We start from the raw sequence: 260,415 nt of genomic DNA on the forward strand, positions 1-260,415 counted from the left end.
AGGACAGTAGTTTTAACCCTCGTGCTACCCTCTTGCATAATCTCTCTCTGTCTGTCCATTCACTTGGGGTCCCAGAAACCCCGAAGGTAGCACGAGGGTTAAACAGTAAACTGTATGATTCACATTCAGCACTGACACCGACTGTCGTCCATGTTTCCTAAAACTTTTCCAATTCGACAGGCGGCGCTGTAGTAGAGAGCTAGAGTTAGATAAGCAGTATTATTGGTTGATAGTGAAACAGGACACGGCAGGAACACTATTTCTCATTTTTTATACGCTCATCACAATTGTATGTGCACTCGTTTAATCCAACGGGTTCATATGCTCTCGTATCTTGTCATTTACACTTGCACTAGTTTCTCTTCTCTTTTCTGCTGTTTCACCGCGCACGTCCCCGCCCACATACAACCAATGGATTCCACCTTGTTTAAGCAGACCGGTGCAGTACAGATAAACAGCGCTCCGGTTGACGACAGCCCCTTATAATAAGCTTTCCAACACGCTTTAATTGCTCTAAAACTAAAATGGACAGGGGTCAACCTCAAACATCTTAAAGTCAGACCAAATCTGCAGCTGATGGCACTTCCGCATTGGGCGCCGCTAGCGTCAATACCATGCGACTTACGCTCTCAAAAACAACGCAGTTGACAATAATAACATGAGCTACTGCATTTCAGACAACAACCAAAATAAATGTTTTTTGAAATTTACCTTCAGTTCCTCTTTGAATCTTGTTGCCACACTCAGGACAGAATTTAAAAGACTTGTCCACTCGAGTTCCACAATCCGTGCAAAACATGGTGCCTGTTTAGGAAGACAGCATTAATAACAGGTCAGGACTGCAATGTACTTTTAAAGGATTATAAGGAAAACTAACGCTACTTCAGAAAGTTATTTTTTCGACGAGAAAATTCAGGTCATCCGGTGTGATGTGTGTTTCTTGTAACCTAAAAAACCTGGCGTGGACTATCTAGCTAGAAAACAGGGCAACATATTAAATCTTAATTCCAACTAATAAATAAAAATAAAATCTAAAGCATACAACGGAGTCTGATCTTATTACGAATTAGAAAAGTCTACAAAGAAAAAAATATCTTTCAGTAGACTAACTTCATTTTTACAGACACAGTACCTGGATCTTAAACATAAACTAATGAATAAATGTACACTGCAAGAGAGACAAACTTGTCAGATACTACCTTGTTTGCTCTTCTCCTTACATGGTGAGGCAAAGTGACAATCCCAGCTGAAGACTAACGTTATATAGCCCTCGTGTATTTAGTTTCATTTTCATTTAAGGTGTGGCTCTACTGGCGTTTTCATCCATCCTTATTAAGCAAAAGCAAGCAGAAACGAAAGTAAAATCTTAAGATAAGGGCAGCAAACTTTCACATTTGAGTGGCTGCAAAATAAAATCAGCGATGAGATTATCCATCAATCTATCCCACAGTTAAGAAGCACAACTGATTAAGTATGTCTGATCAACAATTCACAGTGGCTCTGTAGAATCCCAGTTGTTTTTCACATAATCAATAACCGTCTTTACAACTGAGACAAAGCATATCAAACCAGATCACAAATGTGTTTTTGGAGATTATAAAAGTTAATTCATGCCAGAAAAATCAATGAATAAAAATGTATCTTTTTACAGTCAACTTTAGGAGCACTTCACCACAGTGGTTTTGATATGTAAAGCATCCTTGGCTGCAACAGAAAGCAAAGGAAGATTGTTTCTAAGTGGAGATGGAAAGATGGGGGAAACCCTTCAACAGGAATAAATCTTGAGCAAAACCCAGCTCATAGGCGTGGATACTTCCTCCAGAGGCCGACCACGAAAAGAGACAGAAAGGAAGCAGATGATGCAGAAGAGAAGAGAGGACGACATGCAAATAAATTCAGCTCACAGTATATACACTGATCAGCCACAACATTAAAACCACTGACAGGAGAAGTAAATAACATTGACCATCTTGTGACAATCCATTGTTCTGCTGGGAAACTTTTGGACCTGGCATTCATGTGAATGTTACTTAGACATGTACCACCCACCTAGACCAGACCAGGCACCCCCACCCCATAGCAATGACACTCCTTGATGGCAGCAGCCATCCCCAGCAGGATGCAGAACTGACACACTAAGAACAGCACAAGCTGTTGACCTGGGCCCGTATTCCTTAAGATTCTGAGAAACCTCTCAGAGTGCTCCTAACTTAGCCTAAAACGTCCTAGCAAGGAGTCTTGGCTTAGGAGTGATTCCAGAACATGAGCAAGGAATGGACAGAAACTCTTATCTTAGTGAGGAGGTGTGGTTGACCCCGTTGCTAGGTATGAGTCATCATTTCAGAAGGTGTGATTGGTTGATCCTGAAAGCTAGATTAAAAATACAGTTTAGTTCTAGATGGACCGTCAAATCAATAGACTTAATAATAGAATCTAATCTCTATGAAGACTGTGTAATTATAAATAATATTTTACATAAAAATAAATTAATAGCAAGCTGTACTTCAAAATTATCCTACAAAATGTGTGAAAACTCCCACTTGCACAGTATTCACATGCTGATAGTTCTATTTATTTGCTTCCATTCATTTACCATGCTGGTAATTTTTCATCCATTTGGTATTAACGAGGGTAAAATGGCTCAGCTTTCATCAGTTTCTGTGATTGCTAACCGGCCGATAAGAAGCAGTGTTGGTTGGCATTCAAATCTTCCACAAACCGAACCGCAATGGAGAAGAAAAGAAGTAGGAAGCCCAACTGGACAGAGGAACAGTGTTTGCTTCTGGCTGAACTGGTCAATGAGAATAAAAGTGTTTTGAGAGAGGTAGATTTGGCATCAATGTCACACTACAAGCCAAGAGGCAGGCATGGGAAAATATAGCACAACAGATAAATGCCTCCTTTTTGCCATTTTCTCCTCTGCTTAAGAAACTCCTAAGCCTCTTAAAAGTCCTCCTCCCTGCTCTTAACAGATCTCACCTTAGGAGCACTCTTAAGAGCTAAGATTCTTTAGGAATACCTTTTATCTTTACCAGGATCTACTCTTAACTTTGAAGGGAAATTCTTAGAAAACATCATGATTCTAAGATTTATCTTAAAGTTTGGCCACTAGAAGCAACTCTTTGCGCTAAGAATCTTTAAGAATACGGCCCCTGGCCTCTAAGTTCCCTAGATCCCAACCTGATCAAGTAGGATACACTGGAACAAGCCAACCCTCAACCCATAGGACCCAAAGACCCGCACTAACAACAACATTCTGTTTCCAGACACCACAGGACACCCTCAGAAGGCCCATGTTTTGGTGGTGTTGATCATGGGTGTTATGATCGCATAACACCTATGATCAATGGTTGATGCATACAAGGCCCACTATGATACATGGCCAGCAATCAAAGACTAAGTATACAACAGCATAGGTGGTTAATATTGTGCTTCTAAAGCCACTGTCAGAGTACAGAGACAGAAGGTTTTTACTGCCACTATCGTTACATGTTCCCAGATGAACTACTCAGGCATTCTCAGTTGTGGCCATTAGGTGGCAATATTGATTAATCTAAGACCATTTACTGTATGTTATCTTACTTTCTTCCCTATGACTAATCCACAACAAGATGTTAGCAAACACATGGGGTAAAATGCAGTAGCTCGTTGTTAACCTTCTAACAGTCAATAGTTCATAGTGTGCAGGTGACATTGCTGGAAAAGTGTGAATTCAATCGTATGTTTATTAGTTGTAGTTAATGGTGGCGATGTCCTGGGCTGTTATATATATATATATATATAAAAAGCTGATAAAGATGAAGGAGTGACACCTGGAAGTGACAGGAAAGAGGAAAGCTTTGACATTTCATTTAATTGCAGCTCCAAGGCCAGTTGAATTGCTGAAAAGGTCTGTTTTAATGGCACTGAAATAGTCTGAATGCAAGCAAGGGGAATATGCAAAATGCTCGCATGCATAATATCCAAGATGGCATTTGTGAAGGAGGAAAATAACACCATTTTCCACTCCCTCTGAAGTCTGTGCTCAAGAAGCGTGCTAAATATATCATCTCATTGCTAGGCTGAATTGTAGACCGTGCTAACAGGCTTGGGGCTGTGGGGGATAATCTCAGTGCTGGGATGAGCACTCCTCCTCTTCTGTATTTCCACCCACACATCTCTTCCACCCACACCGCTGCAGTTGCCAGCCAATCACTACCGCTCTTCCTTTCTTTTGCTCTTACCTGCGTCACTCTGCATGTGTTGCCATGGCGATCACTGATGCCCCCCCCCCCCCCCACACACACACACACACACACACACCCTGTGTGTCTTCTCTTCCAGTAGGAGCCGACTTGTGGCTGGTGATGATGCAGGCAAGCTGCAGACGTCACCGCCTCCCTTGGGAAGAAGGCCTATTTTTACCAGTGGGCACAAAGTATACCAAGCTGTCCAACATATTTATGGGGGCGCATCTAATCTCAGTCTTCCTGGAAACATCTCTCCCCACGCTCTCGCATCTCTCTCTCCATTCATCTTTCTTATCAGAAACGCTGTTCCTTCCCAGGCACATTTTTTACTTTGAGTTGACATGACAGAACTTGTGAGGGTTTTGATTAATCTTGATTTAGAATCTATGCTGTTTTATCTGTGATAATAATGCATATCCCCAAAAGGAGTTTCATCACACACATTTGCAGCTCCAGAGGAAGGTCTGGAGCCAGTGGTCACAGTCACCTAATTAGCATTAACCTCTGGTACTGGTAAAGGTGTTTTCCTCAAGGGCACTTTAGCTGAATATGAGCCCGCTTGCTATGCCAGGAAAGATATTCATGAAGGAAGTCAGCATGACATTGCCCAAAGACTGCAGACTGGTCATTTTGAAACTAGTTGGCGGTGCATGCTGATGGTGCAATGTGGTGGTTTTTGGAGGAAAAACTGACATAGTGAGAGGAATAAAACTTACAAAGCTCCTGCATACTAGTGCCAATCAAGAATGTGCTGCTTTCAAAAGAAAAGGAAAAACAAAGCACCTGTGTACTATGGTGTGTTTTCTAATGTGACCAAACGTGTAAAAAGGATGCTGGTGCGCAGATTTTGGAGCTGTACAGGGCCAAAGAAAGATGAAGCTCATCAGATCACACTTTTAGTTTATTACTCTCACAACAACACAAGAACTATTTGCTAATGTTGGCAGTTGCCGATGCCATTATTTTCAAAGGAGTAAAGATGCGAGTTATGACTCACTTGATAATAAAGTAATTTCATGTGGCTGGTTGAAATGAGGTAAAAAAAAAATGTAAAAGAGGTTTATTGTCATTGTAGCAGAGCAACTAAACTGGAGGTGCAACTCCACTTGGTGTGCAATAAACAGAGACATCAAACAAAAACACAAGGATAACAGCATCTGACAATAATTAGTGAAGAATCAATGAGTAGATATTAAAATATAAAGAATGCCATGTAGAATATATAAGAAAACATAAATATATACATATTGCACCATGGTGAGAGGAGAGAGCATTAGCAGCATTAGATGAAATGCGTTTTGCACAGGTATAATCATTGAAGCTGATATTGCATAATGTGTAGGGAATAGGCTGAGGTTAGTCAGGGCTTGTGTGTGTTCAGCGTGCTGATTGCCTTGGGAAAGAAAGTGTCTCTGAGTCTGGAGGAGCGTGCCCTGGCAGACCTGTAGTGCCTGCCAGAGGGCAGCAGTTGAAACTGATGGTGGCCAGGGTGTGAGGGGTCCTTAATGATTTTTCTGGCTCTACTGATGCTGACTTCTGACTGACTTCACTACCCTCTGCAGAGCTTTCTTATCAGCAGCTGGAGTACCAGACCGAGATGTTGTAGGTCAGAATGCTCTCGATGGCTGCCCGGTAAAAGGCCACGAGCAACTTCCTCTCCAGGCTATTCCTCCTGAGGAAGTGGAGTCTTTGCTGTGCCTTTTTTATTATTGCTGCGGTGTTGGCAGACCAGGAGAGGTTGTCTGAGATGAGGGTTCCTAGGAATTTAGAAGTGTGAACTCTCTCCACGCAGACCCCCTTGATGAAAAGCGGGGTCAGAACTGTAAATCTGCATATCTTCCTGAAGTCCACTATGAGTTCTTTATTTTTTTGTGGTGTTCATTGAGAGATTGCTCACTGAACACCATGCAGTCAGTCAAGAAGGCTGATTAGACTGCCGATTATGAAATATGAGAGATTACACTCACTGGCCAGTTTATTAGATATACCTGTTAAACCACACGTTGACTCAAATATCTAATCAGCCAAGCACATGGCAGGAGCTCAGTGTATTCAGACATGTAGACATGGTCAAGACGATCTGCTGAACTGAGCAGTGACTTTGAATATGACATGGTTCATGGTGCCAGACAGTCTTGTTTGAGTATTTAAAAAGCTGCTGATGTTAACATACCATCTCTGGGCTTACAAAAGATATCCAGTGATGCCAGAGGTCAGAGGATAATGGCCAGACTGGTTCGAGCTGATTCAAATTCAACATCAACTCAAATAACCACTTGTTAGAGCCGAGTTACACAGAAGAGTATCTCTGAAAGAACAACACTTGGAGTCCGTCAAGTAAGAAAATGAAACTGAGGCAATGGTTTGCAAGGGTTCACCTGCGTGGGTTCTCTCCAGGTACTCCGGCTTCCTCCCACTGTCCAAAGACATGCTTTGGACAGTGGTTTGGTTAGGTTCTTTAGTGGTTCTAAATTGGCCGTAGGTGTGAGTGTGAATGTGAATCTGTCTCTCTGTGTTAGCCCTGTGATAGACTGGAGACGTGTCCAGGGTGTACCCTGCATCTCGCCCGATGACAGCTGGGATAGGCTCCAGCCCCCCTGCCACCCTTCACAGGAACAGTGATTACAGAAGATGAATGAATGAATGAATGAATGAATGAATATGTATATTCCCCACTTTATATGAAAAAAATGCAGTTGAAATATCTGTCAACTGAAATGGTTGTAACTGCTGTATCAATAGACCTTATTTAATTCTTTAATTATTTCCTTTTTTTATGCATTAGTCTATATTATCACATAAAATGCTAATATTAATTTGTTAAAAGTGAGCTTTACAGATCCACAACAGCAATCTTAGTCTACTTTTTAAAAACTCCCCCAAATATACATACATTAACGTATACAGTAGATAAATCAATACTTTTTTGCATAGATTGCTGATTAAAGAATCCGGGTCACACCATTACGTACTGCCTTCAGCTTGTAGATTTGCAGTGATAAGTTGAACTGTAACATTTGTAGATGAAGCAGTACTGACTCTTTCCATTGCCATTTCCATATCAACCCACGTTACAGTTAATACAGTATGACACATCTGTGTATGTCGTCCAAACATGCCAACTTAGCAAATTACTGTCTTTACATCACCTGTGAGGGAAGTCTGGGTATCTGGTGGAAACCCACAAGAGAGACAAGAAACACAGGAAACAAGAAAGCATCAGGACAAATATTTAAACCCATTATTTTTTTTTTTGCTGTGAAGTGGCAAATCAACCACCGAGCCACTGCGCCACCGAGCAGCAGCAGTTTCTGTTCGGATGTGGCAGATTATCTTGTTCAGTGCAAAGACTTCAATTATCTTGTAACACAATCAACACATGTATATAAATAGCAAAACCCGTGGCTGCCGAATTAAAAGTAGAATAAAAGCAAGTATTCCATCTTGATCAGATGCTAAGAAACAGTTTCCACCAAAAGTAATTTACATTTTTCAGTTTCAAATTTCAGCTGGAAAATGAATGGAAACCTTCATTTGAGGTTAATGCTAACACTGCATCAAAGTGTCACTCTGCACGCAGAGAAAAGGCAGTGATGCCAGGTCGTTTTTAGTAAAATGACATAAGAATATTATTATTAATTACGTGGGACTAATTGTTATAGCAGCTATAAAAAAAAAACCTTAAGTAGAGGTAAAGAAAACACTACAGGCGTAGTAAAATCAGGCTGTTATGTTCCCTCAAACCAAAACAACATGCACTGCTGTTACGGTAAGATGCTGGGGAATAACATGTTAATCAAATACGTTTGTGAGTTTCTCTAACAACAGCTAATGTAGAACCATGAAAAGGTGTAGGCTCGTTGAGGTTTTGTGGTCAAGTGCTTGAAATGATCAATGTGTGTTTGTGTGGGCACAGGTGTGTTTTGTACAAACCAACATGACACACTCACACATCTACACAGAAACACCCCGTGTCTCTCTCTCTCGTCTCACGCATTGGGGTTCCTACATCCTCCATACATGTGGAACTTCACCTACACTTTGAAACTACGTCATTTGGCCGAATGGAGCAGCTTAGTGGCAGTTCACACATACATGCATACCTACACTTTTGAATCTCGTGATTTATTTTTTATTTTTTTACTACTGTGTGTGTTGTGCTGAAAAAACAAAACAAAAAAAACCCAATCTTAATCTCAAAGTGATCATTAAATTACTGTGAGGGAACTCATAGTGTATGGCTTTAGTCAAAATCCCATTCGGGAATAATAAAAAGTCCATAATCATTTTATGTATTTCATGATCTGATTTCGTTTTTATGTAGCTATTTGTGTCATTATGGTGACTGACGGTTTGGCTGCTTCATAGTTAAAAATACTTTGAGTTGTTCCAAATAGCGTCACTGGGTGAGGTGAAAAGCCAGCCGTCATATTGAAATGTGAAAGCATGTTGGATGACTAAAAAAACCGACCAATTGGTTTGTCCCTCAACAAATCAGCACAAGTGCATTCTAAACAAATTCAGCTGTTCCTCTTCTATGCACCTGGAGGCTCAACAGGTGAGGTAGGCAACTGCTAGAGGCCCCCAAGCCAGTGGGGAGCCCCAAGGGGTGACAAACTTTAAATGGCAACAGAGATAATGCTGCATGCATGAAGAGGAAGAGACTGAAAAAGAATGAGTAAGTGGAGAAGAGAAAGCAAGACAGTGGTAAGCAGTGTTGGGCACGTTACTTTTAAAGAGTAATTAGTTGTTGTTATTAGTTACTTCTCCCAAAAAGTAACTGAGTTAGTAACTGAATTACTCCACTATAAAAGCAACTAGTTACCAGGGAAAGTAACTAATGCGTTACCTCAGTGAGGTTAAAGTAGTGCCTATACTTCCACCTTGAAAACAGCAACTTTACCTCTGAATGCTCCTAACTCACTCCTAACTACGTTTGTGTGTAAACAACACCCGCACTGAACACTGCCCTGCCGCTCATTGGCTTACCATGAACGAGTTAGATTACTCGTTACTGAAAAAAATAACGCCGTTAGTAACGCCGTTTATTTTAATGCAGTTATTCCTATCACTGGTGGTAAGTGAAGTAGATAACATCAATAAACTCTTTTTACCCTTTAGCGACCCTACCCCTTCTCGCTGTGAGGCATCAGTGCTAACCACCTCGCCACTGTGCCGGCCTACTTGAGTTTACTTGTGTTGAGTTTAGAACATTTACCAGTCACGACACACTGATATCCCTGTTAATGACTATTAGCTGCATATTTTTCATCAGTATCAGGTAAAAGTAAGACTCGACACAAACCAGTTCTGCAGGATCCTACAGATATTCTTTATGGCATAAACCCATTTAATTTATTTTTTAAGTACATTTTAAACTTAATCTCTCACCTGCCAAGCAACATCAAATGATGTATTTTGAGTAGTTTAATCTGAAACACTGACATTCATCTCCATTTTGTCCCAGGCATGCTCATGAAATAGGCATCCTCAGCTCCGATATTCTGCCCTCAGATTGTGACATGTTTACCCTGTTCATGAGTTGTGTCGCATTTAGTGATGTTTTCAGGAATGCCTGAAGTGGTTGGTCACTTAATATATTGTAATATGTTGATATTCCCAACCTTTTGATTTCATATATTTGCTGGCTGGCTGTTAGTTGCTAAACTTTGAGCCTCGGTGGCTTCTAGACACCATCTGTTGCCTAGCAGCAGTCTTCTCACGACTTACAGCTGAAGTCACCACTTGAACACCAAGCATTTTGTGTACATGACTTCCCAATTACCATGAGCTCAAGATTTCCTTCTGGAGGCAGCAAAACATTTACAACTGTGAGCTACATTACCATGAACTTTCACATGTACATTCAGACTGGTGGATGCCTCTTAATGACTTTTCATCAGACATCCAGTCTTTGCACATCAAGTGAAATATCTCTACATCTGTCCCAGTAAAGTGAATTGTTTAGTTCTTGTTTTGTCTGGATTCTCGGTTGCTTCATTCTCTAACAGCTGGAGTTCTGTTTGAAATCTAAACATCCATTTTTTACATTAGACTCAGTTATTTTTTCGACATGGCATTTTTGGATTTGGATTTATTGTCAATCTTGAAACTAAAAGTGGACTTTGACATTTTGAATTTTATTTTTATGCCTTTTTTTCTATTGATTCATTGTAAGTGGTGGACAGGGTTGTAGGAGATATAACAAAGCTATTGCAGTTGGTTTACATTGGAAATATTGCATTTGACAATGTCAAAGTGATGCTCCTAACAAAATCTCTTTTATTTAATGTTCTCTTTCGTTAGATTTCAAAAGTGGAAATATTAAAATATACTCCCATGTATTTTCAAACCACTCCTTTAAAATAATCCTATATTTTCACAGTATGCCGAAACTCACTTTATAAAAGCATAGCTGAATTCACTGCTCCCATTCCTGGGCCAAATTCATTTTAAATTCATTTGGATGTATGAAAATTATTTTGAACGCCTTCCAAAGAGGAAATGTTTAAGTATTTCTGAAGCTGTATTGCTCATGTTTGCACTGGTGTGTTCTAAATTAAAGAGAAAATGAATGAATATGTGTGTGTGTGAGAGAGAGAGACAGAGAGATAGTCGTACATCCTTTTCCAGGTACCGCCTGCAGGCTCAGCACCCCCACTCTCTCTCTCTCTACCCTGATATACAGCTTCTAGACAAAAATATCTCTCCTCTGTTGCTTTACTCCCCCCCTCCTCCTCCATTTCCGCCACAGCGTTAAGAGATCTGACATCACAGGGTCCATCATGTGATCCACCCGCACAAAGCTTTGTGGTGATGGATGTGGCCTACCTGTGACGCACATACCTCCTGTGTGTAACCCTTTACAAGCCAGTGATCTGGTAATAAAGGAAACAAGGGCCATGTTGTCATATTTAGCTCTAAATACCTTTGGATATTGACTGATTATTAATTATTTGCTCAATAAAACGATGGTGCATTCATTGGCAACTCCGTATGTTTTTATGCAGAAAACAGTAAAATATAAAATATTACAATATTTCCAAAATAGGTTCAATGTGGATTAATCGTGAGTCTGTTATGCTCAATATTGATTTTAAAGAAGTGTTTAAAAGTCTGCTTAACTCAAGGAAGCACAAGTCAACCCCAAACAAACACAGGTTTTGTTATATAAAGTGTTCAGTAGTCTTTCAATCAAATCAAGCTCTCAGCCGTTAAATATTAAATATTAAAAAGCACATTTTGGATTATGAAATTTAAAAAAACGGATGTCCCCTCAAAAGCGGAAACGAAACTGGAAAACTTCTGACGGGAAATGCACAAGCTGTGCTGGGTGTGAGACTAGACCCAACTCCAAACCAGAACTGTGAAACTGTTCACTGACCAGAGGAAATGTTGAAATCAGACTCAACTTCCGCAAATTGTGATGTCCAGACATACAGCAGTGGTCTTGGTCGAAGTCATAAGACAGAAGTGAGAAGCCTTTTCTGAGAAAGCATCGACTTTGATCACACAGAGTTAAGTATGACGACAATGGATACTCTTCATGTCCAGAATTATGCAAACTGACATATCCTTCATACCCTGCAGTGATGCCATTGTCATTCTTGTAATAAATGTGGAAGATGTGTATGTATTTAATAGTTTGATAGAATTTAGCTCGTTTGTTGTTAAATACAATAAAAACACGAGTGGTTTTATTATATTTGTCAGAAAACGACATGTGTACCAGTTAATAATCACTACATCCCTAAATCTCAGCGTCACCTCACTGTTTGTAGGTTATTCCTCATCTCCATGGCAATAGAGCTGCTACCAAAGATCATCTATGGAGAAAACAACTCTGCAGAAAGTGAAAGTTCATTCTTAACCTTGGAGTCTAACACCATCTCCACAGTCTTTTTTTGTGTGTGTGTTCAGAAACAGATCTAGTTTCTGTAGACAAACCACAACACTGTCACCTGCAAACCTCTGGCTCTTCACAGCCTCTGGAGAAGCAGTCATATTATATTATTGTAAGACGAAATAGAAAGGGTGAAAAAACATGATGCTGAAAACAACAATACAGCTGGGATAGGCTCCAGCAGACCCCCGTGACCCTTAACAGGAATAAGCGGGTACAGAAGATGAATGATTGAATGTTGGATTTTGCGGATGTTATGGTAATACTTCATCTATAGTTATTATTGCGCATGTTGAACAGAGGCAGCGGAAAGTTAGTGGCTCATATGGCAGCTGAGTATCCTGATAGCCTATGGATAAAAACTGTGTTTTAGTCCATAATGTCTGTAAACACCACCCCAGCATAGGTCCTTGGTCCATTTAGTTTCTGTATTAAGAATGGCCAGATTTACACCTTAGTCTGCATGCCTGTTTGCTCTGTATGCAAACTACATGTAATCCTGAAAACAGTTCCTGCGTGTGCCCCTGTTCAGACCTGGTATTAATGCGTCCTGTGACCATCTTAAAGTAACGTATGGACACAAAATTGGACAGAGGAGGGATTTGAGATCTGACCACATTTGGAGATGGTCTGGTCTGCGTATACTCAACTGGCATGTGATAGCTTTCAGGTCGACTGTAGAGATCAGAGCAAATGGCCTGTAATCATTTCATTAATGCCTAATTGAGGACCTGATCCATGTAGAAAATGGGCAAAGCTCCAGTCATTTGTTTAAAATGTCAATGAAAATCGACTGATCACAGCAGTGCTTGAGGGTGAAGGGTACTGTGTTTTAGGATAACACAGCAATACCATCACTCAGTCAGGGAACACTTAGCTTCCTTGCTATGGATTAATCAATATTTGCAATAAAGGGAAAACCAAAGGACTTTAAAATGACATAAGATGTCCATTTATGATGATGATTAGTTGTAAAGCCCCTACATATTCACAGTACATTATCGCAGTAGTAGAGGCCAGACTAAAGTTATGAAGATTAGGCGAAACTTCAGTAAGGAAGTTCTGTCCCCTCACGATCTGTTCCCCTCTGGTGAATGTGGGCTGTTGCTCTATTTCCTTATCTCTTCCATTTTCCCACGCTGTCAAAATCAGTCCATCCTCTATTGTCACGTCACTACTTCCATCCAATGAACTATTAGCCTGCCTTCTCCCAGCCAATCATTCCCTTGTCCCTCTGCTTTAAAGTCACTGTCATTCTGTCACTCCATCCACAGGCTGTCCGTTGCACAGCCCTCCTCCTCCCCATCTCCACCTCTCCGTGTTCATCCGAGGTCTCCTACAGCAACCTGCCCACTTCCTCTTCTTCAATATCCTTCAGTTAGCCATAACATTATGACCACCTGCCTAATATTGTGTATCCCTGACCCGTCAGGTGTACTGTGGTGTCTCGGACCAAGACATTAACATCAGATCCTTTAAGTCCTGCAACTTGTGAGGCTTGGCCTCCATTGATCAGACTTATTTGTCTACCACCTCCCACAGATGCCCAGCTGGGTTGAGTCAACATCTTGAACTCGTTGTTGTGTTCTTCAAACCATTCCTGGGACATTTTTTGCTTTTGGCGGGGCGCCAACAGTGGTGTACAAGGTCTGCAACAATGCTTAGGAACGTGGTATGTGTCAGAATAACATCCACATAAATGGTAGGACCCAAGTTCTCCCAAGCAGACTAGGCCATCTTCTTCCATTGCTCTGTGGTCCAGCTCTCATGGTCACATTGATGATGTTTTCAGCAGTGGACAAGTGTCAACATAAGCACATTTACTGGTCTGAGGCTACACAGCCCCATGCAAAATAAACTGTGATGCTTTGTGTTTTATTTTAAAGACTAAATCCAAGCAGTGTGGAGTGAAAATGCATACGTAGTTGGTTCTCATTTTTATACAACTTGAAATAGACATCACATATTAGCATGTGTAGATTGGAAATGGGGCATCATGTTAACGTAAAGCTTAAAGTTGAACCCCTGGAGACCATCCGTGAATGTCTTTTACCAAATTTTGTGATAAAGATACCAATATAATTACAATCCATATAAACTGGAGTGTAACAAATTATTCAATTGAAAGAAAGGCATCTGTAGACACAACATGTAGACAGATCCATACCTCCTCCATCTCCCAAAAGCAAAACAAACAAATATAACATTATCTTTATTGACTCAGTCATCTGAGTATGAAAAAAACTTTATAACCCTTAGAAGTTTTCATTGTTTCTGTATAATTAATATAATGAGAAGCACTATGTTTGTTCCTGCATTTGTTTCTGTGTATGTGGAACGATGCTGATTGTAGCTGACACAAAAAATTATAATGTGACCTTTGTGCGGAAAAAAGGGGAAATAAAAAGCATCAATTTAGCCCAAATACGTCGTGTTTAATCTTTTCAGAATATACAAACAACGCCACGGGACAAATAATTTAAATAAAATGCACATTGTTATATTCATGTGGCCACTGAACTGTGTCAGGGAGTGAGACCTCTCTCTGTCTCCTCCTCCCTGCTCGGTTCGTCCCTTTATTCAAATAAAAAATGGAAAACGTAATTTCTGCCCAATGCGCGCGCTCTGGTGTGACATAATGGAACGTGCCAGTCTAGAAAAGCTCGAGGCAGTGAGCGCGAGGAGCGAGCATTCAGACGGCGGCGGAGAGCGGGAGACTCGTCACCGCGTCCAGGAAAATAAAAAAAAAAAAAAAAAAAAAAAAGACTTTTAATATTTAACAGCAGATATTTTCACACCGAGGTTTATTTCTTGTGAGGGTTATGGGCAGGGCGGCTCTCTGAGGGAGTGTCAAGCATCACGACTTGTCATTTTCACCCACGGAAATAATGATGAAGAAGGATATTAACTTGAGCTTGGCGGACGACGCAGACCTCAAGCCGCATCTCCGCGACGCCGAGAGCATCCTCAGCTCCCCGGACCTGGGGCTGCTTAAGCTGGCCTCCCCCGAACTGGAGCGGCTTATCATCCAGTCCAACGGGATGGTCACCACGACGCCTACCAGCTCCCAGTTCCTCTACCCGAAGACGGTGACGGATGAGCAGGAGTTCGCCGAGGGCTTCGTGAAGGCGCTGGAGGACTTGCACAAGCAGAACCAGCTGAGCGGAGCCGGGCAGACGAACAGCAACCTGGATCTGTGCGCTAACATCGCCCCGGTTGCCGTGCAGCCGGACTTACCTGTGTATACAAACCTGAACAGTTACGGCAGTGTGCCAATGGGAACCACTGTCAACTACACCACGGACACGGTCCCTTTCCCGCCTCCTCCGTCACATCATTTAGGGGCAGCCCCTCCGCAGACAGAGCTCTCTCGGGTCCAGCCGCCGCCGCCGAAGGAGGAGCCTCAGACGGTTCCCGACGTTCAGAGCTTCGGGGAGAGCCCGCCGCTGTCTCCCATCGACATGGACTCACAGGAGCGCATCAAAGCCGAGAGGAAGAGGCTCCGGAACCGGATTGCAGCCTCCAAGTGTCGCAGACGCAAGCTGGAGCGGATCTCCCGGCTGGAGGACAAGGTCAAGACGCTCAAGAGCCAAAACACCGATCTGGCCTCGACGGCTAGCCTGCTGAGGGAGCAAGTGGCCCAGCTGAAACAGAAAGTCCTCACTCATGTCAGCAGCGGCTGCCAGCTGCTGCCACACGAGGTCCAGGTGCACTAGTCGGAGGGACAGAGCTGTAAGGGGGCTACCGACCAGCATATAAGCTTAGTGGACTTCGTTAATGTTGGTCTCTGTATGTAGCGTAGCCCAAATGTTCGCCGATCCACTAGAGGGATTAACACCGGGCCACGCACGCCAAACTGTATATTAATTATCGGCTGTTTTAAAATGGCATTTAGAATTTGTAAAAATGTAAACATACCTGGTAGAACATTAATCAGTATAATAAATAATGAGACTCTTACGCTGTTATCGGCTAACAGTTAATTAAAATAATGTGCGTTTTTATTCCTCCACCTGATGGAGGTGATACATCAGTGTTATTTATTGGATTTTTATAATACGTAATCCTCAGTGGGTTCATTGTGTTTGGGCCGAAATCAAGGGCATTTGCATTTAATGTATTCGATGTATGAAATCCTGTTCTACCTCGTATGTGTGTACTGTAGGACAAGGCAGCATTAAACTGCCAGTATTTTCAATGAGATTTGGTCATGTTTTCCTGATTGAGGAAGAGGAACTTTTGATGGCAGACACGTGCCGCATATCTTGATTTTCTCCTGTAAAAAATGTTTACGGACTCTCTATTTATATTCTCAAACCTGGACCAAACAGTACTTCTACAACAATATGCACATTTATGACACAGATATCCTTAATTTCTGAGGAATTGGCTGCAAGAAAAACACCCACATTTTATGTGTAAGAGATGATCTACATGTATAGCCTCTGTATTTCTGTATGGAACAATTTGCATGTTGTTGACAAACTCGAATGTTGCCCTCAGCTGGGTGGCACAGGGCGCAATTAAGCATTGTTTGTTATCTTTAACCTTTACACACACGTGTATCATGTCTATTTTTACTCAACTGTGTGTCCTTGTTTTAAATGTGAGGAGTCCTAACCTTTCTGTGCAACTGACTGTTGCTACAACCTCTAGCCAACAGTTATTTGGCTTTATGTCTGAATTAAATGCTGCTCGGCAATAAAGCTGTTTCATCTATGTTTGGTCAGTCTCATATCTACATGCATGTGTGCAGCTGTCAGCTGGAGGTAAAAGGGCGGTTTAGGCCTGCAGCACATCAACTCCAAGGCGTCTTGTAGCCATTAATGGAATTTATAAAACGCACAATTGAGGCTACATCTAATTTAGTAAAGTCTTTATAAAAATACTCATTATTTCACTAATTATACATCCTCCAGTGGAGCGTGAAGTAATGAAGGCAGTGTTGCGCAATAACAGGATTTGAGCTGCATGATTTCTGCTCTGATTCTGAAGAGTGTGTAGCAATCTGCATCACATCATCATTCTGGTGTATTCCTCCCTCTGCTGGTTAATTGGGAAATTAAAAAAAGGAACTCAGTTTAAAGGGAATTTGGGCCCATTTCTTGGAGGTAAGAGACTCTCACTACTAGTTGACTGGCTCATATATGAGAAAATGAAGGACTGCTGTATGGCTGATTTATTTCAAATATTACTGATTCCCCAACAGGGAAGAATTACTCCTGATTAAACTGGATTTCCTTGGAAATAATGCTATTGATTGCACTGCACATTTGTCCTTAAAATCAGACATTTTATTCATTACTATACCAGTACCTTCGGTCCACTAATGAACAATTGCATACTGATATAAAAGTCCTGCACTAATTAGCTTCATGAAGGTTATGGTATCCAGGACGTGTTTAATATAACTTTATGAGCTGTTGATTCAACAGTGTTTTCGTTTTGGAGGCTGTGATTTGTAGTACTATTGAACTGCGTTGTGCTGACATGTTTGTATCAGTACAAACTACATCCTCTGAAATGATCACACCACCTTTCTTACTTGAAGATCTAGTGCAGGACTGTTATATTAGAATGCATTTGTTTTCTATAGTGTACCTATAACATCAGACAATTCTGCGCTCCATGGCTCTTTTCTGACCAGGGTTGGAGATTTTATATTAGTTAAACTAATCAGGTAATTTATTCCCACTAAATAAGTGTTGCCTATCTGTCCTGGAAGAGTATTATAACGTATAATGAACATTTCCTTTGAAGTGTCTCCAGTACCCCAATTGAAAGATGTGACGAAAAATGTTCCTTGTGAGTTTACACATAGAAACAGCAACATGAAGGGAAGTGCTGGTGCCAGGAGACAAAATGACAACACGCTTGCTAAAGATTCTGATTCGGATCTGACGCTAAAAATTCACCCAAACATTTTTTTCTTCACCTTGATGTTTTTTTAAAACTCTCTAGGAGTTTGGTATTGTCCATGTTTCTGACAAGTTGCTTCTTACTTCTACCAATGAACAGTGAAACAGTGACATCCTGAGGCTGCTGATAAAATGACCTCTTTATCACTGAATATCAGTGTTGCAGAGCATTCATCCTCATTCATACCAAACCCTTTAATTATTTTTAATTAAGGCACAAAAATCACAGCCAACTCCCTGTTAGCAAGTTTTTTTTTATTATTGTTTTACCACAAAGTACAGATAAAAACATCCACAGCATATTCTCTCACCTTAATGGCCCAAACTGAGAAGGATTTGAGGAGGCAGTGATACGAGACCAAATAAAGTTACGTTTCTGCGTGCTAGTAGAAGATCTAAAGTCGGCAACCTCTACCAAGCTTGATGGCGTTTTTGTGTACATACTGACGTGTGTATTGCTTCATAACTGAGAGACACATTCATTCACGAGCAGGCCTAGAGATGAATGCAGATACAGTACAACATGGCTCTTTTGGGATCTTCGGGTTTTTACCGTCTATTTTTGTTTTCTCTTTTTTCTTCTTTTTTTTTTCCTAGTTATTTTGATGCAAGCCTGAGTCGATACAACACAATCCACGCACATGACTCAAAGGTACAGTATTTACAGATCTGGTTTATATGGGGAGGAAGACAGAGAGGAGAACAGTTTCAAAGCTTGGATTTTACTGGAAAAGAAACAGTCACAACCAGTAAGAAGTTAAATATACCCAGGATTAAAATCCTTTCCCAAGTTAGTCGAGATAATTTCACCAACCATCACTCCCTTCTTTAATAACAGCATGGCTGCTTTGACTGGGGCCTTAATATTACAAACAGTAACAATTGTCTGATTCATATTTGAGACTCTGACTTCAAGAAGTGCATGCTTTTTAGCCACTCTATTGATCTTTCCAGTGTTTTGCACCTTCAGTGGGTGTCACCCTCTTCACCTGTGTTTTTACTGTCAGTAAAGTATTGACCAGGGTTCACTAGATTGCTCCACGCAGGACTTGTTTTATTGCGATCTAAAAACTGCCCATTCTGGCATCCTACAGCATAAACAATAAGCAATCTTTGGTGAAGTGAAAAGAAGGAATACCGGGCAAACCCGCTTTAACTGTGGAAACTGTATTAAAACAAGAGTGCAAATACTGTCTGAGGGATGCCATGCCCGAATGAGTGATGCCACGTTGACTCTGAAAACAGAATATTTAACTCCTGCACTGGATCAAGCTACCCGGTCTGTGAACAGACCAGCAGATCTGATGTTTGTTTGACAGTGCTGTCCTTAAATTACTTGAGGACTGAGCGTCGACGTCACACACAAACAGACAAACTGATGCCGGCTGCTCCGTAATACTAAGTTTGAATTAGTCTTGCTATGGGCAAACAAACACAAGGAGTCTGTAGTCTGTAGTCTGATACATTTCCTCCCATGATCAGAAATGTCAGTCTCTCATATAATGCAATTAAACACATGAGTGGCTGCACATGTGAACTGCAAACACACAGGCCTGAATACATTCAGTGCAAACTTGACTTAAAATCTAAACAGATGTTGTGTGTATGATCAGAAGCGACAGTGCTGAAATCTTGCATGACTGACATTTAGGATTTCCCTAATCACGAATGACAGATATATTCATGCTACAGTATGTCTTTCCTGTCTTGATTCTTGCTTGTCTTGTATAGTGTGTCTGCGTAAACCTTTTACACCTGCCAGACAAAAACTAGTCACTGTCCCCCTGATTCTGGTTTGATAGATTTGGAACGGTTTTTGGTAGTTTCTGTGGTATTGAAGCCGAGCCTGCTGTCGTGGTAGGCCGGCCAGTCAAAGATTTGTACCATGTAGCAACTACAAACTCAGTTCTGGCTTCACTTGGGATCTTTCTCTCGCATCATCCTGTTCTCTCCTGATGTTTCCTCTCACTGCCTATGGGCAAACTATAAGAAATAGGCAAAACACCATAAAAATGATCGCACAAAACAACATTGTTTGCATCCTCCAAAGCCCCATCAACATGTCTAAATGATCTGATATTTGATAGAGCAGCTGGGACTACAAGGACATCAGTTTTAAAGTCAGGAACAGTCAGCCGAATTTGGTAATTTATCAGACGCCTACGGGATTTTCTCTACTGCCTGATCTAAAATAATGTTATATTATTATATAGTGTTAAGATTATTGGTTGCTGACAACAGGATCAACACAAAAAGCATCAAAACCTTTGCTACATTGATAAAAGTGTTCTTGAGAAAATTGATCACGTTGATCTTTCGGCCTGATCTCAGCTTAAAGTTTCTTCCTCTAATATCAGAGTTATGTTAAGATGTCACACTGAGTGGCTTTGGTGGATTATAAACAAGATACTAAATTTCAGAATTTAAGTTTGAATTTCTGACTTTGCAACATCTCAAAAGTAGCATGAGACCAAACCAACAGGGAAATATAGAAGCTCACCGAGGAGCCGCTTCCACGCGCCATCCAAACAAACTTTACTACATAGACCTTTTATATTTGATACTATCCTCATAGATCTTCATACCTTTTAAAACATATTTCCAGAAATTCACACCTTTAGATATTGTATACTGTATATTGCACAACATTTATATGTACATTTGAAATAAATATAATTAAATAAACATGTCTCCTAATCTTTTTTCTATTTTTCACCTATCTATAGCTTGTTCATATTTTCCCCATCCAGTGTTTTAATGCTAGAAAAGAATAAACACGGCGCCAGAGTACAAAATAAAAGACGTAAAAAAAAAAAAGGCAGAATGGAAATGCTCTGATGAACAATGAAAAACAAATGCTGTTTAGATACCAGGTGAGACAGCACAAAGAAACATTGATTTGTGTATTCTTTGATTCTGCGTGCAGCCAGAATCATATCTGAAATGTAACACATTGAGAACGAGCAGATCTCAGCTGGATAATCACTCCCACATAACTCCACAGTGGCCTTCTTGGTGACCAAATCCAAGGCTGGCATCTTTTCAAGACATTTGACTGACATGAAACAAAGTACTGTAAACATTGGAAGGATTTAAATGGCACTCTTAGGACGTACGCCGTCAAATCCTTCTTGTAAAACCACACCGAGGAAGAGGGAGACAACGGAAGATGGGCCGGAAACCTTCTGGGCTGCAAAATGTCTGAAATGCTCCAGTTTAATAAAACTTGCTTTGGCATCAGACCAACACCAGTACTGTTAAAACATAACCTTTTAGCTCCTTTGTGCGGAGAGAACACACTTCAAACACCAGTCCACTACCACCATTTCAGCAGTTCAGACATTTTACAGCCTGGCTGTTGTGACCATTAGTAAATGATCCAACAGAAAGAAGCAGGAAAGGGAGTGAAAAGGATGATGAAGTAGGGGCCTGAGGACCTGGGGTCCAACTGAAGGAGGACAAGAAGAAAGACAGCGGAAAAGGTTTTTGGGGAATTAGTCAGCTTTAACATGCACAGTCCTGGTGAGGAGGAGCGGGCTGCTCTGTCAGCTGGGGCCCCTGTTTGGCCCCTGTGACGGCGGGATCGCCGGCGTCCAGACTCTCAGACATCTTTTCACAGATGATGTCAACCAGGCGCTCAAAGGTCTGCTTCACGTTGATGTTGTCTTTGGCGCTGGCCTCAAAGAACTCAAAACCTGGATGGAAAACAAGGTATGGGTGATGGTCAGAGAGGTTTGTTTGCTCTGTCAGTCCATTAAGTCTTAACATCTACTGAACAGACAAAAAGATTAATGGCTCCCAGAGAACAAATCCCCAAGGGCTGGTTGGAGCCTACCTAATGAATCAAGGGGCATACACACTTACAGAGAAGCAACCATTCACACCTACAGCAAATTTAGAATCATCATTTAGAAACTCAGCTAAGGATACATTCACACCTGGTCAACAGATTTGTTTGATGGAAAGAAAATCTGTTGTGACTGGTCTGTTACTGTCATCTACCAGCATCCATCTACACATTTCACTTTTCTCGTCCCTCCATCCATGTCCTTCAAGTCCTGTCAACCAGTAAACCTACTTACATCAATTATGGCATCTTGTTAGTGAACTCTGGTGCAGTTTGACTGAAATATGAAAGTAGCTTGGGCCAAAGACAAAAGTGAAATACTTGATTATAAAGGAAAGAAGCAGATATGTTTCTGTTCTATTGCCCATAACAGTTCAGTACCGGTGTTAGAGGTGCTGTCTCTTTGATGCATAGCTTTATTCGTGTGTGCAAAAGAAAGTCAACTGAAGATGGTTAACCAAGCAAGAGGCTTCTTCAGTTCTTCAGAACTTGGATAAGTGATGAAACACTCAAGAAAACTCAAGTAAGTTTCACTTTTAATTTCAGATAATACTATAAGCCTGTATCACTAAAAATCTCACCTGCTAAATCAAACAATCCCAGCTGACAGTAATGTTTTAGAAGTGCAGTAAGTACTGTCAGACATAATACGTTTGGCCTTTATCTTATGTTTCAATATTAAAAAAATATATATATTTGGTCCAGCCCAAGTTTGAATGCAGTCAAGCCTTCTCTGCTGGCCTAAACTTAATCAAAATCACTGACTTACATTTTAATATTTTCGCATTAATCTTATGAAATGATTCCCGATAGCCTATGCTTTTCATGTTATGGCTTGTCTGTCTCTCAGCTGCGGTTATTTCAGCCATCATGTCTTACCAGAGTCAAAGAATAATAATAATAATAATTAAATCTGCAGACGGCTGAAGCTTGAAACACATTGTAATGATGCTGTTCCGTTAACCAGTCACATTTCAAGTTCATATTCTTAGGCCTTTTCTGTGGTCGTCCTCTGATTGGAGGATCAGAGAGCCGCTGTGTTTAAGCCAAGCTAGCAGTTGATGTTCAGCTGATGCAAGCTGCCCAATCACACTGTCCACGTTTTGAAAGCTATTTGTTGAACCCACGATGCAAGAAGGAGGAGACGCTATTGATTTGGTTGCAGATCTTCTTAGAAAGTCATTTTCATGGCAGACTTTGAAGGAAAAGCTGGATATTGTGAGGAAAGGCCGCCCTGGATACCTGTCTATGATGCAACGTCCTGTTTTATTGCGTATCTGTATGTTGATGGTTAGGGATGTAACGATGCATCGTGACACGATTAAAAATCGGTACAAATGCGTGACAATTCGCACCGGTTGACAGAAAAAATGAATCGCGAATGCGAGAGAAGTAGGATATGTTCTTTTTCTTCTTTTTTTTTTTTTTAGAAATAGGTTACGTTATCTTAAAAAAAGTCACTGGTTGGTGACTTACGTCGGCACGCTCAGAACGAGGGAAGACATGGTGACGGTAGGCAACAACTTTGAAATAGAGGATGCACCGAGCGGTTTTAAATCACCTTTGTGGCGGCATTTTGGATTCCCTATATACACAAATACAACCGGTGAGAAATGGACATACAAAACCAAAACAGCATGTAAATATTGCAAGAGACTGCTAACATATAGCGGCAACACGAGCAACATGCAGCAGCATATTAGCCGCCACCACAGTGAGAAGCAAAGTAACGTTACGCCAACTCGTGAGCGAAAATTGCCGAGGGGGCAAACCACCCTGACGAGAGGCTTTGCATCTCCTCTCCCCCATAACAACGCAAGAGCGCAAGAAATTACCAGGGCAATTGGTTATTTTATTGGAAAAGATTTGAGGCCATTTTCCGTCGTTGAAAATGAGGGCTTTCGGCTGTTGATGAACACACTGGAGCCAAGATACCGCATCCCGTTATAAAATCCAGTTATTCTTTGCTATTTAAGTGAATAACTACTTCAGTTCCACTTTTTTTATAAGACACAAAAACAGTGTTTAACAGTGTTTCTGTAAAGAAAGGACCTCTTTTTTGGCCAAGATTTTATATTCTTTTGTTATTTAAGATATTGAATCTCACCAGTTAGTTTACTTGTGAGATTGTTTCTATAGAAAGGAGATATTTTTCATGTATTTTGTTGTTTAAGATGACCATGTAAGTTGCACTTTTTATAAGAGGACACAAACTGTTTTACAGAGTTTCTGTAAAAAAAAAATCGTATCGTGAACAAAAAAATCGTGAACCGTATCGAGTCGTGAGTTGAGTGTATCGTTACATCCCTATTGATGGTTTCTATAACAGTGGCGTCATAACGATCGTATTAAGACGTGGTTTGAATAAGGTTGGAGGGCATTGAAGGTCTAGGTGGAAAATGCACGGCCCACCACTGGTTGTAAAGGTGAGGCTATTGGAAGCAAAACCAATAGCTTAAGTTACTTAACTAGTTGGAAAGAGCTGCGTCATTAGAGCGATCAATAAATGATATACATCTTGCGAAGCCTTGGCAAAAAGATCTAAATCAAAATCTAAGAAAAATACTCAACATAGAAACACATAGAAATATAGTGTTTCTACTATATATGCACTGTATGTGTATGTGCCATGAACTCACCAAGGTGTTCAGACAGCTGCCGTCCTCTGTCTCCACTCACCACTCGCTCGTCCTCCATGTCGCACTTGTTTCCCACCAGCAGCACCTGGGCGTTGTCCCACGAGTATGTCTTAATCTGAGTAGACCTGAGAGCAGACACATCCCGCAGTCAGAGAGAAAACACAAAGGTCGTGGGGTCCAAATATCATTACAGTTCCACTTTATCTCTCTGCAGTTACCAAGATTTGTAGGTTTGTACTCCTAAACTGTAGATGGACGACAACAGACGCGGCCATTATGATAAAAAGAAGAAAATCAAACCTCTAACTCATCCTTTCACTCAAACTTAAAGGCCCTGGGAACTAAGAATGATAAAAGACCGTGATCACTGCAGCATTTGATTCCTCTGCAGACACAAAGGATCCTGATAAATTATACAGAAACCTGAACCGGATCATCTGCTCTGTTCTGCAGTCCACTGTATCTCTGCATCTATTTCCAGACTAATGCTGACTCTTTGGATGTCGTTTAATCCATCATCCACACAACACTTCCTCTCACAGGTCGACCTCTATGGTGTCCGTTTTCACTCTAATATAATAATACAACAGCCCCCTCTCCTTCAGGTGACGGCGTACCAGTCCTGGACGGCATTGAAGGACTCCTCGTTGGTGATGTCATACATGAGGATGAAGCCCATGGCTCCTCGGTAGTAGGCCGTGGTGATGGTGCGGTAACGCTCCTGGCCGGCTGTGTCCTGAAAAGAACGACATGAAAAAACAGAAACACGTTAGATGTTTTGAGTGAATTTTGACGGATTAGGTTCGGACACAGTTTTTGTTCCAAGTCCAACATTGGACGCGATCTTTATTTTTTTTTCCCACAATGACACTCCAGACTTATTCTACCAATCAAAACCTCCTCTTGATTAACACAGAGAAACTACAAAATAAGAATAAAACTCACATTCCTCCAGTGAATCTGATTCAATGTAAGGTCTCCAAGTGCTTTGCTTGCAGCAAGCCACTTCCCGTCACTTCAATTTAATAGGTAGTTTTATCTATTCTGTGAAAACATATGCTACTGTTGGAGAGCTGCTGACCACTGCAGGCAGAAGGTATTAGAAAATTCTGCTTACGATGGCACTGCAAGCACTGATGCATCAGCAACTGTATAAGAAAGCATTGTACCAATCTGCCAATGTGAGTAATAAATTACTTTTTTCCTTATACTGTGAGTCTGGAATGAACCTTTGTTCTAAATGTTTCGATTAATTACTATTATCAGCTACATTGGCAGATAACACACAGATGATTTCTTGTCTTAACGAGTGTCTTGTAAAATGGTAAAACATTATTTGTAGGATATAAAATCTCAATGCCGGTCTCTCTTGTTTTGAATCATTAAAGGCATTAAAGATTATTTTAAAATAGAAATATAACTCAGTGTGGTTTCATCAGATCCAATTTCCTTGTATTTATGCAGGTAAAAACAAAAGATGACCTGCAAATGATCCAAAACCTGGGAATCAAAGCAAGCCTGAAGATGAGACATCAAAAAGAGGCTCAGACATTAAACTGACTCCATGTGATCTGGTAAAGCCTGCGTATTAAAAGGTCTCAGGTGGCTTTTAAATCTACCAGCAGCTGACAATTCATCACCCCTTCTCTCGTCTTTATTACCGCTGTGGACTTCGCTATTAAGTGATCATGCCTCTTCCCCTCGCCTTGGCCAGAGACCCAGGTGAGGTTGAATTTCATTGCTAAATCCTAATGAATGTTCAGGGAGTTAAAGCTCAGTGTTTCTTGTTGCCAACACTGTAGCCTCTGGTCCAAAAGCATCACTCTGGTGTCAGTATAGAGATCAGCAGAGGAAAAGACTGAGGTTGGCAATTGTAATGTCAGTGCTGCACGTAAAAAGGTTTTAGTTTTTTTATTTCTTGATACAGCATTTGCAGATTTTCATACCAAGAGTTAGATTAGGACAGTGATAAAATGCTGCCTTCAAAAAGAACTTGCAAACTCGTGGTTATAACACGGGAATTCATCTACGTGACTTGTGAGCTTGGACGTTATCAGACATTTCCTGGTACAAGGTGGTAAATACTTGTGAACAGGTTAAACACAACCCCATCTGAAGGCAGCATCAAGCATCACAGTCATGTCTGCATGGTAAATGAGAAGCTGGAGCTAGCAGTTGGTTAGCTTAGGTTTACATAAAGGGATCTGATGTTTAAATACTTTAACTACTATTAAATTAAATAAAGTCTTTAAGTATCCATGTACGGTGGGACAGTGGCGTGGTGGTTAGCACTGATGCCTCACAGCAAGAAGGTTCCGGGTTTGAATCCAGGCCGACTGGGGAGTGTGGAGTTTGCATGTTCTCCCTGCGCCTGCATGGGTTCTCTCAGGGTACTCCGGCCTCCCACTGTCCAAAGACATGCTGGTTAGGTTCATTGGTGATTCTAAATTGGCCGTAAGTGTGCATGTGAATGTGAATGGTTGTCTGTCTCTCTGTGTCAGCCCTGTGATAGACTGGAGACCTGTTCAGGGTGTACCCTGTGTCGCTCTCATGTCTGTGCTACAGTCATGAAACATAAGCTAACAGCTGGTTAGCTAAGCTACGCATAAAGGAGTCTGAGGGTTACTTTTACAATTATTATATGAAACTGTGTACTTAATTTTACATAATGTACAAAATTAGAATTAGTCTGTACTTATTTCCGCCCAAAATATGGACAAGGAGATTGATGTCACTCTCGTGTCTGTGCTATAACCTGAGCTAGCAGCTGGTTAACTTAGCTACGCATAAAAGAGTCCGAAGTCTAGGTATACAGTATGTAAAATGAAGAATGTGTGTGGTGTAGGACAGGCTTTAGAGTGCAGTTATTAATTTACTTATTTTTTCCCAAGAGATAGTTGACGAGATCGGGCCGGAAATTATTCTGGAGAAAGACTAGGAAATCTCCCCTCTTCAAGAAACTCTTCATGCTCGGAAGAAGGAGACAGAAACAGTCACAGATTCACTGATGAAAACCTGTGACCAGACGAAGGCTGACTTTGAGAATGAACTGAAAAAGCTCAGATCAACATACAACACCCAGCGCAGCTCTGACCTGCAGCAAATGGAAACTGAATGTCAGAAGAAGGTGAACCAACTGCAGGAGCAGATCACTGAGAAAGACAACTTGATCAACACCGTAAGAAGCGACCATTTGGCCATTTCATCTGAGCTCAGCATCAGACAAGCTGAACTGAACCAGAGCATCAACAAGTGCCAGGCTCTGAGAGACTGAAAGAGATGGAGAAGCTGTGGCTGGAGAAAGAAGAAGCCCTGAAGGAGAAGGCCAGCAAAGCCGAATAAGAGCTGAAGCTTGTGATCGCCGAAAACCTCCGTCTTCAAGCGCTTGCCCTTCAGAACAAGAAGAAAACAAAGAAAGAGAAGAAGAGGGGCTTGTGAGGAAGTGCCAACTCCCTCACTGTTTACCGTTTATAATTTTAATTTATCTGATTTGCTATGTTGGATGATACGGATAGAGCATGGACATCTTAGTTAAATGTTTTCTTAAAATAACTGAAATAAAGAATAGTTAGCAAGACAGACAATGTGGTTTGTCACCTGGTTCCAGTCATTTGTGCTTCTGGGCATGGGCATAAAGAGGAAGCACGCCTCTATAGCTACCCTTTTATGGAAAGTAAAAGGAGGCGGGTATCGTTTTGATTGGAAGATAAAATGGGTGGAAATTTTTCAATTAATTAAGTCAAATTGTTCATATTGTACCTTTCGTTGATTAGAGCTGAATGTACTGTATTTTTTTTGTTTATATTGCGGAGTTTAATATGTATTTGTTGGGACAAACAAGTCAAGGAAGTTATGGTTTTATTGTTAATCATGTCCGTCCTCCCTTCACAGATCTACTCTGATAGGCTGATTTGAACTGGAGAGAAGACCTATCAGAGTATATATAGGCTGAGAATGGTTTTTAGTGGGGTTAGTTTTTTTTGTATGCTATGGGAAGAGCAGCACCCCATTTGTCTTTGTTAAACGACTGCCTTTGTTTGAAATATGGAGAATAAAAGTCATCCTGTTTTTCTGCACACCTCCTGGCGAGCGTGATGTGTTTGTGGTCCTGCATCTCTCTTTACAACAAATGGTGTCAGAAGTGGGATCTCATACGCCTGTGAAGAGTCAGCGGCAGAACCCGGAGTAAATGAAAGGTGTAGGACGTGGAAGAGCTCGTTCGGCAAGAAAAGCCACCCTGGCAGACATGGAGGAAAAGACAATGAACTTTGTGCCGCCACCAGATGGGGCCACAGCTGCTGAAGGGGGAGAAGAGCCAGTAGTACGACCTAAGGTGGCTATGGTCAGTGGTGACAGTCAAGAGCTCTCTGAACAACATTTTTTTGAAGAAATGAGAGAGTTTATGCGTCGATCTAAACAGACTGAAGCAGTACTTTTCGAACAGATTAAGCAACTAAGAATTGAGATGGTACCAAGGTCTATGCGGGACTGGTCCTCGGAAGAACATTATGAGGGCGCTGATCAACAATTTCCTTCTCCCATGACTGCTGGTGTTCAAAGGCTGCAGACTGAAACTTCCAAACTACAAATGACAAGGGTCCAACCTGAAAAACTCACTCCACATCAAGCTCAAGGGCCCAACTCCTCTTCACAGCAACTTCCAGTTCAGCATCAAGAACATGCTTCTTCACCAACCCGTGCTGCAGGACACCATGTTGGTGATCCTAGAATACCTGATTTCAAAGAAGGTGAAGACCCAGAGAGTTTCTTTGTTCGGTTTGAACGGATAGCCAGAACATGGGGGTGGCAGCCAGTTGAGTGGGCAGCCAGAGTGGTCACCTTACTGACGGGGAAAGCGCTTGAAGCTTATGCGGGAATGGATGAAGAACAGTCTGAATCCTATGAAGCTATTAAATCTGCAGTGTTAATGAAGTACAATGTAACCGAAGAAACCTATAGACAGCGTTTCCGGAGCACTACTGTGCCGGTGGGAGAGACGGTCAGAGAAACGTACAACCGGATTAAGGGACTTTATAGACGATGGATGCGACCTCAGAGCCGCACAAAGGAGCAGATTGGTGAAGTCATCATCTTGGAGCAGTACCTCCGTGTGCTACATCCTGATATCCGCACCTGGGTTAAGGAACACAATCCCCAAACTGGAGAAGAGGCAGCCGACCTGGCAGAACGCTACACAGCTGCTCACCGGGACCCCATGAAGAAAAGAATGACTGTTGGTAAGCCAAGGTTTGGAGAGAGCAAAAATTGCAGTTTTCCTGTTATGGACAGTGTGGACAGTGGCGCGGGTAAGAAAACTGCTCATTCCAACTTAAAACCCAACTACTTGGTATGTTTCTACTGTCAGCAACCGGGCCACAAAGCTTCGGTGTGTCCTTTAAAAAAATCAAAATCTGTTGAATTGTGTGCTGTACCTCGTCCAGACAGTGATCAAAGTGATATTAATAATACTGATATGGTTCCACACAAACATGTAGTGGAAGTGACAGTTAATGGTAATGTGGCAAAGGCTCTCGCTGACACCGGTAGCTCCCAAACTTTGGTAAAATCCATCTTACTGAACAATGCACATGCTAACTTTGAGCGAAGTGTAAATATCACATGTGTTCATGGATGTAAGAAAGATTATCCGACGGCAGATGTGATCATTGAGGTTGAAGGCCAAGCTTTCCTGTTAACTGTTGGAGTCCTAGATCACCTAGCCTATGATGTGATCCTTGGTGATGATTTGCCCATCTTAGACAACTTAGTCCAACAAAACTCTGTAGCATATGCCTGTGCTGTAGTTACTCGTTCTGCAACCAAGGGGTTAGAACCACTACCAGATGCAGATGATAGTTTGTATGAAGGGGTGGGTAAGGTTAAGAAAACAAAAAGACAACGACGTCAGGAGAAGAACAGACATATTGGCAAAGGTAAATGTCCTGAACCTACTCTCCCTGTAACCCCGCTAATAGAACCTCCCTGGCAAATCCCAGACAACTTCAGAGAAAGCCAGATGAATGACTCATCTCTAAAACCTCTTTTTGCTAAGGCACGTGTACTAGAAGGGAATCAGGAGGCAGACTCAGGGGGACTGAGTAGTGTTATTGGGGATCCCTTCATCATAAAAGACAATCTTTTGTATTTGGCTGACATTGACGAGCCCAGACTTGTTGTTCCAAAAGAGCATCGTCAGATAATATTACATTTGGGCCACAGTGTTCCGTGGGCTGGGCATTTAGGACAGGCCAAAACCTACGACCGCATTGCTCAACGCTTCTATTGGCCAGGTATGTACAAAGAAGTAGTAGAATACTGTAAAACATGCCATGAATGTCAAATTGTAGCGCCCACCAAAGTTTCAGACAGAGGCCAGTTACAACCATTACCCATCATGAGTGTGCCATATGAGAGGATAGCAATGGATATAATTGGTCCCTTGCCAAAAAGTAGTAGTGGCCACAAATTTGCCCTCGTCATATGTGATTATGCGACCAGATATCCGGATGTCTATCCTCTGCGCTCCATTCAGGTCAAACATATAGTTTGGTGTTTAGTGGAGTTGTTCTCAAGAGTTGGCATCCCAAAAGAGATCTTAACAGACCAGGGTACAAACTTTATGTCACATCTTATGAAGTCACTGTATTCCCAACTTGGTGTAAAAGGGATAAGAACAACCCCATACCACCCTGAAACTGATGGTCTTGTTGAAAGATTCAATGGTACACTGAAACAAATGTTAAGGAAGTTTATTGATGACACTGGCAAAGACTGGGATAAATGGATGCCTTTTCTTTTGTTTGCGTACAGAGAGGTACCCCAGGCTTCAACTGGTTTCTCCCCTTTTGAGTTGTTGTATGGCAGACAGGTCAGAGGCCCCTTGGACATGCTGAAGGACAACTGGGTGGCTGGTGAGGCAACATCAAAAACAACCAACATCATCTCCTACATTCTGCAAATAAGAGACAAACTGGAGAGTTATAGAGAAAAAGTCAAAGAACACATGCAAGAAGCTCAACATAAACAGAAGGTATGGTACGACAAACATGCTCGTGACAGAGAACTGAAAATTGGCCAAAAAGTTTTGCTACTGCTTCCTACAGGACCCAGTAAATTGCTAGCTAAGTGGCAAGGTCCTTATTCTGTTACCAGAAAGGTGGGACCTGTAACATATGAAATTTTCTGTCCTGACAAACTTAAACACAGACAGTTGCTTCATGTAAACCTGTTAAAGGAGTACCAGGAAAGAAACAACCCGGAGACAGGTGGGGAGCGTGTTCTGATGGTCCAGGATGTCCAGCCAGAAGATGATGAGGTGGTGGAAGCTGAAGAAGCTGACATGGTACCCTTAAGACAGCAGTGTACACCCCAACTCCCTCCAGAACACTTGAGTGTGGATCAGTGGCGTCAACTGGGTAAACTTAAACAACTTTTCCCTTCACTGTTCTCAGAAAAACCTGGACGTACTGATGTGATAACCCACAAAATTGTTCTGAAGGACCCTAAACCTGTCCGCCTGAAGCCTTACAGAGTTCCAGAACGAATGATGGAACCACTAAGAAAGGAGGTCAAGATGATGCTAGACATGGGAGTCATTGAGCCGTCTAGGAGTGAGTGGTCAAACCCTATTGTCCTTGTTCCCAAGAAAAACTCCACTCAACCACGGTTCTGTTCTGACATGAGGAAACTGAACAGTATTTCCTGTTTTGACACTTATCCGATGCCACGTATTGATGAGCTGTTGGAAAGACTGGGAAAAGCCAAGTATATCACAACCTTAGATCTATGTAAAGGTTACTGGCAAGTGCCTCTTGACCCAGCTTGTAAAGAATACACTGCTTTCCAGATTCCAGGAATGGGTTTGTACCATTACACTGTGCTACCTTTTGGTCTTCATGGGGCGCCTGCAACCTTTCAAAGATTAATGGACATTGTGCTTAATAATTGCTCCAGGTTTGCGGCTGCTCACCTCGATGATGTTGTGATTTACAGTGAATCGTGGGAGGAACACCTGCAGCATCTTGAAGTTGTCCTAACCAAGATCCAGGGAGCTGGACTGACTCTGAACGCAAACAAGTGCTCTTGGGCCCAAGAGGAGGTGAAATACCTTGGATATTTAGTTGGCCACGGACAAATAAAACCACAAGTAGAGAAGATAAAGGCCATACAGCTGATTCCGAGACCGCTAACCAAAAAGCAGGTGAGATCCTTTTTGGGACTCGTGGGATGGTACAGAAGATTTGTTCCTCATTTTGCTACACTTGCAGCACCACTCACTGAACTAACCAAAAAGTCAATCTCTAAAGTAATTTGGAATGATGAATGTGAGAATGCCTTCCAGACCTTGAAGAGACAGATCTGTCAAGCTCCTGTGTTGCAGACCCCTGACTTCACAAAACAATTCCTTGTGCAAGTCGATGCCTCTGGTGTGGGATTAGGAGCTGTGTTAATCCAGGGAAGGCCAGGTGAGGAGAAACCTGTCCTATTCCTAAGTAAGAAGCTGTTTGACCGGGAGAGAAAATACTCGACAGTGGAAAAGGAGGGACTAGCTATAAAATGGGCTATTGATTCGTTGAAGTATTATCTTCTGGGAAGAGAATTTGTGTTGCAGACGGACCATAGACCCTTAAAGTGGATGCACTCAAAACAGCATCAGAATGCAAGAATCCTGCGTTGGTGTCTAGCTCTCCAGCCATACCAGTTTACCATACAGCATTGTCCGGGTAAGAGAAACCTTATTGCTGATTATCTGTCCCGTTTGCCTGACCTGTGCAAACCAGAGGGCGAGGAGGTGTGAAATGTGAGGAAGTGCCAACTCCCTCACTGTTTACCGTTTATAATTTTAATTTATCTGATTTGCTATGTTGGATGATACGGATAGAGCATGGACATCTTAGTTAAATGTTTTCTTAAAATAACTGAAATAAAGAATAGTTAGCAAGACAGACAATGTGGTTTGTCACCTGGTTCCAGTCCTTTGTGCTTCTGGGCATGGGCATAAAGAGGAAGCACGCCTCTATAGCTACCCTTTTATGGAAAGTAAAAGGAGGCGGGTATCATTTTGATTGGAAGATAAAATGGGTGGAAATTTTTCAATTAATTAAGTCAAATTGTTCATATTGTACCTTTCGTTGATTAGAGCTGAATGTACTGTATTTTTTTTGTTTATATTGCAGAGTTTAATATGTATTTGTTGGGACAAACAAGTCAAGGAAGTTATGGTTTTATTGTTAATCATGTCCGTCCTCCCTTCACAGATCTACTCTGATAGGCTGATTTGAACTGGAGAGAAGACCTATCAGAGTATATATAGGCTGAGAATGGTTTTTAGTGGGGTTAGTTTTTTTTGTATGCTATGGGAAGAGCAGCACCCCATTTGTCTTTGTTAAACGACTGCCTTTGTTTGAAATATGGAGAATAAAAGTCATCCTGTTTTTCTGCACACCTCCTGGCGAGCGTGATGTGTTTGTGGTCCTGCATCTCTCTTTACAACAGGGCTCGACACGTGAAAACAAGCAAAACAGCAGCACCGAAGAGGACGAGGCCACAGTGTCTCCACCGCAGGACGACAAACGAAACAAGAAACGCAGCTTCCGGAGAAAACAACCAAAGAGCAGTGATGATGAAGCTGTTGTATCTCCATCTCAGGATGAACAGGGAGATGACAGAAAGAAGAAACATCATGGCTTCTGGTGCAGGGCACGCAAGATGATGAGCCGCCACAGCGACACTAGACTGACAGAAGGTCCCTCTTCTCCAGGACCGTGAACCATCCTCTGACACCAACTACATTAGTGTATTAGCACTAACGTGTCACATAAGTTAAACTGCAGACATAAAGCACTAATCTGTTCTGTGTGTTTCACTCTGTGACACTTTAACGAGTTGCAAAGTGTTCAGAAATAGTCTAATAGTTTGTCTTTTACATTCTTTACTAGCCTCACCACATAATTCATTATTTCTCAAACATTATAAACCATTCATTATAAACCGTTCAAGTCCTCAAGTATGTATAAAACTTAATTTTATAGTTTAATACCCAGATGAAAGACTGAAAACATGTAAAGAAGAGATGGGTTGTTGTCTCTGGCCTTGTGACTCAAGTGGTTAGAGAGGTCCTCAACAGAGGCTGAGGTTGTTGGTTTGATCCTTGGACTCTTCCACAAATGTGTTGATGTCCAACACCCAGAGGAAAGACTGGAAAGCTCTAAATAATCTTTGCTTCAAACCTCTGACCTTGTAGGTCAAGGTGTAAGGTCCAGCTGGAGGTACTCTGAAGACATGAGTTTGATCCCCAGGTGACTCAATGCTTTTTTTTTTAAAATCTGACCTTTAAAATGTAACGTTTCTTGTCAAATTATGTCTTCTTTGTGCAACGGTGGAATTAAGCTACATTATGTCACAGTTTTTCAGTTCAAAAACAAACAAAACAATGTTTTTCAGTTTTCTGTTCATTCTTAGTTGCAGGGGAAACAATAGAACTTTAATAATATTCATAATAATAATAATAATAGAAATTATAATAAATCTGGATGCAGAAAATAGACCAATCAGCAGCGAGGTTTTTATTTCTAAACAACTGTGCTCTCTGCAGGGAAAAACAAACTCCTTAGCAACAGTTACCATGGCTACTGCGTTTTTCAAGCTTTGGTTTGAAAGGTAACTGCAGCTGGTCTTTAGGATTAACACAGACACACCCTTTTGAGTGAACATTTGAAGAAATAGTTTATTAATCTGTATTTAGCAATTTAGTATGTTTGTGCATATTAGTATTGGCCAGAAGTTGTGCACTTCTGGTTAATGCAAGGTGTTGACAAATTAGCCTGAATAACCTCATATTAAATACAGAGAAGTAATTTTTGAACTTACTTGTTGTTGTAAGTTAAACATCTACGTAACACAACTTTATAAACTGCAATGCGGAGTCTCTAACGAACACAACACTACTTAGACTTTGTTTATTGTTCTTGGACTTATCAATGTGTCCATTCACTCAATCACACATGATCACTCTCAGGTCACAAGAAGATTGTATGATGTCTGTTTTTAGCGAGCTGACCTTTACTTTTCCATAGTGTTTGTGATAATGTGCTGTAACTGCAGTTTAGATGTCCACTCAAAGTGCTGCAGGCTTCTCAGGGTAAGAGCCTGAGCCCTATACCTAAAACGTCAGTGTAGGTAGCAGTGAGTGGTGTTATATAATAATCCTCTTTGTGCTCACCACGAGCCCTGGAAACAGTTTTGAAGAGAGAACTGCTAAAAACAAAGTAGACAGAATTTAAATGGAGAACATTGAGCTTCTAAACTATTGAGTAGTTTGATGTTATGATAATAATTGCTATTATTTAATTCATCATTTATTTAATTCATCAGCCATTTCTGACAGGAGAAACTCTGTAGAGTAAACACATATTTAAGATTTTAGGGTTTTACCTTACGGTTAAAATGATTTGTTTATTGTTTATGTCTAACATTATTCTTCACAGCGTGAAGCCATAAAGACGAAAAAACACAAATTACCGCCAACCTCCAGTGTTATGCATGCTGACAATATTTATAAAAACACAAATCCAGTGAGACAACATGTTTGAGTGTGTGCAGTCCTACATTGATCCATATACATAGGATTAACTGTACACTGTGAAATAAACTGTATGTTGACTCAGACCATTTTATTTTTGCTCTACTACCGGAGAGATGGGGGAGGGGGTTGTGTGTGTTGTGTGTGTGTGAACGGAGGTGAAAGGGGACGTGTAGTAATGGGGGATGGTAGAGCAGCACCCAGTCATCGTGTTCTCGTGCTCTGATTGGCCAATTGTGTCTTTCTTACCAGAGGCAAGACCTGGCAAAGGCTGACAACACACACTCAAACTACGCTTTGCTCAATATCATAGCTCTGGATGCTGCAGAACGACTTGTTAGGGTGGAAATAGTACTGCAACACCAGTTTCTTGTAGCTCGGCTCACATGTTTTTCCAGCACACTTGTCTTTGCTCTTTGACCGTGTTGATCTTTGTAAAGTAAATGCAGATGCTATATAAAACATTATCGTGTTTGCTACTTGCGCATATCACTGTAACTGGATGTGTTTAGTTGTCCTGTCAGTACTTCTGCTTTGGATAAACATGCTGCAGAGAAGTCGTGCAAATCAGTGTGGTCACTGCACAAAAGCTGCAGCACTACAGCAACTGAACACGTTAAGAAACAAATATCTGCTGTATTATATATACGTGAATTTAATCAAATATTTAAGATTCAGTGTTTAAACGATCTTTTAATCCTGCCTTTTGAAAAACCCTTCAAATACAGACATGGCGGGGACTACCACACCTCACTGTCTTTAGTGTGTCAACATCTGTACTTATGGCTGGCTACAGGTTTAATCTGGGTCCATATTGATACCAAGGCTGTAATAACTGTAAACAGTTATTGTGTGGAGTACAGCTGATAGATTGGATACTACATTTAGTTGACTAGTCTATTAGTCTAGATTTGAACACAACTGCTTCATTCCTAAATACTCAGCAAGTCTCTCAACCTCTTACCCAGATCTGTAGTTTGATCCTCTTGTCGTTCCTGTAGATGGTCTTCACCTTGAAGTCGATGCCCACCGTGCTGACGAAGGCCGGCGTGAAGGAGTCGTCGGCGTAGCGGAACAAGAAGGAGGTTTTGCCCACGCTGCTGTTGCCGATGATGAGGATCTTGAACATATAGTCAAAGTTCTGGTCCGAAGACTCCTTCTGCCCGTAGGTCGCTGTTGCTGAGGCCATCTGCAGACGAAGAAAGAAAACGTTAATGAAACGGCTGCGTTTGAAAGCTGACAGTATCCTTTTCTGAAATTTGAGTTTTCTGTTTTGATTTATCTCCTCGTAGAATACTTTTTAAAGCGCAGCACCAAATTTGTCAGCTTTAGAAAGTTCTGACTGAGATCTATATGAGTGTGGTACTGCGGCAGTGAAGGATCCATCCCACAGTATATGTTTATATACACAAGAGCAAGAGAGCAAGCAAGAAAGCGATTATAGATGCCATCATAGTGAGAGTAAGAAAAAGTAAGGAAATGTAAAGTACCACCGTAATTAGTCACACAACTGGACATTAGTTTGCACTGATGATTTAATAATCGTTTTAATAGACTTAAAAATACACATCAAAATACCAAAAAAGATTTGGGCTGTTTAAAGCTCTTAAAAGCTCTTTGACTCTATCTCTATGTACTGTACATCAGATTTTAACAGCACTTGATTAAAATAAATGATGAATTGATTAACTGCTGACACAGGAGCCTGCTAATCTGACATTAGGATGTTGGACTTGAATTACATGTATGGTACGGACTAGGACAATGTGGAATGGACCCACTAAGTGGGGTGTCAGCTTTCATGACTTGATCCTAAGGTAACACAATGAGCAACGCAGTCATATGGGACATTATAAGATGTTTCTAAAACTTGGCTAATATATCCTAAATCTTGGCAGAATGCTAAATTATCTTTAGACCAACTCTCTGAAAACAGCAGAGGTATTGTTTCAGAAAAGTTCATATGTTTAATGAGAGATTTATACAAAAAATCTGGTTCTCTTAGCATCTGATAGACTCAGCATGTAGCAGGTGATAGTGATTAACTTCCTTGGCTTAAGCACTGTACATTTCCTTCATGGAAATTAATCAAAGAGGCACTATGACCTGGGTGACTAAGAACCTCCACAGACATACCCCCAAAACAAAATTTAAGGTAAAACTTGGGGTGTTACCCTCTGTCAAATACTGATCCTTCATGGCTCACACTTAGAGCTCAAATTACAGCCCATTAAAGATGTAACATCTACACCAAAGATGAAGAGAAGTAAGTATGCGATGGCGGTAACTTTAGATTTAGTAGCCTCCAGTCTCTCCAAATGAAAAGATAACAAATGTTTTTATACACAGTATGTTGTGCATTTCCAGGGGACTAGAGTCTACTTTCAGTTGGACTCAAATAAAAATTTTCTAAAGCCTTAAGAGGCCACCATTCATGTTTCCTAGACGCACAGCGAGATGCAGAACTGTGTAAGTTTCAGTAAGTAAAAGTAAATCAAACCAATTTTGTATAATAATGCCTATAATCCTGAATTTGTGTAATGAAATAAGGTGCACTGAAGAAAACCGAATTCTGAATTCTGAGTATTCATGACGAAAAGTCACAATAAGATTAACACCCAGGTTACCCAACACCTCTAAAGCCAGAGTTTATCAATAAATGTCTTAGACTCACATTTAATATTAAATCAACACAAAAATGCACTTTGACACAAATGATCAAGTCACTTAGAATTAAAATAATTTCAACAGACTTTATACAAACAAAACAACCATGTACTCCATAATTTCACCTCTGCTGTTGACTAGAAGGAAAAAAAAATAATATATGTAGCCCCAGATATAAAGGTTTGACACTGTCTTTCAATGTCCAACACAGTCCGACATTAACATCAAAACAAGCTCCCAACAGTTCATGCAGGATGCCTCTGACAGCAGTCATGTCGGGACAACATTTGTTGGTATGCAGTTGGGCATTAGGCAGGACTAGACTAAAAGGTTTTAGGAAACACTGTTGGATCCTGAGAACACAATGACTTGAGCCCACAGGACTCAGACTCCCTGCGCCCGGCTCTATATTTAGACCGTTATCTCGACTCGGCTGCAGTGGAACACTAGAACTCAGGGAATAAAGCACAAACAACACAACTGCACCGTCCTCTCAGCTCGGGCCTATCGGCTTACATGAAGGAACAGGGAGATGCTTGTTGAATAATGAAGAAGCACTGACCCTTCCTCAGCACATTGATGGTTTGTTATGAAAGGGGGTCTGAGATGTGATACGGCCTGCTAAGGTCGACATAACTGCAGTGCGGTGCAAAGAAATCCCAGAGAAAACTGCTTTGTGTGAGGATTTTATTTATTTATTTATTTATTTTTGCCGGGTTCCTAATTCAAGAACATCTGAAAAAGGCAGCAGCTGCATGGTTGTCGATTTCTGTTCAGTTGATGATATCTTCTGCTCTGCCTGTGACGTCAGTAATTCCTCTCAAATCTGCAGCCTGGGGCGTCTGCCTCTGCTCAAGACTGCAAGATTTAGAGTAAATATGCCATGAAACAGTTTCCTTCAAAAATGAGACGTGCATACTGTGAAAAATACAAGATAAGGCTTGGATTGGATTTACAGCCTGGAAGCCAGCCCAAGTTCCTCTGACCAAAAAACATTTGTAGCAGGTCTGAAGTCTCTCCGTTGGGAGCTGATTATGCACCAGCAAAGATCTAACATGCCAATCAAACTGTCTAGACAGAAGAGTAACAGCAACGTATTCATAAAATGTCATCTGAGACCGCAGAGTTGAATTTGCTTACAACAAAATGGTCTCTGACTGGTTGTGGGACTATCCATTTGCATACAGAGGTATTTCTTTCTCTGTATTGGTTGAAATAGGCCCCATAATGAAATGCAAATGGTGTATAAATGGTATAACTCATATTCTGATAAGAACAGAGTCTGATAGGCTAAGACTAAAGGGAAGGCGTCTGAGGTATTTGTTCCTGAATCAAAATCAGTTTGAACTGACTTTGGCCCTGCTGTGCAATGTGACAAATGAAGAAACACATGAAAGAAAGGCTTTATTCTGAAATTACTTTAAAGTTAAATATTTTTACCAGGTGTGATTCATGACATGGTAAATTAAGTCCCAAAATTCTAAGCATTAAGAGCGTTAGTCCCAGTTCTCTTAATAGATTACACCCTGAACTGGGTCTCCTATCACAAAGTAATACAAACTCCTGCAGCCAGCAGGTTTCAACCCAGAACCTTCTTGTTACGTGGCATCAGTGGTGGCCACATTACACAAACCAAAACAGAAAGAAAGGATAGCCAGGTATATCCAAAAAGCCATGTGTAGCCCAGTCAGAAAGGTTAACAGACCTTCAACTTGCTGACTCAGACAGATATTAAGGTGTCAACAGTACAGGCCTTGCAGATCGCAGTGAGAAAAGATACAGAGTCACTTCCACGTCTGCTAATGTAGACTACAAAGAATATGGAACCAAAAATATTATACTTTTGGTTCCATAACTTGTCAAACTTTCTAGCACTGAATGAGGAAAAAAAGCCTATCAGTCAAATCTGAGTCAAACATGAAATACTTTAAACTGTCACTGCCTCGTTTCAAATGCAACCCGCAGGAGTGAACACATCAAGAAATGTGTCACCAAAATATCTGCAGATATGAAGGTAAAAGTTAACAAGTACACTACAACACATCTGAGCCTTTTAACGGCATCATTTGTCTCAGTTCACCTCTGTGTGACTGATGCAGCAGAACTCGGGAGGCTCTTGAAGACAGTCACAGCTCAAAGACTGCAGTGTGACTCACTGAGAGCGTAATCCGGGCCAGCTCCAGTGAATGAGAGCAAACACGGGGGCTGAAGCAGACAAACAGTACGCGGCATCAACTGATCCACAGTTATCCACCGCCAGAAACATTTGTCACCTTTAACAAATACATAAAGCAAAGGAGACACGGCCGCCCCACATTTAAAGGAGGACAGCGCTTCAAACTAAAGTCACAGGATAATGCAGCCTATTGTAACTTTACTTGGATACAAATAGAGTCTATATGTCTGTCCTGTGGCTATTGCTGATGTGTCCTAGTTGGAGGTTGCATTGATTGTAAGATTGTGAAACTGTAACTTGATAAAGAGAAACGTAGGTATGTGATACATTTAAAAGAAACAACAATATCTATGGGCACTAGGGCTTGTACAGACTAGTCGACTAGTCGGTTTGTCGACTTCACTGCTGTGTCATGTTGACTAGTCACCGATCACGTTACACTAACAACATGGATGCCTCCGAGAAGAAAGGTGAGGATCCCAGCGGGTCATTGCAGCAAACTAGCAGCAAACTAGCAGCGGTTCATCAAGTGTGAAGCCCATACTACTGTGACATGTTTTTTTAACCAAGCTGCACTATCCCATCTTACAAGAGGCTGAGGAGTACTATTAAACGCTATTGATGGTGCTGAGCTGGTGCTTGTTTTTATACAGGCTATACATATCTGCAGAGCACAGTATGTAGTGCATGAGCTGTCTGTTCTCAGCGTATGTATTCAGGTCAAGAATATAGATTTCATTGTTTCAAAGCATTACTTCCTACTGGGTTTTTTAATTAGTGACCTCTATAACAGTCGTCTTTAAAAAATCTGAACTCGTGCAACCCCTAATGGACACTGATATTCCAACAATAATTGGAATAGTAGCCCAGTTACAACAAAATTCCTTGTGCAACGGCCTCAATTCAAACAGACTAGCCTGATCAGAAGGAAAAGCCAATCAGGCTGAGAGGGATGGTGTAAACCTTTTGATCATTTCTTCAACTGGAAAAATATTAACACCTAATAACCATGTAAACATTTAATCCAATCATTTATCTCTGGTTAGAATAACTTCGTTCTTTCTGCCTTTCTGTTTTAATGTTTGCATGTGGAGTAAACATCAGGCGACGAGTGGTCTTTAATGTTTTTGGATATTTATACATTAACGTTTCATCATTAGACGGGTGTAAAAGTACAACTTTTCATTTGTATTTTAAAAGATGAATGGAAAAAAAAAAAATCACATGTCTGATCTGGACTGCGTGAAAAACGTTTTCAAGTGGTTGGAAGATTTTAAATATCACTGACTGGTTGCCGTCCTGTTTGACACGTGAAGCAGACCAAATCCAAAATGTGACTCCAGTGAGCCTGCTGGAAGTGAGATCACACTTGATCACAGACAGGGTTTGGTGTTCAATTTCCTCTTTTGGCAGGCTTATTAAAAATGCACTGTGTCTGCTCATGTTACTGTTGCAGCAAAGTGTTCAGCTCTGCAGGTATTTCTGCCTGTGTTCTCTCTATCGACGAGTTTCTTTGAGCTGAGTCAGCTGATTACAGTGACAGCATGACAATTAGGAGAGATTTTAAACTTAGAGATGTTCATACTGTCCTTCCTGTTTTTGTTTGATGTATAAAATAAGTGTTGGTGTAGCACATAAAAATAAAATGCAAACATGTGGTCGTTATTAATAGCAGTGATTGGAGGAGGTTGAAAATGATCAGCCGCTGCTGGAAGTCTGGATCTTGTCAAACATTATCACAGACTATTGTTGGCTTTCAGAAGAGGCTGTTCAGCCGCCACTGTGTGTGACGGTGAGCCGAGATTACCGCTGCCGCTCCTCTGCGTTCCTGAGATTAGCTATGGAGAACAGACTTGGTTTAACCTTCGCTAAACACTGTTTTGATACAGAAGCTTACAGACCCCAGGTTTCTGTGCTTTAATCTCAAAGTAATTAACAAATTCTCATTATGCAAATGTGTTTCAGGCTGCAGGACGCCGCTGCTGCTGCTGCTTTCATTTGGCCTGGATTGTAAACTGCCTACAAATCAAGTGTACCCCACTATGAGAGCCCGCTTAGCAAATGGATTTGATTTATTCTCGTTTCACTTGAATCCATGTACATCCTCCAATTTGTCATGCACACAAACACCAGGCAGCTGCAACACATGAACACACAACTCCTGGTAATTTCCAGACCAGTGCTCTAACCCCTGAGCTGTGGAGTCATGTTACTGCAACCAGGAACTTCTTTCATTATCAAATAATCACGTTAATTGTTGTGCCTATAAAATGTAAAACCAAATACTGAAAAATGCACAACCATAACAGCTTGCACAGGTTTTCTGACCAACAGCAGCCTAAAAAGGCAAAGATATTCAGTTTATGGTTGTATAAAAGAACAAAAAATTGAACACTGCATCCATTTTGCTTAAAAATCAAGGATGATCATTTCTGCTCTGCCCTTTTATTTAATAAAACATATGTTTGTCACTGGGGGAAAAGGGATGTCAATGCATTCCTATTTTCACACTGTTTTCTTTCATTTTGTCCTAGTATTAAATTACTTTATTAATTAATACTGGTTATTATATTATAATCAATTTTCTGAGCTTATCATCCTTTTTTTGCTGCCTAATGCACTGACTCATCACCCTGCATATCCCCAAAGGGATCAATAGAGTGTCTGCATTACTATCAGGAGCGCCATTTTCACTTAATGTCTCATCACTTAATATATCAGCAGCAGCCTGGCACTAAATTATATAATTTGCCATTCAGGTGTGACAAAATTTCTCAGTCTGAATAAAGGATTCTGGTCCTGAGACAAAATAAAAACAGCGAGTTAGTAATATTTACAATGTATGCTTTCAGTCAAAGCACTGCTGTTCACATTGACAGTAAATCACACGCTTTAAACATCCCATCAAACTGGCGTTTAGATTAAAATAAATGTATATGTGTTATATGTGTGTTTACTCGACATCATTGTAAATGAGGGCTAAGCCCTCAATGATTTTTCGAGTTTAAATAAATCAATTCAATTCAATTCAATTCAAAATGGTCTCCCACTGTTTAGTGAACAAAAGGAAAGATGCTGAATGGCAGCAGAGTTCAAATTAAGCTGGATGAAGATGGTAAAATGGACACTTGACAGTAGCTGCTGAGGACAACTCAGATCTTCAGTCATGGTGGGAAGATGGAGGAGAGTGGGACGTACTATTATGACCACCTTCCTAATTGTGTGTAGGTCTCCCTTGTGCCTCCAAAACAGTTGTGACTCATCAGAGAATGGACATGGGCCTTCTGAGGGTGTCCTGTGGTGTCTGGTAACAGAATGTTGTTTGTGGGGGTCTTTGGGTCCTATGGGTTGAGGGGAGGGACCTCTGTGGATCATCCCACAGATACTTGATCAGTTTGGGATCTAGTGAATTTGGAGGCCAGGTCAACATCTTTTGTTGTTCTTCATGTTTTTTTTAGTTGTTCCTAAAGGGTTTTTGTGTGTGTGTCTGTGTCAGGCTGCATCCTGCTGGGGATGGCTGCTGCCACCAAGGAGTGTCATTGCTATGGGGTGGGGGTGCCTGGTCTGGTCTAGGTGGGTGCTACATGTCTAAGTAACATCCACATGAATGCCAGGTCCAAACGTTTCCCAGCAGAACATTGGATTGTCACAAGATGGTCAATGTTATTTACTTCTCCTGTCAGTGGTTTTAATGTTTTGGCTAATCGGTGTATGCTTATTAGTTTGAGTCCCTACAAATAGATTTCATGTCACAGAAGAGAACAGTTACATAATACATTTCCAGCTTTGCTCAAGAAAACTTTGTCAGAAGTTACACCTTCACCTCTCTTCACCTCCGCCTGGACTTTTCTTCTTCTTTTTTATTCCATCTAATCCCATCGTGACTAAGAGTTGTTTCAGTGCCGGACGGTGACATCATCAGGCTCTCCTCTAAACCTGTCACCTAAAGGAGATTGACGTCCTGCAGGAGCCGGATTGATCTGGCGCTAAGTGCTGCTGTGGCCGGCTAGTCGGGCTCATTTAATCAGTATGGGCCGGCTTCTTGCGGACGTGGCACCTAATCCCCAGCAGATCCCACAGCGCCCAGACACCTTCCTGCTTTAAGGCAGTTAGTGAGACACATGACAAAAACACCTCTTCATCACCACCAGATCTGTGGCAACAAAAATATCAGTTGAAGTATCACGTGAAAATCAGTTTTCACGTCATAATTAAATCTATTTGATTAGAAGTCACTCGATCAGACCTTAACAGTCAGTACACTCACATGCAGATGATTATTCCACTATGATTTCAAATAGCGACAATATACCAACTTTGATCGAGATCATGTAAACACTATGTTCCATGTTGCAAACTAGGCCTTCTTCTGATTCTGTTGCAAGGCTGACATGCATGTATAGATGGCTCAGTATTTGAGGTGGACTGTTTCAGGACAATCAGTGCAGTTCCAGATTCGTCAGAAGGGCTGTAAATCATCCGCACCACTCTCAAGTACAGTCCATCTGTCATTCATTCAACAGCACTGCAGAAAGCTAAGAGTTTTTTTTTTTTTCTTTTCATTGCTGAATGGGCTTTTGTTTTTTTTATAGACCCTAGTCATCTGAACTTCAGGTGTGTACCACCCATAGATGTTCCCAATCAAGAAAACGTACCAACAACCCCAGCTGCCTTTGTTTTCGCTTGGATATCAACAGGTTTTTGGATATGCTCAGATACTACAATTTATTATATTACTGAAGGACTGAAGAGGAAGACAGTGTTGGCACAGACTAACGAGTCCACCATCTGCTGAGTGGAAAGTATTAGTGGAATTGTCACCTTCATTAGTCATGAAGACGGCTGGGTAGGAACCCTGTCTTTTTCAGAATAAGAGCTCTATCAGTTATTAAAACCTGCAGCAGAGCGCAAGAGCTGTGATTTGACCGCTTGGTAGGTAGTTGGTTTGCGCTTTAGTATTTCTGGCTGCTTCTCCATCTCCGCAATTTTCGAATTTATTGTTTTGGATCAATAAAGATGGAACATATCAAAGAAAAGGTTAACTGAGGAGGTTCGGAGATACCAACATTTGTGTTACTCATTTTCGGCAAAATTTTGGCAAAAGTTTCAGTTGCCATTGTTGAAAGTGAAGCAGGAAATAGAAACAAAAATGAACACGACTGGCAAAAGAGACACAGCGCCAACTAGTGTTTGGGTGGTGTTGTTACAGAGCGAGCCAAACTGATGAGGGACAAGTATAAATGGCTCGCACCGGCGTAGGCTTCGTGCGTAGGTTATGGTGTCTATGTTCGCAACACTCCAAAAGTGCCTTTACTGTGACTGAAATAGAAAAATTCTCCCAAGAGTCGGTTATCCATAAGGATGATCGGTTTGTCCTTATAGTTGTGGAGTGGACTCAGTCTGGGGTTATGTTTAAATGGAGGCTGAATGGATCTCATCAGCAGGACAAAGTGAATACTTCGTCAAGCAGTGAGTCAGATCTTTTTGCTTTGGACGGTTGCTTTGGGTTCTGTCTGACCAAAGAACTAACAGATTACAGGAGGAGATAACATGCCAGCAGTTAATCGATAATGACATAATAATTATTTTGCAACTGTAAGTCCCCGGAACTTCAACGTCCAACACATAATAAAAACATTTTAAATCAAACAATCCTGCCTCTCTTTTATATGTCTTAATGTTAAATCTGTCTAACAGGCTGCAACAGAGAATCTGAGAGTTCAGAAATTAAACTGTTTTCTAACTTGAAAATCAGACTCACAACCAGGACGAGGACTAGGAAGTTGAATCAGGAGGGCTTTAAGGAATCTAATACATCTACGTTGAATGAAGCACAGTTCAAAGTAAATTAAATGTATGTATGGATATTGCTATTAAACTCTTTGGCTATTCCAGTCTACCGTGCTGGAAAAATCAAACGCTTTTAATTTGGGTTATTGCTGTTGTTTAAAAGTTAAGTCAGCACCCATTCGACCTCTGACCCCTCTGGCAAACTGCTTGTGTTTGCATCTTTCCTTTCGATCTCCCTGCAGCGCTGATCTCTTTCTCTGCAGAGTCAGAGTGGGACGCTAAAACTTGAGAAATATTGACAGGCTGGGAAATAACTCTAACATCCTGTCAGTGTTTCTCAGCTGAATATTTGATTTTTACTATAAGCCAGCTGTTCCTCTGACAAATCATTCGTCGCCTTAGTCACTAATCGGCGTCATGCGTGAAACAACAGCTAACAAAGCTAGCTGCTGTTCTGCTTCCAGGTAGCCTGAGACGACATTTTCCCCTTTCCCCCCACTCACGTGCCTCCTTTTTCTAGGAAGCGTGGGGATGCAGATGAGAGGAGGGGAAGCTAAAAATAGCATCTCTTCCTTTTTTTTTTTCTTCTCCTCCACAGAAAACAGAAAGCAGCAAAGAGAGCAGGCGGGACGGGGGAGGAGATGTTCTTTGGTGCTACAGTCTGCAGGTGGATCCAGGACATTTGACATTAAAAAGAAAATATTTTAAAAGAAATGTTTGCCTTTTATCTGAGACATTGTTTGGATGTACATCCTTCCTTTCTACACTATATCTATGCCTCAAGCTTTTATTTTGTTACTCCAATGCTTATGACATATATTAATATTCTATATTTCCCGCATTGATGGGGATTTTTAGGGACAGCCTCAAAGCTTCTGAGCTAATTTGCGCAAACATTTAAACAGTCTAAGATTAGACATGTCTTCTTTTTCTCATATTGCAGCTTTAAATGTTCATGGGATATTAAAAGACTCTGCAGAGACCAGTTCCTTCCGTGGCAGCTGTCCTTAAAGAACTGAATGTCATTATTTAGAAATAGATTTCGGAACTTTCGTTTAGTTTCTGTGCAGGTGCGGAGAAGAAAAAAGAAAAACTCTCAGAAAGTGAGCAACATCTGAAATGTAATAAAAAGACATCCTGGTTGGTAGCATAGTGGTGGTAATGTGCGGTAGGCCATGTGAAACTGCAGATACGTCACTGTTGCCCTCATGTCCGACAAGTAAATCCAGAGGATGTGGAGATGTGGCCTGCAGGCGCCGAGCTCGTATTCACTTTAAACCTTACACGACTCTCTGTATTTAAGTGTACTGTGCCATTTTATTGATTAACTTCAATCACCCAACTGCTGATTGGGTGGGCTGACTCAACAATTCCATTATTGTGCAGTTTTCAGTGCTGTATAATACTGTAAAGCTTTGAGGTGGAAGCAGATGAAAGGCACACACACCCACCCACCCACACCCACCCACACACACACACACACACACACTTTCATCTATAGATCCAATTATATATTCTCTTTAGGCTACATCTTCCCCCTGTGTGTTCTCCTCTTTACGCAATAGACTATATCATGCAAGTTACATATTAAATATATATTATAGTTCATATTTTCTTCAAAATATGAATGAATGGACATAAAATGTTTATGGAGGCAAACATTAAATCTGACTAAATGTTTCAGCCCAACACAAGAACACAACAGTCCTAAATTTGAGCCAATGTTTTTGAATTAAAAACCAACAATATTCCAATAATCTTCACGATATTTAGACTAATATTAGATTAGAGGACACTGCATGGGAATCAAATTAATTATACTCACTTAATCGTTATCATAAATTGACTGATAATTCAATGCATTCCGTTCAAAAATAAGATCTGATCGCTGTCGTCCAGTTTGCACCATGAATGTTTGTGTTTTATTCCATTGTTCCTGCCCCATTTTCTTCATCTAAACCATCGGACGGTGTGAAACGCCTTTTCCTGCAGGACAGGCCCCGAGTCAAACCAGAGATGCACTAAAGCAGCAGAAGCAGCTTTCATCCATCCACACACACACCTCGAATCATTTTACATGCTACATCTATGACGGTTTTTCTGGTTTTCACAATGGAAACAGCTGTTAGAGAGCGCATCTTACAGGCTATCAAAGCTTCTTGAGCCTGAAATCCTTCTCACGGTGTTTAAAACGAATATTAAATATAGATTGTGGCGCATTTAAATATAAATGGGAGATTTCATGTCAATGCACAAGAAAATTAAAGAAAGGAAAACCAACCTTTATAGATTTCTATCCGGCTGCTATCCACCGCGTCCAAGCACCCGCAGAAACACCACCACTGTCTGTCAAGTCAGAAAGGCTGCACGCCACAACTTCCGGCTACCAAGTCCAAAATAAAAGCCACTTAAAATGGTTCTGCCATAAAAATAATAATAAAAAAATGAAAATAAAAAAAATATTCAACTGAAAAAACAACAACTATTGTGAAATATTGGTGACTTTAAAAAAAAAATCAGATAATTCAAGAAGTTTCTGAAGATACATGTTGACATGTTTGTTTCCTACCCTACATTTTCTGATACTACAGTGTTTTACTGTAGGGACATTCAAAAGAGAACCTGATTCAATTGTCTTCTAAGTTTCACTAAATGAGTTAATTAAATAAATAAAGTTACTTCCTGTATTCAGATTCCTTACTCCACATAGCAAAATTGCTCCATTACAAGTCCATACACTATGGGTATAATATCATTCGATTGACATTGGTAATTTTGAAGCAGTTTGTGCATGACTGCCATTAAAATTGCAATTTAATAATCTAATTGATTGTTTAATTGTATGGACAAGATCAAAAACATCCTCACAGTTTTATTCAGAGCCAAAAGTGACACCATGCAATATATATTTTTCAGATTTTATTTATTTTTTATTTTATTTATGTTTTGAACTTAAATTAAACCAACGGATCATCACATTTGTAAATCTTTAATCAAATCTTCAGATTTTTATGCATATAATCGACGGAGTTTCACTTCAAAGGTTTAAACGTGAGCGACTCATCGGTTTTATCTTGAAAGGAACTTAAATATCCGGTCTTTCGGCAACGCCGCGATTACTACTCAAATGACGTTGAATGAATGACAGGAGGGCGGGACTTGAAAGGCGGCGCGGATGATTGACGGTCCTTCTGGCGAATCCGGAACCGCAACGATTGTCCTGAAACAGTCCATCTCAAATACTGAACCGGTCGTTTATTATTGATGAGCCCTGCCGGAGAGACTGAATTATTGATCAGAACGGTCAGCAGTAAGCACTGCTGCCATCTCCACCTAATAACGGACACTGGTCTTAGGATGGTTAGTGCAAAGATATAGGCTAATTGCAAGTGAATTATCATCATAGAGAACCTCTAAGGATTCAAAATAAATCACTATCACAGTCACTCAAACGCACAAAACAGATAATTATAACATGAACATGGCAGAGATATTATAGAAAATGCACATTTTAAGAATTATATTGAGGAATAATTTAGGTTTTAGCATCAGTGATGAATAAATACTCTGGTTTCATGGATCCCTAGATAAAACTACACTTTAAATTATGAATTAAAAAGTTATATAAAGTTTTACTGTACTATTAACACACTTTTGCATATCTATATGTAAACAGAGTGACATAGATATAATTTGGGTTTTGGTCCAAAATTAGAAGCAGAAAAGCAAAAACACCGGTTTCACTCTACTTTAAGTGAAATGTTTATTAATGTGACTCTGAGTAACTGCAACTCTTACTGTGGGCACCATGACTAGGGTGATTATACAGGTACAGTATATTCATTTTTCTAATGTTTATATTTATTTGTATGTTATATCCAATTACATAGCAAAATGTAGCTGCAATACTATAAAATGTAGTTGGAAAATTATGCTCATTCATATGTCTATAATATATTTTAATGTGTTATTTTAATGTGTTAAATATTTGTTATCTGTTAAGAGGTATTATATTTGAAATGGGGCTGTAGTTCCTCCAAACCAGCAGGGGGCGCACACATTGAGTAGTGTTGTCTGATCCTCCCCGCCAGCAGGGGGCGCTCAGACTCACTGTCACTTTACTGAGATCTTTCTTTTAGTTCCCTTCCGTAAGAGCTCTGTTTACCTCCATACATTAGGGGTTTATGGATTTATGAGCACATGTAGCAGACATACGTGGAAATATTGAAAGTGTTTTGTTTAGTTAAGGTAAGGGGAAACGTACGTCAGAGTCCGACACAACACCGGCTCAGACTCGTCTCTCATCGGTTGGTTTGTTGCATGTGCTGTTCACCAGAGTCATTATGAAATTGAATGTGAATAGTGTAACCACCGGTCAATGTCAACACGTGGGCCGTGGTAAATAGAAAGCGGTTCATTAAACGGTTATGTTCCGTAGTCAGGAAAGCCGATATGTTTATTCTGCTTTAAATTAGCCGGGTTGTCTGACTGCTAGCTAACGGCTAAGGGTTAGCTAAAGTGGCAGTTGGGATATGAACGTGAAGGCATCACCAGCTCTTAATTCACCCAGTCACAGACGAAACTATGAAAATAGATGCCTTAATCACAATAAAACAATGCATTGGATAGACGGGGTGATCAAATTAGCCTCTTGATAGTTTTTGTAGTTGTTTTGTAGTTGCTATATTTGTTTAAAAGTGTCTAAATACATTATAAACAGTGTCTACACAATAGAAGCAATGGCCGCAACAAACACAATTTGCAGTTTTAAATATCAGAGCAGATCGTTGTTTTTATGATGTTATTTTGTGCCTTTGAGAGAGAGCGAGAGAGTGTGTGTGTCTGTGTGTGTGCTTACTTTTATTTTGACACTCCTGCTGTCCAAAACAATATTTGGACACTTAAGCAAATGTAATCACAGCTGTCTCCTTTGAGATTATGAATGGTTTGCGCCATCATTCTCTCCCTCTGAACCCACACTTGTTAATCCTGTTTGTATTGGTCTGGGAAGTGGAGTTGTCACTGGCCAAGTACTTAATGGGCCTGTAGATGCAACTGGATATCTGCGTAGGAGAAAATCGTCCCTGGGCCGATACATAGTGAATGAATGAATTATGTAGGTAAAAGAAAATACAAATATGTGTAATCCTTGAAGACCACAAACATAAAGGCACAAAAGCTCAAAAAAATTAAATAAATAAATAAGATGTGTACACAGACTGGACACAGATTTTCCAGCCAGAGCTTTTTAAAATTAACAATTCGTAAATTTGTCCAGCTGGCTAGCATAAAAGACAATCAAATCATTTAAAATGCATTTCCTGGTAGTGAGTCAAAGGGAACTTTTTATACTTTTTTTTTTTTTTTTTAATCCTTCACATACAGAAAGAGACGGAGAGCTGTTTTTCTTCTGCAGATGCCAAGCACTCTCTCTGCGGTACAAACGTCATGCTTCCCCGGGCGGGTAAAGATTTTCTGGTGCGCATACGGTTCTTCTGGAGGCCTCTATTCCAGGGTCGGTACCTGCTGCTCACCAACACGCTGAGCGGAGGGGTCATGCTGTCTCTGGGAGACATCCTGCAGCAGACTCGAGAGAACCGCAGGGAGCCGGGCAGAGTCCGAGACTGGACAAGGACAGGTGAGAGGGAGAAGTGGACGTGTCATAAATAGATATTAATGTAAAATCTGTACACGAGAGCACGGGCTGTGTTTGGTTCACTATGAGTGCTTATCATGTTTTAGAGCTGTGTTGTTAATCAAACACTTATACCTGTTTTTGATCTTCATTCAACTTTCTCATATTTGCTGAAATTAATTCAATCTTCTCCCCTTAATTCACTGTACAGGTCGCATGTTTGTGGTGGGCTGCTCCATGGGCCCAGTGCTGCACTACTGGTACGGTTGGCTGGACAGAGTGTACGTGGGCAAAGCTCTGGGGATCTTGAGCAAGAAGGTGCTGGTGGACCAGATGGTCGCCTCACCAACGTTGGGGATCTGGTACTTTTTAGGTGAGAAGGGGTTAATTGTCACCAAGCTGGCCCTCTCCAACAGTGCACACATACACACCTGACATCTGGGTGTGAGCACATCAGTAGTTTCTTAGTGACACACACACACGCACGCGCACACACACACACACACACGTAAGACTGCGTGTACAGAGTCAAAGGTTGTATTTAAAGACGTGGGTGAGGTAAAACAAAAGACGTATGCTTTAACCAGAGGTGTGTGGGGTTCAAAGGTCTCCAATGATAAAGCCTTTGTACGTTTTCATAGCGACTGTGAGCCACGTTTTATAAGAGTTCAGTACCCTTCCTGGCCTTCTGGTTGATCTTAATAAACGTGGCTCTGACGCACATCTGACAGACAACTTTGTTTATCGCAGGTATGGGTCTGCTGGAGGGACACAGTTTATCTGAAGGATGGGCGGAGTTCACCGACAAGTTCTGGGAATTTTACAAGGCAAGTTCAGCTGTCATGGTCTGGCCTACATCACACATTCTTATTTGTTCTTAACCAAATATTCTACATTTATAGCTGCAACTCAACGTAACTGCTTTGTCAGTGCTATAAACACAAGGGGAAAACCTAATAGATTGATTGATTTTGTTCTGCTCAGCTTTCCAGATGTGGAGAAATAAAATTTACCACATCATCAACAATCCTTTGTGCTTTTGGGACACATTAGTTAGTGGGAAAATTTGAATGGCATTGTTGTCACATGAACAAACATACCTGTTTCACAGAAGATATTTTGAGTGGTCACAGTAGGGTAAGCGCACATGTATTTATGATGGCTGCCCCCCATATAGCGGAGGCCCTGTAGTCGTTTATTCTGGTTCACATTCTGATTAGGAAACACCTTTTGCATTGCTCTGAATAAAATAATCGATGAGATAAAAGCATTTACATGCCCCAAGTTATTAATCAGAATATAACATAACACAAAATATAAGACTAGAACAGTTTTACCCAATTTACTGACTTCTCCGTCTTTATTAAATAGAAGGTGACCAAAACGGACCTACGTTTTCAACTGTGCTGCCTAAGTTTATTCTGACTTCATTCATTCATTCATTCATATTATTGTGGCACATAAAATACGATAAAAACACACACAGCATTTCGTGTCTCTGTCCCTCCTGAAACCTTTCATCCTTTCATGTTGATCTCGTGTGGGGCAAAAATAATGAGCAAATATTTTCCTATTGAATGGATTACTGAAGGTTTACACAACCCAACCTTCGTCTGTACTGAGTGAGGTAGTAACATGAGGCATTGTATTCTGATTGGGCTGTTATTGATTGTTATTATTACTGGAACATTAGTGTATATGTTAACGCAGCCACTGAAACACTTAATGGAACTGAGCCATCATTAATACATCTGTGCTTTTCCTACTGTGACAAGTCAAAGTATCTTCTTTCAACAGGCTTATTAAGAAAACCTTAACAAATAAACACTGGGTTCAGATAACATACAGGCACGACAATGTTACGCATCGTACAGAACATACAAGGACTTTGTAAAGGTTGTGTTTATTTCACACTCACTTCTCTTCTGCAACTGGTGTGTGTCGAAAGAATAATTTAAAAATATCTCATGGCTGCATTATCCACTGTGTCAATTTTTAGTTGTTGTGTTTAGCTGTAACATGAGTTTAACTTTTAAGATTAAATAATACATTCACTTGCCATTTTGTTAGGTACACTAATGAAATCAAAGTTATTCTATTATAACTGTCCTGCACTAAATCTTAGCTTCATAAAGGTTTTGGTATTCCGCATCAGTTGACGCAGAGGCACCCAATACGTCCATCCGATGAACCGGTAGATCGCGCAAGGGAGTGCGGATGCATGTTTTTCATCTATCTGTTGTACGTCCAGAACGAACAAGACGACGTTCATCTTCTGTATTTGCGTTTCATAGCAAAACGCCCTTCAGTTCAGCAGCATAAATTTACAGCCATGCACAACAACAATAACAACAACTACTCAAAATTACTGTCTTTCCCATAGGACTATTTTTGAATTGTAAAAATAGCTCGCCAAAAAAGTGTTGCCACCCCTGGTTTAAAATATACGACAGAGCTGTCGATTCAATTTAGTTTTTTTATTTTGGAGGCTATGGTTTGTAGTACTGTCGACCCCAACCCCATTTTTAGTCAGTGGCCTTGGCTAAAAAGTAGAACCACTTTTGTGTGAACAGCAATACAAGCTACATCCTAGAAAAGTTGAATTACCACCTCTCTGATGATGTTTCAGCATGAACTCAACATTATAACATTCATGAAGCGAAGATCTGGTGGAGGGCTGTTATATTTTAATGCATTTCTATTCACTAGTGTACCTAATGAAGTGGCAAGTAAATGTATTTTTACTTTTTTTTTTTACGAAGCTTGCTTGTTCTCCATTCAGTGAATTTATAGAAGCAGAAAGCTTGGTTGCTCGCCAGCCAAATGTAACAGATCGCAAACACAGCCACCCAGTCGTAGCCAGTTCCAGCGTTCTGCCTTGTGTTGATTTCCCAGAAGATGGAGCAGACATCCCGCCTCTCATCTCAGCTTTAACGATGTTTGCGTTGGGTAATTCATCCTTGTTTGTTTATGCTAATCTCCGTTACCCTTGCTGACAGGCGGACTGGTGCGTTTGGCCTGCTGCTCAGATGATCAACTTCTACTTCCTCTCCCCCAAATATCGTGTTGTGTACATCAACTTCATCACCTTAGGGTGGGACACCTACCTCTCCTACCTCAAACACAGAGTAAGTCTGCGTCACAGGAAGGTTTTATGTTACATTTTTTAACCCTATGGGCCTTTATATAAAATGTATAAAGTTTAATAATAATCAAATGTATGTACACACATGATTAGGAGCATTTTTAAGAATAGACCTGGGTGTAATTATTACTGTGCTTCTATGAAGCTAAATCATGTGAATGCTGAATAATAATCTGTCTCAAGGTTTCTCTATAGTATATACACTGCCTGGCCAAAAAAAAAGTCACCACCTGGATTTAACTAAGCAAACAGATATGAGCCTCCTATTGGATAATTACTGCATGGGTGATTATCCTTCAGCTGGCAACAAGTTATTTAACCCCAACTGATCCAATGAGTAGCTTCTCATTTCTTAAACAACCATGTCTAAAGACACATCCTGTGGTCGTGGAAAAGATGTTAGTCTGTTTGAGAAGAGTCAAATCATTGCCATGCATCAAGCAGAGAAAACATCTAAGGAGATTGTAGAAACTACTAAAACTGGATTAAGAACTGTCCAATGCATTATTAAAACAGGGAAATTGAGGAACCATCGCATCAGGGTAAGAAGAGAGGCAGATGAAGTGATGCAGTGCACCCATCATTCCTAGTGCCTACTGTACAAGCCTGTGGGGGCAGTGCTATGATCTGGGGTTGCTGCAGTTGCTCAGGTCTAGGTTCAGCAACATTATGTGTCCAAAGAATGAGGTCAGCTGACTACCTGAATATACTGAATGACCAGGTTATTCCATAATTTTTCTTCCCTGATGGCATGGGCATATTCCAAGATGACGGTGCCAGGATTCATGGGGCTCAAATAGGTAAAGAGTGGTTCAGGGAGCATGAGACATAATTTTCACACATGCATTGGCCACCACAGAGTCCAGATCTTAATCTTTGGGATGTGCTGGAGAAGGCTTTGTGCAGTGGTCAGACTCTCCCATCATCAATACAAGATCTTGGTGAAAAATGAATGCAACACTGGATGGAAATAAATCTGGTGACATTGCAGAAGCTTATCGAAACAATGCCACAGCGAATGCGTGCTGTAATCAAAGATAAAGGCGATCCAACGAAAAATTAGAGTGTATGACCTTTTTTTGGTGGCGGCTCTTTTTTTGGCCAGGCATTGTATTTATTTTATTTATATTATTTTATTTATTTTTTATTTTTTTTATATATATATTTTTGTCATAATGAATGTTACATTTAAAAATGCTGCCACTAACTTGGATCATCTCGAAAACAATACACAGTGAGATCCAAAAATCCAAAAATCCAAAAATCCAAAAATCACGCTGTCCCCCGTGCGCCACTGGGCGAATCGGACCATGTCATGATCCACCTGATTCCAGCATATAGACAGAAACTTAAACTCTGTAAACCTGCTGTGAGGACATCTAAGATGTGGACCAGTGAAGCTGTGGACCGCTTAAGGGCATGTTTGAACTGTACTGACTGGGACACTTTCAAGGCGGCAACAAACAGTTTGGATGAGTACACAGAAGCAGTGACATCATACATCAGCTTCTGTGAGGACTGCTGTATTCCAACACGCACCAGGGTGAGTTATAACAATGACAAACCCTGGTTCACAGCCAGACTCAGGCACCTCAGGTTGGAGAAGGAGAAGGCATTCAGGAGTGGAGACAGAGAGAAATTCAAAGAGTCAAAGTACAAGTTTAGCAAAGCGGTGAGGGAAGCTAAACGACAGTACTCAGAAAAGCTGCAGAGCCAGTTTGCAGCCAACGACTCGAGCTCTGTCTGGAGGGGCTTCAAGAACATCACCGACTACAAGCCCAAACCCCCCCACTCTGTGAACGACTCACGCCTGGCCAACAACCTGAATGAATACTTCTGCCGCTTTGAAAGACAATGGGACAGTACCACGTCCACCACCCCCCACGATGACACCTCTCCCACCAGCACTGGTATCTGTGAAACCTCACAGGCCCTCACACCAGTGCCCCCCTCCTCCCCGACAACAACAGTGGCCAAGGCTCCTTCACAGCCGGTGGTCTCAGAACCTCCCCCCTCCATCTCACCTCTCACCATCCTGGAGAAGGACGTGAAGAGGCTGTTTACGAGGCAGAACCCCCGCAAGGCTGCTGGACCAGACGCTGTGTCTCCATCCACCTTGAAGCACTGTGCTGATCAGCTGTCTTCAGTGTTCACGGATATATTCAACATCTCACTGAAGTCATGTCACGTGCCAGCTTGCTTCAAGGTCTCCACCATCATCCCAGTCCCCAAAAAGCCAAGGACTACTGGACTCCATGACTTCCGCCCTGTTGCCCTGACATCGGTTGTGATGAAGTCTTTTGAACGCCTTGTGCTTTCACACCTCAAGGACTTAACAGACCCATTCCTGGACCCCCTGCAGTTCGCCTACAGATCAAACAGATCTGTGGATGACGCTGTCAACCTGTCCCTCCACCTCATCCTCCAGCACCTGGACTCCCCCAGATCATATGCCAGGGTCCTGTTTGTGGATTTCAGCTCGGCCTTCAACACGGTCGTTCCATCTCTACTACAGGACAAACTCTCCCAGCTGACCGTGCCTGACTCCATCTGCAGGTGGATCACAGACTTCCTGTCTGACAGGAGGCAGCATGTGAGGCTGGGAAAACACATCTCAGACTCCCGTACCATCAGCACAGGTTCCCCTCAAGGCTGTGTCCTTTCTCCTCTGCTCTTCTCCCTGTATACCAACAGCTGCACCTCCAGTCACGAGTCTGTCAAGCTCCTGAAGTTTGCGGATGACACCACCCTCATCGGGCTCATCTCAGGTGGAGATGAGAGAGCCTACAGATTGGAGATTGACCGCTTGGTGACTTGGTGCAGCCGCCATAACCTGGAGCTGAACGCCTCCAAGACAGTGGAGATGATCATGGACTACAGGAAGAACACAGCCCCACTCCTCCCCATCATCCTGTGTGACTCTACAGTCAACGCTGTGGACTCCTTCCGTTTCCTGGGCACCATCATCTCCCAGGACCTCAAATGGGAGCTGAACATCAGCGCCCTAATTAAAAAAGCACAGCAGAGGATGTACTTCCTGCGGCAGCTGAAGAAATTCAACCTGCCAAAGACAATGATGGTTCACTTCTACACTGCCATCATTGAGTCCATCCTCACCAACTCCATCACCACCTGGTATGCTGCAGCCTCTGCTAAGGACAAGAGCAAACTGCAGCGTGTCATTCGCTCTGCAGAGAAGGTGATTGGCTGCAGTCTGAAGTCTCTCGACGAGCTGGACGCTTCCAGGACTCTGAAGCGTGCAGCTAAGATTGTGGCTGATCCCTCTCATCCTGGACACGGACTATTCAACAGACTCCCCTCTGGCAGACGGCTGCGATCCATCGAGTGCAGGACCACTCGCATGGCGAACAGTTTTTTCCCATCCGCAGTGCGTCTGCTGAACAATGCCAAGCCCCCCCCATGAACACATCAAACCCACTACCATCCCACAGTAAATGTTCTGGTGGAATATACATATACATATATATACTGTGTATATATTTTTGTATTTTGTTGTATTTTTATGTTTACATATCTGAGAGCAAGTTTCTATATTTATTCTATAATATAGTTTCTATATTTTATTTTATTTTATTTTATTTTATTTTATTTTAGGCGTAACAACACCAAAGCAAATTCCTTGTATGTACGATCATGCTTGGCAATAAAGTCTATTCTGATTCTGATTCTGATTCTGATTCTGAAAGTCTGAGGATACTTCTGTTTTGCGCTAATTTTATAAATATCCCACCCACACAACTTGTCAACTGCCTGCAGGAACTCAAATCATGGATGACCACAAACCTACTCAAACTTAACAGTAACAAGACAGAGCTCATGGTGGTGGCCCCTGCACCACTGCTCAGGAAAATTGGAGACCTGGCCCTGGTCGTGGATGGCTGCTCCATCTCCCCATCTACTGAGGTGCGCAACCTGGGTGTTATCCTGGACTCCACTCTCTCCTTCAGGTCTCACATTAACAGTGTCACCAAGTCTGCCTTCTACCACCTCAGAAGCATCTCACGACTCCGGCCCTCACTCACACATTCAGTAACTGAGACACTCATCCATGCCTTCATCACCGTCCGCCTGGACTACTGCAATGGTGTCCTGTCTGGACTGCCCACCAAGGCCCTTAGCAGACTCCAGTATGTTCAGAACTCAGCTGCCAGGGTTCTAACCCACACAAAGCCATGGCAGCATATCACTCCCATTCTCCAACAGCTTCATTGGTTGCCAGTCAAGTCACGCATCGCCTACAAGATCCTCCTGCTCACCTACAAATCTCTCCATGGACTCTCACCACAATACCTCACTGATCTCCTCCACCCCTACACTCAGTCACGCTCCCTGCGGTCCTCTGACAAGGACCTGCTGGCCATCCCCCGGACCAGGTTGCGGACTTTTGGGGACAGAGCTTTCTCTGTCAATGCTCCCACACTCTGGAACACTCTACCACTCCATGTTCGCTCTGCCCCGTCCCTGCCCATGTTCAAAAAGCACCTCAAAACATTTCTTTTCACAAAGTCCTTTGACCCCCCCCCCCCCCCCCCCCCCCATTGTTAAGCGACCTTGGGTACTATGAAAGGCGCTATATAAGTCCAAGCTATTATTATTATTATTATTATTATGTACTTTAGAATTGATAAATTAAAATTGAGCTTAAGAGTTTATGTGAAAATAGGAATCTATTAAAAATGTACATGCATTTCAGTATATTCCAGTATACTGTTCCCCTGTTGTACTTAAATGACAGCAGTGCTGGAGCTGCATGGATTCCACTAGTTAAAAACCCCCCTCATAATCCATGTTATCCCAGCATGATGTGATGACGTATAAGACCTCAATTGCTCCCATAAATAAAAGCAAATGTGGAGGAAAGTCCAAGGCAGTCAACATTCCTCGGTCTTGTTTGATCTTGAGGTGTGTTTAGGTTCGTTACCCTGCTGCTGTGTGACTCCTTCTCCATAAAGGTAAAGAACTGAAGAACTGAGCAGGATGCATCCTGACACAGCCACCCTCAGAAGGCCCATGTCCATTCCCTGTCCATTCATTCTTCGTTGTTTCATGTTGAATTTCCTTCTTGCTCTTCAGTTACACAAGTGAGGTCGTATTGATTGTTTGACATGTCCACTGGTTTCTGTTGTGTTGACAGGATGAGAAACACCCTGATCTGGGATCAGACAGCAAATCTGTAGACGTTCAGCAGGAAGGTCTCCCACCGTCTAAACCTCTGGAGGAGAAGTCTTAGAGAAGGGTTCATCCTCAGCTATGAAATTAATCAAAGGCAAATGTATGTTGTTGATTTCATGTGTGCAGACTTCTTTTCCTCCCTTGGAAAGTGCAACAGTTTGGGTAAAGTTTAAACTGACTACAAGTATCTGTGGACGATGAAGAAGAGCTGGACCACTTTTCTCTTCGTGTCTGAAGAGTTTTAAATCTGTGTCTGTGCAATTTGTCTGTCTATGTCTGAATGATGTGTTCTCCTCTGGGAGCGTTCAGGGATGAAGAGCTGTTTCACTGCCCTCAGCTGCTGCACTGTCCAGCATGAATGTCCCATGTTCCAGTTGCTGTAGTAGGAACTTCAAAACGCAGACAGTTCATTCCCAAAACTTATAACCTTATTAAGTGTTTGTTGCCTTGCAGCACCTAAAAGTTAAAATGCTCTAGTACTTTTATTCATGTGCTGTTGTGAATCTGTACTGATGTTTTTTTTTTTTTTTTTTTTTTTTTTTTTTTTTTTACAATAGCCCATTGAAACTTTGCCTTAATAGATACACCAATGCAAACCGTCGTTTTCATGCCAAATAACCTCTACCAATTTGTCCTTTTGGGGTACTAACATTGCATGATTGTGGCTCTATTAAGGGATAATGGTTAAATATAAGAGCTCCTATATTTTATTCTAAGAAACAGATGTGTACATGTAAACTTGATTCCTGATACACTGTGGACTTATTTTTAACTGTGCAGTAGATTTACTGTATTAATAACCTTATATACTGTGGATTTCTACCAGCTAGCTAATGCACCTTTAGTTGTGGCAGGTCCAGAGATGAATCAGTTTGTGTGGTAATAGAAAAACTGCATGAATGGTGTTGACATGAAAGTGGATGTCTGTGTATCATGTTTAAATTAAGTATTTTTATGGTTGAATTTTGCACCCTGTTATTTAAAAACATATCTTATACCCTGATTATGCTTAATGTTTGACAAGCAGAGTATCATAATTATCATATTTATGATGTACTTTAAAAACCTGTTATTTTGAAGAAATAAAAAAAGTCTGAAATCTTTCAGGAACTTTAAAATAGATAGGCTGATATCCTTGTTTGTGCAGTTATTTTTTTACACTCAGCTGTGTTTACAAAGGGAGTTTCGCTTACAGTAACTTATCTCAGTGCAACATGTACTGAGATGTAATACTCCAGTGTTAGCACGTGTTAGCATCTCTGGATTATACCTATTTTAACACAGAAATATGTCTGTGAAGATTCGCAGTCATCCAGGTCCTGATATATCTAATTCAATTGTGACAATACACAGTTATTTAGTTATTTGTTATTTTATTTATGCTGCACCGTTCAACTGCACAGTTAAAGTCAAGCGATATCAGTATAATACACTGATCAGGCATAATATTATGACCACATTCCCAATATTGTGTATGTCTCTCTTGTGCCTCCAAAACAGTTGTGACTCATCAGAGAATGGACATGGGCCTTCTGAGGGTGTCCTGTGGTGTCTGGTAACAGAATGTTGTTAGTGAGGGCCTTTGGGTCCTATGGGGTGGGGGTGTCTGGTCTGGTCTAGGTGGGTGCTACACGTCTAAGTAACATCCACATGAATGCCAGGTCCAAAGTTTTCCAGCAGAACATTGTATTGTCATAAGATGGTCAATGTTATTCACATCTCCTGTCAGTGGTTTTAATGTTGTGGCTGATCGGGGTTTGTTGGAGTGATAAATAAAACACATATAAAAGATAAAAATATTAGTTGGCCTGTGATCATTAGATCATTAGAGCTGAGAACACCAAACAACAGAGAGCAAACCAGCTTAGATAAATGTCTCTTTAATGGGTAAAAGCCTTTTTAGAAGTATAAACTGTGACCGGCAGCAGCCCTCGTCTCCATTAGTAGAATGAAAGCAAATATCTTGTTCAAATATTGACTCGGCTAGCCTAGGGATTTTAATAGACAGCAGCAGCCCATGTTTAGAGCACTCCTCCACAGGCATTCAACACATCCTGCTATCAAGGATGTAGTCTGTGCGAGTGGTTGAGTGTTTGAATGTTGCTGATATGACCACCAGCCGTTTCCTCTCTCAACATGCCTGCGGCGATGCACCTCACTGTGCTGGTGTCTCTGTTAACGGTGACAGTACGCATGGGTGAGTTCACATTTCATGTTTTTACCTGCCAAACTCATGTGTCCAAAGCCTTTGAGGATTTGAATTTGTTTTAGTCTTATAAAGATGCAAATTTATGCAAACAGGAAACCGCCTGCACCGAGAGGAAGGACCAGAAAGTGTGTCTGAGGTGCAGCGTGTTCCTTAATAACCAAAATGTTGTATTATATATCATTTTATGTCTGAAACTGTAACATAAAGCAATATTAGAGGTCAGGATTAGATCAAAACTGGTTTGGTATGGTTTATGTAAAATACAACACATTTTATATGAACCAGATCAAACTGAAATGTACAGTTACAACTAGAAAAAACTCCTAAGAGGAAGTTCAAGTAAGTGATAAGGTCATGACTGGGTGGTTACTGAGGCAGATATTTAATCAGTGAAAGTGATATTGGGTTAAATCTACAGACTCTGAGGTGTCTGCTACTTCTGCAAACACTTTAATGAACACACGCGTACACAGTGCCTGCGGACTGCCAGCTGTTTGCCTGCATTGCTAGTCAACACAAATCATTACCTGACAGACTGTTAATTCTGCTTCATTAAACACGTCGCAGAGTCAACAGTTCAAGCTGCGCTGCGACTTCACAAAACCCTCATCAGCTGGTTGGAGTTTGTGCAGCTGTAGTAAAAATGTAGCTGGTCAAACTTTCACTTTGACTCCTCATCCACGTCGACGTAAGTGTTGGAGCTTTTAAGTGCACGCTTGCCCTGAAAACAGGAACAGTTTCATCTCAAGGTCCCAGATGAAGCTCTGACAATATCGCAGTGTAACAGCATAGCAAAGAACAGAGATATGATTCATACCACTCTCAGTCGAGCTGTACAACAACTTTTCTTTCTGCAACAGATAACTCCATGTTATTCATGTTAATGCTCCTCCATCCATATTTTTACACCATAGCATTTATTCTTCCTATGTATATAGTGTATATTTACTTCTATTTCTATTTGTTGTAGATTTTTAAATATGCAAGTCTTGTACATTTTCTGCATATGTTGTATTTTATTCATTTCATTATTATTTTTATTGTTTTGTTTGAGTTTGCCGTAATCTGCAGTGCGCAATAAATTGTTAAACTGCAAGTAGCTGCAGTGCTGGAGAGGGCTCCAACCTAAACAAGGCCCCCTGAAGTGTTTAAATATCTGGAAAAGCTTTATGTTTTGATTTATCTGCTTTACAACATGGTTTAAATCCAATCTACAAAATGAAAAAGAAAGCAATTTTAACAACATCTGAGCCTAATCTATGATAATAAAGCTAATATTATTGGTGGATTTATGTTATGTAGGAAGTGAAACATACAATATCTATTTCTGAATTATAGTAGAAGTATAAAGTCCACGTCACCAGTTTGTCCTTCTCACGTGTTACTGCCACATGTGAGTTTCTCCAAAGAAGTATGTAGGACTGTATTTCAGTGTATCAGTTAGTAAGAAGTTAACTGATAGATCAAAACTATTCACTGCATTGTATTTGAAGGCATCCTCATTTTAAAGTTAGTGGTTTTTGCGCAGTACATCTGGTACGGAAGCCCCGGAGGGTCATAATGAGGAATGATGTCCGGATCCTGTTGTCTGAGGCAAGGAAGTTGAATCTGTGGGCGTGGTTTAACAATCTGCATCCACAACGTTTTGATCAGGTCACACAGATTTTCACATGCATATTTATTTTTCCTCATGTGTGACCGTTTTGGCATCAGACCTGTGTTATTTTCCACCCCTGCCTCTCCTGAGACTTTCCAGTCAGCTGACTCCCAATCCGACCTTACCGGTTTCCCATCTGTCCCAGTCTCTGATTGTCATTATATGTGTTACCTTTGTTGTCAAGCTTTTGCCAGCGTGTGCTAGTTTAATGCCTGAGCTGTGTTTGCACGTTCCTGTCTTCCTGATTCCGGGGCGGCTAGTTTCGTGTGGCTTAACACACTAAACCTTCAACTATAGGAGTAATTCAGTCAACAAATGAATCAGAAAAGCAAACACTCTCCATCCTGCTACTGTGCTGATCATGATGATGTGGTTCTAAGTTAAACTAAAGTGGAGTACTCTGCTTTTACATGAACGCTTTAACTGTGTTATCTCATTTGAAAATGCCAACAATCCGTCTCCACTAGCCTCTTGATCGGGTGTCAATACTGTGCATCATCACATTGTTTTTCATGCTTTTTGTTCCTGTGCAGACACCACCACCTTGCCTGTAGATGAACAGACGACCACAAGTGCTCCAGCTCTCACCAGCTCAGGCTATTCATCCTCAACCGCAAGCATCACATCACTGAATCCCACAACAACACACCAGATCACCTCTGTCGTCACTTCATTTTCACAACTCGCCAGCTCACCTGTTATATCCACAGCCACAACCAACACGTCACAGAATCACACAACAACGCAACAGATGACCACGGCTGTCACTTCAGCTTCACCGCAAACACCCAACGGGACAGAAGAAACCTATTCGAGCCCTCCCTCTCAAACTACAACCACCAACCAGACAACAAATGTGGCAGTTTCCCAAGAATCAACTCAGCCGTCGACATCAGAACCAGCAAATGCCACTGCGACTACTGACATGAACGCAACCAGCGCAGGTCAGAATAATGTCAGGCCAGAGGGCTTGACGGTTCTTCACTACAATGTAAAAAAAAAAAAAAAGAAATATGCAACTGCTTCTGATCATGGTTGTTTTTCTGCTAGGAAATGTGTTAAATGTTTAAAGCACAATTCCACTAAAGGCTGAAGACTGCAGCTGGCTGTTGCAGTTTTTTTCAAATCAGTAAGAACTGTGGTAGGCTACCATAAACAGCATTTAGACCAATATGTTATGCAAAAATGAATAGGAGATTGGATTCACAATTATACAATCTTACTGTAAATGAGATAAAAGCTAAATTATCTAAGTTATTTTATTATATGGTGCAATGAAGAAATAGAGCAGCATTAAGTCCTAACAGGATTTACACCACAGTAATAAATATACGCACACATCCACAACAATGAGTACAAAGTACAATGCAGTAAGGTACAGTACAGTTAGCAAGTAGAAAGTGCAAATAACACTTAACTCAACAGTAAATTAACAGTTACTTAGAATGTTGGATTGGCAACACATTAGCCTCAGACAGTTAGCACATGGCTGGTGTGGTTAGCAGTAAACTGATCACATGAAGCTAAAAACCTACTAAATCATTAACAGCTGTTATAAGATAAAAAAAAATAAAAAGTACAAGAAGATGATGCTCCAGTGAAAGAGAGTGTGAAAGATGTTGTGAATATTTGTTTGGTCACAGATGAGACAAAATGGCAGATGAAGGATTGTCAGTTAAACTGCTGTGGAACGGTACCAGGAGTGGTTGCTATAGCAACAGAATATTGACCTGAAACCAACTGCTGTTGAACAAAATGGTTTCAGTAAACGTTTGATTGTAGTACGTTTTTCACTGTGAGTGTCCTTTACTGGAAGGTTTAGAGCTTAAATGCTGTCCTTTTGTTTGTTTTCAGTTTTTTTGGACAGAAGTCATTATGTAGTTTATTGAGCTCTATTGTTTGTCTCACCTCCAGCTCTTTCACCAAACTGGGAAAAAGGCGACTTGGCAGAAAACCCCGGCCTTGTGGCTATCATTTGCATCTTCTGTATCATCCTCGTTCTTGTGCTTGTGGTTGTCACAGTGAAATGTGTCCGATCACCAAGGGCCAACTTCGAGAGGCTTGAAGATATGCCTATGGTGAGTTAGAACAAAAAGTTATATTCTAAGGGCTTCGTGAAACTTCCATTTTGTCTCTACTAATTTCCATTACGTAGCATTATCAGGTTAAAATTTCTTTTAATAGTAGTAAAATAACTCACTTGTGTAAGACATTGTTAAAATTTGATACCTACTAAATATTACCTTTATTTTTGGAAACGTTAGCTATGCTCAGGCTCAAACAGCTGCTAGCATGGCTATAGACTATTATAATATAGTTGTAGATATGGCATGACATAAGCTCTTGAATAGTACAGGTACTTAGAATATAAATGCTAATATTAGGGAAAATGGAAGCTAAAATAACACAGAAGACTAATGAAACTGCCATCTGTGTGTGACATGCTTGTTTTTTTCACCAGCAGGGGGCGAAACTTCCTTGTTAATATAAAGTACAGAAAGTGGAATAGCCTTCTTGCTCAATAATGAATAAAACTAGTGATAACACAGTTGTAATATTAAACTAAAATTGTATAATCATAATTATGCTAATAATAATAATAATAATATCACAATCCATAAAATAACACAAAATAATGTTAAAGTGTTTTTCTCTTTCTCATTCATTCATTTAAGACTTATGTGTATACATATACTTCCTCTAGGTTCAGTACAAACACTCAACACTCAAAACAGAAAACAGTGAATTTAACTACCAACCCTGGCGGTGCATAATGGCTGACATTTTAAATGTTTTCATCATGTTGTCATGTCGTCATTTTCTTCCTTTTCCTGTTAGCGGCGAGCACGGTGGTTTGCTGCTCTCTCTTCTACGCAAACAGGAAGTCTGACTAAATAGTTAGTCTGTAAAAGAGTCTCACAGGACAATGTGTGGTGAATTTGTCATGACTGAAGTTATTCTTTAAAGAAAGCTTATCATTAACAGTCCATCAGTGCGTCAGCAGGTATTCAGACACTGTCAGCATCCTACAGCCATAAGACATTGTTTCATGTGTAAGCAGGACTCAGGTCTTGGGGAGAATCTCCACCGAGACAAAAGAACAACTTTCCTAAGAATAATTACTCATCGAGCACTCAGTTAGATATTCTTTAAATACATTTTCATCTATGTGGAGAAAATATTAGAAAGAATTTTCAGTATAGTATTCTTCAGTATGCAGAGGTATTATTTCAATATCAGCAATAACTGGAAATGTATAAGAATTTATGGCAGAGCTGTTATACAGGAGTGCACATGTATTCCTTATAATGTTAACGATTTATTCTTTATTGCCGCACAACTATAGCTCCTGTAAAAGTCTTTCAGGATGCTGGGCTGGTTTAGAACAGAGTGTACTTTATATGAAAGGAGTGAGCTGCGTGTATGCATGGCTGACAGTTTGGGATGAAACAGCTGATTTTGCAGAATGAGCAGGTCGATGATGAAATGATAACTTAGCAAAGTTAATAAATGACAACTCAACTGCCTTTAAAAAAACATGGACGGAGGATTGAGTTGTTGAAGCACGTCTCAGAATATTTCTATTTCCATGGTTATGCCCCTCACTTTGTTGAACAACATGGACAAATGGCAGAATTTAAACCGATCTTCTAATCCATTTTAACATGCATCAAATGAACAAATCAGTTAAAGAAATCACTAGCAGCTTCACATGGTCAGCTCATCGTCAGTCCTTAAAATTCCACATTAAATTAAATTTGAGCAAGTAGAGACTTACTCTCAGCAACATAGACAAAAAAACAAAAAAACAAAAAAACTCAACGTTTATTTACTGTTTAGCTGCACTGGTAAAGAAGGTTTGCAGCACCAGATGTCCAGTGCTTGCATTATAACATCATGTGGCTCATTCAGTTCTTTTAAACCCCAACCTTGTGTTCTGTCATCTCTTCAGGGCAAAGTGAATGAGGAGTCTCCTTTCGCCCTGTATTCAAAATGACACAAGACACTTCATCAAACAACAGACATCAGGAGGACTACAGTCAGCTGTATAGCCAGGATGTTTCTGCACAAAATATCAACAAAAAAAAAACAACAACAGTTGAATGTTTTCTCCACCAACAATGATCCCAGCACACCTGCAAAGCAGGTCTTGTGTGTATTTCAGGCTTTTACTTCTTTACGTTGCACTTTTGTCAATGCCAGTGGAATATTTCTGCCATAGGTCTGACCTTTGACTTGTTTATTTGGCTGCTTGTAATCCATTTGATTTAGATACTTGATCAACTAACCCCTGCACTTACTCTTTCTCCATAGATTCTTTTTAAAATAATCAACATAAAAGGTAAAACTGTCAGTGTAACTGGTGTTGTATGTCACAACTGCATCTGTGACATTATTAGAATACACTATATTTGAAGTTTCTGTCATGATTTTTGGATATGGATACAGATTTGTGTCATCAACAGTACACATAAAGATGTGCGTATCTTTATGTGTACATAAAAAATGTTTTGGGACAATCATTGTAGAAACATAAGTGCAACTTGAATGAACTTAAGTTCATGTGAGACACAGTTTACATGCCTTTATTACCATATATGGTTCATACATAATGTCTTTTGTGGCCTGAGGCCTCTTACACAGGCATAACAGTGTTCAGAAATAAACTGGTGGATTGAGTTAAATTTCAGAAGGAACACCAGACGTGAAACACAATTCAATAGAAGTATTATAGCCAAGAAACACTAGGGGCCTTTAAGGTGTGATTCTGAACAATAGTCAGGTGTCCATGTGTTCACTGAAATAGGTTTTGCTTGCTGTAATCATGCCTCCTGTTCATACTAGTAATTAAAACACTCTATCAATTTGTTGACGCAGTTAGCGACAAGGGACGAAGTCCACAGTTCTCTAAGTTTATTTAAGACTAATGTGCACGGACGTTCCAAATTAATCAGAGCTAGTTGATACATTCATTTATTTGTGATTTTTTTAGTACAACTTAAAATGATTCTTGTTAATTAGATCATTCCTGCCTTTACCAAATAATAAACATGAACTAGGTGGCAGGAACATGACAAACCATTACTATTTCTCCACATTTTAATAGCAGCTCAAAGCAAAGTAGATTCTCTCTGTGTATTAATTTACATACTTCCTACATACCTCCAACAACTCTGTGGAGCAGAGACACGCACAACCTCTGTTCAACCAAGAATGAAACTTTCTGGGTGCTTTTTTATCATTTCAATCATGTTTCTCTCAATGAAGTACTGTTTTTCTTTAAATCAGGGTGATCATCATTTTCCTCAAAGTGTGCTTTACAATGAATGTCAAACAGATGTAAACTACATAATTGTGATGTAATAAAATGATTATTCATGCTTGAATGTTCTTTTTATTTTGGTATTTTACTTCTCCATTCTCTGGCCTTTGTTTGGAATTACTGCCTCGGGTTAACATTGTGCAAACCCTCCAGCTAACCATTTATCAGAAGAACCACCCACCGGGCCTACCATCTTTACGCACACTTGAAATGAGTCAGACTCCAGAGATAAAGCAATGTGTCTGTAGGGCTTGATGAGGTGGGGATTACTAAAAAAGGTCAGGACCAGTAAGATGACCGGCCAAACTAGATGAGTGTCTGGATAAGTTTGGGTGTAACTTGTGTAACAACTCAAAGTATAAACCAAGATGGAAGAAGTGTGCCTTACGTCTTTAAACTCCATTAACATAGTTACTGAGACTACAGTAAGTCTGTCCATGTGTTTAAGAGAAACACAATAAAACTGGATGGTATGAAATATATTTCCAAATGAAGACCGACTTTGGTTAAACCCCCCCCCCCCCCCCCCCCCCCCCCCGCTTTTATACTGAAAATCTTAAAATCTTATAATTTCTTAAACTTAAGAAAGGATATAACTCCCCTGAGCCACAAAGAAATGAATCTGGCTAGTCGGGCGAGTTTTTTCTTAGTTTTGCTCGATGCATTTTACTAGTTTTGACCTGTTTTCTGAATTTTATGAAGAATCTCAACTCTCTCTCCATTTATTTCTTCATTTAGACGGATAAGTAGTTTTATTAGGAATCCCATGTTGTAGTGCTATATAGTGTGTGAAAAATGTGTGATGCTTTGAGTGGATGATGCTTGCAACACTTGCAGGCCGTTCACATGGATAGACAGAAAGCCAGCCACTGAGCTGAAGTCGATAAATAGATCGAGACAAGTGAGTAATACTTAAAAAGATACAGGGCGACAAAAAGGCGTAAGTAGGTTATCAACTGATAAGCGTGTGTGACCTAAACAAATGACTTGTAAGCTAATAAACAAACACAATTATGAGTGTGCGTGTGTGTCAAGTCCGTCGCTGTTTCTTAACAGCCAGGCCAATGTTCAGACAGGGGTAGGAGGCTTGAGCAGACCTCGTGGTCGCTGTAGTAAAGTTGTTTACGTCCCGCAGCGGCACTTCCTGTCATGTGATTGGCTGCCGACGTCACGGTGACGGCAGGGCACGCAGCACTGCGTGTAGCAGAGTTTGAAGTCTAAGAAACTAAAGTGCAGCAATAAAAATGGAGATCGGCGATAAATGCAGCAGCGTTACCTGACAGACACAATTCAGAGGCAGTTTCTGTGACAGGAGACACCTCGAGAGGAGAGGAGACGGCCTCTGTCGCTGCGGTGAGTCAAAGGGACGCTTTGAAATTCACATCCACGCTTTAAACTGTGATGAGGCGGCAGATGCAGCACACTGTGTGAACAAAAGCTGTGTGCTTATGGGAGAATTAATTCAGAAAGAAAAAAAAATACAGATATCACTATATCAATAGGCTGTAAGAGCTTCTTTCTGACTGATGTTATCTTTTTTTATTATTATTATTATTATTTTTAAATTGAATGTCTAATCACTACAGCTGCTTCAGTGGATTGTTTCTGTCACTTCACTGTATGTTTTCTTAAATATTCAACTGATTCAATGTAAAAACATGAAATATTTCTGCTTAAGTTCATTGTATTCATGTCTCACGTTACTTCTCCTACATGGACTCGCCCTGCTATAATATTTGTGTAGTATCCTCCAGTGTTTGTCAGAGGGTCAGTGTATTCAGCTGTATCATGGGTTTGTTTCTAGCCACACTTGAATTGTATTGTGTTGCAATGTAAGCAGCCGTTGTCTCTGTTGAGCTATTGGAATAATTCACTTCCATGAGCAAACCAACGTGGAATGTATTTCCCCAAAATATTTATGCGCTCCCTCCTCCTGCCTTTATCTCCTTCCTTCCTCCATATCTGCTTCCTTCATTTTGTCTCTATTACTCCCACTCAGACAGACAGAGAGTCTTCATGCTGTGACATTTCTTTCTTTGTAACATTTGGCTAAAACCTTATCTCATGTAATCAATCATCCTTTCCATTCTTTGCCTTTCTTTTCTTTCTTTCATTCTGACTCTCTTTCTCACAAGGACAAGTTTAGCAAAATATGAGTAGCGAGAAAAACCACACGTGTCTGAATTCATGTTTCAGCATGCTTCCCTTTTTTGTTTGCCTTTTCTTGTGCTCAGCTACCATTGGGTAGGGTATTAGTCTAGTTTATGGTACGAATTCAGTTTTATGTGCACACACTACAAGATTTATTCACTTTTTGTCAAGTACTTTAACCTTGATTTCCTTCGGCGTGCCGTCCAGGTAGGGTAGGGTATATTTTAGTTGAGAAAGGCCACATTTTTGTGAAACTTATTTATCAGAAAAGTTTCCAAGGCAGATTTTCTTTCCCACAAAAGCGAGTTCAGACCTTTTTTCATTTTGATTTCACATGTGGAAAAAAAAATTGGAGTCCTAAATTGGATTTTTATGAGTTTATCCTCGCGCTGTGATTTTTTATTTTTTATTTTTAACATCTCAAGTCAATATTGCAACATGCCATTTTTAAACTACTATTGAGATAATGTCAGCTGTTCTCATGAGAATCTTAACAGTTTCGCTGGACCAGCAGTAATTATATACAACCTCCATCCATCCAGCTATAAGGTTTCCATAGCGAGATATGTGACACTTTGTTTTTCATTGTGCCTAAAGAGCCCCCCCCCCCCCCCCCCCACACACACACACACACACATGGACTGTGGAGTTACATAATTCAGAGACTCCAGCAGTTTCGCCTGGGTTAAAGGGGTTCGGTCAGACCTGCCTCTCTGCCGTGGGAAACTTTAAGAATTCTTCAGTGTCATCACTTCGACAAGAAACACTGATGAACACGGTTGACCGTACTCTAAGTGTCCATTAGATGGCGACCTGCTCCTGTGTGCTGAGTCGCTTCCTAGTCTCTTCGTCCATCACCATCTGAGGCTGTTTGATCTGCAAACATTTGCAGAGCCGATGCCGAAATCTGCTTTTGTCTGTCTGCGTGACTCACTGGTAAATTGACAGGAAAATGATATTCGTCTTCTCGCTTCCTCGGAAATTACTGGTGAGAAGAAGAGACGGCTTTGAAAAAAATCATGTTCTTTATTGACAGTGACTAAAACACATACTTGATCAATCAGCAGCATTTATTTCAGTTTAGTGTTATTACTGTTATTACTGAAAGTTGGATGAAACAGAGTGCACATGGTGGGCGTTCATTTCACTTTTGGAGACGAAAAGCAAGTGTTTGTCTTATAAATGAATAAATAGAAGACTTGGTTAAATCTTCGGGAAATTAAAGTCAGCGTAATGTCCGCTGAAGTAATGGAAACTTGACTGCATGTGTGTGTTTGGAGAAAGGGCTAGTGGTGGTGTAACAACTGGACAGACTGGACGTTTTAAATGTTGGTTGTAAAGAGGGCCGACCTCCACGGCCCTAAACAAGATTTTCTTTGTGAGCCTAAAACACACCCGGCGCAACTGCCAGGTCACACTCTCTGCTCATAACTGAACATACATGCAGGACAGATTGTTAAATTTGGCTTCACAGTGTGGAGAACGAAGAAATGCAGACTCGGAGGAAAGGTTCAGAAGGTTTATTTAAGCTGTTGACTGGCCATGGAGAACTGATTGAGGACTGGCTTGGCACACGAGGAGACTGGACACAAAGAACAGAGTTAAGAGGTGTTTTATCAACAAACTGATGAATATTTCTGGAGCAATCTGTGTTTTAAGTTCTGCAGGATGTGATGAGTTGATGGACCTTGGGTGTGACGGCCACAGGCTGACCAGGAGCAGGAGAGACAGCCACAGCTGTAGACACACGAACATCTAACACCTCATATGTGGAAATTAGCCATACGATTTATACACAACTTCCCGCGTCATAACCACGAGCTCATTAGTTTCATTTGAAGGCAGCAAAACACACAGAGCGAGAGAAAAGCAGATAGCGAGAGGAAGCGTGGCAGGAACCATGACAGAGAATTTGGCAGTGACATGGTTGCGCTTCAGCTGCATGCTGGGACATGGGAAATGGAAAAGCTGTGGATAATGTTCAGGATGGTGTTCACTCAGTTATGATATAAATGTGAATGTTATATGTAGAGTCCAGGTCTATCTATTAAGCACACAACAGGTGTAATCTTAACCAAATATGTCCATCACAAATACACTACTATGTGTTAGTTTGGACATTTAATATGTTATGCATTAAACAGAAAGAAAACATTGGTAGCTAGTTCAGGTACCAAAGCTGGCCTAGTAATACAGCCATTGCGTCACCATTCATACAAGCGGCTTTTTCATTTCTTAATGGGTTCTTATGAGGAACTTCTGTGAGTGATGCCCACCTGAAACTCACGTGGCCAGCTACTGACTCTGCTGAATCAGAGGATGTAGGCCTTTCAAGAAAAGCAAGTAGAGCTCCCCCTGGTGACTGGCTGCAGTATAGGTCATAAGCTCCACCCCCTCCATGTTAGTGGATGGGGCATGGTCCAAATTAAATCGTCAAAGTACACATCAACTTTTTTTTTCAAGGATGATTTCTGTCATTTTAGGCAGTTAATATAATACTGATGCATTTTCATTTTTCTGAGTTTTGTTTTACTTAGTTATTTGACGCTATAGAAACAGGATGTGACATCATGATCACTACAAGTTGCCATGCCAACCGCTCCATTAAGCAGTCCTGTAGGAAAAAATCTCCGGGTACTCTGGCTTCCTCCCACTGTCCAAAGACATGCTGGTTAGGTTAACTGGTGATTCTAGATTGGCCATAGGTGTGCATGTAAGTGTGAATGGTTGTCTGTCTCTCTGTGTTAGCCATGCGATAGACTGGAGACCTGTCCAGGGTGTACCCCGCCTCATGCCTGATGACAGCTGGGATAGGCTCCAGCCCCCCGTGACCCTTCACAGGAACAAGCGGTTACAGAAGATGAATGATTGAATGAATAAGTACAGTGTATAATCCAACATTTCCTTGTAATTGGTGGAGGCAGAGCAGAGCGAAGTATTAATTAAACGAAAACACAAATGAGTCCGGAGGAAGTGTGGGCAGATATCGTGACTCCGTCTCGGATCGTACTGCACAGACTCAGGCTCCATCGTTCCTCACTGACATGTCTCAGCAAACACAGGAGGTTCTCTCTTGTTCAGCCTCATGAGCCCCATCTACTCAGATGTTCTGTGCTGCAGTGGTTTCATTGAGTCGCTCAGTTCCACTTACCACCGCTGACCTCAGGGTGCCTTTAATGTCATTCCATGTCCACATACATGGAAATTACGATGGTCCTCCTTAGAAAAGACTACAAACATTAACATATAAATTAAACCCCCATACTCTTTCCCCGAATCCACATATAAATTCCACATCCACATACTTTTACACTCGCTGCCTCACCTTTGCACACACACCCACTCACTCATTATAGATATAAAGTGCTATGACATTCAGTCTAAAGTTGATGACGCAGGGGGGACACAGAGTTCAGTGCTATGATGGCTGTTGGACAAAAACTGTTCTTGAGTATTAAGTGGGTGTCTTAAGTGACCTATACCATATTCCAGAAGGTGGCAGAGTGAACAAGTGATGGAGAGCAAGTGTAATGTCTTTTACAGTGTCACCTGTCACCGTCTAGCATTTAAGTAGCATAATTACAGAACAATGTCAACACACCAAACACAGGTATAAATGCTTTCACCGGCATAGGCTCTGCGTAGAATATAAAACAAGATTTAGATGTACCGTGACCTTCATAGTTGAGTGTCCACAGACATAACTGTAGAACCACAGAACCACTGTCGGATTCATTCACTTACCATTCCATCTCTTTCTTCCTCATCCTCAACTTTCACTTCTTCCACCCTTGAGCTCACAGACGTTCTGATGTTACACAGTTCATCTGCATAAGCTGTGCTTGTCGCAGCCGCACTAACCAACATACTCAACAAGTTAAGACAGAGAGGCAGCAAGTCACGCTGATAGTGCTGCTACTTCAAGTGTGGACCTAAATGACCGCAGAGCCATCCCTGCTTGTAAATAAATAATTGTTGGCTCAAAGTTCACAAAAAGAGGCAAGATAAATGTATTGTAAAAGAACATGTGGAATTGTTAGATAGCTAGAAAAAGTCACTTATCAACCAATCGATCAATATGTCCCCACTTTAAGTAAGAAGTTGCGTCCAACAACCAGTTAGCTTAGCTTAGCTGAAAGACTGCAAACAAGGAGAAGCATTGTCCTCGTTATACCAGTGCCAGTTACAAAAGATGAATGAATGAATGAATAAATGTTTGGTGTTGTAGTAAAGCTCTTGAACGCTGCTCAAACTCAATGCAGGCCTTATCAGGCTTTATTCTAACAAGGCTATATGCCGTGCGTCACCTCAGCGGCAGCATCACAAGACGCTCTGCGTGACTTTATGGCGTCTGACTGGAAACCATACGGAGGACACCGCTGATCAGATAGTTAATCATTACAGACTTGGCTGCGCAAGCACAGGGAGGAGGTTCACCTGTCACTGCATGTGAACTTAAATGACGTATATAATACATCAACATGGTGCAAGCCACTGCAAACAGGAAAAAAAATGTGTGCAAATTAATTAAATATGCTTTTTCATATCCGTAGATAGACACAAGTAACAACACGAGCACTTTTCAGCATGTCTATCATGAAGACTTTAGTGGCTGACCTTCCTGATGCACCTCCCTCTAATGAAGCTCTAATTAGACACTTGTTAGGGTCTGAAGCTTGCCAGTTATGCCAATTATGCCCATAAGTGGGTCCTCCCCACTTTATGAATAACCGTTGCAAAAAATCACTTGCGTAACTAATAACATTAATAATGGGAGCCAGAGTTGGTACAATATTTAATCCATAATAGGAATACAGGTAAGGGGAATCTTTCAAAAATTTACAAAATCTTACAAAAACTAACTTGTGTAAAGGCTGAAGTTAAAGAAAAATGGGGAAAAGAGTTAAACATTGATATTACAAGGAAAAATTGGATAGATTCAGTAAAAGAGAATATGGCAATAACACATTCAAAATATTGGAATGAATTTGCTTGGAAGTTACAGCACAGATTTTTTCTTACACCTGATAAATGTAGTAAATTCACACAACTAGGGACTAGGTGTTGGAGAAGCTGTGGAGAGCAAAACGCAAATTATAGTCATATCTTCTTTTTATGTCCAGTTTTAGAAACATTTTGGGAGGAATTTGGTAAAGCAATTAAATATATTTTTGACTTACAGCAGATCCTAACAATAGAGAACTTACTAGGGATGGACTTGGCTAAGAAAATTGAACCTAAACATAAAAAAATATTCAATATACTACGTATATCCGCAATAAAACAGATAACAAGGGGTTGGAAAGAAGCAAAGGCCCCAGATCTTTGTAAGTGGCATAACACAATAGAAAATATTTTAGAGATGGAAAAACTTACTTTTAAAGTTAGGAACCAACTCGGTAAATGGCAAAAGTTATACCCGGATAAAATGATATATAAAATAACAAATTATTTTAATAATATGAGATGATACAAATCAGTCAACAGATAGGTCGTATTTCACACAGGATATGTTTATATGCAGTCATGATATGCAGTCAATAAATATGTAATACTTCACACAGGATGCAGTCATGATATTCTTGTAGACTTAAATACACCGCTCTCATGCACGCACACATATATACTCATATACACATAAATAGCCAATAACAAATACCCCCCCCAATAAATACTTAACAACAAGTGCAACCACACACTCACACGCGCACGCACACGCACACACGCACGCATACACACACGCACACACACACACACACACCCATATAACAAATTCCCCCTCCCTTTAACCTTTTTTTTTTTTTTTTTTTGTATTTATTTATCTATTTGTCTCTTTTCTGTTGCCTTATGTTTAAAAAACAAAAAAAAATGCAATGTAAAAGGGGAAGTAAGTGAAGTTGCTGTATATGTAGACAAAATATTGCAATAAAGTAGTAAAAAAAAATAATAATAATAATGGGAGCCAGCATGCACAACACTAGCGTACCATTACAATGACTTTCAATGAGTTTAAATCTGAAGGAGGGAAAAAACAACCACAACGATAATGATAAGGACTTGATAAGGACTTTTTGCTTTTGTTGGAAAACTCCTGAGGAACTCGTTATCCTTGGAGCTAGATGTCAGCTCACGTCAGAGAAAAGGCTGTCATTATTTCAAGATGTGATAGATTGCCTCCGAGGAAACAGGCCAAAATTTGAAAGTGCTGTTTTCTGCAGCGTGGCAGACGCTGCCTGAGAGCAGGGCGGCTCTGATCAAAACAGCTCTGGCAGTCTGTAGTGGAGCGTTTCAGAGGAGAAGAGGGTTTTCAGTCCGTTCAGAACGGCATTACAGCAAGTCTCAAAAGATTTAAAAGGAAGGATTCATAAAGCACATAAAGTACAACTAGAAGTGAACATACCTCTGTTAAAGTCCTCTGATTTTCTAACTCATATACTTCAAGTTAAGGAATTTTTCACTGCAGACATTTTTTCTTGTCATGAAAGCAGCTATTTTGGGTCTTCCTTTTTCTGAAAGTAAAACTCAGCATTCGTTTCCCCCAAAGACAGTGTTAAATGACTCACCCTCGGAGCACGTCTACAGCTTGGGTGGACAACTCTCCCAGTTGAGTCATCGGTCTAGTGCAACTAGGGGGACTGATGAAAAAGTTGACGGTATGAGAAAGTAACATTAAAAAGAGAATCTAACTACAGCTTTCAAAGTTTCTTTTCACTCAAATGTTGGAGCTTAAAACACAGACTTGCAAGTAAAGCTACAAATGAAAGATAAGGATTACAACGTTCGCACAATCATATACATTTAGGTGTTTGATAATTCAGTGAATTATTGATGCATGCTTCCTTCACACACTTAAAAAAACAGCATTTTTTAAAATTTCCTGACTATTTCTTGCGTCTGATATTTCTTCCACAGCAGCGATAACAGCGACTCAATATACGTCAGTGTTTTCGCATACTGACTCACTGACAGAATGGGATTTCTTGGAAACCGTTCTGAATAGACTTATGTCTTGAATAAAGACATAGCTCTGTTATCTCAGTTTTTATTGTTCACATCTGTGTGTTTCCCACTGTGACATGTCAGTATGTACTTCAGCACACATCAGAATGAATAAATCATGTGTACCAGGGCCTTGTGACATGTTGTGTTTGCTCTTGTTAAACTGAAATTCAATTACAGATGCCACTGTGGCACTGCTCCGTGCAAACTCAAAACTCAGATCTCACTCTAGGTGTCGTGAATGACTTACGCGTTTAGAATTATGATTAATAGGCTGGGGCATCATTTTCGTGCACATAAAAACATCCCATCCTTTTAATGTTTCGGTTTAATGTAATGGGTAATTCCACATCTCAGATTTGAAAAAGTGCACTCTAGGATGGGCTTCCAGCATGTCGAACAGCAGGTGCTGTTTACTGTTGGGCTTCGGTGAGCAGCACAAGCTGCTTGTCCGTGGAGGCTCACATGTTTGGTTAAAGAAGCAGCAGGAAGAATGATGAGCAGCATGAGTGATTTATAGAACTGTTGAAAGTGTAAGGAAAGCCCACTGAGTTTGATAGAATTGAAAAACCAAACCCTGCAGTATAATTGGGGACCAAAGCAGCTGAATTCAACAAAGAAACATGATGGAGATTTGGTTTGTGAGGATGAGGAGTCCAGGCATGCGTCATATTTTTATGCAAGATATAGGGCCATTTAAATTAAAACTAAACTGCTGAAGGCAGCGTAAAAATATGTGACCAGACTCTTTTTGTCCTGGAAGACATTTAGAGTTAATCACATAATCACATTTATCTTAACTTTTTTTTTTTTCTGAACTGGATATTTCTCCTCGTGAATATCTGCTCTCACTGGAAACAGGAATTGTTCTGTTTTATGCTCTGAACATTTTATGTTGAATTTTAAGCTCAGTCATTTTTTTTCCCCCCACTGGTAGATTACATTTACTTTTGTGGCCTAAGGGAAGTTTAATAATCCATGATCTTCTCTGACTAACTGCAGGAATTGCACCAGATCACGCTGACTCCTTGCACACAAATTCTCTGGTTCAGTGCTCCACGTCCTGTCCCCCTGAGCTATGGCGACTTGTAAATGACAGAAATAAAATCAAAGTTGGACACCGGAGTAATAATCTAACCAGAGCTAAGCTAAAATGAGAAGATGATCCGTTTGTTGTGTGACTTCAAGAAGGCAGCAGGACCCCCCATTAAAGCCATGTTTCATCACAAGGACTAATCTGTCAGTGAGAACAGTGGTGTATAGTGTTACTCGTGTCTGCAAGAGCTCTCAGGAAGTCGCAGGGATACAAATCATTAGGGTTATATAGGGTTATCTCATCTTTGGCTTAACACTTTATCCGAATACTTAACGGAGGTTGACATTGGGTGTTTTGGATCCAGAGGATAGTTCATGAAAGGTACTACTGAGAATTTTTTATATTTTTGTTTGGAGCCGGACTCAATACAAACTTTAAAATCAAATGGTCTTGGCCTTCGAATCCCAGGCAGACAAACTGCCACTGATCTGTGAGTGCATATGAGTCAATAACCAGGATTATATAGATTCAAGTTCATCTGACACCAGATACTAAAATTGGTTGACAATTGTTCTATATTTTATGTCTTTGGCTGATTAAAATCTAACTCGGGGGAAGTACTGCATACTTGCTTTAACTATGTGTGTATACCATACCTACCTGATGTGTTTTTATATGTTTGCGGGTGTCGTCCAAAATTAAATTAAAGCTGCACCGTCGAGAGATACATTTCAGCACATGGCTGATGATGGTGTCTGTGAGTAAGCTTGGCAGCAGTTCTGGATCGTCACGACAAAAAAACTGCAACGTTTAAGTAGAATCTCACAGAGCTTGTCTGTTTGATATATTATGTACAGTGTCATTTCCTGTATCTTTATCTCGGAATCTACCGTATGAAATGCCAAGCCGTGCAAAGGTTTCTGTTTGTGCACTGGCTCTGTAAGCAGAACTGTCAATTAGAGAGATTTGTCTCAACAACTCATTCCCTCGCCAATTCATGGTGATCTGGCTGGAAAGCTGCAGACAGGGGTGTGGGACAGATTTACCAGGACCAGAGAGGCTCAGTGACAGCAAACGGCCGACCGTTCACTTGATGTGTGACATCCCTAAGGGATACCCTGAATATGAAGTAATGAGAGTCACTTTGCACTTTCTACAAGCCTGTGTGGACTGAGCACTGTCCCAGCAAAGACTTGAGAATGAACTGTAAATCAGTGGAATAAAAGTGTTTTGTCATTTACATCTATCGCTGAGTAGAAAGATGGTTTAACCTTTGTGATGCCTCTGGCATAGATATAGATCCATGCTCCATCACCACATCACACAGTCCTAGTTCATTAGTATTTAATTTAAGCTTTTGTACTTTGATTCTTCCTGTATTTATCTCCTTTAGTGTGATGTACAAGTCAATGTAGTCAAAGTAAATGTTTAAAATGATTGTGCTTTTGGGCAGAAAATTGGATTTTAAAGCCAGAAACCTGGATAAAGTTGCCAGGATCCGTTGCGTTCCTTTCTCTTAAAAGCCTTCTGTGAGTGAGGGACGCCACTTTAACACCACGTGTCTGTTGTTCTTTCTTTGTTTCAGCTGCTGTCTTGCTGTTGCATCAACTAACCAGCATCGATGTCTAGGCTTGAGGTAAATAAGATAAACGGCCTCCCTTCTTACACACGCACACACACACACACTCACACACGGACTGACTGATCATCTCAATTGTACATAGTAAAGCTTGAAGCATTTCATAATGTCTTTTAATAATGTCTTTATGCAGAAGGTTGAGCAAAATTGGACTCCAGCTATCAGGATAACGCTAGCAACAGGAACATTGAACTAATATCAAAGTATTTTACATTTTAGGGCCATTTATGTTTTCTCTCTACTGCTGAACAGCGCTAAAAAAAAGTGAACCTTACACCATTAGCCACTCGCCAACAACTGCAGATCATAAGTGAGCATAAGTCGGTGTTTTGAAGTCACAGCAGTAAAACCATGCACACAGCTCCCACTGTGGAAGAAAGTCCTGATAATAACTGTGTTTCTCATGGTCATAAATACGAGACAGAAAGCTGCGATTTTAAGACACTGCCCTCTTTGTGAACGTGTCTGCAGTGATGTTGCCGCGTTTGAGCAGCAGAATACTCCTCTCCTCAGAAAATATGGCTTCAGGACATTTATTGAAAAACTTTTTTTTTTTTTTCTTTTTTTTCTTTTACTACATACTGCTTCCAATTACTGCTTGTTGGATTATATAATACTTTAATTTCCTGACCTAAAGTGTCCTATGATGTCTTAGCATTGAGTTGAACTGAACATAATTTAATTCAAGATTCTTTCACTGTACAATAAACAACATATAATTTTTTTTTATTACAAAATGCTTTGATGTTAAAATAATGACTTTAGAGGAACAGGATATAATAAATTAGAATCGGTTTAGATCTAAGTTGTTTTTAGTTGGATGATGTTAGAGTTTAATAAAACGAACCCCCCCCACACAGTTTTAACCCTGCATACTATATGTAAATTCCAGCTCTGATGAAAACATTTCCCTTGTACCTGCAGACTTAATCATAGCCCACACACCTGCAGAGGCCATTAGAGAGGTTTGATTGGAGACCGTCCCTATTTATGAAGTCATGATAATGATCCTCTTTGCACGCCCAGGTGTCATTATACATACAGGTGAATGTTTTCATCTTTGACTAAGAGCAGTCTTCTTCCTGCACGCACAGTGGGAAGGTTTGTGCAGCACCTCCTCTCCGTGCGCCATTGCGATGGATTAGTATTCATTTCCCCATTTAGAAAATCAACAGCTGCTTTGGTTGCGCTCATGAGTTCATGGAGGCTCAGCGTTTCCTGACAAAATGCTCTTACCATCTGTGATTACATAATTGCTCTGTCGGGCTTGTCTGCGTTGTGTGTGTAGTGCTTCTTCATGTGTACGTGCACCTGCGCGAGAGCATAGATGAGTGTGTACGTGCTGTGCAGAGCAGATGGGAGCACGGTGGATTGTTGGATGCCTGTAGCGTTAAACTTGAGACATGCGTTGGTCAGTGTTCATAGCAGCAAGGTGTCTGACCTGCTGCATTTAGCACGCACACTAATACACACTGTGAATATCCTCATTAGACGGCAGAAAAACTCGCCAGTGAGATTATGTGTTGCTTCTTTTGACCTGGACATCTGTGCATGTCAGAGAAAACTGCACTAGAGGAAAGTTACGTGGACAGGGTTGAGCTGTTAGCCTTGACAACAGATCTTATCAGATTATCAGATGTTAAGCCCTCTGCTCCCCCAATAAAGTGAAACACCCTCATTTATTCTGAGCTGAGAGCTGAGAGTCATTGTGTGTGTTTATTTTATCAATCACTTGATTGTTGGAAGGCGTCTAGAGCGAAATTACAAGGATCCGTCTTGTGACACAAGAGGTTTTGACGGACTGCATTCGAGGGCAGCTGCCACATTTACACAAAAGGCTAATCAACGAATATGCAGAAATTAGCCTGAGAGATGGAGAGTCACCAAAATTAAACTGCGTAAATGGAAATAAAATTAAGTATGAGACTTGCTAAAGAAGCTGCCACAGATTGTGGACAGTCTGGATAGTTCTGCTTTGATTACATTAGTGACATATTGCAAAAAATATTAGCTGTCCCAGTTCAGACAAAAAATGTTTACATGCTCTAGATTCATATTTATAATGAGATGTCACAACCATATGTTCATATAATGATGTGTGTGTTTCCTGATAGAGTTACCGGTGATGACTGTATAGTGTTTAAATTAACAAAGCATAAAAATCTTGATTTTGCTGAAATCCTGTAGTTTGATTTCTAACTTTAATGCAGAGTAATCAAACCTCCTGTAGCTGTGTCACATGTGATTTGGCCACGGCTCCATTAATAGATTAGAGACAGTCCCTGTGTTTATTCAGACCAATGTTAGTCATGAAACTAAACAGTGACCCATTGTAAAGCTACATAAACTACCTTCCCGTATCTTGCCTGTATTGAATGTGTTCATCCATTTTTTCCTAAACATATTTCAAATTAACATTTATTTCCCACACACGTTATCTTGTTCACAACCAGACGTGGTTGTAAGCTAACATCACCTAACATTTGGTAACGTCGTAGTGTCATTGTCATGAAGGTAAATATGGCTGGTAGCTGTTTAAATACCTTATAAAAGAACTGCAGACACTGCCTCCTTAGGACACAGGAAGTGCAAGCTATGTAAACATACAATGATCAGGCATAACATTATGACCACCTTCCTAATATTGTGTAGGTCTCCCTTGTGCCTCCAAAACAGTTGTGACTCATCAGAGAATGGACATGGGCCTTCTGAGGGTGTCCTGTGGTGTCTGGCAACCGAATGTTGTTAGTGGGGGCCTTTGGGTCCTATGGATTGAGGGGAGGGGCCTCTGTGGATCATCCCACAGATACTTGATCAATTTGGGATCTAGTGAATTTGGAGGCCAGGTCAACACCTTGTGCTGTTCTTCATGTTTTTTTTTAGTTGTTCCTAAAGCGTTTTTGTGTGTGTGTCTGTGTCAGGCTGCATCCTACTGGGATGGCTGCTGCCATCAAGGAGTGTCATTGCTATGGGGTGGGGGTGACTGGTCTGGTCTAGGTGGGTGCTACATGTCTAAGTAACATCCACATGAATGCCAGGTCCAAAAGTTTCCCAGCAGAACACTGGATTGTCACAAGATGATCAATGTTATTTACTTCTCCTGTCAGTGGTCATAATGTTGTGGGTGATCGGTGTACTATTTGCATGGCTTGAAATGTAAGTAATTTTTGTGTTAGAGCCTGCTTTTAACCACACTCATCGTAATGAAGGCCATGTCAGCAGTTTCAGCAAAGCAGCCCTTGTGTCCCTATCTCTATCCACTTTCTGCAGCTCCTCCTGGGGCTTCCAAGGCAGGATGTTTAGTGCCTCCATCCTAATCTGGTTCTGCCCCGGAATGTCCTCTTAGTTTGAAGTGCCCAGAATATCTCCCTCGGGAGGCGTCCAGGTAGCATTTTGTTCAAAAGCCCAAACCGCCTCAGCTGGCTTCCTTTAACACCAAGAAGTTGCAGCTCAGTTCTCTGCAAAGTCAATGAAAAATGTCCCAAGTGTGTTGGGGAAGAAATGTTGAGACTAAGAAATAAGGTGACTTTTTACAGGAACTTTTACTTGACATTAACAGACGCTCTTCCTTCCATATATTAGGTGAACTTGTTGCATCCTTAGAGACACAGCCGCTACAACAGTTTTACACAGAGTACATGATCTTGTCTAAGACAAGAATAAGAGTCTACAGCCGTGCTAGCAGCACTATGAGGCTGTAATTAGGCACAAGACCTAAACACTAATGTTTCCATGTGAACTGACTCATAATAGTGATGCTAACAAGCTGATACTACGCAGTAACATTTACCATGATTAGCCTTAAATTGTCCTATTAAAATTGATGAAAATTATGAAAATGTTGTTTGTTTTCCAGTCAACTAGACATAAAATGAAGCAGTCTATTGGTTTTAATTAAGTTTTAATTATGGTCTGAAGTAAAAGTCTGTAGGAAATGATCCTCTTGGCACCATGTATATCTGATACTTAAATCTGGCCCAATCTTTCTCTGCATGGTCCAAATTAAATCGAGCTAAAAATGTGGGAGCCAACAGAGGGTTGTGCATTTTTAATACCTAACATATAAACGGAGGTGTGTGCCTGGATTACTGCTCATTGCACTGGAAGATGAGTCAATTTGCAGCTGCATACAGATTTGTTAAGACGTTGGCAGTTGAAAACGTAGGTTCTGGCATTTGTGCAGTGTTGAAAAAGAAATTGATCGGTCTGTTATTTTACAATGACGATTGAATAATCATCCAAAGAAATTAAATTAAATCCTAGAAGAGAGAGAAACAAATGCTATATGAGCTTGTTGTTGCATTGATCGTATTGCTCACTACACCTGTATCTTTGTTGAGCCGCGATGAGCCATTGCTCAGTGACTTGAGCATTCATGCAGTTGAGGTTTGGGGGTCTGATTCCCACTATGCGCTGCCACTGAGCCAAGCATATGACAATCACTTTGGGAGAGCTTGTGAGTCATAAGCACCTGGACAGCACACACTCTTCGATTAATGGAGAAACGTTGTGAGGAACAGCGGCGTCGGCTCATTGGTTTTTAGAGGCAGAGGCATGCTGAGAGCCCGTCGTCCCATCCGATCCCATCTGATTGCGCCAGCCTTGCTGCCTCCATCTCATTCTCACTTCCTGTGTGTGGCATGGCGGGGGATCGGCCGGGTGATAACACAGACAGCTGCTTCCTCTCTGCTTGCGATTGACGGGAGGTATATGTGTCAGTCAGCTAATAAGACAACACACACAAAAAGAAACATGTTTAAGCAAGTCAGGATGGTGCTGCTGCATGAAGTGATACTGTGCTGCTTTCAGGTGAAAAATCCATGAAGCTGTGCCGCCATAGCCCGTTTTGTATGAAGCCTTGCATTAGTTAACACATCCAGGTGCAGGTGTTAACATAAAGCTGGTAGTGTGTTCACAGCCCCTTAAGAAAAATGGTTGACTTTCACTAGGAAGGAGTTGTTTTTTTTCATTGAACATTATTAAAAGCCTCATATTCTGCCTATTAACCCGTCCACTGGAAATGGAAAATAGATCCTGCACATGCATGGATGATTTGCTAGATGAAAGAAAAAGATCATAACACACACTCATACATTTTCAATTAGAAATAAACAATAATTAAAAAATAACTGTGTCTACAGGCCCAGGCAACAGGATTCAGACTTTGGGAGTTTTGGCTGATTTTGAAATCCAGTTGCATCACACACTCGAGGAGAAACCTCATGAATATTCTTCTGTCTAATCTCAAACTTGCACTCTGTAGGGCTGGGTGTCTAGTCTGGAGTGTGGATCACTAGATGTACAAGTGGTTGCACCGCAGTATGCGTTTTGTTTATGTACTAATGAGATCACCTGGGTTGTTGCATTCAGTGTGATTTCATTAAAATTGTGTGTGTACCTCTGTTATAAGGGGACTTTGCTGTGCGTGAAAGGAGTGTGTGATGCAGCCTAAATTCAAATTTGTGTAGCATTATAGGAGTTCTTTAGTCTAAACCCAGTTTAACAGAAACTATAGATTTTGACAAAAAAAAAAAAAGCTGAAAACAAGGGAAAGCGGACTAAAAGTTTTTTTTAACTATGTTTCGCCACTCACTCACGTAGCTTCTTTGGTTCTTGTTTTCAACTTTTTTGGGATATATGATGACCTAGGTGACTGAGAACCGGGGGGAGAAAACTGTGTTACATGTTTCACCACGAAGCTAGACAAGGCCACAGCAGTTTTACGCACCCACACACATATACAATATAAAACAAAATAAGGTCAGGCAGAAATCCGATCACAGAGAAGTTGCATCTATATACAGGTGTGGACAACCTGATTTCTCAGAGTAACCTGGTTTGTGAGTGCATGTGAGTGTTTTGCAGTGTGAAAATGTAATTTTCTGTGAGCAGTCGGTACAAAACTGCCTGTCTGAACTCCACCAATACTTGTCAAGATATTTCACATCTAAATAGGATTTGTTTCACTGTTCCCCGTGGGAAACTGCAGCAACAGAAAGAAACTAAAGGAGCCAACATGGTAACCAGATGTTTCTGAAAAGCAGACTTGACGCTAAATTCTTGGCAACAACTCAAGGTCTGTTTGTTGCAGAGCTCGCACACTTACCACACGTCCTTCTTTAGAGGATAAAGCAGATGAAGCTTGATGTGAATACCCATTAATTTGAGCACTTTCTCATCCGTGTGGGCTTAAAAGATGTCAAAACAAGACATAACTTCAACTCAAGGTCCACGTTCTCTCTTGTTAGTAAGCACAAATACAAATCCTGCTTTAGTATGATATATATATGTGCGGTTTGTGTACCTGCCAAACATCTGAGACAAACAGAACTGTATGTCCAGCATCAGGCTCCAGGTTTTTTCCAAAATGAACCATACAGCGTTCATACCCTCTGTGTGGAGGTGAGAATGAAGCAGGGATTTAACTCTTCTTGAAAACTTTTAATCATGACGAGTAAAACTCCATGGTTAGCTCTAAATTACATTGCCGTCACATTCAGACATCGTGTCATACAAACCGCACTCTGAGCATAAGATGCCTCGGTGTCATGACACTCCAGTTACGGAGGTCGAAGCTGTCTTGTCTGTATTGACTGGGAGAAAATTAGCCAAGGCGAAGCGATGGAGAAAACCAGATCAGCGGCAGCAAAGACAGTCTGAGATGATGAAGGTGTATTGTGGCCTGGGGTGGACAGCAGGCCTGATACTCATGTTTAGTCTTTGACATTTCACGGCACCTGTCAGGGAAAAGAGACTTCCTGCACAGCGGATCAATATTCATCAGCTCTCAATGAAATCAACTCCTGGAACTGAAGCTGAAGCACGAATGACACGACCCAAACAGTCATGGATTTTTGGATTCTATGCGTTTTCTTGGCCGCCCCGACCTCATTTGACCCTTTTAACGGGGAGATGTCGTGTTGGTTGTGTACGGTATACACAAAGACACACTCTAGCGAACAGTTGTTTGTCAGCCAGACCAATCTGCTCTCTGTCTGCAGGTCATCTTCATCATGATTATAAATTATTATACTAAATGCAGGGAGGGCACTCCAATAAAGATAATTTAAAGCTCAGGGAAGAAGACAAACAAACTACTCACTTGGTGTCAGACGTGAGAAGTGCTGCCTGCAGAAGCCTCAGGGCAGATTGAGCAGATGTCGCATGTCCCTGGACTAATCCATGTGGCTCCATTATTGATTCACTGAGTTAATTATTGGACTATAACCGACACAGTGAAATCAGCATTTGGTTTGTTGTGGCTACGACCTCGTAATTCTTACTTGGACAATTAAATTTCATATGGTACTTGTAACAGATGATATTTCAGAGTCTCTGTGGGACATTAAAGTCTTATCTGTAATGTTTTATTAATGGACCTCTGAGTAATTTGTGTTACTGTTTGCTTAATGTATTTGATAGAGTGTACTCTGGGTGCATTGTGTGGCCATATGAAACACATTTATAATAATATACAGACTTCATTGACCGACTGACAGACCAACATTTCCATCTCAAATAAAAATAAGAATTCAAGTTGAATTGCATTACACAGAGATGTGTATTGTAACATTTAGTGTACGTCAATGAGTTAAACAAGGTTGACAGATTTAGTCACACCTGCTGTCTGCCTACAGTTAAACTTCAGCCTCCAATGACCACACAGTTAAATCAACACATCTGAACAGAAAATCAAAGCCTTCAGTCTTTATAGAGGCTTTCTGTCCAGTGTGTACATTCTGCCTCAGCTTGTCTCACAGTTTTATACTCATCATCAACTTGACTGCAGAACAACATTAGATACAACATCCCACATGTCTAATGCACCGTTGTCACTGACTTTTGGACGTCAGTTTTACCCATGCTTCGCATCCTTTTTTTTCTTCGGTTTGCAGGGTCGTCGGGAGTCTCTACCAGCGGTCCACCAGGTGGTGCGGCGGCGTTTCTCCGGCCAGCTGCTGCTGCCTCCGCTGTGGAGGAGACACTCCTGTCAGGAGCGCCCGAGTGACACCAGGCGGCCATCTGCCACTTATGGCCTGCCTTTGGACCGACTGGAGGTGCTGTACAGCCGAGCGCTGGCCAGTCACGATGAGCACCGGTCAGTGACAAACACGCGCATCCCTGTCTTTCCTTGTGTTTCTTTCAGTCTGTTCCTTCGTTTCAGATTAATTGGCTGTCGTGATCGTCTTGGCAGTGTCTAATCATCACTATCTTTAGAGAATCGTGTTTTTAAGCTTGTCTGTTGGGGTTAATGCAGTTTATTTTTTTAATCATTGTTTTAAAAGTTGTTTGTTGTTTTGTGTTGATGTGGACCATCTGTCGTCCTGTTCATCTCAGACACATTTGCCAGGATATGTGGTTGATCAGTCAGTGTGATGGAAAATAAGCAAAGATCCAAAAATCCAGTAATGACACGCTTTTGTTTTTTTGTTTTTTTGCAATAGAAGCTTCTTTCTTTCCTCTATTCTTTCTTTCTTTCTTTCTTTCATTTGTCATCAGCTCATTAGCTCGGAGTCTCTGTGTGTTTGTGTTGGGTTTTGGCTCAGTGCAGGTGGACACCAAGGAGACAGCAAACTAAAGCTGTCTGAGAGACTCTGAAGGCAGAAGCTTGGCACACACAAATAAAGGTTGAATGTGTTTTGTGGTCCGGTGTGATAATGAGAGCTGCTCCCCTTTTAAAAAAAATGCCTGGTAATTGTAACCATAGGACGCAGTCTGTCACTGAAAGGTCATAGGTGTGTGTGTGTGTGTGTGTGTGTGTGTGTGTGTGTGTGTGCGTGTGTGTGTTGAATCTTCCTCTCTCTTTAGCACCTGCATCTCCTTTCTCTCTCTAGGCATTGATCATTTTCACGCTCACGCATTTAGAACCGTCTCATATTTGTGTGTGCAGACATTGATGGTAGAGGTGTGGCGTCTGCTACGTTTCAGCAGACTGAAAACCAGCTTGTTAGCTAATGGTGTAGCCTCCATTTTCACTCCAGGATGATAAACACAAGTGGGTTCGGTGACATCCAATAATTTGGACAGGCCTGTGCTGCTTTCCTGTCATGCTAATAAAGCTGAATAAAGACAGAAAGAGAAATAAATGTGAGGTCAGATCTTCTTGCAAGGAATGACAGAACTGGCTACCCATCATAGAAAATGTTCTGCAGCCTGCTGATTAAAGGAGCATTGGACATTAAACTCCACATCATGATAATCCAGATTTAAAACTTTTTAATTCTAAATATAATAACCCAAATTATTTGTCCTATAGTCAGATATCACTTTACACCACTTTCTTAAAACAACCCAATATGTTGACCGGAACTTCTTTGATTGAATAAATTGTTGCTGTCCCTCCATACATGAAATAAATGTTAAAATGGTCTCCGTCATTAGCCCACACATCTAGCCTGTAGCCAAAAATACTGCATTTTAAGACCATGGCACACCAAACCTGCAGGTGTCAGGCTGTTGGTGAGCGCCTGTGGACTGTGGTCCGCAATGTTAGCACTAGTCAGACCTCAGTCGGTATAAATGAATCTACGGTGGAACAACTCGGTGAAAGAGGTTTCTCTGATTGGTAGTTCAGCTTGGCGAGCCAGTGCACAAGAGAGTGAACAAAAGTTCTAAGGGCACACAGGCACACAACGTAAATCTTTGCGTTGTCTTCAGAGGAACCTTTTCAGTCCGTACACTGGTGACGTCACAGTCGTCCTGTGTTGCTGGTGTTCTTTTGGCGTCGGTTCAGCATGATTCAGCATGTTGGATCAGCGGCGGAGTGCGTCAATGAGAGAGAGCGAACTCTTTCAGCTTAGAGAACAAGTGCACACACAGAGAAAATGAAGTGAAAGTCAACAAAATGACAAAGTTCAAAGGCCCACAGAGGGCTCTTTTTCAATTTTCATCTCGTCTGAGTATTCAAAGGTACTAGTGTCACTGTTTGAACCCACGTATGCAGGTCTATGAGGACACACTACTTAAATATACTTGACACCATGACTGTACCTTTGAGACAGTTAACAGGCTGCAGTTTGTTTGTTTTGGTGTATTTACACTGGGCCTCCTTGGAAAGTATTAAAGCAAGAGTAAACTGAATCCATCTCTGAACTGAATCCATCTGAACTTCCCAAACCTGTAAGTCTTCCAAAAAGCTAAAAGTGTCAGATTACAGTGGAGCAGATAATTTGACATGCAGTGGCTGCAGTCCAGCTGTTTTGCATGCTGGTTCACTGTCATAAAGAGACTGAATCATTGAATGATTTCTTTATTCATTCGTGCTTCTTTTCTGCTCTGACAAATAAAAACCATCTGCTGCTAAAAATGGCTGAAAAAATAAAATATAGGAGCACTCAAGATTAATTTCAGTTTAACTGCCAGAGTAGATAAAGACAGCACACTGTCGCGTAATGCTGAAGATTGGCATTTTGACAGTGAAGACAGCGACAGACAGGGAAACAGATGGAGATGGCAGGAGGAAGCTGGCCGCAGAGCGAGAGTTGAGGATGGAGAGAGAGGCAGAGGCAGAGCCAGAGAGCAATAGAAGGAGAGATAATCGGAGGCAAAGATAAACAGAGCAGGAGGAGAGAGAGAGAGAAAGAGAGAGGGAGAGAGAGAGAGAGAGACACGGCATTGGCTGAGAGGCTCACAGTCGCTTCAGCACTCCGAGTCGTGGACAGAAGCGCAACCATCATGCTGCGCGCAACGCTCTCCGTGCGTTAAAGCTGCCAAGTTTCCGCGGTTTCCCCCTCACGGACAGTCAGATAGATAGACATCCCGCCTTCTCTTCGCCTCGCCTTCAGCCGCTCCACATCCAAAACTTCGACTCTTTAAATCAAACAAACAAACAAAAAAAAGCCAAGTAGAAAATGGAGTGCACCACGCTGAGCAGAGAAGGAGCGGGGCTCGCCAAGCCGCCCAAACACCTGTGGCGGCAGCCCAGGACTCACATACGGATCAAACAACGCTTCAACTCGGACACCGAGCGCTACCTGTGCCGCAACCGGACCCTGGAGAAGCTGCGACCCGGGCTGAAGAAACCCCGCATGTCCTGGCCCTCCTCGCTGAAACGGTAACCCCCACTCCCCCACTATGAAGTATCTGAAACAACCGCAGGCTTAGTTGTTTGCCATAATTCACCTTTCAAATTAGGGTTCAGGTAAAAAAAAAAATCAAAACGTAGCTTTAACTTATCTAGGTAAAATATACTAGTTTATCATGGCTATCCCTATTTGTTTCTCTTTCCTCCAATTCCTCTGTCAGGGACATGTGCATTCATTTGATTTAAATGTGTATAAACATGAACCAAAGCGACTAAACAGTCTAAGACTGGCAGGATGCATCTAACAAGACTGCTTTAATAAACCAGAAAATAATGTGGAAGTGGATTTTGATTAATTTTTATTACTTTATTCTGCTGTCATCATCACAGAGCGTACAGATATACCCAGTCTCTCCAAACTATAGCTCCCTGATAAGGTGCCTCTAATTTCCAGCTAACGTGGTGGAGCAATGATTAATGACAGTCTAGATGTTATTATTTTTATAATTACAGGATGTATCATAGGTCATAAATCTAAAGCTGTCAGATGCAATGGAAAGGGTAATGGACTCTTTCTTGTCCGTGTTTGCCACTGACCTTAAATATTGCTGACATTAAATATATGACACTTATCAGGATGTCCTGAAGCACTGCCTGTAAAGATGTTTGCTGATCATCATGGTGGTTATAAAAAAATGAGTCATTAAATGATGTAAGCTGCCTTTACTGAGTTATATTTTGACGCAGAGTAACTAAGCTGTTTATTGAAACATTTCATTAACATATTTTTAGTAAATGTAAAGCTGTTTTCTGACCTATTTTTCTTGGTTCTCTGCAAATGGAGCAGATTAGACGATAACTGTTGAATACATAGAAAATGAATAGCAGATAACACCCAGCTGATTAGCAATCTGCTCTTATTAAAAGGTGTGACCCACTGTCATCTCTCACGTCCGGAGTGTTCCTCTTAAATGCTGCTTAAGCTCAGAGCAAAGATCCTCACACCGACTGGTAAAACGCCATCAGATGCTTCTTTCACCCTGTGAGGTGCATTTTTCTTATTTAGTCTTGATAGTTGCTCACGGTTGAACTTCAATAGGTCTGAAGAGTTTTTATTGATGCACCCGGAGAAAGTGTTTTGATGTTGAGGAGCCATTGATTTCCAGTGATTCCTGTTGCCTCTGTCGGTTTCCCCGCGCTACAGTTAGTCGTCGGTGAGACAGTGGGGTGTTGTTCAGGAAAAGTTAGCTCAAATTGCACCCGATAATCTGGATCCCTGTGAGCCTTTCGTCCCTGATGTGTTTCGTCAGCGGCTTCATGAGGGGTCAGGCTTGCATGTAATTGTCGTGTCGACCCGATCTGCCTTCTTCTGCATTCTTGGAAAACATGAAATTTCGCAGTTCCGTGCAATTACCTGTTATTGCAGGGTGAGAAAACATGCAATTTCTGTATAATTTGCTCTCTTGATTGCTAGAGTTAAAGTGATACCAAACACATAACAAAATACAAAAACAAGAGCTGTAATTTTAATCAAGGATGTGTTTTTGGATTTAAAACCCCCACGAAATAACACTCTGCGGTCGAGTGGGCGTCTCCCGCCGAGGCTGCCTACCTGTTCTTCAGGCTCGGCTTTGTGTTCTGCTCCTTGCACTTGAAGGAATGACGGAGCTGATCTGTAAACCTTATCAGGCAGACTGTGTTGCTTTTTGTACACGGGGAGATTGATAGTGTGCTAGTGTGCCTCACCTCTTTTGTGTCATTTCAGAATTTTTAGTTAAGAGTTAGTTTTAAGAGTCACAAGGTTTTTTGTGGGACATTAGCAGCTGATTTTGTGTGTGGAGATACAGTAGAAGTTGCAGTTTAGACTCGTGAAAAACCTCATTGTGGTTTTGTGACCCACGCTGGCCTTCCGTGTTTCCTTCCCGAAAGAAAGAGAAGAGCTTGACTATTGGTGATTGGCTGCAGCAGAGCTGAACAGGCATGAAAACCGACGTCAGTTCAGCTCTTATCCCCCGACACCGCTCGCTGTCAGCAGGCAATGCACATCTCACCTCAGAGCTTTTTCACACATGAGCTGAGGTGTTGTGTTTTTGTCCCCTGATAGTTGCGCCGAGAAGATAATCTCCTAAACATTGTTTCACTTGCAAGAGCGGTAGAGAAACTGTGCAGTAAAATGGTTTAGTTTATTGTGTTGATCGTGCTTCAGATGGATTGGGATTAATTTAATGCTTGACAGTACAACTCCTTTTCTTTGCCTGGTGATTTATAAACAATCAACGCATTTTCCGGTTTGCTCCCGGCCTGTTTTCATTTGATCTGTCAGATTTATTTGAATTCCATGCTCAGATGTACACGTTGATTTTAATATCATGTGCTTACATACAGTGCTAAGGTACATAAACACTTACAGGTTTAGCAGACCTTTAGTGCAAATAGGTTTTGTTTACCCATTTTATGCAAATATCTGCTGATACAGTGGTGACTATGATTTTAGCTCCTAAACATTTATCACCAGCTTCCTGCACAGAGTACTAAACAGTTTATTTATCCATTGTGGATCATGTTTGTACTCAGGTTCATGCATATTCTGCCTTCAGTTTACACAAGTAGGCTACCAAAGGGTGGAGGTTAAATATACATCGAGCATTATGAGGAGGCAGTGATAGCAAATTGCAGAGTAAACATAGATAATGAAAAAAGATGATCAAGATTCACTAACGACTGATTATAGATATAGTCTGGAAAGTCTTATCTAACTGCGCTCAGTGCAGCTACATTCATTTGTACGTATCCATCCTCAGATTTACGTGTGCTGATGGGCACAGTGAAAATGTGGCAGTGATGTATTACAGTATGTGTGTGTGTGTAAAAAAAAAAAATTATAAATGGAAACAGAAATACAAATGCACAGTCTAGATTCACTGTGCTGTAGAGTAGAGTGGCTGCAGAGTCGAAAACTGCTGCCATGTTACCTCGGCTGCCCACTCAAGGCCTTCCTTCACCCTCGCTGTCGGCTGACTGCATCGTTTCAGCTCTTCCCTGTCAGAGTCCTGCCGGTGTGAATGTCATCTGCGCCGGCTACCCAACACCGAATGACGACAGCGGTAATGAAAACAGGTTGAGCTGTAGGTAGGAGTAAAAGCAATGAGTCAGCCGGCTTTAGAGCCACCAACGACAACACCACTGGCACTGCTTTTATTCTGCACTGAATACGGATTTCCATTTTTGTCTCAGAATCATTGTGTCTCTTTTCAGATGACTCAGATCACTTTTAAATACAGATCATCTACCACACAGGTGGGTTGGAAATCTATGTAAGAGCCAATATAAAGCATTATACTTATAGATAGAATAGTTATTTGATGTTATGGTATCTTTGGGTTTAAAATAAAATGACAGCTTAGTCCACTGCAGTATGTTTATTCCATTTTTGGAGGACTCTGTCTAAGAATCTCTCTTAATGCATGGTATGGAGATCAAAGTTTAGTTTGAGCACAACAACTTCATGCCAGTGTTCATGTACAGAACCACACCAGTCAGCCACAACATTAAAACCACTGACAGGAGACGTAAATAACACTGACCATCTTGTGACAATTCGATGTTCTGCTGAGAAACTTTTGGACCTGGCATTCATGTGGATGTTACTTAGACATGTAGCACCCACCTAGACCAGACCAGGCACCCCCACCCCATAGCAATGACACTCCTTGATGGAAGCAGCAAAAAAAGGAAGAAAAAAGGAAGAACAAAAAAAAAAAAAACATGAAGAACAGCACAAGGTGTTGACCTGGCCTCCAAATTCACTAGATCCCAAACTGATCAAGTATCTGTGGGATGATCCACAGAGGCCCCTCCCCTCAACCCATAGGACCCAAAGGCCCCCACTAACAACATTCTGTTACCAGACACCACAGGACACCCTCAGAAGGCCCATGTCCATTCTATGATGAGTCACAACTGATTTGGAGGCACAAGGGAAACCGACACAATGTTAGGAAGGTGGTCATAATGTTATGCCTGATCTGTGTTTTTTAGATTGTGGTCTGAAAGAGCTGATCTTACGGTGGCAGTACAGGGTAAACCCCTTGACAATTTGTGAAAGCCAACAGTTTTACGTCTTTATCTAATCTGAACATTAAAATACATAAATATTTTCTCAAAGATGTCATCATCTAGAATGAATAAACTGTAGTCCAACTTTGAGCACGATTCAGTAGCTGCCTAGCCTTCGGGCAAACAGTGGCTCCTCTGGTTTCCACTTTTGAACAATGAATACAGACTACTGCCTACTGCTGTTATGAAAATTTATCTCCTCTCATGCAGGCGCAGAATGCATTGTATTTACCTGCTTGCTGTTGGTTGTAGTATTTGTGTATTCAAGTGCAACGTTTTGGTCCAGACACGGGTGACGTGAGTTGTTGTAACAATCGGTCTTTGTTGCTGGTAGTTCTTTGGTATTGGTTTGATGTTCTTGTACCTTAGGACTCAGTAGCTTGTGTGTGTGTGTGTGTGTGTGTGTGTGTGTGTGCAAAGCCAAACGTACCATTTTATGATGTCGTCTCTAGTGGCACAGTGTGCAAACTAATTACCCACTAATTAAGAGTCAAATAGCTTTCAAACTTTTAATCGTTTTGTAGTGAAGAAGCACAACTTAAATTCTACTATTGCTAAGTTCCTTTTCCACTTTTTCTGCATCCGTATGTACATCCGTCTCTGCCTATTAACTAGGGGCACACTGACATGCTCATAAATGTCACAGAATGAGCAGAATATGCACATTACCGAGTGAGTTGTTGTTCCGCTGAGGGTTCAGGCCGAACACTGCTCATCAGGCGGAATTACAATGAATTAACAGATGGAGGTCCGCTGTTTTCCTGAAGGGCACTTCAACAGCATGTTATCGTTGATGAAAGCACGCTTGCTCTCGGAGGGAATGGTGGCCTTTTGGCTACAGGGTGTCCTCATGTCGTTAGGTTGGCTGTGTGTTCATGCATTACAAGAGGCTTTGCTCTCCAGGCCCCCGAGTAGTGAGAAAAGAAACTCTGATCTGGACCAATGGTCAACTTGAAATAGGAACGGCCTGCTTCGAAAGCACTTCTTATGGTGTGATAGCGCAAAATTACCCCCGTTGCTATGGAGCTGTGTTTTCCTGGAAAAATTGTATAAAGAGTTGCCCAGTGGGTTGTCAGAGGGGGGTTGGGGGATGAATGTTATCCAGTCAGCCTCCGGTTAACAAAAGGCACAAAGCAGATGTGGCTGAGAGAGTATTAGTGAAAGTAATGTAGTGTTTAATACCTGCTGCATGAGCTGACCTGCAGGTGTCAGTGGCTGCGTGGATGTTGCTTTAATCAAGTCATGATTCATGAATATGTGTTTTACCATGAGACACCAGCGGCTGTGTTGTGGCTCATTTTTCTTTTACTGATTGAGAATCGTTTTATTTATTGGACATTTTTAATAGTTGTGATAAGGCTTCTTGCACTTAAATCACAATTCACATTGTTCTTTAGTTGATAATATACAGTACATCTGAAAAAAACAAATGTAGCTTTCTGGTTAAGGATTTTAGTTAATTACTTCTTTCTTAGTGCCTCTGGACATGATTCATTTTACAGTCAGTAGTGCTTTTGTTTACAGCCAAGGCGGTGAGGCATTCCCTTTGAGAGGCTTGAGAACGATTCACGATTGAAAAAGGTGGTGATGAGCGTCCAGTGGCTGGAACATTGATTCATTATATTTGCAGTTTGTTGAAAAGCTGACAGAGGAAACACGGAGCAGCCTGCATTTCTTCTCCACACAATTGTCCAAGGAGACACTGAGTTCAGTCTCTGAGCTTGCTTGTCGTCGGGGCTGTTAGCCAGTAACAATTAGTCAGGACGCTAGAGACTGCTTTCAGACAAATGACAAGTTGAAAGCAAGCTGAAAATAATCTTAACACGTTTCTACTTTAGAGAAAGGGCTCCTACTGTTGTGTGAGGAGCTTTCATAGAAGTCAGTAGTGAGTTTTAACTCTTATGCGATAGGTTGCCACCATTTTACATGTCTTATGGGTAAAAGATTACCTTATTTTGTTGATAGGGTATGAGGTTTTACCAGTTCTTCTAATGTCTGCCTGATGCTGGCTTCAAAAATGAGTCAATCCCCATAATCCTCCATGTTAAAATGCTTTACAGCAGAAACAAATAAAAGTTTACAGCCCAAACGTTTTGGTCTCTATACTTGATTTTCCTATTCAGGAGGATGATGAAATATTATTATTATTTATTTTTATTTTTTTTCAAGACTAAATGTTCAGCATAATTTAAAACCAATCCATGCTGAGATCTATACTGCAACTCAGTAGCACCGTCAGTGGGTCACTCCTGCTCAATATGTACATTTACACTGGCTAGGGCAAAGGTCCTCGTTTTGATTTAGATTTTTTAACAAAGCCTGATACTTTCTCTGTGAAACCCAAGCGCCAACATCTGAAGCTGGTGAATGAAGCTGATACCAACATGCACAAAACATGCACTTCCCTAAATGGCCACTTGAGGGCTGACTCCATGTTAAATTCCTAACTTCAACTTTAAAATGTTTACTGCCCGATACAAAAATGGTTTTGGTTGCTATAGATAATTTATCCATTTGTGACAGCTGTGCAGGAGGTCCAATTACATTAAGGCTTAATGTTTTGCATAATTTAAGACACTATCAGATGAGCGATAGGTTGGTGCTGTCTCGGCTCCAGTCACAGGCCACCTCTTTGTCCTTATTTAAAATTGTCGGGAGTTAGGAGGAGTCAAGCCAAGAAGTAAATGCTCAGATCACTACAGTGTAGACACTGCGTGAATGCATTGCAGAAGTAAAAACCAACCTGTTGGTACTGGCAATATGGCGACAGCTAGTGCCACCTGCATTGAGCTTCAAAACAACTCTTCAGTTAAACTGTGGCCTTGGTCCATCTTTACACAGAGTACATTCAAGTTGAGGCATACACGGACATAGAACAGTACATACATGAACATTTCTGTTATTTCTGCTTTCAGAACAGCTGCATTAATAAGATTTTTCATCTGCTTGTAGCAATAGCAATAACGTTACAAATGTAATTTACTAAAAGCGCACTGTTTTTTTATTTTGTTATTAACGTGCAGGAGGCTATTAAGTTCAGACTCATAATACATAATGAATGCATTTTCCCTTAAGAACAGAGCATGGTTGATGCTTTACTTCTCCTCCTCTCGTTATGTTTTTGCTGATGGGAGAGTAAAACAATCAAAATGTTAATCAAATGAGCTTTCATTTTTCTTCCCAGGAAAATAACTTGCTGAAAAACACACCGTTGTTGGTTTGCTGACATCTTGAAGTTGTCTGATGTGATAAAAATTAAATTCTTAAAATAGAAAAATGGACAATGACACTTGGGTTCTTTCAGATTGTCTTGTCTTATTAAGTTATATTTTCATAAGATGATCTGTGTTTGCTCGGCTTGCATTGCCAAAGACAATGACATAATCATTATGTAGTTCCCCATATTAAAAATATTTTTTTATTACTATGTGATTAGGTTTTAGCCTCATTACATTTATTTATTCATCACTACTTATTGTTTTTATTAACCAGCCGTCCTTATTAAAAGTTTGACTCATGAGAGTTTGAGACCAGACACAAACACAGAAATATTTCAAGGAAGAGTTCAACATTTTAGGAAACACACTAACACACTTTCCCTCCCAGAGTTATAGTCTGCATCGATTTCATGTCTGTGAGCGCAGAGCTGGAGCCTGGAGGCCATTAGACTGGAAGCAGGGGGATGTTTTAATTGTCCACAGTTAGAACATCTGGCCTCAAGCACGAGTTATCTTCCCTGCATAGTTTGTATAAAAACCTTGTAATTTATGGTTTTAGGGGATGTTCTTTGCTGAAGGTAGTACCGTAAGTGCAGTGACTTGTCAAAACACTGAAGCTAAGAGACAACAAGCGGTGTCTCTGCACTGGTATCGACATTCATATATAAGTGAACTAATGTGGAGATGGTTCTTTTAATGATTTTTGCTGTTTGTGATTGTTGAAGGAAGTAAATCAGACACTTTTCTGTTTCAGTTTAAGATAAAACATGTTTTGAATTTTAAGGGCATGTCACACCATGCAGATGGCCGACCTGTCTCTGTAGTTGGGTCATCAGGAAGTGTCGATCTAGTCGATCTCCATTATCAGCTTTTTTCAGCCAGTTCGAAGTTTCTGAAGTTAAAATGCACTTCTCTGAACATTAAAATACTCAAACGTTTTTCGTAACAACATCATCATGTAAACTGAATAAACTGTAGACCAACTGTCAGCATGATTGGTACACAGGTCAGCTCTGTACGACAGGTTGTAGCTCCTCCTAGCTTCCTAGCCTCCCAGCTAATAGTAGCTCCTGCAGTTTCCCCTTTTGAAAGATGAAACCAGACTACTGCCCCCTGATGGAGTGAAGAGTAATATTCTTTCATGCTGGCGTGGCGTGTATGTGCCAGCAGGCTGTTGGGTCTAGTCATTGTGGTGTGTTTGAGTGCAACTTTTTGATCCAGACACAGGGGACACGAGATTTCAGTGAGCGTTGCCGGTTGATCCTGGTCTGGTGCATCTTTAAACCTTTTTACTATGGTTTCATTGTAAACAAGAGTCATGTGACAAATGTGCATCCATTTCTTTCTTCCTTCTGTTATTCATTACAAGCATCTTGTAGCCAGGCCTCTGCAGTTTCATTAGATGTCGCTGAACTTTCAGCTTGACGCACATAATGGAATACATATCCAGACGTATAGCTGTGATGTATAGCGTCAGCTTAACAAATGCTTGTTGCCGTCTTGCTCTTTGTGCTCTAGCCTGCGGCTGTCGGAGATGCTCATGCAGAATTCACGGTGCTTTCTCATTTCCTGGACAGACCTGTCGCCCGTGGCAGAAGCTGGTCAGGGGTTTATTGTAGACTGCTGTCGCTGCCTGCTTGATTAACTTGTTTGTTGATTTCGCTCAGGATGTGATGTTTAATGGTGCTCCAAGAAGCTTTCATAGAATAAATTAGTCACTAACTTCCTTCCTATCTGCAACAATAGATAGCACTATGGAAGCTCAGCACGGGTGTAGCATCAATATGAACCATTAAAAAAGTGTTTAAAATGTTATTACGTGAAAGCCATGCATAACATAAATGCACATAGCAACATAACTCATGCATTATCATTACTGTTGGGCTCTGATGCACTAGCTTGTTAACAATTAACTGAAAATAATGGAGGCAGCTGAATTTCATTAAAGGAACCAATTGTGTTTGTTATTTTTCACCATGTGCTAAAACGATTACGCAACTAAACGTTTCACAAAACACTTATATAAAACAAAGTGAACCTATGCCATACAATCATCTTACAAACCTCAATAGAAGTCAGTTTCTTACCATTTGATTGGACAGTTTCAAAATGTCTGCCAGGTAAGAGTCTGACCTGACAGACAGGGGAGTGAAAATGAGCATCACGTATGACATTTCTACATTTTTTTGTTATATTAAACATCGACAGTGCTGTCACCCCAGCAGAAATTGCTAGGTGCAGCATAACAGTGTAATGTTAAAATACTACAGTTTAGGAAAATGGCTATACCTGCAGAGTATTGCCTTCCTGTCAGCCTGTAACGATTATTTTTGAATGAATGGAAATAATAAATATTAATGACTCAATAGACGTTATCTGTGATGTGAAAAATTTCTTTTATTGTCTCCCCAGTGACAGAGTTAAATCTAAGCGCTGTCGCTTCACAGCGCAAAAGTCAGAGCACTCTTCCCGTCCTATTTCCCAACAAATGACTCGTATGTCTGCGGCTTATGAATCAAAGGCATAGCTCTAAGGATTGTAAGGATTTAGAAAGATAATTTGACTAAATTAAACTTAGCCCTGAGAAACTAGTTAGTCCTTATTCAACATTGTATTAAATAGAAATTACTTTCTGGGAGCGAGAAAGGGTGATTTGAGGAAGGGGAATCCAAGTTCATTGTAATTATTGACAAAAATTTAAAAGATTTTTTTTTTTTTCCCCCCTCTTCTAAGGGGTTCGTGATGTGACCGGGCAGTTCGGAGCAATCACACAAGAAAATAAGGTTTCTGATTCATCTGGCAACAACGCACACATAGCTTAGCGTTTGAGCGCTTGAGGAGATGAGTAAACCACTTCTTGTGCATGTACAAACCGTGCCCACTGATTCAGTCATGGTACAACAAATCATAAATAAATGCTGTATCTCTGCATAAACCATGATGAATTACCAAACAATACTCCGATCCAGCAGAGATTTGTATCTCCTCTGTCCTTGCCTTGACCTCGCCTTTGATAAAGGCCGGAGCACAACTCCTGCTTCATTTGTTTCAGTGCTCTTGTGAGTGGCAGAGTAGGAGGATAATTGCACGTTGCCCTTGTTAATATCTTCATCTTTGGTGCCATCTGAGTGAGCTGTCAGATGGCAAATTTGCCGTTACATCATTAGATGATCATGCAAGTATTATCTTACCATTCAGGATCCAATCTGTCTCTGTTCGTTTAATTCTCTCTCATACAGAGACAGTAAAAAGGATGGCTCTCAAAATAACACAAACTATTTGAGTTTGACACACAAAAAAGGAAAATTTAAGAAAGGAATGTAAGTGTGTTTGTTAGTCTCAGTTTGATTCAAGAGAAATAATTCAAAGAAAACATGGGCCTTTTGAGGGTGTCCTGTGGTGTCTGTCACCAGGAGGTTGGTAGGGGGAACCTCTGGATCCTGTGGTTGAGGGAAGGGGCTTCTGTGGATCAGGCTTGTTCCAGCGCATCCTGTTGAGAGTCCATTAGTTTGGGGTCTAGGGATTTTGAAGGCAAGGCCAAGACCTCAGAATATTCTTCATGTTTTTTGGGCTGTTCTGAAGCAGTTTTTCGGTGTGGTAGACTCAATCGTTCTTTTGGGGACAGATGCCTGCCGTCGGGGAGGGTTGGTCAGCAAGAACATTTAGATGGGTGGTAGGTTTTCTATGTAACATCCACATAAGTGGCGGGACCAAAGGTTTCCTAGCCGAACATTGCATCATAACGAGATGATCAACGTTATTCACATTATCTGTCAGTGGTTTTAATCTTGTGGCTGATTAATGTTATTTGGATCCAGATTGGGGTCCTGTGTTGGGTCTTTGTTACTCCAGTGGGTTCTGTGAAGACCTCGACTACACATCTGTATAACTTGAATCTATAAAGTATATTGAACATTAAACTGATGGTGACATAATCCACTGATAACCCACAAACAAATAGCATTTCATATGTTTTTATGACACAAAAACATCCTGTACAATCAGGATTCCTTAACAAAAGGTAAAAAAAAAATAGGTTTAACTGTAAAGATTAAGCATTTGTTACACAACACAGAGAAGCCTCTATAAATGACAGCATCAAATGTTAAGTTCCGACTCTATTGACGTCAACACGTAGAACTATGAACCACGGCAGCAGTTTATTTAAACGCTAACTGTTTTGAAGATACTTCCCACTTCTCCACCTTCACCCCTCCTCCCCTCCTCCTCGCCACTTCACACAAAAAATAATCCGTAATATCTGCAATTGCTTTAGTTTGACCGGTAATATGAGAAGCAAGGACAACAGATCCATTCCAGGAGCAAACAGGAGGCGGTCGACATAATGACGCTGATTCATCACATCGATGCAGATCTGTTGGTGTGTTGAGTCAAGGGGAATCACTGTGCCTATTTGTCAGGCGGAGACAGAATGGGATTGGATTCATCCTCCTGTTTAAGAAGGAAGACACAGCGATCTTGCAAGCTAGCTCTGCAAACAGTGGTCTCCCCCTTGCTTGGAATAAACCTGTTACCGTCACAACATGTTAATTAAGATACAATTGCCAGAAACAAAAGACAATAAGAAGCCCCCAACTCGCATCTGGTTTCCTTAAACTAAATTAGCCTGAGCACAGAACTGCAAAATTTGCAAAACTTTGTAACCGATCAGCCAGAACATTAAAACCACCGACAGGTGGAGTGAATAACAATGATCATCTCAGTAAAATGCAACTTTCTGATGGGAAAACCTTGGTCCTGGCATTCATGTGGATTTTACTGAAACATTTACCACCCACATAAAGGTCTCCATCCCTAGCAGGACAATTGCGGCCTGCCCACCACACAAACCTCTGAGGAACTGCTCAGAAACATAAAAAGTAGCTCAAGATGTGGACCAAGCCTCCAAACTAAATCCCAAACTGACTGAGTATCAGTAGGATGTGTGATCTAACCATAGGGTAGGGGGTGCTACACAATATTAGGCGAGTGGTTTGAATGCTGTTGCTGACTGGTGTTAAGTTACTGAAAACAGAAGGCAAAATGGTTGTCGCTTTCCAATCTTGTATTTCAGTAACTAAATAGAAACTGAATGAGGAATGTATATATATATATTTTTGGTTTATTGTGTGGTTTCCATCCAGTATCTCCAAACAATACAAGGCTGGTTAAAAATGTACTCAAAAGAGTATTTACCGTAACTATTCGGTATCCCTGGCCCAACTAAATGCCATATCACTCGTGCATCCAAATTCAGTGCTGTATTGTCTTCACAGTATCCCTGTGGTATTTGCTTTGCACAGCCTGCAATCAAGCTGAGACCTCTGGCCTTCAGAACCTGTTATAATTTCATTAAAGTAATAATTTGTGTTCTCATTTATTCCAAACAGAATTAAGGTGGTATTAGGCCAGATTTGTCCGTAGAAATACGCTCACCTAAACACAGAATCAAAAACCGATGCTACAAAGAGCAGGCTCTGATTAAACAGTGGTCTAACACAGGAAAATGCCCTTTACACGTAATAAGAGATATTGGGAAGCTTTTGAACAAAATGCAAATAAAAAAGTGTGTTAACTTGGTATGCTGTACAAACGACAGACAGGAATTGGCAGAATTATGAACAGCATAAATGTCTACACGCCTTCCGCTAATCATCTAATCGGAGAAAACTGGAGTCACGACTAAAATGCTGGGGGGTTTTCGTGGCTTTTATCCAGCTTTGTTTGCCTCTACAAAAAAAAGAAATGTGCAAACTCTATATTTCACGTTTAATTAACATTGCAGTTTGACTAACACTGGGCTCAGACTGCAGGAGATTTGGCCTCATATCCCAGACTGTCCTCAGTACTCATAGACTCAATGAGCCAAGCCTGATTAATATCAAACGTGTCTGATATTTAGGATTTGCCGTCATCAACCAATCAGACTTAATTAGACTACAAGGACACCGTGCATCTGACGTGATTTTCAAATCCTGTTGCGTGTGCAAGTTTCAGATAGCATGAGCAGATAATAGGGCATTTTTTAGCAATTTTATGTATTTTAAACCATCTGAAAAAGGAAATGAGCACACAATCCTCTTTATAGTGTTATTTCCTTTTTTTTTATAGTAGTTTAATTTGTTTCTTCAACACCAGCGCTCTTGAATGCAGCATTTTATTCACCTTGTTAGTTCTTATTCTTAATGCAAGACTGTATGACTCACATAGTGCAATCTGTAATGTTTTTTTTTTTTTGTATTGGTAAGTGATGAAAACGCGATCAGCACTCAGATTCACATTTGTTGAATTGTTGAAGTTTAATTTCAGCTCTTGCTTGAACAGATAATAGTAGATAATAGTCTTTTCTTCCAGGAGGTGATCAGTAAACATCTCATGTTGCCCTCTTTCATGATTACTTGCCAGTTATAATATTTCTGCTCCACCTCTACAAATTTCGTCCTTCGGTTGTAATGGTAACGATAGTTTCAGTCATTAGCTGTAGGATTTCATACTCACAGTTTATTGAGGTCATCTATCGTGCCCTTTCATAAATGAAGCAGCAGCTGAGAGTGTTCAGGGATTTGAAGCAAACTTGTGAGCATTATAAAAGAGCTTAGGTTGCCAACGACATGTAAAGCTTCAGTCTAACCCTTCAGGTAATGCCTGTTTGTGTCAGATTCAGATTCAGAAAACTTTATTTGTCCCTGGGGGACAATTTAAGGCACAGTGATCAGCATGATGTACCAGTAAAAGACACTTTTAATTAACAAACACTAAAAAATAATTACTATGCCAGAGAGAGAGAGAGAATTTCAGATGTCATATTGCGTACACACACAAACAAACTTGACTGTAATACCATGGCACTCTGATCTGTGAGCGCAGCCTTGTCGTCAGTGAACTCCTGACATGTCACAAAACGCTAGATGTGATCCATTTGATCCTTTTGAGTGGCAGCAGAGTCATGGAAAACGGTTTTACTGGAGGGCCAGCAGCTGGCATGTTGAATCCAGAGATGATTATCTATCACATGGTGAGCAAACAGTGATGTGGCAGAGCACTGTGGTGATGCTCCTTGTTAAGCATGACTTGAACCAGTGGGTGGTATGATATCAGGTAGGGTATCAGCTGCAGGAAAGTCTAAATTGTGGATTTGTCCCTGGATAGTTTTTAATTGCATTTGTGGCTTTCATCTCGAGGAAATGTGATTTTAAACTCTGGGTTTACGAACAAGGCAAAGCTATCAGCTTTATAACATTAAGAGAATGCTGACTGTGTATTAATACTATAGGATTACAGTTACAGGCTGCTGCTAACATTCAGTAACACTGGAAGAGATGAAACATACAGTCAAGGCCCATCTAAAACTGCTGCAACCACAGCTGAGAAGCCACAAGATGAAGGAAGAGAAGACGGGGAACACACAAGAGGAACCTTTGGTAAGCTGAGATTGCTTGGCTGAGATACAATAGAGAAGAATAAGATTAGTTGCACACATTGTGCAGAATGTGGCTTTGCACCAGCCTCAAAACATTGAAAGTGAAAAACTTCAACTGTGCACCTCAAAGCAACTCATCTTCACAAAAGCTCTCTGCCTTATACACTTCAAATGATAAATATTTAAGGGCATGGATGGTTTGTGTAATAGATGTGCCGCCTTCCTCAGCTCCACTGATTTGTACTCATCATGTCATTTCTTTTGCAATATTTCAGCAATATAATAGTATTGTATTTAGTTTTTTCTCTCACCTTGTTCTATCAAACTATTTTTGCACTGTATTGCCCTGCTGTTGTAACAACCGAATTTCCTGCCAGGGATCGGTCAAGTGTCATCTCCTGAGCTAGGATGTGTTGGGCCCAGACAAGGTGGTGATGGCTAAAACCAACACACTGAGCTTCAGAAGGTTTCTCAGTCTTTCCATGCCGTCCAGGGTTAAAACAAATTATTTCGTGTTGTGCGGCAGAACAGAAGTGGCGCCATCAAATCTAACTTGTGCTTCTGTCTGAGAGACTTGGTGACATTCGTGTCACATTTATGGTTCTGCACTGGTAATGCGTAGCTCCTTAGCGTACGTCGTAGCCTGACGTGCGCCTCCCCCAGAAATAACTACACATTTCAGCAGCGACGACGCAGGCAGCGACTGAGATTGCACATAAAATTCTCCCTCCTTCTCTTCTCTTTCTCCTTCACTCCATCTATTTGGACATATTTCCTGTCTGTTTATATGATTTCAAAAGGTCAATATTTGTTAGCCCAAGTTCTGGTTGCCATTGTTTGAAGCACACAGAGAAACTCAACACAGCTGACTCGTCGCCGACGAGCGTTTTAGCTGCGTAATTACAAAAACAATGCAAATATACCAGCGCGCATGTTTCACAGGGTTTCATTGTTTTTATTTTGTGGAGATGACATGACAGTGATATTCCCCTGTTACATCTCTGGGATGGTCGTTGAGTGTTGGGGTGAATGTGGCAAGTTGCCACCATTTACGTTACCATAGTAACCATATTCGCAGGGTTTTCAACCTTCTTGATTTAATGTGTATGTATGTACGGAATTGCAGCTGTCTTTTAGCAGAAAGAGAGTAAACCAAAGTGGATTCCTGTATTTTGTTTTGCTAATACAAAATGCCTTCTTGATTTTAAACATTCAGTTTTACATTACATTTAGAGGAAACATCAGGCCCGTATGGCACAAAGACATGACTCCCTGCCTATTAAAAGATGATCAAGCTGAGGATGCAGAGCTGTGTCTGTTGCAGAGTTCCCATGTAAAGCAATATTCAGCAGGAACCTCATTTTATCATTCAGGATGGACACAGATGAGCCTCCTGTCCCAGATTACCTTGTTTAATCCTGATTCTTATTACGACTGCTGCTGGTTGAGATGAGATGAGATGAGATTACCCGATATTACCTGTCATCTCCCTAATACTGCAACGAGTGCAAACAGGTTTTAAATGGTATTATGAGGCGTGAGATCATTGGTTGTTTGTTTGTTTTTGTTTTTTTACCTCAGTAAAATGAAGATCTCAGTCGAAACGTAATGTGATTCATTTAGCTGGTCAGTCTCTTCTTGTGTTGTTGGATTAGATCTGAAAACCAGATGGGTCAGTCCTGCATTTCAGTGAACGTTCATGAATAAAATCAGCACAAACACAGCAGCTGGTATCCAGGGTATGCTCTGAAAATAGATTTGTGAACTGGATGACCTGGACATGTAACCAGCATATTTAGTTTCTCAGTTTGATTAAGGTTAAATTCTTATTTTTATTTTATTTTTTACATTTTTTGTTAAAATTAAAAGTAACTCGCACATTAGACTTGTTGTTCTGATGTTTTAATGGCTTTGTATTGAGTGTGGAAAACAGACAGTTTTATTCCAATTAACTAACACATCCCAGCACATCGGGCACCCTGGTGGCGTGATATTTCTTCACTTTCAAGGTACACTAATTGCCAGTGGACTACAAACAGCTTTCCTAAAAGGCTGAGAAGCCCTTTAAGGTTTGACCTTTTAGTGACAGTCGGCTTCATAGTCTCACCCGGGGTCTCTATCCACAAGAGGAAAATAAAAGTGTGACCTTCTGGTTGAACATTTGCCACATTTGGGACTGACAAAAGGTTTATTCATCAGTGGTCATCCTTGTTTTGGATTCGCTCTCCCTCGTGGTGTCTCGTTAATGGATGCTTAACCTTTACTGCAGTTCATTTGGTTTATATAATACAGAGAGTAGATAATACAGTTGCCTAAACAAGGTGTTGGCACTGGAGACATATACATACACTATATACATAGTGTATGTAAACATCTGGTTTCAACTAAACCAGATGTTTACATACACTGTGTTAAAAGAGGCATACATCTTTTTTCCTCACTGTCTGAAGTTAAATCAGACTAAACCTGTCCTGTTTTAGGTCAGTTAGGATTACCAAAATTATTTCTATTTGCTAAATGTCACAATAATGAGAGAGAGAATTTCTTAGAGAATTTTTTATTACTTTCTTCAAAGTCAGAAGTTTACATACATTTCCCTAGTATTGGGTAGCATTGCCTTTAAACTGTATGACTTGGGTCAAACCCTCTGGGTATCCTTCCACAAGCTTCTCGCAATAGCCTGCTGGAATTCTGGTCCATTCCTCCTGACAGAGCTTGTGTAACAGAGTCAGGGTTGTAGGCCACCTCGCTCGCACACGCCTTTTCAGATCTGCCCACAGATTTTCTATGGGATTGAGATCGGGGCTTTGTGATGGCCACTCCAAAACACTGATCTTGTTGTCCTTAAGCCACTTTGTAACTACTTTGGCAGTATGCTTAGGGTCATTGTCCATTTGGAAGACCCATTTGCGCCCAAGCTTCAACTTCCTGGCTGATGTCTTGAGATGTTGCTTCAATATTTCCACATAATGTTCTTTCCTCATGATGACGTCTATTTTATGAAGTGCACCAGTTCTTCCTGCAGCAAAACATCCCCACAACATGATGCTACCACCCCCATACTTCACAGTTGGGATGGTGTTCTCAGGCTTACAAGCTTCCCCCTTTTTCCTCCAAATGTAACGATGGTCATTATGGCCAAACAGTTCCACTTCAGTTTCATCAGATCTCAGGACATGTCTCCAAAAATTAAGGTCTTTGTCCCTGTGTGTATTTGCAAACTGTAATCTGGCTTTTTTATGTTGCTTTTGGAGTAATGGCTTCTTCCTCGCTGAGTGGCCTTTCAGCCCATGTCGGTACAGGACTCGTTTCACTGTGGATAAAGACACTCTCTCACCAGCTTCAGCCATCATCTTGACAAGGTCTTTAGCTTTTGTTCTGGGGTTGATTCGCACGTTTCGGACCAAAACACATTCATCTCTGGGACATAGAACCCGTCTCCTTCCTGAGCGGTATGATGGCTGGACATTCCCATGGTGTCTATACTTGCATATAATTGTTTGAACAGATGAACGTGGCACCCTCAAGCATCTGGAAATTGTACCCTGTGACGAACCAGTCTTGTGGAGCTCCACAATTCTCTTCCTGATATCTTGGCTGATTTCTTTTGATTTTCCCATGATGTCAAACAAGGAAGCAGTGTGCTTGAGGTGTAGCCTTAAAATACATCCACAGGTGTGCCTCCAATTAACTCAAATGTTGTCTGTTAACCTATCAGAAGCTTCCAAAGTCATGACATCATCATCAGGGCTTTTCCTTCCCTCATTGTTTAAAGACATAGTAATCTTTGTGTATGTAAACTTCTGACTTTGAAGAAGGTCTCTAAGAAATTCTCTCTCTCATTATTGTGGCATTTAGCAAATACAAATATTTTTGGTCATCCTAACTGACCTAAAACAGGAGAGGTTTAGTCTGATTTAACTTCATACAGTGAGGAAAAAATATTTGTGTCTTTTAACACAGTGTATGTAAACATCTGGTTTCAACTGTATATGTAAAGACAAATGAAAAATATTAACAAAGTTTTACAAAACCGACAAGATAAACATTCAAAAGATTCTGGGTCAGTATTTTATTCAACAGTGTTTTCATTACCTTGCTGGATTTGTTCAGCTCCAGTTTCAATTCTGGGTTACATATAATACATACTTATAATACTGCACCTTGCCTCCTCCTTCATTTGTAGGATATGTGCCACAGTGCAAAAACTTTTTCTCCACCTGTTCACTGTGCTGACAAACAAAGACGAACAAAACGTGCAAATGAAGCAGATTGGACATGTGTAAATGAACGCTCCTCAGCTTTAGTAACACATTCTGGTGCTGCTGTCCTCACTATCCGGCGTAGAAACGTTCCACCTCCCAGCAGTGAATAGCATATTTAGTTACTAAATAAAACCAAAGGCGACGGATTTAGCAGAACTACACGATGCCTGATAATTGCATTTTTAACATTTACCCTGGTTCTGAGCTGTAGGGCTTAACAATGCATCAGTTCTCTTTGTGTTCGCTATTTATTCCTTCTATGATTAATTTGTATTCAAGTGTTTTGTTATTGTGAGCCTACCTGTTAAAAAGACTTACACTGGTAATTATACAATCAGTGAAGCACTACCTAAAAATAATCTAATGTTGGCACTGTAAGTATAAAACAAAGCTTTGCAGGGACTGTTGCATTTCCCAAAATGCAGCTCATCTTCCGAGCTGTACGCTGATAAGTGAAGCCAAAGTGAAAGTGCCAAAAACTTCAGTTTTTCAAACTGCCACTTGAGGCCAGCTCTGAAAGCGAGTCGACCCTCTTCAACCTCCTTAAACTTTACTGCAGAAATAAACAAAACTGTTCTGGTCTCTATTGCTAATTCCCTCCAGCAAGACAGTTTTTATAGGTCTTAGAAGTTATGTAACTCCCTTCAGTTATGTATAATTAAGGGGGTGTGCGCTTTGTGTGACAGAGTGGTGCTGTCACAGGATGCTAGCTGTCTGCCAAGGCTGTGCTCATCTTTCGTAGATGACGCTTAGTGACATGTCAGTGAGCTAGACTGAGATAATGTGGGGGATAGAGTGTGACATGTCTTTAGTGTGACATGTAAAGAAGTGAGTCAAGCTCACTGTTCATCCTATGACTGGAACAGGTCAGGAAATGGGAGAGAGTGCGAGTCAGATTTGCAGGGTTGCAGTGTAGAGGTAAGATTTCTGACAAGACTGAAGTTTTAAATTTGCTCCTAAGATTCTGCAAGGAGTGTTTAGTTGTTATTGAATGCAGTGTTAACTCTCTCCCATGTCAGCCTCTGGTGCAGGTGGGGAATAAAATCATAGACTTTAGTTGAAAGGTGTTGCAAGTACAAATTTACAGTAAATGTGGCAACTGTATCATGTCTCCATGCACACAGCTTTATCCGTCATGGCTGACTCACCTTTAACACCAGGACTAAACCTTAAATTCTCCCTAACAAGAGAGGAAGCATTTTTCTTTTGCATAAGTCCTGTAACGTGTTGGTGCACGCTCTGCATTACAATATATCACCACATCTCCTTATCAGTGAGATAGAAGCGTCTGTATTTCTTAAAAGCGAGATTTCTAAACTCTGTGTTACATGGCAATAGTCTTTATGAAATCCCTCTGGGGGTAAACACAGCAAATGTAAAAAAAAAAAAAAAAAAAAAAGAATGGCCACAGAAAAAGTAAAATCTGCCAGTCCCAGCCACAGTGACGGGTGATGTTGTCACCAGTTGGAGGCCTGTGTGTGTTTTATCACCGGGTGATCTGTTTTTCTGGAGCCCTGAGTCGCTGGAGCTGTAAAGCTCCCCCGAGGGTTTTAGAGATGCTGGTAGTGGGAAGTACACCTTCTATGAGTGATTTACAGAAAACACTGGAGGTGTAAAATGAGACATGTTAGACAAGGAGGAACACACCAGCTGATTTTACTTACTGAGGCAACAGAACGCCACATTTACAAGTTGAATAGCTTTGCTGAAAAATATTTTTACACTCTTGTCACTGCGTTTGTGGAGCAGAGCGGCCGAGAGGCTGACAGGCCACTGGGACAAGGGGTGCTAACATAAGTGTAATTTCTTTTTGCAGTAATATTCAGAATTTGAGAGTGGTGAAACACTTGTGTCTTTAATGTGGGAGGCTGACAAAGATCACATTAGGAACAAAGAACCTTGTAGAAATGTATAGTTCTGTGTGGGAAAGAACATGAGGATGTTGGTCAGTTTATTAAAATAATCACAGCGTGGTGACAATGTGTCACTATCAAATATCAAACCAAATTTCAGCGTCCCCCTGTAGATATAATACACCAGCCAAATCAGTGAGAGATCAACCAAAACATTAAAACCACTGACAGGAGAAGTAAATAACATTGACCATCTTTTGACAATTCAGTGTTCTGCTGGGAAACTTTTGGACCTGTCATTCATGTGGATGTTACTTAGACATGTACCACCCACCTAGACCAGATCAGGCACCCCCACCCCATAGCAATGACACTCCTTGATGGCAGCAGCCAACCCCAGCAGGATGCAGTGTGACACAGACACATACACAAAAACAGTTACAACTCAAAAAAGGACCCAAAGACCCCCACTAACAACATTCTGTTGCCAGACAACACAGGACACCCTCAGAAGACCCATGTCCATTCTCTGATGAGTCACAACTGTTTTAAATGCACAAGGGAAACCTACACAATATTAGGAAGGTGGTCATAATGTTATGCCTGATTGGTGTATGTGTGTACACACATATATACATAGAACTCCTGTCACAGAGGAAAACAATCACAAACGTGTTAGATATCAGATCTCATCTCCTCTTTTCACTGTGTTGCAAATCACAATATCAACCCATGACGTCCTCTGATCCTGTGTGACTGTTGACTCGTGCCCCTGGGAGGGTTTGGCTGTGCTACCACAGAGTATTTGTTGATAAATCAAAAATCCGAGGGAAGCAGTGACAATTTCTCGTGCAATTTCAAGGCAATATTTGCAGAGCAAAATGCGTGCCATATGGGCTCCTCTCCCTGTTTGCTGCCTTTGTCCTAATCTTCGCATTCAGCATCGAATTAAACCGTAAAATTCCCTCCGCTCCGTTTACTTTCTCCCTGTTTGTGAAGCGGTTCCTCAAGGTTTCTTCCTGAATCCATATCATCAGTTAGAAATAATTCTGAGATAATGGCATTAACAGTATAATAAACATGCTTCAGCTCTTCTTCTTTTTTTTGTTTTTTCTTCTTGTGGGTTTATCTACACCATCATTGTGGCTGCAGCCCCAGGTGCCTGCAAGGTCAACGAGCGTAGGTTGACATCATGTTTGAATAACAACGCACTGTTTGCCATTGAGGAGCTCCCAGTTGCCTAGGAGATGCAGCAGTCCCTGACAGACGGTTAGATCTAACTACGTTCATCCTCACAGTCACCTCGGCCGACTGATGAGTTAAGTTTGGACGAGTCAATGGGTAACGGAGACAACCCTTGTGTACTAAAGCACAATCGTAGTGTGTTGTGGAATGAAATGGAAAGATGTTTCACTTTTTTGCTCTGTATAGTCATGACTCCCTTGAACTAAAGGCGTTTTCTGACCCTTGTGCCAGCGCATAAGATGATGAGCAGTGCTGAAAGATACTCTACACTGCGATTAAATTCAGGATGTGCGTTATTAGTTTTGTTTGCCACCACTGATTTTAATGCTGTTTTTGAAGAGTGTGCTTGCATAAAGCTGCCTTCGGGAATGACTTCTATGTACTGTTTTCAACCAAAATCAAAAAATATCCACGCTTTTGTAAGAAATTTCGACTGATTAATCAACCAATCCTTTCAGCATTAGCTTTTCCAGTCCTTCTCTTTTTCATATTTTGTGCCTCAGCATCTCCTCTCTCCGCTGTCCTCCTGTCTGTGACCCAGAAATCAATCTCGGCATGCTGTCTAAAAGGCTGTCTCAATTGCAAAAATGCATCCGGAGGAGAGAGCGTGCTTAAAAGATGAGCTTAGAGTGAGGATGCACGGAGGTTTTAGTTGTGTGTAAGTCATTCCGGTGCCCCTGACATGGAAGATTTTTATAATCATCAGACAGACATCATGAACTACTGTTGTAGTCAATGGACAGACGCAGCTGTGACATTGACTGTATAGAGCTCTGCACACGTCATATTTAACGGATGTTGCTTTAATATAACGGTCCCGTTTTCTTACAGACACGCTTACCTCGACTACTTTATCGTAGCTTCCCCTGCTTCCCTCGCATCTCAGGTGTAAGTGTCTAAGAGCTGAAGAGACGGCTGGAGGATGTGCAGACTGTGAAATAAGGGGCTTATCGGCAGCCATCACGGTGATGTCCCCTGAGCTAACAAGTCCAGTCCCAAATCTAAAGAAATGCGGAGGGAGCTATAATTGCTATTACAACAATAACCTGGACATGTATAGAACCACCAGTCATACCTGAAAAAAACTATTCCCTCAGGTAATACTTCCACTTCTAGAAATAGACTTCTAGACAAAGATCTCTGCCCTATTCCAACAGAGCACTTGAATAAATGCCATGCTAATCCATGTCATGGAGACAGCAAGTAAAAACATGAAGTACACTTCAATGTTACTGTTTGTTCCTTTCTGCACCTGCTCCTGCAACAACAGATACGAAACTGTCGCGTACATCAGCTGTGTGTTTGAGCCGGTGCAACACAATAGATTTTGAATTGTTTCCCAGTTTGATTAGACTTAGATAAACTTTATTGATCCACAGGGGAAGTTGCTTGGTCACAGTAGCTTAGCTGCACATAAAAAAAACACTCTTAAGAACCACAGGTAAAAGAAAGATTAAATAAAATAAAATATAAGTTAAATCTAGTAAAATAAGATAAAAATAGTATGAGCAAGAATGTATAGAATTAACATATGGAATTAGTATGGCTCCTTGGTCTTGTCCACATTCAGGAGTACGTGGTTTGGCTGGGACCCTTCCATAAAGTCTCCAATCAGTGTCCTGTACTCCACCTTCTGTCCATCGCTAATACACCCAACCACTGCAGAGTCATCAGAGAACTTGTGCAGGTGGCAGGACCCAGAGCTGTACTGGAAATCAGAGGTATAAAGAGTGAACAGAAATGGAGACAGGACAGTCCCCTGAGGTGCCCCCACGTTGCTGACAACAGTACTGGACATAGAATCGTGCAGTCAGCCTTTAAAATAGAGTATTATACATACATTTCAAGCAGTATCCAAAGGTTTCAGCTTTGGGCTGTAGCTAGTTGACTGTATTTTGCTTTTGTTGCACCAAAATATTTTACAAGGTGATTTTGCCTCAAATCTCTTTAACGAAAGAACATGCTCAACCTTCATTCTGAAACATTCAAAGCAGTGCTGACACTAAACATTCAGTGTTGGTATTATCTTTAGCATCATGCTTGTCTGTCAACACTGAATATGCAGAATGTGGTGCGTGAGTCATTCTGAATAAACAGCAGCACGAATTACTGAATGTCTAATACACAATACACCGATCAAGCGTAACATTATGATATAATATTGTGCGTGACCTTCCTAATATCATAAAGTTTCTCAGCAGAACATTGTTTGGTCACAAGAAGGTCAGTGTTGTTCACTTCTCCTGTCAGTGGTTTGAATGTCGTGGCTGATCGGTGTACAGATGTATAAGATGTTAGCCAAACCCTCAGCAATCATTTTCACAGACGGATGAAAAGTTTCTTTTAGTCGCTCTTTTGTTTAATGTTAAGAATCGGTGGTAGAGACCAGATCCTGACTTGTCGCTCCAGAACCAGCCATTAGAGCTAAGGTGTTTCACACATTAGAAACAAACACTGACCGCTATAAATGGCACAATGTGATCTGCAGTGATTTGAGCTGCAACGTGTTGAAAGCCTCTACAACGTGGGGTGCTGGCTCTGGTCCAAGCTCTTGGCCTTTTCCAGAGGAAGTAGTCCAGAATGAGACTCTTGGTGTTTCTGGCTCCTTCTCCATCAGGAGCTGGCTGGGACTGTGATGCTTCCATCTGGACAAGCTTACCGCCGCTCTGTGCATCTCTCGTCACTCTTGGATCTGTTCTCTCATTTTACCTTTTCGTTACAGTTGACAAGCAAACCTGTCTCTGCTGACACATTGGAACTTTATCGGCTGATTAAGCTTCAGTATTTGTTGACAAAACTGCTTCACAGAGATTAGATTGTTTGATTATTTGGTGATTATTGTCAAATAAAAAGCATAGTAGTTACACATAATAGATACAACAGAAGGTCATTTATTCATTATTATAATGTGAAAAGTAATTTAAAAGTATAAATTTGATGATATTCTAAAATATCCTTATTAAATAGTTCAATAAATTATATGCAAAAACCAAAACACGTACCTATGCTTCTAACGAGCAGTTGATATCTAGCCAAAAAAATTAATGCATGTGGTGTAATGCAGTACTGTAGATGCATCTTCACAGAGAAAAGGCTGGATTTGATCTTTAGTCTGGCTAATTGCTTGCTTTCTTTCTGTAAGAAAGTGCAGGACGCTGAGGTCTGATGGAGTGAAGTGTTGGCTGTTCAGCCTCCTTCCCTTTTAATTTGTCGAGTTCCCACTTCAGCTCTTGTCAGTCACCTTGATGAACTATCATCAGTCATAAAGCTGCCACTTAGCATCAATCAGAGCGCAGAATCACGTCTAAGTCCTCAACAATAAAAAAATTTTTCTGGCTGAGGGACAGTCATGCTGTCTAAACCCGTGTACAGAATAATAACTTTATTTATAACTCCAGCTGTGACACATTATGCTGCATCATTTGATGGGTGTCATTTTGACACCAGTAGCGCACAGACCTTACAGACGGGACATGTAATAGAGGTATGGTAGGCAGGCCTTTAGTGGACTCTTCTTTCCAGCCTCGGTATGATCACTTGTATAGGGCAAAAAAGGCTGTTGCATATAAGTGGAATGAAGCAAGGAAACAGAATGGAGCCATTTTGGGCTGGGCTGGTCTGGTCTAGGTGGGTGTTACATGTGGAATCAGTGTATCTGATAAGTCTCTGATTAGTGTATAAAGTATATTGCAAATAAGGCATATTTTTCCTCAAATAATTTAAAATCTTCACATGACCTGAATTTTACACGAATGCTCCTTAAAATGAGCATTAACTGTGAAAAATCAAATGTTCCACCTATTTGTCTGTAAAGCTAAAGTTTGGTCCTCCGAAATACTATTTCTTGGATGTGTGTCATGTAGTTTCTCTGTTAAACTGTGTCCCTCTGTAAATGCGTTGGTCTGTCACCGTCTTCACGACAACACAGAGTGGGTCATTCATTGTGGAAGCTGAAGATACACTGGAAGGAGGTTCCTATTCATTAAAGACGTAGCCTTGAGAGAGAAGCTCAACAAGGGGGAAAGGCGCTTGACTGAGTGTGTGAGAGGCAGAACTGTCCGCAGTGTGTACTGTCTGTTTAAGAGGCTTTTCAGGTGCTAAAGTTTGTTTGCGTGTTTTTAAAGCGTGCGATCTGGTGTTGGTGGTGGGAGGAGGAAGCGTATGTGACTCAGGCAAATAAATAGTTCCACGTACCCAGGCGTTAGTTGCTTAAAGAAAACACAAGGGATTCAGCTCCTTGTCTTTTCTCCCCATTGACTCATTACAGCAAATGTTTGGCTGCCTGAGCCCACGCAGTCTGCAGGTTTTTATGTTTTGAATTCTTGTCTCCATCGCAGCCAAAAGGCACCTGGGCACCTTATTTATGGAAATAATATTCTCCTCAATGGTATTTCCACCAAACCACAGAAAATTAATAACCCAAAGTCCTAAAGCTTCCAAGTCAAAACCCTGCTGAGTGGTTTGACATACTGTAATCCTGAGTTTATAATCATTCTCATAATTTGTCTGCTTCAGTTTGTGCGTGGGCGCCATCTGCTGGTCGTATTGTCAGCTCCGCACACGACAGCTGTGTTTTTGTTGGTGAGCTCATTGCCGTGAGCCCCCCTGAGTTAAATCAGGACTTTGGCACTCCCAGGACTCAAGAGCCTTTTTATCGCTCTGCTTCAGTGCTTCATTAAAATGGCTGCAGAGAGGCAACCAGACATCATAAGTGAATAATTAATGTTGGATTTGTTTTACTGATTTGCCAAGAAGGTATTAATGCTATTTAGACACGCTGCAGGCATGTTTAAAAGGCAAATAAAACTGTCGGTTTTAAGTATTAATCACATAACTCCACCGCTCAGTGTGCACTGCTATCAGTAACAATGATTTAAAATGATTTAACCTGCACTGTAGGCGGCTAACAAGAACTATGACATTCGTTCGAAACACATGATTTATGCAGTTCTCATGTTCTTGTGATTGAACAGACAAAGGAAGGAGCACTGCCCACAGAAGCTCAGAATTCATCAACATAAAACTCCAGCATAAAGCCATTGTGGTCGCACCGTTTGACTGACAGCCGATCTGTGATGATTGCAATGCAGAGGCAGCACCGCGGCGAACATTTTACAGTTACAAAGAGAGTTAAGGGAATGAATGTGGGTTTGTGCTGAATAAAATCTAGTGTTTAAACACAGGGGGAAGCAGTTAAAACTATTTGATTTGCAGTTCCACTTTCTTCGTCTATTTTCTGGTGTGTGGGTTGTAAAACTGAGAGTGAGACGTGCTGGTTTAACCAGATCTTTTACGGGCTCACATTCGTCCGCTGCCGTCTAAAGTGCGTCAGCGATAAATATCGGGACGAACACTCCTGGCACAAAGAGGACCTCTGGCAGCTTTTATGGTCTCTGAATGCCTGAAACTGAACATAGTGCGCTCATTAGAATCGGGCCAATGATTTGCATGTAAGGTTTGTGCTTTTAGAGAGTGCCACTTATCAAGGGAAATGTTTAGGTACACGCAGATTTAGGACGTCAGTTTGTGTATTTTGGCTGAATTCACAAGGTTTTGTTGTGGGTAGAGGAGGTCCACGTCACAGGCTTTCCGTGGGTCAAAGATGAAACTCTGCTTGATCTCTGTTTTTCATCACCCTCTCAGCACTGTTCACTTTAGATGCCAGTAAAAGTTTAAGTGGCATTTTCAGGATCCCTGTTATCTTTTATCTTGAGCCGGTTCTGCTTTCAGGCAGAGTGGGGCCCCAGTGGCTGACGTTTTGAAAACCTATCCGGGCTGCAGCCTCTCGGTGCAGCACAGCTCTGGCATGCGTCTACACGGGCAGAGCTGTAATCACTGGTTAATGTTTGTTCTCTGATGATGAGCTGAGGAAGGTAACAGATGTAAACTAGTGCACTTGCTGCATGCCGGTTTACTCCTGCGTGAAGGGAGTGCTGGCTGTTAGCTCGTCCACCCGTGGCACGAGCTAACAACGCTATAATTCAGGCCTGGCCATATTTAGGCAGAGCTCAGTGCTATGTAAACAGAGCTTACTGCCGAGGGGAGGGCTTACTCCTGCGCTCATGTCCATGTCCATCAACAAGGCTTGCAAATAGCTCAGTAGAGAAAGGTAATGTAGGTTCTCAAGCTGTGAAGTTAAAGTGGTTCTGGAAAATTCTCCCAGTAGTGTCTTTGAGTATGAGTACCTCATTCCAGGACAATCATGAGACTTATTTTTTGAATCCACCTAAAGAGTACTGCTGCTGTGAGATGGACTATCTGTCAGGGGAGGGAAGGCTACACAAGAGATCAGCGTAAGAGGATAGTTTTGCTGAACCCTTTACACGGCAGCATGAGCGAGACCTGCTCCGTGAGTTCGGGGGAGGCCGGATCCTTCCCGCTGGGCAGCACTCAGCCCATCAAGCTGAAACCGCAGTCGGCGTCCGGCTCACCCTGCGGATCACCCAGGATGTCCCCCTGCGACTCACCTCGGAGCTCCCCCCGCCACTCGCCGATGCTGTTCCGCAAGCTCCTCGTGAACCGCAGCATCGCTCTGCAGCGGCGCTTCACCTTGGCACACACGCCCAGGTACTGTTGATAATTAGACACCTTTGGCATTCACGTAACATAGGTAGCATTTACAGGACTTTGTCTAGAGCACTTGTAGCTGTACATCAATAAAGTAACTACAAAGGTTGGCATTCAGAGGTCACCTCCACAATCTGTTTGACGCTGTGACCCTGCTGAACTCCAGTAAACTCCATCTCACATAGTTGTTTCAGAAGCTGAAAGGTAATGGGGAATGTTTTGCTTTCACAGACGCTTCTTTTTCACGTCATCAAAATGTGTGTCATGAGTTGGCTGAGGCAATAAAAAAGCCCCATTGTCTGACGAGAAGGTAACTCTGGGAAATCATGATTTTGCTGACGTCAGGACCGGTGTCATCTCAATAGACCTCGTTGTTCTTGCAATGAAGAGAGGGTTTTGTTTGGTGCCTAAGGTGTTCAGCAGGCCTGGCACATATAGTGAGGAGAAAGGATCCTATACCAGCAAAGAGACTGCCTCTGTGCCAAGGTCTCTGAGACAGAGCTGAGTTTGGAGAGGGCTCTCCACGGTAAACAAAAGGCTGACGATTAACGCAGCACCTTCACTTATTTGTGAGTGTGGACACAGCTTGAATGTTTAAAAAGGATCTGGCTCTCCTCTGGCATGTGATGGATGGAGCAGTCATTACAGGAATCAGCATTATCTTTACATGTCAGGGCAATTTTATGAAGTCGATTATCAGATTTTTGAAGTAGGAACAAACCGTGCCAGCCCTCAAAAAAAATAAAAAAAATAAATAAAAGCAGTGATGGTGGTAAGTGACGTATGAAATAGATTTTCCATGCACTCAGCCGTGACCTGCTGATCAACTGAGGAAACTCTGAGAAAGCTGCTTAGAAGGAAAATCACCCATGTAAACACACTGAAAATTATTACCACGGACATTAAGGTACTGGCTTATAAGTTCACAAGGGCACACCGCAGTTTCTGTGATTAATGTGTACAAGAAGAAAGCAAAACATTTTGGTATTTTTTTGTAGAATTGCTCGCAGTGTTGCATGATGATCTGAGAAATTGGTGCTCTTGTGTAACAGGATTTCATTACTGTGAAGTAACATCATTTCCCATAGCTTTTTCAGCTGCGTTGTCTTCAGTCATTTAATCTATTTAAATGCTGTCACCATGAGCCCGAGGAGCTCTCTTTCATGTGGCTCCATGCCGTTTTCAGGCAGCAGTGTTGGTTTCTTCCTGTGGTTTTCACTTTAACCCTCATTATTGTCAGTTTTACACATTACAGGTTGAACGCTGATATTTTAATGTTATTATATATGACGTTATGGTCACATGCTTGGAGCTGACGCACCTTTGATTCCACTTCATAAATCTAGTTAATGCTCAAGCAGATTCAGCCAGTACGGTCTTATGAAACTAATGCAGAGCCTAATGCACAGCCACAGAAAAACAATTACATTTAACCAGATCTCCTATTTAAAAAAGGGAAATTTTCCTGATATGTGGAACACAATAAGAAGAGATGCTGTAATGCACAGGGAAATGTTTAATGTAACAGCGTCACCATTAGGGATTCAGTTCTTACAGTAAATTAATACTGTATGTAACAAGTAACAAATGTAATCATCTGTTTAGTGCAATTTTATGGTAAAATCTTTAAAGAATTTTAAAATACTCTTACACTAACTTTACTAAATTGTGGATTTCCACGCTTTCCGCTTTTTATTGAACATCAAATTAAACCACCCTTCATTACATGAAACCTGCTCCCCTCATCTCCCCCCCGCCATACTGTTTGCCTGTCTGGCCCTCTGCCTGCAACTGTGTGGTGGAAGCAGCTGGTAAACATGATATGTGTATCCATGCCATCCATCGTGATGCCATGATGCGGCCGGTCCGTGTAATGTTTGGAGTTCAAGCCAGACATAAACTAAAATCTAAACAACACTGCAAATGCAAGACTAGGACAAACATGGTTTCCGGGTGTAACTTTCTCTTTCATTGAATACATGTTTAGATTTATTTGTTTTTTGACAGATGAGAATAGAAATATGACAGGATTTGTGGCACACAAAGCAAGCTCTTAAAACACACAAGCCATCAGCAAAAATGTAATCATTTGAGCATCTTTAATTCACAAATGAAAGTCAAGCATTTTAAAAGGAACAATATGTGATGTATTTACTGTACTAAGGCATAAAATGATTGAGATTAAGGCGACATGCAAAAGTACAGCAACGCTACGCTATGTTTTACCCTGAAATGTCGCATTCTGCCCGTTTTGTAGCTTGACCTGTGAGATGGTGCCTAGGCACTAATATTTCAGCACCAGATTTGGCCAGATTTGAAACGCAGACAAGCAGACACAGCGTGCTGCAGCCATGGAAGCAAGCAAACAAACAAACTGGATCATATAAAACTTCCCATTCTCCTCGACCAAAATCCTCCTAAAAGACCAGAGGTGTGGTTAAATGTCGGAGAAAGAAAAAGTAAAATCTACTCTGGGATGATTCATATTAAACTTTTTTTTTAGGCTGCTTGTTACATAAGGCTTTTTAAGACATTTGATCTGTTCTAGTTCATCTTATTAGGTACCTAACATGTATGCACTAAACATATGCCACATTTAGAAGATAATTATCTGTCTATACAGCATCCTCTTTTTAGTTTGCAGCATTAGCGTTGTGCTGAGGGAAGTGGTTGTAGTGGTTTTGCCTCTTGGCGCACAGCAAGTGTCCCTCTGTCTAAAGCTGACATCTGTGAAACTTTTGTGTTCGCAGCTACACACGTTCTGCACGGTCAGCCTATGGTCAGCCTTGGGTCAATTACATTGCGTTTAAGTGTGCTATATAAATAAACGTGACTTGACTTGACTTGACTCTCGGCTGTGAGCAGTGTTTAAAGACGATTTCCTCTTGTTGCTTGTATCGCCTCTGTTTTTTTGCTATTATTCTGCCCTCACGTGGTTGAAGTACACTAATTGGCTTTTTTTCTTGTCAGCAAAATTGCGCAGCACTAGAAGATGTCATCACCAGTAAATGCATCAGAGGCTTTATTTTTAAGTGCATAATTTTAACAGCTCTGTATTGAACTGTATCTCACTGCTGCTCCGACTGGTTAAAATGTTATTGCTGGAAATCTGTTGTCGGGGGCTTCAGATGGAGGATGTGTGGATAGCAGGGGTGTAATCTCACCTCTGAGTCAATAGTCTTCTGCCTGAAACACCATTCTGTGTTTTGTGTTTTTTTTTTTTTTTTTTTTTAGCTTCTGACTTATTATCACATAATGTGTGAAAAGTTAATGAGAGTAGGGACGTTGTGAAATTTACATTCGCACTCTTCTTCGGTGACTTTTTCGCTCCTTAAAGTTGCAGTCAGGTTCTCCTTCCTGATATCTGCTTTTCATCTCCTGCGGCTCGCCGGGCTGCAGGCAGTGGCTCACATGGTGGAAAATATTTGTATGATAATGCAGCCAGTACTAAAAAAAAAAAAGAAAAAAAAAAAGCTACTCATACATGAGGCAATGTAAGCTGGTGTGTGCTACTTTATATAACAAAAAAATCACACTGCAATTCTTTATAAACCTGCAACGCCTTTGATGTAGGCTGAAATCCTAAGCAATTTCTCTTGAATCAAAGGGGAGGAAAGTGTCTCCAACTCAACTACACTGCTCATTTGAATGACAACATTATTATATAATATGCTCCAAGATCTCTCTCTAGTTAAACATTTATTGAATACTAATGAATAAGTCAAAAACTAAATGGAAATAAGCAAAGCAGTTGGGGAAAATAAAAATTCAAACTGAGAACCAAAAAAGTGATAAAAGACAAAAGCAATACACAGAGGAAATAAAGTGGATGGATGCATTTTGTTATTCCTAGTAATGCCTCAGAGCTATGTGTTTTATTATGTAAGTTTTGAAACGAGACAGAAACTTTGTGTGCCCATAATGTCACATTGTAGTATGACTGATTAATGTGGTCATTTTGAATCTCAAGTACTCAAACAAACTAGGCCAAACACTCTTTGGTTCCACTTATATCTGGCTCTGGAAACCTCTGTTAGATACATATTTTATTTATTTTTTTAATCATTCCATTTCTGTCCAATCTCAGAATAAACAGACTTGTAAAGTTTATCCGTCTTTTTTTCCTCTTGCTGCGTGTCCTCACATGATTTTCGTCCTCCCTTATCCCTCCCTGCCACCCTGCCAAGCACCACTTCTAACAGTATTCTCTATAACGTAGCTGCAGGGCTGCAGAAGGAAGGTATCAGGTCAGGCGGCGCGTTGATCTCACGTGTCAACGAATGCTGCGTCAAGCCAGCTCTGCCACACAAAAACACCCTCCAGCCACGCAGTGGTATCAGATCTCCATTTGACAAGCTGAGACGCACTGAACTGTTCATAAGACTATTTTCAGTTTCACAAAGCTTATAAAGAGTCAGCACTCTCGGGACATCTGAAAGCGTGGCCACACGGACGATCGGCCTGCAACTTGAGCTCCAAGCATTCAGCTTGGCTCTGGATATCTTGTACAAACCAGACTCCTTGACAGCTCCTGAGCACATGGTGGGGCTGTCCTCAGCTCTGACAGTGACCTCAGGGGACTCCACCAGCATTCACAGCAGCGCTCAGAGGAAGAGGTCAACCCTCGTTGACGCTACCCTGCAGTGTCATTGCTCTCAGCAGCGACTCAACCCTTCCCCTTTTCTGCAAGCGAAGGAGAAGAGCAACAAAGCAACTTCAAAAGTTTTTGGATTTCTCTCCAGATCTTCTGTTTCTTTTGGAAAGTCTTGGAGCTGTGCTTCCACAAAGGAATGTGGTCAGTGTCAGGTCAAGGAGCCAACGACAACAAGCCAATGAGAGAGGAGCAATAACTGGAAAATCCTTCAATACAGCCGAGTCTTCAGCTACAACAACTGTCTTTCTGCTTCTTCTTTCTGGTGACTAATTTAATATCACACTCCCGTCATCCTTGCCTAGGCTTGTTTGGGAACTCTGCAACATTCCTCAATGGTGTTTCCTGCGTACAGCAGTGCTGAAGATTAATCTGATCTATCTGATTCTTTCAGTTTTGTTTTTTACTTATCACCTGGAATTATCCTGTGTTTTATCTCTGCACCAAACCTCATGGATCCAACCCAGACGCACCTGGTGGTTCATGGGAGAAAGACAACCGCGCCGTGAAGTTCAACAACTATCACAGGAGTCACGGGTCAGATGTACAGTTTATTTACTTTTCAGCCCAAAGTGTCTCGTATGAGTCAGGAGCTCAAGGGACAATGAACAAAGACTTCCGACTGGCACGTAAAGGGGCTCCGACTGGTTGCGGGCACGGTCGGAGACACTCGTGCTTGGGGTACGTTCCTAACCCTCACCCTAACCCTGCATGTTTTCAGCGCTTGTATCCATGAGAGGGAGTGTTCAGACAAGCTGCAGAGCCCGGCAACGCACTTGACTCACAGACCTGCAATGATAGATTGACAAGTGATCTAGCGAGGTTTAAAATGACTGTAGAGTAGCTTCATATAATGTAGATGTAGATTTAATTACTGTGGAATTATTGCTCTGACCAACACCAAGCATTTGAGGTTATTTCCTAGCACTTTAGTTTTATTAAGTCAACTGAATTGTAGCTTTGGGAAAATGAGAGTTTCCCAGGTTTGGTCAGATGTTGAGATGAGCACATGTGTAGCAGTATCTTGTATTCAGTTTGTTTCATATACTTAGTTTGTGGAAACGGAAGAATCGGTTCCTGTGATGCAATACACATGGTGCTGCACAACGTTATTCTCTAGTGTGCATTTCGGTGGCTCACAACTTTTTTTTTTGTATTTGCTGGTATTTTACCCCACAGCTTTTCAGAGGAAGTAAGTTTTATTTTTGGCATTCAGCAGACTTCCTGTTTTTGTTTTGTTTTTTTTTGTTTTTCTGTTGTGCTGCCTCGAAATCAGCTGGAGATGTTTTTGTTCGAGCAGCTTAGAAGGTGATGCACTTGCAGCAGAGTTCGCATTTTTATAGGTGGATGTGCCCGAGTTTGTGATAACACCTATTTCTCCGACACACGTTGGTCCTAAGTGGGGGGAGGGTGTTTTGGATAGAGGTCACGCCTGTTGTTGTTGATGTCACAGTGAGGGGCTGCTGGTAATCACACGCTTTTTTTTTTCCTTTTTTTTTTTTTTATTGTGTGTGTGCTCATTGTCTACATGTTTAAATTTGCATCCGTACTGTCCTGCGTCTTTGCGTTTTGGCGTCTGTTCCCACTCGTGGTGAACATTAAACTGGGCTGGGATCAGTGGGCGCCGCCCAGCTCTCCATACCGCCGCCGGGTCAGTCATTGGCTTAGCCTCCCAAACCACATCCCAGCATGGCCACAAACACACACCACACCTTCACCGCCATCAAGAACCATAGAGTTAAAGAGGCAGGAAACTAAGATCTAATTATCCTAAATATCTTAAACCTTCACAAACTTTATATGTTTGCTGGTACTGCCTGTTTGATAAAGTGTGAGATGAACAAATATTTCCACACAAGAAATGCTGCTTTTAATTGCTCATTTAAAGATATTGATTTAAAGGTCACAGCTGATATCTCCCTTTACTTCTTTATATTAAGTGTTTTTAATGTAAAGTGTGTTTCTGTGTGTGGGTTTATTCGGTAGTGTTTTTGTAACTGTGTTGAATAGCCAGATTATTTATTGTTTAAATACACCGACCAGCCACAACATTATGACCACTGACAACATCAACCATCAATTCAGTGTTCTGCTGGGAAACATTTGGACCTGGCATTCATGTAGATGTTACTTAGACATGTAGCACCCACCTAGACCAGACCAGGCACCCCCACCCCATAGCAATGACACTCCTTGATGGCAGCAGCCATCCCCAGCAGGATGCAGCCTGACACAGACACACACACAAAAATGGTTTGGGAACAACTCAAAAAAACATGAAGAACAGCACAAGATGTTGACCTGGCCTCCAAATTCACTAGATCCCAAACTGATCAAGTATCTGTGGGATGAGCCACGGAGGCCCCTCCCCTCAACCCATAGGACCCAAAGGCCCCCATTAACAATATCCTGTTACCAGACACCACAGGACACCCTCAGAAGGCCCATGTCCATTCTCTGATGAGTCACAACTGTTTTGGAGGTACAAAGGAGACCTACACAATATTAGGAAGGTTGTCATAATGTTATGCCTGATCGGTGTATGTGTGAAAAAAGCATTAGGGCTCTCTGATCACCCTATTGGAAACAGCAAACTTTCACTTGTTTTTGCCAGGGTGAAAACACAGCTGAGTCCGAGCAGAGCAGCAGAGAGATTGTGTGTGTGATGTGTTGTGTTGTGTGGTGCGGTGGGGCGGGGCGGGGGCAACAATAACACAACAGACCCCCAAAATAAAACACCCTGAGCTGGGAATAGTTCACCAGCCCCGCCAGCCTGGCAGCACATAACACGTGAAAGTGACACGTGTTTCTCGTTTCCTGTGTGTGCTCTCACTCACACAAACACACGCCCTGAAACCTGCCGTAGCCACCCATCTCAAAATCCATACTGATTGTTCCACCAGAGAGCTGCTGTAGATGCTTTGGGGTCATGTCGCCGAATTGGGTTTTTACCGGTTTTGTAAAAACCAGCAGAGAGGGGTTCAGACTGTTTCGACAGTTTCGGTTTTTGAGTTGAGACGACTGACGTTTGTTTAGGGTTTAATGCTGGGAAAGGATTGATCGCGTTGGTCAGAGGTTTTTGTTAAAGCTAAAACATTTTGCCAGCATCCACTTCTGATTCTCACCTCACCGTCTGTTCAGTGCCTTTAGAAATATTTCACTTTCCGTTCATGTCTGTGGTATAGGGCCTCTTGTTGTATTTACAGTCTGTGTGTCTGTGTTTGGTTCTCTCCAGTGTGCACATGTAGTTTTTAGGCAGAAAGCGACCTCTGCTGGGCAGTGAGCTCAACTGAATTAGCCACGAACTGATTATAGATTCACATTCATTCAGTGAACATAGTTGATAATGCTGAAGCATGCACAGGAGGCCGCCACTAATCTTGGACAAATAAAGATTAAATATATAAAAAAATAAAATAAAAAAAAACTTACTCCCCTTTGATTGAACTCCAGGTTGTGTGTTTTGTGGGAGGTCCATGACTTCTATCCTGCAAGGGAAAATGATTGTGACCGCCGTGATAGTTGCTCTTGTTGCCCCGCCATGCTGCCTTGAAACCACTTTAAGTCTGAACTAATCATTCCTCTTGTCCATTTAAATGTGTCTTCATGGTCTTTGCACTGAGCTGTGTTTCTGCACAAGGTGGCGCAAAAACTCTCTCTTTACTTCAGGCACAGCCACCAAACATATGTTGAGTCGGAGAGAAAATCAAGGATACGTTCCTGTCTTTAAATTAATCTAATAATAACTAAAGAAGCTACATATTTTTTTTAGATCTTACAAAGAAAACTTTTATTTTTTTCTGACCTGCTTTATTAATGTCACGTAATATTGATGTTAAATAGCATGGGGAAATGAAGTGAACAGAAGTCATAGTCAGTCTTTGTGAAGCATGAATAAACCTGTCATGGACAAGAAAATATATGACACATTTTGAAGTCCTGGTCCTGAAACCCGTGTCCTCGTTGGACTCTTTATATCCAGTGAGACGTGCTACAAGGCCGAAGCTGCCTGTACCTCATAGCATGAATGAGTCTGGATCTAAAAGTAGGGAATGAATCAAGCAAATGAATTAATAAAAATTCTGATCGTCATGCTGACTGACACCTGACGCCTCACTTTGAAACACTGTCGGTAGAAACTTGGTAGAGACACACGCAAACACTTTTACACTCCCCGATGCACGCACGCACACACACATTCACGGCACTCCTCTCTCGCAGCTTATTCTCATTAGCGGAGGTAATGCTGTCATTGGAGCCCGCAGCCAGCTGGGCCGAAGAAGTCATTTGGCTGGTGGATTTGGTTACACAGCGGCCTCACAAACACCTCATTCTCAGCAGATCTCCACCCCGGCATCTGTTTTGAGGCCCTGCATGTTTCACAAGCACGTTGCACAAGGACGGAGGAGAGCGTTGGAGGGAGGAGTGAGAAGGGTTTTAATTGTGATTCCAGAAATGAACCAGAGAAGGGGTGTATTCCGTGTTTCTCGGTGCTATAATGAGCAGGGAGGTGTGACTGGCCTGCGAGTGGGTTAAGATGTATGTCTGTGCACTTTCATTGTGGAGTGTGCGCACAGAGGGCTTTGTGCTCTTCTCAATTTAAATTGGGATTTTGGAAAATTGGAAATCGCCACCTTGTCACAGCGAAAGACGTTGTATTTGTTATCAGAACAGTAACACCTGTACGAAAGGCCAAGTGTTACTCAGGTCATCTGTATCCTGACCAACAATGTGCACTTGAACGCACCATGAAGACTCCAGCCGACAACCAGCTGGCACATACGGTGGCAGTAGTCTGTATCTGTCGATCAAAAATGGGAAACAGGAAGAGCTACAAGTCATCGTACAGTGCTGGCCTCTCGTGAATTGTGCCGATGAGTTGGTTTACAGTCTGTTCACTGTGGAGGATCATGTCATCGTGAAAATATTTGTTTAGATAAACACACAAACGCAGTCATCCTTCTCACTGACTCGTTCTGCTGCAGATTCAATGCACTCAGTCGGCTATAAAGCCCATCGATAGGGGTCCGACATTGGCCTGAGTAGGGACTAAGGAGTGGGACACACCGGAAATAGGGCCACTGTCTGCTTTAGAGTCTCCTGAGTTAAAGTGATTCAAGAACAGTTACATGTTTGGTGTAAAAAGAAAACCTGGTTTTGCTCATTCAGTTGTAGTGGTGTGTGGCCACCATCTTTAATGACAGGTGCAAGGATTTATTGGAGGCAGGTGAAGACACTGTGGTGGTGGTGGTTTAGAGTATTATACTGTGCAAGCCCCCAGACAAAAACAAATTACCTTTGATAAAAGATAAAAAGACGGGAACGAGAGATTGCTTCCATGTTCAGTGTTTCTATTCAGGATTGTATTTGGCTTTATTGAACTGTTACTGACGGCTTCAAGAGGAAATTTGCAGTTGGCTATAAAGTGTTTCCTATGAGGGTCAGCCTCAGAGTTGGGTAATGTTTACAGGGATCAGGACATTATACCGGATTGTTGTGGTTTAGAGGGACAACGTGGTTTGATCCACGTCCGCTGAAGGTGAGCGAGAGGTCAGTCGTGAAGTCACACGGAATATAGACAATTGTTTAATAAGTTGGAATGTGAGATTCTTTTGTTTGCATAAACATTTTGCCCGATGGCCTTGGAATATTTGTCATAGTTTTGAACAACTGAGGCATCAGTGCTTTCCAGGGTCTGGCATTCAGTCTCAGTCGGTGTGGAAATTAATTAACTTGAACCCAGAATTGCCTCTAACGGATGTCACTCAGTCAGTAAAAAGTAGCAGATTATAGTTGGAGCATTGTGTGTTTTAAATCAGGCAGCTCATGTAATGAGTGTTGAGTATAGGCCTAAGATTGTCAAAATTTAATCAAAACCTTGTGCTGGAATGGAATGAAAAAGGAATTTTACTTTATCAGAAAGTATGCATACATGAAAACATTCTCATTACTAGCCTAGATCTAATAAGACGTGACTTAGAGCTGTTAAGAGAAGCACCGAAGATCATGTTTAAACATCTGACATCACGTCATCGCCACGTCACCTCATCTGGTTGGATCTTCAGCCAACTATTTTCAAAAAGTGTCTGACATTTTAACCCCCCCTCCCCCCCCCCCACCTCCCCCCGCCTCCCATGTGCCTGCCAACACGTCCGACTCAGCCTCCTGCCCAGTGTCTCAAAAGACAAATATTTGCCTGTGGATGTCGACAGCAGTCGGCCGGCCAGTCGGTGAGATCACTGCGTTCTGTAAGTCCGTCACTCCCAGTGGTGGGACTGACTGGTGCTCCTCTGCTGGAGTCACTGAAGATGAAGCTCAGACTTGACTTGAGGAGTTATACGAGTACACCTGCTCCTTAATACATCCAATATTGTATCCACAAGCTCACAAGTTCAATTTTAAAGGCAGAAAATGCTCAGATCAGCCACAACATTATGACCACTGACAGGAGAAGTGAACAACATTGACCATCTTGTGGCATTTCAGTGTTCGGCTGGGTAAATTCACTAGATCCCAAACTGATCAAGTATCTGTGGGATGTACTGGATCCATGGCTCACGATCACCTTGAGGGAATCTTTTCAAATTTAGCACAAACTTTCACTTTGTCTCAAAGATGAAATGATTAGATTTTGTTGGGCAAAAGTCACTGTGACCTCACAGAACCTGTATTTTCCCATCACTCAATAACTCATACGACAATTATGACAAAATTTCACTTCCTCTCCCTGGATGACACCTAGAACAGCAGGCCTCTTGTTCCTCTGTTAGTCCAACACACACAAGCTGATCCTGAGCTCCAGGTCATTGTCGTTGCACCATGTGACAAAGCTCTCAATCAGTCCTCTATACTCGTATGTTAAAAAAAGAAAAGAAAAGAAAAGCAGTGTTTTTCTCACAGGGAATATCAATATAGAGATAACTTCTGCTTTAGCAGAACTACACTTTTATTAAATCTCTTCAGAGTTGCATATATTAATATATGGTGGTAATTCTAGTTTTCTCTGATGAGGAATTAAACTTTTACACGGACTGTGTGAAGAATGTGTGTTTATTGAGCTTGTAAAGAGTTAAAACATCCACAGTGACTTTCGGGGCGCACATATACTGTATACCACACGTTCACCACACTCTGCGGTCACAGACACACACGCGCACACACACACACACACATATCAGTCTAACCCACACATACTGTATATGCACAGCACATAGTTCAAACCTTTTTTTAAAGCCTTGGTAGTCCATGTGCCTGGAAGGAGGAGACAGACGGAGAGGGACTGAGAGAGAGAGAGAGGGAGGGAGGGAGGGAGGGAGGGAGGAGTGTCCAGAGAAGTGAGAGAATTCAGCTCTGAACTCCTCAATGTGGATTTGAAACCAACCCCTCCACACTCTGCTCACATGTAGCTGAGTGTCACCGCATTAACCAGCGGCATGTCTCTGAGGAAATGACTTTTTTAAAAAAAAAAAACACCCCCGACTTTGATCCATTTTCTCTCCCGTTTCTCTTCTTCACTCACTCCTCACATTGGATTGGAGTCATGCCGCTGAAACGCTCAGAGGAGGGCTTTCCTCCGCTCGTCTCAGTGGAAACCTGGTGCAGTCTGAAGGGAGAGGAGAGAGCGCTCCGGAGCCGAGGATCAGAGGAGCCCCCGGAGGAGGAAGAGGACATTTAAGTGGACAAACTAAGCAGCAGGGAGACAAACGCGACCGCAGACATGAGTTTACCAACAAACTGTGTGTATCTGACCCCCTCGGTCCAGGATCGCTACTTTACAGTGCGGAACGGGAGTATCTGTGGGTCACCGTGTGCCGTCAACCGGCCCATTGACATCGTCCAGAAACGGAGGCGGTAGGCCAGATGTGCTTTCAATCCAGATGTTGTTATTGCACAACTGCTGTAAACGCACTGCTTCCTAAAATTATTCCCAAACATTTAATGATGAAATCACAATGTTAATGATATGAAAGTAGGAACACCTACAGCCTACGACATTCCAGTCAAATGAATGAAGACTACACTAAAATATATTCATACTTTATATATTAATATACATGTAGACTATACACTTGTATATTTTAGACATCAGAGAGGCCTTAACTACTCCTTCCTACCTAAAATATTTTTCTTTTTTGAAGTTCTTCATATGTTTAAGTTCTTCATTGCGTCCAAATCGTACATTTTTCAGTTTAAAATCACAAATGTGAACACTAGCCTATAATATTCTTGTAGTAAGTCTTTTTCCAGGTGTGGCTGGAGATCTTACTTATTTTTTTTTTTACTTCTAAAATATCTCTGAAATATTCACAATGTGTCAGGTGTTGTTGTCTTCCCCAGGATGTGACCTTGTTTTTGTATCTCCTGGTGATATTCCTATCGTTCACGCTACACTTCCAATACAGTCAGTGCTACTGTGTTTCTCTGATTCTTTCTTGGTGTTCTTATATTATGATATTTGCATTTAATCTCCTAAATATCAGCATCATATCTTTACGGCCGACCCTTTGTACTTTGTACAGTTCTGGGAAATATTTACCTTATTCCATCCAGATTCATTTAGAGTAGTGAGATGAGCGAGAACAGTATTCATATTTTGTTATTTTCTATTTACACAGCAGAGTTTGCATTTACAGGCAACAGGCTGAACTAACCTCTCAAATCTAAATCATTTATAGTCAGTGAGTCAGCCACAGTTGTGTTTAGATAATCCAATTCCAACAGAGTTTCAGTCTGACAAACTCTCTGAACGCAAATATAATTAATTGACATATTCCTCAGTTTTATTGTATTTTAAAAGAACTGTTTTCTTTTTTTCTGAGCTGATGTCTAAACCTCAGGTCGGTGCCAAAACACATACTTTGGAGGAGGCAGGGTGAAGAGAGCTGAGCGTAACGTGCAGAAAAAAACAAATTCATGTGAAAAAGAAGCTGTAAATCCTTCACTATTATAAAGAGAAAATCAGATTCTGTTTTAAACAAAGCATTTTAATAATATTTAAAGCATAGATTGGATCTAAAACCGTTCCTTCCTCGTGCATTACTGCATACTTACCAGATGAGTGTACCTGATCAGTGCCTGCTTCCTGAAGAGTCACAGAAGGAAACACTAATTTTGCAGCCGACCTTCTAGAAAGCAATGACGACATCCGGCTCTTTTGGGCGGGGAGGGGGATCAAAGATACTTTATAATGTCAACCCGGCAATAAAAAACGTTCAAAGGCAGATTGCTAACAAATGCTGAGTTGGATGCGTTCGTAGGTCTGATGGATCGACCACATGTGTGTAATGATGCCGTCAAAACGAGCGCACATTGCGGTGTAATCTGTTTAATAGGGGGAAAAAGTGCTTCCACCGTCGTCACTTTGCCTCGTTAAGTTTGACTTTTTACAGCTGCTTTTGGAAAAAAAAGACCTTCGTTTGCATCTGTGCAGATTTCTAGCTTCTGCTTTTATGATCAGCGAGAAGATGGCCGCTCGCCGAAAAGTGGCGTTAGTTTCATTCACCTCCCGTCTGCACTACGTCCTGATACAGTTTTCTCTTACACAGCTGCTCATAGTAACAATTTTCTGTCCTGTCTTTTCTGTTTGGGTTTGTGTTATGGATAATATTTAACATAATAAATATTGGATTACATGTAGTATCAGTTTGATTAGTCGTTCAGTCTATAAGTGAGGGGAAAATGCCCATCGCGGCTTTTCACATTGATTAGAGAACAGAGAAAAGAAGCAAATCATCATGCTGAAGAAGCTATAATGATCAAAATAGCTGCTGCAGACTGATTTATAGTGTAGACTATTGATTCATTGACTAATTAATTCAACTGTAGTTGTATCAAAAAAATAACTTGTGATGTATTAATCGTAATTGGCCAGTTAGTCTCATCTTTTCCATTTGGTTTCATTTAGTTTCTTACGACTGTAAACTGTTTATCTTTAGACTTGTGAAACAAGACTTTTTAGGACGTCATCTTGGACATTTTTAGCAGTTTTGTAAAATGTTTTAGTGAAAATGTTTGCGTACCTTGAATTCTCACGCTGGGTTCACATAAAAATTTTTCTTTTTATTTATTGAGCAAAGTTTGTCTTTTGATCAGACTCAGACTTACTTACTCGGTATGTTTCACCTCCCAGCAGGGATCGCTGATCTCACACTGACACACAGTCTACAGGAGCGATAACAGCTCAGTCTTGTTATAGTAACAATGGTAATAATGTTGCTTCCATTTAATCAAGGATAGGATTTTGTTATCAATCACAGATATATGGTATTTTTTTTAAAAAAATGTATTCTTTTAATTTGAAAGACCATATACAGTGAGCAAGAGCTCAGATGTGATGTTTCTAGAAGGTGTTACTAGGCAGGCTTTAGTTAGACATAGCATGTTGCTGAATATAATGAAATTTCTTGAGAATATGCAGCCTTTTCTCAGCACTTCAAATCACTGCTAATAGGCGGTATATACTTCTACGTTAAGTTGACACAGAGGCTATGGTGACAACGTAGAGAATATGCAGAGCCTAGCTTCGTAGCTGACGTGCACCTCTCTGGAAATGTAACTACGCGTTGCGGTGATGCAGCCTGCAAGAGCTGTGATTGGTCCGCCTGGTAGTAGTGTGTTTCCGCTTTAGTATTTCCGGCTGTTTCTCCATCTCCGCAATTTTTGAATTGATTGTTTTGGATCAATAAAGATGGAGCACATCGAGGAATGGCTAACTTTGGACGTGCGGAGATACAAACATTTGTTCGCCGTTGTTGAAAGTGAAGCAGGAAGTAGAAACAAGAATGAACCCGACTGCCAAACAAAATACATAGCGCCGACTGGCATTTGTGTGGCGTTGTTACAGAGTGAGCCAGACTGACGAATGCACGAGTATAAATGGCTCACACCGGCGTAGGCTACGTAAGTAGGTTACGCTGTCAGAGGTATAAACTCCGCTTAAAGGCCTTCACTCTGTCTTACTAGTTTGTGTGTGTGTGTTTCTAAGGATCTGCTTGGTGTTTTCATAGTTAACTCTTCATTTCCCTTATGTGAGCCACAGCTTGGGTTTTCATGCAGTTGTAAAATGTCAGCTGGTTTGCATTTTCATGCTTGGTATGTGGATTTCCTCCAGTGCTTTTTTCACATAGGTGCTACTGATGGCAGATGTTTTGGCTGTGCTTTTTTTTAATTCTTCAAACTGAATCCAGCAACATGCATGGAAATTCAGCCTTTCCTCCAGAGGTTCACCATGTTTTTGACAAGATAAACTTAACTTAAATGCTTAGGAAGCAGCTTTGCTAACACTGGTTGTGTGTTGGTGGTCTGAGGTTTGGCCACAGTGAAATAAGCATTTGCAGCAGCTCTTTATCCATCATATTTGTGTAGAGCTGATCCACCAGTGTGGCAAAAAAAATAAAAATGAGGAGAAAAAGAAGTAGGACAGCAGCCGTGTAAATGCAGCATTGTTAATATCAATGTTTTACTCTGTAACTGACAACTGCAGCTATTTGTGTCATTCACGCAGCTGTAAAAGGTCAATACTGACTCAATTCATTTCACATAAGTACCGTATAGAGGCACTAAAACCTCTATTTACAGGCTAATAATTTAAAACTAAATCATTTAAATTAATATTTATCCAACTTCTGAAGTCTCTTGGTGTCGTCGGCGTGCAGCTGGTCCCTCCCAGCGGCTCAGAAATGAGGGCTTACCTTTGGCTGTGATACTGCAGGTTGGTCAGCCCTGCAGGCCTCAGCCCATGTTCACACTACGACATGACGCACAGCTCACTATACACAAGGTCAGAGGTCAGAGCTGCCAGCATGCTGCAACACAATGTAAATAAGGAGTCACGATAGCTCTGGCAGGGTGCTGAAGTCGTGCTCGTCGTGGGTATGAGTCAGCTACGAGTATCAGCTGACAGCACTCAGTGGTCTCATTATACCCCTGCAGCTGTTGAGGCCTTACTCACCTGCACTGACAGCGCTGACAAATTCCTCCCTCTGTCCAGCTCTGGCAGTTTAATTCATACTTGTCACAGGTGTCTCTTCACTTGTGTGTGAAACATCTCAGTGACATCCGTTGACATCTGTTGGCAGGTTGCTGCTGTCCACACTGAATCATTTTCAACTTTTGTGGATTTTATGAAAGAGCAGGACGGATTCTGCCAAAAAATGCTCATGCATTAAATCATGTTTTAGCACTTGGCTATGACGTACCGAGCAGAGGCTGACTAATGCATTACGCTAAGAGCAGAGTGGGGAGTCTTGTCAGCTTTTTTTCTCTCTCTCTCTCTTTTTGGTCAATGATGGTTGCAGGAAAAATTTGATTAATATATATTTTTTTTGATTTAAAAAAACAACTTGTATAAACACACAATAAGTCATTTAGTAGTTAATAGTCAGTAAATTAGTAAATGTAGTGAATTTTATGTCTTTTACCTGAACTTTCAGCTCTTATCTAGCAGTTCTCTTACGAGGATGGAAATCTCTCAGTTGAAAGTGTGTAACTTTTGTCACGTTATAACTGATGATTGACATAACCTGTCACTCCTGAACAGTGAGTCTGTCCACTGACACCTGGTCACTGACCTTTCACCCCTTCCCAGCGGTTGCTAAAACAGATCATCATCATTTTCTTCTGATCTTGTCTGTTTCCAGTGAAGTCTCATGTCCAGATGTTGTGGTCTCGACAGCTGTTGCATGTGATGCCATACCTCCGTCCAGTTTTTCTCTCAGATTGGATCTCATAATACACCAGCAGGGATATTAGGAAATATCAATTTACTAGTGTAATTTATCACCTGCTCTTTTGAATTAAATGTTACGATATATTTAGCTAATGTAGCTGAGCCGGTTTCCAACATTACTTTGCACTTTTGTGTCGAAGAAGTTTTGACCCGATGTGAGGACTCAGAGGAAATATTGACTTGCCAATGGCTGTTCCCTGGACTTGGTCCCAAATCATTTCCAATTCACAGTTGGCGCCTCAAGCCGCTGACCTGCAGGACGCCTCCGCTCCGAGTCTACGGAGTCCCTCCTATCCGTTCCTACAACAAACACGTCCCCGCAGAAATCCCACAGGCTCGGCCAGCTGCTTTCTGTTTAGGGTGTTTCATGGCATCCTTTGTGTTCCAGTCTCTCATTTGGTGGAAAAACAAAACTGCAGCGAGCTGAGCGTTGGGCCGGGAATAATTGCAGGCTTGCGACCTGGTCGATCGGCATGGCAGCGGCAGCCATGAAACCACAACTGACGTCAACAGATGGAGAGTTTCTGTGACTGTGTGTGTTGAATATCACTGCTGGAATAGTGGACTGAGTGTTATCCTGACATCTCTGTGACTCCAGGAATGATGATCAGCTCACAGGGACAGACAAGCGCTCAACAAAGAGGCTCTGTTCCATTATTTTCGTGCAGGATAAGACAGTAGTGTGGTTGATGGACTTTTAACGGATGAGGAAATAAGGCGTCCACATGCAGCCTGCTCCTGCGCCGTTTGTCACAGGTGAACTTGATCACCTACATAGACTTCAGGGCTCCGCCTACACAGCGGGAGGCCAGGTATGGAAAGTCTGGGGGGGTGGGAGGAAACCTTTCATAACGTGAGGTGGTTTTAGAGATGCAATATGAGGTGGTGTTTGCGCTTTTTTTGTAGAAACTTGAAAAGTAATGTCAGAAAAACTCAATTTTAAATAGAAACATAACATAGCGTCATGTTGCGGCTCTGTATGGATGCTTAAAAAACGTAGGAATGCACTAATTTCTCTCTCCGGATACCAGTTCTTCAAATTAGAATACTTTTTCTCTGTATGTCAGTCTTCGTGGAACTCACTGGGATAATTTTGTGCAAAGTAACGGAAGCAGAAAGTGTTGTGGTGCATAAAAGTGGAGTCTTGCGCCCACTGGGACTCAGCGAATGTGACTTGTAGTAGAAAGAGTCTTTTTTTTTTTAACTCATATCAAAAAGAAAAACTGTGTAGTGTGGCTTGGTAGAGTTGTGGCTGCTTACTGATACACTTGATCATCAAAGCGTTATTTGGTCTGATACCATTACCGTTTTCATTCCATGACTGCATGCATATTAAATACATACACAGGATATGGAGTTTAATGTTTAATTTTATCAGTTGCCTTCATTGTCTTCACTAACAACTCCTCTGACTGACATTAGCAGCCATAACAAGTAACAAGTCAGTGTGATTCTTAGTGCTTGACATGAAGTAAGCACCTGAAACCAATTTGGACGTGACGGGAAGGAGAAAGACTTTGAGAGAAGCGTTGTCTCTGTTTTGTCGCATCCCGCTGATCAGAGATGTGATTGGCTGCTCCTGGGTTGCCCTTGGCTAATTAGAGGAGGAAGTCTCATACTCCAGCCTCGCCACAGGACTCAATCGCTGTATACCAAAAGGCGCCAATTAGTGTCGTATGAACATGATTAGAGGAGTGCTCGGTATGGCCTGTTGCTGGGCAAAGACTGTGTATGTGTTTGTATGTGTGTGTGTGTGTGTGTGTGTGTTCGTGCCCTGAACCAGCCTGTCCAGTTGCGTACCAGTGTGATGTAAGGTTGTTCGATTTTCAGGTCGATGCTGGAGCCAAATCTAGATCTGTACTGCTGGGGCTGTGTGTGTGTGTGTGTTGTGTTGTGTGACTCTGGGTGGTTCTGGCCCAGTGTGTTACCCTCCTAACCAGTTTGTAATGATGTTAATGCTGATCAGCCACTGTATGGATTTTTGCCCGGCTGGGCGAACAGAGCTAATCACTGCACACAGACTCCAGGATCAATACCCGTCCGGAGGAGTGAATCAACCTTTGAGGCACCGTCATCTCCCCAAAAAATTTAACCACTTCAGCTCCACTGAAGCTACTTTAAAACCTTGTCGGACAGTGATCAGACTCTCAGCATTTTCTGACAATGAGCAACAAAATCAATGACTTAAAAACAAATGATAGCAGACCTGTTTCTGTGCAGACATCTTGACATGTCACAGAACGGAAAACACCTTTGTATTGTGCTGCTTTTAAACGGGGTTATATTTACTGTGTTCATGAGAAAACTGCCCCCTCTTGTGGTATTCACAACCTCGTAAGTAGAAATGTTTGCTTAGCTACGACTCCACTACTTGTTTGCTGGTGTTTTCATAGGGGATGAGGCTCTTAACATATTGTAATCGCGTCGTTTTCTTCATAATAATTTCATAATTTCTCCAAATAAATTGTTTGTATTCCCGACGGATGGCCTTTGCATTTCTGAATTATGCTGGTCTAGTTCTTAGCTCACTAAACCGTTAGCCTAGACGCCGACTGTTGCCACTTGAACAACAACCATTTTGTGCACACGACTTCCTGTGCCGTAGCTACAAGTTCACAAGTTCCATCTGAAGGCAGCGTAAATAACGACTGCATTCCTTTTAGTGGAGGTCCTGCTTTTGTGCATGTGTTGTTCACTGCTATGGCTTCACTGGGACATACCACTGTTTTTTGTAGGCCTAATCCTAGGAATCCAACAGCATTCTGGGACATCTTAAAACCTTAAAGTTCAAGCGTCTGATTTTAAAGTCCTTGCTTCTCAAATGTGAGGATTTGATGTTTCTCTCTCTTTTATGTGATAGTTTGAATTGGACTGCTGGTAAGACTGAAAACCCCATGTAAAGATGTCATCGTAGACTACGTGAAATTGTGAAAAATACTATGCCCGTTATGTCATTTATGCATTGTTATCGCACAGGTATAGTAGGCATCATGAAAGTTGTAACAGACAACTTCTGTGGGCCAGTACAATTAATCCACCAACTTTTTTTTGTTTCCTTCTCTTGCCTGATTTGTGATTAAAACACGAGTCTGCTGCTTTCAAATGCAAGAGTCCTTCCTCTGCCTGTAGGTCAGAGGTGACACCAAAAAAATAATAAACACAGCAGCTGGCTTGACTCACTGCAACCTTCTCCTCCCCTTGGCTATATTTAGAGAGACATGAGCTGCTCTCAGATCAGGTGTTGATGTTGGAGTGTTTGCTCTGCTTGGACGGAGATCTACCCCGGCTGGCTGTGTACGGGAGTATAGGCAGCAGTTTTTCGGGACGACTGCCAAGAGGTGTAAAATGTATGTTCCTGCATGTATATATCATGATTTCTGACTAGTAACCAGCCGCTACAGCAGTGGTTGCACCATAGTCCAAAAGCAAGCACACAGAGCAAGGGTCAGTTGGAAAAGCAGAAAGTTGACTCATGAGATAAAGTAACAGGAGACGATTTTGGACTCTTTCCTTAGGCTCCTTTTTTCCAGAGCTGCATTATCAGTAACATAATCTGCAGGATCATTGGGCTGAATATTTTCTGTGGTTAATTGTAAATCTGATATTTTTGGTAATGTTAGCACTGTGAAGTACATGGATGGGTTAGGGAGATGAGCACTGAGAATCAGGGGCCTTCAAAGTCGATGTCTGAGCTGGAAATGATGGAAATGTGGTCAAAGTTAGAATTTACACACAAGTAGTCTTGACTCATCTGTTGACTGTGTGGTCAGTGATACTTGAATCAGCAAAAAATTTGAAATATGTGTTTTCCGCAACAGAAATGTTGTGGTCATCTAACACCATGTACTCTGTAAGCCTCTCTATAATATCTTTCATCTTGACGCTGTCTCGAGGAAACCTTTCTCTACTTAAATGCAGTGTTCAGTGTTCAGTTCATTGTCGTTTGCCTGAGTTGGTGGCAAGTCAAGTTGTAGTATTGAATGATGGTCTCCTCCTACCACCTGCAAGTAGGAGATAGTTGCACGATTTACAATTTGCTGTCTGACTGACTTCATTTTCCAGAGTTAAGTTCTTCCACACAGCAGACATGTTTTAGTCGTGTGATCTTGGTTCCTCTTCTTCTTCTTCTTCTTTGATTTTTGGCAGCTTTGAGGCCAGCCAACCGCCATTAATACTGAAGAAGAAGAAGAAGAAGTTTTGGCGCTACACCAACGTGGTCTTGGTTTATGGCAGACCTAAAACAAATAACTACAGAAGATCAGGTTTGGCTAAAGTCCGATCCGATACGATCATTTTAAAAAAGGCTGGATCGGCCATCGGGACATCCCTAATTACAGTGTCCTCAGATGACAGGTGCTGTCATCAGATGTCTGTGTCAACTCGAGGATATTACATTTACTGTAATGTTAGACAAAGAGAGACAGCAAAGATATCACATCTGAGAAGCTGGAACCACCACGATGAATGCGTGCAGCATTGGTGATTCATTTTCTGTCAGTTAATTGCTGTGACCCTGGTTCTTTTTTTTTAACTGCTGATCATCTGATGCCCTGAATGTGTAATTCATATATATCATATCTTTGTGAATACATGTATTTTATCTGCACAGAAAACAGAGAGGTTCTCCCTTAGTGTAGCGGAGTGTGTTTGCAGAAAGCCTTGTGGCTGGACTTTACAATCAGGGCCGAAGTTTGAATGGAGGGGCCTCACATCTTTCTTTGCAGAGCACAGATCTGCTGCCCGACCTCTCCTCTCTGTGCGCTGTCATGTTGACATCCATACTCACACACCACACACAGTGAAAGGAAAGATCTGTTTGGCAGGGAGCTGGATGAGGGGGAAGCCGCTTGTTTTTCTGCAGCTTTCAGATCAAATGTACAATAGGCTGGAGGTGTAAAGCAAACAAACCCACCCCTCTCCCCGAACTCTGTCTCTCTCTGTCTCTCTCTCTCTCTCTCTCTCTCGCACAAACACATATATATTTTTCTGTCTTTGTGAGGACACTCACTAACTTCCATCCCAGCCCTCAACCGTTAAAACCAAAGACTTACCCTAAAGCTGATTCTAAGCTGAACATTAAGACCCTCAATGACGATTTTACAGTCCACCAAAATTTCCCCTCAGTCCAGAAATGTCCTCGCTTCACTGGTTTTAGACTAAAATCCGTCCACACGCACTCATTTATAAAGTGTTCCCTGCTGTTTTCCTCCACTCCTCCTCACCTCTCGCCTCCTTCCTGGTGTGATGTTTGAGGCCCTGCAGCCAATTCCCACGCTGCGAGGAAAGAAAACAGGAGGGAGCCTCTGTGTGTGTGTGTGCATGTGTGTATGTGTGTGTGTGTGTGTGTGCTGACCTTCGACCTTGGGCCTGTGTCATCCCGCCATCAAATAACATCTGGGTCTTGACGGTTGTTCCCGGCTTCAGTCGCACATACGTAACAGAAAGCTCCTTAAATCCCTCGGCTCTGGTTCCCATGAGCATGTCACAAACATTAAAGTAGGAACAACAACTATCAGATTTTTCCTTTTTTGGATTGAATAGCTGCTTAGGAAAACAATCATTATTTTCATAATCTTGTTTTGTTTTGATTAATAAAGAATTATTTGGTGAAATATATCCATCACAGGTCTCTAAATACCAAAATTTAGAGACAACAGTCCCCAACATATCTAGTTTTCTAAATGCACTCTTTTTTCCTCCTCTTTGACATGGTGATGGGGTGCAAACCTAACATCCTGGGAACAAAAGCAGAGGTTAGGATGTGGGTGCTCTGGGATGTTTTTTGTGTGTGAGAAAAGTTTAGTAAAACAGTTAAAAAGAGAAAAGGGAGTTGTAATGTACGTCAGAGAAACGGAGAACAATGCTGGAGGCAGGAGACAGACCAAGGTCAACTTGTTATGTATGCTGTAACTGAACAAGACGCCAACCCGCCTGTCTCCCTGCCGGTCTGTGTGTTTAAAGGGAGGATGCGTGTTACCCAGTTGCAGAAGCAGTAATAGAAAAACTAAACTAAAGTTGGGACACTTTTGTCCTCTATGACAAGGGGAAACTCTGAGAAGGTGTTTTTCTTTTGCAAGAAAGTGCTCAAAAGTAGTATTCCAATGTGTGGTTTGGCTGCACCTGCGTTGCAGTTTGTGCGACTTTAATGAAAACATTGTGATTCTTTTGATTCTTTTTTTTTTTTTTTTTTTTTTTTTTTTTTTTTTTTTTTATGAAACCTACAAAGAAGTGATGGAGTCAGCTTTAGAAGCAATAGTTTACAGGACAATAATGGAATGCATGTCCAAAAAAGCAATTTTACATATTTACACAGATCAGGCACAACATTATGACCGCCTTCCTAATATTGTGTAGGTCTCCCTTGTGCCTCCAAAACAGTTGTGACTCATCAGAGAATGGACATGGTCCTTCTGAGGGTGTCCTGTGGTGTCTGGCAACAGAATGTTGTTAGTGGGGGTCTGTGGGTCCTATGGGTTGAGGGGAGGGGCCTCTGTGGATTATCTATCTAGTGAATTTGGAGGCCAGGTCAACACCTTGTGCTGATCTTCATGTTTTTTTGAGTTGGTCCTAAACTGTTTTTGTGTGTGTGTCTGTGTCAGGCTGCATCCTGCTAGAGTCTCACGGCTATGGGGTGGGGGTGTCTGGTCTGGTCTAGGTGGGTGGTACATGTCTAAGTAACATCCACATGAATGCCAGGTCCAAATGTTTCCCAGCGGAACACTGAATTGTCACAAGATGGTCAATGTTATTTACTTCTCCTGTCAGTGGTTTTAATGTTGCGGCTGATTGGTGTACAGCACTTGCTGGTATACAGTCCAGGTGAAGTTGAAATAAAATTGCAAACAAAATTACTGAATGTAGAAAATAATAAAAAAGAGCGGACGAAGTTGTCGCAGTAGCGTATATTCCTCAGTAGTCGGCGCTGTCTCCCTATCAGAAGGCTGCTGACTTGGGGATCGATGCCAAGCTCTAGTTATTCTGGGTCTGTGGAAAGAGCCATGTGAAAATCCTTTTCCAGGTGTAATTATTCTACCTGTTTTTTTTTTTTTCACTGCCAGTAGTTTTCATTATCATTATTCTGGCTTTGAAGTCATTTTGATCTGAATTTACTCTTGCAGCCTTAAAGAGTAATTAAAGTATAATCACGCCACCATCATTAATTAAAAGACTTTGATGTAAACACAGCAAATACTTTTAAATTAATCATTTATTCAGTTGGTCATTTCGTCTTACAGATCTGTCACGCATCTGGTTTTCTGTGGAAAGGTTTAGTTTCACATTATGCTCTAAACTCTGATTCTGATGAGAAGACAATCTGAAAGAAAGTCCAGTTAGAGTACAAAACTATGGACATGAAAGACTCATATAAATTTAAAGTCTGACACAGCTGACAGCATTTATTACTCCCACTCTGACACATAATTCTTTAAGGGCATCTGATCAAAGAGTCCTTGAGCAACACGCTTTAAACCTTCATACCTGCTTACTGTGATTTTCCACAGAATAAAATATATAGAGAACATATGGGGGTGTAAAAAATGGAGGGAACAGACCTGTCTTTCTACTAGGAGTCACCTAGTAGGATTTAAAATGGAATGCTTCATGAATGTATTCATGAAATCATCTGCACCCCGTCCGGAGTGGAGGAGAAGGGTGAGCATCTACGTCAGCACCGTCACAAGTCTCCCAGTTCCCCTCTTTCCTGTCAGGCTGATCTATTTTTAGCTTCTTACGTCACTGGTCTCCTCTGATGGAGCCTCGTCACGGCCGACTACACCGAGCCAGGGGGAGGGTGGGGTTGAGCGAGGTGTGGTGGTGGGGTGTCATCACTGAGGTAAGCCCTGCTGCTGCTGCAGCCTTTCCCCCTCAGCCCTGTTACACCAATGAGGTATGAGGAGGTGAACGCATCACTGTGTTGGATACAGCCTTCCTGGTCACCTCCTTCTCCTTCTCCTTCTCCTTCTCCTTCTCCTCCTCCTCCTCCTCCTCGTCCTCATCCTTGTGAATTGGGCCTGTTTCATTCAGCATCAATTGCATAATAGCCATCATTCATTTATCAGGCACTGTTATTGCCGGAGTGCTGGAGGCAGGCCGTGCTAAAAATAGACACAGGAGCTGGAGCTCTGTTTTCTGTTGTTATGACTGGGGTGGGGGTGGGGTGGGGGTTATTGTGAATGAGAAACGACCTAATTGATTAATATTGACACTGAATTCTGCACATAATGTACACAATCTGCAAGAGGTTTCAGTCTTTTAAAAACAAAATGTGCTTTTCTGTCCCCGATCACTCAGCGTGTCCTTGAGCAAGGCACACTTCACTGAATGTGGAGCGTGATGAGCCTGAGAATATTCATTTTCACGTTGATAAGCTTTATCTTGAAGTCAGGTGGTCCTCCGTTCCCTCTCTCCTTGCTCCTGCACGGTGTATATCAGGTTCGTTTGAAAGGAAAATTGCCGTAAAAGGTAATTTATTGAGTGAATGTGTGCAGCGCTGCCATTCAGAGCCTGCAGACTGACCTCATCTTTACTGGAAGGACTTCAAAAGGATTAAATCGGGGCCAAGTGTAGCTGCTGTTTGCTGACGCAAAGTGGAACAGATACAGATTTGTAAAAAAGAAAAATCAATTTGATCAGATTTTTAATGTTGTGAAATAATGTTATAACGTCAGTGTCAACGAGTGTCTTGCCACTGTGATGGGGTGATAGTGGGAGCGGCGGCAGCGGCGGCGGTGGGGGCTACGGGTAGTAGCTGTACTGACGTAACATGGCTGTGATTGACGTCACATGGAGATAGTGGAGGGAAAGACGCATGTGAGTCTGTGTCTGATTGCAAAAAGCCCGTAATCACAAGGTCACCTGTTTAAAGGCAGCGGAGAACATCTGAATAATCCTTTTTTGTTTATTCTGCCAACAAGCAAAAAGCTCCTTTTTGTGCTTGTTATTATTTTTGATGGAATCACATGAATCCGCTCCTTGTGTCCCGTTATAATCGTTGCTCCCTTGTGTGCGTTGTCAAAGACTTCATTGTGGTCTCAGGAGATACTTTGGGGGAAATGATTTGAATTTGGACTCGCAGCTTTCTACGCACTGTCCTGTCAGAGCTACACGCTTTCTGAAGTGGTCTAATTACACTTTATCTCAGCCTTGTCTTTATATGAGCTTTTTCTTTCTATGCGTACACCTTGAGCAGCTATGTTAAGTTCTGTCAGATCATTTGAGATGAGCACAGCGTTGTTGCTTTAATCTTGTGTTTCTTCTTGTTGTTGAGTTGTGTGCAAAATAAATGTGGTATTAATGGCATGAGGAAATTATATATTTATTAGAAGTAAAAGCAGCGGCAGTGGAGAAATTATCCACAGTTTGGAGTCTCCGCACACATTGTAATTATTTTTACAGGTCAAGTAATGGAATGAAATGAATAAAAAAAGAACCTACGGGTTGATTGATTTCCTGTCTCTTTCTCTCTGGTTATAGTTTTGATGTGGAGAATGGCCTGTCGGTGGGTCGCAGTCCACTGGACTCTCAGACTAGCCCGGGCTCTGGTCTGGTACTTCAGGCCAACTACCCCCACAGTCAGCGCCGCGAGTCCTTCCTCTACCGCTCCGACTCAGACTTCGACCTCTCTCCCAAAGCCATGTCCCGCAACTCGTCCACCGCCAGCGACCTGTAAGTATTCGTGGACGCTGTATCGCATTGTAAAATTAAAATGGCTTCACAGCACAGGCGATGACAATAGTGCTGTTCCTCTGGAGAAACTGTTGCAGCCGATGAAATATGAAATATTATCAATGTTTAAAGATGAAAGTTTGAAACACTTGAATGTATTGTAAATAATTATTTTATGAGTCCATCCAAGGTCCTATTTACACTCTAAGAAATGCATTTTCTGACTTCTGGCTTTAAAGAGGCTCTTGCCAGCACAGCAGGAGTCTGTGAATGGTGGTTCCATTCACAGACGCCATGGACGTCTAGGTGGTGGACACCTTGTTCTTAGCGGCGAGCTAGTTCTGCATCCAGTTTCTGTCTGTTTATACAGCTAAAGGTTTCTCTGTGCAGCTAGCAGTCTGTTTGAAGCCAGAGTGTAAATGGGGCCTCGACCACCAATAGCTGTCGCTCCTTTGTTTTGAAGGGAGGAGGGATTGAAGCATTGGGAAGTCAATTGGCTACCTCGGTGAGACAAAGTGTGAAGATTAATGTGATTTTTTTTCCCCCTGTCTGTGTCTTTGGGCTGTTGCCATGCTGCCATGAGTCCCCTCTTCCCGCCCTCTCGCTTACACGTCACCTTCTCCCGAGCACAACATGAAGAACATTTTTTTGGGGGCCTCAACTCCAAAAGCCAGTGCAAAGTTTTAGAGACAGTCCCAGCAAGCATTTGATTTGGATTTTAAAATGTAGGCCTGGATTTCACAAAACAAAACAGAACATTCTTGGGTCTTGAATGTTGTAATTCGGCGTCCAAATGTTTGCTGGACATCGCTGTGCAGGCTAACTTTGTACTTTTCACTGACAGCATGGTTTTATCTTGAAGTCTGAGGGAGTCTGAGGTGCATGCGGTGACCCTGAACCTTCCAGAGAGCTCTGCCTTTTCAATGGGTGTTTTTCCCAGAGCATGAACACTGCCCCCACATCAGCACATAGTTGTAGTTACACAAACATGTCTGGAGTTCTTCGGTGAATTTGGACCTTCATAGAAGCTCAGGTCCGAGTCTTTAGCTGCCGAATATCACAACATTTTAAATTTCACTTCAACTTATTTGTCTTTCTGTAACTTTTTCTGTGTGTCTGAGTCATGGAGTTCACATGTGAATACATTTTTTTTGGCTTTTTAAAAGTTGTTAATTTTCTCGTTTAGCACCAGACATTTTTGCCATTAAGACATATTTGTGTAACTAAACAATCTGCTGTCCTGTCCTCACCCCTTTTATCCGGTGCATCATTCAGACCAAGCATGGTCTCAGCCAAGGGCAGCATTCCCGTACAGTCAAATATCCCAATAAAACCAACAACCTTACATGTTGTCATAAGTTGTGTGTCTGTGTTTGGAGATTGTTTTTTTTTTTTTGGAACCTCCTGATGTGTCCTGCTCCTGTCCGTCCCTCCTCTCGAGGGCTTTTCCCTAGATGATTGTGTGTTGTTTTCTTGCAGGCATGGAGAAGACATGATTGTGACCCCATTTGCACAGGTTAGTCGCATTTACATTTGAATGTTGTGTGTTTGTGGTTCTGCTTTGAAGCTTCTCTAAAAAGAAAAAAATAATAATTGTAATTGCGTGTGACAAGTAAAAACTAAATGCAAGAATCATAGTTGAGTGTTTGACCGTCAGAACAGGTAAACCAACCATTGGCCCTGTGGACAGTAAAGGGAGCCTCAGAAGCCAATGGTTTGCAACCCCCTTAAAGTTAAGCTGCAACAACAATACTGCACAGCACGTGTAGGGCCCAGCCTATTTTATCTATAGGATGATGCAGCTTCAAGTACGTCTTTGTCTTGGGGGCCCCCCCAGAAACAAGAAACGCCACTGATGACAAGAGGAATGTGACAACTTGGATGGCAACAGCTTTAGAGCTTTTTAGCTTTAGACAGATTTTACAGAGGTAGCAGAAACACAGCACCACACTTAATTGCAAATTAAACAAATAAACCTATATAGGTTTATATTGGTCTCTGTTATTTGACTGATTGATTCATCCACACGTAATCAGAATCAGAAATACTTTATGAATGCCTGGGGGAAATTGGGTTTGTCACAGCTAATCCAATACAACTGAATTATATATAAAAAGAAGGAAGAATAGACTTGTCCAGGGTGTACCCCCGCCTCTCGCCCAATGACAGCTGGGATAGGCTCCAGCAGACCCCCGCGACCCTTAACAGGAATAAGCGGGTACAGAAGATGAATGAATGAATGAATGAATGAATGAAGAAGGAAGAATAAGGAAAGATTTCCTTTGGTTAGTTCACTGGTGTAACAGGGCAGAGGGGAGAAGGGCTGCAGCAGCAGGGTGTTGACTGCGTCGCTGTGTAGCTTAGACAACATTTAAGCAGCTCCTGATAAAAAACAACAAAAAAACTTCAGGGTCAATATGTCAAAAGTGGTGGCCAGACAGATTTGTCTTCTGTCAGTATCTGAACTGTAGCCGTGTGTCGACTTTCACTATTGAGTGCTTTACATCACACAGTGTTTGCATTCAAACTAAAGCAGTCCAATTTGTAGGTGTTCCTGATAATCCACGTGGCTCCTCGATGGCCGTTACTCACCAGTTTGAGAAATAAGAGATGGTTCATTTTTCACAGAAAACACCCACGCACTTTCTCTTTGTACTGAACAGCTTGTTCTGAGTCTTTGTGTGTGTGTGTGTGTGTGTGGGTGTGTGTGTGTGTGTGTGATGCGCAGCTTTGGCCCATTAACACAGTCCGTCCACGTGTGATATTTCCAGACTAATATCCAACCTTCACCTGCAGTTGGACACAAAGCTAAATTATGTACGTGAATAATTTATAGATACCAGACAGGAGCGGCTTTGAACTGCGATTATTTATCTGCAGGAGATCAATTTTAGTTGTCACATCTATGCAGCTGTTGCAAAAAAGCTGACGAGCAAAACCAAGATCACACGTAACTCTGTGGGATTTTGAAACTCAGAAGGTTTAACGTGTCTGCTGTCTTATCGGCCTTAAAGCCATTGCAGCTACATGCCACGCCGTCTCGTAAGCCACTTAGCTTACATGAAGGTTAAGGATTCACATGAGCAGATCCAATTTCAAATCCAAGCTCTCTTCTTACAGAGGTCCGCTCATTTTGCTGTCATTTAAAGCTGATAAACAAAATACAAAGGTGAGGGAAACATATTTGTTCCACTACATTTAAAGTAACTATAGTTATATACAGCAGGAGACTAAATGAGAGAACAGCCGCAGACGTAATTCTGGTGGGAGACTGGCTCCTTCCTTCTCTTGATACTAAGAGGTGCGTGTTTCACGTGTCTCCTCCTGAACGTAATCATAGATCTTCTTTCATTCACCCTTTTAAGGTTCTTGCCAGTCTACGAACAGTTAGAAGTAACTTTGCTGCTCTGACACATCTGCAAGATCGTGTGGGAAACAAGTAAGAACAAGGAAGCCGCCCCGATGACTAACTGCTCGCTGTGTTTGATATCCTGCCAACCACTCATCTGTTTTCTTGTTCCAGGCGGCCATCAGGCAGCAACCAGCCGTCCATGTGTAAGACATGTCTTGCAGGTCAGTGTTAGTGTCTCTATATGATGGGATGCAGCGAGGTTGTAGCCAGGGGTGAAGATCTTTCTCTTGAATAGCACATTCTTTCACAGAATTAAAGCAGACATTATATGCAGTTATATCCAAAGTAGGTACATTCTCTCAAATTCTGTGGCATAAAACCTGGGCGCTATTCGATCTAAACCAATATGGACTGCACAAATCAATCCACGTTTTCCTGTATCTATTGATTTGTCTAAAGGAGAAAGTCAACTCCTCTGTTGTGTTTCCATTACTTCAACCCATTCCTCCACATTAGGCTGATCTGTCTTTAGCCAGACTCTGGTAATAGCTTTTTTCTTTACAACTGACATTAATTCAAACATAATTTTGTCTCCCAATATTGTAAAAGGAACCCTCTCTCAAACTTTTCTTAGTATATATTTTTTTATCTCCCACCAGTAAAAGATGGTAGTTCTCCATATGAACTGGACCTGATCTGCTCTATCCATTTCCACATTTTCTCCAACATCTTGTATCTTGATTTCTCTTTTGTGTTGGTGCTTTAAAAGTTATGAAATGCCTCCATATTCTCTCCATGATAGGGAGCAAGTCGTTTCATAATAGTTGGTCAATAATCCCTGGCCAGTTGTCATTTAATAATGCAACCTAGCCTTCTACATATGATTAAATCTACTCCTTTAAAGCTCTCCCTTCTCATTGTTTGCCCTTGTTAGTGTCTCAGGTAACTCTAGAAGTCCTGATTGTTTAGGAGATATGGATGTTTTCATAGCAACATGTCTTTGTGTGACCTCTGACCTTTCAGAGGAGCCTTACCAGAAGATGGCGGTGGAGACACTGGAAGAGCTGGACTGGTGTCTGGACCAGCTGGAGACGCTGCAGACGAGACACTCGGTCAGCGAGATGGCATCCAATAAGGTGAGGTGACATCGGACTCGGCTTAAGTTGTGTCCAAACCATAGACTGTATAAATATGGACACGTCTCGCCACTTCCTTGCAACTTTGGAGCCAGAGTCTACGCAGTATGGTCCGAGAGTGGAGTCACGCGGAGCCACGTTATTGATGACCCCACCACATTTCCGCTAGACTCACTCATGATTTCATTTAATTAATATTACACTCTGCTCGACCTCCACCGGGAAATGTTTGATTATACACTGTACTTATTTTTAAAATTACTAAAAAAACTCTCACAGTGCCACGTGACCTCTTTACGGAGTGGTTGGTTGCCATTATGTCACATCCTGTTTCTCTACCTAAAATGACCGAAACCATCATTGAAAAAAAATATATTTGATGTGTATTATAGTGTTTTAGTTCAGCCCAAGTCCCATCATGCTTCATTATCTACACATTAACACCATATCTTTGCCCTTTTAGTGTGATGCAACTCTGAATATCAGGGAGACATTTTTAATATTAATATTCACAAAATGTTTAAGTCACGAAAATAACAATATGATTTCAAACACAGCGTTGAATCATGCCTCTCCTCACCGAAAGAGTTAATTGGCACCTCTGTTTCCTGCTTCTCTCTGCTATTTGGCTACTACACACACACCTCCTCCATCCCCCAGTCAGCCAATCAGATCCCTCTCCTCCACCCAGCCCCTGAAGCCAGACAAATGTGATTGGACGGAGAGGGAGGGGGGAACAGCGTGCAGGGCAGGAGGGGGGGATCCTCATAGTCTCTCCCTCCTTCTCCCTCGCTCCCTCCCTATGTTTCTCATTGACAGTATGTGACAGTAGTTGGATGAGCGGCCGCAGTCACACCCTTCCTCCCCTGATGATAGACCACATCTCCAGCCTCCCACACTACCTCACCCCACCCCCACCCTAACCCTCCAACCCCCCCCCCCCCCCCCCCCCCCCCCCTTCCTTTGGACAGCACTTGGGACTATGGGAACTTTAATTTTTTCAAACAGACTTCATTGCATGTTCAGACCGTCTCCGCTGAGCATGGAGCACAAGAGAGTGCGCAAATTACAGCAGATCACTAAACGAGCAAACTTGGATTGTAGCCGCCACTGACATCAACATGTGTGGGCTGTCATGCCTGCGTCGCCACTCTGGGTTTGTCTGTGCTGGAGACTCAGACAGGTGAGCGACAGGGAGAGCTGCTGGCTTTTCTTGTTTACAATGGGATCCATTGATCGGCAGTGCAGGCTTTGCAGGGGGGCTTTGCTGAGTGAGCCTGCCTGTCGGATCTGACTCAGGACTGGAACTACAAACGGGCTGGATGTTGAGAATGTAGGTGTGTGTGACAGAAAGACACTGTGTTGAAAAGGGTAGACAAGACATGCATGTTAGAGGAAGTCTTTGTAAAAACAGGACCTCATAGATGTAGGACTATGTTGCTTGTGAACATGTGTAACTACAGGATGATGCATGTGTTTGTGTGGGTCACATAGTAGCCGTGGAACCACTGCAGCATCTCTCTCTCTTTCTCTCTTTCTCACCCAGATCCCCTCCCTCCCTTTTCCTCCCTCTTCCTCCCTCAGCCTCCACGTGCCAAAGCTGTTACATAATCAGTGTGGAAACTACCGCTGTGATAAAAGTCAGGGAAACACTGGACACTTTTGTCTTCAAAAAACTTTCTAGCACGCACATATTTCCGGCCTTTTATTACTACCAAAAAAGGCAGATCTGCAAGCGTGTAGTATTTTCTGGTATTTTAAAAGCGTAACAATTTCAGCTATCTGTCGAATTTGTCAAATTTGTCCTGAAATAAAAATGATTAAAATGTGCTACAGTGCTGGAAACCACAGCACAGACAACGGAGCGTCTTTAGAAATCAGTTTGAACTTTAACTGAGAAACTGTATAAACCTACCACGTACTATAAATGTTAAGATGTTATTTACCCATTTATCAGTGTTATATTTGGTCCAGCTTGTCCCACTTGATCCACATTTTATTTTCAATGAACCGTACAACATGTTTTTACAATTCCATTGCAGATTTTATTTTTCGTTTTTTTTTTTTTTGACATTGCATTTGATTCTGTATCTTTTTTTCCATATACTTATTGAATGCATGTGGTTGCAAATTAATTAAGATCAGCAATCAACGAAAGAGAGTGCATTTGTAGTAAAAGCACAGGAATCCACTTTTCAGATTTTCTCTACGAAAGGAGTGAAATGGAAAATCCCCTTACAGCATGCTTACCCTGGTCTAGAGACTTAAGTCTATTTGTCTATTTTTAGACAAATATAACCCCCCCCACACACACACCCACCACCATCCCAGTGTATTCAAATACTGGCACACCTCATCATTGTAACTGAACTAACCACATTTTGGTTTGTTTGTGTCTACGCAGTTTAAGAGGATGCTGAACCGCGAGCTGACGCAGCTATCAGAGACAAGCCGTTCAGGGAATCAGGTGTCAGAGTTCATCTCCAGCACCTTCTTAGGTGAGTTTTAACCACTGGCAGAATAGAGTGATAGGTCACTGGCTCATAGCTAATACAGTTTGACAACAGCTCGGGAGGGACTCTTAAACATTTTGGAGGCTGTAGTTTGCTGTGCCGTTTGACTGCAGCGTGTTGTAGAGAGGTGCGTCCAATATTTAGCCTAGCCCCGTTGATATAAACGGTGCAGGCAATATAGTATCTAACCTTTTGTGAATGACATTTTGTACTACACCAGACGTGCTCGGCTCTTGGAGAAACTCATTTTCATAAATGCATCACCTGGCTTTTTATTTTTTTTATTATCTTTATTATGTGGGCATCACACTAGACTGCCATTCAACACATGTGAGTGTTAGCATAGCTTCCAGCGTTGTGTATATGAATGAAAAGGAGATCTTTAAAGGAGGAGGAATCATTTTAAATCATTAAATCATTTTAAAAGAACTATTTAGAAAACCTAGGATGAGTTTTTTAAGTAAATGTAAAGGAAGAGAGAAGAATTAAAGGAATAATTAGGATGAGATTGAAGGAAGAGAAGAAAAAGATACAAATAAGTATTTAAAAAATATGTTGTTCTTGAAGGTAGTGAGAAGCCTTTATAAAGAAACAGGGATGCAAATATTTTAATATTTTAATGGCAAGGGAAGACAGAAGGAGGAAGAATTGATGGAAGCTTGTTATTGTTGTTTTTTTAAACTGAGAAAGTGAAAAGAGCACATTTTCTAAAGGACAAGGTGAGGATTTTTCCTTCTCTGAAACAGAAGGAGGCGCGGCAACAGACAGCATTCCCGGACACATTGTGTGGCGTTGCCGTAGCAACAGGGTGCAATATTATTCAGCAGCGTGTTGCATCAATAGGAGGCTCAGTCTTCAGCAGCCCTTCCAGCAGGATGGTCCAGCCGATCGAGGATGGAGCCGTCAGTCGATTGCCGTTTTGATATGAGTGCTTCGGCTTCAAGCCTGGCCGCATTTGGAAATGAACACCATGGCTTTGGGTGTGAGGAAGAGGAGGCACTGTGATAGAGGTGAGAGAGGCCAGACGGCACCTTGTGTGACGCTGCCACTCAGGTCGTTGTGCATCCTTGCGGTGGCTTGCGCTTTGTATCTGGGCTCAGATCTGGATATTGCTCATGCAGTCATCATTGCGGCTCAATCGTGGATGGATGATACTGCAGATGAAATGAGGATGTGAGGTAAAGCCGGCTGTCTGCGACCATTATCAAAACGGGGATCATAATTTTCTTGGCTTTGTACAAAAAATGGATGAGTCATTTTCAGCACAACGGTGTCTGCTGGGACAGCACCTTTGTGTCAACAGATCATGTTGAGATCGTGTCAATAATGTCGCTGGAAACCTTGGTGATTTCCCTGTTTGTTTTTTCTTGCTCCGTGGATCACACTCTCCACTGTGGCTTAAAAATATCTCCAGCCTGTAAGCGTGATGATCCTTTTCTAACCTACATTTGGGAAAATGTGAGAAGTGCTCTATCATCAAGCTTCAAGTCATGCTCAGAAACTACTGGTGTCGTGCTCCTACTGTCATATCGTCTGTATCATAAGAACATGTTGCTCATCATTTACATGGCGAAAGATTTCATACACTTGATGCACTACGTCAGGCTTTTTGGTTTATAATTATATTACACGCATTTTAAGATGTGTGTCTTTTTATTCCTGTTGTGACACGAGAGCAGTGGAAGGTCCAGTTGTTCACAAGGTCATTAACACAAAGTCTGTCTGTGTTATGCTGAAAAGAAGCCGCAGATAAAGAGAAATCTATTGCCATGTTTGTAAGGTGATATTTAGGTTCATGTATGTTGTTTTGTAACATGAGAGCGGCACTATTTAGCAAGGTGACATTCAGTACAATGCTGTTTGTTATACTCTGGAAAGGCAGCCCTGAGAGCAGATCGTGTGGTTTTATCGCCACACATGAGAGGCTGTTTTCTGATCAGCTGAAGGGATATTATGGCGATGGCGATAGAAGCCTCAGTAATGTGTCAATAAATTAGAAAGAAACACAGATTTTAATGTTATTTTATAGCTCTAGTCGACATCATATGGGTGGGAATTAACATGTGTCGTTAAATGCGTGAAATTGGCCACCTCTTGTTGGAAGTGTTCTTGCGCTGCGCATGTTAGTAGCAGTTGTAGTGACGACTACTGAAATGAAAGGCTGCTGTCTTATTATTTTAAAGTATTATTAGTGAAGTATTAGTATTTGCAGCTGTCCGAAGCGAGTCTAGAATCTACTGAGGGCAAAAATTCCTGAGGGGGGCCCCTCCGACCAGCATCACAATTAACTTAGAAATAATCTGATAACAGATAAAAATTGTGAATGGAACTCTCTAACTCAACTCTGTATCAGGATCAGACACTGAACTGATGTGATGACCAAAAGAGAAACATATCACGTCAGAAGGAATCTTTGGAGTGCATTGTATATACTGTATGATAAATTATTCATTCATTCATTCATTTTCTGTAACTGGCTGGAGCCTATCCCAGCTGTCATTGGGTGAGAGGCGGGGTACACCCTGGACAGGTCTCCAGTCTATCGCAGCGCTAACACAGAGAGACGGACAACCATTCACACTCACGCCTACGGCCAATTTAGAATCACCAATGAACCTAACCAGCATGTCTTTGGACGGTGGGAGGAAGCTGGAGTACCTGGAGAGAACCCACACAGACACAGGGAGAACATGCAAACTCCACACAGAAATGACCTTCTTGCTGTGAGGCAGTATGATAAATTAAATTTCAGTAAATAAATTATCCTCTTTAGTTGGTGTCAGAATCTTAAGTAATGATCCTGAAGAAAGATAAAGTTGAATGATATGTGATACTAATAATAGCCATAAGTCAATTTTTTAACTTTTAAATTGCACACGGCATGTAACTGGATTTAGTGTGCAGAATGAAAACTTTGCACATTGCCAGTGCTGTTGTTTAAAGTTTGTAAGCCGCCAAGGCCTCCGAGCAGTTGCCTGCCTTTCCTGTTTACAAGCTGCACGTCTGGCAGCTGCTGTATTAGTAGTTAAATTTGTGGGGCAGTCGCTAGTGTTAGCATTACTGGTGCTATGTAATACCTTGATCACTGAGGTGTTGGCAATAGTAATTGTACTAGCAGCAGCGGCAGTCCTCCTCTCCTACCTTCTCGTCTGTGGCACCTCCATCTTTTTCAGTCTCTACCCAGCTTGAAGCAGTTGTGTCACCCTATATGAGCTGCTCTTTCTGTAAAGCATCTTGAGACAGTTTGGAGTGTATTTTAGTTTTTGGACATTTATGTCTTTATCAGGTAGTTATCAGTAGAGAGAGGGGGGAAGAGAGAGAGAGAGAGAGGGAAGGACATGAAGTTAAGGGCGTAGGCTGGGATGCCTATGGACTGCCTACTCAGCCAGGTAAACTATAGGAGCGCTCCCTTGTTATTGATGCTTTATAAATGAAACTGAATTGGAGCACCACTGTAGCTTATCGGCACCCTTTGCTGCATGTCGTCCCCTCTCTCCTGCCCCATTACTTCCTCTCTCTCTCCACTGACAACTAGAGGCAGAAAAGTCGGCCGAAAAATTGAATTGAATATTAATAATAATATTTGTTGTGGCAGTATTTAATAGTAGCAGTGGTTGAGAGAGCAGGGAGGCCGCAGTCAGAGGTTTTTGTAGCTATAATAATAACATGTACTTCATCAAAGTAGAACTATCAACAAAAATGTGAAGCGTTTATGACCATGGTGCAGATTATTCCTAGTTGCGAATAAGGACACTCACCTTTCAAAGACATCTATAGTAAGTAAGTTGAGAATAAAATTCTCATGTTGCTGTTTGGAGTTGGAGGGGGTTACGGTGAGCCATTCTTTCAGTGCGTTGCTAGGACCAGAGGAAAAGAGGAGGTTGCCTTAACTTGGTAAACAAAGAAAGATGCTCAGACAACTCACAGGCACATCATATGAATTGTCCCACTTCTTGTATCTGATCTGACTAATAAGTGCTAATAATTGATAGCATATAAGTGATTGTCTTGTTGTACAACATGTGTGCCGGGAAATAGGTCTGCGTCCATTGTCCTTAAGAGGTCAACATTAGCTCTATAGGGCACAGGTGTCAAACATAAGGCCCGTGGGCCAAAAGTGGCCCGCCAGAGGGTCTAATCTGGCCCGTGGGATGAATTTGCAAAGGTACATTGATGACATTAACTGCAATTTTTAAACTGTTATTCCTAGCTTTCACACCGTTTTAATAAGAGCTGCGGACATGACACAACACTGGGACCTGGAACTACACAGAAATTGCACTTCTTTTTGTCAAGAAATGTCCGGTTGTTCATTACATGTTTTGTAATAGTGCACTTCATTAAATGTAAACACTTTCTTAATGTACGTCTTTGCATTAAAACAAAGGGAAACGTGGAGTTGCTTGTTTATGGGTTAATACGCTATCGTGTTACTGGTCCGGCCCCCTTGAGCTCAAATTGGGCTGTATGTTTCCCAAAACGAGTTTGACACCCCTGCTGTAGGGACAAAAATACTGGTTTCTCTCTGGTTTCTGGGGCGGCTGTGGCTCAGTAGGTAGTGCGGGTTGTCCACGAACCAGAGGGTTAGCGGTTCGATCCCTGGAATGTGCCACATCCCGAAGTGTCCTTGAGCAAGACACTGAACCCCCAGTTGCTCCCAGTGCATAGCATTGGTGTGTGAATGTGTGAGTGCTTGTGTGAGCAAATGGGTAGATGCGTCTGTGACTGTAAAAGCGCTTTGAGTACCAATAGGTAGAAAAGCGCTAAATAAAAACAAGGCCATTTACCATTTCACTGGACAGATAAAATTAAATAATTAAGTAAAGTCTTGCTTCCGTGTCTCACTGGTTACATTTTTAGTGAAGATAATCAGCACGTACAGGTGTCATAAATAACATGTCAGTCCTGTCTGCACTTCAAGTGTTTATGTGTCATTGCAGAGAAACAACATGACGTGGAGATCCTGTCTCCACCTCCTAAGGAGAAGGAGAAGAAGAAGAGGCCGATGTCACAGATCAGTGGGGTGAAAAAGGCCACACAAAGCCCGAGTTTAGCGTCTACCTGCATCCCTCGCTTCGGAGTCAACACACCGCACGAAAGCATGCTGGCCAAGGTGCGTTCATACACGACGACACGGAGAAAAGAAAACAAATGCGCTTAAAAATACACTCTGTCCTTTACATGTCAATCTTTTTTTTCTCCAGGAGATTGAAGACATCAATCGTTGGGGTCTGGATATATTCAAAATAGCAGAATTTTCTGGAAACCGCCCTCTGACGGTGATCATGTACTCCATCTTCCAGGTAAGAGCTGGAAGGACCAATGTAGTTAGTTTCACAGTTGCTTGATTCAATTTCACATTAAAAATAAACAGTTTAAACAATGTATGCAGTGCAGTGATGTTATTGTTATTTTTTGGTGTCCTCTTCATCTGTACAGGAGCGAGACCTTCTGAAAACCTTTAAAGTCCCAATTGACACCTTCATCACCTTCATGATGACCTTAGAGGACCACTACCATGCAGACGTAGCCTATCACAACAACATCCATGCAGCTGACGTGGTGCAGTCCACTCACGTCCTCCTGTCCACCCCTGCTTTAGAGGTGAGCCAAGGAAGCTGCTTCTGCTTACTCTGCACTTGTTCTTGATTGTGCACGTGTTTAACACCTGACTGCTCCTTAGGCTCCTGTTTTGAAGCAAGATTTTATGAAAGTAACAAATTAGAATCAATCAATTTCCTGTACTTTCCTGTTTGTCCCAGGCGGTGTTCACGGATCTGGAGATCATGGCTGCTCTGTTTGCTAGTGCCATCCATGATGTTGACCACCCAGGAGTCACTAACCAGTTCCTCATTAACACAAGTAGGTTCCTCTGTGACTCAAAAGCCAAATAAAATTGCATCAAGAATTACTGCAGGGTATTTCAAGAATCTGTGCTTGAATTCATATGAATTATTTTAGAGTCTGCAAACGTTTAAACATGTGTAAACAATGTAGAAAACTAAAATGTGTGTTTTATTAAAAACAATTTGGAATCAGGTAATTCACTGACGTATCAGTGATGCATCTGGGTCACCTTGTATCTGAGCTGACGGCATCAGTGTCGGCACGGGATCTAAATTATGTCCAGAGTGAACCTGCTTGGTTTTAACAGTTTCAACCAACTCCTCTCCAGGTTCGGAGCTGGCTCTAATGTACAACGACGCGTCAGTGCTGGAGAACCATCACCTCGCTGTGGGCTTCAAACTGCTCCAAGAGGAAAACTGTGACATCTTCCAAAACCTCAGCAAGAAACAGAGAGACTCCCTCCGCAAGATGGTGATTGACATGGTGAGAGGACTGTACATAGTAAAATGTGATTTAATTGTGTTGGTTTCGGGAACTTTTTTAATGTATTATAATCCTGCTGATACCTTGAAAAGGCTGCTGGAAACATACAACAATCAGGCATAACATTATGACCACCTTCCTAAGGTGGCCCAAAAATGCCCTTTTGTAGGTCTCCCTTGTGCCTCCAAAACAGTTGTGACTCATCAGAGGATGGACATGGGCCTTCTGAGGGTGTCCTGTGGTGTCTGGCAACAGAATGTTGTTAGTGGGGGTCTTTGGGTCCTATGGGTTGAGGGGAGGGGCCTCTGTGGATCATCCCACATTTACTTGATGAGTTTGGGATCTAGTGAATTTGGAGGCCAGGTCAACACCTTGTGCTGTTCTTCATGTTTTTTTTAGTTGTTCCTAAACCATTTTTGTGTGCGTGTCTGTGCCAGGCTGCATCCTGCTGGGGATGGCTGCTGCCATCAAGGAGTGTCATTGCTATGGGGTGGGGGTGCCTGGTCTGGTCTAACATCTAAGTAACATCCACATGAATGCCAGGTCCAAAAGTTTGTCAGCAGAACACTGAATTGTCACAAGATGTTCAATGTTATTCACATCTACTGTAGTGGTTTTAATGTTGTGGCTGATCGGTGTATCTTTCCTCAGAGTGAGTTGGTGATGTCGACAGTGGTTGTGATGGTTTTGGTCAAGACGTGACTACATTTCAGTTTGTCAGGAAAAACTTGAGAGACAATACAACAGTGTGTGTCTGCTTTGTCAGCATTAGACTTAGAAACTCAGACGCTCCAAGGCATTCTACCATTGCATCCTTTAAGCCTTCATAATCACAGGTCAGGTTTTTGCCTTCAGAAGCAGCACACATGGACGAAGCATGGTCAGAAATCAGTGAAATCAGCTGAAGACTGTTGTGTTTGTGTGCGGCTGTCATCCTCTGTAGGTGCTGGCCACAGATATGTCCAAACACATGAACTTCTTGGCGGACATGAAGACGATGGTGGAAACCAAGAAGGTGACGAGTTTGGGAGTGCTGCTGCTAGACAACTACTCTGACCGTATCCAGGTGAGAGTCCGCCTGAATAAACCAGAAAACACACTCCACTCTGAACACTGTGTAGTACACGTGACGGGACGCTTTCACAGCTCTAGATAATCAAAAGCATAGTAATAGTATAAAATGCACATAACTGATGATCACACAGTACAGTCAATAGAGGACACTTTAAGTTTCTCCTGTGACCATAAAAAACACACACAGAGCTGTTTGCATGTTCAATTGTGTGAATGTGCTGCTCCCTGCTGGAGACACAGCTGTCATTGCATCTGTGCAGTGGGTATTGTTGGCCAAGGCAGAAAATTATTGTGGTATTCACCGTCTCTGTTCAGCTCAGCCTAATTTAGGTTCAAAGTAAGAATTTCACTGAACTATTCTCCTCCAGGTTCTACAGAACATGGTCCACTGTGCCGACCTGAGCAACCCAACCAAACCGCTGGAACTTTACCGCCAGTGGACGGACCGCATCATGGTGGAGTTCTTCACCCAGGGAGACAGAGAGCGGGACAAAGGCATGGAGATCAGTCCCATGTGTGACAAACACAACGCCTCCATAGAGAAGAGCCAGGTAACACCAACTGAAGAACAACAGTTATTTTCTTTTTAATGGGATAATATATATAATATATCTCAAATGGCAGGATAAAGTAAATGTTTGGATGTATTTATATTGCACTCCCATCATATTTATTGATTTTATTTCCATGTCTAGGTGGGGTTTATTGACTACATCGTGCACCCTCTGTGGGAGACCTGGGCAGATTTGGTGCACCCTGATGCCCAGGACATCCTGGACACACTGGAGGACAACAGGGAGTGGTATCAGAGCATGATCCCCCGCAGCCCCTCGCCCTCCAGCCCTGAGGAGCATGCTGAGGTGGGGCCAGGAGGAGCCTTGGGGGCAGGAGGGACTATGCCTTTAGTAGGAGGAGGAGGAGGTGGGGGAGGAGGAGGAGGAGGAGGAGGAGGGGACAAGTTTCAGTTTGAACTAACTCTGGAGGAAGAGGAGGAGGATGAGGAGTTGGAGTCTGACCTGGAGAGCCCCTTAGAGGAGGACCTACAGTCAGGCGGGGAGAGGCATCGGGACTCCTCCTCCCCCTCTTTGTCTCCAGACCCCCGCAGCAGCAGGTACCGCCCTCCCTCGCCTCACCCGTCCCGGACCCTGAGTCTAGCTGCCATGTCGGTGCGGAGCCCCCACCCCCACAGGACAATGTCCTCCCCGGGGCAGGAGGGCGCCGACAGGGACAGAGAACTGAGCCGGGAGGGCGACGGAGTGCCCTGCCTGCACATGGGCACGTAACAACCAGCACAACCTGCCCTGCCCGAGAGACATGAGTGCTGGGTGTGTGGAGCCGGAGGCAGGGCAAGCCTTTACCAATAATGTCTGTAAAATCACCACAGTCCCTTTACACTGGAGACACCCTCTCTGGAGAACAGAGGAACGTTCCCCCTCTGTTTTATTTTTATTTTTCAGCAAGAAGAATAGTTTTAGCCTTTCTTTGGGTGCCTGACAGGCCGTTGTGTCCCACCCTAATTTGTTGTAGCTTCGGTTCGGAGTGTCCCAGAGAAAAACTGCTGCATTTAAACTGGGATGAAGAGTGGAGCCAATGCCTGCACTCACAACAAGAAGTAACAAAGGTAAAGGAAATGTCTTCCTCCAAAATAAACTGTGACATTTGTGCAGCGAATGAGGGTCACAGTGGTGTGACAGGGTCATGGAAATTATTTTGCACCATAGTTTTAGTTAAGGATTTAAGATTATTGAGTCCTTGTTGGAACAAGTGAGTATGATTTATTTTGTTTAAGAATGATGTGAGAGATGAATCATTTTACCAAATATAGGATGTAGATGAGCAGCAAAGAGAAAATTGATGGACCTTAACCTCAGGGTATGAAGAGAAACATAAGTCTAATGTAGCACAGATGTACTGGGTACCCCTAACCTGACCCCAGACCCCAAATTGTCTTTCCTGTTTGATTTACCTCCAAGTCAGAGACAAATGAGACTTTATTTAACTTGCATGTCTCTACATGTAATGAGACAAAAACCCTTTAATAGTAAATTTGGCAACTGAAGCAGTCAAATAATTCTTCAACCAGCTTGTAGCACCACAGAAATTGAACACTGAAGGAGACCGTACCCCGGTCTCACCTGTTATAAAATACAAAAGACACCACCTGTATAATTAGTATGAGCTTTATTTAATTATTATTTTTTTACCTAAAATACGATTTTAAATGGTGTCATTGTTTTTGGTTTCAATTATCTAACCGTCCTTTGTTGTACATTTGCCGGTCTCGTCTGTGTTATGTGCTTAAAAAGCATTATTTTTTGTTTTAAATCAGGGTGCCTCCAGTCAGCAGTAGCACTTTACCGTCTCTGCCGTTCAGCTCCTCTATTCAGTCACTCAAAGGGCTCCACCCACTGTAGGCCTACTGACCACAAAAACACAGGACGGGATATTTGATTGTCGGTAACCAGAAGGCAGGGCAGGAAACTTACCAGCTGAACATCTCGGCGGACAATTTGATGTGTTTCAACATCAAAGTTCTGATAATATTGTAATTATAATTTATAATATAACCTGTTTTGTGGGAAGCTTTCGCTATATAGTTCCACGTTCATTAAGGTTTGCATGTCAGTTTCCAAAGTTACAAAATTCCTATTGTTGTGAAATTTAAAAACATATATGTATCTCAGAGCCTGATAATCCCTTTAATAGTGAATAAGCTGAACCAACACTATCAACGTCCACATTAATCTTCTTAAATGAGGCAGTTTTATACCTCCAGCATCCTGTAGTACAGTGTGCCTTCTGACAGCGCTGCCTCTGGAGATGATAGCAGCACTGTTCAGTTTACAGTACAGTCTTTCAGAGTCTTGATGTCTCCCTTTAAAGGCTCTAGGATCGAGATTGTTACTGTGACGGAGCTGTGTACCCCTGAAGACAGGCAGGAGTACGGAATCACTTTGGGGCAGGTGGAAACTTTATTGATGCATTTATATGGACACTAGTATCCTGGCAAGAATCTGAATAACGTCAGAACAAAAACGTCTCATGTGACCGCCTGAATCAGAAAAGATTGATCTGATCAGAGGAGATTTTCAATCAAATTGAGATGGGTGATGTGGACCTTTGATAATCTGCTCTGAAGGACAACATTAGCTCACTTGGTCCTTGATTGTGTCTGTCTGCTTGGAAGAAATACTTTCTTTCATCAGGTGATAGGATGAGCTTCCACGAGGCCAGAAACATGGAGGTAGCCAGAATCAGTGTGGGCAATGCTTGGTCATCTAAATTTGGATGGGAACGTTCTTCTTCTTCTGATATATTTCTGGCAGACTCGACGCAGAACGGGTTTTCTTGTCTTTTATTTGGATCAATGTGTTGGGGCATAGAAACACATGCAGTACACCTCATCAGATGATTTAATTTAGGGTCCATGTTAACGACAAATCAGTCATTTCATTAAGGCTGAAGAAACGTTGTCCATATAAATGTAGCCTATAATCAGTACACTGTGCTTCTCTGATCTGGATACTTTTGTGAAAAGAAAGCTCCTCACACGTAAAAACCTTAACTGACTCTGAATGTTTCTTCTGATTGAAGAATAAAGGTGCAATAACAACCCTTTTCTTGTTGTTATCCAAAAAATTAAGTAAAAAGACCGAACCCACAATGAACTGGTGCTACACCTGAGTATTGTTGAGCATTTTTCTTTTTTTAAATTAAACTATAAATGTGTGACATGTAGATTGTTTGCTGTGGGCAATACAAACATTATGTTTACATAAAGGAAAAAGTAATTCCAGGCGTACATTTTAAAGATTTCTACTCATCTCAGTAGACTTTTTAAACACCAAAACAAACTGCTTTATTTTCCAGAATTCAGTAAGGATCCTATGAGTCCATAATCACAGTGGTCTGTTTACCTGCCCTGCCGACTGGTGCTGATGCAGAGATGACGAGGAGCTCAGTTTCAAAAGCTGGTTGACATAAAAGAATCGCCTGTAGTTCAGATTTAACAGATTATGCTCCATCAGGTTATCAGTCTTATTCGGTAGATAGTGCTCGACTGGGATGAATGTGTGCCATAAGTGTTGAAAACACACAAACACCTGCCAGCCTACGATGCTGTACATTTTTACACTAGAGATTTTAACCTGAAGATGATTGTATCGAAGTCATTAACTTTATAGTGTTAGTTTTTACAAATGATACATTAACAGTATTTAAAACCGTTTCATAGATTTTCATGCAGCCTAGGATCAGCCTGTTCAGCCCTTTCCTAATCAGATAGCTGAGACTTGAGAATGTGTGCAGTTTCAGGTGTTTTCATGTCTTTCGCGTCTTTCTGTAGTACAAGTACATGTTCGGTCTAGACCAGTGTTTGTCGCCGTCACTGTCAAGGTAGAAAGACCAGGGAGTACGTGAGCACTACACAAGACATGATGCACTTCCTGGTCAGGCAGTAGTAGAAAACACTAGTTTTACAGTATTTCATTATCTCAGCTAGTAAGCTTTACCGATCAGCCTTACACGTGGAGAGGTTTAAGCAGAGTGTTAAAGAGCCAGGTGCTGTTTCTGACATGCTGACTGTTGTTTGACTTTTTTCCCCCCATGGGGATGTTTTTGAAAGGTTTCTCCACAGTTCTGGACCAGACTTTCCTCAGCATTTGTTAACATCTTCATTCTTTACCTCCAGCTCATTTAACTGGATCACAAAGAATCACCAAACGCACAGAAATCCCTTTCAAAAGTTGTTAGCTTTTAGCGAGAAAACTTTTAATTTCAATGCATTTTTACAAATATTTTGCCATCATTTCACTGAAATTATATTTTCTCCCTTTCAAGTTTGACCAGTGTCAAACGCAATTTGGCCTGTAGCACAAAATTTAACCCGTCACATGTTGGAAATACCATGTGAACATCTACAACCTGTGCTTTCTATTGTATTCACAGATCCTCCAGCACCATCAATAAGTCAGTTAAGTTATATTAACCCTGAGGAGACACCTTACATTGTTTTTTAACCACACTACTGTTAAAGCTCTAGAAGTACAGTAGAAATACTAAAAATACAGTTTGTGTTTACATGAAACAATATTTAGATTGCAACCTAGAAAGCTTCATACCTTTAGTCTTGTGTTGGTGCAATAATTCAGACGGCTTTACACATTTTGACATACCCGTCCAATATAATCGATCAGAAAGTACATAGAACCTGTGAATACATGAATTATATGCAGCATAAATATTAAAGGCACTTTCATCCGACATTTTATACAGATTTTTTACATTTCTGACTTTTAAGATAAGTTCTGACATATTTTCTTGATATAAAGTTAATTTTAAGTTCAAATATTTCAGGTTTTTACAAAAACTAAAGTCTGTCATTTGCTCCATGCAGATGCTATAAAAGAGAAGTGATCCAGACCATCTTTATGCTGTTTTTATGTTTCCAGTTGGTCGGACAAATTCATCCCATTGAGTTCATGAAATTCTGACCACTTTAATTTTGATATGAAATACATGTTTGCCATGGTATTTTCAAACGCTCGATTTTAGATGCACCAACAGTCACCTTTTTTAATTCTGTCAGCATGTTAAAGTCAGCACCGTGGCTCTTTACAGGACGACACCACTGCTATACAGTGTTAAATGTGCTGATGAGCAGGAGAGTCCTGCTTTCTCTCCTTTGTGTTGCGCTGATACTGCCTCCATTAACGTTCATGCTGTCTCGTTCTCACAGCCTCTGTGTCGTGCAAACTTCTATAAAAAGATATTTATTCTTCAAAATGTGTCTGTCAAGACAAAGTACTGTAACATAGGACATTTGATTTTATGTTCTGGAGCCTAAAAATCAAGTATACTTTACAAGTATGTATACACCTGCCACTCCAATGTTTTTTTTTTGTCAAAGAAATTAACTATATTTTTGTTTCGCATTTTAAGCCAAAAGATTCTCGGGAGTTCAGGGTGTTTTAAGTGAAAAATGCCAATAAATTATATGGAAATTTACATCTGTTTGGCTGTGTGTTTGTTTCAGTTTCATTCATTATGAAACTAGTTTTTCCCCAAATGGAAATGATGTCGGTCAAGAGCTACATGAAGGATTTAATCCAGTATTTAGAAACACAAAAACTGAGTACAAGAGGAATTTAATTAAATGCCTTGTGACACACAAAAAACACACCTGATTATATACTATTATATACTACAAATACTTTTAACCAACACTGAGCATATTAGTTTGATATAATATGACATTTATCTGTTTTAGTTCAGTACATGCATACATTTCCATTCTGTAGCGTTCAGCAGAAGTTTCTGCCCAGTCGTACCGGCGCTCCGGTGCAGGCTGGAGGCTTCACCCCCTGTTGACACAAATTACAGAATTAAAGCTACATCACAGCACAAACCTCGGACCCTCACAGTTTGTCACGCAAAGTAAACAAATCGCGTCATTCACCAAATGAAAAAAAAAAAAAAACTGCTCAAGGGGAAGTTTGAAACAATTGTGAATATTCCCTTTAGCTCGACAAATCACGCACGAATAGCCATCTAAAAGTGATGTTAAAAAGCAAGTCCTCACCTTGTAGAGCTCACAAACCAAATGGAAAAGGGACGACATCGCCTTGTCTTCGTTTTCATCAGTGTATTCCTGTCACAACAATTCATAATCTTCAATCACATACAACATTAAGTCCCCATTAGATTTCTTCTATAATCCCAGCTGGGATAGTATTGAATTATTTTTTCCTTCAGCAGGCAATACACTCACCGGCCACTTTATTAGGTACACCTTGCTAGTACCGGGTTGGACCCCCTTTTGCCTTCAGAACTGCTTTAATCCTTCGTGGCATAGATTCAACAAGGTACTGGAAACATTCCTCAGAGAGTTTGGTCCATATTGACATGATAGCATCACGCAGTTGCTGCAGATTTGTCGGCTGCACATCCATGATGCAAATCTCGCGTTCCACCACATCCCAAAGGTGCTCTATTGGATTGAGATCTGGTGACTGTGGAGGCCATTTGAGTACAGTGAACTCATTGTCATGTTCAAGAAACCAGTCTGAGATGATTCGCGCTTTATGACATGGCGCGTTATCCTGCTGGAAGTAGCCATCAGAAGATGGGTACACTGTGGTCATAAAGGGATGGACATGGTCAGCAACAATACTCAGGTAGGCTGTGGCGTTGACACGATTCTCAATTGGTACTAATGGGCCCAAAGTGTGCCAAGAAAATATCCCCCACACCATTACACCACCACCAGCCTGAACCGTTGATACAAGGCAGGATGGATCCATGCTTTCATGTTGTTGACGCCAAATTCTGACCCTACCATCCGAATGTCGCAGCAGAAATCGAGACTCATCCGACCAGGCAACGTTTTTCCAATCTTCTATTGTCCAATTTTGGTGAGCCTGTGCGAATTGTAGCCTCAGTTTCCTGTTCTTAGCTGACAGGAGTGGCACCCGGTGTGGTCTTCTGCTGCTGTAGCCCATCCGCCTCAAGGTTCGACGTGTTGTGCGTTCAGAGATGCTCTTCTGCATACCTCGGTTGTAACGAGTGGTTATTTGAGTTACTGTTGCCTTTCTATCAGCTCGAACCAGTCTGGCCATTCTCCTCTGACCTCTGGCATCAACAAGAAATTTGCGCCCACAGAACTGCCGCTCACTGGATATTTTCTCTTTTTCGGACCATTCTCTGTAAACCCTAGAGATGGTTGTGAGTGAAAATCCCAGTAGATCAGCAGTTTCTGAAATACTCAGACCAGCCCGTCTGGCACCAACAACCATGCCACGTTCAAAGTCACTTAAATCACCTTTCTTCCCCATTCTGATGCTGTTTGAACTGCAGCAGATCGTCTTGACCATGTCTACATGCCTAAATGCATTGAGTTGCTGCCATGTGATTGGCTGATTAGAAATTTAAGTTAACGAGCAGTTGGACAGGTGTACCTAATAAAGTGGCCGGTGAGTGTATGTTCAACCTCCAAATGTGCTGAATGAAATTTATATTTTGCCTCGAGTTTCTTCTTTACTTTTCAACTTTGTATTCTTCATATTTGTGCTTAGCCAACATAAACGTTGAATTAATTACAGTTAAATCCACAATTTTCTCCATGCAAACAAGTGGACAGCCCACTGTAGATAACTAATAACCACAGAACTCTTTACATGCTTTCAACACAAGAGTCCAGTGTTTTACCCCGTTGAAGGTGACCCAAGGAACGTGTGTATGTGCCGGGTTCAAAGCTCTGGTCATGACAGCATTGGCGTGCATCAGCTGGTATCCCAGACCTCCCTTCACACACGAGTCAACACTGGACCAGAAGACGGACGGTGCATACAGCTGGAGACACTGAGACCACAAGATGGAGTCATCAACCACAAGAACCACATACAAAACAACCGCGAGAATCCATCACCCTAAAACACCATAGTCACAGTTAACCTCATGTGAAATGTTGACCATTTCCTCCAGAGGAGTCTGAATGAGTGACACCAGGAGGGAGTAACACAATGAAGGTTCTTATCATGCATCTCTCTCCAACTTTATTACGTCTTTTCATGTAAGCCCAGATTGACTTCATTAGTGTCAGTAACTCTGTCTTGAGTGCATTTAGCATTTTGTGTGCTGACAAGACCCTTTTTTAAAAGCCCATTTTGCAGAATTACTTCGCAGTTTGAAAGGGTGCATCTAAAGGTATCCAGTTGCACTAGACTATTTCGATGTGCTTGCTTCAGTTTTCACGTTAATCATTTTGTTGTTTTTTTTAAATTAGATCTGGCAGTTTGTGTCCTCTCTCCTTGTAAAGCTGTGACCAAGAGGCGCTGCATTCCAATTTAACTTGTGAGTAAAATGTAAAAACAAATAATTAGCCCTGCAAAAAAGTTTGTCTGGCTACTCACAGGCTTTGCAGCATCGAGAACATTTGAAGAAGACTCCATACAGTAGATGATGTGAAATGCGACCGAGTGTCCCGTTAAATGGATGATACAAGCCTATGGAAGAGATTTTAGACCATTAATCTAAAGTCTTTGCATGTCTACAATTACACTAGTGTTCACTTGCAAACCTCAATCATGTTTCCTGCACATTCAGGCTCTCCGTGCTGGCATGTGAAGGGAGAATTTGCTGTTGGAAGCTCCTACAAGAGAATGATTGTGTCAGTTCTTACTAGTCCAGTGCATGTCACCGATTTACAGCAGCACAGGTTTTCTGGGTCAAAATCATCATAACACTTCCTGCAATTGCATCAAACATTCTCATTTTAAAGTCACTGTGCCATAACAGAAGGAAGAGAAGTGTACCACAGCATTCCCGTATGGCACCAGTGTAACAGCCATGATGTCCTGCAACATCGTCCAGGTGGGAAACAGTTGCTGGGTGATGAAGATTCTGCAGGCCGGACACAAACTCTCATAGTAAAGAGTGACAGCCACTGGAGGAACCCCCTGCTTCGGCCTGGTAGCGTTAACCTCCATGCACTGTTTCTGAACCTACACAATCAAAAAGAAACGACAAGGAAAATAAATAAATAAATTACAGCAGCAGAAAAGGTTTTTTAAAATGACAGCTATGCTTGCAGATATGCAAAATTAAAAAAAAAAAAATTAAAAATTAAGAATTTTTTTAGTTTGGTGAAGGAAAATAATAAATGTTCCAGGCTGTCCAAGGGATTTAAAATTTGAAAGCACATTTACTTCAGCCATGATTCTGCATTTAAGCAGATTATTTATTAGATTAATTCTCATGAACTCATCATAAACTCAAAAAGTGGCTGTTTTTTTTTTTTTTTTTTTCTCCAAATATCTTGGCAAGATCGCAATTGTATCCAAAGGCATGAAGAAGTCAAGAGTTTTTTGGACAAATTTTAATTTTCAAAGTGTTTTGATTTTAAAGCTGCAAGATTTTTCAATGGGCTTTTTATTATTTCTGGTTTTTACACTGGAGTATACACTATATGACTTGTTCATACTGTACACTCTAGTTGCAGTTAAGTATAATATAATTAACAGGCATGAAGGATTACATTGTTCAAAGGATTTTTTCTGCCTCTGGTCATCTTTAAACTGATTAAATGTTTGTGCGATTTGACCCAGAGTCGATCTGCCGGTCACATGAAGACCCTTTGGTTTTCAATTTCTGAAGCATGACTCTCATTTAAGCTCAGACCAGGAAAAGTTTTTGACAACAGTCCTGCCCGACACTTATAGTTTTCACAATTTTCTTTTTACAGAGCATCCGGAACTACTGTAAAGAATCTACACTTTCTTTATCAATGAAAAAAACAACCGTTTCCCCCCAGATATTAACAAAATAAGGAGATAAGTTTCACATTTGACCTATATCAGCTTGTCATCAAACAAAATATTGACGTTCATTTCAACGAGTAAATATAGCAACACTTGATTGCTCCAGAATGATCATCCTTTTAAGCAACAAGTGAAGAAGAAAACATTTACTTGCAGATTCAGATTTCTGTCTTGCTTCCACATAATTATCACATACTAATGTTGGGGTCTTGTTCTTTTGTGTTTCTGATTAGTTTTCAGCTTTGCAGCTTGCACAGTCATCTTGACTGATTTTAAACAGCATTGCTAATATAAAAAATAAACATGTTATCCCTCCCTCTAAAGCGATCCACATGACCTTATTTTACTCACCTTACATTCTAAAGCTATTTCCAGGGATCGACACCACTGAGATGGAGGGTAGCGACAGGCCGGCTTGGGATGAGACATCCCGGAAGCTTTCGGGGCAACACAGATAATAGAAAACACAGCCAGCAGTCCTGATAGCTTCATGGTTGCTGTCACTACACAAGTCCACACAGCAGTGAGGAGGGAGGACAGAGGGAAGTGAAGCAGCTCCTCCCCAGAGCCGAGCCGCCTATTCAACGCCATCATCAGCTGATTAACGTCAGGTGTTAGCTATGGGTGTGATTGACTGCGGCTACCTTCAAGACTCCTCGGACATTTCTGTTTCTAGCTCCGTTTAGCGTGATGAAAATCAATCAATAGCGCATGGCTGTTCAAGGTTGGAATTAATTTGAGTATTTTTACCACAAAGAGCGCTAAGCTTGGAATTTGTGTCAAATATTTGACACATATGTGTCTGTTGACAGGAAAAATAAAACATTACAGAAACACTTGTGAAAGAGTGTACTGGTCATTAATCGTGCATTAATATAATATAATATAGGCTAATATAATATAATAATATAATATAATAGTGAGGGGATACCCTCTAGTGGTCACACTACAAGCATGTGGTCTCATTTTCATATATAAAATTACGCATATTCAAATAAATTAAGAAAACGAATTACAATTGTTAATAAGAAACTTTTAATTGTACAGACGCAGAAGGTGAAACGCAAAGGATTTTGGGAGTTGTTAACTTAACATTAATTGTAATTTTACCTGATCATTTTTTTCTCTCTCTCAAGCCAGCACAAAAATAATACCAATTTAGCTTGGACACAAAACTAGTAAGTGTTCTTTATTTTCAGAAATAAAATGATGACAGAAAATAGAGTAAAGTTACTTCAGCAGCGCAACAATTCCTGCTGCGCCATCTGGATTTTGAATTCTTCAGGTGAGCTAAATGAATTTACGTTCTCTCCAGTTGAGCAAGTTATTTTATAAGTGTATGAAATAGACGTGAAGTCTCTTGAATTCTTTCATTGTCAATATACATGTTACAGTGCCACGTAAACGGTGACAAAAACATGGAGTTTTTTTTTTTGTTGTTGTTGTTTTTTTCTCAATTACTCGATTAGCAGTTTGACTACGCTGCTGTGGATTGGAATATCATGAATGCTTATGGACCTACCTACCAGGGGAGCTCGAGACACCTCATCCACGTCACCATGGAGTACACTGGGGATTCAAAATGTCCTGAAGAAGCACAGCTAAAGGTAAGTTTAAAAAAACAGTGTTGTCTTCTTTATATTTCTCATATCTTGGTGCTCAGTAGCTGGCAGTTTATTGGTCTTTGACAATGGTTAGTGTTTGTTAAGGAGCTGTGAGTGACACCATTTTATTAGACAACTTGGCACAAAATAAGATTTGTGTATTGGCTTATGTAGTAATTTGGCACAGTAAGTCTGGATGCAATCTATGTAAATTTATGTTATGATATAAAACCATTAGTCCAGTCAATGTTTAAATCTGTGGCGCAGATCTTTGTAAATCTATGGTTTAAACCATAATGCTGTGGTGGTTTTGTAGCTAACTTGTCCAAATGTGTTGGAGCACACTGCTTGTAAAGCCATTATGTTTGGTGCTGTGGTGCATTCACAATGTCTTAAGTCTTTCTTGGCATGTGACCTAGCAGTTCTGCTCTCACCCTTATTGTGTAAATGGTCATTTGTGGTAAATACTAGTATGTACTTTGTGTACATGTGTGACATATTGATTTTGGATCAAATGCTGTCTTGTGGTTAGTGGAAAAAGAACTTGGATTATCAAATTATACTCAAGAAACAATTCATTAAACCATATTCTCAAATTTATTTGGGATCTCAAAGTGCATTCTTGAACATACTGTTCTGAAGTAGGTAAAATCAGGTTTTACACCAAACAATGTTTGAAACCAATTTTCTTTAGCTATGACTTCTAAAAGGAAATGAGCTACAGTATTTATGTTTAAAGACAAGAAACTGTATGTTTTTGCATAATCAATACAGCAAATAAACATGTACAGTAACAGTTTTTTTTCACTGAAATGTTCTATCATCTAAAACTTTTTAGATCAAATGAAAAAGACAATTTCATACAGCCACAATAGAAAAGCTTAAAAGTCAAAGATACAGAAACATATTTTTAACAGATGTTATTTAATGATACAGAGACTAGCAGAGGTATTTGATCATAAGCACAGCTCAAAGTCCCTGGATTTCAAATACTGACAAAATGTTCTCATCTAACTCAGAATAAAAGGATAAACAAACATATCTCTGAAACTAGTTCAGAAAACATTACTGGTAGATCCCGTTATCTTATGGCATGGAAGAAAGTTAAGGGCGATTGTACAGTAAAGCCACTGAATGGCACACTAGCACTAAAACCAAATAACTACTGACCAAATCTCTCCTCTGAACACATAATTACATCAAACCCAAACTGGAGACCATTCCGTTAAGGGATGCACCAAATTAGTAGCCAAACATTGGTACTGGCTGATGTTCGCCTTGCTGACTGCCATTGGCAAATAACCCTATAGCAGTGGCCGATGTTAATCAGTTATGCTGAATATTTTTGGTCTGACTTGGACAACCTTATTTATGCTTGTATGCTTCACAAAAATGACTGTCATGTGAAAGAAGGCTAAAGTTGGATAAATCTTTATCCATGAATATGTGCTGAAGCAAAACAAATAGTTTTTTTGAACTGAAGTATCAGCCCAGAATTTCACAAATGGTGCATCCCAAATTCCTTTACTTAATAATGTCCAGCATAAACCCTACATACAACACCTTCCTGTGTCTCTTACACTCAACTTACTATAACTAGTTCATTCACTTGCCAGTGCTTTATCATCTGTATAACATCCTGTTTGCCACTGTGATCGTTACCATTACTCCTGCAAAAGTCTCCACTATCAAAATCCAACATGCTATAAGCCCATCCACCACCCTATCTTTCACAAGCCTCCTCTTTGATTCTTTACCTAAATGTCACGTTACTTCCCATGATTTCCCTGACAACTGGCATTGGAAACACATTCAAAATCATCCAATATTAACATAATTCCTAGGAAGGAGAATTTTGTGTTTTAAAAATACACATATATATTTTCCTTCCAATATTCCTTGGCATTATTCCCACTAAAACCCTCACCACATCATGGTCTCACAAATGACCAAGATTATCTTGCAGTCATTTCTGCATCTTGTAATATGAAGCCCTTCAATGAGTCTCATAAACATAAACAAGTAAACAGACTTAAAAAACAACCAGTAATAAAAGCCTTCCCAAAGGCATCCGACTGCGTCTGATTTCCTTGAAGACAGTCAAGACTATACACCAGTTAGGCTGATTTAATCTTCCATGCCATAAATCTATGGTATCTAACACAAAATGTCAACAAGAGTTGCTCAGGAAGAAGAACAAATCTGACTGGGGAGACTACATACTAGTTTAATTAGTTATCATTTTTGTCATAAACATGGGTACCTGTTCAAGTACAAGTAATACCCCTACCACCGTCTTCTCGTTAGATTTTATCTTTCAACGTGTCAACAGAATTTTCAGTAATTGTGTAATTATATTAATATAAAACAACATCATTGTTAAAACATGAAAAATTAGTTGGAGAGAACTACTTAACAAGATTACAACTGAAAGTATACTATGACACACATTTTATGATATGTGACACGAGTTACTGCTCTTCTAAAGATTTGTTTGAAATTTGTTATCTCCATTTTGTTTTTGGATCATTTTTGCACAGTGATACAACATTAAAGTTACAAAAATCAACAATGACAATGGAGTAAGACCAAATTGTGCACATGTAATTGCAAAGACGGTTGACTTTGCCGAACTAAATGTTGGATTTAATTTATTTTTGTAATCAGCGCTACAACACATCAATCTCATGAGCAACTTGCTTATATTTACAACTACAGGATGTCTACCTGCCTTAGTAACAAGGTGAATGTAAATGAATACAGTCATAGTATCTCCACCTGACATGAGATACTTGTGCAAATACTATGCTTTGAATCTAAATGCCACAGAGCAATGGTTTTCTCTGTTTTTCTTTGTTTATATATTTTATTTTATTTCATTTTTTTTGGTGCACATATAACCTATATACCTTTTTTGTATTACTGCTTAAAAAACAATTGAGATAACAATTAATTTTAAAATTCACAATATTAAGTGTACTTCTTTATTTTGAGTAATAGAAGAAATTTAGCACTCAAATTTTCAGATAACTTGAATGGTGAAGGAGAGACACCTATAGTGTGGTTACACCCAGATTAGAAGTCTCACTTGAACTACTATGTGATGGTTGTGGCACACTGTGTCCACAACTTGTGCAATGCAGCACTTGACAGTTTACTATTGTGCAACACTATACCACAGACTGAAGTGGTTGCAGGCACAACAAACCACAGCCAGAATGAAATTATTTATATTTGCTTCGATGAGCAGTTCATCATAGCACGACTCATACTGACATACTGGTGATCTCCAAGAGATGCGTTTCAGGAAAACTACAGCAATGAGTGCCTAGCACCAATGATAAGAAAAAATAACAATAATAACTGAGAATTTCACAGAATACAGCTAACCCATTAAAGAAAGGTAATGATAGCTGGTGGTGTTATTAGAGTACCAGAACTGGTTTCAAAACAGTGCCCAGCCTTTCTAATTAGTTATACTCTGGTAATCTGTTGGATGGCATGCAAAAATCAGACATTTAAACATTTCCACTGCCACAAATATGGAATCTGACACAACTTGGCCAAATCCTTCATGGCAATAAACAGTCTAACAAAACGGATAACTTCAAGTGTACGTATGCAAGGACAATCAAGCACATTACTGTTACAAAGAAGTGCATTTAAAGTCACCTATTTAACAGGACAAAATACACGCTGAAAAATGAATTGTGATCAAACCAGTCAAATATACACTCTAGTATGTCTTGGGTAATTATATTTTAGTTACTGGGCGTCCCCAAAGGACAATCCTATATTTACTGCTGTATTATTCCCAATAAAAATAGTTCTAATGATTCACTGTAATCCACAAGCGCCATTTCATCTCCACTCACAAATTGCACAATCAAGAGTCCCTGGGTTGCAAACCTGTTATCTATCCAGCCCTGGATAGGTCTGAAATGTAAACAATTTTGATTTTAAAATAAGATATTTATTAATATAGACTCAATGTTCCATCACCATTTAAATGTACTTTACAAAACATCAGCTAATGATATAGTCTAGTGATCTTTACCAACTATTTAAATAAAAATATCTACAATTTTATCACATATTATGGAAATATACTCTATTTGGTCCACCATAGCTGGATTCTTATTTTGTTAACTAGTACAGCTTATCATGCCAACAGTGGTGTACATTAATTGTGCAAGTGTCAGGAGGAATAGGGGCTACTTAACAATAATTGTGACAATTGAATGCTTTAAGTGAATCATTTAAAGGAGAGCAACTACCTTTCATAATAAAAACTCTCCATTTGTGTGCTGGGATGCTTGTGTTATTGTAACCTTTCATCCAACTAGTTCAGTTCATCAAACCCTTGTTTCCTGCAGTTAAATAATGATGACTGGAGAAAAGCACTTAAAGGCACCATTCAACAATTTCCTAGAGAACTGAAAAACTTGCTGTTGAACCCTGTATAATATCACACTACATCAGGCTCCAGAGACTTAACAAAGCTCTATTTCATCAGTCCAAAATCAAAAAATGATCGCAGTATTAATCAGAACCAAGCCAATGTCTGGAGGGAACTACTGTTTTTTACAACCTGGACCTTATTTCTGGCATAAAATACGATCGTTTACTCACCCATATAACTTTGGTGTTATTTGGTGTTGTTGGTCAGGTATTTACATCCGCATATAGCGGGAGTGACGGGGCACTGCAACGCAGCCTCTAAATAACGCATTATCTGCCACGAAATTCGTTCATTTCACCAATATTTTGTTATGATACGCTAGTACTATTCCCCATTGAGTAAACGATCGTTTTTTATGCCAGAAATAAGGTCCAGGTTGTAAAAAACAGTAGTTCCCCTTTAAGAAGGTTACTAATTTGTAACGTCCTGATGAAAATGTTTGCAATAATGCAATACAATAATGTTGAAGAAGGGCAGGACTTAAATTTCCATTAACTAAACATTTTTTTTTATTCCTGTTTACCAAAATGAAAACTTTCGACTTCTTTCTTTATGGTGTTGGTTTTATTGAATCTGAGCCCAGTATCCCATGTGGTACGAATTGTGTAAAGTCCCTCATCAGATCTTATTAAAATTAATTCGTATTTAATTATGTGAAATGAAAAAAACTAAACTTGATCCAAATATTGGCGGTCCTGTTCATAGTCATAGCTATGAGCTTACTGGGCTCAAATTATTGATTTGCAGAAGAAATTAAAGCATAACTGCCTCCTCTTTTATTTAATGTGTTACAATCAGCTAACCATTTCTTCAGAGCAGAGTCTCCACTCAGCTAAACTACAAGAACACCTCACTGTTAGTCAGACACATAGCTTATGGATTGCACATTAAATACAGATCTTTGCGGACAGATAATAACAATGAGAGCTAAAAGGTTTCTCGCATAAGAGCTTAATAAAGTTTGGTATTTCAACAACCAGAAACGGGTTTTAAAATTGAACCAGCTACAGGAATCCAACCCTTTGCATGTGTGTGGTCAGGTTGTCTTGTTTTGGATAAAGTGCCTGTGTGTCTCCTCAGTTTCTGCACTACCCAAAATGCACATGTGCAGGGTAGTGCAGAGACCCATCCTGAGCTCAGTTTCTCTGAAGCACCTTGAGCGCAGCTGCTTCCATGATTGTATGGATTTAATTATATGGAAGATGTAAAAAAAAATATTACTCTTATTATGAAAGATTTATATTAAAGGTACTATATTCTGAGTAAAGAGTAACATGAAAGGTGAATACTAGCAGCATGTGTAATCCTGATAACACTAGAACTAGTATCAACAAGTTTCTCAAAACTGCTAATAACAAGTATGCCATCTGCTGCAAATGATTAAATTCACTGTTGAATGCTGTAAAGGATGTGCTTAATACAAATTGTGTTTTTAAGCTTTATATGCAGCTGGCAGATGAATTAAATTTTTAACTATATGAATAATCGCTTTAAACATGAAATAGGATTAAAACAGAGCTCCAGCCTGGCTTTTGACACAATGATAATGGCATCAAACAACCATCAGTATCTCAAACTAATCCCAGTTTACCTTTAATGGTTGGCAAGATGGGAGCAAGCGCCAAATAATAACCTTAATATTACTTCAAAACTATACTTTTCAGAATTTAAGTGTGACCGTTGTGTTTTCTTTGCTGCGAAGTTATAGCAGTGTATAAATTATTAGTTATCCAAATTTTAGCTCTGAAACAGTTGTGAAAATTCTTGTATGGTGACAACACTAACCGGTATGAGCCTGGTGACAGTGTCCGTTTGGGTGTGTCTTAAATGCTCATAGTGTGAAGCTTTGGGAAAGTGCCATCAGGGTGTGCTGGTGTGTCTCAGCTGTGCTGCTGGCTGAAAGCGGGCCAGGCCAGGGTTACATTCAGCTGCTGGTTGTGTTGGATCAGAGATGTGTGTCGATAATGGAGAACGAGCTCTCTCAGCGATGAATGCAAGTTGTAGGGCTCAGCAAAGCCATATCCTGTTGACGTCCTGTTGATCACACAGTGTTTCACATCCCCATCCACACTGCATGAGAGAAGATAACTTGTCAGTGATTAAAGAATGTAAGAGGAGAAAAACATTAAGATGTTGTAAAACAATATGTTTATCTGCCTAAAATATGCCAATGTACTCACACAACAGAGCAGGCAAAGGAGCCTCTCTGAGTCTGGCTGTCTCTGATTAAGAAAGTCCCATCTCTCCTCCCTCTGAGCAGCTCCTCCGCCTCTTTCCGTCTCATGCCACCCACGTACCAGCTCCTCTCCTCCAGGTGGGTATCATCTGCTAGTGTGTACGGGCTAATAGGTGGGGTTGGAGTGGTAGGGTTAGCCAGAGGAAACATTTTTAAAATATACAGTGCTGAAAAACTTGCAGCTGCAAGTTTCAAGTTTTAGAGATTGGCAGATTGTACTGAATAACTATGCTTAAATATTAGCAGAAGAATCAATTTCCATTGATTCTGTCATTTTTGTTATATGAATAATGAATAATGAAGAATTTGTTAGTAATTAACTAAGACTAGAGAAGAATACTTACTCTTCTTCTTCATTCTTGATGCCCAGCCAGTCATTAATCTGGCTCTGCTGAGTGCCTTGCTGGGTGAGCCAGCTGAAATGTGGACAAAGCACAGTGAGGAGGCTGCAAAATCTAATTATTAGCAGAACGTGTTGTAATGTACCATCTGCGTTCCTCTGTTAGTTAATTTAGGTGACAGAATGCCAGCTGATGCTGAAGGCTTTACTAACAAGATAGAAACGAGGCAAGCAATTCATTTCAGTGGCAGTTATTGTGTTTTGAATATGCAGCATTCACACACACTTGAGTGAAACAGGGAGACCTTACAAAGAAAGTTTTCTAGCTTAGTTTTTCATGCATAATTACATCTTCAGCTCTATTAGACTGTGATCTTTGCTTTATTTGTTGTAAATGAATGGTAGTTCCTTCTGTAAAGTGTGGGTCATCTTTTCTTTCACAACCAGTCAAAACCTGAATAGGCCACATCTGCTTATTTGAATTAACTGAAGGGCAACAACCAGCTAGAAAGACAGTCTTCCTATCAGTCTTATGATAGCATATTGAAGATCAACAACTGTTGCAACATGGAGGAGAACAGCTGATTTTCTATGTTTATAACCCAGCTGTGTCAATGGTATGTGACAGACTGTTTTGAACTCAAAATTTTGTCAGTCATATCTCAGATGGATTTCATCTGATGGGGTCATGTTAACCCATCTGATTTGTGCTGGAGTTAGGGGTGCTATGCCGGGCCACCTGATACTTGATAGAGCTACAAGACAATTCTAAAAATGATATGTAGATACCTGCTTGCTAAAATACATTCAGAAGAGTCACAAACACTTGCCATCCAGAATTTTTTTTGCTCTCTCACTCTGCATTACACTCTCTCTTTTTGTTTTGGCTACTAATCTTTTTTAATTTACGTGATAAAACTCTAAGTTATCCAATCTGTATAGAAGACAATATTTTGGGATGAAAAAAGAAAACTACAGAGCAATAAACCATTCTCTGTCAGTACACAAACTAGGACGTAAGGGTTAAACTTACAGCAGGTATTGATCTCTGATCTTCCTTAGCTCCACAAGGTCAGGCTTTAGGCTGTTCATTTTCCTGTTGACCTCCGTGTGAGCCAGCGTTTTCTTCCTCAGCTCTTCTTCCAACAACTTCTTGCTGCTATGTATCTCTTCCACACTTGATTGCAGTTCATCTGAGTTGCTTAGAATACTGTATGCAAAGGAAGACCTTCAGTAAACAATTTAGTGTCTGCTGATCTGATGTGAGCATGCTGGACAGGCATGGCCTGAAGTAACTACAAATAATGGATCAAATAGAATGCATAAAAATGTGACAAAATGGGGAAAATAACAGGAAGGTATTTCGGACGCATACTTGTCAGTCTCTGTACTGCTGTCTAATGTGAGGAACATGTCGATGTATTCCTTGCTATAACGCTCTTGGCTTTCACACTCCTCCTCAAAGATCCGAATTATTTCACTGAATGCCTCAATGGCTGTCCGCTTGCTCTGCAGTTCCTGTGAAGCAGACATAACAAAATCTTTCCTTGTCAGAAGTAAACCATTTAAGTCAAAGGTTATGTTTTTGCCCAATAAAAACAAACTTATCTATTTGAAAAGAGCCTTATGGATGAGTTTGCTGCTGTACCTGGGAAGTTTGGTCCAACTCCTTAAATAGGCAGCCGTACTCTTTGCTCCTCTCTTTGTATTCATCTTGAAATATCCTCAGCTGTTCTCCGGCTGCATCAATGTCAACTTCCATTAAAACCTGCTGCTATACAGACAAGAATGTAAAAGATATTTAGTACTAAGTCCATAGGCCAGAATTTCAACAATAACAGCACAGCAACAGCATAGCTTTGCAAGTATTTGTACCTAGCAATTATTCGTTCATTCATTCAATATGTATTCATTCATCTTCTGTAACCGCTTGTCCTGTGAAGGGTCGTGGGGGGGCTGGAGCCTATCCCAGCTGCCATTGGGCAAGAGGCGGGGTACACCCTGGACAGGTCTCCAGTCTATCACAGGGCTAACATAGAGAGACAGACAAGCATTCACACTCACATGCACACCTACGGCCAATTTAGAATCGCCGGTGAACCTAACGAGCATGTCTTTGGACAGTGGGAGGAAGCCGGAGTACCTGAAGAGAACCCACACCAGGGGTCGCGTTAACCGAATATTTTCCGTCACTGACCATTTTTTAAAAAACTGTGACGGGACGGAAAAATCTGAAAGCCATCTGTCATTTTGACAGAATGCAATTCACACCCCTGACCACTTGGTGGCGAGTGATGTTATTAATTGGCTCTTGTCTCTAATCACAGTTTGCGTTCCAAACATCGCAGAACTTTTGTCAGTGCACGATTTCCTGGTACACCGATGCAGTCAGAGCTCGGCTAACGGCTACCAAAATGGAAGAAGCGGATGAAAGCACGTTGCTAGGACTGAGGGAAGGCAAAATTTATTTAAAAAAACTACCTGATGGAAGCCTTGATGGAAGCCTTGATAAAAGCGGGGTTTTGTGCAAATTGTGCAAAAAAAATAAAAATTTAAAAAAAGAGCTTTAAGAGCATTTAAGAGCACTAGCAGTCCCAATCCGAGTACGGACAAGACCAAAAGTCTAGCGCAACCTCTGACCCATGCAGACACAGGGAGCAAACTCCACATAGAAAGGCCCCAGTGGGCCTGGATTCGAACCTGGGACTTTCTTGCTGTGAGGCATCAGTGCTAACCAACACACCACAGTTCCACCCACCTAGCAATTACAGATATGAAAAGTCAGCCTGAAATCAGGACCCTTAAGCCAAAGACCTACCTGCTGGTATCTTGAAATTGGGTAAAGTAATTGTGTATCCAGTTTAGAATTGTACTGGGCCAGTGACTTCTTCTGGTAATATTGGATCAGGTCCACCACAGAGGGAAAGGCCAGTGGCTCAGAAAAACCATACTTCCCCCCGTGATGGAAAATTTTTATTAGTCTGTTGGAGCCATCTTTTCTGCAAAAGTCAAAGAATATTGGTTGCAAATTAGTGACCACAAATGCTTATAGAACAACACATTTTTTAGGCTGATGTGAATGGAAATTAGAGAGTTATTCCATTACAGTGCATGCTACATCTGTTCAACCAAACTACTTCTAAAAGTACTTTAGACATGTGCCTGCAACTTGTAAGAATATTGACTTGAAGAATAAAAAGAGCTTTGAGTCGCAGTTATGAAGCAAGAGACATAAGAAGAACGGTGTAGGAAGCATTTGAAGTCTGTTCCTTAAGACAAATGTGAGATGGATGACTGGAAAAGCATGAGTGGAACATGTCTTGTGTAGACTGGGTGTTATGTTGCTGACCACTGGAGTCTTTGCCAAACTCCAATCAACAAAGCTTTATATCTGAAACCTAGTATGTCCTGATTCAACTAAAATTAGAAATAAACCACAAAATGTATTAAGTTACACTTTAAATCAACTAAAATTATATTTGGACTTAGATACCAGCAAATAACTGACCTCTGACTAAAACATAAACAGTATTTCATTTAGGAACGACAAATCATTCATTCAAAGAACAGACTTCTGATAATTGTTACATTAGCTGCTCAAAGACTAAAACGTACAGTTCTGATACCCTTAACTAGTTGTAAGTGGTATAATTTAACCACTAGCTAATATTTTCATGCAGTGAAAGCACTAAACAGTGTATACAGTAGATGTTCATTTGTTTTGATAAAAATGAGATTAATAAAGTAGTACCTTAGTGTCAGAGTGTATTCCCCCTTAATCCTACTGGAAGCATCTCGGACCAGGAATGTGCCATCAGGAGTGTTTCTCATCATGTCATTCACTTCCTCTCTAGATATTACAAAAGCACATCAGGTTTCAGTAAATGGCAGGGTCTCAGGAACACAACTCATGAACAAAATAAGGTGGGAAATCTTCAAAACCCTGCACCTACATAGGATATGTGAGGGATGTAAGTCTATGAGAAAAGTTTAAGACAATTTTTAGGAAACTGCGTGAAAGAAAACAAATTAGTATAATATTATTATAAGGTTAATAATAACAGTCTATACCTTGAGATGTTTCCCCAGTACCAGTCAGCCTCAGACAGATGGTTGTCATCAGCGCTGGACTCACATGCTGCCACAGCTTTGGTTATATTGTTCTCAGGTTGAAGTTCTGATCACAAAGTTGAAAGGTGAAGGTAAAATTTAGCTCACAAAAAGGAAAAAAAAATCCTGCCTATCCATTTTTTACAACATCATATTGCTGTCCTCTTATTATCAACCAACTTACACTAACTGGAGTGTATGTAAACATTCTGTGTGTGCATACACATGAGCATTTCCATCAAAGCAGCTCTAAACTGTAGAATAGCCGAGCAAAAGGATAACAAGTATATCGTATTTAAACATACAACACAGACATTCATTCTAATGTGCAGATGTTGTAAATTGTACCTCAGTTGGGAACAAACTCATATTCACCACAAGATCTTTTGCAAACAAAAATGACGAAGAAATGTTAGAAAGTACCTCCTTCCTTGGTGGCATTGGTTCTTAGCTCAGGAAACACTTCATCATGATCAGGATGAGCAGAAAAGTCCTGAAGAAACGCCATCAGGGTGTTAGACTGTGCCTCACTGTCGTTTTGGCCCATCTCAGTATCCAAGAACTCTGAAACCAACCATATAACACCCTGGTGTTACCCACAATTTCAGTTTAGGCCAGTGTGTATGCGACGGTCTGCACTTTGTGGGTGTTCTGCACACACTGCTGGCCCCCCGACAAGTTGTGTTACTTAGTCTTGTACCATGTGGGAGACTCTGTCCAGACTAGTCTGCTGACAGGTGACACTGTCTGACTGCCTAAAATACCAGAGCTGGCACTCCTCAATGCTCAGGCACACTCACCCAGACTCAGTACTGCTCAGTGCTCGACCTCGCCTTGCCTCGCCTAACAAACAACAGCTGTCTTGAGTGAGATGCTATGCATGATGAGACTTAAGGTCGGAGCGGATGTGCCACTGTATCTGTTTATTTTTTTTGTTCCTATGTGTGTGTAAATGTTACATTCAGTGAGCAGCGACATGTTACAACCAGTCTGCCAGGCATTACCTGAAATCATTACATTTATATGTAATGTGTTTGTATTTACCACCATGTAAACACACACGCACACCCACAGGCGCTGACATGTGCAGTGAGAAGTGTGCTGTTAGCAGTTAATGTAAATCGTCCCTTCAGCACTTGTGATGGCATGCCTGGAGATGCTTTGAATCGCTTCTGCAGACAGGGCTGTATGCTGGAGGAATTGTACTAATGCTGCTGTAAAATTAGAAATGCTGTAATGCCATTTATCCACCATCTACAAACAGCAACGCTCTGTCAAAATTTGACTGGTACAAAAACCTAGTAAGAGTCCGCATACAATGAATCTCGTCGAATAACTTTATCTATAAAGTTCTTGTGATCCCAACTGCTACTATTTTTCTTGGAACTTCTTTTCTAGAGCTGAAATGATGATTAGTTAACAAAAAATTCAGCAACTGAATTTGATAATTGGTTCTTGTTTATTATGTCAGCGAGGTAAGCAAAATGTCTTTTGGGTTTGGGACTCTTTATGATGTCACCTTTTGGTGACCTTTTGCTAATATTGGATTGGTTGATCCAGTGGCTGAGTCAGTCCAGTTTCTTCGCCTTATATGATGCCACCGAGAGATACCGGTCGGATCAGCTGTAAAAAAATAAATTAATATTGAGTTCAATTTAATTTACTAGACATTGGAATTAAGCTACTGGTCAACATCTGATGCAAATGTGTTTTTGTTTTGCCCTCCTTTTGGTCACCAATGATTTTTAATTATATGACACACCTTTGGCATTCAGCCTTTAACATCAGCATTATGCCAAAAAAGTATTTCCTTAAGCTTTGCTCAAGTGAAACAGTGTTCGTTGTCCGTGGGTATGGTGCAAATTGAAAGATGAATTCTGCCATCTGCTGGTTCCATATTGGAACAGATCAAACATGTTGCAAGGAACCTTAACACTTGGTCTGACGGCAGTTTAAGTTTTGAGCACAGGGTAAAGCTTTTGCAATAATGTTTTTAAGAAAAGACAGTTTCCTTACAAGGACTTTAAGTATTGATTGTAAGATTATGCTTTTATGAAGGCTCTTCGCAGCTCCTCTCTCTGAGTGTGTCTGCACTCTCAATACCAGCTGTGTTGTTTCTATATTTAATTATTTTTTAAATCAAATGAATCAAACGCCCTCTGAAAAGTGCCTTCAATCAAAGATGAGGATAAACTTGTTCTCAATTAACATTTTTATTGTTTAACATGCTCATTTAATCTATAGTCATTTTTCACAAATCTCCTTGCTTGTGTTTTTTTTCCCCACTCAATAGTGCACAATTGCGGTGTCTTAATAACAGCCTTCAACATAACAGAGAAGAGCTTGGTAAGTGTGTCTCAGGCAAATAGATACAAATGACAAATAAAAGCGACAGTACGACAATATGAGTCTGTTAACACTGACAAAGGCTAAAAAATAACATAAATTTGGAAGGAAAATTAATACATCACATAATAATATATTACTTAGATAGAAAATATATTTTATTTTATTTTATTTTAGCCCTCACAGTGTCTGTCGAAAAACATTATGGCCTTTGGACAAATGTAGTTGGAGACCTGCGCTCTGTTTGAGATGCTTGGGCAATGTTCTAAAGGCGACATGGATTTACACCCAGTGTTTAAGACAATGGCAAGACCTTGTTTTACTTGACTGTCTGCACAGACAAAAAGAACAACAACAATAATAATAATAATAATAATAATAATAAAAGGTACATTAAAGGCAGTAGTGATTTAGTTTTTTTTAGGAATAAATTATACCTCAGCAAAGCCAGCATATGTGTTTCTTTATCATTCTCTCATCTATCACAATTAATAGATACCTCTTGTTTTGATGCTTAAAATACTCAGTATAGCACCTTAAGCTTACCTTGATCAGCTGGTGGAGGCTCAGGCCTACAAGCCATGGATATTTCTGCCTGCTGTCGATGTTGGGTAAGCAGTGATGACATCACAGGATACGCATGATGGGGCTCAGGATTATCCCCCATATGGTTGGTGTTCTCATTGATGACCACAGCCTCGTCCCTGAGATGGAGGGATGCTAGTGACGACACTGGCAAATCAGCTGGCTGGAGCTCGCTTTCCTTTGTCCAGAGATGGAAGTTCTCAGCTGCCATTTTCATAACAATGACTGGATAGTCCAGCTAGGTTTTATTAAGGAAGTGAAGCAGCAGGACGTTCTGTGCCACAGTGCAGTTGATCACATACTATCAGCTTACAGTTATGCTCATGGCTGAGGATAGCAAGGGCGGCAGTGCCGAATTCATGGCTGCCCAGTGTTGTGGAGGTAGAGGGTGTTCCTCGCCCTGAATCCCCGTTTTAAACACATCATACAGCAGAGTAATGGCATTGCCAGTAGATCCTTTGTTTTCGCTTTCTTTTACATAGGCGGAGTTTTCTTTTTTCAAGCACTGTTGTGTTTCACAGTCACTTGCTTAAAGGGATTCATACCTGAGTGCTAGCCAAAACAGTGCCTGGTTCATACACACTGTGACACTAGTTGTTGAACTGCAAACCCACTGGAGAGTGACAGACTGAAGCACAACTGCCTATAGTCTTCTTTGAGGACCCATGTGTCACCTCATACCTAAATCAGAAGAGGCATATGTTCAGAAAATCACCAAAATTGGGCTGCAAACATTTGGCAAAATAATGGTTAATACTACTACACTGCTGTGATTTTTCAGCATCTCAATTGATTTGCCAGAAACCTGAAATCAGATAATGGATTATTATGTGAACAAAACACAAATGAGCAAATGGGCACACATTTATTTTGATAATGAGTTCATCATTTTAATTAAGTTTTTAAGCATTAAAAAGTTAAAAAGTAATAATGTGTTGATTTAGTTAGTACTGCATTATTGTCCTTCTGTTTTGGACGATTTCAGACATGCCTTTAGTTCTGTGAAATTGTGCTTTTCAACATAGTTTTCTGGCCTACTGTCAGATCGGGAGAAACACGATAATTATAGACCCAGATAATAATCTTCAAAATCCAGTTTGAGTTGGTAGTAATGACTATTCACGCAGCATTTATTTTTATTTTTTTTAAGTAATACCAGTGCGAAATCCGCAGACCTAAATAAGATCTGCATAAAGACATCAGAGCTATTAAACAGAAATAAAAAAGAATAAGTTGAATTGTTAATGAAATGATTGCACAACAGGCGAGATATGCTTTATCTGTAAAAGTAGATGATTGATGAAAATATATAGTCTAAACATTTGTCTCTTCAACATGTAACAACAGCATCAACAACATTTTATGGAGCAGATGTCCTTAACAAAATTGGCAGTAAAAACAAATGACACCAAGAATATATTAACCCAAAACATATTCACAAAAAGTCCCTGAATGTAATGTCCAAGAAAATATAGAATATTGCCCCATGGACTTTCTGGATTTCACAGGATTTTGCTTGTTGAGAATTCGGGATAAAGTATTTATAAAATCACTCAACAGTATTACCGGTACAGAGTATCAAGGTACCCATTGCATGGTAAATAATTTTGGGGGACTGCAGCTAAATCCTCCTCCTCTCTCAAGCCTCTGGGATTAATCAGCGGTTTATTATTCTCATATAGTCTTTACAATGTGACATAGTAGTTATTTGATGTGGGGATACCACATAGGTTTCCTACAAAAAGGTGATGACCATAACTTTATGTTTATCAAACTGTATTATGGGAGTATTAATCAGTACTTAACCGTACAGAGTTATAGATGGGTTGGAAAAGCCATCATAGTTGTTGAATTGCAACCAAAAGGGAAACCATCAGCCTCATTGAAAATTAACATGATGAAAATTAATATTCAACTTCAAAATCTGGAAAACGGCATAAATCTTTAGGTCTCAGAGGTACTGAAAAGCTTTCAAAACATGATATTGATTATATGTCTTCATTTACTTTATTTTTACTAGTTATGTGTCAAGAGTTCTGTTTCAACAAAAGAAGTATATAGTGGTTTCCCAATTCACTCAGTAAAACAAAATCAGACTGTGAAAGTCAAAGCATTGGAAATGGCGTCGCAGTGAAATCTTTCTAATGGTGGACAGCCAATGAAGTCGCCATTAACTGATGTTCATTGTGTTGGGTTGTGTTCAGACCAAATGCGATCACACAAAGTCACATAAGCCACCTTTATCATGTTTAAAATGCATGTGTCCTGTAAAAGAAAATCTATATGCGTTCAAATGACAAAGTAAATCAATAATAACCTTTTTAGGATGAGTATACAACGCCATTTGTGTTTGGGAGTCAGAAAAATGTACTCACACCAAAACTAACCACCGTCAAAAGATGTTTTCATGATTACCCAATCTAAATACAATACATGGTGTTTGCATTCTTGCATTCTCACCAGATCCTTATGAATCGACATAAATCATAGTTGCGGACATGAAAAGCTTTTGATGTAGTTTGCATTACACAACGCCGCTCTACTGAAAATGTCACGCACTTTCACACAGTCTACAGCAGTAGTTATGAATTCAAAATGCATCAGATAATGCACTAAGCAGAAAATTGTCCCCTTAACACTTTTTGTCTCTTTACAATCATTGTTGCATTCCAAACCAAAAACGGGACAGCTGTAGCCATATTTTCTCTACGCCTTCAAGCTCTCCATCATCCTGCACCTAAGCTTGAATGACGAAGAGATATGGAGCCTAAACAGCCGCAGAACTTTCAAAATGGCAACTTCTGGTATGTAACATCCGGACAACTTGATAGAAATAATACCAGTTGTCCGGAAACTGTACGGGACAGTACGCACCTACCTGAGCCAAGACTGAAGGGACCGGGCGGCATAGGAAGCCGACGTTTCATCGACATCCATGAAGCGGCGAAGAGACGTGGCTGGACGCACACGTGGCTCAGATCAAACCAACCACCGGCCTTGGTCCTCACGCCATTCTGTGTCCCTCCACCCCCCACCCCCCACTCCTCCTATCCCATACAAGTGCTCCTCCTGTGTCCTCCATCTTTTAAAGATCCTCTCCACTTGGTTGTTGTCCGTCCCCTCTGAGTCCACTTTCTCCCTCGCTGTCATTCCTCTGCGTTTTTCGTCTCCTCTTCACCATACATCTCATGTCCTCATAAAAAATCAAGCATTTTCCATGACATTGTCCACTTTGTTTTTACTTTTACATGCAGTGGAAAAAAATATCTGTGGTAAGCAATCCAAAGAAAGCCTATAAAAATGTGTATAAATATAAAAAGATGTATAAATACTATGAAGATGTTAGAGCTTCTGCAGGTAAAAAATGAAAAGTAAAACAGCAGGATTATTCTTCGCACTGTAACTCTTTTTACAGTTAGAGAGCGCAGTTTGGATGCACAGTGGGGGGACAGAAGCATGAGAATGAGGGGAAAAAAAACTCCTATTTAAATAAATAAGGGAAGGATGCCACTGTTGCTATACAGAGTGAGGGGCTTAGCAGTCTCCTGAAATCCTATTGGTCGGCCTGTTGCCATGTGCTCAGCAGTCAGCAGAGATGCCGCGAACAAATCAAGGAAATGTTCTAATATTAGACTGTATGTATCTAGGCAGCAGGAGCCCCTGACCTCTCAACTCCGCCAGTGTTACGTTCCACTTCACAGATCAGCATAATGAAAGAAGTGGTGTGGAAGTAACTGGTTAAAAAAAAAAAAAAAAAACGTTAGCGCACTGTAGACAAAACAGAAGACCCAGCTCCGTCCATGATAGCCCTGCCAGTACAGCTAGAGCAACAGACAGAGAGGGAAAATGAGAAGAATCCACTACAGGTGACAAATACAAATAACATGTTGGCATGTCAATGCATTTACTGTGCTTCTTTTGACGATTTGTAAACACTCAGGGTTTTTCTAAGGGGCAGTTAGCTCATGAAAATGGCAGATCTATCAGTGTTATACTCATAAGTCGTCCTGTGATGAACTAGGTCCTTACATTAAAAATTTAAGTGTGACAAAAAAAGGCAATTTTAGCCTGTGTCTGCTGTATATTTTAATTAGAAATATTCTGTCATACATCCGAGTGTTCTTTATCAACTTGCCCCAGTTATTGAATTGTGGCATCAGTTTACATTGGTGGGCCTCGTTGGCAGTGCAGATTAGATGTGTATGACTTTTATATTGTTAGTAGTTAGGGTTATTATATTTGGGGTTTTGTATCGTTATACATTTCTATGGATAACTTTTGTACACAAATTTTCTTTTCACATCATAATTTCACAATACATCTTATCTGTCTATAATGTTAGAACTTAATACAAAAGAAATCTATAAAATAGAAAAGAACTGTATGTAATATATAGTGCATTCAATCCAAAATCTTTATCATGACTTGAAAACTGTTGGTATCAATTCCATCCTCTATTTTTATATAATCTGAAATATTTCAGAATTATTTTAAAAAACTGTCTCTAAACCATACATGGTTAATTAGAGAATTAAATATTTTTATTATAATCACAAAATCACATGTAAAATGCAAAAGATTGTCATTCTGACTGTAGCAGTATTAAAAAGACATTGTCTGTTTTAACACAAAAGTGACCATAAAAGAAAGTGGGGAAAACTTTTTACTCTGCATGTCAATTTCTCACATTTTGAATGTATGTTTGGTAAGACATTCAATGTATCTGATATTTTAAGATAAATACATTAATAAATACAAAAATGTTAGCTCAAGAAAGGGACCCATGAAGACAGCAATTCAAAAAAATGAAGCAACTAGAAATTGACAGCAGTGTCTTCTATTTAACCTCCTGCTAAGTTAAACATCTTCAGTTCTTCATTATGAGGTCAAGGAACTCCCTCCTGGTCACTGGATTATCATGAAAGCATCCCAGCATGACACTTGTTACAGTGCTGGCATTCATCTTCTGCACTCCTCTCATTACCATGCACATGTGACTGAAACAAAAAAAAATAAAATAAAATTGTTAACGTGAAGTCGGTCAGAAAGTGAAGTATCAGAACTTGGAATTTAATTGCCTATAAACAGATGTAGGCTATTAAACAGATAGATATATACCTTTCTGTTTTCATAGGGACATCTCCAAAACATTGTGTCAAACATTTTAAGATGCAAGTCCTGTCGTTGGGCATGGTTGCTCAAAGCTTTCGTAGTCATGTTCTGAAGCCATTCCTCTATAAGGTCATGCTTTTGATATCCTAAAGAATATGACTAGAAAAGTCTTTTAATTTGAGCATTTATATTTAGAACCAGCTAAATGACCATTTTGTGATTGCTGAGTCAGGAATTGGTAAAAACATATACTCCAGGAGTGAAGCTGTTCAAAGTCAAATGCATTACTTTTAAATTGTTATCACCCACCCCTAGGCACAGCTAGCAAGCAAGTGCCCATATCCTGTTAATCAGGGCTATTCAATTAATTGGGAATTGGGGCCAGCTCATGAAACTGAGGCAAACTAAGGGGCCAGAGAATAAACGTAATCACAGTGACAAATAAAGAAATTACAACAACATACTGAAGGAGTCAGTGTATTCTATTTTGTAAATGCAGAACAGCATATGCACAAAGGGTTGCCATCTCCCTGAAAAATAAATAAGGGACACCTCATTGGCAGGGCCAGCCGACCCGATTATATTATGATAAATTGTGGCCACGAAATAAGTATAACGTGCGCACGAAATACTAATTCGTGGCCACAATTTAATTATTTTTTTGACCATGTCACCATAGGTTCTCCGTAGTACGCAGAGCATTCCTCTTGTAAAAGTGCAATAAGAAAAGTTCAAACAGAAAGTGTGAGTAAAAGTTGTTTGCTTTGTTGTCTTTGTAGCTCTGTATCTTCTTCACAACAACAGTACCTCGACCAATGAGATGAGCGGGATTCCCGCTGTCAGCTCATTGGTCACAGAGCAGGAGACGGCCTGAGAATAACTTTACCGTAAATTTTCACATAAAGCGCCCTGTTGTTCATTCATTCCATTGACATTTTACCCACCATTTTTGATTCTCACGGTACGGGACAAAGTGCGTCCCGTTTCAGCTCCGTACGGGACGCGTACTTTTGTTTCTAAATACAGAACGATTCTGTTTTTCAAGGGACGGTTGGCAACCCTCTTCATATGGACAACTACTGAACTCATTTTTTTTTTTTTTAAAGTAGAGAGAGATATTTTGTCTTGTTAGCCAACCTTCGTGCTTCAGAGCGGTCAGAGCCAGACATATACAGTCAGTGCTCAGAGCGTTGTACTCGAGCGCAAACGGCGACTTTGACTGGTCGTGTGCGGTCCCTCAAAATATAGGTCCGACGTGTGTATACCATCTCCTACTGCACAAGAGAATGTACAATTAGCCATAGTCATGCGCTGTATTAGACTATCCATATGTAATAACTACACAACACTGTAAGGGCCGGTACAAAATTCCTCAGGGGCCAGACCCGACCCGGGAGCCGCCAATTGAATAGCCCGGCTGTAGATATGTGCTTAAAAATACAATCTATAATCATCTATATAAACAATGCCATTTTTTCTTTTTTTTAACTTGGCCTTTTTACTCACTGCCACAAAAATCTTTAGGAGAATGCGTATCATCATTATTGAACCCATCAGGTATTTGTCCAAGACAGAGGGATGGGAATATTGTGAGTGTGGATTCTAAAACTCAAGGTCTCTGAGAGTATTGAGGACACCTCTTTCCAAATAGTCTGAATAAAACGACATGACAATAAAACGTGTTCATCATCAGCCATCATTTCTCCATATTTCCTTCAGCAGTGGAGTTGAGTGCTGTTTGATCTCTGTTTGGGAATCATGTAATATTTAATCAAGTTTTTCCAACAGGAGTCTATCCAGGTTTAGGAGTTGCTGGAATTTCCATTCATTCCAGCATACAGTGTTTCCTTGGTCATGTCAGTGTCAAATTCTCCCTCCCATCTGCAATGTCCATTGTGTGGACTCATAAAGACAACTCAAAAGTCCATTTGGCTTTGTAAGAAGAATTACACCAGCACGCAAGGGGTCTCAGAAGAGCTGATAGGTAGTAATCCCTAAAGAAGGGAGGACCAAACCCTGCTTTGCTTAGGCAGATGAATGATTGTGAATACCTTGTCTGTAGTTCTCCTTTTGTTTATGATTTCCCATAATGTTTCCTGATGTCATAGACCAATAATATTATTTGCCATATTAGACTCTGTTACTTATCATTATGAATCTAAAATGCACAAGTGCCATTATGAATGTATTTTATTTAGCCTGTATTTAACATTTCAGATACTGTATAAACTCAAGGCTGCTTTTAGCCTTGTTGCTAGAATTTCATGACAGATGTCCTAAAGGCACTGTAATAGACAGTTTTGTAAAAATACGGTCACTGGGTAAAATAATTCAGTTTTGTCTTTATTACATACCGTATATATAAACTTACAGTGAAGCATTTTGTAGGATAATAAAAAACAAAACACGTAATTGGTTACATGCCAGTACTGTTGTCTGTTTCACTGCATTATTGGGTAAACATGTTCACTTCTTTGTGAGGTCAAGGAACTCCTTCCTGGTCTTGGGATCATCATGAAATCTTCCCAGCATGACACTTGTAACAGTGCTGGCGTTCATCTTCTGCACACCTCTCATCACCATGCACATGTGACTGAAATGCAGAAGAGAGGTTGTTTAAATGACTTTAGAGACATTGCATAGTGCTGCTAAAGTAACCCTGGTGTATTAACAACAAAAAAATAAAAAAAACTTACAAGGTGGACAAAACAAGTTCCCACATTTTTTAAACACAGTTAATGTCAACAAAGATGAAATACTCACGCTGCCTCAATCACCACTGCTACTCCAGCAGGCTCCAGTGCCTCAGAGATGGCTGAAGCAATCTGTTTGGTTAGACGCTCCTGAACTGTTGGGAAAATAAATAAAAAAATGAATAAAGAACATGAAACAAAATACAAGAAATAAGACTGAAACACAAGTTGTGTTTACCTTGAAGCCTCCTGCTGTAGATCTCAACAATTCTGTAAGAAAATTTAAATAGAGAATGAAACTTGTGCATTTACATTGTACATACATGTGCATCTGTGTGTATGTAGTTACTTACCGAGCCAGCTTGCTGAGACCAACCACTTTCTTGTTTGGCAAGTATGCTATATGAGCCTGTCACATTAAAAGAAATGATTATCATGTCAGTGTTAATAACAATGTGTCAAAATATATTAAATACACTCTATATTTCAAGACAGATCAGAACAACAGTATCTTTCAGTAGTATCAATCTCAATCAATCAATCGTTATTTATAAAGCACTTTAAAAACAACAAGGTTGGCCAAAGTGCTGTACACAGACATGAGAATATAATAGTAATCAAACAAAGGCCTATATTGGCCATTCAACCAGATACTGAAGAAGAAATGGCATTGTGAAATCCCAAAGGTGTGTTTTGAGATAATGTAGAAACTCCATTGTGTCTCTATTATGTCATTTATTCAGCAAATTCCTTTTTTTAAAGAAAAATCAAGAGCCTTAAGGTTCTTAAGATTTTAACTTTTCATTTGAATACATTTTTCATGGTCTCTGATTGAAAATATTTGAGGTTAAATTACCTTGCCAAAGAAGGGCACCAGATGATGTTCACAGAGAGAAAACAAATCAATATCCTTGACAATCACCATCTCTTCGTGGTTTTCATCAAAGATAGCACTGTTCAAGATATCTGTGTGGAGAGTGGATGTTAGTTGTACATCCTATGTTACAGTGGAGGATGAAATCAATTGTCAACATTACAAAGGACCCAGAATGTTGCAGATTCATTTGTTTTTACCTTGTAATGGATAAATCAGTAAAGAGAAAATGTACTATGAAACATCTTAACATGTGTATTTAAGTACTGAGGTTTGAGTCAAGTTATTGCTACAGATGTCTGTCCTCACCTTGAGTTGTTTCCTTGTAGCCTTTAGTGAGGAACTGCATGGCTTTGGCTGCACGTAGTGGTGTACGTAGAAGTCCCTCTCGGTCGACGTCCTCTCCGAGCTCATTCAGTATGGTGGTGTAGGCTTTCTCAATGCAGCACAGCATGTTAGCATCTGTAGCATCCTTTGTGTCCTTTTCTTGTCTGTGGGAATTTGCGGGCTCATTGCATACGTTTAGATACTCATCAGTTACTCCATTCATCTCTGAAGCATGGTGATACTCCATTCTGGCTCATACGACGACTTTGAGTGAAGAACACTGCAGGATAAAAATGGCCCGGTGGTAAGCTGTTTGCTCAGTGGTCTCAGAAAGAACATTCCCTGGTTTATATACTCCTGATGGAGGCCCTGAGGCTACGGCATCACTGAGCCCTCAAGACACACATGCAGGATGTTCCCTATTTTAACACTGATTAAGCTTCAACTTAACATCCAGACAAGGTATCTAATGACTACAGAAATCAATTTAAAATTATCTCCCAATAAGTACCATGGCCATGGAGTAGCAGATGACTGACCCTGTGAGTTGAGCTTAAATGCCTAGAAATCACATGATTTGGCTCTGTCCATTGTCACGACCTGGCTCGTAAGCCATGATAAAAGACAAAGAAACGCGCTAAAACATAAAGGTCCGTGTAACGCTTATCAGTTCAATTTTCTAAACACAAACGGACATTTGGAAAAACAGAAAAATGGATTCAAATATCCAATTTTTCATTTTTTTCCACCTTGACAAATTAAAAAATTGGATTTTTAAACTGTTTTTCCAATTTTCTGTTTTCATTCAGAGGATCAGAAATTTAGAAAATTACAAAATTGTGTAAAAATTGCGTCTGGGCTCCAATTATTCAATACTGCAATGATATTCTCTCCCTCGTTCCACGTAGTTCTATGACGTTGCGCCGGTTGTGAGAATTGGTTGGCTACTGGCTAGTTATCGTGGGTGTGTCTGGGTGTGTTTTGGCGGGCATTCAAGAAGACTCTGGGCAGTCATGTTGACGCTGGATAACTACGAGAATATAATCCGAAATCTTGTTGAGAATGTAGGTTATAGCCTACTTGCGGGCAAGTGCAAAACTTCTTACAGACGAACTTTGGACTGAACAGGGGGCAAGCATCTCGTCATTGTACAAGTTTTGCATGGATCGTAACATACACAGGCTTGATTATGCAAGACTAGGAAGGGAAGGGACAAATCAACTTGTCGCGTCAGCGGCAGCCTCAAGTGGTCCTGTGTATGGGCGGAGGATGACGACCGGTTTACTGAGGGAGATAGAGAATAATAATTGAGTAATTGGAGCCCAGACGCAATTTTGCAAATTTCTAAATTTCTGTTCCTCTGAATAAAAACAGAAAATTGGAAAAGCGGTTTAAAGATCTAATTTTTAAATTTGTCAAAGCGGAAAAAAATGAAAAATTGGATATTTGAATCCATTTTTCTGTTTTTCCAAATGTCCGTTTGTGTTTAGAAAATTGAACTGATAAGCGTTACACGGACCCATAAAGGTCAACTGATTTATTAAAACAAACCAAAAGAACCCATAAGAATTAATGAGATTTGAGGGTGAGTATCAGTGTGTCTGTTGATGGGTGCATGTTGGTGTATGTGTGTTGTTGAGAGGTGCTAACACAAAACAAATAGGCCAAAGCCAACAGAACCAAAACCCTTGTTGGAGGAGTCCAGGTGGAAGATGAGAGAGAGAGAGTGAGGATCGTGACTGCCAGGTTTTATAAGCTCAGGGAGACTGGCCAGGTGCTCCCAATTGCTCAAAATTAAACCCGACCACTGAGGTACCTGCAGAAACAGACAAGACAAGACAAGGGGAAAACACTAAACAGGCCCTAGTGGCAGGTGGCCGTCACACCATGTAGAACAACTTCAGCCAGGAAGATTCGGAAAACAACGATGTGCGTAAGAATTAATTATTTAATCCATATAAGGATTTACAGACATGACAGTTGGCAATATGAAACGTCTTTGGCGCAGGCCCCGTCCTCGGTCCAGGTCTCGAAGCGATCGGACCCTGCAGATCCTGCCGGAGTGAGACGGCAGGGGCGGAGCCTACGGCCGGACGGGGACCGGACTGGTGGTGGTTGGGGAGGGAGGAGGGAACGTCGAAAGTCTGTACCTGAAAGCAGCAAGACAGGTGCGTGACTCGGTTCATTATAAAGACAGGCGGGGCTGCCGATTGGTTAGGGGTAATGAATGAATGAGTGACGTATTGGAGTCTTCCCAGCAGAACTACGCTGGCGCTTACATTACCACCCACACGTTGCTTTTATTTTATTTTATTTTGAAGGAAGAATTAAAAAAAACAAAAAAACATCTATCTGTTTAATTGCCTATTCGCTACCTTTGTGTTTTCATACGGGACATCTCCAAAACATTATGTCAAATATTTTAAGATGCAAGTCCTGTCGTTGGGCATGGTTGCTCAAAGCTTTCGTAGTCATGTTCTGAACCCATTCCTCTATAAGGTCATGCTTTTGATATCCTAAAGAATATGACTAGAAAAGTCTTTCAATTTGAGCATTTATATTTAGAACCAGCTAAATGACCATTTTGTGATTGCTGAGTCAGGGATTGGTGAAAACATATACTCCAGGAGTGAAGCTGTTCAATGTCAAATGCAGGAAATATTACTTTTAAATTGTTATCACCCACCCCTAGGCACAGCTAGCAAACAAGTGCCCATATCCTGTAGATGTTTATAACCATGCTTAAAAATACAATCTATAATCATCTATATAAACAATGCCATTTTTTCTTTTTTTTAACTTGGCCTATTTTCTCACTGCCACAGAAAATCTTTAGGAGAATGCGTATCAACACTATTGAACCCATCAGGTATTTGTCCAAGACAGAGGGATGGGAATATTGTGAGTGTGGATTCTAAAACTCAAGGTTTCTGAGAGTATTGAGGACAACTCTTTCCAAATAGTCTGAATAAAACGACATAACCATAAAACGTGTTCATCATCAGCCATCATTTCTCCATATTTCCTTCAGCAGTGGAGTTGAGTGCTGTTTGATCTCTGTTTGGGAATCATGTAATATTTAATCAAGTTGTTCCAACAGGAGTCTATCCAGGTTTAGGAGTTGCTGGAATTTCCATTAATTCCACCATATAGCATTTCCTTGGTCATGTCAGTGTCAAATTCTCCCTCCCATCTGCAATGTCCATTGTGTGGACTCATAAAGACAACTCAAAAGTCCATTTGGCTTTGTAAGAAGAATTACACCAGCACGCAAGGGGTCTCAGAAGAGCTGATAGGTAGTAATCCCTAAAGAAGGGAGGACCAAACCCTGCTTTGCTTAGGCAGAGGGATGATTGTGAATACCTTGTCTGTAGTTCTCCTTTTGTTCATGATTTCCCATAATGTTGCCTGATGTCATAGACCAATAATAACATTATTTGCCATATTAGACATCTCTGTGTCTTATCATTATGAATCTGTATACACTCAAGGCTGCTTTTAGCCTTGTTGCTAGAATTTCATGACAGATGTCCTAAAGGCATACTGTAATAGACAGTTTTATAAAAAATACAGTCACTGGGTAAAATAATTCAGTTTTATTTTTATTATATATATAAACTTACAGTGAAGCATTTTGTAGGATAATAAAAAACAAAACACGTAATTGCTTAAATGCCAGTACTGTTGTCTGTTTCACTGCATTATTGGGTAAACATTTTCACTTCTTTGTGAGGTCAAGGAACTCCTTCCTGGTCTTGGGATCATCATGAAATCTTCCCAGCATGACACTTGTAACAGTGCTGGCGTTCATCTTCTGCACACCTCTCATCACCATGCACATGTGACTGAAATGCAGAAGAGAGGTTGTTTAAATAACTGTAGAGACGTTGCATAGTGCTGCTAAAGTAACCCTGGTGTATTAACAAAAAAAACCAAAAAAAACTTACAAGGTGGACAAAACAAGTTCCCACATTTTTTAAACACAGTTAAAGTCAACAAAGATGAAATACTCACGCTGCCTCAATCACCACTGCTACTCCAGCAGGCTCCAGTGCCTCAGAGATGGCTGAAGTAATCTGTTTGGTTAGACGCTCCTGAACTGTTGGGAAAATAAATAAAAAAATGAATAAAGAACATGAAACAAAATACAAGAAATAAGACTGAAACACAAGTTGTGTTTACCTTGAAGCCTCCTGCTGTAGATCTCAACAATTCTGTAAGAAAATTTAAATAGAGAATGAAACTTGTGCATTTACATTGTACATATATGTGCATCTGTGTGTATGTAGTTACTTACCGAGCCAGCTTGCTGAGACCAACCACTTTCTTGTTTGGCAAGTATGCTATATGAGCCTGTCACATTAAAAGAAATGATTATCATGTCAAAATATATTAAATACACTCTATATTTCAAGAGATCAGAACAACAGTATCTGTCAATAGTATCAATCTCAATCAATCGATCTTTATTTATAAAGCACTTTAAAAACAACAAGGTTGGCCAAAGTGCTGTACACAGACATGGGAATATAATAGTAATCAAACAAAGGCCTATATTGGCCATTCAACCAGATACTGAAGAAGAAATGGCATTGTGAAATCCCAAAGGTGTGTTTTGAGATAATGTAGAAACTACATTGTGTCTCTATTATGTCATTTATTCAGCAAATTCCTTTTTTAAAGAAAAATCAAGAGCCTTAAGGTTCTTAAGATTTTAACTTTTCATTTGAATACATTTTTCATGGTCTCTGATTGAAAATATTTGAGGTTAAATTACCTTGCCAAAGAAGGGCACCAGATGATGTTCACAGAGAGAAAACAAATCAATATCCTTGACAATCACCATCTCTTCATGGTTTTCATCAAAGATAGCACTGTTCAAGATATCTGTGTGGAGAGTGGATGTTAGTTGTACATCCTATGTTACAGTGGAGGATGAAATCAATTGTCAACATTACAAAGGACCCAGAATGTTGCAAATTCATTTGTTTTTACCTTGTAATGGATAAATCAGTAAAGAGAAAATGTACTATGAAACATCTTAACATGTGTATTTAAGTACTGAGGTTTGAGTCAAGTTATTACTACAGATGTCTGTCCTCACCTTGAGTTGTTTCCTTGTAGCCTTTAGTGAGGAACTACATGGCTTTGGCTGCACGTAGTGGTGTACGTAGAAGTCCCTCTCGGTCGACGTCCTCTCCGAGCTCATTCAGTATGGTGGTGTAGGCTTTCTCAATGCAGCACAGCATGTTAGCATCTGTAGCATCCTTTGTGTCCTTCTCTTGTCTGTGGGAATTTGTGGGCTCATTGCATATGTTTAGATACTCATCAGTTACTCCATTCATCTCTGAACCATGGGGATACTCCATTCTGGCTAGTACGACGACTTTGAGTGAAGAACACTGCAGGATAAAAATGACCCGGTGGTAAGCTGTTTGCTCAGTGGTCTCAGAAGGGACATCCCCTGTTTTTTGTACTCCTGATGGACACCCTGAGGCTACGGCATCCCTGAGCCCTCAAGACACACGCAGGAGAAAATTACCCGTGAATAGTTCCCTATTTTAACACAAATGAAGCTTTAGCCTAACACCCACACAAGGTATCTAATGACCACACAAATCAGTTTAAAATTATCTCGCAACAGCTTCCACGGCGTACCATTTCACTGATCCTGTGATTTGAACTTAAATACCTAGTAATCCCATGCTTTGGGACTTCTTTTTTTTTTCACTGTGTGAAACAACTACCACTCACATTTACAATAAGTCTTGACATTCTCTTTTAGGCTTCGGTTAGACAGGGCAGTGAAATAACGTTGGATGACATTTCTATCAATTAAAACACAGCTGACTGCCTCATATGTAAAAAATTTAATTTTTCCAAATCAAACTCACATTGTTTTTATTAAACACAGATTCACAAAATACAGAACCTTTCAAAGTTGGAGTAAACATTTCTAAAGAATTACCTGTCGTATTGCGACTACCCATTAGTGATAGCCATGCCTGTAGGCATAATGTTTTTAGTATGACCTCTATCTGTTAAGTTGTCTTGGACACTATAGGTCAGGGATTCCTTTAAGGAATGTGAATAGATTTGGTACAAATATTCACTTTGATTCAAGGATGAACTGATTACAATTGAGTGGTCAAAGTTGAAAGTGGCCGTAGCCTAAGAATTCATACGCCAATCATGACATCATTCCACAGAAATGTTTTATAGCATAAAATGATAAAGATGTGATACTTTACTATTATGTCACAGTGAAGTATGGAAGAAACTGCAACTTGACTGGTTGGCATACAACAGGAAGTTGTAGGTTCTTTTCTTTGTTCGATTTTTTTTTTTTTTTTTTTACTTCTTACTGTGATGTAAAATAAGTTAGACCTGACCCTACGAGTTCATATTGTTCAGTCTGTCTTCATGTAGATTGCTTTAAGTTTGATTTGGATCCTAGTAATATACTAATAAATAATATAATCCTAATTAGTGCGGATTACATTTTACCGGATTGCTTTTATTTTTTAGTGAGGGCTCTGTATTGCCCATGTGACAGTGACATCTCTCTATTAGTATTAGCAGTTGTCAGCATTTTAGTGCCAAACTTTAAAGTGAAAGCTTTAAAATCTTTTGGACATAGAGCAGCAAATAAAACAAAGATCTTTCCTCTCTTCTGACCTAATTCACGGGTTCAGTTGTTAGCATCTGGAGCATACGCTTACTCATTTCAGATCTTAGATCTTTGCTGTGTGTTGTATTTGTGTTGCAGATTATGCAGGATTTTTCACAGCTTCACATGCCTTGTGAAAACCCCCATCGAGAGGGTGAACATCTAAGTCACGTGAGTATCTTTCCAAATCTTGTAATATATCCACATGACCCGAGCACACTTGACTCTGAGCACAGAAAACAAAACGACTGGAACGTTGAATATTAATTAGCTGTACCTGCTGACGGCATTATGTGAGTTTTGGTTTTGCTGTAGAGGGTAAGTATCTATGACCGAATGAGGATGAAGAATTCTTGGCTGATTACCTGGGATCACTTTACTCTGGCTGTACATAGTTGTAGATGTTAGATCAAGGCGCGATTCTACAATACAAAATATGACCACATGTCCACTTTCCAGTTTAACTTTGCAACGTTACTGTCCAGCTTAAAGCAGAGAATCCACATTCAACATTAGTTGGCTATAATTTTGCATAGGCTACCAGAATCTTGCACATCTGCAATGTAATGCAATGCATCTTAGATGAGAACGTTTTCTTGTATTGAACACACTGAAGTACGATAATCTCCAAATTATGTTCACATTCAATTTCAAACCACTGGCAGCATTTAGTTCACACGCAGAGTAGTCTAAGTGTAAACATTCACAGCACTGACTTTGACTCCAGAGGCCTGGGTTCACTTTCTGTCACACTTCAGCATCTTATTCAACACAAGACTGACCTTCACCCTGCTGACTGTCTTGTGCTTCAGAAGAATGCTTGTATCTTCCCACATCTTGTAATACATCTGTTAAAAAATGTGTGTACTACGTGGACTTATTCAGGCCCACCCCTCACAGACTGGGATGTTTCATCTCCCTAATTTAGAGCATGAAGATACTGATCAGGAAGTTCCAGTAACTACTTGAATTCTAATACAGTGTGGGTGTTATTTGTGTGGGTGTTGTTTTTACATTGTTTATTTCTCCTTCAGGAAAGCACACATGCAAACCTACAAACACAAATACATCTTCCTACACATGTACACTAGTGAAAACTAGTACATTCTGATATAAAAATTGTATTGTGTTGTAAGGCAAGGCAAGGCAAGGCATTTTTATTTATATAGCGCATTTCATACCAAGAGGCAACTCAATGTGCTTTACATAAAAACAGAACAAATTAGAACACACAGTTAAAAGCAAGAACAAAGAAAAAGAAAAAAGAAAAAAGAAAAAAGAAAAAAGAAAAAGAAAAGTGTATTATATTATACATATATTAAAACGATTAAGAGGACTTACAGTGTAAATCCAAGATTACGATTTAAAATGATTTAAAAGGGCTCAGCCATATGCACATGAAAAAAGAAATGTTTTTAACCTGGATTTAAAAGTGCTTACAGTTGGGGCTGATTTCAGCTCTGCTGGTAGTTTGTTCCATTTGTGTGCAGCGTAACAGCTAAATGCTGCTTCACCGTGTTTGGTTTTAACTCTGTGCTCCACTATCTGACCTGAGTCAGTCGATCTCAGAGCTCGACTGGGTTTATACATTGCTAACATGTCATTCATGTATTCTGGACCTAAACCATTCAGTGATTTGTAAACCAGTAGCAGAACTTTAAAATCTATTCTGTAGCTGACTGGGAGCCAATGTAAAGACTTAAGAACTGGGGTGATATGCTCTGATTTCTTTGTTCTGGTTAAAACTCGAGTTCCTTTTATACTGACAACCCCATTATTAACCCCAACAGCACCAGTATGTTTTTGATGATTTTTATTATTTTATATTTGAGGACTTGGTTTGGAACTGTTCAATGAAAGATTAGAGCTCACCAGCTGACTGTCTTGTTCTTCAGAATAATGCAGCTCTCTGCTGTTTATCTCCTGACCAAAACTAATTCAGCACATCAATTAATGACATTTACTAGTGGTAGATACTCTGGAAGGTTACACAAGATACACAAAATAGGCTTTTCTTTATTATCCAAACAATTATAGAAAAAAGTATTTTTCTATGTTTCATTAATGCAACTCTGATGTTTGCATTTAGCAGTTACAATAGTATTCCCAACAGCATTAGTATTAACTGATGTACTATGTGAACCGTTTCAGCTTGCTGACTGTCACAATGCTGCCATGACTAATATTGCATTAGTACATTTTTCATGCATGGAACCAGAGCCGCCCCGCCCTATACGCAGAACACGCGCAGCGCGTGGGGCCCCGCGATCCATGGGGGGCCCCATGTCGCACAAGATGACGCATTTTCTAAAAATGCGCAAAGGACGCGCAGCGCTCCGGCGGCGGAGAGACCAGCGCGAGCGCTCCGCTGGTCCTCCCAATCCAATAAAAACAGCCCAAACCACGAAGTTGCCACCTATGGAAACCTGTCACACTCCCCCGCCGGACATAAACCAAGTAGCCCAATTTTGTGGAAAAACCGCCCAATCTGGCAACCGTGAGTACCATAAAGAGTCAGCCCGAGGCAGGAAGAAAAAAAAGGTGTAATGTGACACACTTCGCCGCAATGATTGGCACTTGGCAGCAGCATCCGATCAATCAGCGGTCAGATCATGGGTCAGGAGGTGCACTACAGTCCAGGCTTTGAAGCTCATCAAAACATACCTCCGGTCATCAATGGCACAAGAACGCTTAAGTGGCCTTGCTGTGATAAGCATAAACTCTGAACTGGCACAGCAGCTGTCATACGATGACCTCATTGATGACTTTGCTTCAAAAAAATGCAGACGGGTTAACTTGTAAATGCTTGTAAATACATGTACATAGTTGAAAATTCTTTGTTTTGTTACCCCAAATGAAGGTTGTAAACCTAAATGGCATTTTGTGCTCGTCATTTCTTTACACGTGTGTGTGTGTGCGCGTGTGTGTGCGCGTGTCTGGTGGGGGGGCCCCAAAAGACATTTCTGCTTAGGGCCCCAGTTTGGCCAGGGGCGGCCCTGCATGGAACTGTAATGGTATAATGTTTACTGTTTAGTTTTTGTATATATAAGGCATTTTAAAAGAACTACAGCAAAACCTGCAGAATCAAAAGCTGGAAATAGATACCCATAAATATTAATATTGTGACTGAGGACATTTAATTAACAGTTTCATAGCCAGTTTATTTTTTTAAGACCTTACTTTAAAGAAATGGTGGCATTTTAATGAAAAATAAAAGACAAAAGACCACAAAGTAGTTAGTTATGAGCCCTCATGCGTCTCAAGTTATTTTTATGTGTCATTGTCCTAAACACCAAGTTTATTGGCCTTGCTGCTGCCTTATAGTTCATGTTAGTTTTTTAAAAAAAAACTCCATAGGTTATAAAAAGTATTTAAACTACATTAATTTGTTAATATACCGCCACTTAAATTAATGTAACCATAACATGTAGTACATTCGAATGTATTGTCAGATTTGTAAAAACTGAATATTTTTGTAAAGACAGAAGAATGGGACAAAGTCAAGATGTAACAGGGGGAGACAGAAATACTGTGACAAATAAATGATTCAAGGTTTGGAAAAAAAGAAAGACAAAAAGAGAGAGAAATTTAATTCACAACCAGTCCAGGAGTCAGGTTTGAGAAATATAGGCTACAAACTCTCATCTAGGCAGAGGGTGTAACAAGAAAATAATTTTGGCAGAGTAGTAGCAGCTTGTCCATCTGTTACACTTGCCATTATGCCATCAGATGAATTAATTAATCTCACTTTGTCATTCCTCACAAAACAAAAGACACTTGTTGATACTCTGGCAACCAAATTAAAGTTGGATCTGGCCCAGGACACATCCCTGAAGGGTGCACGCATTGAGAATGATTTGGGATGAAAACCTGTTGTGGATTCTGATGACTATTAGTTAGTCAAGTCTAGTATGTACTGTAGCTCCATAGCAGGCTATGAAGGTAAAGAAGTTTACACATCAGTTACCCAGGAAGGACAAGAAGGTAAGACTATTGAGCAACACAAACCAGGAGCACTTGGTGTTTGTAGTACACAATGTCCACCACCAGTAACAAGCATGTCCCAATCCAAGGAGCTTGTGAGATCATTTTTTTGGAGATTCGAGTGTTAATGTAGAAACACACAGACAACAACGGCTGCAGATTTTTTTTATGCACATGTGCTGCTGGCATGTGTTGACTCTAACAGTAAAATATTAGTGGAGTGCAAATGAATGTGAAGTCTCATCTTTTGTCACAGAACAAAAAAAAAAGCAAATGCTGGAGACCTAATTTAAACAGCTCATTTAAGTATATAACCATTCAATGGAAAAATAATATTCTCATATTAACAATACTTATAAATGAAGGACATATGGCAATATATAAATACACATATATTTAAGTAAATTCCAGTGGAGCTCTTCACAGCCCAGATCCAGTTACGTTTGCTGCTCTGTGAGCGGCTATGACTGCGTCAGTCTTCAGGCCACAACTTGTGGGGGTTTGGGGGGCTCCTTGGCTGTGCCTTTGAACTGCCCTGAAACACACAACGTAAAGGACAAGGTCTAGTTTTAACAAGAGTGTTTTTGGAGTCAAAAATAAGTACTTTTGATTCTATGTTTGGTATAGATATCCAACAAAAGTTCAAAAAAGGCAACTGGACTTGTAGAGTTTTTTGAGAAGACGTTTCACCACTAATCTGAGTAGCTTCTTCAGTTCTAGGGGACTGGTCGGAAGTCTGTGGTTTAAATAGGAACTCCTCCTGAAAAACTTGCTTGTTATGCTAATAACCAGAAACTGTTGCAGCTAATTTCCAATAACGACTGGGTACTTACCTGTTGTTTAGAGTTATAGTTAACAGTGAGGTTGCACTGTATGTATGTTGACCTCAGAGAGTAGAAACATGTAATTTAACTTATCTATGACAAGATTGTGTAGATGTGCATAATAAAGTGAACACTGAGATATATTCAGCTAATAACCTTAGGAGATTATACTTTTAATATCAGAATGATATAGGGATTCACTTCATTAGACTCTGTAGCAAATATGACTAACCAGGCAAGAACTGCATGATTCACACTAGTTCTAATACTCTGTACACTAAATAGTTAATTACTGTTACATTCCTATTACTTATTGAAACATAAAAATTGCGGCACACACCTCTCTCCCCTCGTTTTGTGACTGAAAGTGTGTGTTGGGGTGTGTGTGTGTGTGTAAACACTGTTCTCCGTTGGCAGTGTTTATTATCATTAAGTGCCGTCCCTTCTACTTACCGAGGGAATTCACATCTATTCTACTCGTTGCTGTTTACATCCCTCACTCGGCTAATAGCAGTGACAGGAGCGAGCCACTGAATGAAGTCTACCAGGTCTCTCTGATCACATCTCCATCATGCTGAGACCTGCAAACAGGCCCACACAAAAGGATGTACGGGTGTGGCCAGAAGCAAGCAGCTTCCAACAATAACCACACAGACATATAGGAGTACACAGAGACTGTCACAGCATGCATTGCAAAACGCATAGATGATGTCACTCACAGCAAAACCATCACTGTTCTTGCTAACCAGAAGCCATGGCTGACAGGAGAGATTCACAGGCTCCTGCTGCTTCGAGTGCGATGGACAGAGCATTGCTGCATTGCATTTATCCATCCGTCAGGTTACCCGGAGAGAACCCACGCAGAAACAGGGAAAACATGCAAACTCCACACAGAAATGCCCAGTCAGCATTACATTCATGGTTTCTCATGCTGTTCTTGTGTTCAGTGGACTGGGAAGGTAGGGGTTTTCCCAAATGCCCTCCCCCGAACATCTATCTTTAATTGCCAATACGCTACCTTTCTGTTTTTATAGGGGACAGCTCCAAAACATTATGTCGGATATTTTAACATGCAAGTCCTGTCTTTGGGCATGGTTGCTCAAAGCTTCCATAGTCATGTAATGTAATGTAATGTAATGAACTTAAATACCTATAATCCCATGCTTTGGTTTTGACTGTGTGAAACAACTACCACTCACATTTACAATAAGTCTTGACATTCTCTTTTAGGCTTCGGTTAGACAGGGCAGTGAAATAACGCTGGATGACATTTCTATCAATTAAAACACAGCTGACTGCCTCATATTTAAAAACTGTAATTTTTCCAAATCAAACTCACATTGTTTTTATTAAACACAGTTTCACAAAATACAGAACTGTGCGTTTTGTGAAATGTCATTGTGTTTTGACCTTCAGGGCCACCGTAGTTTTCCTCTGTGTGGCAGACATTACAAAGATGGAAACAAAACGACTGGAACATTGAATATTAATTAGCTGTACCAGCTGACGGCATTATGTGAGTTTTGGTTTTGCTGTAGAGGGTAAGTATCTATGACCGAATGAGGATGAAGAATTCTTGGCTGATTACCTGGGATCACTTTACTCTGGCTGTACATAGTTGTAGATGTTAGATCAAGGCGCGATTCTACAATACAAAATATGACCACATGTCCACTTTCCAGTCTAACTTTGCAACGTTACTGTCCAGCTTAGAGCAGAGAATCCACATTCAACATTAGTTGGCTATAATTTTGCATAGGCTACCAGAATCTTCCACATCTGCAATGTAATGCAATGCATCTTAGATGAGAACGTTTTCTTGTATTGAACGCACTGAAGTACGATAATCTCCAAATTATGTTCACATTCAGTTTCAAACCACTGGCAGCATTTAGTTCACACGCAGAGAGTAGTCTAAGTGTAAACATTCACAGCACTGACTTTGACTCCAGAGGCCTGGGTTCACTTTCTGTCACACTTCAGCATCTTATTCAACACAAGACTGACCTTCACCCTGCTGACTGTCTTGTGCTTCAGAAGAATGCTTGTATCTTCCCACATCTTGTAATACATCTGTTAAAAAATGTGTGTACTACGTGGACTTATTCTGGCCCACCCCTCACAGACTGGGATGTTTCATCTCCCTAATTTAGAGCATGAAGATACTGATCAGGAAGTTCCAGTAATACTTGAATTCTAATACAGTGTGGGTGTTACCACCGTGGTATCCACTGCTGTGTACATCCATAGAACTGTAAGTATTTTAAGTGACAAATAGAGTTTAATGTACTGTCCTCTTTTGTGACTATTAACTAGACAAGCTTACTATGTACAATTAGTATCTGGTTGTCTTCCATCTGTGCTTCAAACCTGTGCTAGGTTGCGCTACATTTTAGTACCTGTGTCAATGATTAATCCAAGCACATTCGATACTGTTTATCACTGTACATCCAAAATGTGTTTTATCAGAGGTTTCTTTTATAAAATGATTTTAATGAATATATATGTAGTTTTTTTGTTGGCACTATTGTGTTTCACATTTCCACTTTGTAGCGGTGACTCTGTCTAAACCAGTTTTTTTCTCTTTTTGTTGTTGTTTTTTTTGTGGATGTTTACATTCATTCATTCATTCATTCATCTTCTATAACCGCTTAGTCCTGTGAAGGGTCGCGGGGGTCTGCTGGAGCCTATCCCAGCTGTCATCGGGCAAGAGGAGGGGTACACCCTGGACAGGTCACCAGTCTATCGCAGGACCACCTCACCACTGTGCCACCCATGATGTTTACAATATACTTAATTTTTACATTGTTTATTTCTCCTTCAGGAAAGCACACATGCAAACCTACAAACACAAATACATCTTCCTACACATGTACTCTAGTGAAAATTAGTACATTCTGATATAAAAATTGTATTGTGTTGTACCAACACATTTTATACTTTTATTCTGACAACCCCATTATTTTGACTTCCCTAACAGCACCAGTATGTCTTTGATGATTTTTATTATTTTATATTTGAGGACTTGGTTTGGAACTGTTCAATGAAAGATTAGAGCTCACCAGCTGACTGTCTTGTTCTTCAGAATAATGCAGCTCTCTGCTGTTTATCTCCTGACCAAAACTAATTCAGCAAATCAATTAATGACATTTACTAGTGGTAGATACTCTGGAAGGTTACACAAGATACACAAAATAGGCTTTTCTTTATTATCCAAACAATTATAGAAAAAAGTATTTTTCTATGTCACATGTTTCATTAATGCAACTCTGATGTTTGCATTTAGCAGTTACAATAGTATTCCCAACAGCATTAGTATTAACTGATGTACTATGTGAACCGTTTCAGCTTGCTGACTGTCACAATGCTGCCATGACTAATATTGCATTAGTACATTTTTCATGCATGGAACTGTAACGGTATAATGTTTACTGTTTAGTTTTTGTATATATAAGGCATTTTAAAAGAACTACAGCAAAACCTGCAGAATCATAAGCTGAAAATAGATACCCATAAATATTAATTTTGTGACTGAGGACATTTAATTAACAGTTTCATAGCCAGTTTATTTTTTTAAGACCTTACTTTAAAGAAATGGTGGCATTTTAATGAAAAATAAAAGACAAAAGACCACAAAGTAGTTAGTTATGAGCCCTCATGCGTCTCAAGTTATTTTTATGTGTCATTGTCCTAAACACCAAGTTTATTGGCCTTGCTGCTGCCTTATAGTTCATGTTAGTTTTAAAGAAACTCCATAGGTTATAAAAAGTACTTAAACTACATTAATTTTTATTTTATATTTTTTTCAAACATGTTTATTGAGCTTTTTTAATTTCATAACCACAACTACAAAATAGCAATACAACATTGTTCTTGACAGTCCATACATATACACATCTCACACGCACCCGAACAGTACAATGAATAGGAAACAGTACATATTACCGCCCTCCCCTGTATAAAAAGGGAGAGATAAAAAAGAAACTAAATAGATAAAATACACCCCAGATCATGATTCTGGTAGTTTCAAATGAAAAGGTTACAAGTACAATGTTATGAGCTACATTAATTAGTTAATATACTGCCACTTAAATGACATTTTTTTTTATTGCTTTCACCTGCTTAAAGAAACTGGGATCCACTCAGTTTTCATCATCACTATCACAGCAGAGCAGAAGACACCTCTTGCATATGTGTTAACCCTTTCAAGTGAGGTGAAATGGATGACAACATTCATTCATTCATACATTTTCTGTAACCGAATGTCCTCTGGAGGGTGGCGGGGGGGCTGGAGCCTATCCCAGCTGTCACTGGGAGAGAGGCAGGGTACACCCTGGACAGGTCGCCAGTCTATCGCAGGGCTAACAGAGAGGGACAGACAACCATTCACACTCACACTTACTTTTTTGTCTCTTTAATAGTGAACATCAGAGCATTAGAAGTTTATTGTAAAAACCTTAATTATGTAATAGATTACATATCCATTCAACACAAGATCAAAGCTCCCCCAGCAGACTGGCTTGTGCTTCAGAAGAATTATGTTCTTCTGTGTAAGTCCTGGCTTGACTCACATTGATTAAAATTAAACCAGCATACCAATAAGGACCATGTCAACATTTTACCACGGATGAACTCCTGACCTTCTATCTTCAAAATAGTGGTATTATTTTGAACTACTACTGAAACATTACTAAATCTAATGTTTGCATTTTTAAATCTTCATTCATTTATTCTTTAATTGCCTAATGTACTTTGTTAACCATGTAATCAGGTGGTATGACTGTAGGCTCACAGCAGGCCCAGCTTGCTGACTGTCACAATGCTGCCATGACCAATCAGTAAACCTTTCACACCCAGTTCAGTTATAGTTTTAAGGAGTAGTCAGGAGCACAAATATAAAGTGCTTCAATTAATGTAAAATTGTCTTTTGTTCGAATGTCGCCATTTTTAAATATAAATATATAAATTGAGTTACTTTCATGTAAACAATGCTGTGCTTGCCCATATTTCTGATTTTCTCATCTCTGAATAACTAAAACATATTTCTCCTCTGTTTTATTTAAGGACTCTACATTAAGTGAACGGTTCCAGGACACCGCACATGATGAACCCTACTGGCCTATTGTTCGGCATAGGTAGGACTGTAATAGTTTAACACACTGTTAAAGTCTAAGAAAATGGTCAGTGGTTTCATTTGATTTCCTGGCCATTTAAGAGAGCGTCCATAGAAACTTCAACTTTTATATAAATTTTTATTTCAGACATGAATATACAGTACCAGTCAAAAGCGTTGCACATTCTCTGTTCTTTAATAGTATTTCTTTACATTTTAGATTAATACTGAAACTGAAGACATCAAAACAATGAACAAACACATAAGGAATTAGGTAGTAAACAAAAAAATGTTAAACAAACCAGAATATATTTTAGATTTTAGATTCTTTGAAGTAGCTTTTGCTTTGATGACAGCTTTGCACACTCTTGGTATTCTCAGTCAGCTTCATGAGGTAGTCATCTGAAATGGTTTTCAGTTAACAACCGTGCCATGTCAAAGGTGGCTTTGTGAAATTTCTTGCCTCCTTTAGGTGTTTGATACCATCAGTTGCGTTATGCGAAGGTAGGGTTGGTACACAGTTCTCAACAGTGAATAGTCTGACTCAACTGGGCTTTTAATCCATATTATGACAAGAACCACTCAGATAAGTAAAGAGAAATGAAAGTCCATCATTACTTTACAACATTAAGGTCAGTCAGAAAATTACATGAACTTCAAATGTAATGGATCAAATGCTATGATCAAACTGGCTCTCATGAGGAGAGGAAAACCAAGAATTAGTTCTGCTACAGAGGATAAGTTCATTAGAGTTACCAGCCACAAATTAACATCTCCTCAAAATAGAGCCCACATAAATTCTTCACAAAGTTCAAGTGGTAGACACATCTCAACTGTTCAGAGGAGACTGCGTGAATCAGGCCTTCATGGTGGAACTGCTGCAAAGAAGCCACTACTGAGGAAGGACAACAAGAAAAAGAGAATCCCTTGGGATAAGAAACACAATGAATGGACATTAGACCAGTGGAAATCTGTACTTTAAACTGATAAATCCAAATGAGAGATTTTTGGTTCCAGCCACCATGTCCATTTGAGACATGGAAAAGGAGAGCGGATGGTTTGTACGTGTGGGGTTCCCACCATGAAGCATGAAGGAGAAGGTTTGATGGTGTGCATATGCTTTGCCGCTGATTTATTCACAATGTATCGGGTTTACATTTAGTGGGACATTTAGTTTAATTTATTTATTGTTTTTTTTAAACAGGACAATGACCCCAAACACACCTCCAGGCTATGTAAGGGCTATATGACCAAGAAGGAGAGTGATGGAGTGCTGTGTCAGATGACCTGGCCTCCACAACAACTCAACCTAAACCCAGTTGAGATGGTTTTGGTTGAGTTACATGGAAGAGTGGCAGCAAAGCAGCCAACAAGTGCGCAACACCTCTGGGAAGATGTTGACTGAAAGGGTGCAAAGACCATGCAAAGATGTCAAAGCCAAAGGTGGCTATTCTGAAGAATCTAAAATATAAATATATTTGGTCTGTCACGGTTTTGATGTCTTCTGTATTAAGCTACAATGTGGAGAAAAAAAATTAAATGAGAATGTGCAAAACTTCTGAGTGGTATTCTATATTTACATATATACGTATATATTTAAATGAACATACAATGCACATGCAGTTAGTGCAGGCTATGAAGGTAAAGAAGTTTACACATCAGTTACCCAGGAAGGACAGGAAGGTAAGACTATTGAGCAACACAAACCAGAAGTACACAATGTCCACCACCAGTAACAAGCATGTCCCAATCCAAGGAGCTCATGTGATCATTTTTTTGGAGATTCGAGTGTTAATATAGAAACACACAGAAAACAACGGCTGCAGATTTTTTTTATGCACATGTGCTGCTGGCATGTGTTGACTCTAACAGTAAAATATTAGTGGAGTGCAAATAAATGTGAAGTCTCATCTTTTGTCACAGAACAAAAAAAGCAAATGCTGGAGACCTAATTTAAACAGCTCATTTAAGTATATAACCATTCAATGGAAAAATAATATTCTCATATTAACAATACTTATAAATGAAGGACATATGGCAATATATAAATACACATATATTTAAGTAAATTCCAGTGGAGCTCTTCACAGCCCAGATCCAGTTATGTTTGCTGCTCTGTGAGCGGCTATGACTGCGTCAGTCTTCAGGCCATGACTTGTGGGGGCTTGGGGGGCTCCTTGGCTGTGTCTTTGGACTGCCCTGAAACACACAACATAAAGGACAAGGTCTAGTTTTAACAAGAGTGTTTTTGGGGTCAAAAATAAGTACTTTTGATTCTATGTTTGGTATAGAGTTATAGTTAACAGTGAGGTTGCACTGTATGTATGTTGAACTCAGAGAGTAGAAACATGTAATTTAACTTATCTATGACAAGATTGTGTAGATGTGCATAATAAAGTGAACACTGAGTATATATTCAGATAATAACATTAGGAGATTATACCTTTAATACTAGAATGATGCAGGAATTCACTTCATTAGACTCTGTAGCAAATATGACTAACCAGGCAAGAACTGCATGATTCGCACTAGTTCTAATAGTCTGTACACTAAATAGTTAATTACTGTTACATTCCTATTACTCATTGTGTCTACATTGAAATACTTAAATAGTCCTCATTTCAATTACTCTCACAAAATCAGAACCATGTTATTGTTACATTAAATTGTTGGTGATATTTTAGCATACTTAGAATGAAATGCTGTGTTTAAGGTGCAGGAGCTGCAGGAACTTGATATAAACTAAAGGGGGCAGCAGAGCACCTTCAGGCAGTGCTGCCCACACCCAAACCAAAGCTTGGAGCTGCCGTGGAACTGATCCTGCCCTCTTTAAATACATTGCTCACTGTACAGTTGTTTACTGAGTGTGACCTGAACCAACTTAAGACTACTTAAATGCCAATTCACCTGAAGATTCAAACCTAGTGACCCTTAAACTGAAACTCTGCCAGCTAATAAGTGACTCTTGGCTGCTAAATGTGATCCAAACTCCAGCAAGAAAAAATTAGTGACAATGTTTTTGATATAAGGTAGGCCAACATTTTGGGGGCTTTTTTGTTTAAGTAATAACTGACATCATATTACTTTTTTTTTTTGCAATATCCCATTTATCTTAACAGTTAGGAAGATGGGTGGGACAATGGACTCACCACAGCAGTCTGGGTCTTAGCATAGTTCATATGTGCGTAGAGTAGCACAGCTGTGTCGTTGTGTGCTGCTTCGAGTGCGATGGACAGAGCATTGCTGCCATCCTGCAAATGTCAAAAGAGAGGGAGGAAGAGAGTCAGATAAAGTCAGTTCATTGAACCTGAAAACCTGAGTGTTTCTAACTAGAACAGAAAGCTTTACAGTTTAATATGGACCACATGATCCACATTATACATGGTTGTTCATTTTTCCAGTTGTTTCAACATTCTGTGTTTGGACAATTTGTCCATTCCCATCAGTTAAGTCACTCTCATGCATCAGTGATTACCAGGACATTTATCCATCCATCAGGTTAATAACATTTCTCTGCTAGTATATCATCTGTCAGAACATACAGTAAATTTACAATATAGTTTGGACCATAATGAAATAGGTTTTATGTCATGCTGGAAATACAGACTTCAAAACTGACCGTGAAGCATTTTTCCCACGGTCAGTGTAAGCAGCTGGTTGATACTGATAGAGGATGGGAACCCACAGATTGGTATGTAATTAGATTTTAGAGTGAAGCACTTTTATAGTTCACTGTAAATATTTACCTTTACATTTCTAGTAAATGTGAAATTAAAATATGGTTCAGAACTGCACTACTTAGTATGTACTGTATATATTCCAGCCAGTCAGCATTACAGTCATGGTTTCTCATGCTGTTCCGTGTTTTCAGTGGACTGGGGAGGTAGGGGTTTTTCCAAATGCCCTCCCCCCTCAGTCCAGCTGTGCTGCACTGAAACACAATCCAGGAGCTGCCTCCACCAAATGGCCAACTCATTCTGGCACAGATGTGAACACTCAAATATCTGTCTGCCTGGCCTCTATTCAAGCGTTCAGACCAATCCACTGTAAAATCACTTAAGAATCCCATGGCTGTGCATTTTTTTTTAAAATGAGCAGGACTTGTCAAATGCAGAAGCAAGAAAGGTATTGTTTTATAGTGAGATGTTTGTATGTTCTTCAGAGAAGTGTAAATATAAGAATTTTTTTTTTTTCTTTTTATTTTCCTGCCAAAATGCATTTAGAGTCTATTCAGAGGACTACTGCCGTGCCTGCAGGGCATTGTATCCGAATCTGCAAGTCTATGAAGAGAGAGACTGTGGCTTTTTAATTCTTCCCTCGGGGCTTGTGAGCAGCCCAGGGATTGGGTTTCCTGTATACAGCACTGATTTGAGTCTCAGGCAGATGAAACTAATCTGATCGTGTCACTTTAGCTTTCAGTCTATCTTTCTAACAGAGAAAAAAGAAAAAAGGAGAGAGAGGTGACAAGTAGAGGAAACTGCATAGACCAGTTTCCCACAAGCAGCTGTTTCCTGAGCACAGATTAAGCTGAATCCTAGAGGAGAAAAGGATTCAGATGTTTTCAACAATCAGTATTCCAACTGTTGGCTTGAGCCTTATGTAAAAATTTAAGTGTCTTACATTATCCACAATGGATATGTCGCATCCAGGCTGTTCCAGGAGCAGTTTGACTATCTCAGCTCGGCCATGCTCGCTGGCACACATCAGAGCTGTAGATCCCTCATCGTCCTGAACGTTGACGTCAGCTCCACACTCAAGAAGGGCCCGCACCATCTCCTGACGCCCGTGGCTAACTGCTAACATCAGCGCCGTCTGGCCTGCCTGCAAATGTAACAGATTATAAATATCATTTCTTTGTAGGACAGTACAATTTTTGAAAAGGTGTCACATTGGTTGGTTATTGAAGTAATGAGACGTTTTGCCACCATATATTGACAACCTGTGCTAACTTACAGACAGAAAATGTCAGTGTTGACTTAACAATAGATTATCAAGGAAAGCGATAGCATTTTACTTGTGTTTACACACAAATATCACACTTTCTTTCTCTTTTTCAGAACTGCTATTTATTTTTAGATAAATACATTCCACTACAGTGCAACAGGTATTTTGCAGAGCTCAAGTGCCTTACTTAAGAGCATTTCAGTTGTTATGAAGCAGTACTTCACCTACGCAGCTCGATTATTTTACTTGTCAGTGCAGGGATGACCTTCCCCCAGAACACTCTAAACTGTTGGGTTTCATTTACTGGGTTACATTTACCATTTCCTATAAAATAGACACTGTCTTTAGATCGGTAACTAAAGATACAAAAATCCAAGTACACTTTTTTTCCATCTTTAAAACTTGATGCTTTTTTTTCTTATCAGAATGTTGACAAACCACAACATTTACATGGTGCATAAACTCACAGAAATAAAATGTTGAATATAGTCCATTAAGAGTCAAATCTAATTTAATTTAATTAAAATGTCAAACAAGTACTTTTGTGGGTGTAATTCAGCACATAATAACCCACTGCAAAAGCAAAACTAAAAACAAAGCACAGCAGAAAATAATGTGACTTAAATTCCTGATCCTGAAATTCCTTTGCATGCCTCATGTTTCATTTCCCAGAGCAACAATAACAAGCACCAGTACTTTGTTTTATAGCGTGCGATGCTTTAAGTTCAGTCCGATGACTTGGCAGCTTGAGAGTGCGTCAGGCGCCGTGTCTAAACACATACGCTACACAATCTAATTAGATCAGCCAAAGAGATGAAACTACTTGAAAGCCAACAGATTCTCATGTTTTGATACTTGTGTGTCATGTTAGGCTACAACATTTGCTTAACATACTCTAATTCATAGCGCATAATAGTTTCTGACTTCAGCTGAACTGTTGTGGGGGGTTTTTTTAATCAAGGAAAAGTTGATATTCAAAACTAATTTTTACTAACTTTTGCCCCTGAAAACCATATAACACTGATTACCATAACACACCTGATTAATCGGCAGGAAAAAAAGTGAATCCTAGTAAATAGTGAGTTAAGGAATTCTGCAGAAAGTCACTATCAAATATCGTGCTTGTGTAATCCAGAATTTATTATGTTTTTTTTTTTGCTGTTTTTAATGTTAACAGTATCTGAATCAGACTAAACCTGTTTAGCAAAGACTGCAGAGCCTTTAAATGATTACAGATTCACAGAAGCTGTTTTTGTGCCGTTTTGTCATATCGCTCATTTTCCTTTTTAATTTATTTTGACAAACTCACACATACCAAAAATTACATGGACAAGGACTGCAGAAAAAAGACTGTGGGAACATGGAAGCCTATGAGTGGTACTTAAGAAGAGTTAACATTACACATGAACGCTGTGTCCCGATTATGATGATGAACTGATGACAACTTGCCTGGCTGGCCTTGGCGTTGACATTACCCTGACTAAAGAGCTTCTTGACCACAGCCATGTCCTCCTCCAGCTTCACAGTCGAGAGGGCAGCCAGCATGATGGCCGTGTAGCCTGCCTTGTTCTGCTTGTCCACAGAGCACACACCTGTAGGAAACGCGGTTTATTGCAATGCATATTTAATCACAGATGCACCTAGTATCAGCTAGGCTAGCAAGAGAATACAGTGCCAATGAATGCAACACTGTCACCTTTACATATCCACGTTTACAATGTAAAATATTCCTTTTAAGTATTCTGAGCATAATTAACAAGGAAAAAATAATAAAAAATACTAAAATAAGATTCTCTAAAAAATATCAATGTCTGCCTCCATAATTAGTTTTATGTTGAGTTGTAATGTCAATTATAACAAGTGTGCTACAGGAGAATCCTGAAGTAAGTTGCATGTTAAGTGTAGTTGAGTCACTTCCTACTCAGCAGGAAACAGCAGCAGAACCACATTAAAATATTGTTTGGTCTTGTCCAAAAACAAATCAGCATGATAACTGATTACACTGCTGTTTTGTGCAACCTTGTATCCTAACATTCAATCAAGTGTAGATTCTCAGAAGACTGCTGATCACTAACCTGTGTCCAGCAGCAGACCAACCACGCCAAAGTTGGAGTGGGAGACGCTGTAGTGGAGGGCTGTGTTGCCGTTGCCATCAGTCATGTTGACTACATGCTCCAGCAGCATTGACGACACCTCAGAGAAGGCCATCAGGTAGTCAGAGACACGCGACGGCTGAGCCATTTTGGCGCTGGAGATACGGAACCACTCGAGCTGAACCATGTGTGTGCTGGAGAGCTAAAGTTGAGGGTGGCAAGTGATATATATTTATACACTGCAAAACAGTACTTGAAGCAGATCCATCCCAGTGAGATAGGAGTTAAAACAACTGTGTAGGTTTACAGAAGCCTGCCATGCCACTGAATGTCAAGGGAAGTTCTTTGTGTATCCGTTATATTCCAACTCCAGTGCACTTCCTGAACCTTTTCTTTGTACAAATTCTCTGTTACTGTTACATAATGATCCTGTTGTTTTTAATTCATGTTTGCTGATGCCAAAAATATCCATAAACAATAAAATACAGTCCCAGAGCTTCCGCCATCAACTTCAAGTAATGAAATTACTCTGATTTGATTATTTGCATTTCTCTTTTGATTAAGTTAAATGTGTCACATGGTGATAAAATATTTGAAGAAGAAAGCAGGTACACACCACTTCTTTACTCTTCAGTGTTTGGATGTCATCGTTCAAGTGGTTCTTCAGAATGAGGCAGGCTTCACGCATTTTTGAGCTCAATTCAAACCTATGACAAATATAAAAATGGTTGAAGCTGACACACAAAACCCTTTACTACCCTCTGTGCTGGATTTAATTTCTCTACATAGGTCTAGCTTTTGTGTGTATATTTACATAAGACTTTTTCATTGTTGTACATGGTTTGTCATCACTGATTACATTTCATCAGAAAACAATAGTAACTGCAGCTGCCAGAGACCTGAAACTCTTATTAATCAACATGGAAACAAAGCAAAGTGAACTCCCTTAGTAATGACCTACTTTTCTTTCACAGCATCCGGTGAATAATCTGCAGCTCTCAGGGTTTCTTCATCAGTGTCGCTCTCATCCAGGTTGATGTTCCTCTCCTCCTCAGATGTTTCTTCCTCCAAAGCTGCCTCATCCTCCTCTGTGCTGTCCAAGCACTCGCCTTCTCCACTCTCTCCAGAAGAACTGCCATCTTCTTCCTCCTCTTCCTCCTCTTCACTGGATGTAGATTCATACCTGAAAGAAGCAAATATTTGCTGAAATAAAGAGACTTGCGTGCGTCTCATTCACAATGAGACACAATTAGCTCGGTTAGAATCATATATTCATTTCTTATTTGTCAAATAAGTTATCTAGTGAAAGGGTTATTTCTGACCTCCAGACTATCTGCCGCTCTTGTTTTATTTTTGCTGTGGTAAAAATAAAAATAAGGTTTCATGTTACTGCGACTTACCCTCCATTTAGAATACCAACAAATTGCAAGCTCTTCTTTCCAGCGGTGCGATTCTCGCCCGAGTTACTCCCATCCTTCCTCTTCATGATTGATTTCAGCAAACCTACTGCCACAAAGGAGGTAGACGCAACAATCATTCAACGTTCAGCAGAGACAGCATACCTTACACAACAGCCACGATAGCAAAATTAATTCTGTTGTTTTGAGGATTATGTCGTTATAATATCTATTTTTTTTTAACTCATTCTAGTGCAACCGCTTGTAAAACAAGGACTGTCTTTTGGTCCATTGATCGGTAGCTATGTTCTTGGACAATTGTGCAAGGTGCTACAGCTGTACCATTCTGGTTTCAAACAAATGAACATCATGTCTAGGAAGTTGATGGTGTGACTGCATTTTTTTAAAATGGGTGTGACTAATTGGATTTTAAAAAGAGACTTTTAAAGCTGTATTTAAAGTGCAGCAGGTCAGTGGGAAAATACAAAAAAATGAATGAATGTTTAAATGAGACAGTTCTTTTAAACAATAGTGTTGTTCTATATTTTGATACCACATTAGATAATAATTAATAATTGGAGTTATTAAGTAATTATTAATAATGGAAATCCAGCTTAAGTAAGGTAATGAATTCCTAGTGTCTCTCTTCTATGCACATGGTTTGCACCTAATTTATTAATGATATATGTTTTTGCATGTATATGTGAAAGCACACTGTGCTCACCTGTCTTTGTGTTACTGACAGCAGTCTCCTCTCCTTGGTCTCCCTCTTTTGTCTCGTCCGTACCAATGACCTCTTCATCTGGTGAGATCTTGTAATCAGCAATGGTCAGCTGTCTCTTCTTTGGCACGGTAACTTTCGGCCCCTCAGTCTTTTCCTCGCTTAAGTTCTCCCATTGGCATTCAGTACTGACCATCACAACAGGGGCTGGTTGTGCTGGTGTCACTACAGCGTCAGTCTGGGTTCCCTGTTCAGTCTGACTGGCTGCTAAACCTTCCCCATCATCTACACCCACACATGCATCAGTCACCTGCGGGTGACACAAAACTGCAGCATGCTTTAATGCAGGATTTAATGTCTCTACCTGGGCATTTGTCATGTCGGGTTTGGCAAGAACCCCCTTATTTAACATGACCTTAGAGGTTTTCTCCTCCATTTTGGCTCTAAGGATTCCCAGGTCTTTGTCGGCTTCACTCAGTCGATCCTCTAAAGACACAATGGACTCCTGCTGGAATTTAATGGTGTCCTGCAAGGTGTCTATCTCCCGCTGTGTCTCAGTGGTCAGGCCAAGTAGTGACTCCATGACCCAAACTTCAGCCTCTTGTGACTCTACTGTGGCTTGTATTCCCTCCTCCTGAACCAGAGGGGCTTCTGTTCCTGTACATTTCTCACTAACATTCACATTAGTGCCCTCAGATGCATCTTTCATTCCATGGCTATGGTAACAAACAACAGAGTCCATTGGCACATCCTCCCCAACAGCTACTGATTTCTTCTGAACTACCACCTTTTCTGGAGCATTTACTAAAACTTTAGATGACACTGGAACTTTCACTTCCTTCCCCTCGAATTTCTCTGTCAGCCTTTTCAGCTCACCAGATTTCCCAAGGCCTTTGTGTCCAGTTGTGTTTGGTGAAGTCAGTCGACTGTGGTCAATTTGGAGGGTCTCTGTAGTTTGTGTAGAAGACTCTGTAGATTGCTGCTTCTGTTTGGCAACCTCAATGGCTGCTGTCTTTTCCTGCAGGGCTAACAGGAGCATGTCTTTCTCTGCACGAAGTTTGGCCACCTCTTTCTCAAGCGCAGGAACACCCTTTACTCTTTCTTCCATTTCCTTCAACTGTTTCAAGGCCGTGGCCATCTGCTCTCTAACTGTCTGCAGCTGACTGGGTGGGATCGGGGTCATTGTGGTGCCAGCAGCTGGAGTGCTGCGCCCAGAGGTCTGAGGACTGGGTTTACTCCAGCTACTCTGTAGAGCCTGGGTAGATGAAGAGGGTAAGTGCAGCTTGGGAGGATCTGCAAGCTGGAAGCGCCCACCATTCTGGTGCTGGTGGGTTTGTTCCTGCTGTAGCCGCCGGCTGGTTTCCAGAAGAGTTCGCTCTACTCTGGGGTTGCGTTGTGGTGGAGGCGGTGGCACTTTGGCTCCAGCAGACAGGGGAGGGACACTGGAGAGGATCACAGGTGAAAGAGAAAGTCCCTCGCAGGGGGCTGACCCAAGGCGGTTACGTGGCGGCGGAGGTGGAGGAGCTCTGCCATCCTCACTAGCTGGAGATGCAAGTGACTCTGTGGATGTCCAACCACTGGTTCGTCCCCCGACACCTGGACTCCTTTGAGAAAGTTTGAGCCCCCGTCCAGATCGTCTGGAACTGAGCGGTGCTCGACGGAGATTGTGTCCGCTCTCTATCTCTTCTACATATTTAAGGAAGTCCAGATCCAGCTGGAAGCCATATGGAGTCTGGACAGAGTAAGAGGCCGGCTGGTCAGCCTCCTCCTGACTGGAGTAAAGGAATGGAGAGCCTAGATCTGAGGAGAAAAGGACATGTTGGTTATCAATACATTTTCGGTACTTAAAGATGCCCTCTGGAATTTCCAGAAAAAACAAATACTATTTCCATTGTTTATATCTTTGAGCTCCAAGAAACTTGTTAAATTATATTTATCTTAAATATCTGAAAGCTGATTAAAAAAAAAAAAAAAAAAAAACTTACTCAACTTCACATGATGCCATTAAAATATTACTGCTTCCTAAGAGAATATAACCAAAATAATGTCCAATATATCTATTCGACAACACATTAAATAGTCACATCATATATTGGAGTAGATTTTGTTGTCAGTGTTGTTTATAGTACAAGCAACATAAAGACACGTGTTTTGTTTAGAGCTGCAGTGATATCTGACTATATCAGTGTGGTAAACTCCACAAACCTCCTACTGGCAGGTTAAAACAGGTCTTTTTATTCATGACAACGATTATAAAACTACATGTTACAACATCCAAATCTCATCTGATAAAGTACTACATATATATTAAACCTTCCACTGCTACAAAAATACATTTGAAGATAAAATGTAATACAAAATAGTGATGTCTTCGTGGAGATTCTTACCAGGCAGCTTTGGGTTAACTTGCACCGACTGAGTCATTGTTCAGGACTGGGACCTTCCAACACACATGCAGCTTCAAATAAACACCTGGCTGAACGAAACAAATCGCAACATTAATGTATCTGTCGTGAATGTAGTCAGACTAAGAGGAAAGAAAATAAGGTCAGTTCTAAAACACTGCATGATAGTTAGCTAAAAACATCCACCACCTCTAGCCTAACTGTAAATAAGTGTATTTTACTTAGTGATTATATGTTTTTTTTCATGTTAGGGAACATCTTGTGGTATAAATGTAACTTTTAGACAACCAACTGGCTCCCTGCTTTCACTTTAATGGGCCAACATAGAGGATTCTTTACAGAAACGGTTAAGGCAGTGCAGGAAAGCCTGAAGAGGTTTGTGTTTTTTATGGCTCGTTAGCGCATGTGACAGCCTGTGACTGAATTCAGAGGAAGGTGAATCCCCTTCTTTAGAGATGGGGTTTTGTTACACAAATCTCATGTCTATGTTTCCTCCTCAGAGGTGTTGAGGTACATTCGGCCTGTCATCATCCTCACTTACTGTCGCACAGTGAAGACAGAAGAGAGAGGAAAAACCTCAGAACAAAGTCAACAACAAAGAGCTGAAGTGTGTCCATAAATTAAAACCACAAGACAGCTGCTCACAGCATCCAGCTGTACTGAAAAGCCACAGGACTCTCCATAAGACCTGCCACCAAACTGCTTCACTGGGAAATCCACCTCTGTAATCTTCTCTTGGCAAAATATCTGTGTATTCAGACACATGTGGCAGAGAAACTCAAGGGGAAGACCTATAACGTATCGGTCTTATGACAACACAGAAAACATAAAGCGTATTAAAAACTAAAGCAGCAAAACTAAGTAGTATAATAAAAGGTTTTTGTTTCGTTCAGGAAAAATTAAATGCTTCCTGAGCTGCTAGAGCAGCTGCCAATTTGCAGTGGTTTCTAACAGCAAGTGGAAACTTTGCTTAATCGGACACCAATTTCAGAGAGAAGAAGGAAACTGTAATCTAAACATGACTTAGGAACAATGGGTTGAAGAGAAGTTTACCTCTTTCAGCCGCTCAGCGAGCAATACATGCAGTTGGAGCTCCGGCTGGTTCCCTCCTCGAACCACACAGCCCTGTGAAAGAGAAACGAAGGGACAATCAGACAACTATGATAACAGAATACACCGAGCACAGTGTAAACAATACATTTATTATACTGGTGAAGCATGTACTACAACCTTTATCTTATCCAGATGATACTAAACAAGATAACATTCTCCAATAAAATGGTGGTAATATTCCAGACCACATTTATATGCACAATATGTTTTTAACCCAATAGAAAGGTTCCAACTTAACTGAGATGAACTAATAAAATGTGTGTTTACATGCACCAAAACATCAATCAAAATATAACTTCAACAGAAGAACACTGGCCCACATGGTCTGTGCCATTATCAGAGATTTTTTTCAAACACTTATTTTGCTACCTCCATGTTTCCATCCTTCCTGGAAACTCACCACGTCACCTGATGTTTACATGGGGCAAATATGCGCAGAGAGCATGTATTTATTCCATCCAGACGAAAAAAGATCAGATCAAACATTTACATGGTTATGAGGGACCAGTATTTTCCAACTGAACATAAGCTTCACCGTCCCTCAGAATTGTTTCCTCTCAGGTCAGTCTGATCAGATTGAGGTGGTTGCATAAGATACCGTTGTGTGCCGATTGTTAGCCAAAAACTAGTGTCCACCTAAACCTATTAACCATTCCAGTTCTTTATCAACCTCTTCAGTGTTGTTTTTGTGTTTAATCATGAGCCACATAGTGTGTATTAACACATTCTGGACAAGAATCCAAATCCTTTAACCTCCAGAGCAACAGCAATAGAGGAAATAGACCTTCTTCCATCATCGCAAGACTGCAGGAAGTTACTTCCTAGAGATAGTTCCAGTATGTAACCCCCTGGAAAAGCTCAACTTGTTTTGATTTTTTTTTTTTTTTGTACGTTTGCTGTGCAAGATGGAGATATCCTGTTAATTTGATTTCAGGAAATTAATATTTCACCAATTTTAACAAGGGTCTGCTTGTTTCCAGTCGTTTTAAGGTAAGCTCACTGACTTCTGGCTCAGGGGTCGCGTTAACCGAATAGTTTACATCACTGACCGTTTTTTTTTTTTTTTTTTAAATGTGATGGAAAAATCTGAAGGCCAGCCGTCATTTTGACAGATTGCAATTCACACCCCTGACCACTTGGTGGCAAGTGACCTTATTAATTGGCTTTGTCTCTCATCGCAGTTTGCGTTCCAAACATCATGGAACTTTTGTCGGTGCACGATTTCCTGGTACACCGATTATACTGCTGCACACGTCAGAGCTTGGCTAACCATGGACCATATACAATATATATGTATATATGTCTATGTCTATGCAGCTAACGGCTACCAAAATGGAATTTGCATTCCACCGAAGCACTTCAACCCTACGGTACCATCTGAGCTGTTTACGCTAGCAGTCCCGTTCCGAGTACGGACAAGACCGGCAGCCGAAACTTTTTGTTTTGTTTTGTTACCATTTAAAGTCAATACCGTTCTGAAAAAAGTAAAGTTAATGAAACTTCAATGAAAATGAAATGCTATTGAATATGTAAAAAAATTAAAGTGACGGGTAAAAATATATTATGACGGTATTTTTATGACCTTGTCAGTCAAAATGACAACGAAAAAGTCTAGCGCAACCTCTGTTCTGGCTGAAGATACGTGGTGCGAATTTAGAAGAATGCATTGCCTAAAATATTTTTATTTTTTGAGGTGCAGATAAATCCAGAGGATGGGAAAAGATAACAAGGTCAGTGACGACAAGTTACTGAAATATTACAGTCGATGCTGGACAACGGGACACTGATATAAACTGACGAGGTGTGAATCCACCTGCAACAAACTTCACTATGGCAGGTAAAGAGATGGTTTTAAACACTGAAGGATGTGCGCAACAGAAAGACAGGTTTGTACAATTTTGAAAATGTACAGATACAGTAACACACTCACAAACATGCACTCTCCTTCCAGCAGCCTAAAGCACATTCCTAACACATGCTGTTGAAACATGCCAGTTGTCCTGCTAGCTGACTGACTGTTGATAACCTATTAACACACACACGCACACACACACACGCACAAACACACATATCATTTGTGAAGCTCAGGCTGAGGCACACACATGGTTCATTGTCAGAGAAAAGCTCACAAATGTTCAGACAGAGAGACTGCTAATTATCACAAATCATATTTTGAACTATTGATGACAACTTACTAATTAGAATAGGCAGCATTCTTAGTGTAAAGAAAAAAGAAAAACATGTCTAACTGATAACAGTGCTTCTGCTCCGTGTCTTGTTATCAGCCGCTGCTCTGTTTCTCCTCAGCGTTTCAGTCTGCTTCCACTCACAGTAAATGCGATGCCGCGGCAAACAAAAGACGTGGCTTCAACCAAACCAGAGACGTGTTTGTGTCGGGTTTGTTTAAACATAAACACGAGGTAACCAGAGCTTATAAACAGGTCACTGTTCTCTGGTAGCTTGTTTATCGGACTGTTTTCCTAACATATAATCCAGATTGACTACAGTTTCTGTAACTTCTCTTGTTTTTACTGAAATACAGTTCAGGCCTATTTTGCCCTAATTCGAGCTAGCGCAACCAGATTTTTGGTTCTGCATCAAATCTATACCATAGCCTGACATGCACCTCCACATAAATGTAACTATGGATGTCCTGAACGGTATCGAAAGATTCGTCTTCTGTTTTAACGGTGATTGGCCAGTGCAAAAGCTAAAAAAAAACAAAAAAAAAAAAAACATCCCAGAAGAAGAAAAAGAAATCACGTAAACGTTTCTACTGTGTGGAAGAACTCTGGAAAATGAAGTCAGTCAGACAGACGGTCCATTTCTGTTAGAGAACACAGCTTTTAACTGTCTGTTGGAGCTTTTGGAGACAAGGTACAAGCTACCCTCTCAACACTATATTAGCTCTGACCACCCTACTTGTTGGATTAAATACATTCGCATAGTGCACATGTGATCTAAGAGAATACAAACAACATAAGAAAAGCCTTTATGAAGCTCCAGGGAGGACATTTTATTTATATAAGATCGGATCAGGACTTGAATCAACCAATACTAAGGCATCAGATAGGTTGGTTACATCCTGAAATGTAACCACACATCAGGTCAATGCAGATCCAAATTTGGTATAGTTTGAAAAACTGACAAATAAAGAATGACTCTTTAAACATAAATCCTGTTCCTGTGGCAGTTTTGATTATTACTGGAGGATATAAACACAGGGCGCCGTGTTTTCTGCATATCAACAAATGTGACTGCATGCAGACGCTTAACTGTGGCCACTGCATCATTCATATCTGAGGCCTAACACCAAATTAAACAAAGAACATTGATAACAGTGAGAGTTTTACCAAAACAAACTGCCGACTGTCATGTATGAAATCAGATGAGAAATAAAAATTACTATTTATAACCTTTCAGGTGGTTGCTTTGCAACTTGTTCAAATAAAATCAACCAGCAGCACAAAGACACATTGATACAGTGTTTCCTCGTTCTCTGCCAAGTGGATTGAAGTGATAAGACGACCGGTTCTACAGTTCTAGCCTTTTTTAGTGCAGGGACTTAACGTTTAGCTTCTACTTTAGCTTCCACTATAACAAACACTAATAATTTTCCCAACAGCTCTAAAAGTTTCCAGGTGGTTATGCTCTCTGAACGACCGCATCTATATAAAAATACTACATTTTCCATGATTAATTGAAACTCAAGAAAACACTGAACACAAATGGCTGCTGCTGCTGTAAGAGGCGCCATTCTGACAAAAGGCAGACTTTAACCACCAAACTGCACTCATTAAAAGCTGAGATTTATTCATCTCTGTAGAGCATTTATCCATGAAAACCGAGAAGCAGATTGTGTTGCAAAGTTAATTACGTTGCTTAACCGACAACCGTAATTAACAGCACAACCACGGCGCTTAGTCCTCACATCTTTCTCTTATTCTTCATTTTCTCTTCCTCTGTTTTTCCTCTGCCATCATCAGCTTTCTACATTTCCTCCCTTTTCACCTCCTCTTTTCCCCTTTGTCTCAACCCTCCTCTCCTCACATGACTAGTTTCTCTTCTCACACCCCAGCTACTCTCAACACACACACACACACACACACTTCTCTCAGCTCTTCTCAAGTGTTGCTGTTTTTCTCTCTGATTTGATGACAGCAAATTACAGACTACAGGGAGAAGTTGCATTCCTTCCCTCTACACCCCGAGTCCTGACCAGCTGAGAGCCACGCTGTCGAGTTTCTGACACACATACACACGCACCTTTGAGTACCAATGACGCATTAACAAGTCCAAAACACAATTACTTATATATCCATGAATGCCGGTACAACAGAAACTCAGTCTAAACTCAAAAAAATCTGCATAAAGCAAGAAAACATAAAAATGGCATCAGTAGTTTTTAGTTAATTAAGTAATTAAGTAATTTAAGTTTCTTTCACATTTATACATTCCTATACGATTATCCACCAATCCTTATCCCAGACCCTTGGTGTTGCCTTCAAATGGAACTCATGATCTCGTGGTTAAGAGAAGTTGATGTTCAAGTGGAAACATCGGCCATGTTGACTTATAGAAGCCGTCAAGGCTAAGACTTGGTTTCACTAAGACGCTAAGCATCGGCTGTGTTGAGTTTAACTCTGTACTTCACACAATGAGGAGCGGAAGTGAGCGGCTCATGCTGGAGTTAAAGGAAATAAATGTATTTGCTCTGAAACCACTGCAGCACAGAAGATAGAGAAGATAGAAGATATCCGAGTGGATGGTTTGTAGGACGCTGAGCAAGGCAGAGGTTCTGTGCAGCTGAGACACATGAACGAGGGAACACATTTTGGACCAATTACAGCCATTACGGTGTTGCCAAGACGCATAGTGACATTTCTGGAGTAGTGCACGTCATAAACATTTTCCTCAGAAAAAAAATTACTATATTATTATAATATGTAAACATAACATCCATGTCCACCATTTCACAACTTGGAGCTTATCAAACATTTTCCACTTACAAGGTTGTGAAAAACAAAACAAAAGGAGGCCGTTCATATGGACTCTTCTCATAAACACAATGGCATTTGACACCTGGGACCATTCAGTGAACAATCTGCTGCAGGACTCCTTGTTCTTCCCCTCACTGAAGACTCTCATCACAGCAGGACGGGTTGGGGAGCAATGAATAAGAATGTGAACATCTGAAGAGCCACAGAGCACCATGTGTCTGCATGGATTCACACAAACATGTAATGTACTCATATCAGGTCACACACCGCGTCACATGATCACACACACAGACAAAGACCGTGTTCACACTAGACGTTTCAGTCAACACATTGCTGGCATACCACCTCAATTTGATAAACGTCTAATTGAGTTCTATTGTTAAAAGATAAACAGCACTGGGCTTCTGTCTGACTTACTCCCCTTGGCGTTAAGTTTTTTTGTTTTAAATTTAGTTTTAAAGCAACATTGTATATCAAGTTTTTTTTATTGTCAAGTAAAAGATGAAAGCCAGAGCTCTGTGAAATTAGATGTGTGTGAGATGTAGACCACATATGTTAGAACTGCACCACTGGAGCTGGTTCACTGTGATCCCATTATGTCTCTACACGATCTGGCTTAATACGACTTGAATGTTACGTAACTCTTGATTTTGTGGGTCTTTAATTGTGGAATAATTCTCCCAAATTCTCCTGGATGCATTTTAGGAAAAAGGAAACAACTTACAGCTAATGACTTATAACTCACTATCTTTTACTATGTAAAAAAGGCAAGGTTTGCAGGCAAGCAAAGTAAACACCAAAGAGTTTGTCCATTTGTTTACTTGAATGTCAAACAAACGGAGCCAACCTGACACCTCTGTGATGATCTTCTCACTGTAAGAGAAAAACAGGGCTACATTAATGCCGTCTTCAAATGGGGTTGTGTTTACTGTGTTCGTAAGTCCTTGTAAGCACACGTTTTCGATAAAGCCAGAGTTCACAAGTTGTGTACACATTGTTGTAATGACAGGTTAACAAGTTTGACAGCTGTATAAAGCTTGGTTTATTCTCCTACAAGGGATCGGCTCAGTACTGTGCTGCTGTGTCGGCATCGTTCTGTATTTACGCTGCTAAAATAGTCAGCTTCTTTCGAGTTGCTTCGTGTACTTTCACACAACTCAGACTCAGCCAGCGGCTCATGTTGGAGTTGGAGCGAATAAATGTTGAACAACTTTTACTAAAATCACGGTCACTCACGAGGAAAGAGAAGACATCTGAGAGGATAGGAGTCAAAAGGAAAGAGAGTTTTCTTTGCTTGTCCAAACATGGACATGTGAAATGCCTTTCAGACCAACCTCATCTGTTGTGATCTGTGCCGCCGCAAACTGTAGTTACATTTCTGGTGAGGTTCACGTCAGGCTTCACATACCTACAGTGTACATCAGATACCAGCTTTGTTAATTAAATCTTAAATAGTTCGATCGCAGCAAACTGAATTAGGAGCATTTCATTCTTTAATTTTACTACCTCGCCCAAAAATTGGTTATGCATTTTTTCCCCTCGCTCTGAGTAGGAACATGTGACAACGGGTGGAGAAGTACCCGCTCATTCCAGCACAGACTCACAGACCAGTCATTAATGAAGAGGAGAACATTGGGTTGTCCTGCATTCATCTCAATTCATGAAAGAGGAAACTTTGTGCTGGATCGAGGCTCGAGGGCCGTGTTTGGAAGCGGTTACTTCATCCTCAACGCCACCCTTTTCCCAAGAAAGGAGAGAGGGAGAGAGAGAGAGAGAGAGAGAGAAGGAGACATGACCTGACTGACAAGGAGGGGGGGCAGTGAAAGCCAACATCCTCCCTCTGACAGCAACGTTTACAATCTGTTTTACATGAGAAAAAAACCCATTCAGAAATGTGGACACACACATAGAAACCGATACAAACCACAAACACAGACACGTCCGCCGATGTATGCATACCATGCACACATACACTTGATTACTATCCTGCTGAGGAATGTTCACTGCAATTATCCAGATCTCGTGCTGTGTTTTTGGTTGGGATTTAATTTGGCATGAGTAAATCAATACTTGTTTACAGTAGAGTTAACCATTATTTTTTTTCTACGACACATACATTTTTAGGTTCAGTGTGACCAGACTGCAAATAGTTGTCCAAAAATGTTTTTTTTGTTTTTTTTTTTAAACTAGCATCTGATTCATGATTTAGTGACTGGCATTTTAAATGGTTTAAACAAATGTGTCTGCAGCGGAGACGCACTAGACTCTAAATTAACAATACTGAAACCATTAGTTGCAGCCCTGAAGGAGTTTTTGATTGTGATCTTCAGCCAAAGAGAAGCTACTAAATAGAACCGATTCCAAAGTCAAGAACGAAGCTCAGTTCTTCCAATTCCAGCATCCACAAGTGGAACACAGACAAAAGTAAATGTAAACCTTCACAATTTAACAGTCGGACTTAGTCGTCAGCCTGTTAACAACTACTAAAGCAGAACTTGAGGTGAACGTTTTCTGTTAAGTGTTGTTTCCAGGGTCAAGAATGTGTTGCTTCCTCACAGAGAAAACTGTCTCAATGTAAATGTTAGTTTTTAATTCTAATCCCAGTTAATCTTAAACCAGCGGCTAATCCTGGCCTTAATCTCTTTTACAGATAAAGAGATTTCTCTCTTTCATGTCTTCATCCTCGTGAGGACATTTAGGCTGACACTAAAATACAAACACTCACTGAAGGGCCTCTCTGCGCTGGGATAAATCTGCAGTTTCCTGAAGGGAAGCCCACTACTCCCTCAATAAATCCCCCCTACATCACCACACACATACACACTTCTCTATGCACCCGTGGGAGACCTCCCATTGTCTCCCAGTAGGAACTGGCGGGAGGAGGGTCCTGCCAGGAAACCCATCGAGCCGTCCTGAAAGCTGCTTCCTGAAGGCAGCAGGAAAACACTGACGAGAAGACAAGCAAAAGCAGAGAGCTGAACAAATACTGTGGCACGCACACACACACACACACACACACACACACACACAGGCATCCTACAGCCAACAACAGCACAGAGTCCGACATCACATGATGCATCACGCTGAGGTTAGATAACATGTTATCACATTTGGCGAGCACTCAAGTGTTTAAGTGTTTGTGTGCAATGAAGCTCGCACACGGTCACCTCTATATACAGGATACTGCCACCAGGTGTCATTTCCTGTCGCCCAACACCTTCACCATAAATCACAGACTGACGTCACATCACTAAAGTGTGTGTCTGGCTGTATACAGGCAAAAAAATGTCTCCATCATGATCAGGTCGACTTCAAACATCACATGCGTTCTGGCTCCCCTCCCTCTTCCTTCCAGATCCTCCAGCAAACACAATCAGGCACATTCAGCCTCCACAATGAGGCATTATGCTTCTTTGGTGGCGACGCTGTTTTCGTGAAGTTCTCTGAGGCCTCCTTGTTTTCTCCAACAGCCCCCCCTCCCGTGCTCCCTGCCTTTTCCAGACTGTGTCCAGGTTCAAAATGTCACAAAATGAATTCAATAAAGTCGCGGGGGAAGTCCGACGCTCTGGGAGTTTTAAGATGAAGAGTGTGGAGTTCTAGTGGCTCCCACGGGGGATGTGAAGCTGTGGAGGACCAGCTGAATGAAGCACGCAGACAAAGAGTGATGACTTCTAGAGAAAAATCCCACTCAGACTCTGACAGACCTCTTCAATCTGAAATACATCAGCGCATCCTGTCACTTTAGGTTTCCCATTCGTTCATCTTCTGTACCCGCTTATTCCTGTTAAGGGTCGCGGGGGTCTGCTGGAGCCTATCCCAGCTGTCATCGGGCGAGAGGCGGGGTGCACCCTGGACAGGTCGCCAGTCTATCGCAGGGCTTTTCTTTTACAATATGCTGGTATTGTTCAGAATTCATTTCTCCATCGTCCTGTCCCAGATGAAGCAAAACAGGCCCAAACAAGGACATTACCACCTCACAGACGGGATGAGGTTCTGATGCTGGAATTGCTGTGTTGTTTCTTCTCCAAACATGAGCCTGTCATTTAAACCAAATACTTCTACTTTGGTCTCATCTGTCCACAAAATGTTTTCCCAATAGTCTTCTGGCTTGTCCACATGATGTTTAGCAAACTGCAGACGGGCAGAAATGTTCTTTTTTTAGAGCAGTGGCTTTGTCCTTGCCACCCTGCCATGGACACCATGATTGTTCCAGAGTTATCCTGATTAATGAACATTAACATTAGCCAATGTGAGAGAGGCCTTTAGATGTTTAGAAGTTACCCTGGGTTCATTTCTTACCTTTTGGGCTATTACATATCTTTCTTTTGAGGTGATCTTTGTTGGTCTACCACTCTTGTGGAGGGTAACAGTCGTCTTAAATCTCCTCTATTTGTTCACAGTCTATCAAAAGAAGCCATCTAGATGAGTGGCAAAGCATCTTCAAAAACCTCTACAGGTCCAGGTACCTTTGTTTTAGCTTGTTTTTCAACATTTATTAACTCCAATTCCGATTTGAGGTCTTTGAAGCACACAGGGAAACTCAACATTGACTAGTGTTTTATCAACGTAAATACAGAATGATGCCGACACACCAGCACACAGATATGAATGCTTATCTTATAATCAATGTTAATCCAGAAAATTTACCCACATTCAAGTTTGGGCTAACTAAAGTTAAAATAGTATCAGTATAGCTTTTCTCATCAAGGAGGGACGTCAGTAACAGTCTGCATCCCTTGGGAAATTGGACCAGAAGTCTTTTTATGAATGTTATGGGTTTCTTTCTGTAAATAATGACGTTGGTATCGACAGCTTAAAAAGCTTCTTGAACCTCTCTCACAGTCACAACATCCATTCAGGGAGCTAAGAGCCCCTCCCTGAAACAAAGCAGCATTCACAAATCGAGTTGTCACCAATTAGCCAGTTTCCAGCTCTGATATCACGTTGAATTTTGGAGCAAATGCACCTTATTTTCCCTGGGAGAGGCGAGACCCGATCTCCCCCAGCACGATAAACCGAACCTTTGTAGACGTTTACATTTCCGCCAAAAGCTCTTCAGCTTTCTCTCATTACCCTTTTCTCCAATCACTTGAGCTCCCTTTGTTTTCAAGCCAAGCAAATAACAAAAATAAACCAGCATCTCTTAAAGTCTTTTCAAGGCTGACCTAGATATCTGCTCCACAGATTTCTGTTTAGGCAGACTCTCTGACCCATTTGTCTCCTTCCTTCACAACAGTAGCTGCTCGAGCCTCCAGATGTTTGATTCTCTTAACTACAGAACAAGACCAGATGTCAGCCCCTGCCGTTTTATGCCCAGAAACAACTGAAATATGCGTCTTCTATCATGTTATTTCCTTCACTGTTGGAAATTATACTAGTTCTGTGTCTGCTTGATGGCGAGGGTCGGGGTAATGACAAGGCAGAGGTCTCTGAAATGTCTCCTGGAGCCCCTGAGAACACACCTTCATCTCCACGGTGCTGGAAAATACATGTTTGTGGGCTCTAATTCAGTTTTCCGTAATGCAGTGATTGAGTTAGCTCCCAGATTTGGCCCAGCCGTTGCTCTTGTTGTCTCACTAAAATACGTTTTGATGTCTGCCAGGCTTTTACGAAATTTAATTGACCATATTGACATGCTGCTGGCGAATCAATCCTTATATTTTCACTCAGTATTACACTGCTGCTCTCTGCACAAATTCTGCTTTATTGATAGTTAATAAGCCATTAATTGACTTTATAGACTGGTTATAAGTCAATATGAACAACCTTAACTTGGTTGGTTTTGTAAACATTGTGCAGGGCTTCATCCAAATCCATTTTTTTTTGTCTTTTTAATTCATCAGGCCGATTCTTTAATGGATCTTCTGACCTCTGACCTGACTTTTTACCTTTTATACCTGCAGATAACTAACATAAAGTGAGATACTCTTAATACTGTATTAATGAGGAACAAATTCAGGATTTCAGGGCTTGTAAATTAAATCCTTTGAGTCAAACTGGCTTATTGCAGGAGTATTTGTTGGCCTTGCTTCTTGTTAATTGTAGCTCATGTTTGTTCACACCTTTGTACCAGTTATGGTGTCCACGCGGCTTTTGTAACAGAAAAGAAACTGCATTTATCGTCCACATCTCTCAGTAGACAAGCAAAGAAAAGTTTGCCTCCTACACACCATCTATTCAGACGTCTTCTCTCTTCTCTCAAAGTAAATGTTCAGCATTTATTAGCTCCAACATGAGCCACTCACTTCCAGCCACTGTTGTCTGAACGTACACAGAGAAACTCAAGTGTAAAAGATTACACCGGTGTTAGACTATGCTGTAGGCCCTGTATAGTTCCGTTGCAGCTGTATAATCTGCAGCTTTAATCTGGACTGATGTGAAAAACGCAAAGAAAAATCTTCTTTAATGTGATCATGGTGTGTTTTGTCAGGATGCAAAGTCATTGAGTATCAGTTTGTATTTCTAGCTCATCTAGTTGTTCAGAAGAGGAGCAATAAAAAAAAAAAGTTATTTTAGTTTATATGATTAAGCACAGAAGTCTAAGTGAAATGAAAAGAGATTAAAAAGTAACAAAGCTGAACTGTTAAAATAGTATATAAAGGCTTGTTTTATCCTTTGTGGAGGGAACTGAACATGTAGTGTCGCAGCCTTGTCTAAAGTCTTTTTATGTGACTTCATAGGGCAGGAGTCATTTCCACCAGCTAAACACAACGTTTGTTCCATTATGAGCCGGTGAACAGAGGTGACCTCTGTGCTGCAATGGTTTAGGTAAAAACAGCCTCCGGTCTGGAGTCGGCAACTGGAGTCGTCGCTCTCATTTAAACTTAAGAGACGCTACAGATTCAAAAGCCGAAACGGAGAGTTTGGTCTTGAGGCGAATGCAGAGCAGTCACCAGCTTTTCTCCTGTCACATTCCCCTGTCAAACTAAATGTTCAAGGTTTGATAGATTTGATAGAAAACATTGGGAATTGGGTCCAAAGGATTTGGTGGCATCACAGTTCATGCAGTAAGTGTTTCCAAAAGCAGTTGTGGTTTGGTTTTCCTTTCAGAAATTCTGACCTTTTTGTTGCCCGAGCCACAAGACTAAAAACCAGTCTGCCATTTTGACCATCCCACCAGCCAAAAAAGCTTTTACAGTCAATTATTACAAACTCATAAAGATGTTCAGTGTCTGGTCAAGTAAACAAATTTACCAGACGCAGAGTAGTTTGTCGTTCTCTCACCCTGATGTCAGTGCAGAATCTGATCAGTGCTGCTTTCCCAGTGCCGTGCTGACGGTTCTTGAGTTGGCGTGGATATTTTTAGACTGTTTTTGAATAAGAGTTTCACAGGCAGCAGAGATAGCAGAGGGAGGAGCGTCAGATTGACTTTATATAAAAGTCAATATTGTTATTACCCATTATCCATAATTTATAGATACTAGGTAGTGTATCCATTATTGACCATTTATCTGTTTATTTAACGTTATGCACCATTACGTTAAGCTATTTGTTGCTTTTAAATGTCTATTTCCACCAATTTTCCATACATGAAGTAGTATAAACTTCAGTTTTTTGCTACCTAGTTTTCATTTAGTTCCGTTTCATCACTAACTAACTCAGTGCAAACTTCTCAAATTGTAATTTCTGTTCTCTCAAATAAATTAAGACTAAAGTCCAACAGTTACTCCCCTGGTTGGGAATTATAGTTTTGTTGCAGCTGTTGTTTGTTTATCTGCAGCTGAATGTGTGGTGGATAAAACGAACCATTTACTCCAGCCTGAGTCTTCTTGCTGAGCTCTCTGAAACATAAGTGCAACAAAAAAAGAAATGCAGTTCCTCAAATGACCAATTGAGGCTCGTTCCAAAAGTGAGTCAATCTCTAGACCTCCACATTAAAATGTCCCACTTATACAACACATTTGGTGCGTATAGCAAAAGTTTCCATTCATAACAACTGCACTATGTTTATTTAACTCACTTACTTAACTAGTTATGCAGTTACTTTGGCTATCCACAAGTTACGCATTTAGGACGTGGCCACTTTAAGTGACAGTTGGGTATCTGCCCCGCTTGCTTTCACATTTCACATTCAAAGTTCTTTGAGGCAGAGTCAGACACTGCCAAGATGTCGATGGTCAGAACCACCCAAATTGAGCTTTAAAACTGGCTGTCACAAATCCCATGGGTGTCATCATGGGGGGTACAGTCAGTGGTCTAATACATTTTGAGAAAAACTACACTGTGCAGCAGGTTGAAGACATTAAATTGAAGAATTCTACCCATTTTGTAGCCACAAACAAGGTGTAAAGTTCTTGTTTTGTCTTTTCAGGGCACTGGTTGAATAACAGTATTTAAGATATCTGTAAGATAACCATTTCTGATCTTATCTTGGACTGCCCTCTGTAAAAGAATGTGCGTTTGAGATAAGGCGAGCAGAGCATTAAGCGAGAAGTAACTACAGACGACCTTTGGCTACTACAGCAATCAGTAAATTAAACTGCAGAACAAGGGTGGTCTGTTATCTGAGATCACCACTCACCCTAATTATCTCATTATCTCAAAACTAATTAAAATGACCCAAACAAGCTAAAGTTTAATCACGAAAAGGTGTTCTCAGTTGTCAAATCTATTTTTCCTCATTATTTCAATTTCATAGCTTTGTCTAGATAATTGAGTTGAGGTGGCATCTGTCATGACTGCTTGCTATCACTCATGAATCTGTCCAATAGCTGAACAACGTCATGTCAAAAGGAAAGTGATCTAAACTGATTGGCTTCATTTAAAAAGGAATGAGCAGACACATGGATTACTTGATTCAGTTACATTTCGGTAAAACCATGAAACTGTCGCCGCGCGAGCCTTAAATCCCATCCAATATCTCCAGATCATAATATAATTCAAACTCAATCTGCGTACAGTTGACTCCAAAATTAAGCTCTAGATTTTTTTTTAAGTAAATGACTCATGATCCCGAGACTAATGAGGCAAATAAAATTATGAGTAACAGAGCTGCTTCTGTTTCCTGAAAATGTCTAAAAGTCACAGAACTTTCAAACTTTACGGCCCACAGTAAAACCAAGGCTGACCTTTGAAATTAATTAGTTTAACTTTCAGAAATATTAGAAATATTTGGGTGCAAATAGATGTAGAAAACTGAGCAACTTTTTTTTTTCCAAGAGTTTCCACTTTAATCAGGGAATCTGGCATGAAGCAGAAAGTGGTAACGTCCACTTCCAAAGTTGGGTGCCTGCTAATTGTGATGAAAGCCTCCAGCTATCAGGTTCACTGCACTTAAAACTAATTGTTGCTTCAGAGGAAAAACAAAATGCTTGATCTTTAAAAGAGGGAAAAACAAACTAGAGTGTATGGATACAAGAATTAATAAAGTATTTCCTTAAGATTAGCGCTTAAACTAATGTTCAGCAAGTATAAAGGACAGTTCATAGTTTCTGTATTTGCTGGCAGCTGCAGACTTAAGGCTCATTTAAGTTACTGCAGGACGTAGCCTACGCCGGTACAAGCCATTTATACTGTGCTCGTCAGTCTGGCTCGCCCTGTAAAAACATCACCCAAGCGCCAGTCGGGTTCATTTTTGTGTCCACTTCCTGCTTCGCTTTTAACAATGGTTAGTGAAACTGTTGCCGAAATTTCACCGAAGACGAGTCATACAAATATTTGTATCTCTGAACCTCCTCAGTTAACCTTTCCTCGATGTGTTCCATCTTTATCGATCCAAAACAATCGTTTCGAAAATTGTGAAAATGGAGAAGCAGCCGGAAATACTAAAGCGGAAATACACAACTACCAAGTGGACCAATCACAGTTCTTGCAGTCTGCGTCGCCGCGGCACACAGTTACATTTCTGGGGAGGTGCATGTCAGTTACGGCGCAAGGGCCTGCATAGGGGTCTGTGCTGTCGCCGTAGCTTCTGCATCAACTTTAACACAGAAGTCTAAACCACTTATTTAACACATTGGATTTGAATGCAATTCTTTACATGCTGAGTGTTAAAGGAAAAGTACAAAAACACAAAAAACAAGATGGATCTCACAGCAACAATAAGAGCTCCTGCATCTCTTGAAACCCAAAATGAGGACCCACAATTAATAGTCACTGTGGTCTCAAAACAACGGACAGTACAAAATAAATCATCTATATTATCTGCCAGGCAACTCAACAACGATAGCAGCAAAGTACTTCATACAACCCATGTTCACATAAGCTCCTCCACTAATTTTACACTTTTTGCTTTTAAGTTTTGAGTTTATCTTAACCATTTATACTTTCAAATTATAATTAGGAGAAAATAACAACAGTGTTTATTGGTTACACCAATCCCGTTCTAATCTAAAGGCCATCATCACTGAAATAGTTTTCTAACTCTGTGCTCTCTGTTTATTCTTATAACTTTATGAGTTCTATAATTAATAATGTGAAAGCTGGCTCTTTAAATCCTTTTTATCCACCATCAATCTCCCGTGTATCATGCATCACCTGGCGTCATGTACTCTTGTTTGTGCCATGCTTATTAGATGTTGCATGTACAATATGCTGTACCCAGATGCAAGTATGAATTTATCTTATATTTTCTGTCTCAAAGAAACAAAGAGAGCAAACTGCTGCAGAACATCACATCAGATCTGATGAATGATGCAGATGATAGAGACTATCACCAACAACTTGGTTGATTTAATCAAACAGCTTGAATGGTCCTCTGGCGAGAGACCTCAGTGGGTGAGGCTTAAAAATAAATGAGCACTGATAACTTTGAAATCTGGATTTAAATCACCTTGAAAATCACATATGGAGTCAGAAGCACCAAGTCCAATGTTTCAGTTGTATTTGTGTCAGGGAAGATGAATTATTTGTCAGTCAGAAGTACCACAACAAAGATGTGAGCTGGACCTTTTCTAAACAGTTTTATTTTTTTTTTTACTCTAGTCCTGTCTAGCTCGTCTCTTTCCTTGCTGCATCATGTCACTGACTAACTTGCAGTCTTGCTAAAATTAAAGCCACTTGTAATACAGCTAAAAATAAGACAGCATGTAGTTTTCTCAGCTAGCAGGACTCATGAAGAACAAATTTAAATTACTTCTAATTTAATACACTGTCCTCCATTGGCTCTGCTGTTAATGCTGTAAATTAAAGGAAAGCTCTTTTATTAGGAAGGCGGTGTTTAATATAAAAAAAAAAAAAAAAAAAAAAAAAGTGAGTGTCAATGAGTGACGGTGACCTTTTGACACCTCTAAATACACTTACAGACAGGCTATTTTTGAGGCAGCCGCAGTAAGTCAAACCCCAGGGTCCTGTTGCAGGAAGACCGTTTCCCTTGAGAGACCTCCAGAAAGTTGTTAAGAGCTTAACACGAATTCAAAGGATGATTTTAGCTCGAGGATCTGCTCATCACCTGCGTCACTGTCGGCTCGTCATTCATCCATTCAAGAAATGTTGTAACTTCCATTGGTTATTCATCAACGAAAGCAAAAAGTTCATATTTTAGGGGTTAATTTCTTTTTCACTGGAGAGAACGACTACAGAGGAAGTTTACCAAAAGGCCATTGCATCCTGATAAACCTCAAACATTTACTGTGTCTCTTTCCCTTCCGTCTGTTTATTCCACATTGTTCCCATGAATATTGCCAAACAATTCAACCAAGCACTCTCTCTTTCTCGCCTCCACAGCCTGAGAAGAAAACTTACTTCATCCAAAATCTAATGGCTCCATATTAATAAGTAAAGATCTGAGCGTGAATTGATTAAATCAAGAGTTTCATCTGGAGGTCGTCTTCACAATAACAGTCAAGATCATGAACAACCAGAAGTCCTCAGCGGCTTCACCAGTTTATCTGCTGAGGTCTCTTCCCATCCCATCATGATTTACTGAGAGACACGATCTCAACACGAAATACATAGAACATACAAAAGTGATCTTGAAGCCCCTGTGTAGTGTGTCATAGTTGACAGCTGGCTCCTGACTGGTCCCCGGCACCTCTGTCACAAGGACATCAGGTTGTGAAAAACGGCAAGCAACATGTGTCACAGTAAACGTCGACAGCGACAATTTTATAATGTAAAACACTGTGAGGTCTGAATCCAGCGTCATGGTCCGGACAGCTGGAGGCTCACACTCAAAAGTCACTTCCACCAGTATAATCACCACCTGAACCCACAGTGTGATGAAGAGGTGGACTGTAAATGGAGCTGAGGCCGACAGCTAGCAACCTGTGAGGACACCCACCTGTCAAGGTACACGTCCTCGAACACTGTTAGTCTCTAATCAACACCTTTTTCCCAGAATGCATTTCAAACAAACACTACACAACCGAACTGACACGTCACAGTCCCATCTCCTATGATGCATTTAAATCGATTCAGAGGAACCACAGCCTGATCAACAATGTCCAGTCATGTTCTGCTTTCAAACAATACTGCAGCTTCTGGACTATGTGCACATGACTGGAAAAGAGATGATGCAGAGCATAATAACAAACAGGAGACCAGCCAGAGGACGGGGGAGAACGGGAAAGGGAGGGGGGGGATTCAACACTTCTGACAATAGGGGAGGTCGGGGGGAATTTCCGTCCCATGAAGCAGCCTCACCCACAACAGTGTTTGGAGGAAAAAAATAAAATCATATGTTTCTTCTCTATCTGCTCAAGAGTTACTTTATTAAAGAATTACTTTCCACAAGAAAAGCTGCACGAAGATAAAAGAAACTACGAACAGGATGAACTAAAGATGAAAAAGAAGAAAAATCCTAAGAAAACAAATGCTTTTAAAAGACGTCAACTACTTTGGCTTCTTTCCATTTGTGTATTAGAGTCAAGGAGCAATAAGAGAAAAAAACAAAATCACATAAGTAAAGCTATGTCAGCTGTTAAGATTAAAATCTAATCACAAAATGAGTTTCTCATGAGACAAATCACGACCTAAAACACTAAAAAGACATCACTTTGAAACTATAGATTGATGCAGTGAAAGATTTTTTGTGTAAAGACTAAAGATGTCAAATAGAAAATCCACAAAAAAAAAAAAATGCATAAAAAACAGCAAATGCAGAAGATAAACCCACTTAATGAGTCCAGAAAAAAAAAACCAAATAAAGCAGAAAATTAGCTTTATAATAATATGTAAGTCTCTTTTCAGAAACTAAAATATTACACAAAAAAACTGTTGGAATTTAAACACAATAAAATAATAAACCCTCAACTATAAGACACTGAAAGTTGTGGAAATAACTTCTTTACGGAGGCCAACAATTAGAACACACTGTGAAGTCTGTCTGCAGAGACAATATGATCAATAATGCTCCGTGACACTTTGAGGCAGCTCCTGTTAAATTAAAACAATCATTTGTCTTTGCTTAGACTCGATCAGGGCGACGATAATCAACTAATCGACGCGTATCAAAGCGTTAATCGACGCCTCGGGCGCTTGGCTCTTACCTTGTGGCTTCTGTCCCTGCAGCCTCACTGAGACTTGTCATAACTTTCTGAGAAGGTAAGAAAAGTTTGGGAGGAGAAGGGAAAAACCCTCCTACCTCTCTGACCGCGGCTGTACGGTAAAGTTACACGAAAAAGAAAACGCGTTTCCGGTTTATGGATTTCAAAATAAAGTTGCCACGTTCCCCTGAAAATAATTTTTTTTAAATTTATTTATTTATTTTTTGCTGTTGAGCAGAAACCAATCCTTAAGTCTAACAGATTCGTATGTATATGTAATAAAATACCTAATTGTTTATGATCATCAAATGTTTTGTTTGTCTTTTGAGGTCGAGGCCTTGAATCAAAAGTGCTTTTTCCCCAGAGAAATTATAGTTTTAATTTCCCATATTATTTCTGAATGATGTTTACTTAACATATCTGTTTAACATTTTGTTGTTTTTATTACTTTTAATATATATTTTTCTCTTTTTTTGTTGTTATAAGGAACTGTATAACTTGTTTTTAAAAGGTGCAATACACATAAAACCTTTCCAAGCACATTTCAGTACTTGAGTTTGAAGCTTCCCACAATAAAGAACTGTTAAAATGACGAGGACAAGTCTGTCACATATTCTTCACGTCAGGTTTAATTTTCCTGTAAAGGTTCTCAGTCATCCAGGTCGTGGTACTGTGTATCTAACTGCACAGCTAAAACAAAGACAGCTGGACTTGTTTGAGTTTTCACCATCAGTGAAGAAGTGGAGGAGAAGTTTATACTAAAGCTATACTAAAGTTGTTGCCTTCAAGGTAGATAAGACAAGCTTAAGGATACTACAGTACGTGCACGGAGAAACATACTGCTCCGTTTGTGTACTGTCAGTTGCACAAGAAAAAAAAGCAGTTCTTTGTACTGTGCTTTTATTTTGAAGGCAGATTCGTGTCTGTTTTAGCTATTTCCGGTCTAATTGCATCGACAGATGATGTTTTGACGCAGCTCTTCAGAGTTAGCGGCTGATTACAGTTTGAAGGAGTCCATAACAGACAGCTGCGTCCTCCAATCAGGAAATCAAGAACGACATCCAGCTAGCGGGTGGTGACAACTGGGGGCGGGGCTTAGCCTTTAATTTGGTAAATTGGCGCCAAAGTGAAAAGTTATATATTCATTAAAAATTCAATGATGATGACATGACACAGTTAAATTATAAAAAGAACATCTACAGGTATCATCTATTTATGTGACTTCCTATTTAATTAAATGTTTAAAACAAACAAATATAAACAAATAAAATGACATGAATCATTTTACAGACTGATTTTGTTTAGTGTGTTTTGTTTTGTTAGTTACAGTTAGAGACATAATAAACAGAAATAAAAAGCTAAAGTTTGCAGTAATAAATGCACATAAACTGCATCATTTGACTCCCAGCAGCTGAGGGCGCTGTTGCCCTTCAGGTTGAAGGCGGTCACTGCCTTTTTGTACCTGAAACTAATTAAGCAACCTACAATAAACTACAAACTGTTGACTATTAATTACATTTCTATACATTATTATACAGTTTAGTTATAAATTAGAAATAAATTATTTAAAAAAAATAGTTACATTATAAACCACAATATAAAAAGTCAGAAGCTCCTCTCAGATGTGAACAGATGTGAGTACACAATGAATTTTCATTCAGTCTGGTACAACTCTTAATAGAGCCCTGCAATATGTCTAAAATTTATACCCATCCGTCATAACATTATGACCACCTGCCTAATATTGTGTAGGTGTCCATTTAGCTTGATCCATCAAGCCACAGACTCCACCAGACCTCTGAAGGTGTTCAGTGGTATTAGGCACCAAAAACAGCAGATACTTTGAGTTCTCCAGGTTAAATGTGAGGTCTAGTTAGATTAGACTTGTTTTTGTCAGGCACATCCCACAGATGCTCAACTGGATTTTGATATGAGGAATTTTGAGGCCAAGTCGACACCTTGAACTTGCTTTTGTGTATGAACAATTTTCAGTATGCATCAAGGCTAATTTTTTTTTTACTTAAAAAGGCCCCTGCCATTAGGGTATATCATTCATTCATCTTCAGTACCCGCTTATTCCTGTGAAGGGTCGCAGGGGTCTGCTGGAGCCTATCCCAGCTGTCATCGGGCGAGAGGCGGGGGTGCACCCTGGACAGGTCGCCAGTTTATCGCAGGGCTAACACAGAGAGAGAGACAACCATTCACACTCACATGCACACCTACGGCCAATTTAGAATCACCAATGAACCTAACCAGCATGTCTTTGGATGGTGGGAGGAAGCTGGAGTAGCCAGAGAGAACCCACGCAGACACAGGGAGAACATGTAAACTCCACACAGAAAGGCCCAGTCAGCCCATGGATTCAAACCCGGGACCTTCTTGCTGTGAGGCATCAGTGCTAACCACCTCCCCACTGTGCCGCCCTAGGGTATATAATTTCCATGAAAGTTCATGGTCTACAACAATGCTAGCGTAATCATATTCATGATTAGAAACAGCTCAAAGGGACCTACACAGAAATTATGGGCCCTAAAGTTAAACTTCAACATAAGTGAATCCAGATTTTTTTTTTTAATAAAAAGCCCTGATTTATTTTTGATGACAGATTTTATTCTTATTAATACGTATTAGTTTTGTCTATTTGTCCTAAACCAGCTGAGAGAGGCTCAGACATTCTTCAGACATGATTATTTTCAGATGCCTTCTTTGTAATAGTTTCACTTTTTTCTTCTTCTTCTTCACAGACTGTGATTGTTGCTGTGTGTTTAGGATCATTGTCATGTTGGAAAATTCCTCTCCTGCCAAGCTTCCTTACGCTGGGATTCATCTTTTTATTCAGCTTTTGGCCGTACAAGGCTGCATTCATGGAGTAATCTAATGTCATTTCCCCTTCACCTTTTGTTCTCATGCTGCTCCAAATCAGATCCAAATGTTTCACAGCCAGAACAGTCACTGTGATCAAGTCCACGACAAACACGCTCCATCAGATCCAAATTCATTTTCTCTGGTTTCAAGACTTCTTTTTTTTCGTTTCTTTGGAAATGTTTGGATATCTTGAACTGTTTGGTCCATGCTTTTCTCTCTGGACACCTTCAAGCACAGCGTCTGCACTTTTTGTTTCTTCTGATAATTAATGATTTTCAGTTCTTCCTAAGTAGCCAAAGCTGCTCTTACCATCTCCCATCTTCATTATTTCTCTCACTGAATCCATAATCATTCATTCATAATCAAGTGCAAACCAGTCAAAACGGGCAAAGCTGCAGAGTCCACATGTTTCTTTTTTTTTTTTTTTTTTTTTTTAGCAACAAGATAAGATAAGACTGGACTTTATTGATCCTCAAGTGTAGAAATTACTGGAGCATGGAAATAAATCTATTTAATAAAAACAGGAATAAAATAAGAAATAGTACAAATCTTGTATTGACCGTTTTCAGTATCATATATTACTACTATATCATATATGAGATTATTACAAAATACCCAATGACCAATGTTTTTTCTTTCTATTTTTTTGACTGTCTTTATGCATTTATTTATTTTTATTTATTTATTTCTGTCTCATATTGTTGGTGTTGTTTTGTAGCCTCAGACCAGTCATGGTGTCCAGGCTGACCTCGGTCCACTGCAGGAAGCACATACAATGGACATGTGACCATTAGAACTGGACGCAGCAGCAGCAGCAGCAGCAGCAGCAGCAGCAGGGCTACAACATGCTGATGTTAAAGACTGGTAGCGATCTTTCTTTCACTGTAGGTGCAGTGCTCTCTGACTGAAGGAGCTACGTAAGCCCAACAGCCTCATACAGGGAGTAAGAGGAGTTCTTCAGGATGTTTGACACTTTGTCCAACATCCTCCTCTCACTCAACCGCTCCACTGAGTCCAGAGGACAGCTCAGGACATAGCTGTCCCTCCCCGTGATTTCATCACTCCAGCAGACCACGGTGTTGAAGGTCTATGATGTAACTATAGCGTCATGAAATATTCTCTTTAGTGTCCTGAACACCAAAAAGGACCTCAGGAAATTACATGAAGTCACTTCTGCTGTATTGGGGTTGAACTTGGCCCTAATGTAGTCGCTGACATGTGTGTTTTAATGATACATCAACCAAACAGATTAAACGCCTGATGCAACAACTGAGAAATAAACTAAAGTTTCTTATGTCTCGCTCTGTTAGTAATGAGGTCAGTTACATAAATGCTGTTTAAATATCACAAGCATCAGATATTGCCGTCCTTAATAAACAGTAACGGTTTAAATGGAGCCTGCTGGTCTGACTGTCCAGTATCTGTTTTGTTTCTGTTGCTACGAGAAACAACACAAACTGTTACAGAAAACTGTTTTTGGCTGACGCAGTTTCTCTGTTTCCCCCTGTGTGAATGAATTAATGAGCAACAGGACACTGTGAAAACACACCATGCAGCGCCACGGCCCACAGACGGGAGGAGGAGTTGGTTCATTGGTTTGTCCAAGGTGAAACTCACTGGAGAAAGAGATACTCGATACCAGACAGTTTCTCTGTGATGTGTGTTAGTTTCTTTTTCACTATTAAATTTTGTTAATGAGTAAGTGTCTTGTGACTTGTTAAAAACACTACGTAAATGTTTCTTCAAACTAAAAGGTACAAGAGGTCTCATTTTCTTTCAGGGATGAGGAAGAAACAATGGGACTGGAAGAAGAAAATAGACTTAGTTTATTTTTTTTGTTTGTTTGTTTTTTTCCGAAGTATTAATTTTTATAAATTTTCATATTGAGGAGTTCATCTTTTTTGCTCTGGGGATCTTTTAGTGTAAATAGTAGAGTCACGTTGATCAAAGTTCATCTTTGTGCTTGGAGATGAGTACAGGTCCACTTATTAGCTTTTTATCAGAACTTTAAACCAGATTATTTCACCATCTGCTAACACGTGACAGATAAAAAAAATTGATTTACAGAGAAAGATGCATCTAAAAAAAGCACTGGAAAAAGATAATAAGTGAAGGTTGAGACTACGTGACTGGAAGCTCCAGAGAAACTAGCAAATGGATCTTTATTTTTTTATTTATTTATTTTTTATCACACTTGGGTAAAATAAATTATATTTTATATTAATCAGCTGTTATCATCTCACTGAAACACACATCGTCTACTGAGGTATTCCATTAGGTTTGGTTGAAAGATGGGCTAATGCTCATAAATGGATCAATGGAGCTTTAAAGGGGAACTACTGTTTTTTACAACCTGGACCTTATTTCTTGCATAAAATACAGTTGTTTACTCACCCATATAACTTTTGTGTTATTTGCACTCCTTCAGGAGATAATTAGATCAGCGCATATCCATATAGCGGGAGTGACTGGACCATTGAGACGCGGCCTCTAAATAACACATTATCTGCCACGAAACTTGTTCATTTCACCAATATTTTGTTATGATACGCTAGTGCTATTCCCTGTTGGGTCCATAGTTACCTGTTATCATCATCTGGGGTCTGTAGGTCAATCTACATGATGATGTCTTCTGACCTGGACGATGTCATCTCTGACCTGTAATTTGCTACTGCTAGTTTTTTGCAACATGGCTGAATATTTTTCCAATTCTGAGGTTGTGGAGAAACCATAGCAGTAGCAAATTACAGGTAAACAAGCCGACCGTCGCGGGTGCTCGCGCCGCTCAGAGATGACATCGTCCAGGTCAGAAGACATCATCCGGGGTCTGTAGGTCAATCTACAGACCCCGGATGATGATAACAGGTAACTCTGGACTCATTAGCGTATCATAACAAAATACTGGCGAAATGAACGAGTTTCACAGCAGATAATGCGTTATTTAGAGGCTGCGTCTCGATGCCCCAGTCACTCCCCCTATATGGCTATACGCTGATCTAATTATCTCCTGAAGGAGTGCAAATAACACAAAAGTTATATGGGTGAGTAAACGATCAAATTTTATGCTGGAAATAAGGTCCAGATTGTAAAAAACAGTAGTTCCCCTTTAAGAGGGGACCAAACAAGAGTGAAAAGTTGCTGTAGTAAAACAAAACAAAAAGTAAAACTTTAATCACATGGCTGAAGAGAAGTCCAGTCACTAAAAATGAGATGTGGTTGAAGGAAAGTGTAAGGTCAAACGGTTTTACTGTAAACATGCTCCTTGAGTTACCATTAAAGATCATACTGTTTGGGCACTTACTCATTTTCTTGTGGCTTCACTTTCATTCTAAAGCCACAAAGGCATGGTGTTTGACCTATGTCATGTACTGTAATCAGGAATGAAACTCTGCGACGCTCTGGGCCACAGGAGTTTCATTCTGCTGTAGGTGTCGGGAAGGAAGGCTCGACTCTCAGGTGACCACCAGGAACAATGCAGGCAGGTCGCTTTGACCCAGCAGGAACAAAAGGAACCAGAGTGAGACAATTAATGAGCAACATGACACTGTGAAAACAACACTCACCACATCGGCCTCTGACGTCAAAGAAACTTGTCAATACCAAACAGTCTTTTGGTTTAAAACTGATTCACATTCACACAAAATATTTATTTTTTATTTTTTTTAAAAAGCTGCTTTTAGTAACAATATTCTTCTAAATATAGCATTTTTATACAATATCTAACAGTTGCTGAATGTCAGGTCAGAGGTCAAATGCAGGCTAATGACTGTGGCTGTCGTTTAATTTAAAATAAAGCAGCACTCTTCAATACCATCAATAACTACATGTAGCCTGCAGGAGGTTGTTCATCATGATCAACCACAGAGATCTTCGAAGCAGTCTTTAGGTCATTAGGTTAACTGGTGATTCTAAATTGGCCGTAGGTGTGCATGTGAGTGTGAATGGTTGTCTGTCTCTGTGTTAGCCCTGCGAAGGACTGGCGACCTGTCCAGGGTGTACCCCGCCTCTCGCCCGATGACAGCTGGGATAGGCTCCAGCAGACCCCCACGACCCTTAACAGGAATAAGCGGTTATAGAAGATGAATGAATGAATACATGGATTCAAACCCAGTACCTTCTCGCTGTGAGGCATCAGTGCTAACCACCTTTCCACTGTGCCGCCCCTCCATAGAATCAGAACTGCATCTCTTTATTCCTGAAAATGTATACTATATTTTGAAGTTAAGTATTTTTGGGGGTTTTACAGGCAAAGCATTTGTAAAAAGAAAAAGAAAAAAAGAAGAAAAACTTCAGACTTGTTTTTATTATTTAATCTACTGACAACAATTAATAGCTGGAACAGTTGATTATCGATCCGCTAATTATTCCTGTAACAGAGCATGTTACTATTGATTACTATTAATTTTGACACAATTCTGATAGAATGTAAATAGAAAACAACCTCTTCTGCTGCTGCTTTAATCCCACGTTCATGATTAAACATTGTAGCTGCTGCAGGGACTGAAGTTGACTCCAGCTGTAATGTCAGGTTGTACCTAGAGCCTACCTGACAGATGTGCAGCAGTTTGCATGAGGACAGGTTTCTGATGGAGCATACAGATGGAGGAAGCTGCAGTTATTTGGAAGCGCTGGGGCGTTTTATGGCTTCTCTTTCCTCAGCCTGACCTCTGGCAGAGAAGACCACACTCTGTGAGTTAGATCAGACCCAAGAGACACAAACACACCCTCATCCTCCCAAAACCCTCCTCACAGAGGAGAGTTGTACTGCTGCCAGCTAAACTCCGACCTCTGGCAACTGCAGTCTTTTAAACTTTAAGATTTTATTATATTTCAAGCAAAAATAGATGATGGTGATAAACAAAGCCTTTAAGTTATTCACACATAACTATACACACTGATCTGACCTGTGTTTCATCTGTTAACACAACATCTAATCAGGTGGCTTCTTTGGATGGCATTGCCGCGTCCTTTAAATTGCACATAAAGCAAGTAACCAGGACTGCCTTCCTTCACCCCTTATGAGACAGTTTAACATGTACTTGTCACCCTAAAATGCCATCATCTCACTCAAGCCTATTTTGATGAGAAACTCTTCACAGAAGTGGAAGTTGTAAAGTTAATGTTATTTAATGTCACAGATCAGACGTAAATACTTAATGAGCTAACTAATTCTCTGCACAGACAAATAAAAGTGATATTCTTCTTTTAACACAGTATAAGATACACCGGCAAATGTGTTCTTCTCCAGCTGTTCTCACTAGAGAGAACGGGCGGCTACCGTGGTAGTGACTTGGAGCAGTTTCTCTCAGTGAGTCATTACTTCCATGGAGGAGGTGGTTTTTATTCAAGGGTAAAAATACAAAGCGACTAGAACAAGACAAAGCCAGGAAATTATAATTCGGGCTTCTCTCCGTGACTCTTCTCCATGCGTGCTGCACAGAAACGTGAGAGGAAAAGCTCACCTGGCAGGTCTTACACACAGCGGTGAGATCTCAGTTTTGCAGAGAGTAAAACTAGTGTTGTTGCAGAGTCATGCTTCTGGTCACCTAAGCAGCTCTGTTTTGTCAACCAGCTCCTAACAAAACATCTCCACCATATACAGTCAATAACTCAGACTCTTTGGCCTGAAAAGGCTGCCTGCCCTGAGGAAAGCAGAGAGTTACAATCAAAACAAGTCATAAAACCAAAGCAATGTGTAAAACTAAAAAGCTCATAAAAATAATCCCCTGTCTTAGATTCTCTGTCATAAGTAAGATGATTAACGCTGCAGTTTCTGTAAACCAAAGGGGGCCTGACGTTGATTTAGCTCAATGTTAGTTGCTCTAGCAACAAATGCTAATCATATAATTATGTATTCACAATATCTGAAAACAATTCACATGACACTCAATGAAAATCGCAAGATAACTCAAAAGATCTGTTGTGTCTCATTTCCTTTTTATTTATTCAACCATTTATATAAAGTCATTTTTTAATGGAGGACAGAAATAAATAAATATACAAATTCAAAGAAATTCAAGTAATTTAGTGGTAACTGGTTGAAAAACAGCTGCTGTATAAAAGCTACACATATAGATCATTCATTCATTCATCTTCTATACCCGTTTAATCCTGTTAAGGGTCACGGGGGTCTGCTGGAGCCTATCCCAGCTGTCATTAGGCGAGAGGCAGGGGTACACCCTGGACAGGTCGCCAGTCCATCGCAGGGCCACACACAGAGACAGACAACCATTCACACTCACACCTACGGCCAATTTAGAATCACCAGTTAACCTAATGAGCATGTCTTTGGATGGTGGGAGGAAGCCGGAGTACCCGGAGAGAACCCACGCAGACACAGGGAGAAAGGCCAGCCGGCACATGGATTCGAACCGGTGACCTTCTTGCTGTGAGGCATCAGCGCTAACCACCTCGCCACTGTGCCGCCACATATAGATCTCTCTGCCATATTCATTGTATTTAGCTGCTTCTATAAACAGGTGAGTTCTATCTTTGCTCACATTTTCAGTCATTAACCTCATAAAGTACTGAATCCTGAAACTGTAACTCATGTTGAATGTTTTACACCATTCGTTTGTGCCTCCTTGACCTTTCACCTCCCTCATCTATCATCGCTAAGTTGCTGTGACGTCTCACATTTTAAAGTCTCCTCTCCCAGCGCAGCATTTCATGCTGCTTTTGCAGGAACCTTTGTACACACTGACCGAGCAGGGAGGAAAACAACGTTAGAGGCAAAGCACCAACCAGCGGCTCTTTATCAGAACAATAACCCGTAAAGTGATTTCCGCGCCAGGAGCAGCGAGTGTTACTGACAGGACGGAGATGGGAGGATACCTGTCCATCAGCTCAGAGTACGCGTCAAAGTCCAGAGGCGCTGGCAGCAAAACATGTTTTCTTCACTACGGGGCCTCAAGGAGGGTCCACGTGGGGCCAAACAGGAAGGAACCGTAAACACATTTGTGTTGGTGTAGAGGCCTCAAGGACAGATCAAAAGTTATGCTTTGTTTAGTATAAATGCTCATGACTGCAACTTTACTTTTTGATAAATACTTTTTCGGCTGATTGCTTTCTTTGTTCTCTTTGTGGGTTTTTGTCCGGGTGCTCTGTCTTCCTCCCACATTTCACGCCTAGCAAGACATGCTTGTCAGGATAACTGGTGATTGAATGAGTGAGTGTGAATGGTTGTCTGTCTCTCTGTGTTAGCCCTGTGATAGACTGGAGACCTGTACAGGGTGTACCTGACCTCGCCCCCTTCCTCATTTTACATTTTTGTAAAATGTTCACATTTGATAATATGAGGTTTTTGTGTTCATGCAGGTCGGTCCCTCAGTCAGCTTTATTTATGGCAGACATTCATGGTTAGAAGAGGATGAGCAGTTTGATGATTTTTCTCTGACTTTTGCTCATGAGGTTCACATCTTATCGTACATTTAACGTTTGACAGTCATGTTCCCTTCAGGATCATTTCTAATAAATCTGGTGATCCCTTAACCTCTCTTATAGCATGATAATCAGCTCAAGTGCAAACATCTCTGCCTAAATATTTGCAAAGCCTCAGACTAAAAGTTTTTGCCAATCATATTTTAACATTCTAAACCATCTTTGTGTTTGGATTGGATTAATGTGAGAATAAAAGCATTAAATCGTCCTCAGATTCAAAGTTTGAGCTCATAACTCTTTTCAGCTGTAGCCTGTGGCTCTAGTTTCCATACGCTCCTGATGTGGCTTCCATCATCTGTGTTGAGCACGTGGATGTTTTCTCTCAGTTTTCACACACCCCTGGCTTTCCTCCTGGTTTCTGGGTGAAAGTTGAACCGTGTAAAAGAGCCGTGTGACCGTTCTCACAGCGGAGGTCACGGCCAAGCGGAGCGTTAAGTAATGAGATGGAGGGTGCAATGAACCAGTGAAGGCCCATGTGAATCAACAGACGTCTGGACTGACACAGAGGTTAATACCTGGTTGGTGCCATGACAGAAAAAGGTAGGCCAGGGTTTATTTTCAGAAATAGAGCAGAGGTTATGGAGTTATTTATATTTCGTGTAATAAGATGTGAAAAAAAACAAGAGGATTAAGGCTTATAGAGTTTATACCTGCATGTATGATAAAAATAGCTACTAGAATCAGAGTTTTAGTTGGTAGAAAATGGCATTATAGTTATGAAAGTCTATATTTGGTTTAGCAACGTGATGGACAAAGATCAGTGGTGAAAGTCCCAGAAAATTCAGGTTGACTTTAGGTCAATTGGGATCTCCAGGCCAGAGATCGACAAATATGGCGTGTTCCTAATATTCACTGAAGAAGCGTGTTCATACTGGATAAGAGACCAAAAAGAGACCAGAGATAAATGAGGAAGACAGAATAAATACAGTAGAGTCTGCTGTTGGCGTGGAGTCTGTGGTGAAATAAATAAAATAAAAACTTTTTATGAGATTTTTTTTTGTGCCAACATTAATGGGTTATTATTAGGGCGGGCGAATCTATGGGCCGGCTGGCTTTTCTGTGTGGAGTTTGCATGTTCTCCCTGTGTCTGTGTGGGTTCTCTCCGGGTACTCCAGCTTCCTCCCACCATCCAAAGACATGCTCATTAGGTTAATTGGTGATTCTAAATTGGCCGTAGGTGTGCATGTGAGTGTGAATGGTTGTCTGTCTCTCTGTGTTAGCCCTGTGATAGACTGGAGACCTGTCCAGGGTGTACCCCTGCCTCTCGCCCGATGACAGCTGGGATAGGCTCCAGCAGACCCCCGCGACCCTTAACAGGAATAACCAGGTATAGAAAATGAATGAATGAATGAATTAATGGGTTATTAATAATCACAAAGCTAAATGAAGTTCAGGGGAAAACCGGTTTCCTTCAGTTTTTTCCTCCATGTGTGAATGTGTCCTCTTTATCTCGCTCTATTTTTTCAACTTCGCTTAATCCAAAACGTCTTCTCTATACTCATCTAATGATCTTTCTGCCTGTTTTCATCTGGTTGAGTGAGCACCATCATCAGGTCAAATTTTAAATCTGTGACCATAAATATATATACACATATACATATCTAATTTAACTGTCTTGTCAGGCCTCCTTTTGTCCCTCCTCCTCTTCCTCATCACCACCTCATCACTCTGGATGACCAGGGCGTCGCAACCAAAGCTGAAATCTACTTCACCCCCACCAGTGTCGAGACTACGCTCTCTTTATTACTTCATTACATACTGTCGGATACTTCCCCATGATCTCTCTTTGTTGAGCTAAAGTTTGCACAGCAGTGGTAGATTCTAAAAACATAGCACAGAATCCTGCAATTTCCATTAATGACTGGAGCCTTCTGCAGAAGTGAAGACAAAACCAGAATGAGCAGGTTTCTGAAACGTTCGGGTTAAGCTGTGAATATTGCGGGGCACGAAGGCAAAACCAATCCCCTAAATGACAGGAGAATTAATGCTGGAAGAAGAAGAAACCTGCAAACTCATCTTAGTGTAGGTTATCGTTGTCACACTAGTTTCTGAAGCTTTTCACATATTTGCTTCCATCAGTTTTTGTGAGTCAGTCACAAAACAGACTGTGTAAAAATATTTGCCATTATCCCGTCACATCCATCTCTATGACAACAGACTGTTTAGCCCAAATATGACTCTTTGAATGCTGTGTGAACAAGTCTGCCTTCCAACATGAGCAATTTTGAGCAGAACTCCTTGTGAAAGGTTCTTCAGCACTTCAGCAGCACCGTGATGATTATTAACTGCAAAAAAGAAATTAAAGGTTAAAATAAAGGTGAAGTTGAGTAATAAAGTTGTTTTTGGGCTCGTTAGCAGTTCATCCATTCATTCATTCATCTTCTATACCCGCTTATTCCTGTTAGGGGTCGCGGGGGTCAGCTGGAGCCTATCCCAGCTGTCATCGGGCGAGAGGCAGGGTACACCCTGGACAGGTGACCAGTCTATCGCAGGGCTAACACAGAGAGACAGACAACCATTCACACTCACATGTACACCTACAGCCAATTTAGAATCACCAATGAACCTAACCAGCATGTCTTTGGATGGTGGGAGGAAGCTGGAGTACCCGGAGAGAACCCACACAGACACAGGGAGAACATGCAAACTCCACACAGAAAGGCCCAGTCACTGTGAGGCATCAGTGCTAACCACCACATCACTGCGCCGCCCTCTGGAAAACATGAATGTCTGAATTAGATTTGTTGAACATTCATCCTGTAGCTGTTGAGAATATTTCAGTCTGAATCAACTGGAAAAGAAAGAAATTTAACAACAGCTATATGTGGCTTAAATTTGAAAAATATCGACTCGTCTTCTGGCGTTTGGATGCTTAGCTGCTAAATGCTCCATTGTTTTTTCGCTAACGTCTGCAGTTTGCTGCTGAACAGGTTCTATTAGGTGATTATGTTAGACCTGGAAATACGTAGTTTCCTGTTACAGCAGGAAATAATGCAAAGAAAATCTTCAGCATCAGTTAAGATTCATCCTGTGGAAAACATGAATGTCTGCATGAGATTAGTTGGCAGTTCATCCGTTAGTTGTCGGTTGTTGAGAATAAATTTCTGTAACAACAAAAATAAAAAGAATTTTAAAAACTGCAAAAACAAAAGGAATAATTAAGCAGAGTCAAAGTGTTGCAGATAATCCAGATATGTGTTGAGTTAAGACACAGAAACCTTTAATCCGATTTCAGACGATGAAACTAGTCAACACACAACCAACCTTTAACTCACATGTCTGAGCTTCTGTTACTCTCTTTGATCAGGGAGAGGTCTCCACGAGGAAACGACGCTCCTTTCTAGGTTAAAGTGCAAGCCAGAGATTGTTCAAAGAAAAAAGGAAAAAGGGTCCCAAAGCGAGAGGGAACTCAAGGATAGAGATGCTGTTAGGGTGTTGAATCTGGGTAAAAGGTCAGTGTGATGGAAGTGAATGAATGGAGCATCAGCCTTTGAATTGTAAATAACAGCTGCTTCTAATGAGTGCCCATGACATCAACAGATGAAACCGCACACGAGCTGTGCATGAGCTGTGCACGAGCGTTACCTTTCACCCACTTTTCTGTTTGGCCAAATGTAGTGATGTAAAAAAAACATGTTAAAAAGAAACAGGAGCCAGGCCAGCAGTGAAGCAGTGGAGAGCGTTTTCCAGGAAACAACTGGAGTACAAAACATGGTTCAGAATATACATATCTTTATATGTTTAATGCTGATGATATGCCTCTTTTTGAGAGGAGAATAAAATAATACTCTACCAAACTGTGATTACAATAAAATGGAAAAATAATAAAGGAATAACCTGACATTTTGGTAAAACATTCTCTGTAAAAGTTTAATGAGGCAAAAAGTAGCTATCTCAAGCAGCCGTTTAGCTTAGATTATTTTAGCTTAGCATAAATACTGGGAAAAGAACGGAGAAACAATTAGCCTGGCTTTGTCTATCGGCAAAAGCATCACCCCCCTAGTGCAACCTCTGAACCTAGTTATTTTTTTTAAAAAACAAACAAACAAACGATGCAACATTAAAACTGCAGCATGCTAGCTATTTACCTTTGTTTCCAGTCTTCATGCTAAGCTACACTAACTAGCTGCTAGTTGTAGCTGTGAATATATCTTTTTTTGTCATCAAACTCATTATTTACATGTATATATATTATATTTATTGTTATTTATTTATTTAGTTGTTTGTTTTTATTTTTTAGAATTTCTTTATTTTTCTGTAGTCTTTTTAATCTATTTTTTATTTTTTTACCAAGTATATTAATCAATTCAAAAGTGTATTGTTTCATAAATGAATGAACTCATTGAACTAAAATCCACTTTCGTACTAAGCTGTGTTTTAGTTTTGGGAAATGAAACTGTGACACTGGGTGAAATAATGCAACAGCTATAAATAAGTGAATGAACTGCGTGCATTTATAAAGGAACATGAGTTCAAACATTAAGATCACATAATTTCGACAGGTTTTAGTTTCCTCATCAGCTG

General features: G+C 40.7%; 10 protein-coding genes and 1 pseudogene across 15 annotated transcripts in view; 4 read left to right on the forward strand and 7 right to left on the reverse strand.

The window, feature by feature from the left end:
• The window catches only part of LOC311490509 (E3 ubiquitin-protein ligase rnf213-alpha-like), a 37,037-nt gene extending 35,761 nt beyond the window's left edge, over positions 1 to 1,276 (reverse strand). Inside the window, exons 1-2 of one of the 2 annotated variants that reach the window (XM_084548030.1) lie at positions 1,200 to 1,276; positions 712 to 804 (exon numbers count right to left, since the gene is read on the reverse strand). In XM_084548030.1, coding sequence (XP_084404156.1) covers positions 712 to 799 — 88 coding nt within the window. In that variant the 5' untranslated portion in view covers positions 800 to 804; positions 1,200 to 1,276. Of the gene's footprint in view, positions 1 to 711; positions 805 to 882; positions 954 to 1,199 lie in introns of those variants that run through there. The other variant, XM_084548031.1, reaches the window with a different exon arrangement.
• Positions 1,277 to 13,662: 12,386 nt separating this feature from the next.
• Positions 13,663 to 17,655, forward strand: LOC311490681 (transcription factor JunD-like). Its single transcript, XM_084548299.1, has one exon. It carries the CDS (start codon positions 15,021 to 15,023, stop codon positions 15,846 to 15,848), a length of 828 nt encoding a protein of 275 aa, XP_084404425.1. The 5' UTR covers positions 13,663 to 15,020; the 3' UTR covers positions 15,849 to 17,655.
• A 3,655-nt stretch (positions 17,656 to 21,310) lies between these two features.
• rab3ab (RAB3A, member RAS oncogene family, b) lies at positions 21,311 to 39,956 on the reverse strand. The gene is made up of 4 exons (XM_084548951.1): positions 37,082 to 39,956; positions 25,154 to 25,272; positions 24,537 to 24,661; positions 21,311 to 21,745 (listed from the first exon to the last, which is right to left on the reverse strand). The coding sequence occupies exons 1-4, from the start codon at positions 37,304 to 37,306 to the stop codon at positions 21,555 to 21,557; spliced, it is 660 nt and encodes a 219-aa protein (XP_084405077.1). The 5' UTR covers positions 37,307 to 39,956; the 3' UTR covers positions 21,311 to 21,554.
• Positions 39,957 to 50,770: 10,814 nt separating this feature from the next.
• On the forward strand, positions 50,771 to 61,254 carry mpv17l2 (MPV17 mitochondrial inner membrane protein like 2). The gene is made up of 6 exons (XM_084548546.1): positions 50,771 to 50,998; positions 52,136 to 52,388; positions 52,597 to 52,758; positions 53,136 to 53,212; positions 55,385 to 55,513; positions 60,686 to 61,254. Exons 2-6 carry the CDS (start codon positions 52,199 to 52,201, stop codon positions 60,779 to 60,781), a joined length of 654 nt encoding a protein of 217 aa, XP_084404672.1. The 5' UTR covers positions 50,771 to 50,998; positions 52,136 to 52,198; the 3' UTR covers positions 60,782 to 61,254.
• A 1,300-nt stretch (positions 61,255 to 62,554) lies between these two features.
• On the forward strand, positions 62,555 to 70,338 carry LOC311490140 (uncharacterized protein). Its single transcript, XM_084547497.1, has 4 exons — positions 62,555 to 62,920; positions 65,123 to 65,533; positions 66,504 to 66,667; positions 68,542 to 70,338. The coding sequence occupies exons 1-4, from the start codon at positions 62,860 to 62,862 to the stop codon at positions 68,584 to 68,586; spliced, it is 681 nt and encodes a 226-aa protein (XP_084403623.1). The 5' UTR covers positions 62,555 to 62,859; the 3' UTR covers positions 68,587 to 70,338.
• Positions 70,339 to 71,095: 757 nt separating this feature from the next.
• Positions 71,096 to 168,901, forward strand: LOC311490999 (3',5'-cyclic-AMP phosphodiesterase 4C-like). Of its 2 annotated transcripts, XM_084548826.1 has the most exons (17): positions 71,096 to 71,265; positions 81,684 to 81,734; positions 89,633 to 89,835; positions 148,297 to 148,488; positions 149,968 to 150,004; positions 151,854 to 151,927; positions 152,012 to 152,061; positions 152,864 to 152,976; positions 155,381 to 155,474; positions 160,430 to 160,602; positions 160,694 to 160,792; positions 160,929 to 161,093; positions 161,252 to 161,351; positions 161,665 to 161,819; positions 162,763 to 162,885; positions 163,262 to 163,444; positions 163,589 to 168,901. In XM_084548826.1, exons 2-17 carry the CDS (start codon positions 81,720 to 81,722, stop codon positions 164,174 to 164,176), a joined length of 2,364 nt encoding a protein of 787 aa, XP_084404952.1. In that variant the 5' UTR covers positions 71,096 to 71,265; positions 81,684 to 81,719; the 3' UTR covers positions 164,177 to 168,901. The 2 variants fall into 2 exon arrangements, with proteins under 2 accessions (XP_084404952.1, XP_084404953.1); XM_084548827.1 differs by lacking the exons at positions 71,096 to 71,265; positions 81,684 to 81,734; positions 89,633 to 89,835 and adding an exon at positions 126,724 to 126,776.
• A 121-nt stretch (positions 168,902 to 169,022) lies between these two features.
• ifi30b (IFI30 lysosomal thiol reductase b) lies at positions 169,023 to 174,062 on the reverse strand. The gene is made up of 7 exons (XM_084548828.1): positions 173,561 to 174,062; positions 172,205 to 172,393; positions 171,970 to 172,041; positions 171,803 to 171,895; positions 171,099 to 171,251; positions 169,474 to 169,542; positions 169,023 to 169,255 (listed from the first exon to the last, which is right to left on the reverse strand). The coding sequence occupies exons 1-7, from the start codon at positions 173,801 to 173,803 to the stop codon at positions 169,196 to 169,198; spliced, it is 879 nt and encodes a 292-aa protein (XP_084404954.1). The 5' UTR covers positions 173,804 to 174,062; the 3' UTR covers positions 169,023 to 169,195.
• A 5,890-nt stretch (positions 174,063 to 179,952) lies between these two features.
• Positions 179,953 to 189,103, reverse strand: LOC311490356 (phosphatidylinositol 3-kinase regulatory subunit gamma-like; the record flags this gene model as incomplete). The annotated part of the gene is made up of 11 exons (XM_084547803.1): positions 179,953 to 181,345; positions 181,456 to 181,617; positions 181,856 to 181,927; positions 182,885 to 183,061; positions 183,227 to 183,369; positions 183,500 to 183,622; positions 184,670 to 184,850; positions 185,603 to 185,701; positions 185,923 to 186,028; positions 186,385 to 186,525; positions 188,854 to 189,103. The coding sequence occupies 11 exons, from the start codon at positions 189,101 to 189,103 to the stop codon at positions 181,156 to 181,158; spliced, it is 1,644 nt and encodes a 547-aa protein (XP_084403929.1). The 3' UTR covers positions 179,953 to 181,155.
• A 7,085-nt stretch (positions 189,104 to 196,188) lies between these two features.
• LOC311491255 (GTP cyclohydrolase 1 2-like) lies at positions 196,189 to 199,967 on the reverse strand. Of its 2 annotated transcripts, XM_084549149.1 has the most exons (7): positions 199,579 to 199,967; positions 197,881 to 198,178; positions 197,554 to 197,663; positions 197,051 to 197,106; positions 196,936 to 196,967; positions 196,768 to 196,852; positions 196,189 to 196,597 (listed from the first exon to the last, which is right to left on the reverse strand). In XM_084549149.1, exons 2-7 carry the CDS (start codon positions 198,143 to 198,145, stop codon positions 196,471 to 196,473), a joined length of 675 nt encoding a protein of 224 aa, XP_084405275.1. In that variant the 5' UTR covers positions 198,146 to 198,178; positions 199,579 to 199,967; the 3' UTR covers positions 196,189 to 196,470. The 2 variants fall into 2 exon arrangements, with proteins under 2 accessions (XP_084405275.1, XP_084405274.1); XM_084549148.1 differs by having other exon boundaries at positions 197,881 to 199,967.
• Positions 199,968 to 201,449: 1,482 nt separating this feature from the next.
• Positions 201,450 to 203,724, reverse strand: LOC311491200 (GTP cyclohydrolase 1 2-like; annotated as a pseudogene). The gene is made up of 6 exons (XR_014699952.1): positions 203,003 to 203,724; positions 202,676 to 202,785; positions 202,196 to 202,251; positions 202,081 to 202,112; positions 201,913 to 201,997; positions 201,450 to 201,743 (listed from the first exon to the last, which is right to left on the reverse strand). The product of XR_014699952.1 is annotated as a GTP cyclohydrolase 1 2-like (transcript).
• Positions 203,725 to 214,633: 10,909 nt separating this feature from the next.
• Positions 214,634 to 245,646, reverse strand: kank3 (KN motif and ankyrin repeat domains 3). Of its 2 annotated transcripts, none has more exons than XM_084548464.1 (12): positions 245,590 to 245,646; positions 227,103 to 227,174; positions 226,032 to 226,120; positions 223,648 to 225,444; positions 222,927 to 223,029; positions 222,488 to 222,709; positions 222,143 to 222,233; positions 221,509 to 221,728; positions 220,879 to 221,025; positions 219,110 to 219,306; positions 217,639 to 217,740; positions 214,634 to 216,688 (listed from the first exon to the last, which is right to left on the reverse strand). In XM_084548464.1, the coding sequence occupies exons 3-12, from the start codon at positions 226,066 to 226,068 to the stop codon at positions 216,626 to 216,628; spliced, it is 2,979 nt and encodes a 992-aa protein (XP_084404590.1). In that variant the 5' UTR covers positions 226,069 to 226,120; positions 227,103 to 227,174; positions 245,590 to 245,646; the 3' UTR covers positions 214,634 to 216,625. The 2 variants fall into 2 exon arrangements, with proteins under 2 accessions (XP_084404590.1, XP_084404589.1); XM_084548463.1 differs by having other exon boundaries at positions 222,927 to 223,032.
• Between the last annotated feature and the right edge of the window lie 14,769 nt (positions 245,647 to 260,415).

The sequence above is a fragment of the Chelon labrosus genome (assembly GCF_963514085.1).
Source record: "Chelon labrosus genome assembly, chromosome: 7".
NCBI lineage: Eukaryota > Metazoa > Chordata > Actinopteri > Mugiliformes > Mugilidae > Chelon > Chelon labrosus.

Coding starts and splice junctions, on each gene's coding strand:
- LOC311490681 (XM_084548299.1), top strand. CDS start 15,021: ATGATGAAGAAGGATATTAACTTGAGCTTGGCGGACGACGCAGACCTC.
- rab3ab (XM_084548951.1), bottom strand. CDS start 37,306: ATGGCCTCAGCAACAGCGACCTACGGGCAGAAGGAGTCTTCGGACCAG. Junction 24,662..25,153: donor TTCAATGCCGTCCAGGACTG/GTACGCCGTCAC, acceptor GTCTGCTCTCAG/GTCTACTCAGATTAAGACAT. Junction 21,746..24,536: donor GCAGCTGTCTGAACACCTTG/GTGAGTTCATGG, acceptor TTTTCCATCCAG/GTTTTGAGTTCTTTGAGGCC.
- mpv17l2 (XM_084548546.1), top strand. CDS start 52,199: ATGCTTCCCCGGGCGGGTAAAGATTTTCTGGTGCGCATACGGTTCTTC. Junction 53,213..55,384: donor AGTTCTGGGAATTTTACAAG/GCAAGTTCAGCT, acceptor CCTTGCTGACAG/GCGGACTGGTGCGTTTGGCC. Junction 55,514..60,685: donor TCTCCTACCTCAAACACAGA/GTAAGTCTGCGT, acceptor TTGTGTTGACAG/GATGAGAAACACCCTGATCT.
- LOC311490140 (XM_084547497.1), top strand. CDS start 62,860: ATGCCTGCGGCGATGCACCTCACTGTGCTGGTGTCTCTGTTAACGGTG. Junction 62,921..65,122: donor AACGGTGACAGTACGCATGG/GTGAGTTCACAT, acceptor GTTCCTGTGCAG/ACACCACCACCTTGCCTGTA. Junction 65,534..66,503: donor CATGAACGCAACCAGCGCAG/GTCAGAATAATG, acceptor TCTCACCTCCAG/CTCTTTCACCAAACTGGGAA.
- LOC311490999 (XM_084548826.1), top strand. Junction 152,977..155,380: donor GCGAGATGGCATCCAATAAG/GTGAGGTGACAT, acceptor GTGTCTACGCAG/TTTAAGAGGATGCTGAACCG. Junction 160,603..160,693: donor ACGAAAGCATGCTGGCCAAG/GTGCGTTCATAC, acceptor TTTTTTCTCCAG/GAGATTGAAGACATCAATCG.
- ifi30b (XM_084548828.1), bottom strand. CDS start 173,803: ATGATGGCGTTGAATAGGCGGCTCGGCTCTGGGGAGGAGCTGCTTCAC. Junction 171,252..171,802: donor TTCTCGATGCTGCAAAGCCT/GTGAGTAGCCAG, acceptor TTGTGGTCTCAG/TGTCTCCAGCTGTATGCACC. Junction 169,543..171,098: donor CTTGGGTCACCTTCAACGGG/GTAAAACACTGG, acceptor TTGTTGTGACAG/GAATACACTGATGAAAACGA.
- LOC311491255 (XM_084549149.1), bottom strand. CDS start 198,145: ATGGAGTATCACCATGCTTCAGAGATGAATGGAGTAACTGATGAGTAT. Junction 197,107..197,553: donor TGGTGCCCTTCTTTGGCAAG/GTAATTTAACCT, acceptor TTAATGTGACAG/GCTCATATAGCATACTTGCC. Junction 196,968..197,050: donor GGTCTCAGCAAGCTGGCTCG/GTAAGTAACTAC, acceptor ATTTTCTTACAG/AATTGTTGAGATCTACAGCA.
- kank3 (XM_084548463.1), bottom strand. CDS start 226,068: ATGACTCAGTCGGTGCAAGTTAACCCAAAGCTGCCTG. Junction 225,445..226,031: donor AGTTAACCCAAAGCTGCCTG/GTAAGAATCTCC, acceptor TTTTCTCCTCAG/ATCTAGGCTCTCCATTCCTT. Junction 221,026..221,508: donor TGGTCTGCTGCTGGACACAG/GTTAGTGATCAG, acceptor CGTTTCCTACAG/GTGTGTGCTCTGTGGACAAG.